The sequence below is a fragment of the Lissotriton helveticus genome, chromosome 12 (genome assembly GCF_964261635.1).
Source record: "Lissotriton helveticus chromosome 12, aLisHel1.1, whole genome shotgun sequence".
NCBI lineage: Eukaryota > Metazoa > Chordata > Amphibia > Caudata > Salamandridae > Lissotriton > Lissotriton helveticus.
The window spans coordinates 820,158,546-820,410,436 of NC_136073.1; the positions used below are offsets into that span (position 1 = coordinate 820,158,546).

General features: G+C 45.5%; 2 protein-coding genes across 2 annotated transcripts; both read right to left on the minus strand.

The window, feature by feature from the left end:
- Positions 1-28,540: 28,540 nt before the first annotated feature.
- Positions 28,541-101,602, minus strand: LOC144798371 (methanethiol oxidase-like). Its single transcript, XM_078669207.1, has 12 exons — positions 101,416-101,602; positions 92,321-92,377; positions 90,962-91,074; positions 89,772-89,957; positions 68,075-68,195; positions 63,363-63,545; positions 57,591-57,772; positions 54,150-54,228; positions 49,084-49,205; positions 45,146-45,238; positions 32,088-32,206; positions 28,541-28,803 (listed from the first exon to the last, which is right to left on the minus strand). Exons 1-12 carry the CDS (start codon positions 101,417-101,419, stop codon positions 28,641-28,643), a joined length of 1,422 nt encoding a protein of 473 aa, XP_078525333.1. The 5' UTR covers positions 101,420-101,602; the 3' UTR covers positions 28,541-28,640.
- Positions 101,603-112,718: 11,116 nt separating this feature from the next.
- LOC144798261 (methanethiol oxidase-like) lies at positions 112,719-231,406 on the minus strand. The gene is made up of 12 exons (XM_078669023.1): positions 231,260-231,406; positions 211,418-211,471; positions 189,734-189,846; positions 188,514-188,699; positions 184,522-184,642; positions 173,471-173,653; positions 168,789-168,970; positions 158,447-158,525; positions 156,003-156,124; positions 152,747-152,839; positions 123,947-124,065; positions 112,719-113,909 (listed from the first exon to the last, which is right to left on the minus strand). The coding sequence occupies exons 4-12, from the start codon at positions 188,679-188,681 to the stop codon at positions 113,747-113,749; spliced, it is 1,230 nt and encodes a 409-aa protein (XP_078525149.1). The 5' UTR covers positions 188,682-188,699; positions 189,734-189,846; positions 211,418-211,471; positions 231,260-231,406; the 3' UTR covers positions 112,719-113,746.
- Positions 231,407-251,891: the final 20,485 nt, after the last annotated feature.

Genomic DNA, 251,891 nt, shown 5'->3' on the forward strand with positions numbered 1-251,891 from the left:
ACCGGGTCCACTTGATCCAATGGTATCAAACACCCAGCCGGAGATCCCAGCACAGCAGCCAGAGAGGTTTCAACCATTACAATTCGGGAAGACGACACCGCGTCACAAAATGGCGGAGCAGCCATGGCGGCGGTTCGCGACGCCAAATCTCGGCATTTCAAGGACAGGTCAATCCACAGAGCAACCAGGGCAGACAAGACAGCACTCCGAGTAGGGGCCTCCCCCCGAATCAAATGAGGGCTGGAGAGAACAAATGCGGCAACTTCCCCGTCTCCAGGAGAAAGACTCTCCGAGGGGCCATCCGCCATCTTAAGCACAGCGCCCACCGCCATCATCGTGGGCGCCTCCAAGTCCACCAGGAGCACCGGCGGCCCCAGGGCACACAACCGATCCGCGGCGGATGGCGCTCGGCGGAGAAAGGAGAGTCACCAGAAGAACGGGCGTGCTCCCTACAACACTCGGGGGGAGCCCAGCACCGGACCCCGGGCGGGACAAGCAACAGGAGTGGGCTTCCCACTTGCGGGGTGCCGGACAGCGTGGCTTCTCTTCTTCGGGCCGGCAGGCAACCGGACATACGGGGTGGCCCACCCGCGGGGGTGGGTCCGCTCCAGGGCTTCCGGCCCGCGGCTCTCAGGCTCCCACCATCGGGTCTCTCCACCGGTTCCGGACCGCCGGCACTCCGAACATCTCCGGGCAAGCACAGCACTCGAGGCCCCGGCGTCAGGGTCGGGAAGGCCGGCAAGGCGACAAGGGCAGAACGCCGAAATGACTGCACGCCAGAGCCCCGGAGAAGGATGGTAAGTGAAGGCTCTTCCTTGGTGACCAAATTCGGAACACCCCGAGCAGGATGAAGTACAGGATAGGTGGCGGGGAGGAAGGGATCACGGAGCGAAGCGGTTATGCGACTGTTCCGATCGCCATCTTGGCTCCTCCCCCGACTACCAGAATCTTGTGGTTTTCCAGCACTAACGTCCATGTACAGCTTTACCACTGTATCTCACTCCAGACTGCCAGAATCTCTGGTATTCCAGCACTAATGTCCATGCACAGCTTTACCACTGTATCTCACTCCAGACTACCAGAATCTTGTGGTATTCTAGCACTAACGTCCATGTACAGCTTTACCACTGTATCTCACTCCAGACTACCAGAATCTCTGGTATTGCAGCACTGACGTACATATACAGCTTTACCACTGTATCTCACATCAGACTACCAGAATCTTGTTGTATTCTAGCACTAACGTCCATGTACCGCTTTACCACTGTATCTCACTCCAGACTACCAAAATCTCTGGTATTCCAGCGCTAACGTCCATGTACAGCTTTACCACTGTATCTCACTCCAGACTACCAAAATCTCTGGTATTCCAGCACTAACGTCCATGTACAGCTTTACCAATGTAGTCTCACTCCAGACTACCAGAATCTTGTGGTTTTCCAGCACTAGCGTTGATGTGCAGCTTTACCACTGCATCTTACTCCAGACTGCCAGAATCTCTGGTTTTCCAACACTAGCGCCCATGTACAGCTTTACTACTGTATCTCCGACCAGACTACTAGAATCTTGTGGTGTCTAACACTAACGTCCATGTACAGCTTTACCACTGTATCTCACTCCAGACTACCAGAAACTTGTGATATTCCAGAACTAGCGTCCCTGTACAGCTTTACCACTGTATCTCACTCCAGACTACCAGAATCTTGTGGTGTCTAACACTAACGTCCCTGTACAGCTTTACTACTGTATCTCACTCCAGACTACTAGAATCTTGTGGTTTACTAGCACTAATGTCCATGTACAGCTTTACCACTGTATCTCACTCCAGACTACCAGAATCTTGTGGTATTATAGCACTAACGTCCATGTACAGCTTACCACTGCATCTTACTCCAGACTGCCAGAATTTCTGGTATTCCAGCACTAACGTCCATGTACAGCTTTACCACTGTATCTCACTCCAGACTACCAGAATCTTGTGGTTTTCCAGCACTAACGTCCATGTACAGCTTTACCACTGTATCTCACTCCAGACTACCAGAATCTTGTGGTATTATAGCACTAACGTCCATGTACAGCTTTACCACTGCATCTTACTCCAGACTGCCAGAATTTCTGGTATTCCAGCACTAACGTCCATGTACAGCTTTACCACTGTATCTCACTCCAGACTACTAGAATCATGTGGTTTTCCAGCACTAACGTCCATGTACAGCTTTACCACTGTATCTCACTCCAGACTACCAGAATCTCTGGTATTCCAGCACTAACTTCCATGTACAGCTTTGCCACTGTATCTCACTCCAGACTACCAGAATCTCTGGTATTCCAGCACTGACGTACATATACAACTTTACCACTGTATCTCACTCCAGACTACCAGAATCTTGTAGTATTCTAGCACTAACGTCGATGTACAGCTTTACTACTGTATCTCCGACCAGACTACTAGAATCTTGTGGTATTCTAGCACTAACGTCCATGTACAGCTTTACAACTGCATCTTACTCCAGACTGCCAGAATCTCTGGTATTCCAGCACTAATGTCCATGTACAGCTTTACCACTGTGTCTCACTCCAGACTACCAGAATCTCTGGTATTCCAGCACTGACGTACATATACAACTTTACCACTGTATCTCACTCCAGACTACCAGAATCTTGTAGTATTCTAGCACTAACGTCGATGTACAGCTTTACCACTGTATCTCACTCCAGACTACCAGAAACGTGTGATATTCCAGCACTAGCGTCCATGTACAGCTTTACCACTGTATCTCACTCCAGACTACCAGAATCTCTGGTATTCCAGCACTAACGTCCATGTACAGCTTTACTACTGTATCTCATTCCAGACTACTAGAATCTTGTGTTATTCTAGCACTAACGTCCATGTACAGCTTTACCACTGCATCTCACTCCAGACTACCAGAATTTCTGGTATTCCAGCACTAACGTCCATGTACAGCTTTACCACTGTATCGCACTCCAGACTACCAGAATCTTGTGGTTTTCCAGCACTAACGTCCATGTACAGCTTTACCACTGTATATCACTCCAGACTACCAGAATCTTGTGGTATTATAGCACTCAGGTCCATGTACAGCTTTACCACTGTATCTCACTCCAGACTACCAGAAACGTGTGATATTCCAGCACTAACGTCCATGTACAGCGTTACCACTGCATCTTACTCCAGACTGCCAGAATTTCTGGTATTCCAGCACTAACGTCCATGTACAGCTTTCCCACTGTATCTCACTCCAGACTGCCAGAATATTGTGGTTTTCCAGCACTAATGTCCATGTACAGCTTTACCACTGTATCTCACTCCAGACTACCAGAATCTCTGGTATTCCAGCACTGACGTACATATACAGCTTTACCACTGTATCTCACATCAGACTACCAGAATCTTGTTGTATTCTAGCACTAACGTCCATGTACAGCTTTACCACTGTATCTCACTCCAGACTACCAAAATCTCTGGTATTCCAGCGCTAACGTCCATGTACAGCTTTACCACTGTATGTCACTCCAGACTACCAAAATCTCTGGTATTCCAGCACTAACGTCCATGTACAGCTTTACCACTGCATCTTACTTCAGACTGCCAGAATCTCTGGTATTCCAGCACTAATGTCCATGTACAGCTTTACCACTGTATCTCACTCCAGACTACCAGAATCTCTGGTATTCCAGCACTGACGTACAAATACAGCTTTACCACTGTATCTCACATCAGACTACCAGAAACTTGTTGTATTCTAGCACTAACGTCCATGTACAGCTTTACCACTGTATCTCACTCCAGACTACCAAAATCTCTGGTATTCCAGCGCTAACGTCCATGTACAGCTTTACCACTGTATCTCACTCCAGACTACCAAAATCTCTGGTATTCCAGCACTAACGTCCATGTACAGCTTTACCACTGTAACTCACTCCTGACTACCAGAATCTTGTGGTATTCCAGCGCTAACGTACATATACAGCTTTACCAATGCATCTCACTCCAGACTAAAAAACATATTGTTTTCTGTCTGTATTTATCTGTAAAAATCCGTAAAAACGGAAAACAGGGAGATTTCAGCAAAAACACATCTTGTTTTTAGCTCAAAAGGATCTAAAGTAATTTCAAACGCAGCAACGTGTTGTAGCACAACCGAAGGCCCTTCGCAAAGATTGACTGGCCACTTTTTTTCTGCATATTACTGTTTTTGGTTGTCAAAGTGGTACTAATGAGGTGATACCTTTGCCCAGATAGTGTTACAATTTGGAAAAATGCCAAGATCGGTAATACTTACACAAAATATGACACTGCATAATTTGCCTTTGTTTGCTGCTTAATTTAGCCGGCCCTTCTGCATAATTTGGTACTCCTGTGCTGCAGAAAATCCAATGACCCTGTCTACAATGCACTAATAATATGGCAGAGGGAACATCCTCTGCATTTGTGATGGAGTATCCCGTCCATCAAACTCTAAATAAGGCCCTCTCTACTTGAGCCTTAAGCTAAACCTGAGATCGAAACTCCCACAAAAGAGTTTTGAACTAGGTCATCATGATGACCGGATCATGCCACAGGGAACAAAGAGGGGGGAGAGGAGAAAAGGGTATTTAGGGAGAAGGAGCTAGGTTGGGAGGGCTTGAAGGGGATAAATAAAAGCAAGTATGGACAAAACCAAATGGTATGGCAGTGGCTGACAGTGTTTTGGCTTTGCCAATGCTTATTTTGTTTTGTCATGATTTCTGCAATTCTAGTTTGTTGGGGAAGCTGCTGGCCCTATTCAGTCAAAAAAAAACATTGGTGAAAATCAAAAATATTTGGTGGTCTCAAAAAGCATACATTGCCGTAGTAGTAGTCCCTGGCACATTAAGGAACTACTTTGTGTATCTATGAGCTGCTTGTTAAAAGGAAGAATGCCATCAATCATAGTGAAGTTAACCTACGTGGGACACTCTTGCCGGACCTGAAATCGACGCCGCTGTCACCTTCAAGAAGCAAGGCTTTTAAACCTACGCCTCGCGGTACCCGCTCCGCGGGTCCCGCTTCGTTTCCCTATCTGCCTGACTTTGCTGGAATCCCCTGCTTCAGCTGTGCTTGTGGGGTTTGTTGAGGCAGCAGGGCTGCGAGCGCAAACCGGGACTCGCCTTCCCAGGAGTCCCGGTGTTTGGCCGAGTCACCTGGCCCCGCTCTCCCTGACCGCCCCGCCCCACCTTTAACAACTGAAAAGGGGGAAGGCTCCTCTGCTACGTGGGACACTCTTGCCGGACCTGAAATCGACGCTGCTGTCACCTTCAAGAAGCAAGGCTTTTAAACCTACGCCTCGCGGTACCCGCTCCGCGGGTCCCGCTTCGTTTCCCTATCTGCCTGACTTTGCTGGAATCCCCTGCTTCAGCTGTGCTTGTGGGGTTTGTTGAGGCAGCAGGGCTGCGAGCGCAAACCGGGACTCGCCTTCCCAGGAGTCCCGGTGTTTGGCCGAGTCACCTGGCCCCGCTCTCCCTGACCGCCCCGCCCCACCTTTAACAACTGAAAAGGGGGAAGGCTCCTCTGCTACGTGGGACACTCTTGCCGGACCTGAAATCGACGCTGCTGTCACCTTCAAGAAGCAAGGCTTTTAAACCTACGCCTCGCGGTACCCGCTCCGCGGGTCCCGCTTCGTTTCCCTATCTGCCTGACTTTGCTGGAATCCCCTGCTTCAGCTGTGCTTGTGGGGTTTGTTGAGGCAGCAGGGCTGCGAGCGCAAACCGGGACTCGCCTTCCCAGGAGTCCCGGTGTTTGGCCGAGTCACCTGGCCCCGCTCTCCCTGACCGCCCCGCCCCACCTTTAACAACTGAAAAGGGGGAAGGCTCCTCTGCTACGTGGGACACTCTTGCCGGACCTGAAATCGACGCTGCTGTCACCTTCAAGAAGCAAGGCTTTTAAACCTACGCCTCGCGGTACCCGCTCCGCGGGTCCCGCTTCGTTTCCCTATCTGCCTGACTTTGCTGGAATCCCCTGCTTCAGCTGTGCTTGTGGGGTTTGTTGAGGCAGCAGGGCTGCGAGCGCAAACCGGGACTCGCCTTCCCAGGAGTCCCGGTGTTTGGCCGAGTCACCTGGCCCCGCTCTCCCTGACCGCCCCGCCCCACCTCTAACAATCCGGCCCAATAGTCACTGGCCTACAAATATAGGAGTCTAACGCTGCACGGGAGCGCCCGGGGCTAAGCCCGGGCAAAGGGCGGGCCCTCTGTGGCCCTCAGAGGCCTGAGGAGACTGGACTGGGCAAGATCCCTTGGTTGAGCGTCACGGGATCCACCCGGCTCAGTGATCCACGTATGTAAACCGTCTATTGCTAGAGTATAACATCTACCGCAAAATAGAAACTGTGTCCTTGGTCTTGTGCCCTGTGTTCTACCTGGACTAGCTGATATCTGTTGGTGTTAGACTGTTGGTTTTATTGCACTATCTGCCACCATGCCCAGGAAGAACGCCCCTGCGGCACCAGAATCATGTAATACTCTTGACAATTATTTAGTCCAAGTGATACACAAAATAAACACCAAAAGAAGGCAATCGCTAGGTCTGAGTCAATCCCCTGTGCTCGATAGAGGGAGCCCCGTCCCGAGTGTACATACCTGTGAGGATTCAGAGCTAGACCAAAGTATAAATCTTCTTGAGATTAACCCCCCTGAAATAGTATGCATCGATCAAGGCTCAGATTTTTTGGTTGATTTAGAGACAAACGTAGCTTCTGACCCAGAGCCTCATTTGGACCCTTTAGTTGATGATTTATTATCTCCTGTGGTTACCAATAGGGCGGTGAGAACATGCAGAAGAATTCAACCTAAAAGAGGGGGGGCACGGGCGGGAAGGAAAAGGGTCAATACACCCCCAAAATCAAAGGGAAACAGATCAGAGTCCAAGGACATGAATGCTAGACAAGCCATAGATGACGACCTTTTTCGTAGGATATCAGACATGATAGATCAGAAAATAAAAACAATTATTAAACCGATGATTGGGAAAATCGACAGGTTAACCGCCGAGGTGAAAAAGTGGGGTGGTTTGCAAGGTAAACTAGCTGATGAAATTGAGAACGTAGTATCCATTGTTTCTAAACCAACAGACCCAGTGAGTGAAAATAACATCAGCGGGGGAGGCTGCGTAGTAGCTGAAGACCTACCGGACTCCTCTCGGCTAGTGCAAGTACCAGTTGAGGGCACTGGTCGAGAGGTGGCGAGGGAGGACTCCACATTACCACCCCCTATACCAACCACATTAACACTGACATCACTAGAGGACGACTCCCAACAATTCATAGTCGAGGCTTCATCGGTGGTACTGGTCTTAGCAAATGCCCCCACCTTATCCCCTGGTCAAACGGAAACCACCACATCCCTGACAAGCAAGGCCCTACACTGGCTATCAAGCAATATGCAGATGGCACAGCATGGGAAAGAACAGTTGGCCGAGGAAATTGTATTAACAAGGAGGATGTCTTGGATTGGGAATAAGCAAAAAAAGTTTAAGGGGGACTGTATAGTGATAAATTTTGCAAATGCATCAGTACTCCCAAATGTCCTACAAAATATACTACCACCCCAACGCAGAAGTGGATCTATTATCCCCCTCACACTAAAATTTTTCTATAACGAGCGACAACACGCGTATCACCCAAACACCTTAAGATCGGGGTGGGCGACAAGTTGTAACAGAAGGGGGGATGGCTTAAGATCAACAAATGATGGGAATGGCCTTGGTCCGTTAGACAGATTTGGTTCAGGGCTTCAAAACTACCAACAGAATATGACATCTTTTAAAAACCCTAGACCGCTATGGAACATCCAGAACAGGCGGGGACTGGGGGGTTTGGGTGGCATGGGGACAGATTGGGGGAACTGTGGAAGTAGGTATGGAGCCTGGTTAGGGGAAGAGCAGTTCCCAATGCGTCCTAATACACCCTTACCCAGGTGGGACACAGCTGTGTTTGGGCGGGGAGCTGGGGCTACACCACAGGCCTGGGGGTTTGGAACCGAGAATAGGTATGGGGTACTGGCCAATCTAAATGACTGCGACTGACGCAGGGGGGGTATAGATATGCTATATGATAGCCCAAGACCCTCTCGCCCACAAATGAAGCCCAGGGACAGGGGTATCGGTACTGTGAAAGGACTAAACAGGCTTGAGCCATACAGCTTGGCTAACTGTGATACACCAATTTGCCTGGAAAGGGAAACTATTTGTGGCCAAGTACAGGCCGAGGTCAATGAGGACCCCCTTTCAGGAAACGTAGTTAGAAATGACAATGCCTATGCCGAGTCCATTATTGTAGAGCCAGAAAGTATCCCTTTGGCTATAGGAACGCCGCACGTGCAAGCAGGTGAAGGAGCCTTTTTAATCAATCCCGCAGTGAAGAACACTACGGATACTTGTAAAATACTAAGTTGGAACGTAGCTGGCCTTAACGCCAAACGGGATGATAAGGAGTGGGTTAGTTTTGTTTTGGGCCATAATATTATTGCCCTCCAGGAAACTTGGGACATAACTGCAGGTTACTGGTTGGACGGCTATAGTAGTTTCGCAATGGCGGCGATTCCTAGCCGTACTGGCAGACCTAAGGGTGGCCTGCTGATGCTGTTCTCCTTGGCCTTGAAAGGTACCCTACAAGTGATCAGTAGTGGATCTCAAAACATCCTCATAATAGAGAGAGTCATCAACTGTGCCACAAGGTCCTTATATATTAACTTTTACAACTCACAGAAAAGGGAGGATAGTAGTAGTAACATTGCTATTTTAGACGCTTTACTAAGGTCAGGCAGTCAGAACTTACAGTGCGATACAGAATATATATTATTAGGCGACTTTAATATTCATCCCTGTAAGCTAGCCTGTAGTCCAATCAACCAGGATTGGGGCGAGGGCCCCGAGCTCCCACATTTTGAACATACAACAGATGGTGAAGAGCTAGAAGACCTCTTGGCAGATTTTAACCTGTATGAACCAGAGGGTGGCTCAAGAACGGTTACCTTTACTGGCACCAACCCTGGAACCATAATAGACTACATTTTTATCTCACAGGGCATCCTAAATAGAGCGACGGCCTACCGCACTATACCATCCCACTTTAGTGACCACAATCCCGTTCTACTGGAGGTTGCATGGGGAGACCATATGGGCCCAGCTCCGGGGAAAGTGAGGCCTCACCATACCTTGCGTACCTCCGACCAGGGCAGGAGACTCAAGTGGGCTAAGGTGGCACCAGATAACTTCTATGCAGCAGTATTCCCTAAAATTATGGATCAGGTGGAGGTTTGTCAGAACCCCAGTGCCCCAGGAAATGAAGTTATAGGGGCTTTTGAGGCAATTTGTAGTCAGGTAGCGCAGGACCTCCTGGCTAAACCCAAAAAGGGGGCACAGAAAATGACACGCTGGTTTGATAATGCATGCTCAAAGGCACATAGATCTTTGATGGTCGCCCTGAAAAAAAAAACCAGGGTAAAGGATGAAATTGCTAGCTTAAGGAAAAACTACAAGTTGGCAATCAGAATTAGAAAAGACTCAATTAAAAGAGATGCCTGGGAAAACCTCCTCTCTGTGGCAGTCCGTAAGGACAGTCACAAATTTTGGGAAATAATTAAACACCCTCTTTTTTCCGACCAAAAGAACGAGGTTATGGATTGTGTTATCTCTGACGACAAGTGGCTTACCCACTTTAAAAATGTGTACGGGGATAATGATAGGGCAAGCAAAGACACGTTGCCGGCCTTTTTAGAAGCTACCCCACTACAGTTCACTAGCCTCGAAGTGGAGAAAGCTATCATAGCCACAACTAAGCATAAGGCCCCAGGGCCTGATGGGGTGCCAGCTGACTTCTTTATACATTCCCCTAAATTGTGGGCAAAGGTATTGGTCAATGTATTTACTGCTGTAAATAGCAATAATATACCATCTTCCTGGGACATCTCAACCATTGTGCCTATCTTTAAAAAGGGCCAGCGGGACGATCCAGGGTGCTACAGGCCCATATCCCTCTTGAACTCCTCCGTAAAAATTCTAGGTAGAGTGCTGTTGTCCAGGTTGAGGGATAGCGTAGAGAGCTGCGGAGGGCTGTCTGAAATCCAGTATGGGTTCAGAGAAAGGAAGGGCACCATTGAACAATGCTCCAACCTACATTTGCTTATTTCAAAATACACGGTGGCCAAGGGGGGGTCCCTGTACTTAGCTTTCATGGACCTCTCCTCGGCGTTCGACCTGGTTAACAGGTCCAAGCTATGGGAAATTTTGTTGGAGATGGGGATCGAGGAGTCCCTGGTAAAGTTTGTGGCCTCCCTACATCAGGAACTCTTCGCTGCTGTACGAGTCACAAATGAGGGCAGGTGTACGTCTCGTTTTAAATCCTTGAAAGGAGTAAGACAGGGCTGCATATTGGCTCCATTGCTCTTTACCATTTATATCAACGGCTTGGGTACCTATTTGGAAGAGAAGGAAGTTGACATCCCGCGTGCAGGTGCAGTTAAAATCCCAGCGCTCCTGTACGCGGATGATGCCGTGCTAATCGCCCGCACGGGTACTGGTCTCCAACGCCTTCTAAATGCTTTTGGCCAATTCATGGATCAGCTCGATCTGAAAATTAACGTCAGCAAGTCACATACAATGGTAGTGGGCAAAGAAAGCCGCAAAAAGAGAACAAAAAGCTTTAGCTGTAGAGGGGACATAGTATCTAGGGTCTCTACCTTTCCCTACCTCGGGGTCCTATTCGACCAAAGAGGAACTTGGGGCCCTCAGGTGAGGGCAAAGAAGTTGGCGGTTTCGCGATCGTCGTCTGCCCTTATGGCCTTTGCGGGTAGGTTAGGTGCTAGGCCTATGGAAGCACTATTAAAAATATACAGGAGCAAATCTGTATCTCTTGCATCATATGGTTCACCTTTATGGGGTTATGTAAACTTGGATCCTATCCAGCGAGCTGAGAACAGATTTATAAGGTCACTTCTCTCCTTGCCACAGTCCACTCCTACCTACTCAATACACAGGGAGGTTGGCCTAGACTACCTTACCGACGGGCTGAATATGGCCCCCCTAATCTTTTGGCTAAAGACATGGCTTAACGAAGATCTGCCACTTAACCACAGTATCTTGCTGGATGTTTTATCACTGGACCACTCCAAAAAGATCCCGTGGCTGGCCTATCTGCAGAAGGCGTTTTTAGATTTGGGACGACCAGAGCTCTTCAGCTCCCCCCAAGACATCAAGGCACAGGATGTTGATTTGGTCAAGACCAATTTTATGGAAAGGGCAAGAGCGCTTCGTGAAGAGAAGGAACTAATGAAACCATCAGTGAGGTGCCATTACTTACTCATTAACTCTCCCTCTCTGGCACCTTACCTTGGTTGCGTTACAATCCCGTTTCACAGGTTCCTTTTGACCAAACTGAGGTTTAACTTGTTACACTTTTATCTAGGCACTTTTAACAAATGGGAAAAACCAGAACTAGCAACCCCATGCAGCTGTGATGATCTTGCAGTGCAAGATACCATGCACTTTGTCATGTTTTGTCGGTTTTACGCAGAGCCAAGGAAAAAATACTTGATACCACTCTTGAAGGCGAGTGGCTTTACACAAGTAAGGCCGGCTCTGCTCTTTCTACAAACCTTATCCAACATACATTCTACTTTCTGCATGGCCAATTTCTTGGTAGCGGCTGCAAGGATAAAAAAGAATTTAAATTAGTCCCATTTTTATCTTATGTTTTTGTATGCCTAGACTCACTCCAGCGAAAAGGGCTTTCTAGTGTTAAATGTCAATATATATGAAATGTTTTAAATTTGTGCATGAAATGTTTTTAAATACTTTGTATGAATTGTAAATAAGTCGAATAAAGATATTTTGACTTGACTAGTGAAGTTAACCAGTGGCTGAACTGGACTGACCCACTGACTTGTGCTGTATGGTCTAGTGGGCAGAATTAAAATGTGAGTTACCCAATAACAGATGGATGAAGCCCCTGTAAACAAATATGTTATACTATACATTTAACTTTAGCTAAATTTAAAAGTGTTGGGCTTATGCCTAACAAAGAGAGCACCTCTGCACACTTGGGGTGGTGGGAGGTGTCTGAGTGGAGAAGAATGAGGCAGAAACAGAAAGAGGATATTAGTCAAGGGTAAACAGAGGAATTAAAATAGCGGGGGGGGGTGAAACATACCAAAAAAAGAAAAAGTATAAAAGTGTGTGGTTAATGAGAGGAAAACATAATGCTTTGTTAATACTTGGGTTCTTGATTTAATCTGGTGTTCGGTCTTCTGATCTGACCTCAGCTGAGCGTCTAATCTTTTCTGTGGGTTCAAATGCGGACTGTTTGCAGAGCTTAACCTCCAATCTTCCCCAGAAACAGGCACTGATCTTGTCCAGGGTTCAGACTTTAATCTTATGCAGATTTCAGTCTATAATGTTCTCTATGATACCTCTCTGGATTATCTCTATGTGCTCATGTGCTTAGCTGTGGTTTTATCCCTCAACCTTCATAGAAGCTCAAGCTCCAGTCTTCCAGATATCAGAATATGAGCTTCTCCAGATCTCAGATACTTGCTCTCTCATTCTGTTAAGGTCCTCACATCTCCACAGCTAAGTGCTCTTCATCCCCAGGGCTAAACCTCCAGTTTTCTATGGAAGCAGGCTCAGTTCTTTTCTAGAACTTATGCTCTTGCACTGCGTACCATCCAGGACCTAGTCGTGTTCAAGAGGAAACTGAAAACACATCTATTTTCCTGAAGCTCACTGCCCATACCCCACTAGGCACCGCGCTGGGACACTCATGAGTAGCCGTGCATGTTACAAACTCATATAACATCAGAACACATGCTCTGACCTTCTCTCGACCTAACCCACTTGGCTTGTCTACATGTACAAGTCCTGATGTTCTTCAGAGCTCAAACTCCAATTTCCCACATCAACCAGAATCTTGCCAGCTCCAGAACTCAGGCTCTTATCTTCTCTGAGGGTTCTTGTCATGGTCTTCACAAGGGCTTATGGTTTCATCATCTGTATGCGTATAAGAGGCTCAGAAGGCTGGTCTCTAAGGTCCTTTCTGGGCTGTATCAATATCTTCTCCTGCAGTCTATCCACCTTTTCGGAGAAGAGAAGGCGTCAGAGGGCAGAGAGTGATACAAGAGAGTGTAGCATGACGGCCCTGGGTTCGGCATGTCAGAAAGTCTGTGCCAACTTTAATATATTAACAAACAAAACTGTAATTAAAATTTTCAAACAAGGCAGCTATTACTTTGGGTTTGGCGTGGACTGCTAGTGTTGCATAATCTTCAAGCAAAAGTGGCTGGTGGGTATTTAGTTCACACTGCAGTGTGCCTCAGATGAGCTCTCAAAACGAAAGCAACAGTCTATCGCATTGCCAAAGCACTTTTCAAATAAAGCAAAGGTGTAAAAAATATAAGGATACGCTTTGGTCAATTCAGTACATCTTTTAAAAACATTTTTATTGCAAGCGTATGCCACAAAAATAAAATGAAATCTGCTACCACGTAAACGTGAAGACCAAATGCATGCTATAAACTTTTTTTAATTAAAACAAATAACCATCACATACAATTTTAAGAGAAGGGTTTAGAGTGCTTCCTAAGAGGAAAGACATGCTTAGAACAGGTAGGGAAAATATTATTTTAATGTCAAAAGAAAAAGTATTAATGGGTTTGAATTTTTGTAATCTTAAGATGTAGTTTATACATGGAAGAATGACTAAAAAAATCATCACAAGACAGCACTGGGCCAGAGGCAGCTGCTTCCACAACTTCTGCCACAGGCTCAGACAGGCACTGCCTAACACCATGCATGGACCAATTGGGCGTGAACTTGAGCATTGTGACTCAAGATGATCTTCATACAAACAACACCTTGAGGCCAAACTGTCTAAATTCTCTCTAGCCGAAGCCTGGAACAAACACCCCTCACAACAGGTCTTCAAGACCGGCCAAAAACCAGTCAAAATTAGAAGACATGACAACTCTGTGCAAGCTCGCTCACGCGTGGGCAGTCATAAACTCATATTCCCAACCCAAGCAACAGTGCTACATCACCTGTACCTACCCTATGTGGAACACACTGCGGCTTGTGGCATTAGGAATGGGTGAGTGGAACTTCTGTGTCCACTTCCCGCCCGGGCACCGCCTGGCTACCTATGACACCAGCTGCCGCCTATGCAGACAAGATAAAGAAACCCTAAGCAACATCTTAGGCACCCGTCCTCAACTCATGTTATGTTATGTTAATGGGTGACTTATATAGCGCACGGCTACTCCAAGGAGTGTCCCGGCGCTTTCTGACCCATTACTGAAAAAAGGAGAAGGACAACAAAAACATAACAGAATTACTGATTAAAAAGCCAGGTTTTCAGGGCCTTTCTAAAGGCAAACAGGTTGGGGATGCGGCGGAGATCAACGGGAAGGGAGTTCCATAGTTTGGGGGCGAGATGTTTAAAGGAACGTCCACCAATTCTGGCCTTCTTAATGGGAGGCACCATTGCCAGGCCAAGATTTTCCGACCGGAGAGATCTGGTGGGCTTGTAGAAAGAAAGCCGTTTCTGAATGTAGGAGGCCCCTACCAAATGGAGTGCCTTATGGGCCAGTGTAAGAGCTTTGAATGTGATTCGCTTCTTAATCGAAAGCCAGTGCAGGGAGGAAAGCAACTCAGATGATCTGGCTTGCCGGGGTAGGCCGAAGATGGCTCTGGCCGCAGAATTTTGTACAACCTGGAGTTTGTGCAAGAGATAATCCGGCAAACCCAGGGAGAGGATATTTGAATAGTCAAGCCTGGAACAAATCAGAGCTTGTACTGTCAGCTTCCTATGGGCTAGAGGGAGCAGAGGAAGGAATTTGCGCATCTTTTTTAGCAGACCAAAACAGGTACCCGTGAGACCTGTGATCTGTGTTTTCAAAGCAAGGGTGTTATCAATTTTGACCCCAAGGTTTTTGGCGACCAAAGAGGAGGAGGAGGGGGGGGACATGCAAACCGGCCACCATTCCTGCCAGGGCGGATCTGCCTGACAGCCGAAGAAGAGCACCTCAGATTTATCAGGGTTGCACTTGAGGCTGCTTCGCTGAAACCAGTTGAAGACAGCCCCAAGGCAACCACGGATGCTCTCCCCGTCGAACTCCATGCCCTTCTTGCAGGTGAAGAGGAGCTGGGTGTCGTCAGCGTATGATATGATCTGGGCACCCATTGACTCCGCCAGTACCGCCAATGGAGTCATGAAGATGTTAAAAAGGGTCGGGCTCAGCACCGACCCTTGTGGGACTCCGACATCCATAGGCGGCATCTCGGCGGAGTACGGGGGGGCCCAGACCACTTGTCGACGACCCGCTAGGTAAGATCTCAGCCAGCTCAACACCGTCCCTCTGAGACCGATCTCGTGAAGTCTTCTCAAGAGGGCATCATGCGGGACGGTGTCGAAGGCCGCCGACAGATCCAACAACACCAGCATTGCTCTTGCGCCTGTGTCGAGAACTTCCTTAATGGCTTCGTTAACTTCCAAAAGAGCGGTCTCAGTGCTCAAGTTGGAGCGGAAGCCAGATTGGGTAGAGTGGAGTAACCCATGGTCTTCAAGGAAGGAAGAAAGCACAGAGTGAACGTGCTTCTCGACGATCTTAGCCAAACTGGGCAGGAGAGATATGGGCCTATAGTTAGCATGTATCTCTGGATCAAGGCCTGGTTTTTTTAGAAGGGGAACGACCATTGCCTTCTTCCAGGCTGGCGGAACCATGCCGCAGGACAAAGAAAGGTTCAAAACAGAAGAGATTAAGGAATTCAGAGTCATGGCATTCCTGGCTAAAAAGCTCGCCGGACACGGGTCAAGCGGAGAGCCAGATTTAATCCTGAGTAGAAGATCCAGAGAATTAGATTCCAATAAAGGAGGAAACTCCGATAGAATGGGGCAGGAATCAGGAGATAAGGACGTCAGATTGGAGTCATGCAATGATGCAATAAGGGCAGCTGGTGGAAAAGATTCTTGAATCAATTTGATTTTAGTGTTAAAGAAAATGGCCAGCTCCTTTACCCAAGGTTCGGAGAACTTGTGCTGGACTATGCTAGATTTGGGAGAGATAAACTCTTTGACAATGGTAATAATTTCTTTACTGGAATTTGACGCAGACTCAATTCTATCTGAAAAATAGTTCTTTTTGGCCTCAAGAATGTCAAAGTGGTAAGATTTAATAGATAGTTTATAGGCAGACTTAGCTTCTTGATCATAATGCTTCCGCCAGAGTCTTTCGGCTACCTTACAGTTACGCCGTGCCAGAGCAAGTGATTTAGAAAACCAAGGGGCCGAGCAGCGCTTGACAGATGAAGAGGGGGTAGAAAGAGGAGCAAGATCATCAAGCCTTTCAGTTAACCATTCCTGGAAGGTTTCAAGGTCCCTCTCCAGATGGCCGGATAGGATACAGGGATATTCCTGAAGCGCTTGAGCCAGAATCTCAGGAGTAATTTTATGCAGAGGTCTCATGGACCAAAGGAGAACTCTTCTCCGAGTTGACTTTATCCAGCTAGGGGTGCGTACATGCCGGCAAGCAGTGATCACCAGCCTGAATCCAGCAAATATTCCACTAAACATTAAACCTGTCAAATTTCTGTGAACGGCAGCAAGTAAACTGGACTCAGCCAACTGTACTGAAGTATCTTCCTCTCAAACACCAAAAATTTCGCCCCTGCGCCGGCCGCCACTACCATATGTACAAAAGAGGCAGGCTGACCTTGCCACATTTCTGAAATGCTCACACCTTACCCCCTTTGACTGCACAAGGCATACCTTGAGCAAGAGAACCCGCCTGCTGTCCACCACAGTTCAGCCGATTATCGCACATTAAGGACTGTGTTATGCGACATTTGCACTTTGCTTTCAGCGTGTTTGTCAAACCGGTTCTCCGTGGTGCCTTGTCTGCTGCCCTAACTAAAGAAATTTGCCTATTGCTTTTAATTATTTAAAGAATTATGCTAACCCTCCTGAGTCACTTTTTACGCCCTGTCCTGTACCAGGCACGAGGCCTCCTATTCTGTTCATTGATGAACTTTTTATTGCTCCAGAAGCAGCACGACCTACAAGAACTAAGGCCTTAGGCTCTTGTGATATCTAATTTTGATTTTATCTGCATGTTGTTCACTTTTCTTTTATATTTTGTAAAGGTTTTTATTAACAATACAATACAATGACAAAAAAAATGAAAAAAAGTATAATGGAAAGAACAGTACTGGCAAAGTAAAGTGTTGGCCAACACGACCTGACAACGAGGTCACTTCTTTTTTATGAGCATGTGTTAATATGAAAAGGCCATCACTCTCAATGCAACAGAGCCAATAGCTAAAGTGGGCTGACCCACTCTCCCCTGCTGTGTGCTGTGATGGGCATAAGCCAAATGTGAATGACAGCTGAACAGACAAACGAACGAAAAGGGCTGACCCAAAGCCTCCCTATGTATGGATAGTTGTATATATTTTTTATTTTGGATTTCTTTTATTACATGAAGCTGGCAAAACGTATGAATATGCCATACCTAACAATCAACCCACCACCAGATTCAGAGTTACAAGAGTCAGTATTACACTGGTCCGAAATCTGAATAATAAAACATAACATATGATTTCCGCAGGCCTCAGCCTTCTAAGGAGTTCACCCCTTCTTTCTGGTACTTGCACAATGCACGTGGGCTGCATGGGAAGGCCATCACCAACCTTTTATGGCCTCCTCCTTGCTCTCAAAGGCCATTTTAGTATAATCTGCAGGGTATTTGGTCTGCGAAGACTGGTGACCTTTAATCCACAGGAGCAGTGGCATCCGAACTCCCATGCTGTTTTACCCCCAAATGATTGGAGTGACACGCACATCTCCAAAAGGTAATCATGACATTTTAGGAGGGTAAAGGGCAGTACTAACAGGTGTCTCTCACTCTTCACCCACAGTATTATGTGGGAGAGGTGGGAGTCAGTCAGTCAGTCAAAGAATCTCTCATCTGCTGATTGTCTAGCTAGAAATCCCTAAATTGTGGTATTTCATGATATATGATTCATTATTATACACTATTCATCTACAAGACTTATCTATTCAAAAGATTTACAATATAAACAGCTCAGGCATAATTACACAAATTACCGCACAGTTTAAAGGAGCCCCAATCACATTTCATCACAAATCACAAATCTATCAGTCCACCTAGGTTTTAACTAGTTGTTTTAAACAGCATGGTTGCATAAGATCTGTCTAATACACCCAGACGTCCAATGCCTCTCCATGTACTTTACTGGGCCTTCAGGTCTGAAGTTGGAATTCCATATTTCAGCATTGAACCAAAACAATGTAGGAAGAATACAGAAATAATAATTACCTGTTTTGCATTAGAGTCTCAGTAGGCTCCGGAGAGAGCAGTACTTGATATCTTGTCAGTTCAACAGTCAAGAGTTTATCTTGGAAAATGCTCCAAGTTTGGCTCAAGCTGAGGCAGATGCCAAACCCCTGATTGAAAGTTTAGTCCTGAGATTCACCACAACCAAGTGGGCCTCCTAGCATGGGTCTGAAAAGGGCAACAAATGAGTTCCAGTTCTCTTTGGGTAGTTGCTGCCAGTAGGCTGGAGGGTTGAGCCGCATTATATCGTGGTCCGTCGAACTGATCTACTATGATATTGCAACCAGTATGTTGCCAGTAGATCACCATGGTGAAGTAGATAATTATTTCTACCTCCATTTGATGTGCCTAACCTTATTAGCTACTCTCTTTATATTGAACTTAGCCATACTTAACATATGATGAGGTGTTCAAATAGATGATGTGGATGCAATGCATCCACTGAGGTGGGGGTTTACTGGCTAAAGAGTTCTGCAACAGCAAACACGTTTCAGCACAGAGGCAGAAGACGATATCAGGCACCGAAACTGATTAGAACATTGGAATGTTGAGTGCTCCATTGAAGATAATGGTGTGCTCCGGGCTTCTATTGGCTGGTAGAAGCCCCGAGCATCAACATTCCAATGTTTGTTCACAGCGTTAGCAGTGAACAAAAGCCTCACGGAGCCCGAGGGGATTTCAACCCCCTCGGGTTCCGTGAGGCCTTTGTTTTAGAAGTTAAAACATTCTGCTCTCTAGGGGTGAGGTTCTGTGAATTCTGAACCCGTGGGTTCCATTTTGTGTATGGCAGCCATTTTGTGGTTGCCCTCACATAGGCCGATGATTGTGGCTGAACTAGTCTTTTAAGGACATGTACACCTTAGCTCGAGTTCATGCTGACTCCTGTTTGACCTGAGTGAACTGACCCTGTTGCCTGAAGCTGACCTTGTTAAACCAGTTCCTGCCCTTTAGCTGATCAAGATTAAGGATCGGAGCACAGGACATCATAAAGTTTTACTGCACACAAACATGCCTTATCCTACTTCTATCTGTTTCTTTTTTTTCTTTTGTGGTCTATTTACGATATGGGTTGTGGTCCTTTTTATTATGGGTTTGTCCGGCTTGTCTAAAGAAGAATGTTGGGTTTGTTCAACTTGCATGTCCATGTTAGGCATTTTTGCATGCTTGCAAAAGCAAGGACTGCCCCTTACTTTTATGCTGAGTTTTGTAACCCTGAGCATATATAAAGCCTCTGTTCTCTGTACTCCTCAGACTACCTCATTCAGTTGCTACGGCTTCTGTGTGACGTGGTCTCACCTATTAAATTTAATAAAGATGTCTTTTCATATTTTCAGCTTCTGTGCCAAGTTCTTTTTTTATTAGTAAGTATTCCCTGAGAATGAAGACTATATTTCTTCAAATGGCGCGGCCAACGTGGGCTTCATCAGAGAAGTGACTATCTGTGGGAGTGATCTTGTCAGAGGACTGAAATCTTCTGAGGAGGACAGAACAGGATTCTACTAAGGAGGTACTCTGTGCACAGGGATTCTGGAGATTCTTTGTTTCTGCAGCCCAGTATATTTCTGATCTTCCTGATTTTGATCCTCCACATATGTCACTCCTGAGAACCTTTTTGGCGTGAGTATTCTAAAAAAGACCATTAGGTCATGTAGAACTTGACAGTTAGAATTTGGATAACCTTTTGATTAGTAAGAATAAGAAGTACAAGTGGGTCGCTCCCACGACTTTGTTTGGTTTCTTGGTTTTGATTTGGTTATTGCAATTACCAAAGCCGAGGGGTTGGTTTCTTGGTTTTGATTTGGTTATTGCAATTACCAAAGCTGAGGGTCTCGTATATTTGCGAGTATATCATTTTTGATAACCCCTTGAAGTTTGAAGCTAGATTAGTGAGCTATAAGATGCCTGGTCTTAGCAAATTTAGGACTGTAACTTTGGAACTTTGGAATTTGTGTTGGCCAACTTTGGATTTGTATAGGTTTGTATATGCGAATTTCAATTTGTGCAGAACAGGTAATGAGGAGAATTTTCTCTATTTGGTTTAGTTGAACGGTGCACGTACGAAAAGTACATTAAGCACTACATTGATTATAATATTGTATATTTTGCAATATTTTTGGCATGCCTGTTTAAAAGCTCACATAGAAGAATGTGTGGCTTTATTTGAAAGGTACCATAGTGTGATGTGAAATGAATTAGCCGGCTCTCCTAAAAGGAATACTTAAATAGGTTTAAGTATACAAACATATTTCTTCCTTGGTGATTTTGTATCTCCAGGGAATTAAAATATGACATAATACAAAACAAGGATCCTTTGTTCTGCGCAATTTTATAAATGAAGATATGCAGAGCGATTTTTTGGTGTTCTGCCAGCCAAAGCTAGTGAATTGAGTGTGTTTTGGCTTCTTGGATATGCAGCAGTCTGTTTTTGCAGTCTTTTGGAACACTATTGAGAAGCGTTTCTTGTAAATATGACTTACAACTAGTATTTGCAAATAGTTTGGTTTAAGTACAGTCTGTGGGCTGTCCTTTATTTTTGTTCTGAGTATTGATTTGTGGGTTAAATGTGTGTTTAAATGTCTATGTGGTTTTCCCATTAGTGCAACTTCTGTAAGTACATAGCGATGGCGCTATTTATGAAATACATGGCTAAAGCGCGCCGTATTGTGTGTCCTGAGTGTTTCACCCCTTTCTGTTTATGTCTGAAATGAGCTCAAATGTGTGTTTGTGGTTTTTTATGTTTTCAGTCTATTAAGCAAAATGTCTAAATGCTTAAAAAAATAAAATTAAAATTCGCATTCACTAGGAATAAATTGTCCTTTTTAGAAAGAAAAATGTGGCGCCAAATGTTGTCATGTTTTAAGTTAGGCTTCTGTGCTTAGGCTTATAAATGAATGCATCTAAAAATGATAGGCAAGGGATGCAGCTAGCTTTTATATGTGGTATTATCAAAAATGATTGGGTTTATTAAAAATAATTATTAAATTATGAAAAATAATTATTAAAAATAAGTGCTACAAAATTCGTTTTTTACTATTCATGAAGCTTAATGCTCATACTATGACCTCCTAGCATTATAATTTAATTTGAGTTGTGTTGCACTGCATAACGAGGACATTAGCATATGACATCTCAATTAGCGCAGGCGTAAGAAACTCATTTTTCTAAGGATTTGCATGAGATATGTCTAATGTCTAATATCTGTAATGTGTAAAGAACATTCTGAGGATGATTAATATGTATTGTACTTATAGGATATTTATTTTTAAGTGCCCCAAATATCAAAGTCGAATTAGGGTATTTTTGCCATTTATAATAGCTTTAAAGTGCTTTTAGGCTTCAGTGAATGCATACATTTAGGTATAATACAAATTTGCAGGCTGTCCTCATTTGGGGTTTGCTTTTAAATGGCCCAGTGAGATTCATTTAAGGTTGATGAAATAAGTACCATTGCAACAAGCATTTGTTCTAAAAACTGGTATGTATGTTATTAGGTTCTGTGAATTATTCACAGTAAATGTTGTTTAATAATCTGGAAACAGAGATAATTTTTTAGCGCCTAAAAAGGAGACATTATTTTTCAAAATAGAGTGAATTATTGCAGGTTAGGAGGAATTAGGAAGGCCTTTTTCCTTTGTCAGCCTCAGAATGAGCAGAGGGTGGGGGCTAGTAGAGCTGCAGAGGCTTGCTCAAGTCGCGCTGATGTGTTATCTTTAGTTTCCCTGTAAACAAAGGAAGGAGGCTGTCATGTTAACATTTGTGACCTTTTAAATTAGGGCCTTGTCTCTGTGAAATGCAGAATGACCTTGCTAAACAGGCCTCTAAAAAGGGAGGGTTTCTGGTTTCTCCATAAGAACATCAATAAAATGAAAGAACTTATTTCCAAAGGGAAAATATGAAGAAAGGGTTTCTTTGAAAGTCCCAACATCATGCTAAATGCTCTGTAGAACTGATACATTTGTGTCTCTGCTCTAAAAAAATATATAATGTCTGCTAGTTGCTTTCATTTGACAGAAAACGAAGTATTGCATTAAGTCTTAGACAGAAAAATAAGATGAAGCCCTTTACTAAAATTTTGAAGGATACATGCCTAAGTGAGAACGATTTGCCAATTAAGAATTATTTTTTTTCACAGTGGAAATTGTAGGTGCCAAATTAATATGGAGTGTCAGTGAAACAATTCTACTTTTAGAAAGTTAAAATTAAGGTGACTTAATGTTGCAAGCTTACTGACAAGATGGTAACAGTTAAGTAATGGAAATGTATTTTTGTGTGTGTTAATTTGTATCATGTTTGGTCTTCTGATTACAAGTTATACAGAATATTTGTTTGTTATGAGAAATGTTTTCTCTTTTGTGTGTTGTGTATTTTTTTTTTGCCTCTGCTCACAGATCATTCATGGATTGTTCTGGGTGATTTTAAGGCTGACAAGACACGTGAGTTTGGTTGGTTGAAATGAGATGTGTTTTTGTGTAACTCCTTTGGAAAGAAATGTCCATGCGTTTTTCATGTTTGTGTATTTGGTTCTATCATGAATTGTTCTTGCTGGTTCTGTGTGTCTGAAAGTTGTATTTGACAGCAGATATCCACTAATTGGTGATCCACTGTCTAAAAGGAGGGTAAGGATTTTAAACCAGACACGGTGTTATGCGTCACCACTCATTTATATATGCTATTGTTTTGTCTATGCTTTTTGTGCTTGATATACAGCAATTATATCTGATGGCTTGACATGTGTGTTTTGTGCGGTTTTTTGCATGTTTTTTGTTTTATGTTGCTGCTTATGATACTATTACAAGTTTACCTGTGTTGTGAAGGGATATACATGACGATGTGTATCCTGTACAACAGCTGGGTGAATTTGCGCAAAATTTCACAGATATGATATTTTTTCATCCTGTGAGCAAGACAGACAACACTTCACCAGTGCATGTCAAATTTGGCTATAATGGTATTTGAACAAAAATAAAAAAAGATATACAGGAAGCAAGGTTTCACCTACAGTCACGTTACTGCCCCATTTCCTGTAAGGAACAGGCAGCCCTAAATTTATGTATCCTGAATTGGATGTAAGGATAAATTATAGATCTGTGACTTTTGTGCATGGTGACCTCTTTTTTATATTACATTAGTCAGTTTTGTTCTGCTTCCTAAGTAGTGTATGGCTTTGTACCATAAAGGAAACAAGGTTTCATTTTTCTCCCTGAAGAAGGAACTGGAACATTAGCTGAGGTTACCGTATATGGTGTAGCGGCCAGCGGTAGAGTTAAATTTGTGAACTATTTCGACTTTTTGTGTATCATCCATACTCTTGGTATTGTGTCACATGCTTGACTATCACCCAAGTAATTTCTTGTTCTTCCTATAGATTTTTCTTTTGTCATTTCTCCCCTGATTGATATCACATTGTGCCTAGTTATTGGGGATTTTAGCTGTGTCCTAGTTCCATTTCCCTTTTCCATATTCCTTTCACCAGATAGCCCATTTTATTATTGTTGGTGCATTGTTCAGGTTCACACTTCCAGATTACAGTAATGTACCAGAAACCCCTATATTATGTATAATTCCCTTTTGTATGACCAGACTGGTTTTTAAGAATTTTCTTTAGGCCTACTTCATGTCCCTGATAATCTGTATTATGCGATTTTTCTTTTGAGATGTTCTAGATAAGGAATTTAGGAACACCTAGACTTAATCATTGAGAAAAAAAAATGTGTTTACCCCATTAGACGATGTCACCATGCGTAAGGACATCCATTCAGATAGAATCCCCATGTCGCTATCTACCCTTAGATGGTAGAGGATATGCTCTCATACGGAAACCCAATTGAAGAAATTAGAGGCACTGTTTTGCTTATTGCCTTTGTCTTTGTATTCTATGAGAATGAAAGTGTGTTCTAGACCAGAATTGTCTCATGGCGTATGGCCACTCCCTCGCAGATTGCAGACCACCTGCTTGCAATCCTCTTATTAAAGACAAACTGTTTTTTTTGTACTAAATTGAAGGTAACTAATAAATGTGTCCCATTTCCTACGTCACTAGGTTCTGCAGGATTAAGTCATAATAAACTGCGGACCTTTGATGAAAAGCTAATTCCCATCAGTGACAGTCCCAGCACCCAGAAAAGCAGCAAGGCCAGACAGTGATCGCCAGCGTGTCATCAGTGATATCTCCAACGTATTGTACTTGCTTCATCAAAAGGCGTTGAACATCAGAAAAGAAGGAGGAGCTGGTTTTGCCACAGAACCAGAGTTTCAGTGCAAAAGAGCGACCTGTCATGTGCTGGTAACCTCTGACAGTGTGCAGTCCCTTGAGCCCCTTGGCCTGAGTTTTGCCCCCCCCTTTTCTTTGCTCCAACGGAAAGGCAGTGCACCAGAGGATCCAGGATTGGAAAAAGGCACTACATTGTGGTACCTATGATTAAATGGAAAAGCAGCCCGAGCATCCTCTGACACTGAAAAGCGAGTGTTGGAGTCTGAAACTGTTGCTGAGTATGAAAGCCTGTTTCTCTTTCCTGATTAATAGTACTTGGGTCTGCATGAGATGATCTGTGCCCATGATCAATGGAGAGCACACTATCTGTAGTGCCTGCCGCAGAGGAGAGATATTGGTGCACTGCCTTGAGACATTGAGACTTTCAAATAAGCTGCGAGTGTTTGCCAGGAGGGCACTCCAACGGATACTGAAAAGGACCATTTTCATGAAAGGCCTGAATGAAGAGGCCCATGCGGAAGAAAACAACAGAAGAGGACTTGATGAACAATAGAAGCCTGCCGGAGAGGCTTGGACGGACTCTGGGTATTTCCCGTGCGATTGCATAAAATGGGTGTTAGGAGACTGATTTTTGCTGTTTTGCTGGCATTGTTTTAAAGTAGTATTCTGTTTAGTAAAAGCAGAATAAAGTCCATTCCCTGTGGAAGAGTATCCCTTTTCACCTCAGAGCATTGATGAGGATCACCACTGTTTCACCTGAACATATAATAAGTTACTGAAATGCATAGGAGCCATAAAAAAATGTTACTAGATAATTTTAGGATTTGCTTTCTGCTTAGAGTTGTGAAAAATGATAATTTTGTTTGTAATAGTAGTCATTACTTTCTCCTGTTGTCCATATGTTCTTAGTAACATGTTTTCTAGTATTTTTAAGCATGACGTTGTCTTTTGTGGGTTGGATTGTTTTTGCTACCCAATTGACATCTGTACCCACCTCCCAACCTATGTCTCTTCCTACTACTACTTCTTCGCATTCTTTCCATACTTTATCTGAACATGAACTGGTTAGGAGGTCAGAGTTTACTAATAATTCCTTTGTACAGCTTCTGCATCAACACCAGTTAGTAATGAACACCACTAATTGTTGGGCATGTGGTCTTAAGCCACATACTACAGATAGAGGTATTCCCTATTTGGTTCTGTCATTTAGTTACAATGGGTCTGTATGGGCATATCAGACAATGTTTATTTATGCCAACAAAGTAATAATGCCTTAGTGAAGGGAATAACGGATAATATTGACATCGATTCAGATACAGACTGAGTGATTGCCTATGTAAGGGCAAAAGGAGGGTCTGAGGTTCTGTGAATTCTGAACCCGTGGGTTCCATTTTGTGTATGGCAGCCATTTTGTGGTTGCCCTCACATAGGCCGATGATTGTGGCTGAACTAGTCTTTTAAGGACATGTACACCTTAGCTCGAGTTCATGCTGACTCCTGTTTGACCTGAGTGAACTGACCCTGTTGCCTGAAGCTGACCTTGTTAAACCAGTTCCTGCCCTTTAGCTGATCAAGATTAAGGATCAGAGCACAGGACATCATAAAGTTTTACTGCACACAAACATGCCTCATCCTACTTCTATCTGTTTCTGTTTTTTCTTTTATGGTCTATTTACGATATGGGTTGTGGTCCTTTTTATTATGGGTTTGTCCGGCTTGTCTAAAGAAGAATGTTGGGTTTGTTCAACTTGCATGTCCATGTTAGGCATTTTTGCATGCTTGCAAAAGCAAGACTGCCCCTTACTTTTATGCTGAGTTTTGTAACCCTGAGCATATATAAAGCCTCTGTTCTCTGTACTCCTCAGACTACCTCATTCAGTTGCTACGGCTTCTGTGTGACGTGGCCTCACTTATTAAATTTAATAAAGATGTATTTTCATATTTTCAGCTTCTGTGCCAAGTTCTTTTTTTATTAGTAGGTATTCCCTGAGAATGAAGACTACATTTCTTCAGGGGCGGAATGTTCTAATAACCTAAGAGCCCTATGTAGCGGGCTTACCAGCCATTAAAGGCTGGCTCCCTTGTTAAAGGTCCTCCCGGAGATATGTGTTGTGGCAGATAGCCCTGTGCATGCTAAGACAGTGTTGACTCTCAATAGCTGCTGTTCAGATAGATGGCAGCAGGTCAAAAGGAACCCAAGTTTGCGGGAATACACTCCGCAGTATACATATCCTCTTTGAAGATCCCCACCACATAAACACATAGCCCCTCTCTTTTAGTTCCTTTATTTTCATCCCCTACTCCCATGCACCTTACTAGACAACCAATCACTAAGGAGGACAGGAAGTGTTCCCTCGTAGAAGTTAGCAGCCTTCAGGGAGCTACTGATCCCTTTCTGGTGCCTCAGAGTGGGGCAACCAGATTATTTGATTTGAGAATCGGATCAGAGCTCAAAGTCTGGTCTCCATTCAATGAATATAATTCAGGCTCACTCATTCAATCTGTGAATACCTCGCTTAGGCCAGCCCTTATACCGGTAATACGTTTTTACAAGTCACCTTCTAAGTACGGCCCAGATAGACGTTAGCAGTCCCTTGGCAAGCACAGGTGTAAACTAACTTACCAGTATGGGCAGGAAAGTCAGACAGGCTGTAAACCATGTATCTCTCGTCACTCACCTGGAGGTAATGAATATTGAATAACGATCATTACGGCCAGACACTCCTGGCATAATATTAACAGCGAGTTCTGGACCCACATCCCAAAAGATGGTCACACACAAGAAATCCACATTATGTATTTTTTAAAAGGCTTTATTAAATATTAAACACATTATATGAACAACTATTATTGTAAAAATAAAAATAATGGAGAAAAGCTAAAATGTGCTGGTCACCTCTGTATCGTTCTCTAGGGAGAACAAATAAAAAAATTAAAAGCACACGTGAAAGCCAGTACCGCCTTCTTTACCCTCCGAAGGGAGATATCCTTTCCAGAGAGCAGTAGAAGAAAGTGGAAGTGGTGAGTCCCCACCAGACTGTCAGGTCTGACGGAGACAGGGAGCGAAACATGTAGGATAAAAAACCTTACGCAGGCGCATGTGGATGGTAAGCTCATGGAGTTTGAGGTGTACGTTGGTGCCATACAGCATTAAGAAGCATCAGCGCAAGGGAGTTACTTCAAGGGCAGCGTAAGGAGAGCATGAACAGTGCAGAGTTGCCAACCACCATTAGTTGTTGTGGACTCCGATATCTGCAGTAGTTCGCACTCGTCCAAATCCTGGACCTTTTCTGTGTCCCTCTTGAGGTGCCATATTCGATTAGAGTGCTTCGCAGACAAATGATGGATGGAATGCTGAATAATTCAACCCCAGTCAAGAGATCTGGGTTAAATCCATCGTTCTTTTGCTCACTATGCCACCCCAGTTTAGACCCAGCCATATGCAAATCAGTCTTGACCCTGTGCCCCATGGGAACAGTCCAGACCAAACTGCCAAGCCAGGTCCTGTCTGGACCGGAAACAAGCATCCTGGGACCGGATGCGGGCTTTCAGCTAAACTAAAGTTTATAACCAAGGTATACAATGCCTCTTAAACAAAAAAGACCAGGTTTTGGCTATATTTGGCACATTGAATATAGAGATGCGGAGCTGGCTCAATACAAATGAGGCAATATGGATGGCCGATTGAAAGCACCGGATGCACTTATCGAAACCTCAAAGAAAATCCCATGTGTTTTCTTATGTACATATGTTGGATATAGGGTAAACAGCCCAAAATATCTGCATAATACTTCAGTTGTGAAGTAAAAGCTGGCCTGGCACAGAGAGAGGGACTATTTAAACAACTGATAGTGATGCAGACTTTGTTTGTGCATGTAGAGTGATATCTTATGCACACGTCAATAAAGTAGAAGAGTGGAAGTGAAGAACATGACAGTGGGAGATATAAAAGGGCCTAATGCATTTTTATCAAAAAGGACTCATTAATTGTGTGTGATCAGCAACAATTAGCACCCATGACTCTCCTGCCCACCAAGCCTTCTGCCCACTAGATCCAGATGTCAGAAGAGCTGTCCCCTCCAGAGAGGCGCATTTCATGGGCGAGGGATGGCCCACATGGCTCCTTCCCGAAATCGATGAGAAAATCTTTGTTAATGGTCAGGCCACCCTTCACCATGTCCACGTCGATCTGAAGCATCGCTGCCCCCTCTCTGAAAAAGAGTGGAAAAGGGAAAATTAGTGAGTCTTGCTTCCAATAGGACTTTCCCTTTGCAGGCTTATATATTCCACCATTCATACATTAAAACAGGAGTTTGCCGAAACAAAGGACTTCTAGGTGTTCATCCAGGGCCTACAAAGTGAAATAAGACAACACAAACCTCCACTATGAAAACAAGCATTGGAAATGCAATAGGTCTCGCATTAGGAACGTTTGAACAATTGGTATTGTAAATGACACTTTTTTTATTTATGTGTTGGTTTTGAAAATAGCAAAAGTAATAGCTTTGTCAGTTACAATGTCAATAGTTTGAACTTTCGCAAATGTGACACCTATAGCATTTGTAATGCAATGTGTGTTGTCTTTACGTGACTTAGATGTATTGATATTGCAAATAACAATGGCTTTTAATTTTGTAAATAATTAATACTTAAATAACATTTATTGTAATTTATAATGGCAATAGCTTAAACGTTTGTAAATTAATTTTGTGAAGATTATGTTCAGTGTATTTTATTGTGACGAAAATCCAAGAACATTGCATTTGCACCTGGTGGTGGATGTGGTGGTGGTGGGTGTGGTGGATGTGGTGGTGGATGTGGTGGTGGATGCGGTGGTGGTGCATGTGGTGGATGTGGTGGTGGTGGATGTGGTGGTGGATGTGGCGGTGGATGTCATGGTGGATGTGGAGGTGATGGTGGATGTGGTGGATGTGGTGGTGGATGCGGTGGTGGTGGTGGATGCGGTGGATGTGGTGGTGGATGTGGTGGTGGTGCATGTGGTGGATGTGGTGGTGGATGTCATGGTGGATATGGAGGTGATGGTGGATGTGGTGGATGCGGTGGTGGATGCGGTGGATGTGGTGGCGGTGGATTTGGTGGTGGATGCAGTGGTGGTGGTGGATGTGGTGGTGGTGGATGGGGTGGTGGATGTGGCGGTGGATGTCATGGTGGATGTGGAGGTGATGGTGGATGTGGTGGTGGATGTGGTGGTGATGTTGGATGTGGTGTTGGATGTGGTGGTGGATGTGGTGGTGGATGCGGTGGTGGATGCGGTGGATGTGGTTGTGGTGGATGCGGTGGTGGTGGTGGATGCGGTGGATGTGGTGGTGGATGTGGTGGTGGATGTGGTGGTGATGGTGGATGTGGTGGTGTTCAGTGGGAATTTGCCGGACAATTTACATTAAGATGTTTTATACTTCATGGACATTTTCAGGGTTGTCTTTGCTTTGTTGTGAAAACTAAAGGGCAGACTCTAAAAGTATCCGATTGCAGGCGAGGAGCCCTTAACGCTGGGGGCCAGGAGCCCCTCCGGGTTCTCATAATAATCAGACACGGATCAAAGCAGCGCCTGGGCGGAAAACAAAGAGAACCCCGTGGAGACCTCCAAGCGCCTTTGATTTCAAGCAATGCCTGCTGCAGGGGTGGGCCCGTTGCGAACAGCATGGCGGAATTAATTCAATTCAATGGTGTGGCCAACAGTGATGGGGAGGGGCAGGGAGGGAAGGGGGCGAAGGGGGCAAGGGTAAATATGGACATGGAGGGGGTCGGATGAGGGAAAGAAGAGAGGATATTGAAGGCAGGGACGAATGACGTGTTTAGAAGAGAGAGGAAACGAGAAGGGAGGGCTGAAGTGAGGGGGAGGAGGAAGGGGATGAAAGGATGCTGAAAGGCGGAGTAGGAGTAGAGGTTACGAAAAGAATGAAGGAAAAGAGGTCAAGCAAAGGCATGAAGCAACTGAAGGACAGAGGGAAGGCAGAGAAGGGGGGGGGAGGAGAAATGCGACAAATGTTTTGGGTAAAAAAAAATAAGAGAGACGGAGGGAAGGCAGGGGAGGGGGGGAGAAGAAATGCGACAAATTTTTTTTTGTTGTACTTTATATTTGCCTGGCTATATACATATATTCAAGCATGTACTCCATTAGGTAGGCATGGCTGTGGAGAGGTCAGTAGCACGTCAGGCATCAGCAAACCTTTTGGTCAGATTGGGAAATTAAAACAAGTTAAAACGGTGAGCCACCGTTCTGAAAGTAAATGCGCACATGGTGTACTGCAAATGAAAACAAGCAGCTCATTAGGAGTGGTGGGGGCGGGCACAGAGAGACGTGACACGGCGGGGAGGGGGCGGAGCGGGTAAAAAAATTTGCCTGGCTATATACATATATTCAAGCATGTACTCCATTAGGTAGGCATGGCTGTGGAGAGGTCAGTAGCACGTCAGGCATCGGCAAACCTTTTGGTCAGATTGGGAAATTAAAACAAGTTAAAACGATGAGCCACCGTTATGAAAGTAAATGCGCACATGGTGTACTGCAAATGAAAACAAGCAGCTCATTAGGAGTGGTGGGGGCGGGCACAGAGAGACAAGGGGGGAGTGGATGCTGGAGGGGGAGGTGTGCTGGGAGAGAGAGTGGCGCTCTTCTGCCCCTACTTTCAAAGCTGCCTTGACGATGGGACACGGCGGGCAGGGGAGGGGGCGGAGCAGTAGCACGTCAGGCATCGGCAAACCTTTTGGTCAGATTGGGAAATTAAAACAAGTTAAAACGGTGAGCCACCATTATGAAAGTAAATGCGCACATGGTGTACTGCAAATGAAAACAAGCAGCTCATTAGGAGTGGTGGGGGCGGGCACAGAGAGACAAGGGGGGAGTGGATGCTGGAGGGGGAGGTGTGCTGGGAGAGAGAGTGGCGCTCTTCTGCCCCTACTTTCAAAGCTGCCATGACGATGCGACACGGCGGTCAGGGGAGGGGGCGGAGCGGGTAAAACAATAAATAAACACGACGGCTGGACGAGAGAGAAGGGGTGGGGGAGGAGAAATGCGACACGGCGGGCAGGAGAGGAGGGGGCGGAGCTGGGGGAGGCTGTGAGATGTGCACGCGCTTTTAAGCTCTAAGCGCATGCGCATTGAGCTTAAAAGTCACGGGCACTGCAAGGAATCGCCACGATTCCTTGCAAGTTAGTTAAAGAGTGGTTAAGCCCCCATAGTCTCGCAAGCTCGATGCGCATGCGCATCGACAGGCGAGACCTAACAAGTATCGACAAAGCCAATAGGTCTGGTCTTGTGTTGACAGTGGAAACCTATGGGCACAAAGGCCCTCATGTTAGGTTTCTCAATATTAATTTGAGTGTAAACAAAATTTTCGAGATATGCGATAGACTTCTTATTATGGTTTTTCTATGGATATAACTGATATTTCTTAAAATTTCTCTTTCTCTCTCTTGCAATTCCCTATTTCAAGTTATGATCCTAGAGTACAGCAGAGGCGGAATCTCTTACTTCACCATGTCTGGGTAGAACTGCTTGTCCCAGATGCTGATCAGGGATGTGGTGCAATACAGCCTCTTTCCATCAAAGCTGAGCTGGATCATCTGAGGTCCTCCCTGAATCTTCTTACCCTGAAACAAGAAAATAAATAGGTATTCATTAAATGGCGGGGCAAAAACTGGCCCATCTCCTCTGCTTGGGATGCAGTCTTAGAGGAAGCAAAATCAATCATTGCTGAGGCTAGGCCCCACTGATGGGCTCTCCCTCCCCAACCCCCCACCTACCACCCCAACTGCCAGTCCCCCTCACCCCGGTCCATCACCCTCACTCCGCATACTCTGCGGGCTAGATAGCCCACTTGCCCGGCCGGAGAGGAACCACTTCACTCTCCAGACTAGCTTCCACTACCTTCTACTTGTATCAGCTACTACCTCGCCCTCTCATACCCTTCCCACCACCTGTCTATGGTTACATCCACACCAACAGTCCAGAACCAGACTGCACCCCCCACCCCTAAGATCGGGGACATTCGACGGAGTAACCTATTGCTATGGGCCCTAACATCCTGGCAATGTAACCCTGGCTGTCTTGTTTGTTCTCACTGAGGTCATTGGAAAACTTTCAATAAAGCTTGTTTGAATACAAAAATGACAGGGTATAAACTGGGTCAATCTTATGTACAGCAAGAAGTGATGGACCAGTAAAGCTGCAGCGATTTCCGCAGAGCAGCATGGATATTTGAGTAGAACAGACATAATTTGGGTGGTCCACAGGCATAATTAAGTAGAAGGGAGGCATTAGAAAAATCGACTCGCATGGACAATTGAAAAGACCCATGGACAGTAATGAGCCTAAGTAGAATTGTGCATAAGAGGAGGAATAACTGTGGAACTCACTACCCAGGGACATGCGCATGATAACCCACGAACTAGCATTTAGAAAAAAACTCAAAACACTACTATTTCCTTAAAACCTCTCGATATCAGAAACTCTGATCTAGATTACCTCCGCTAAGTTTCTTCTAGCGCTGGGAAGCCTAAGGGCAGCTACGCGCTCCATAAATCCCTAAACCTAAACCGTGCAGAACCATTGTGATATTTGTGCGGAACATGGTGTGAGAAGAACATCAGGTGTAGTTGAAGAGCCCACCAGAAGTAGCTGGAAAGCACCACAAGCATGAGTGGGACGCACACCCAGTCTGACAGCATGCGTAACTGAGCAGTACCACTGGCATAATTGAGCCATATAATTGGTATAAGTGAACAGCACAACAGATACAACTCCGCAACACAGCCTAATCAAACATCACATCGGCAGGGTTGAGTAACTGGGCTACGCAATGGCCATATCTGCCCTTCAACCATCGTCATAACTGAGCAACACAATTAGCATAACTGAACTGCTCAGCTGGCATAATTAGGTGGTAACCTAATAGTGCTAAAAGCAGGCTGCAAGGTTTTAGCAGCCCCCGCCTACATATAGGGCCAACACCTTCTCACAAGATGCTCCACAGAAGCACATAAGGGTAAGAAATCTAGGGCCAGATGTAGGTAGCCAAATACCGGTTGGTAACGGCCGAAATCGGCCGTTACCGACCGGTATTTGGCTTTTGACATGTAGGTGGCTCGGAATTTACAGAATCGGTATATTTACCGATTCGGTAAATTTACCACTTCGGTATTTTTCCGAATCGGTAAATATACAGATTCTGTAAATCCATATGTAGGTGGCACAGTTTGCAGTGCCACAGGCCCCTAGGAATTCTTATTTTACCACCCAATCCTATTGGGTGGTAAAATACCGAAATCCAGTGTACATGCACATCTGTGCATGTACACCTATGCCATGTGACACACAGACATGCCCTTAGGGCATGTATGTGTGCCACATGGCACACAAGCCTGCAATTGGGGTGCTACAGGGTGTCAAACTGACACCCCGTTCCCCCTGCCAGGATTTGGTATTTACTGATTCGGTAAATACCGAATCGGTATTTCCTATTGATTCCTATGGGCTTCAAGGCCCATAGGAATCAATGGGAAATACCGATTCGGTATTTACAGAATCGGTAAATACGGAATCTTACCGAATCGGTAATTGAAAAATAAGAATTACCTACATATGCCTCCTTCCTATTTACCTACTCTTAAATACCGAATCGGTATGATTCGGTATTTAAGAGTCGGTAAATAGGAATTACCTACATCTGGCCCCATATATTTTATTTTCTGGCTTAAAAAATATTCTGATGGGATGTTCACTGGTACAGGGATATGATGGGCAATCATAGAACATAACAATTGAATTATCTTGTCTGATCTAAAACGTGTGACAAGCCTTTTTGCAGTGGTGCATTGCACCATATGGGCACTATTTTTCTATGACACAAATGCTAGTCCCCTGTGCACCCAGAGCTTAAACTAATTACCCACCTTTCCAATGGAGTATTATGAATATTTTTGTTGCTACAGAGGATACATGATGTCTAGGTACTATGATAAACACTGAAGTTCTAGGTTACTTCATGAACATTGTCCCATATTTACCTGTAAAAACCGATGGATTTGCCTGCATACTTTGAAAGATGTAATACTCTTAACCATATCACCAGAGGTTTATACCCTTGACCTAAGTTAAGAAAAGCCTATCATATAATATAGACTGCTTTTCCAGTTGGCACTGATGAATAGTTCTGGATGGGCAGAACATTCTGAATAACTGGTTAATTCCATAAAGGCAGATTAAAAGATTCAAACAACCCCGTCCTGAGCTGTGTTGTAAGTTTATAACAATATTTTAACATCTCAGCTTTCTTTGAGTGTCTTTAAAAATGAAAGAAAAGAGAAGCCTAAAGACAAAAAAATGAATTCTGCAGACACCCCTGTAGTCCATGGAGGTGTCTTTGACCTACCACCATTCTAAGCTTCCTATTTACTTAACCTGAAGTTCTCGATTGACGTTTCAGTACTTTAGCTTATGTGTTCAGCGGTGCACCCCTGTTAGCACGACTACCATTACTTCTACTGAACATTACTTTCCGTGACCGTTACTTTGTCTACCATCACTTCTACTCATTTTTTTTTTTTTTAACAATTTTTATTGCGAAACTGATACACGGCCATTTAGCCCACAACCCGGGGGTCGGGCGGCAACTTAGACACAACATATACATGTAGGCCCAACAGAGGCCCAATGCGGATAAGTATTGCCCTGTGGCCAGTCGCGCTTTTACTTTATTACAAATAAGAAAAACCTATATAACAACCCCTAATAGCAAAACAGCCTCCCTCCCCCCTCTCCCCTAATACAGCCTAACCCACCCAATAAGTCAAGGGCAAGACGACACAAATATAGGATCAAGTGTTCATGATATGAGCCGTGCGTGTCGTCTATGCTCCAGCCCCCCCCCCGCCATTAGTGCAGCAGCAGTTCAATTGTACATGTAGGAGGAAACTACGTGGAGTGTGAAGGAGTATGCGGTTAGTCTATCGCATTACAGGGACGCAGGAAGTTCTGCGGCTTCACTGTCCGTGTCACTGGGGGAATTGTGATCCCGCAGGGCTTGCACCAGTGTGTCCCATGCCTGCGCAGTGTCCAGCGCCTTTTCATTCTGTTGCCGCCTCGCCAGCTGGTAACGCAGGGTGCTCTCTCCCTCCGCCCATTTTAGGAACTCAGTGCGCCATTTAGTGCCCGTAGGACCAGCCCGTGCCTTCCAGCGGCGCGTTATTTCCCGTTTCGCCAGGATAAGACCCATATCTATAAACTTGCTGGTTACCCGCGTCTTAGGGGTATGTGGGAACCAATGCAGAAGCGCCACCGCAATGTCAAACTGGAGGGTACGTCCCGTCACCTCTTTAAGGGTGTCCCCAATCGTCGTCCAGTAAGAGGTCAAGGCAGAACAAGACCACAACATGTGGGCCAAGTCCGCCCCGATCGTCCGACATCTAGGGCAAGCCGCAGTGTCTGACGCAAAGTATTTCCGAATTTTCTCCGGGGTGAGATATGCTCGGTGCAGAACATAAATACGTGAACCAATTGGAACCTAGCGTTCCGCGAGCTCTTCCAGGCCCGACGTAGCAGCTGGGCCCATGTGGTCTCCGGGATGGGTTTCCCTAAGTCCGTCTCCCAGTTATTCTTGAGCGCCTCCAATGGAGGCAACTGCAACTGGGTCATCCTAGAATATAAGCACGTTACGGACCTCCATGGCTGCCTCTCCAAAATTCATCAGTGGATGAATGACTCTGCCCTGAAGCTCAATGGGTCAAAAACGGAGATCCTACTCTTGGGGCACAGAGAGATCTCCCTTCCCCCAAACACCTGGCCTGCCTGCCTTGGTGAACCACCTTCCCCCAAAACTGAGGTGAAGAGCCTAGGGGTATGGCTGGAGAAAGATCTCACCTTTAGGACACAGGCAAAGAAGACGGCCGGCGTTTGCTTCGGCCTTCTCAGGTCATGCAGGAAAGTCCTCCCCCTGCTACCTTTTAACTCCCGGAAACTGTTGATCCAGGGCCTGATTGTGGCCAGGCTGGACTACTGTAATGCCATTTACTTGGGAGCCCCGGAAGCAACCTTTTACACTCTGCAGAAAATTCAGAACGCTGCTGCCCGGATGCTCACGGGCACTCCAGCCAGAACATCCGCGAAACCCGCCTTGATGAAGCTGCACTGGCTGCCGGTCAGGGAGAGGGTGGTGTTTAAGGCTCTTTGCCTGGCCCACAAAACGCTTCACGAAGAAGGTCCTCCAATCCTCAAAAACTGCATCACCCCCTATAGACCGGCCAGAGCGCTCAGATCGGAACACGAAAACCTCTTAGTGGTACCGAGAGTGAAGAAAGCCCGGGCTGGAGGACGCCGATTCTCGGTGCACACAGCCAAGCAGTGGAATGTGCTGCCTCTGAAACTTAGAACGGAACCTAACCATCTTCGGTTCAGAAAGTCACTTAAAACCCTTCTTTTTCCCAAATCCTCCTAATCTCTTGCTCTGTGCCCCCGTCTGACTACTAGGTATAGCGCTGAGATACTCCCGGGTGATTACGCGCTCTATAAAAACCTTAAATAAAATTAAATAAATACGGCCTTGACCGTCCCGGCTGTCATCATCACATATTGGCATGTCAAGGACAACGGTGGCTCCTCCAACCCGGACTGCCAATACGTCTGCAGCGCCCTTGTGACCGCCGCATGCAGAAGGAAGTCCCCTCTGGAAATGTCGAATCGATCCATTAGCGTCTGGAAGGGTAGGAGCGTTCCATTGTCATACAGGTCCCCCATAGCCTGAATACCCGCTTCCTCCCAGGTGCGTAACTGGGACCAATCACCACCTTGGGGGAGCGCGGTAAGCATTCCCAGTGGGATCTCGGGGGCGTATGGGTGAATTATTCCCAACCTGCGCTGAACACGGTTCCAACACAGTCTGATGGTGCGTTCCTCCTGCGTGAGGTCCCCCACCGCCAGTTTCTGCCGCAACGCAATGTAGGAAAGGACGTGCCGGGGAACACCTAGGCCTCTCTTCTCCTCCGGTCCCCGGAACTCCCTCGCCACCTCCTGAGTGTAAACCTGTAGTTGGGCAGCTAAGTAATACGTCTCAAAATCTGGGACCGCCAGCCCCCCTCCGCCTTTGGTCTCATGAGGGTCTGAAGCGCCACCCTGCGGCGGCCCGACCCCCAAAGGAACGTGATCGCGAGTGACTTCAAATGTCTGAATTCAGCTGGCGGTATCCATATCGGTAATGTTCTGAAGTAGTAAAGGAGACGGGGGAGCGCCACCATCTTAAGCAGCGCAATTCGCCCCGCCACCGGCAGCGGTAGGGTAGCCCAGAAGGACATGCTGCCCTTCAATGCCCGGACGCAACGAGATATGTTGCCCTCCAGTACATCGGCGGATGAGTGATAAATATGGACCCCCAAGTACTTGAAGCAACTGGGCGCCCATCGAATCTCCCTCTCCGTGGTGGGCCGGGGTTCTCCGCTACGCACCGGAAACAAGCAAGTTTTCGACCAGTTCACCCGCAAGCCCGATAACGCTCCGAAAGAGGTGAGTACCGCATCGGCGGCGGCCAATGCCTCTTCAGCATCTTCCAAAAATAACAATAGGTCATCCGCATAGAGGGAAATGAACTGCTGCCCCATCACGGTCCGTAGCCCTCTGTAGTGGGCACCGGTGCGAAACGACATCGCCAGGGGCTCCACCGCCAGTGCGAACAGCAGAGGCGACAGCGAACAGCCCTGTCTCGTACCGCGCTCTACTGAGTATTGCCGGGAGATCAACGGGCCCGATTTCACTCTCGCCACCGCCGAGGCGTAAAGCACCGCGGTCCAGCGCAAGAAACCTTCCCTTAATCCGAACGCCCCTAACACCCTATGGAGGTAGTCCCATTCTAGGCTATCAAAAGCCTTCTCCAGGTCTATCGAGAGAATCATGGGTTGGGAGGTCTCAACGTGGCTATCCTCAAGCAGGCGAAGCAAGCGGCGGATGTTCATGGTGGTGTTGCGCTTGGGGATAAACCCCGCCTGGTCGTCTTGTACTAAGGAGCCCATGTGCCCCAACAATCTCGACGCCAGTATGCTGCTCAGTATCTTATAATCTACTGTGAGCATCGATAGCGGTCTGTAGGATGCCGGGTCATTAGTCTCCCTACCCGGTTTGGGCAGAGGTACCACTAGGGCTTCCCGCATCGATCCCGGGAGGTATCCCAGGTGCATTGCCTCTTTGTAGATCAGCAGCAAGCGCGGGGCGAGGAGGTCCATGTAGGCGGCGTAAAACTCAACCGGAAGTCCGTCTAGGCCCGGGGTTTTGTTGCGTGCCATCCTCTTGATGGCGCTGCGGATCTCCCCCAGCTCCACCTCCCTCCCCAGCGCCTTGGCACTTTCGGGCTCCAGAACAGGGATAGGTAATTCCTGCAGGAAAGTGTCAATGTGGTCAGCATCCACGTCTGCCCTACTTCGGTATAGTGTTTCGTAGTAGTCCGTGAAACAGTCCATGATCTCCGGTTGGGTGTAGACCTCCACTCCCGCCGCATCGCGCATGGCCACCGTGGGGGAGGAACGCCTCGTAGGATTAGCCAGCCAGGCTAGGAGCGCCCCCGATTTATCGCCCTCAGCTAACGATCTAGTGAGGAAGGCCTTGTAATCGAAGCTACGTAACCTTTCGACCTCAACTGCTACCGCCTCTCTCGCGGCCGCCATCTGCCCTCCGAGTTCAGGTCTGCCGGGGCGCCTGAGCTCCAGATCTCGGAGGGTCCGGTCTGCCTTTTCTAGGTCCTCTAATAGGACCCGGCGCACTCCCACCTTCGCAGCTATGCAGTAGCCCCTGACAACCACCTTGAAGGCATCCCATTCGGTGGCCCTAGCATCAGTCGAACCCTCGTTGTCACCGAAGTAAGTGGCAATCCTGTCCTCCAGTCCAGTTCGAAATACCTGATCCTCTAATAGTTCGGGCCTCAATCTCCACGTAGGGACGCATGGCGCGCCCGGGAGCCACCTAAGGTCGGCCAACAGAGGGTTGTGGTCGGAGATGGTCCTCGCTAGGTACTCGGATCTTACAGCCGCGGACATTACGTCCGCCGATCCCAACAGAGCGTCCAGTCGCACGTGCAACTCGTGCAGTCCAGAGTAATGAGAATAGTCCCGGGTATGTGGGTGTTGGACGCGCCATATGTCTGACAGTCCCCATTCAGCCTGCCAGTCCAGCCTACCCTTAGCCACTCGATGTGTGGGCGAGGTCTCCAGGGGGGGATGATATCTATCAAGATCCACGTCCACCACTGAATTGAAATCGCCCCCAATCAAGAGCGGTCCCGTCATGTAGTGGGCCAGTGATCCCGAGAGCGTCGCGAAGAAGGCCAGCTGGTCCGTATTGGGCGTATAGACACTGCAAATGTCCAGCTCTCTACCCCCAATTTACCCGCAATGGCGACAAATCTCACCTCTGGGTCTATCGTGTGCTTCGTCACTTGCAGTGGAACCCCCGCGCGCACCCAGATCAGCGCCCCCTAGCGTAAGCCGAATATGTGGTGTAATATAACTGCCCCCTCCATCTACGCTGCAGGGCTAAACCCTCCGCTTTCGTGAGGTGCGTTTCCTGTAGCAGCGCAATCTGAACACCCTGGCGCCTCAGGTAAGCGTGCACTTTGTGGCGTCTGGTCATAGTGTGTAGCCCGCGCACATTCCAAGTAATGCATTTCAGGTTGGAAAATTCAGCCATTATCCCACTGCTTTCCTGTTAGTCCCCCCCGTTTCCTCCAATCCAGAAAAAATACAATAATCGCACTGCACTAACGGCGTCCCATCCCTGAAACCAAAAACAGTGGAACCCCCAACCATGACAGCCTTCCCTCCCCCCCAGAATAGAACCCAGAGATTGCCCCTCAGTACCCATCCAAACCATGTTTCAAAACCAGAAAACTAACCTGTCGGTAGTCACCGCAGGTGTGCCTTATGGGCAAAGGAAGGGGCAGAGCACCGACGGGAGGGCCCTCACTTGCTCAGGCCACCTAGTGGCGATCAAGCCTAAATTACTGGCACAGGCCCCGGGCTGAACCCCAACCCACGTAACATTCAATTATTCAGCAGATTCAGTAGGGGTTGTGGCAGTCCATGCCACACAGTTCTCCCAGCGCCATCAGGAGCGACTCACCCAAGCTCACCCTTGGCCATCAAGTAGTTCTTCCGCTGTGCTTGGGGTGACCACAGGGAGGGTCACGCTATCAGCCTGGGAGTCCTCCGTGTCCGAGTGTTCTCCACCACCTCTCGTCTCCGGTTCTTCTGTCAGTGGTTCTCCCTGGGAACCTGAGATGCTGGACAGCATCTCAAGCACTTCACGCCGTTCCGCCGTTGACACCACATTAGAAGGGCGGCCAAAACCCCCCCGGCGGTTGCGGACCCTCTTAGATCTTCGTTGAAGTCCAACCTCCGCAGTGGTTTGGGAAGAAGAGGCAGGGCCGTCCTTGCCAGCCCTATAGAGCTCTAGCCAGCTGCACACCTCGTCAGGGGTGTCGAAGAATTTGGTCCTGCCATCCAGGATGATGCGGAGTCTCGCCGGAAAGAGCAAGGAATATTGGAGACCTTCGTTGCGCAGTTCACGTTTGATTGCCAGGAAGGAGGTCCGCTGGCGTTCAGTCTCATAGGTGTAATCCGGGAAAATGTTCACCTTGCTGTTGTCCACCTGGTATGGCCCATTTTTCCTGGCATTGTTGAGGAGCAGGTCTCTATCTCGAAAATGTAGCAATCTCGCCACCACTGGGCGCGGTGGCCGGCCCTGCTGAGGCGGTCTGGCCGGAACCCTGTGCGCCCGCTCCAGAGTGTAAAAGGAGGAAAGCCCCACGGGCGCTACCTCCGTCTTGAGCCAGTTTTCTAGATAGGACACCATGTCGCCATCCTCGACTTTTTCTGGCAGGCCCACCACCCTGATGTTATTACTTCTGTTGCGCCCTTCTGCCTCCTCCGCCCTCTTCTCCAGAGTATCAATTCTCGTCAGTGCATCTTTCATGACAACTGCCAACGTCTTCTGCGCCGGTTCCAGGGTTCCGATCGAATCTTCCACTTCTTTGACCCTGTCCGAGAGCTTGCCATGGTCAGCCCTGAGCAATCCCAAGTCCGTCACCACCTGGGCAATGTTCCGCTGGAGCGCCGACCTCGTGTCCGTTATGGCCGCCAAGATGTTGTCCAATTGCCGCTGTAGACTCGGGTCAGTCGGCACCTCTGGGTCCATCCGGTCACTCATGTCCGGCAGTTCGGTGTCGGAGGTGGCCTGCGCGTTCCCCTTGGCGCCCCTCGGTTTGCCCATGGTTGCCCCAAGCGTCAGCCACGAAAAGTCTTGGGCCCCAAGGAGTGGCCTCGCTCAACACCCGGGAGGCTCCTCGCTGGTCCACGATCTCGGTCCAGCCTCTGCTCTAGTTCCCAGTCAGCGCCAACTGCACGGCCAAAGGTGAAACAGCCAGGCCCCGGCCCAGGCCAAGCAATCAGCGGGCAGCTCGGTCGGATCCCGTCAATCAGGACAAGGGGCACTGCAGCAATCGGCCTCCCGTTCCGCCATGGTCGAGGCCACTTACATGATCACGTGATTCAGGCCGCTCCGTGCGCGTGAACGTCTACGCCCCAACCAGCCTTGCAAAAGTCGGGGCCTCGCCGGGAATAAAGACAGCCTTAGTGGGATGGTGGGCCCTTCACCGGTCTTCCTGCACCGTTACTGCTCACTTGCGCCTCTATCAACCACCGCCGCCATCTTGGGGCTCAGGCCCTCTCTTCCGCCCTGGTGGATCGCGTTCTCCCGGCGGTCAGCTCTAGACCCCTGTGTGTGCACTCCTCCGCTCCACAGGGCCGGTCCACGTTAGAGGCCCCCGATGGGCACAGAGTAGTAGGCGGCAGCTTCCCAGGTCCGGTGAGGGCGCAGGAGAGTTTCCCCGGCTCCGTCGTCCTGCAGTGCCCCGGGGGGACCCGTCGGGTGCGCACCACAGCCAACGAGGTCCGCCAAGCGTTGGAGGCCGCCGGTGATTCAGGCGACCGGCGCGCCCCGCGCCCCATCAGGAGTAGGGGGCCGGGGGGCAGGAGCCCTCCGGTCCCGCGACCCGCGAGGGCCGCCGAGTACCTTACGATCTCCGGGCCGGGGCGGGCGCCATGATGGACGCTGCGCCACTTGCTCCTCGGCCGCTCGGCCAGGCCCCCTCTCTGCTCCTCCGGCAACACCGAAGTTCTCCGGCCGCAGGTCACCACGCAGTGCCCTCGCACCGACCCCCGGATGAGGATCGGGGGAGCCCTGGAGCCGATATACCAGGATAAAAGCGGCTCGATCGCGGAGCCGAGCGCTCAGGCGACCTCCGCCATCGGCGCCCTAGCCACGCCCCTCCCATCACTTCTACTCATTGTTCATCCGCCCAGGGACATTATATTGACTTTGACATAGCTTCGCGCTGGAATTAAAAGGATTGGAGGTACTCTACTCAATCTACCCAGCCTGTGCTGGAGGACGTTGAACTAATGGCCATAGTCTCCGCAATGACCATCACCCAAGTAAGGGTCAGTCTAAGTCAAGGTAATTCAAGTACAGAGGTCATCGTTAAGAAGTTTTTACATGTCGACCACTTAGTCCGACCCAGATGATGTTAGACAGAGCGTTCTTCAAATTAAAACACGCTGTGGTTCCCCTTACCTCTAATAAAGATTTCTGTAGACGCAAGTATGCTGTAGGTCCCAACAGAGCACATGCACATTTTGGGTGTCATGGCACCGGCAATGTGTGTCAGCCGTGATTACTATAGCAAGGCTTTTGTGGCCTCTGTAAGGTGGGTGTTCTACAATGGACAATGTGCTTGATGTCAGATAGCTCTAGAGAGATGGACAAAGAGTAGAAAATGTTCATACAGTCAAGACATTTTGAGAGTAGAAGGGCAGATTTTCTAGCAGATCTGAAGGACAATGCCAAAGGATGTGAACTGCATGAGCAGCTCCACTGGTAGCCAGCATGAACCAGGAAGTGGTATTGAAATGTCAGCAAGTTTGCAAAAGCACACCACCGGCTAAAGTCACATTCTGAACCAACTGCATTTTTCCTACAAAACTGATGTGCTCCCAAGTACAGCCTGTTCCAAAAGTCAAGACATTAGGGACATCTGCCAGACGGGTACTCCATCACAAATGCAATGGATTACCCGGATCTTTCTGTCCGCCTTATTACAAGTGCATTATATCCTTGCGGGCCGAGCAAGTTAAGCTTATGGCTTGGAAAGTGTACAGGAATGCTGATGGGAGCTTAAATTACAATATTCACAAGTTTATGTAGATGTGTAAGTGTGTGTGTGTGTGTGTGTAAGTGTTGGTGTATATATATGTGGGTGTATAAGTGTGGGTGTGTTCATGAATGTGAGATTTACTATGTGAATGCGCAAGACTGACTTTGGAAGGTTCAGATGGGCCGTATCCCACAAAAAATACTCCTACATTTATTCTGAAGTCATCACAGGATCTATCTGTATGTGTTTACCCATAATAAAGGAGGGTGGTGGATCAGTACTAAGTTCCTGTGGCTTTCTGAAGTTTTTGGGAAGGAGATGCAACTCCTGGACTGGTCGTAATACAGGTGAAGGCAGGAAGGGTATAAGGTATGGGATATGGGACATCACATTCACTACTCATCACCCTCTCATCCTCTGTTTATGAATATAATGCTGCACCAGTGGTCATACTTCTTTTGTCCCCTCTTTGGGAGGGTAAACAACAGCCTACCTCCACAGGTCTCATTATGCTGGAGATAAGGGTTCTAAAAGAGACAAATTAACCTAAGAATGAGCAGAGCCCATGAAAGGTTGGGATGGGGCCCTTCAAACATGTTGTAGGTCTCTTTGAAGCAGATGAGACTCTTGACTCAAATAAATATTTCTCTAGACACAAATATGCCGTAGGCCTCAGCAGAGCACCTAGAGTGTATTGGTGCCATGGTTTTTGCAATGTAAAGCATCTGTGAGTAATGCGAAAGCGGCAAAGGCTTTTGTAGCCTTTCTAAGTTGGCCAGTCACATTGAACTATTATTTCTAAGAAAAACATTATTTAAGAAGAGAGTGGAAGAATCAATCCCTTTACCACAAGAATGATTCTTCTGACAATTGACTGCACTGGAGAGACTAGAGGTGTACATTCTGAGATGTTTCTTTCACGAGGTTGCTGCAGGAGCACGTTTGGCCTTCCCACTTAACCTAATCTGTTGGGCTACAAATACCACCCCAGCATCACTCTACACACAGATTTCATTTTTGGCATTTAGTCTGTGAACTGTTTGGCCCAAATTTGCAGTTGGTGAGGAGATCTTATAGTAGACAAAAACCACAGAACCTCTTGCCAGTATCAAGTGGGGAATAAGTACTTAAGCTGATGTTCAGGGACAGAGATTTTGCAAAGTGTCTCATGTTTAGACTTTAAATGAATGATAGGAGAAGATCAACTTCAGCTCGTCAGCCGTGTTTATGCATTTTCAGAGGTCGACAGATGCTCGAAGTCCACATTAGGGAACTGCTGTGAAGGATGGGGGGTAAAATGCCCTACAATGAGGAGAAACCACTAAGGTGAGTTGTTGATGCTTACCTTCAAGATGAGAAGCTCTGGCTGGCACTTAAGTTCCTCATCTTGAACCACGGTTACTGGTCCTCCTTTTGCTATGCCGGCGCCGATCCACACCTGCAACACACGATAAACTCTCAGTTAGATAACCTCTCCTCTCTACCTTCCAACTTGGCTTCTGTGCCAGTTCCTGTAGTCCACTATGCTGCATAAGCCATCACGAATAACTTTAGTAGCTTGAGCGGTCCTTAATATAGAATTTCCTACCTAGCAAGCTACAGATTTGAATACCTGAGAAGGTTATCTAACCGTCCCCCATTGTAAAAATGAGTCGCATTGGTCTGGTTCATTGGGGAAATAACCATTACAACGCAGTCATTACAACGCACTACCTTTACAATGCAGTCATTACAACGCAACATCCTTTACATCGCGTGCTATTACAACGCAGCTATTACAACGCATGTTACTACAACGCATGCCATTACAACGCATGCCACTACAACGCATGCCATTCCAATGGATGTATGACGGTACGACGCGGGCTATTACCACGCGAACCGTTACAACGCGTGTTTTACAACGCAAGTCGTTACCACGACTTGCGCTGTAGGGTGCGGACTTAGGAATAGTTTAATTTACTATTCCAACACCAGTCCCCGTGGATAGTAGGGAAGGTGTTGGAATAGTAAATTAACTATTCCTTGTCCTTGAGCGCCCTCCAGCGCAAGTCGTGGTTACGACTTGCGTTGTAAGAGACGCGTCGTAATGGTAGCGCGGGGTAACATCCGCGTCGTAAAGGATGTTCCCCCATTCCAAAGCATTATGAGGCAAGTAATGGGAAATAGTAATTTTTACCTCTACCCTATTCAACATTTAAACTACTGTTGCCATAAAAGTAGTATGCGTTGTAATGGTATGCATTGTAATGGAATGCGTTGTAAGTGTAGTTTCTAAAAAAGCATTGTGATGCATGCGTTGTAAAATCATGCGTTGTAATGGATGTTGCGATGTAAAAAAAACTGCATGCGTTGTAAAAGTTTGCGTTGTTACGTGTCCTATTCGGTTCATTGTGGGTAGTGACACGTTTCACCCTGGCTGCATAGGCAAGATTTGTATCAACTCCAATTTGTTGTTATAACACAGGCTTGACACAGATTAAAACTTTTGTTCAAAATGGGTAAGGTGCTTATTCACAGATTTTGGTAAGGCCACTACTTCTCACTCAACGCTACTGTAACTGTTGGTAACACCTTTTGAAGATCGTTGACTCGTGCAGCCGGAACCAAACATGTGTAGGCTGACAAATACAACAAACTCATAGCCAAACAATGGATATGTTTCAGCGTAAAACAGATATACAACAATAAACAAGGAACACATTTCGCACAGCAGTTAATTTAGGAACATGCTTATGATAGATATCTAAAGAATTCTACTCACCTATCCTTAGCTATAATTCCTAAGTTGAGTTTAATAATTTTGGCATAGGGTAGTGCATGGCTTTCTTTACCTTTTTTAGACTGAGTGTGCCCACTGTATGATTTTTGAAGAACAATTTATTTATAGAACTTTATAAGCCATGTTTGCCATTTAAACAATCTAAGTTACAGGTGTTACTATCATCCACTTTAATGGTGTTCAAATTACCAATTTCAGAAGGCTGAGTCATTCTTGCTGGGGATTAAATCAAACTCATGACTTGCAGGTGACTGCAGTTGTCAGCAGCATGTGTTCACCACACTGAGTCATCTTGCTGACAGCTAGCGTAAATATGGTGTTATTAGTCCAGATTAAGATCTTATTTAAGTGGAAAGTAGATCTCACGAGACATTAAAATAACTTATAAGAGGGTACCTAAATCCTGTTTAACTGAAACATAAGTTATCAAATTTTTAATGTATTAAGTTAACCTGAATCTTCTACTATTATTTGTCATTACTTGTCTAAAAATATATACATGTTTAATGTATGAATGATCTTTGTAAGCATAACAAAGACACAAACTGTGATTTGTACGCAAATCATTATTTAAGGAGCAAGAGATTTCATGTTGCTGAGCATGTCATCTAAATGGTTAAGAGCTCTAGTATCAGTATCACGCCAATACATATAGCATCAAATAATTTCACATTTATAAGAAACATGCTTTGCTTTAATAATATCTCTAAGATGTGCTAGGTGGCATGGACAACGTTTTTTACCCAACTGTTTGAAAAACTAGGTTACCTGATTGAACTGTCTTTCTGTGACAACACTTAAAGGGTGATTCAGGGGGCTATTTTTATGCAGATTCTAAAAATGTGAATTTGGAGTCATACGGGTAGCTGTTGTGACCTCCTGGGTAACACTAAAGGAGTGGCATTGTAGCTTTCCAGAGCAGTTTCAAAATCGAGATAGCTATTTTGAAAGTTGATGGCGATAATTACTTATTTTTTTTTTGTTTTGGTTCTGTTCTCTCTTCACTACCCCTAGGGAGGAACTACAGTATTGGTAGTAAAAGAATGTGTTGAGAATTTCCACTGTTTATTAGAAAGACACAAAATATGATATAATGTACTATTGGTGCAAAAAAAGCTACACAACAGTGTTTGTTTGGCGCTCTGAACAGAACATTTATAGGCCACAATGCAGGGTTCAAGAGAATATTGTGTTTTCATATCAGACACATATTTTGGAAAAGGAAATACAAGTAGTTTTATTATGTCTTTTCAATTGGGAAATATCACCACACCATGGCTGATGTATTGTAGATACATCTATGGGTGTGCAAAGATTTTGTTATGCAGTTTCAAGGAGAATATCTAGCCAACCACAACTTTGCATAGTTTGGTGCTTTTTCTATGTTTAGGTCAAGGTATAGTATTTCCAACAATCTGGCAATATTTATGTGTTTGGGCTAATTAAAGCAGAAAGGGGATTTGATGGTTTCCCGATTCATCTTAAGACCCTTTTCCGTCACAACTTTGAAAATTGATAATGTTGCTTCTTTATTTTCAGAGCAAAGGGGCATGAGAGCTCCAATTTTCATGTGAAATCCATTTGTGGAGAATTTGAGCACTGGAATGTGAAAACATATAATAGAGTAAAATGATGATAACAAAATGCAATGGAGGTTATTCTTCAAAACAGTGATCACCAGACATTGCAATCAAGTAAAATGTGGCGATTCAAGCATGCCTGAACAATGTTAATCATGTGACTTTATGAAAATGAATTTGTCGCAATATGTTTAACAATTAATCAAAAAGGGTGCATGATAATCATGGTCTCATTTTCCTGACTGACGTTTTCACAAGACTGAAAATGTGGTCAGTAAATGTATCAGGATAGGTTTTGTCTCAAATAGAGGGACTTTTACATATTAAGTGGAATGGTTACAAGAATTTAGCTCATTTTGACTTTCGATGTTTCAAGAATGGGATATGAGATTCTATGGTGAATGCTGTTCCTCAGCTGTATGCAGATTAACTGAAGAGACTATACATACCAAGGCTCTTGAAGAAGGGCAAATGTGGGCTTCAAACATATTCAGAGAAACAATTTTGGCATTATATGCAATGATTGGATTTACTAAGCCAAAACAATATAAACAAAAGGATGTAATATCAGAAAATGTATATAGTAATAAAAAGAATATACTCACAACAAAATTACAAGAGAACTGTTTTAAAAAAAATATGAATCTGATTTGAAGCTGAATTATTGAAGAACTGCGAAGTCCAGAAAGGTTGCAACAGGAGCTTCCCCGCATAGCTGGATAGCAATTAGTACATGGAATGATTTGGCCCCATGATAGCAATTGAAGAATTTGTGAATACACACGTAATGGGTATTTTGGAAAGCAAGGAACTTTAAAATAAAGTCTCAACCTCCCTTAACTGACTCTTTTCAGCCCAATAAAGCCTGAAACAATCAGCTGAAAGTTAATAACCAGCAATGACACACCAGGAAATGCTCACCTGTCCCACCAGCTTGGGTTTGCTGGTGTTGGTTATATCGTATTGACGCACATCCCCGTGCAGCCAGTTGCTGAAGAATAAGTATCGATCGTCCATAGAGATCACGATGCTGGTGATGAGGCCTAAGGAAGCAAAAACAGCACTGAGAACCTCAAATGATAAGGTGCATACCACCATGGAGTATATGCTTCATAGCACACTGTGGTATTTGTTCTATTTATTATACATCAGTATTGCCAAGTGCAGATACCACAAGTTGAACCATATTGTTCTTGCAAGGTGAATAACACTTTGGACATAGTGTCGTCAGATGAAGAATTGAAGATGCCAGGGACTAAACTAATCCATGACAATGTGATCACCGCATACTGGCTGTCCATGTGCGCCAGTCTCCTTACATTGTCGATGCGGCAGAGGCTTCTTACATTGTCTATGTCCCACCAGTTGCTCAGCATCCACGCACCACTCACTCCCCGGATTGCCAGTCTATCAGCCCCAAGTCCTCAGAGGTTGGGGAGTCACAATATTGCTGTCAAAATTAACATATTGACTCCTCAAAATTGACCACCTCGATAAAGTTAAGTAAATGTTGAGTCGGAATATTAAACCTATACTTCTGAATATATGCTTAGCCTGAGGATATAGTGATAGTCAGTACATATTTAGTTATTATTATTGACCTCGATATTGTGACTTACAACAGCTCACAGTCGATCGATGTGCACAGTCCTCACATTGTCTCTTTCCATTCTTTAAACTCCTCGCTGTTCATTTTTCCTTCACTATCAATGGGCTTCAGGAGAGGGTTATGAGAGAAAATTGTTTGAATGTCTTTTGATGGAGCAAACACAAGGAGATGATGGACAGAGCGCTGAAACTTTTCAGACACTCACCCCCAGTCACAGATCTAGGTTGAATCCATCATCGTTCGTTATCTCACTTCACCACCCCATTTCAGACACAGTTATATGTCTTTTGAAGGAAACATTTTGATTTCAACTTTTTTGATTAAGAATGTATCCTGTACTTCAATTAAAATGCAATAACATTGCCACTATAATTCTACAGAAGGACGTCCATATTAGAATACGTCACTTCTGTCATGACTTTAAACAACTGACCTCCATGACAATAGATGTGCTCAACACAGATGTCAGTACCAGACCGCAGTGTCTCAAATAGAAACTAGGAGCCTGTCCTTCATGCATCAGTTCCATACATACCTGACTGACAGAATAGTGACTATAGCGACTGACCGCCTTCATCCCTTAACTCACCATGACAGGACAATACCTATAAGAACAGTTAATTCTTTACAGACATACTTGGGATCCCCTTAGGGACTTGGGGATTGATGATAAATGAATGTATGCATGGAATGCATGTTGAAAGATTGTATTCACATCAAATATTTCCTACAAATATAGGCACTATCCTTGAACTCTGAAACCCCCTGGTACCAAAGTCTACCACAAGCAAGCCAGCATGACTAAGTGCGGGTAAACAGCCCTCACAATGAAGCCATCACGCATGCCATCAACCCGCATGCAATTACATTGCGGTTGTTATAATGACCGCGTTGTAACAACGCATATCATTACCCCGCAAGTCAAAACGACGACTTGAGGAGAGGGGAGAAGGTCATGGATTTAAAATCCAACACTTTCCCTACTGTCCGCACAGACTTGAGTTGGAATAGTAAATTATACTATTCCAACATTGCAGCGCCCCCCTTCGCAAGTCGTTGTACTGACTTGCGGGTAATGGTATGCATTGTTACAACGCAGTCGTTGTAATGAACGTGTTGTAATTACCTGCGGGGTGACGGCATGCGTGTAAAGGAGGCATATTCCTAAGTGGCACAGAGGCCCATACCTTATAAAGGACACCATTGAGGTAAAGTTCTTTTACAAAAGCCCTCTCACAAGACTACCCAAGCTACCCTATCCAACTGCCCCGAAAAGCAACATATTCCGTTCACACTTCTTCGTGCCACCCAGCAAAAACTTTTCTAAACCTTTCTTCTTTCCACTATAGATGACCAATGTTTTCAAGCCATTCTACTGTACCCATCTTGAAGAGATGAGTGCATGCCACACTATTCTCTACCACGTATGAGCAATTTATTCAAGAAACTCCACTCTCTCGCACCTAGGAGAGACTAAGGCAAGCTAATCTACTCCTCAATACAAATGATAAAGCATGGCGATCCACCCTTCATTACCCCACTCCAGGGATACTATTTCAGGTCATCCTCCTCTACTCATCCAGAAGAGACTTGTGCAGAGCATCTGTTAGACCCTTTCTTAGGGAGTTGGGGTTTTCAGTGATTACTAACAGTATCCTGCATGAGTCCTGCTATTTACCACTGGCCCAGTCTGGAAGTAGTGTGACAGTGCAGTAGAGATTCTATTCCTGGAACAGTATCTTCTCTCCTACATTGGTGCAAGCCCCTTTGATGTCAAATTGACAAAGAACAACCAACTAGATTAGTCTAGCACATCCTACTGTCATCCCACCTAAGCGAGACTAAGAAAAGCTAACATGTTTTTTTCCAAACAGCACAGACTAGAAGATGCTATCCTCCTGTCCCCCACGCAGGACAAGCTAGGACAAATATCTAACCTTTGTCCAGGAAAGATTAGTTTAAACCTTCCTGCTTTTCAACACCTTAGTTCAAAACTATCATACGCTCTCCCCCAGGCCGGACTAGTTAACGCTATCCTACTAACCCCACCAAGGGAAGTCTAGTTCAACTGTTTTCTTCCCCAACATGAATAATAATAGGAAAGACATCCTCTTCTCCTTCTCCTATAAGAGTATTATTCCAGCCACCATCCTCTCCCCCAACAAAGAAAGACTGGAAAGACTAGTGCAAGCAATATAACTCTCTAATACCCAGGAAGAATCAGTTGAACACATCCTACTACCCATTCCCATGAAGGGCTAGTTGAAAGCATCATACCCTCCTGCCTAAGAGAGAATAGCTGAAGTCACTTTACTGCCCCAGCAGAGGCTACTTCGAGGTGTCCTTCTCTTCCACACCCGGGAACCTTGGGTGAGCTATGTATTCTCAGACCCCACCCATACAGACTAGGACAAGTCTTCCTACTCTTTCCTACACAGGACAAACTAACCCACACCCTCACCCAGGAGATACCACTGCAGAACGGCCTACTCTCCATTCCTAGAAAAGTCTAGTTCAAGCCATCTTACCCCTCACCTAGGTGTGTCCAGTTCAAGCCATCCTGGTCTTACCACCTGTGTAGGTTAACTCATTATACTTAATGTTGGATAAGTGACACTAGTGGATGCCATTCTACTGTCCAGCACCCAAGAGAGATTAGTTCAAGCTGTCCTACTCACTCCCTGAATAGACTATTTCAAACCATTCTACTCCCCCACCCTCCCAGGAGAGTCTCCTTCATGCAGGAAAGAAACACAGCTTGAAGTTGAGACTTGGGAAAGCAATAATCCTCTCCGCCCACCTGGAACAGCGTAATTCCAGCCATGATACTCCCGCCAAGTAAGCAAGACTAATGTAAGCTAGATAGTTTTCCAACACCCAAGAGGAATCTTTTCAAGCCATCCCACTCTCCCTTACCGAGAAACTACAAATTCAAACCATATACTCTAGCTCATGCAAGTGAGATTAAAAGCCATCCTACTCTCCAACACCCAGGAGAGACTAAGTCACGCCATCCTACTCTTTCCCAAATGAGCATGCCTGATGTAACCCGATTATCTCCATAACACAGAAAGGATTAGTTGAAGCCATCCTACCCTCCCATGGCCAGAGGAAACGAATTCAAGTGAATATGTGATATTACAACGCATTGTTACATCGTCCGCTTTTCAACTACTTGCGCTAGATGGCACGCTGGACTTAGGAATAGTATAACTTACTATTCCTACTCAAATTAGCGCAACAGCAGGGAAGGTGTTGGATTTAAAATCCAACACATTCCCTGGTATTACATGCCACCTAGCGCAAGTCGTTGAAACGACTTGCGATGTAATGCCATGCATGGTAACAACGCGAACGATGTAACGTCCACGTTGTTATCAACCTGCGTGCTATTACCAGCGTTGTAAATGCTGTCTCCCAATTCAAGCCATTCTCCTCTCCCCCACACAGGAGAAACTAACTGAAGCCATAATACTCTCCTCAACTAAGGAAGATTCAGGCAACCATATTACCCTCCAACTAACAAGACAACTAGATGAAGCCACCCTCCTCCTCTTTGGTAATCAAGGAGAGACCTGTCCATGTAATTCTTCTCTCTCACACTCACACACAAAACTTGTGACACCAATCAATTAGGCTATTCCTGACAATAGATCCTAAAAGAGGTAATCAATCTTCAGGAATACATAGCTAATGACTCCAATGTGCTGTGAATTTATTCCCAATGCTTAGTAGACATTTTAATGATTTTTCCTGATTTACCTCACTGTTCTCGAGAAGACGAACACAAGTAAAATTGGTGTTGGGGGACATGCATCTGATACCATTTTCACCATTGTTGGGCTAGCTCCTGACAGGTGGAGCCAGCAGCAGTTCCTCTGTCTAGATCTCTGGATTCTTCTGCACTCTCAATAAGTTGGAGAATCGGAGAGATGGGCGTACAAGGCATCCTCCTTTTTTGGTTGATGTCCCAATAGTGCTGTCCTCTAAATTAGGATCTATAAAAGGTTGATCCATCCCTAGCTGTGTTCCCCACAGACAGCTAATAACCCACTCCAGCTAGTTAGAAGATTACCCTATGCCGGCTATCAGTTTGCTCAACCCGGATAGCAACCATACAAGGAACCAAACCCCCGCATTTGGCTGTGATGGGTTCCCAGTAAGCAAGGTCAGCTATTTTATCTGCATATGTGATCTGGAGTTTTACACCGAAAGTTCCACCTTCCAGAAAACAATTATGTTAATATGTGGCTGAAGGGCTTTTAGAAGGTACATTTAAAGGTCTAGTGAATCTCAATTGGTGACAACATCAAGCCCAAAATACATTTAGCTTCTTTCGCTCTTTGAAGCCAATTTAACGAGGAAGATCAATACCCACTTGGCATTTCCGGCATCGCCCATCCTTCCACCTTCTTGTTGGGAACTTTGATCACCCTCTCGGCGGCCCAGTCTCCCTTCTGTTTGGGGAGAATAAGAAGACACAACAAGTCATCATGGTTCCAGGGAGATGATGAACAGTAAACGATAGGACAAACATTTCAACAATGAGAAACCCAATAATGGATTAGTCAACACAGCAAGAGTTTAATGTCACCCATTAGGAGGTGGCTCCTAATCCATCATTTATGATATGCAGGATGATAACTGAATTCATCTGGTACAAGAGACTTTAGCACCTTCATCCCCTAATCCCGCCTACATCTGGCTCAACAATTATAGAAACAAGCTATTGTCAATGGAGACATCTAGACTAATTCAATATTACCCACATAAAGACATCCCTATATTTTGATTATGATACAGAAGCAGATCACCAACGTCCTCTAAGCAAAGAAAATTTGTTGGCAGGTTCCTATAATCCCAACAGTGTAAATTTGAACCAGTTATTGACAGGGATACCACATGACCATATAGTAAGGCCCACATTGCATCTAAATGTCAAATGTTTAAATAGGTGTATTCACATTGAATTGCATTCTGTCAAAAGCTCCACTTCTTATTAATCAGTAAACCAATTTTTTGGTAAATCCTATGTGTAGTTTAGCACCACCTGATAATACCAAAAAAAGTTCACTTGTTCATCTTATCCTTGCACAAGGTTATAATAAGGGACCAACTCCTCCCCAATGTGGCTGAACGTCTTCTGTCTGCCTACTTCATCGCATCTTTTGCCTTCTTTAAGATACAGAATAATCTGGACTTCCCACTGCCTATACTTTATATGGCCCTGTTTTGTGGGAGGGGGTGTCGGGGGGGGGGCAGAAAGTACCTATTTATATATGTATTTCTATTTTGTTAAACTCATATTTCGTACAAGGATTTAAACAGGAATTTAAGTCCAAATCAGCCATTTAGTTTCCTCAATCAATTGTGCAAGAGTGTGTAAGTCAAGTAATGCATTCCATCGTTACATGGAAGTCACCTTATAACATAAGACATCAAAGCCAGTTTAATACGCTGAGTGTAAGGGAGAATAAGTAACATTTACTTTGCAGTTCTGTGCTAAGCAAAACCCCTCCTAAGTTTAAAACAATGAGCCCATAGTTAATATGGAAAAAAAAAATTCCCGCAATGGCATATCTTTTTCTTTCCGTAACTAGTTGCAGGCTGTGCCTTTTCGATTCTAGGGATGTAAAACTAAATGTTTAAATTAGATTTTGGGGTTTTCGCTAACAATTCAGAAGATAGTTAAAAGGATGGCAGGAATTTCCATCAAATGTATAGTGTGTCTGTGACACCATTACATTGAATGTTCCAGTGTCTTGTCTGCGAATTCAGGTAAAAAGACCAGAGAGAAACCTTTGGTCAGCCCAGTAGCGCTAAGTCTATAAATAGTTCAAAACCCTGACAAATAATGTGCTCATACCTGTGTGTGTATGTGTGTAACAGGTTAATAGTTTAAACATTTTTTATCCTAAGTGCTGTTTACTTCCCTAATGGAAGCCCTGAAAGTAACTGAATGGGCAAGTAAGTACATGAATCAAGAAGGGTCAGTACAAGCACATTGCAGCTCTGCCAAACCATTGAGACAGACAGTAAGGAATGTTGGCAGTGCAGTGAAGTAAAATGCTGCTACTCAGTACAACATTTCTCAAGTTAAGAATGCTAAGGAGGCGCTTTAAAGGAAATCAGTTAAAATCTGAAAAGGCTACAGGGACTACTTGTATCGTCTTTGCTTTTGCCAACCAAAGAAGGAACAGCGTTTCCTTGGTGATGACCTTGATACCAGTGCCAGGGGAAACAAAAAGCTAATGCTGGGTGCGCCTGAACCTGAGAAAAGGATAGGAGAGGCTCAGGAGATAGTGAGGTGCCTTAAACTGGGTGAAGTATTTTTAGAAGAGGTGGCATTGAAAGATTGCTGGAGAAGGTGAGGTTCTTCAAAAAAGCTTAATTGCCTGCGGACTGTGTACAGTGCCCCAGGAGAGGGAGGGAGAATGGATCCTTGTGCATGTGGCTGTGCCAGTTAAATAAACCAGACTGAAGGCCTATGCAATTAATCCCTTGCCTACTTGCACTTCGAGGGTTGTCCACATTCAATGATGTGCTCTTTAATACACTGGACAATTCATGCATGTTTTCTGTGAGGAACAGATCAGTACTGTGTCATCAGTGGTATTTTACAATGTCTTCAGCAAACATACAGTTAATGGATTTCAATTTGTTTATTTTTATACATGGGCGGCTTCTCATATCTCTGAGAGGGTGCAGACAACACTGCTGATTTCAAACCTGTATTTTGGGACTGCATCAAATCACATGCTGTGATTGTTGTGTGCGAAGCAGTCATTCGTCTTGCGTTTGAAGAGAGTTCTCTGTAAAGAATCAATCATTCTATACTTTCACTACTTTTCACTCTGTGGGGTAATTATTCTATGTGTTTTGAAATGATTTCGCTGTGTGCTTCCAAGAATATCTGCTAGTCTGGCATTAAGAGTTTGCAGCTGCTGGAAGGGACAATAGAAATTTCAGGTAAAATTCTGACCACTCAGATGTTGTCCTCGCACAGATGACATGCCCTGCGACCATCTGCATATCCTCTGGGCCTATCCTTTATAGAGGTGATAGTCTATGAACTCATGTCCCCTCAACTATCCTCCAGCTCTAAAGGTAGCAGGTTCTGTTTCCTGTGGCCAATCCCCTGAGTGCACCAAACATTGGTGCCAACAGATTCTAGAAACCTGTGACAATATGATGACCAATCCGACTCTTGAGACTAGAGGTACAGGGTGATGAGTCGCCTATATATTGCTAGAGGTAATAGGCTCTGTATTATTGGGCCAAATCCACAGACTCTCCCATTACCAGAGGTGAATGGTTTTATGCATCTCTGTACTAATCTGCCAGTGTCCATCCTGCCAAAGAGGTAAAAGACTCTGTGTTAATTTACTCATCCCTTATCACTATTTAATCCTAAAGGTGATATGCTCTGATTCTTTCTACCTATATAGTAAGTCCTTCAAGGACCAGGCAGGGAAAGTTGCTATAGTCCTTTCCCTGAGTGTGGTCGTGCATTGTGCCACTCAGTTATATACAAAAACAAACTGTGGTCTGACAACGAGGGATTATGCATGATCAGGCAATGAGGGAGGGATGATGAAGCATGCCAATAATAGAGTGGGTGAAGGTCTAACAACAAAAACAGCAATTGCTGTTTCCATGCAGGGTAAACCAATCTGTGGCAATATCATTCGCAGGATTCCATTAAAATCACATGCCTGTCTTAAATCCAGAGATTAAAAGCTTAGTAATCCTGTGTCTGTCCTCTTAACTCTTACAGTACTACAGACAGAGAAAAAAGACTAATAACTGTACGGCATACCTGGGTCTTGTAGAAGCGGAAGACGGAGCTGCCCCTGGAGCACCCAACGAACCCCTCCGCTGCATCGGGATCATGAAGGAATTTGACTTCCATTGGGATGGATCCGTCTTCGCCCAGGTCGAGAGTCTGAATCCGAGTGTGCTTGTTCCAGTCCCAGACATGAATGCTGTGTCCATACCTACCTGCATAGGATATATTTGGTTAGCATCACTCCAGTATTTTTCCACTTAATTTCAATAACTACTGCAGTCCCATATAATCTAAACACCCTTGATGGTCAGTTCTTCTACTCTACAATTTCTGAGGGTCATTTGGCATAAGCAAAGTGCCTCTCTCTTCTCAAATGCAGAACTAATGCTACCATGGAGCAGATCTAAAATTGACACCCCAAGACTAAACCTAAGGTTTAGTAAAAAACAAAGACATTCACCCCAAAAACTTGACCTGGGTTCCAATAAAAACAAGGTGCCAATTCAAAATTCCACACTATTCCTAAGTAAAGATCGCCATAGAAAGGACAATAAATACATAAGCTAGTAGCCTGAATCTGTTTATGATTAAAAAAAAGTTCTGGTCCTGAAAGGGAGTGCTGGTGCTCACCATCTGTAAACACCGGTACAAATTAAACACGGTCTATGGACACGAGGGAGTTCAACAAATGGCAGACTTGCGGGGTCCAAGGATTCAAGTTGAGAGGCACCATGAACTGCCTTGATGAACTCTAGTTCTGCTCTTAGTACTAGAAAATGTATTTGACAAATGAGCGGTCCTGGTACTCACAACTGAAAAGATCAAGATTGGAATAGATTTAACTGGTTAGTACTTGCCCATGTAGAGCATTGATGTTTCCCTAGCCTTTGGAAAAGCACTGACTTAAATACCCACACCTTCTTATCTCTTATGATATTTACATCCAAAAAGGAGACACGAGTTTGCTGTATGGCTCCCACCCACTAAAAGGAGTTATCTGTTTTCCATACTCAGGGTCTGATTCACAAAGAAAAGTATAGAAATAAAGGCAAATATCTACAACCCCCAAAACGTTTTTTTCCAATCTTTTCTAATCCATTATCCATTCCCTTCATTCTAGAAAACATGGAGTAAATCTCTGACCATTTCCAATGTGGGAATGCGCCATATTTCAGTTTCTGAATGCCCACACACTTCGAAGCTAAGTTCCTCCTACTTTTCAAGCCTTGCGTGGGATCTCCTACAGCGGATTTCTTTGCGCGCATGGCAGAGATATCTTCAGTAGTAAAACCCTATTTGACTGTCTGGAAACTTTTTGTGAGTTCCTAACAAGCATAAATGGGGACATGTACCCTGAAAGAAGGAGTTTCTCACAGGGGTGCCTCCCAAGGGTGGACCTGCTCCCAGCAATGCACGGATTACGCGCCTCCCCGCTCAATAGAATTTGATTTAGAATACATCTCTCCCAGCAGGGAGTACAGTCCAGCTCTCCCACTTTATCGCCTTAATCTGTTTCACAGCAGGAGGTCTCTGATTGGTATATATATATATATATATATATATATATATATATATATATATATATACACACACATACCTTCACGGTCAGGCCCTCAACGGCCAGTACATTTAAAGCATTGGGTAAATGGGATGCAACCACCAGAGGGTTAGTGAGAACTATACAAACTACAGTTATTATTACACATTCTAGAAACGCTATATTTAAAAAAAAAACATTAAGTTTTAAAAACAAACAAACAACAAACAAAAAACATTTAAGGGTGAGTACACCATGCCAAGCCCACAACAGGAAATCAGTGACACTTTATAGAGAAGGGAAACAGAATTCAGGGGAGGGACAAGGGGAGACGAGTCTCCCACAACCATCATCCGTTGTATGACGGAACAGCGCAGGGAAATACTCTGCATGCCTTTACCACACATTTTTTACCCCGCATTTTTTTTAAATCGCATATGATTTTACAACATATACCTTTATCACACATTGTTAAGTATATGTTTATATATATATATATATATATATATATATATATATATATATATATATATATATAAACAATTTATTTGTGTTGAGAGACCCCCCACAACCCGAACTTGCCATCAATACGTGGGAAAGGCATACGTTGTACAAGCATATGCATTTTAAAAACATATGTGGTAAAAAAATGCGTGGTACTGGAACAACGTGATAGAACCTCAGCACCCCGCAGTTTCAGTTCGAAAATCCCCCCACAGGGCTCTCAACTCAGGAATGCTTCCTGACTAGACACTCCCATCCCAGCATCGTCACCAACCAGATCCAGGTTACAAAGAGTAAGATTTAGATTCATGCAACGAAATTGAATATAGCTATTCCTTGTAAAAAAGCTTTTTCAGTCCAAGCTAAGGACATGTAATCTTGTGCTAGAACAGTCTTTGTCCAGTGTCAAAGTTTCTAGTCCTGTAGTTTTGCAGCCAACACGTGTTTCGCCCCGTACTCTGCACGCTGGTGTGAGGCGTTTTCAAGGCTTAGCCGATTTGTCGGTTACACCAAGTTTGATGGTCACCTTATCTTTGATCGGATCCGTTAGAGAAGCTGAGTGCTATTTATGCGGTGGTTCCCATTGAATATTTATGGGAGGTCTAGTGAAACCTTAACAGCATGATGATCCTTTCATAGTGATACAGGAGATGCTAATTTTGCCGTAATTGTCTGTCGCTGCATGGTATTGAAATGCATCAGTGATAATTCTCTCTTTAGTGGCAGGGCATCACATCTGGTTCTAGGATGAACGGGGACAACGCTTGGACCAGTTGTCCCATCACAGGATCAGATGCTGCTTACTTTAGCCAACCAGACCACATCATGATTCCCCCTAATATTTGGACAACTGAAGTGGTCACTGCTCCACTTCTCTCAGCTCAGCACCCAACAAAGTGCATTGCCCACGTGAAGAGCATAACTGCAATCTCCTATCCCAAATCCCGGTTCCTCTGGCAGTTCTCGGTTACTACTGGAGCACTCTAGCAGTGTGATGGTCCTTCATCGGTGCCGAACAGTTTATAGCCATTCATCAGAGCACATTATTTGCTGTTCCTATGAATTTATTATGTGGTAGAAAGGTAGGAGTGTTGTGTCTTATTCTTACTTTTTCCATACATTTTCCCCGAAGGCTATGCTTTTGGTATGAGCGATACAAGAGTGAATCACAAGTACCAGACAAGGTCTTTATGTACTCCAGGTTGGCTTTAGTGGCACTTTACCAATCCAAAGCTGTTATAGTGTGCCTAGAATGGTGCAATGCTTGTCATTTTGTAGATCTGGATGGCTAGCACTTGCTAATCCGTTACAAAAAAAAATGTCAAAAGCTTTTGACACTTTTCTAGATTGGAGTGGTTGGCATTGGGATTATCCTATGTTTTAAAAGTTGGTTAAAACGTCCAACATTTAGGGCCAGCAGATATAGAGTGCCAGTTGGGTTTTTAGATGACTTCCACATAAAGAAGCAGCTTTCCTCCTATAGACTGGAAACTACCCATGATTCCCTACTGATGTCTTGCATAATGTGAGGGGAACTTCAAGTTTGCTAAGACATGTTTGGAGCTATACTATGTGTTCAAAGAGATGTGTCTGGTCAAAGGTATGCTATTCGGACGAGCTCTAACAAAAGCGAAACGTGTCAGGAACACCCCTCCCACCTCTTGCAGCAACTATGTAAAAGAAATCTTGATAAATGGCTCTCCAGGGCTCAGGTTTAGTTTGGCAGGTTCCATAAATGGATTGGCGGTGTCAATGAGATAGAAAATAGGTTGTTTAGGAAAGGTGCTCTCATATCCAGTACTAGGCAGATTAACTACCCAATTGTGAAAAATATGAAGGTGTTTTACCAAGAATGATGAAAAATGTATATATCAGTGTAAAAATAGTGCGGCTTTATTAGCCAACCTTAAAGTCAATTCATAACGTATTAGTTGTTCTTACATCTGTGCATTTTTGAGTTTACAGAAGGGATCTGGGATGTTTAACTAAGTGAAATATCCAGATATATGCATAAAACGCGACTATTGTAAGGTATGTCTCTATTCAAGATGGACCTCAAAACAAGAAGAGCCGCTGTGAAGTTCTGAAAACAGAGTAGATGGGTCAATGGAGTTGACAAATGACTAGGGTGAGACAACTGTGTTAGTTTATGTTGCAGCGAACAAGTGGCCAACACACTTCAGCACACTCACAAATGCGGATTGCTGGTACATTTTAGGAAAGTGACTGGCTTATGCACCTCGTCTTTCTTTCTGAAATGAGTATTTAGGTTAGGGGAACACATGGCAAAGTTGAAGATTGTTGTATGCAGCATTAATTTGCATAGAAGTGTTTGAATGACTCGTGCTTAGACCAATGTGCATGTTGCCATGATGCAATGCAAATGGCCACATCACTGCAGAGTCAAGAAATGTAAATACATGTTGTTGCTTTCCAACTACTGACACACTCATGGAGTACCCAATGAGATAGTGTACTGCTAATAACACTAAAGAACAATTTCTCTAAAACTATTGGTATGCGATATTCTCAACCTGCAAAGTCATATTTCTTGGTCTGCCACTTCATTTATTTTTTGTTTGTGAGACTGTGCTGAAATGTTCTCCATTTTATTAAAATATTTTCTAACTTTCTAACAAGGGAATTCCACCAAACAGCCCTAGCAGGACCAGGCTTTCTTCATTATATCATCTGAAAGTGACATTTTTGACGAGTGCCTATTCGTGATTGGAAATTGAAATGATAACCATCCAAATATCTGCGAGCAGGAAGCTAGATGTGAAAATGAGCACACTTATGTTCTCCTATTGGATGGATCATCGACAAGGAATTTACTGGGTGAGACCCTTGTTGGTAATTGGTAATCCTATAGGCCTTTCTCAACTGGGGGGCAATTCATTACCCAAAGCACCTCCAGCGAGAAGTGAGAATCTGATACACTGTCCTAACATAAAATACTCAAGGAGTCGATAAGTCATGAATATCTTCAATTTACAGCTATGAGCACCAATGAGGATGTGGGAGCAGGAAGATAGAGAGGGCGCGATGTGAGAGACAGCCAGAGCGAAAGAGAAGATAAGAGCATACTGGAGTGGGACAAAGAGGTGTCTGACTCTGCTCAAGCCCCGCCGGTCTTTAGGCGGGACCTGCCAGTCAGGACCTTACCCATTTCCCCCATAAGCCAATCCAGCTACCTCATAAACCCAATTTCCCCATAAACCAATCCAGTTTAAGTGCATATTTAGTTTGATGTGAAACCCTCTTGATTATTTGTAACAATGAACCAGAAAGGAACAAGTTACTTACCTGTAAAATTTGCATTGCAAAATGTCCCTATAACAGATTTGTATTATATGCATTATCCCTCCTTTAAGTGATGGGTCAAAATAGCATCTGGTTTTATGTAAACATTCAAGTGAGTGGGTTCAATGGTACATTTTACTCTAATACAGAAACATTTCTATTGCTATAGACACTTGGAAAAGAAAAGTTCTTTGAAATTTACATGCTCTACTTAGATCACAGGGTTGATAACCCTTTGGAGAGATCTGCGTGTACCCCTTAGTTCAGAGATAGTTACGCATCCCAGGTGGACCGACTCAACATTTTGTCCATCTGGTGATGAATTGAGCACCACTGGTGTGAGTAAAACCTATTATTATTATGGTAGTGATGACCAAATCAGGTTGTGGTGTATACGGTAAACATGGTCAACAGATAGCACAAACGTTCAATAGGCTCCAGGGAGCGATGTCTCTTACCCTCCTTTACATCTTCTTCCTTGTAGCCATCAAACATGTATTTGGTGATTCCCCATTCGCTGCTGACCATGACGTTGTGGCGGGGCTGGTACCAGAAATCGTAGCCGAAAGGCGCTGCGTGGCCTTCCTTCTCCCAAGCCCCCTTCACCTCGAAGGTCTCACCGTCTAGTAACACAAACCCACCTGTAGAGGACAAGTGAGTGAGCCAACGGTGGCCATGAATTCTGGTTGTAAATTCAGTGTACCTGGGTGGAGGCCCACTTTTGAGAAAAAACATCTCACCACATGATGATGCCACATTTCCAGACTTCAGAAATATTCCTCAAATTCGAATTCACTGATTTGACCGTTCGCGTGTTTTATTATTTTTAGTACAAACCACATTTGTCAGCTTTTTGACATCATTAACACACTTTCATTTCATTACTGTCTACCTAGCATTCCTCTTTCTTTAAATTCCTATTTAAATCTCTTTGGCAATTGCCAATAGATGTTAACTGTGGCCATCTGTAAAACAGCAGTTTAATGGTGAACAAGGAAAGGCAAGCGGACAAACTCATTATTTTATAAAAAAAACTGCAAGATTTAGGGCCATATGTATCATCAAACTATTTTGCATTTCCTAAATAGCGAATTTTAAGGAATCGCTATTTAGGAAATGCAAAACGGTATGTATGTACAAAATCGCTTTTCAATAGCGATTCCTTAGCATTCCTAATTTGCGATTAGCAAATTGCTAATCGCAAATTACCCATTCATTTCCATGGGCCAGGAGGCCCATAGGAATGAAAGTGCAATTTGCAATTAGCAATTAGCTAATCGCAAATTAGGAATTTTTTCAAGGGTGCAGGGGTGTCTCAAGAACACCCTGCTGCACCCCTGAAAAAGACATTTGGGGGCATATGGCGCACATACATGCCCTAAGGGAATGTATGGGCGTCATATGGCACCTGTGTTTTTTTGTAAAAAAGCTTTTTGAAAAGAATTCGCAACTTACCACCAACTAGAAGTTGGTGGTAATTTGCGAATCCTTAATGGCAATTTTTGAATATTTTTTGTTTGATACATTGCATTTAAGGAATCGCAAAATTTGCGATTCCTTAAGTACAATCGCAAAATAAGGAATAGCAAATTTTGCAATTCCTTATTTTGCATCAAACATGTTTGATACATACCATTTATCTAATTAGCATTCGCAAAGGCCGAAATTCGCAGAATTTCGGCCTTTGCGAATGCTAATTAACTTGATACATATGGCCCTTAGAACTTATTTAACACTTTGGATAAATTGACTTAGCCCCAATTATATGCTGAGATCGATATATCAAAGATGGTGTCCATCTTTCCCATTGATTGGCATGGCATCTCTTTCTGCTAGTGGGCCTGCCATGCTGCTAGGACATAGCAGAACCTAAGTAAAGGCTGATATATCAGTGCATTCATTAACATTTCCTTTATGCCCCCTCGCTTTATGCACTGACATTAAACTATAGACTCTGCCTTTAAATAAATTAAATACACAGAATTTGCCTCTAGAGTTGGATCCCTTACCCAGGCTACCTTGAGTTTTTGTATACAACTTAAAAAGTCACACTGAGAAGAGTTAGATCTTCCGAATTTACAATAAAAACTTTTCTCGCGAGAAGCACCGGTACTGCTTAAGAAAAGGTTTAGCATCCATGCTTAGCAGTGTCTGCCCAGTTCAATTAAGAGTGTAGAAAACAGTGAGACATTCTGCCCCTGTCCAAATTAAGGACCAGCTTGCATTCCTACGGTGTAGTGTAACTGTTGACAAATTAAAGGTGTAGAAGCCTAATAAAGAGTACTATTACTGCATTATTAAACACACAGGCTCTGGTATAATGGTGGTAATTCTTGGGATGTGTAGAGAACTCACTGGACACTTTTAATGCCAACCTTTGCAAATTAGGAAAAATTATTGGAATATTGTGCGCCCCTGTGGCATTGCATGCTTGGCATAATACCTCCTCCTGCATAGTGGTGGCAATTCTAGGCATAGTATGGGTAAAAATGGCATGATGGGGGTGCAAACACTTGACATATAACTTACATTGCTTTCATATATTGTTGATACATATGCAAGAGAAACTAAATGTTTCCTCATGTGAAACACCGGTATTTGGGGATAAAACGTCTGGAAAAAAATACTAAGCGAGTATTTTAGGACAAACTAGTCTTTCATAAAGATGACATGCTCTTCTGGGACAATTGGGGACACTGGATCTGGTAGCAAAGTGTGCTTATGTTTTTAAATTGATAAGTTGATGATTGAGGGGAAAATAGTTGCATTTCCTGTTATGTTTGAGATACTTAATGGCAGATTTTGTTCCTTCATGCTGTCCCTTCTTATTTCATGACTGGTGGGTGCTTTTCATCATCTATATTGATTAGCCTTCTTTTGATATTACTGCTTTTTGATGCCTGCAGCTCTAGGATTAATAATGCAAGTGCACCTATAAGACTCCTGAAGATGTGTCTCCCTCCTCTTTCTACAGCCTGTCAAATTAAGTCCTGTGTAATCTCATTTTTCCACACTGGACCGTTAAACTAGACGGTTAGTCCTATAGTAAGATTGACAATTTCCACGAAATGTGCCGAATGAAAAAAGGTGGAAACAGTGGAGTAGCAAGGTCAGGTGGTACCCGGTGCGGAACATTTCTTGTCACCCCCGGCTTGACAAAATGGCAAAAATATGTGTTTAAAACACATATTTTGTCGGCCCCCTCAGTGATGACACTTGTCACCCCCGGCTTGACAACATGGCAAAAATATGTGTTTAAAAAACATATTTTTGCCATTTTGTCACCCCCCCTCAGTGATGACGCCTGGGGCGGCCCGCACCCACCGCACCCCCCTCTTCCTACGCCACTGGGTAGAAAGTGGATTGCAGAAGTGAAAGAAGGTACTATGTATGTTTTGAAAATTAACAGACCACATTAATTTTTTATCTAGGATTTTTGAATTTCTAATATCTATCTCTTTTTACAGAATTTTTAGTGAAATAATGCTAAAAATGCACAATTTTGCCTCTGTTTCAAACCTTTTTTTCATTAAGAGTGAACCCCAAAGACCTTTGTTGAGGTCCAGGCTTGCTTGGAACACAGAGAACTTGGTCTATTCCATAAGTACCTGTTTAGAAGCTAAGCCTTGTTTTTAGCAAATGTAAATGCAAAGTATGGACTAAATTCACTAATTGACCATATTTTACAATTGAAAGAGGAGAGCATCCATGCCCCCAAACACATCTGGAGAAATTATGGATCACATCCTTCCCTCCCCCGTGTGCGATTTGTAGCGAATACTTGTTCCCCAGCTACTAATAGGCATTTCCTGCAGCTACTCTACACTGCTGTCCTCCATGTCACCCCCATTTTGAAAGTTCAGGACCTGGGACGCACCTTTGCGTAGCAATCACAATAAGATGATGGGCGGAGCGCTGAAACTTTTCAGACACTCACTGCCAGTCACATATCTGGGTTGAATCCATCATCGTTCGTTAGCTCACTTCGCCACCCCAGTTCAGACCCAGCCATATGCAAATCAGTCTTGACCCTGCACCTCATGGGAACAGTCCAGCCCGAACTGCCAAACCAGGTCTTCCCTGAACCGGAAACAAGCATTCTGGGAAGATTCAGGGTTTCACCCCTTATCAGCCTGGCTAGCTTGAATACAATGGTACTTTGGCATCCCCTTTGGAGCTTTGGCTCAGCATAGTACAAAAACTGCCTCTGCTTCTGTACAGGAGCCCTACTGGGAAGTGCTGGAATTCCCCATTAGCAATGTAACATGAGGAATGAAGAGTGCCTGCACTGTTATATGAAGTGTGTTTGTGCTCAGACCTGAAGTGCTGGTACTGCCCCCTCAGTGGGAAAGCGCTCCTGCTGGGAAGTGTGGGCCCATTTCTATTAGGAGTGCATCATACACAATGATAATTTCTGATTTTGTCCCATTTGAAGGATAAGAGCACTGCGGGGTGTGCAGACACTATCCCATTATGCACATAGAAGCTCCACTGAGGGGTGCCAGTACCATCCAATCAGAAAGATAGCAGCCTTACAGTGAAGCCAGGGTACTGTCCACTTGAAAATACTGCAGCTCGGTTAGACGCCGCTGCATTGCCCCTCCAAAACTATGGCATCCATGCTAGGAATTGGCTCAAACACAAAAAGTGATGGAAATAATGTTTGCAATGTATCTAACCACTAGCAATTGCTAGGGGTAGCATTCCAACCCATCCTTCATTTACCCACCATGCCACATCAGCTTGGACCCAGACATATGCAAATTAGTCTAGACCCTGCTCCAATAGGAACAGTCCAGACCGAACTTCCAGGCCAGGTCCTCTCAGCTTGAATTCCAGTTCATGGCTGGACTCTTCCTACTGCAAACATTCCTCACATTACCTTTTGTGTGTTTGACGCTAAGAATTGGCATCACTTTTTCTAAAGTGCAATAGAGGGAGACACTCAGAATCCTGCCCTATGTAGCCATCTAATTGGACTGTTAATACTTTGGACTGACACAGTCAATTTCTACTTCAGGTATCACCAAATGAACAGTGTCTCAGTCCTTTGATGTGGGTTGGTGATGCTAGGTCATGTTCTGATCTCTGTTTTTGAGGTAACACTGTTTACTGCCCAACAAAGGCTACAGGTTACAGTCTTAATACCCTAAGGGTAGGTGGTCTGTACCTTTGGGTTTGCCGGATGGATCTGCCACAGAGCTGATCATGACCTCGCCGCTGCCCAGACAGTGTAGAGAATGAAGATACGCCTGGTTGCTCTTGACGTAGACTTCAGTAGGTTCGATTGCCTATGGATAAAAATTGCAGAAACTCATTCGTGAAGGATTTTAGTGTCCAAGCCTAACCCTTTCTCCCAATGGCCACTGTCTGCTGAATTTATGCCTCTGTTCATCTTGCCCAAGCTTGTAATAAGACTATCAACATTTTAAGAAATCCAGAACTCTTTGAATTAGTTGGTGCATTAAGTTCAGTACAAATATATCTGGTGAGGTAAAACATTTTGAAATCAATATTCCATTACAGCTGATTTTCTATCTTTTTTAACATTGGCAGCCTGGAAAAGAGTAGCAGACCTAAGGGATGACAAATCACCAAGAGCAAGGAGTCTTAGAACCTTCTGGGGTAGCTTCAGAAATTTCATCCGCAGAGTGGGGGCAGATCGTTTCTTGTGAAGAAGAATCTTTTAATACGCCAATGAGGCGTATCTGATTCAAGCTATTGAGGAAAATTGAATTTTGCCCTGTCATGTGTCCCTACGTGTTCCCCATTATATGTTATATGTGCATGATCGATATGCATATGTTCCCCCTTGACTGAATAAAGACGCAATTATAGTTGTGTCCAACGTTAGTATGCCAGTTATCCAGTCTTCGTGAAAGCAACGAGTATTAGGCCTATGTTGCCAACGTCTTTACATTGTGCACGATAAATCATCGAGTTGTCCCCGTTTCTAGGCCTCACAGGGCCCGGACACCAGATTCAAGCTTCGAGTCTCCTAAAACCACTCTGAGGAGCGATGCAGCCCCTCCCGCATCCCTGACCCTTCACTTCCTTTCTGCCAAGCAGCGCGGTGCCCGGCCCGGCCTGGCCTGCCTGCCTGTCTGCCAAGAATATGTTATGCCTCTAGTTATCAGTTCAGCTCCCCGGCTTCACATTCCTAAGCTAACGAACCGCATAAACATCTTCATCTATAGTCTAGTCTTTCTGTCTCCATGCAAGAGAATTACTGAATTAGTATCCATAGAAGATTCATAGCACACGCAATACATAAAGAAATATATGCATGCACCAGCCTTAGTGTCAAGTAGCCTTTGCCCTGATGACTTTTAGATTCAAGCAACATGTACTCCAAACACGAGATACCAGATATGCTATAGGTACATGTCGTCCTGACATCCCAGACTTTAGTCTCCTCTTCTAGTGCCAGAAGTCAGAGCCCCAGCTCTCCCCAGTTACACGTCATGGCCCGTTTGCGCGCACCAGTAGGTTAAAGGTTCCAGCTGCCCAGGTAGCCCCCTCCATGTATCCACCCATTTATGACACTTCTGTGACGTTTACATCACATGTCTCTGTGCACGCCCTGAGCACGCCTTCTTTTTACGCCCATATGTTCTTATCTTCCGTTTGTCACTTGTTACGCCTACTGTATTCAATGTAATTGTACTGTTTTACTATATATACTGTATGATGTTAATATGACATTAGGCTTTTCTTCCCCCTTGTGTCTGTCCCTTCCTGAACCTTTGCAGGTGATGGAACCCGATGGTCCATTGGCTCGAGCCATCTGATTAAACCCCGTTTGACTCAGATACCACGGATTCTGCCTCTTATTTATTGAGCTATCCTTTTTAGTTAATGCATAGAAAAATAGTACCGGTAATTATTTATTTATTTACCACAAAATGGCGCCCGAACAGGGACGAGCCCCTTCCCCACGCGCCGGCGATGTAACGCAGGCCCCCTGACCCTTCTACAGCCGTGACGGAACCCTACGTGCACGTGCAGATATTTCTGCTTCAAGTCTCCCTCAGGCCCACGGAGGAGACGGAGACTGCGGTCCGGCATCCAGACGAGGCGGTGAGGAAGGCGGGTCGTCCCGACCAGAGCCCAAGCCGAGAGAGCAAGGTCCGAGGTATCCGGAGGCCCACCTGTAACCGAAGCCCGAAGCCCGAGGCGCATGCGTAGTGCGTAATAGTAACCAGACGTCGTAGCAGTCCAGTCCGAGGCCTTCAGTTTTGCTTCCCGGTGAGTACCGTTGCTGGGGGTATCTAGACGGGTGTTCATTAATTTGTGCCCGGTCCGACGGGTTTGGGTACACAGATCTGGTCCGACGTGTTCACCTAGGTGGATACGGTATGACGTGTCTCTTTAGGAGACCGGTATGTTCTGTACTGTTTTAGCAGTGCATCCAGTAATTCTAGTAAGTCTGTTCTCTGGTATAGCTCCTCGAGGAAGTTCCAGTATTATGTTTTCGAAGATACTACCTATCTGTTCGAACTGTTATTAATGTGTTTTTGATGTCATGGTATGAGTGATTGTTTTGCTGTTCATTACTGTGTTTATTGTGTATTGTGTTCAAGTTCAAGTACGGTTCAAATATGCCGCTGTTTTCGAAGTTACGTCAGATAAAAACCAGAAAAGGGTTACTCGAAGAATCAGTTCCTGTCCCTCCTAGGGACAGTCCTGGACATTTCATGTATCACAAGCATGGCTTAGATGCCATACTGTATCTAGATTTATGGGTGGACTACACCAAAGATCTCGAAGAGAAATATAGATGGCCTATTTCAGGAACATGGGATGCCGAGTGCATCATGAGAGTAGAAGAAGCATTATGGAAAAAGAAAGCCAGACAATCCCAGAAAGATGCCATAGAATTATGGCGTAAGGAATCACATAAAAGAACAGAAAAGGAATTCAGAAAAGCAGAACTAAGTAGGGAATCCTCCGAAAAAGCCCAAGAAAGGGAATTATTAGAAGAAGTTAAACGAGTTAGAGCAGAACAGTCAGACAGACAAAGAAATGCCCTTATTAAAGGTATGTATCCTCTTCTCGCCGAGGGTTTGCCGAAGACGACCCCGGAAACACTCTGTAATTTACCGCCACCATTGGTCCCGACTAAGCTACGTCATAAACCGACTGCAGCTGAAATCTTTCTTTCTTCCTATTTAGACGGCACTATCCCAGAATATGCAAATACGAATCCTACTCCGCCTGTTCAAGTTCAACCTCCTGTTAATAACGTAATTACTGTGCCTCCAGCCGTGGGTCCCGGGAATCCTGTCCATGTGCCAGTACCCCAGGACCAACCCACATTACGTACTCCTACTTTACCAGTCACGTTACCAGCAGCCGCACATTCAGTATTAATTGACGATTCTAGTTCAGGAGGAGCAGGGGGAGGTATTCCTATCACCCCGCCTCAAACAAAGCGCCTGACGCTGAGAGATGCAGCATTACAGCGTACGCCAAAAGTGGCTACGTACGAAGCCCTCAAAAAGTACCTTACTGATTGTAGATATGACCCAGTGCCAGGCGAAGATCACATGATATTATATTCCGTACGTTTACGACGAGTTGCAAACTTCTTGATCACCATATCAGATATGAAAGAACATTTAGACAGAATATATCATTTTATCCGAACAGGGGAGAAACCAGAAAGTATTCACGAAGCTATGGTACATAGGAAAGTCGAGACTCAAGGCATGATTTTGCAATTTTTAATAAATTGTTTAATAAGAGAACAGGATCGTCCTGATAAAAATCCAGAAGAAATGAAAGTCCTGATAAGATGGAGTGACAATATAGCAGACGGAAAACACAAGACACAGAATAGTATAGAAACCATGTACAGAAAGATTCGGAAAGAAATTATAGGCATACACGAGAGGGAGAAAGCAAGAATAGTAGCAGAGAAAGAGAATGACTCTTCAGACGAAGATGTAGACAACGAGAATCCCACCAGAATAGCGTATGTAGGTAGGACGAGACCTTCTGATAGACACACACGCCTAGACTACAAGAAAGCTTTTCCTCCTCCCGTACCAGAACAGTGTTCTCTTGAACAAGTATTCCAGGCTACAGATAAAGTTCTGAAATTACGAATAGGTTATAGTGAGCTTAGTACCATGCATGAACAGGAACTAGCCCGATCAGCAGTCCGATGGACTAGTGATTCTACCACGTTTTCAGACGAAGTAGTGGCTCAAATGTTTCTGAAGCTGCCCCCAGCCGAACAGCGACTGGTGGGTATGTACATGATCCAGTACCTCATTACACTGTATGAGAGTCAGCATTCTGATCCAGGTCCTTTATATAATGTATTGAACGAGTTACTCCTAAACCGATGGAAAGGTCTAGGTACCGATTTAATTAACGTCATTTTAGAACAGCGTCACAAATACAGAACGTTCCTGACTCCGCATTTTGTTCCTGTTTCACCCCCATTCTACATAGATAGACAGAATCCGTTGAGAGAAGTGCATCCTGTTAAGGGAACGGGGGGTGAGCTAGAACGAGTATTTGTTTACACCCCTATAACGAAAATAGAACTACTAGAAATGAAAAAGTTAGTGCCCTGTCACGATAAAGATCCAGCAGGGTTCCACCGTGAATTAAAGGACATGCTCCGTATGGGAGAATACACGTATCCTGATATCATCAAAATGTTAAAGGTCCTGTTGCCTGCGGGCATATATGAAAAACTTAAAGAAAAAGAATGGGAGGTGGGAGAGAAAAAGATTGATTGGACCGCGTTAGAGACCGAAGATAATACACGAGTCCCAGGTACTGGTCTTGGGGAAAAAGCCAAAGAGTTGCCCGAGTTGTTAATACAAGTCTTGCCAAGATTACTAGCCACGAAAAAGGAAGACTGGGATGCCATCTCAGCCTGTAAACAGAAACAAGATGAAGATACTAGTGATTTTTATTCCAGATTTGAGAAATGTTTCATTATTAATAGCGGCTTGAAAACAAGTAGTGAGTCGTATCCACATCTTTTTGTTACTAAACTAGTTGAGAATTCTTTACCACAAGTTAAAAATCGAGTATTAAAAGTCGAGAGTACATGGCAAGCTAATACTCCGTCACAAATGCTCCAGATGTTACAGTATCACCAGAATAGAATCAGGGAAGAGCAAGAACACGAAAGAAGACGTATGAAAGACACGAAAATGAAAGTTCTAGTTGCACAGTCTGTTCCAGCAGATAGTCAGAAGAGGGGTACGAATCAAACTAGTCATTCTACAGCTCCCGTCAAAGGGACATGCAATTACTGTAAACAGCCAGGTCATTATATAAACGAATGTGCAGTTCTGAAACACAACATAGCTACAGGTAAGACGAAAGAGAGACCGCGTCCTCCTAGACAGGAACATGTTCCGCAAAATTCGCAGCAACCGCCGCAGAACGCACAACAGACAGTTACAGTACCGCAGCCTATAGCTGCCACACAACACGTTACACAACAGATGTATCAGTACGCACAGTCAGATTATCCAGAATATCAGCAGTATTCATGAAACAGCCTAGAGAGGGAGGTTGGCTTGCCTCTCATCGAGATTCCTGTAGATCAAGAGGGTCCCTATGTACACAGTCAAGTATTAGGGAAAGACAGAAAGTTTCTGATTGATACAGGGGCAAGTAGGACTACCATCAGTCATGACGAGGTTCCAGGGGCTCCACTCTCAGGCTCAAGAAATGTTTCCCTGGGATTTTCAGGAAAGCCTATTGTTAATGAAATATCGAAACCAGTTTCCCTAGAAGTTGGTCCATTGTCCCGAACCACAGACTTGTTACTTACGAAATCATGTCCTGAAAATTTACTTGGTATTAAAACATTGAAAGAATTAGGAGCAGTCATATGCTGTTCTCCGGAAGGAGTGAGATTGTTTTTACGTGATTTTAAAGGTCATTATGTGTTACGAGATTTTGATCCAAGATTACTGAATGTACCACAGCATTTATGGGCGCAAGGTCCAACTGATGTAGGTTGTATGCACATTACACCATATCGTGTTACTCTGAAACAAGGTGTTGTATTACCACGAATCCGACAATACAAATTGCCACCTGAGGCTGTAGCAGCCTTATCAAAAATTATTGACGAGCTCATTGCTCAAGGAGTAGTTGTAGAAACTGACTCCAATGTATGTAATTCTCCTATCATTCCGATTCTTAAACGTACTGACCCAAATGCACCTCCAGTTTATCGATTAGTGATTGACCTCCGAGAACTTAATAAATGTATCATACCCCAGTTCCCTGTGGTTCCAGATATCTCTTCCCTATTGACTGCCATTGATTCTGAAGCTACGTTCTTTACTGTTATTGATCTCAAGAACGCATTCTTTAGTGTCCCCATTCATCCAGACAGCCAGTTTCTTTTCGGATTCTGTTTAAATGGAAGAAGCTATAAATTCACACGTGCACCTCAAGGTTTCACAGAAAGTCCTAGTATTTACAGTCAAGCACTTAAAAGACAACTAGACAGTATTCACATGCCAACTGACACTGCCCTGCTCCAGTATGTCGATGATCTATTAATCACAGCCCGTACAGAACGTGACTGCGAACGTGCGTCACTGACAATCTTGTATTTTCTGGCAGAAATGGGGCACAAGGTGTCCCCTTCGAAACTGCAATTCTGTGTCCAGCAAGTGGTATACCTTGGACACTTACTGTCCAAGAGGGGTAGACAGTTGACACCTGACCGTATCCAGTTAATAGCACATCTTCCACAGCCCAAGACACAGAAGGAGGTACGAGCTTTTATCGGCCTCACTTCTTACTGCAGACAATGGATTCCCCAGTACGCATATCTAGCCAAACCACTGATACAGTTAACGACACAGGAGGCAGCCACATCGACTGTCCTCCCTTGGACCCAGGAACATACACTTGTTTTCAATGAGTTAAAGAAAGCTTTATGTAATGCACCTGTATTAGCGACACCAAACTACAGTAAGCCTTTTACACTTTTTGTCACTGAACGTGATGGTACAGCATTATCTGTTCTTACGCAAGATCAAGCAGGACAACACAAGCCTTGTGCTTATTTTTCTAGCACATTAGATCCAGTAGCCCAGGCTTTGCCTGCGTGCCTCAAGTCAGTTGCAGCCACAGCTCTAGCTATCAGACAAAGTGATTCCATAGTGTTAGGACACTCCCTGACAGTACAAGTTCCACACTCCGTGGAAGTTCTTTTAAATCGAACACAGACTCAGCACTTGACAATTGCACGTTTGACAGGATATGAACTGACACTGTTTCAGCCACACATAGAAATCAGACGCTGCAACATTTTAAATCCTGCTACATTGTTACCCTCGATTACATCAAATCCTGCCACACATGATTGTGTGGAAGTCATTAATATTATGACAAAGCCAAGGGATTCCTCATCTAGCAAGCCTCACCCTTTTTGTATCCTGTGGACGGAGCTCGGCTCCCTGCCTGAAGCTGCCGCTGGGTTCCCCGCTGTCACCGCAACGACTGGCCGGACCCGCTCCGCGGGTCCCGCTGCGCGGTTGACAGCCTTGTCAACAGCTGTCCAGCAAGCGAAGGTTTGGGCGTTTCCTTGTCCGGCAGGGCTGCGAGCTTCCAGCGGGGGACTCCAAGGACCAGGAGCCCCCGCGCGCCCGTCACCACCTGGGCTGCTCTCCCTGCCGGCTCCGCCCCTACTGCTGTCTTAACGGGCGACTGAACTTTGGCCCAGTGGATTCCTCATCTAGCAAGCCTCACCCTTTTTGTATCCTGTGGACGGAGCTCGGCTCCCTGCCTGAAGCTGCCGCTGGGTTCCCCGCTGTCACCGCAACGACTGGCCGGACCCGCTCCGCGGGTCCCGCTGCGCGGTTGACAGCCTTGTCAACAGCTGTCCAGCAAGCGAAGGTTTGGGCGTTTCCTTGTCCGGCAGGGCTGCGAGCTTCCAGCGGGGGACTCCAAGGACCAGGAGCCCCCGCGCGCCCGTCACCACCTGGGCTGCTCTCCCTGCCGGCTCCGCCCCTACTGCTGTCTTAACGGGCGACTGAACTTTGGCCCAGTGGATTCCTCATCTAGCAAGCCTCACCCTTTTTGTATCCTGTGGACGGAGCTCGGCTCCCTGCCTGAAGCTGCCGCTGGGTTCCCCGCTGTCACCGCAACGACTGGCCGGACCCGCTCCGCGGGTCCCGCTGCGCGGTTGACAGCCTTGTCAACAGCTGTCCAGCAAGCGAAGGTTTGGGCGTTTCCTTGTCCGGCAGGGCTGCGAGCTTCCAGCGGGGGACTCCAAGGACCAGGAGCCCCCGCGCGCCCGTCACCACCTGGGCTGCTCTCCCTGCCGGCTCCGCCCCTACTGCTGTCTTAACGGGCGACTGAACTTTGGCCCAGTGGATTCCTCATCTAGCAAGCCTCACCCTTTTTGTATCCTGTGGACGGAGCTCGGCTCCCTGCCTGAAGCTGCCGCTGGGTTCCCCGCTGTCACCGCAACGACTGGCCGGACCCGCTCCGCGGGTCCCGCTGCGCGGTTGACAGCCTTGTCAACAGCTGTCCAGCAAGCGAAGGTTTGGGCGTTTCCTTGTCCGGCAGGGCTGCGAGCTTCCAGCGGGGGACTCCAAGGACCAGGAGCCCCCGCGCGCCCGTCACCACCTGGGCTGCTCTCCCTGCCGGCTCCGCCCCTACTGCTGTCTTAACGGGCGACTGAACTTTGGCCCAGTGGATTCCTCATCTAGCAAGCCTCACCCTTTTTGTATCCTGTGGACGGAGCTCGGCTCCCTGCCTGAAGCTGCCGCTGGGTTCCCCGCTGTCACCGCAACGACTGGCCGGACCCGCTCCGCGGGTCCCGCTGCGCGGTTGACAGCCTTGTCAACAGCTGTCCAGCAAGCGAAGGTTTGGGCGTTTCCTTGTCCGGCAGGGCTGCGAGCTTCCAGCGGGGGACTCCAAGGACCAGGAGCCCCCGCGCGCCCGTCACCACCTGGGCTGCTCTCCCTGCCGGCTCCGCCCCTACTGCTGTCTTAACGGGCGACTGAACTTTGGCCCAGTGGATTCCTCATCTAGCAAGCCTCACCCTTTTTGTATCCTGTGGACGGAGCTCGGCTCCCTGCCTGAAGCTGCCGCTGGGTTCCCCGCTGTCACCGCAACGACTGGCCGGACCCGCTCCGCGGGTCCCGCTGCGCGGTTGACAGCCTTGTCAACAGCTGTCCAGCAAGCGAAGGTTTGGGCGTTTCCTTGTCCGGCAGGGCTGCGAGCTTCCAGCGGGGGACTCCAAGGACCAGGAGCCCCCGCGCGCCCGTCACCACCTGGGCTGCTCTCCCTGCCGGCTCCGCCCCTACTGCTGTCTTAACGGGCGACTGAACTTTGGCCCAGTGGATTCCTCATCTAGCAAGCCTCACCCTTTTTGTATCCTGTGGACGGAGCTCGGCTCCCTGCCTGAAGCTGCCGCTGGGTTCCCCGCTGTCACCGCAACGACTGGCCGGACCCGCTCCGCGGGTCCCGCTGCGCGGTTGACAGCCTTGTCAACAGCTGTCCAGCAAGCGAAGGTTTGGGCGTTTCCTTGTCCGGCAGGGCTGCGAGCTTCCAGCGGGGGACTCCAAGGACCAGGAGCCCCCGCGCGCCCGTCACCACCTGGGCTGCTCTCCCTGCCGGCTCCGCCCCTACTCCTTACTCTCCCAACTACATAAACAACGTGACCCTCCCGCTGCGCGGGAGCGCGCGGGAGCGCGCGGGAGAAGCCCGGGACAAGGGCGGGACCGTCTGTGGCCGTCCGGGGCAGGAGGAGGCTGGGCCGGGCCAACCCCCTAACATCCCTTATCCTACGTTGCGGCATAGACAAGGTATTATTATTGACTCATAGACACTATTGTAAGAACCTTTGATATTCTGTGCCTTTGTACACTGTTGTTCAATCCCCAACTTATAGTATCCCTCTATTTTCCTCCTTGCCGCCAGACGGGGGTCAGTGGGTCCTTCGCAAGCACCCATTGAATCGCCCAGGCGCAAGGTTGAGTAAGGGGGGTAAACGAGGTTGGGTTGGGTCCAGTTCACTTGAATATCTGTCCTATATCCTCGCGAACGCGTATTCTGAGGCTCAAATACCTGCCCTTACAAAATGGCCCTTAGATCTGGAAAACAGCGTCTAGTGCACATTCAAACTTCGAATGGGGTAGTCTCAGGCCCTTTAGATGCCTTTATTACGAGAGCAACCGGTATACTGGAAAAAGAAATTGAACTGGTTGAACATAGATTGTCTCTGGACCTAGTTACTGGTAAACGCTCTTCAATAGGTGATTTGGCTCGTGTCAAAAGTCCCCTAACTAATGCAGCATTTAATTGCATTTCAACATCAGACACCGACATAATTATCCATGAAGAAGGGATTGAAGTCCCCACATCTAGGCTACACGAAAACATGGACGTGACCTCCAAAAGTAATGTGACCAGCATAGAAGAAAATAGCCAATCTTCTGCGCTTGAAACCTCCCAAATAAATGCCTCTACTTTACCTTGCACTCCTGCCCCACCTATAGAAATCATCAAACAGGTACCACGGAAAAGAAAATATGTATCCAGCCCCGAGGGAGGGAAGACACAGAAACAACCTAAAATAGATTCCGAGAATAGCCCCTCCCACTCCCAGTCCATCCAAATACCACAGATAGTGTACTGTCCATCATTGGCCCACTCAGGATCCTCTAACCCTTGTCCAACTTGCTTTAGCAGTGATGACATCCTGCTGGCAAAAATGGAAACTATAGTTAAAAATTTATTGCTTCCGGTGGTAGAAAATATAAGGATATTGTCCGCTAAAATAGATGTCCTAGAAGCGGCAACCAATATTAACATGGACCTCTTACAAAATATATCTGGCACTAAGCCAAGAGGCCAAGTCTCTAAAGGGGGTCCTATCCAAAGCAACGGGACAACCACAATAAATCCCGCAGTGATGTCATCCACTAATACTAATATTAATAAGAAATCTCTAACAGGGCCAAAAACAACTCCCATATCTAGAGCCACCAATAAAGACACGTCGAAGGTTAAACCTGCAGCGGTGGCCAACAACGCTTATGGGGCAAAATATAAAGCTAATACCGCTCCAAAGCAACCAATAAACAACACAGCAGGCGCCCCTGTGTCAAATAGGGATAATAAAACACCAAACCTAGATAAGAACAGGAGGTTAGATAATAAAAACTTACATAAATCCCAGAGAGTCAACCTACCCCCAGAAGCGGCTCAGTACACTATTGTATTAACAGGAGTGGCTCCACTCAAAGAGGGCACTAGAGAATCCCAGGTGGATCTGAGGAACAAGGTTACGTTCTGGTTGAATAAACATCGCCCACTCCCTCCGTCGTCCCCCACCGAGATCTTGTATGTAAGGAGAGTAGATTGGGTTGGAAAAGAAGAAAAAGATCTAGAAGGGGATTGCATCTTAATTTCTTTTAGAGATCCATGGGTAGTGGATAGAATCCAACGGAAAGCTAGATTTGCCCGTTTGGGAGATGTCCAGACTTTACATCTTGGCTACTTTTATCCCTATATAAATCAAAGAAGCCGAACGGGATATAACCCATGGAAAGTCAAAGGGGGAAGACCCATAGTGCCTGTAATATATCACCCCCCATATTACCCCCCCCTCTACAACCATTTTGAGGCACTGTCTGATCTAGAATGGGTTGACTGACTACGTGCATCTAACAAGTCACCCAAACTAGCACTGGTGAAAGACGAGGGAGTCCATACCTCATCTATCTCCACCCCAGAACTGGTAGATGAGTGCCACCCAACTCACGAAACTAGCGGGCCAGTAAAGGGTTTTCTTGGGGTTAAAGGCACTACCCCGATTGTAGAAGAAGTAGAACTAATAAACAACCACCTATCGAGCCCACAATCCCCGTCTACTGATGGTAACAGCCCTACAGAGATAGACCTGATAAGTTCACATTTGGTGTCTTGGAATATCGCTGGAGTCAAAGCACGGCTGGTATCTGACGACTGGTCGGAGTTTATAAGTAGCTATGAGGTAGTGATACTACAGGAAACATGGGCTACAGCCCCGTTTTACATGGCTGGCTATATTAATTTTTTTAAACCAGCAGTAAAAGGTGTAAAGGGGCGGGCGTCTGGGGGTTTAACCACATGGGTTAAACAGTCCTGGGGGTTTACAGCTTCTGAAATGTATGTGGACAACCCTGATATACTGGTTGTAAGGCTGAGCAAAACAGGGGGGCAGGACATGCTCATCATTAACATATATTCCAGGGGTCTCCCAGGTGGCAGATGCCCCAATTTGATCGGCGAACTGGATACGCTGTTAACGGGCTGGGATAAAGCCTCCTTCATTATGTTAGCTGGCGATATTAATTGCACAATTGAGCCTTTGTATCAGCCAGAGGATAATTGGGGGTACGAAGAAGATGTCACATGGAAAATTCCTGAACTTTCAAACAAGACCATAGTCAAAGCAACGGAGGCGGCCTTGAACTGGTCTTCCTTCTGCCTCACTTGGGGTTTAAGGGCTGTGAACGGTCGCACAAAATCAGATTTTGGAGCAAACCCTACCTTTGATAATGGCGTAAGAAAGAGTCGCATAGATTACATCTTTATAAAAATGGAACATTGGAATGTTATCAATGACATGGAAATCATAACACGACCTGAGAGTGACCATAACCCCCTGTCCTTGAAATTCTTAATGTGTGATCAGATAAAAGCAATGGAACCCGATCCTAGGGGGCAAGGGGTGATAACGGTATCAAATGATCGGAGGAGAGTGAAGTGGTCACTAATCTCAAACGATGTAATGATCCAGACCAACATTGAAAAGGTAGTGACTTGTGCTCTAATTAACATGAAGTCTATTGCTGTTGAAAAGGACCAGGAAGCTTTACAAAAACTGATGGGTATTCATGATAATTGTTTTTCTGAACTTAAATTTATCCTATCAAAACCATGTAACCATAACATCGGACACTTGAACCCCCCAAGAAGTAAGTGGTATAATAGAGCATGTAGAGATGCACACACCAACCTCATAGAAAAAGTTAAAAATAGAGATATCTGTGCTGTTAAAGAGGCAAGGAAAGCGTATAAAAAAGTTCAATGGGTGGCAAAAAAGGAATGGGAAGACGAGTTTTGGGCAGACCTTCTGGAAGCTAGTAAATCAAACGACCATGTCAAATTTTGGGACATCGTCAAAAGTGGTAAAGATGGCGAGTTTTGTACCCCATCAAACCATGTTTGCCCGGAAGACTGGATCAAACATTACTCTACCCAATTCTGTACAGTGGCCCATGATTCCCCGTCCAGAGTGTCAATGCTGCCGATTATAACATCAGGCAATCCGACCCTGTTATTCACCGAAGCTGAAACAGAATATGCATTGAGGCTAACAAAGAGGGGGAAGGCACCTGGGTTGGACCAAATCCCGGCCGACCTCTTCAAAGCGAATATGGGTCTGTGGGTACCCTACCTAACTTACATAGCTAACAGCATTGCACGAGGTGCCCATATCCCTAAAACCTGGAAAGGGGCGGAGATTCTCCCCATACACAAAAAGGGCGATAGGACAAACCCAGGGAACTATCGCCCGATCAGCCTTATTGATTGTTTTCAAAAGGTTTTTTCACGTATGATTTTGGTGAGGGTCCATGGTTGGATGGATATGGAAGGTATACTATCCCCTTTACAGGCAGGCTTCAGACCTGGCACGAGTACTTTAGACCAGGTCTTGAGGTTTTGTATGATTTTTTGGAAATTTGTTATACTTGGTGGCGGGACTATCTTTGCCGCATTTATAGATTTAAAATCAGCATTTGATTTGGTGCCGAGAGGAAAACTGTGGCAGGTTTTAAGAGATCTAGGAATGCCAGGGGAATTAGTGGACATCATCATCAGACTACATGAAAACAATTTCGCCAGGGTCAGATGGGGGGCACAAGGCCAATTTACGGACTCTTTTCCAGTCTCTCGAGGAGTCCGTCAGGGGTGCGTTCTCGCACCCACCCTATTCCTATTATTTATAGACCAGGTAGTGAAATTTTTTGGGTCCATTAACACTGATGCTCCGTCTCTGGCGGGGACAAAATTCCCACTGCTGATCTTTGCGGACGATACCCTCCTCTTATCTAAAACGAGGGGGGGTCTGCAGAAGGCATTGAATCACTTCGAGGAATACTGTAATCGCAATGACCTCCAGATTAATGTGGGGAAAACAAAATTTATGGTTTTTTCCAGAAAAAAATCTATACGTAGTAGTGTACAACTTAATGGGGTAAACCTAGAACAGGTTAACACGATGACGTATCTGGGGGTCACTCTGGATTGCCGATTGTCCTGGAAACCACAAATTGAGACTCAGCATCTAAAACTGTCCCAACTCACCGGTTGTCTTTTGCGGGAGCAAAAGAAATCGATCACTAAAAGGGTTGCCCCGGCTTTACAAATTTACGATGTCAAAATTAACGCTGCGACATTGTACGGGGCAGAGTTATGGGGTTTTATGGACCTTTCAAGTCTGTACAAAATACAGTGCAGATTCCTTCGCAGTTTGGTGGGACTCCCCCAATCAACACCACTGATCCCTCTTTGTCATGACATGGGTTGCCGTCCAATAACAGATATGGCACGTTACAGAGTAGTGTCTACCTGGAGGCGTCTGTGGACCACGGAGGAGTTGTCACTTTTTGCAAAGGAAGTATCCGAGGTAAAGGATATAGGTGGTTCAGAGAGAATCCCATGGCTACAGATGGTGAAAAAGACCCTGGTTGACATGGGCCTTAGCCACCTGTGGTTCTCGCCAGACATTAGTAATTTTCCCACTAAAAAGGAATTTAAGAGTCTATTCTGGGCTTCCATCCGCCATTCCCTGGTCCAGGCATCCGGTTCAGAAAATCTGACAGGGCGATTTTTAAAATTTAAACTGGATCCAGTTCGGGAGTCATATTGGGATCTTATTTCAAAGCCCCTGGGAAAAAAACTGTATCACCAATTCCGGGTGGGCACCTTACCCCTAAATTCCTTCACAGCAACATGGAATAACAAAACTAGTAATCTTTGTAGCCATTGCTCTGGGTGCAAGGAATCAGAGGGACACTTTTTGTTTGCTTGCCCGCGATATAGTGAACCCCGTTCAAAGTGGTTAAAACCCATTTTTAAACGTATAAACTGCAATAAATCTTTAGACGCAATATGGGTTTTAAAAACAAATACAACTGATTTTATTGTGATATGCTTGGCTAAATACCTGGGTTGGGCTTGGGTAATCAGATCAAGATGGAATCTTACCGCTATTTGACAGAGTGTAAGCTGTATAGTGCCCACCACTAAAACCTGTCAAACCTATTTTAGAGCTTTTTAACTGTTATGAAATGATATTATATCTGGATTATTTAATGTCTTGACTATTGTCGTTGATGGTTTAATAACTTTTTAAACTTTAGACCCAAGTTTGATGTACATTGTTGTTTTTATATATATGTATGCTTTGCAAAGCTGTCTTTTATGATTTTATCTATCGAAATAAAGACATTAAAACCTGACAAAGCCAAGACAAGACTTGACGGATATTGCATTACCTAATCCAGACCTGACACTTTACGTGGATGGTTCATGTATGAGAACAAGTACAGGAGAGTTAGTAGCCGCGTATGCAGTGACTACTGAAACTGAAGTTATAGAAACACATCGTATTGACACCTTGTCTGCTCAAGCAGCAGAGCTCATCGCTCTGACTCAAGCCTGCATACGAGCCAAGAACCTGAAAGTAAACATATATACAGATTCACGTTATGCATTCGGAGTCGTTCACGACTTTGGAGTACTCTGGCAAGAAAGAGGTTTCATGACCTCTCATGGAGCCAAGATTCAACATGGCCCCCTCATTCAAGCTCTGTTAGGAGCAATACATTTACCGAAAGCCATTGCCATTATGAAGTGCAAAGCACATACGAAAGCCACTGACACCATTTCCCAAGGTAACGATCTAGCAGATCGAACAGCCAAGCTTACAGCTCAGACTCCAGACATTCCAGTTAACATGACAAAGACAGACATTCCAGTCCAGACGACTTGTATGACAGTTAAGGACCCTACACAAGACGTACTAGACATCCAGACACATGCTACCCCAGACGAAATCAAGAAATGGTCTGAACAAGGAGGGGTCCAGACAGATCAAGGATGGTTGACGAAGGGAAAAGCCACATGGTTTCTCCCCGACTCTATGGTTCAAGTCATTATTAACACCGCACATAGTCCAGCACATTTAGGAGAAAAAGCCATGTTAGACAGCATCCAGAACCTCTGGTTTAACAAGCATTTACGAGCAGCAGCAAAGCAGAAAGTGCGTACCTGCATGATCTGTTGTCAGTTCAATCCAGGTAAAGGTGTTCCGGTGGAACAAGGTGGATTCCATCCTCCTGACCACCCTTTTGAAGTCCTCCAGATGGATTATATTCAGATGGATCGATGTCGAGGTTTCAAGTATGTCCTCGTAGTTGTATGCGCTTTGTCCAGATGGACAGAAGCATATCCAGTTCCAGATTACACTGCCGCGACCACTGCCAGGCAGTTGGTTCGTGAGTTTTTCCCCCGCTATGGTTTGCCCAGGGTCGTGTATTCAGACAACGGCCAGCCATTCTCATCCGAACTCATGAAACAAGTATCTCTCCTGTTAGGGTACCAGTGGAAGTTCCACTGTGTGCGACATCCCGAGGCAGCTGGCCTCGTCGAGAGACACAATCAGACTCTGAAAATCCGCATTGCAAAGGTTTGTGCCGAGAAAAGCGTAGATTGGATGGTAGCTCTGCCAGTCGCCCTTTTTTACATGAGAATGGTTGCTCACTCCCGTTCAGGTCTGTCACCTTTCGAGGTTGTATTCGGTCGTCCCCCAAACATGTGGGGTACACCTATACCACGTAAAATTACCGATGTTGACAGTAATATGCTGACAGATTACCTAGCTTCCTTGATGTCTGCACTACTCTCTTGTCGTTCACAGGTCGCGGCTGCCTTTCCAGACAACACCCATGTGAAACCGCACGAGGTCGTTCCAGGTGACCTTGTTCTGATTCGCAACTTTGATCATTCAAGCCCGTTGGAGCCCCGCTGGAAGGAGCCGAAACTTGTTCTGATGACCACAAGGACCGCTGTGAAGCTGGAGGGACGCAAGGGCTAGCTTCACTCCAGCCACATCAAGCGTTTTCATGGACTCCGTCCAAAGACTTTTTTCAAGGACTGCCCCGATACTGACTCTAAACTTCCCCTGTTAGAGAAAACTCCGCAGCAGGAGTATAAAATGAAATTACGGTCTAGCAAGTCAGACAGTTTAATTGTTTAAGTCCCTCTCGGGTGAAGCGGTTAGACAGGTTCCTGACATGTATGAGATAGACCCCCATAGTGAGAGAGTTAGACAAAACTCCAAGAAAATACGTTATTTTAAGAATCTGCGCAGCAGATGTGTGATTACTTTATTGTTTATGTTATTTCTGAGTCTTACGATCACATGCATAAGTTATGTTTTACATGTATTTTTTCCTCCTCTTGATTCGCATGTACATCTTTCCTCTAATGATACAGTAGAGCACACTTTTAGTGAACTACCTCCTCACGAGTTATCCTACCGACTTGCCATGCGCAACAATACTTTTATCCGTATGCTACACTATTCACACCAGACCAGCAATGCCACTAATTGTTGGGTGTGTGGTCGACTCCCCCCTTTCCAGACACCGAAGGGAGTTCTGCCACTCTTTCCCTATCCGTTTTCACACAATGGTTCGTGTGGAGCATGGTTTACGATAACATCATCCTCAGACGATAAGTCCCTTCTGAATAGAACATGTTTCCCAGACAAGGAAGGTCTTTCCCATAGGACAGGGTTAGATCTAGAAAATGAAGTATATGATCTAGGTAATTTCTCCTCCAATTTCATGATTCTGAATGTTCAGTCCGAGACTACTCCAGATTTGCCTGCTATTACAGTCCTACCAGTGAAAGGCGAATTATGTGTTAGAAAGAATGGTTCAGTACATCTAGGACACAGTGATTGTACTACTGTGGTCGAGTATAGTGACAGTGGGAAGTCTACTTTCAAAGCCTCACGTCATTCGTATTTTGTATGTGGTCAGACCGCATATGTACGTCTGCCCTTAGATTGGGATGGGACATGTTACATTTCCTTCCTACTGCCACCAGTTTTCCTAGCCCCATCCGATTATCACAGAAATACACATCTAGTACACGTCAGACATAGAAGGGAGATCGAGTCCCCAATTGTCGATCAAACTGAAACTGCCTTAGAACAGTATACAGATTTCAATAAAGGTTTCTTTTTCTTCATAGGACCTATCCAGAATAGTAAGTTAATACGTAGGTTAACCAGAACCCTTGAAGCAGTAGTGAATGAGACTACTTCCGCTCTAGGTAACTTAACAGAAGAGCAATCTGCTATGAGATTTGTCGTTCTTCAGAACCGCCTTGTTCTTGACGTCATACTGGCCGATAGGGGCGGAGCTTGTAGAGTCATCGGATCTAGTTGTTGCATTTTCATTCCTAATAACGCACCGTCTGTTTATTCAGCTATAACTAGACTTCATAAAATTGCCCATCAGTTACACCAGAATCCAGGCACCTGGACATGGTCCGGTTGGCTCTGGAATATAATATCTGCCTGGGGATGGAAAGTATTGTCATTCCTGGGAATAGTAGTAATGATCATATTCAGTTGTTGCCTATGTTTACAATGTGGCCCTGCGATTTGCGGCTTGTGCGCTACCTCTTGTATTCCAAGTCCTAAGTTCCATTCCAAGAAGATTCGAGACGAGCAAATGATGCTCTATGAACAGATAGATAGTCTCATGAATATTGATGTTTCCTGAAGGAAACGTAGGGAACAAGGAGGGAATGAGGAAAATTGAATTTTGCCCTGTCATGTGTCCCTACGTGTTCCCCATTATATGTTATATGTGCATGATCGATATGCATATGTTCCCCCTTGACCGAATAAAGACGCAATTATAGTTGTGTCCAACGTTAGTATGCCAGTTATCCAGTTTTCGTGAAAGCAACGAGTATTAGGCCTATGTTGCCAACGTCTTTACATTGTGCACGATAAATCATCGAGTTGTCCCCGTTTCTAGGCCTCACAGGGCCCGGACACCAGATTCAAGCTTCGAGTCTCCTAAAACCACTCTGAGGAGCGATGCAGCCCCTCCCGCATCCCTGACCCTTCACTTCCTTTCTGCCAAGCAGCGCGGTGCCCGGCCCGGCCTGGCCTGCCTGCCTGTCTGCCAAGAATATGTTATGCCTCTAGTTATCAGTTCAGCTCCCCGGCTTCACATTCCTAAGCTAACGAACCGCATAAACATCTTCATCTATAGTCTAGTCTTTCTGTCTCCATGCAAGAGAATTACTGAATTAGTATCCATAGAAGATTCATAGCACACGCAATACATAAAGAAATATATGCATGCACCAGCCTTAGTGTCAAGTAGCCTTTGCCCTGATGACTTTTAGATTCAAGCAACATGTACTCCAAACACGAGATACCAGATATGCTATAGGTACATGTCGTCCTGACATCCCAGACTTTAGTCTCCTCTTCTAGTGCCAGAAGTCAGAGCCCCAGCTCTCCCCAGTTACACGTCATGGCCCTTTTGCGCGCACCAGTAGGTTAAAGGTTCCAGCTGCCCAGGTAGCCCCCTCCATGTATCCACCCATTTATGACACTTCTGTGACGTTTACATCACATGTCTCTGTGCACGCCCTGAGCACGCCTTCTTTTTACGCCCATATGTTCTTATCTTCCGTTTGTCACTTGTTACGCCTACTGTATTCAATGTAATTGTACTGTTTTACTATATATACTGTATGATGTTAATATGACATTAGGCTTTTCTTCCCCCTTGTGTCTGTCCCTTCCTGAACCTTTGCAGGTGATGGAACCCGATGGTCCATTGGCTCGAGCCATCTGATTAAACCCCGTTTGACTCAGATACCACGGATTCTGCCTCTTATTTATTGAGCTATCCTTTTTAGTTAATGCATAGAAAAATAGTACCGGTAATTATTTATTTATTTACCACACTATTTTCTAGAAACCCTTTTAGATAAACCATCAGGAAGAAGAATGGTTCCAGATGAAAGTTCAGTAAAAAAAGGAACCAGTCATAGAGCCTTTGTAATTCTACAGATGTTGACCAACTTCCTTGGATCATTCATTCTACAGTTATTTACTTATATATTTTTCTCTAAATCCTCGAAGATCTACCTGCGCACTCCCAGACTACCACCACATTTTCTGTACGTCGCTGCCCAAACTGCATTACCCTTTTTTCTATCTTGCCCTGGCTAACGCATTACCTTGAAGGTGCTCAACAACAGAAGTTGTTTTTTTTCCACATGCCTTTTGTTCATATCCCCCACATCCCCTCCCAATGTTGCTAAAAAGGGAAATAGTTAATGTGTTGCCTTCATAATACTGCAGATGTATCCTGGTTTTAACAGCTAGAACTAGTTAACAGCTCTTGTAAAGTATATTCTTCTCAATGAGATTTTATAATTTGGATTTTTCTTTCATATGAACTTATTATGAATGCATCACCCATTTCTAATTTATTAATATGTACTTGTGCTCTGCTACTTGGAAAATATTAAAAATCATTGAAATTAAATGAGCAGCGAGAGAGTTCAGCATAGTTGTGGATTATGGACCTATTCTTGGTAATGGACATAGAGGAAGGTGTGTGCGGCCATATTGAAAAATGTAGACACAGACGCAGGACTATGCTCAGGGAGCTATGACTGACTAAACACAGCAAGTAGGTCTTCTTTATGTTATCATGCAGCTGAAATGTACAAGGACTGCAAGCAGTACTTTTTGATGCTGCTTTGGGCAGATTTTAGTATGTTTATTTTGATGTTAATGTCATTGAATGTGTCAAAAGAAGAAAAGAAAACATTCTAAAAACTGTCTCAGAGGCCTGTATTGTCGCATGCTCTTTTTGAGTAGTATTATTGTGTGCAGATGTGCATATGCTGCAGGGGTTTGGACTGTGGACTTCTTGTGCACCACTTAGGGAGCATCTGCACACTGGCATGCTATGCGTTTCAGTGAGCACGTTATTCACTCTTCAGTGGGAGACTAATGTGGAATTCAGCTGGGTCCTTAGCTCTGAGGGTGGTAGTGGGTTGTCTTGTTGCCTGGCTGGCTATGTATAGATATGTTTCTGTCTTACACAATGGAATGCAGGATCACATTATCACCTGTGGGGTGGTTAATGTAAGGTGGAGTGTGTAATGTTCCGTTGTTTTGCTAAGTCATGCATCTTTATCGAAGGTTCCACATCACCGGTCACTTTGGGTGGCTTTGTATGCCGTTCAAATTGTTCTGTTGCTTTATTAAAGTTGTGTTCCATTAAAAGATGGCTGCAGACTTCAGATCACTCTGATTGGATGGGTCTACTTCTCTGGTTGTTCTGTTGTTTTTATTAAGGCTTGTAGTTTTATAGATCATGCATGATGCATTACATTTTGAATAGGTATGTGCTATTACTATTTACATGCATATGCCATTCGATATTGTTTATGTGTTTCCCTTGATCTGGGTGTGTGCAATTGTAGCTAGTTATATGCCATATACCACTGTGAGTAGTTATATGTTTGCCTGTTCAATAAGGGAATATACAGTCTTTGGCTTGGTAAACCATCTCATTCTCTTGCATTCTACTATCTCTCTTTTAGCCTATCAGCATGCGTGGTCAATGACTGAAAGCAATATTCTTCCATTTGAGGGCCGGCTGTAAAGCCCCGGCAATATCAAAGAGTTATATGACCTGACCTACTGCAATAACAAAGGTTACATTTACCAGGTGGAGCATACGCACCTTGTGCAGTTTGGGAGCCCGTGGATCCATCCCCACATCGACAATGTAAATCCGTGACGAGATCAAGCTCAGCAAAACCAGGCGGTCCCGCTTCTTTTTGGGGTCGCCATAGCAACTGCTGCAGGCATTCCAACCAAAATGGTGGAGCTCATCATTCATGTTGGGCATGGGCAGGCGGTGGATGATCTGTGTGTGAAAGATGAATCACTGAACTTCAAGAGCTTGTTATGGTACCTTAGGCATGTGTTAAATAATCCCATCCCAAGGCTGTGGCAGAGACTGAGTAGAATAGAGGAAGTTTCAAGACATTTCTGATTGGTCCAGCTTTCTGAAAAGTCCCTAGCGGCCTTTAAGCAACACAGATTATTGGGAAGCCACAATTGCCCTATAAGATAACTTCTAGCCTGTAAGCAGTGTAGGTAGGCATGAGATTATTAGAGCGAGTACTTCGCTTTTAAAGACAAAACTGTCATGAAGGGTTAAAATTTAAGATGCCCAGAATTAAGTTTTTGCTAAATAAATTCTTTCCTATTAATTAAAAATATGCTGAGTGGATTCCATGTGATCTGACCTCTCTGTGCCTTACTCCACTGGGAAAACATTTCTAAGGCAGCTAAAAATTTGTATAAAAACCAAACCATAGAATGAACGGGATCTTGTCCTGAAAAATTAAATATTGTTAACAAAGAGTATCATAAAGCTAACAATTCTAACATCTTTTAAAAAGTATAGATTTTAGAAATTTTAGTAAATTCCCTCTTTTAAAATGGTTATAATATTCATTATGAAGTTTGACAATTGTTATAAATAATTTTTAAAATATATTTTAATAATTAAAAAAACTTGACAAGTTTAAACATTACTTGCAATTTCAATATCACTTTCTATTAAAATTAAAACACCACTTACTTATTAACTGCTGTTTCACTCAAGCTCGGTTTTTAAAGTCTAAACAGCTTCATCTGTTTTATATAGTCTGGCAAAACATGTCATTATTTTGGATGAGAAATGTAATGTTTATCAGAAAGATTTAGAATTCCTTTGCAAATAGCGAAAGGAATCTATGGTCATATCCGCATTAGACAGTCATAGATGTCCTTCAAGTCTAGCTGAACTTGGACTTTTAGAGTACTATCTGGTCCTAGGTCCTTAACAGTTGTGTGGAAGACCTGGATAATTTAGCACTATACCTGGCTGTAGGTTGGGGATTTGGGGTCCACATCCACTGTGGACAGATAGTCTGGCTTGTTGATGCCAGTGTTGTTATAGACGCAGGATACATAGATGATATCCTCCCTGGGAGCTAAAGGGAGAAAACAACAATCATCACAGACCTATCGTTATCATAAAATTCCCATTTGGAATCATAGCAATGCAAGATTGATCACCCACCATTAACAAAGGAAAAAGAAACTGACCAAATGAAAAATCCCACCAAAGGCCAGGGATCTATGCCTGAGGTCATAGCCTTGATTAGCATCACTGACAAAGATTGTAGAAGACCAACGTATTTGAGGAGATTTCGACTCACACTAAGGCTCCATTGGCAACACCCCCTCCAAGTAGGGACTCAGCCTCTTTGTCCACCCATGAGTACAATACAGTTCCCATTTTCAAGAATCACTTTTATTTCTGAATCAGTTATTTTGTTAACAAATAGTTTTTTTAGAATTACTTAAATGTTGGTTGTTGTTACAAATGAGACATTACAATAATTTATATTTTAGTAGAAATAATAATTTGTTAAAGAATTGATTACTTTAGTTGGATTTTTATTCATAAAGCAATCATATTTGGCAATCGAGTCTCCATTTTGACTAATCAATTTTTGCCACCAATAGAACATTTTTTGTGACGAATAGATTAGTAAAATATTCCCTTTTATATTCTTGCAGCAAATGTATTTTAAAAATGTAAATATGAATTATAGAAACAACCAGAAGAACCCGGGGGTCTACTCACTGACTACCAGTCTACATTGAGTGTGCCCACAATTATCATGAACCCATATTTACGCCGGAACAATTATAGAGTAGAAACAAGACCCTTGATCAATCTTATCATCTAGGTTTCCAGACTTCCATCCACTTACCCACTTGATCATAGAGGGTTGAGCTGTGGATTATATCATGAAGGGGGTCTTCAGAAGAGTACGGCGTAGATATGGGTTCATGATCACTGTGGGCATTCTCAATGTAGACTGGTAGTCAGTGAGTAGACCCCCCGGTTCTTCTGGTTGTTTACATGTTGAGGTTGAGGACTAAACGCGTGGTAGGTCTTTAATTCCCTAAAACCCCTTTGTATGTTAATATGAATTATAGGACAAAACTCATACAGTTCACTTAGTAGCAAATTTGGATTTTCCAATCTTAGTAATCATCCTCCAAGAAAACAACATTTTTCACAGAAAAGAGGGGAAATAAATAAAATCAAGTTACAGGTTTGAACATTTCCAAATGTGATTATAATTTATGATGTTGAAGGTAAGAAATGTTATTCTGTCCTGTAAAAGTTGTTCACAAAGTCTAGATAATAAATGGTCTCACTACCTTTCATTGCATCCAGTGGAGTCTTGTAGCCGGGACCACATGCTCCGCACTTGGCTTCTATGGAAAGAATGAGAGCAAACAAGACCAATATTTAACTTCAGCAACACATTTCAGTCCTCTGAAATAAACCTACATCACCTTAAGAGCCTGAACTAAGAGTCTACCCTGGATGGTGGGCTTTTTACAAATGCCGTCCCTCACTAAGAATTAAAAGAGGTCATCATGGAGAGTCCCTGATAACATCACAAGGAGATGTTGTCTAGTGGCTAAAGTGTTAACCACTTTGGTACTAATCCTGGTTTTTGCATCAGACCACATTAAGGGCAAGTTATTTCACATCCTTACGACCCGCTTCCTATCACTGCATGCATTTGGAAGCCTGACGTAGTTTACTACTGTTTTGTAAATTATCACTTTCGGCTTCCATGATTCTAAACAAATCAGTAGTCAGGCTCACATTAGACGCAATTACTTGACCGTGGAAGACAGACATTTCGCAAATATGTTTAATATTCATAGATGAAATTTGCCATGTGTCGCGAACTCATCCAGTTTTCTATGTTTATTGTTTAGTTTTGATTGGTGCTCACCTTGCTTGGTTGGTGGAAGAGGTATGTTCTCAGTCTTTTCTGGAGTTTATGGAATTCTGCTTCAAGGTAAAGGAACAGTAGGAGTGAATTCCTCTAGTGCTGTAGTTGGTAAATGTTTATCCTCAATGAGGTTAATGGAGAGTCAGGTAATGGCAGACAACTTCAGGTGTTGGGTTAGCAATTCCTTGAAGTCGCCCTCTGGTGAACACACATTGTGGGCATTCCATACAAGACACTAGGGCCACATTTACTAACACTTTGTGCTGGCGCAAGGCAAATAAAAAGTGATTAATTTGTGCTGGCGTTTGCCTGTGCTGGCACCTTTCATATTTTGTAACACCGGCTCATAGTTACGATAGTGCCCCACATTGTAGCGCTGTCAGACTACTTTTAATAAAGCATATGAGCAAAGTGTGTAAAAAAAAGCAATATAGAAGTATACAAATAATACTAGGGTGCTCAGGCCATTCTTACAATTTTGGGTCACCTAGTATAGTCCATATTCTCACATTTAGAGGACTGTAACAGTAAGTAGATGTCGTTGGTACTAGCGTTTCACAGCTCTGGAAGGGACCATAGGGGATGCAAGCTGTAGTGGCCTCCAAATAAATAGCTTGTGCCCAGTCACTTAGTATTTTACAAAATAATCACTGACATTGACTCAAAGTCTTCCAAGAGTATTTACTATTGCATCAAGGGGCGTTACAGGGGCATTGTAGGGGCGGATCAGTGCAAATGCCCTTGGATTTTGATGCAAAACACAATCTACTAAGATAGATAGACTGGGCTTTTTGGCAAAAACTAACACTGCCTTGGCGCAGGTACCTAAAAAACACAACACATTGCATGTTTGTTGCATCCTGTGTATGAGTTCCTTGTGTTGTGAGTTTGTCTAGGCTCATGAAGTTGTACGAGAATGTATGAATTCAAGTACAAGTCCTTTGCTTGAAAGTGTACACTGACCTCTGCACCATGGTACAAGGCTGTGCATTGCACAAGACATCCTGTTTGAGCGCCAGCAGAAGGCATGACAGGAGCAGCAAGGCAATCTTAGAAGGATTGCTCTGCACTGTAATAGCAAAGAACCAACAACGGACTCCAGTAGCCGCACCTCTTAGCTGTGTTCCCTTGTTAGTTTATAACAGTATAATAAGAGTTGGTGTGCAGAATCAGCTCCTGCACCTGCCGTTGAGAGATGCAAACTGCTGGGCAGATGTACAAGACAACGTTTACCCCGAAACTTTTATAATGCAGGGAATCACAACGCGGTCGTTACAACGACAGTGTTGTGAGTCCGCATACCATTACTCCGCAAGTCGGAACAATGACTTGCGCACTGGGGGGAGGGGGTGTTGGAGGTGATTTAAAATCCAACACCTTCCCTAGTGTCTGCACAGACTGGAGTTGGAATAGTAAATTATACTATTCCAACATCCAGCGGCTCCCTTCGGCAAGTCGTTGTTCGGACTTGCGGAGTAATCGTATGCGGAATCACAACGCGGTCGTTGTAACGACCGCGTTGTGATTCCCTGCGGGGGAAAGGGCTGCAGAATACCGTCACAGATTCGTACAAGACTTCGAAAAAAGTGGAGCGGTGCACTCACAGATTTTTCAGTTTCAATGATAACGAATGATCAGTTTCTCATTCCAGGTGGGTTAGTGCACCAACCCCGTGCTTTTATCTAAAACTTTCTAGACGGCCATCAAATTACGCTCCGTTTTTTTACTGTCATTGCTTAACCCATTGTGTGTATTCACCCATCATGACCTGAGCCAGTAAGATATTTATACATACCGACAAGTCTACGCTCTTGTCTGTTTTTGTGTGCGTTAATAAAGCAACTGTAGACTCAAGGTTGGCTCATTTTACTCCTTGCAGATTATTTATCGGGCCCTTATCAAGGAGGCTCACGCTGTACATGATTTCACCATCGCTAACACTGATCTTGGGCCTTACTTGGCTACTTGGTCTATCCCGCGACCATAATTCGCCCATCTTCCGCTATGGTCTGTATGGACTCCCACACTGTTGCACTTTCATGTTGGGAATGTTTTTATGATAGTGTCTGCCTAACCCACAACATATTTTGGTCCTTTATAATCGATTAGGCCTGCAACCCTTTCTCCGCACAGCTCTTAAGCCATAGGCCATTTCACCAACCATGCTGCTATTCCTGCTTGTTATGACGCTTAGCCCTCAATTATGATAAACTATGAGATTGATGAACACCACTTAGTATCCCTGCTGTTTTATTTGTTTCCCCCTTTCCTCTATGCCTTACACTTGCATGTTTAAATTAGGGCACCTCTATACAATGAATGCATACACATTTGGAAGGAGCCGATCACACTTATCTTAAATTTGACATCACGGCATATACAGAGCTAATCGAAATAAGGTGCCAGAGATCCTCTTACTCATAAGGTTGTTTTGTCCATTGTGGAATGTTGATATTTTTTATTGATTGTACGTCATGTGGTATTAAACAAAATAATGTGTATCAGATGTATGGTTTTCACCATGCATTCAACACTGTTCTTGGTTTCATGTTCTGTGTTGTGTTCATAAATAGTATTTTTTAACATTGTGAATCTCCTGTGCTATTTGTATATGTGTGTATTCATGTTATTTATGTTATACCTCTTTCAGCCCTGACGAAGTTCAATCATTTGACCGAAACGCGTTGGCTGAGGCTTTTTGCACCATTTGTTGGATTATGAAATAAAGAATCAATTTTTCACAAAGGAACTGATCATTCGTTATCATTGAAACTGAAAAATCAGGGAGTGCACCGCTCCACATTTTTCGAGGTCTGGCTCCGCAATGTTTTCACCCTTACCCAAGACGGCAAATTTTGTTGCTGTGCGGAGTTGGAGAATTTTTAAAAAAATGTAGCCCTTGGTCTTCAACTAAACTGGAAGAGTCGGCAGTGCAGTCAACTTCACAGCAGCGGCCAGGCACAGGTAAACAAGATAGGGCAGGGCAGGGCAGAGCACGGCAGAGGGGGGAAGCCGACAGACGACGGAATAGGTGTCATTTATTTATTCAATTGTACCTATTCCGTTGTCTGTCAACTTCCTCCCCGCTCCCACCAAGCCCCATCGTTCCACCACGTTTACCTGTACTGGCCGCCGCTGCAACTTCAAGGGGGAGATGGGCTGCAGTAATTTCATCAAAAGATGAGCCATGATCTTGGTGCCCAACTTAACTTGTTTTTTAAATATATTTTTTTGTTACCATTTCATCAGAGTTGTCAAACATCCATTAATTTGTATCTGCTTCCTGGAGTGACATTTATTCTGAGATTGTGGTTCATAGACAGCTTTGTGTCCAGTTACTCTCAAGATGGTGGGCTGTTGTATCAAACGCAAGCCCAATGAAAGAATGTGAGATCCGGAATCAGCAGAATCCGAGCTGCCCCTTCATGTCACTCGTGCAGGTTCCTGCTTTCTCCCTTTGTCACTTTTTGTCAGTCTTTCTCTTCCACCTTAACTCCCTTGCTCTGGATTGAAATCTGATGGGGAAAAATAAGTGCCGGTCCCCAAAAATTAGTGCCGGTTATCTCAACCTACAACCACCGGCTCAAATTAAGCACCAGGAACAACAAAGTCCATGCGTGCATTGATCTCAGATATCTCAAAAAAGCATCTGGGCAGAACAGGCAGCACCTTCTGCCTAACATTTTAGAAGAGTTAGCCAAGTGTTGTGACGTCAAAGTGTCTAGCGTCATGGACCTCTTCTCAACTTACCACAATGTCAAGCTGCACTGGAGCTCACTGCTCCTGGATTCCTTCACTGCTCCTTCTGTAGGCTTTAGATTCAGTTTCATGCCATTTTGACTTCTTGGGCAAATGTATTATTCCAGAGGGTAACGAAGAACATATTATAAGGTATCCAAAGTATTATATTTCTTCAGGGTGACACACTGGTTTACAGTAAAGTGTTTGATGATTGTGATATTGCCTTGCATGTGATGTTATGCAGGTGTGAAACAAAGGGATGAACTCTGAAGAAAGAATAGTGGCCATTTAAAATGAATTCACTGAACTACTTATGCTAATTGTTGTCTGGCGAGTGAATTGTTCCCAAGTGGATGTAGTGAAAGCACTTGGAAAGACTCCTAAGCCTAAACACAAAGATGATGTCTGCTAGTTTTTGGCAGGATATTAAAGGTTCTTGAGGAATTTGGCAAGAACTGTTTACCATCTGTGGAAAATGACGAGGAAAGAGTTGAGTCGTTTGTAGAATGAACAGTCTAAGAATAAATGCGAAGTGATCAAAGCTGGAATCAGCAAAGGAGCTCTGCTGAGCCATTTCGATTTCACAAAGACATGGTTGACTACTGATCCTAGCCTTAGGAAATTAGAAGCAGAGTACAGATGGTAGCAAAATGGCCATAGCTTTTGCTGCAAAAGCTTTGCTGGTGAATGCTGCAGAACAAAAGGACTCTGTCATTGAGATAAAGGCGGTGGCGTGCTGTTGGGCAACGCAGCAGTTCTGGTTCTTTTTATAGGGCACCCAGTCTAAATTATGATCTGATTATAAAGTCCTAGTTCAAGTCTTTTCCTGCAAGGATCCTGAAAGAGCAACGCCAAGGATTGTGAAATGGTTAGCTGACATAAGAGATTGCAGTTCCCGGGTAAAATATTTGCAGTGCTGCAAACAAGATGACGAACTGGTTGTCACGCCTTACAGCCTGGAAAGTGTGTGACACTGCAGCCTGTTCAGAGACAGCAGTCATGTGATTTTGTGTAGAGGTCATAAATCAATCCAGAGTAGTTTCACGTTTCCAGATGAAGACCGGCAAAAAAATGTAATGATACATGGTAGGAGGGTGTGCAGACGGAGTATGACATTAAAACGCATGCTTTTACCACGCATGCCTTTACAACACAGTTTTTACAACGCATGCCTTTACAACGCATAGCGCTTAGGGGTGCTGGATAGTGAATAGTTTAATTTACTATTCCAACTCCAGTCCCCGTGGATAGTAGGGAAGGTGTTGGATAGTAAATCAAATCTATTCCCTATCCTAGAGCGCCCCCCAGCGCTATGCGTTGTAATGACATGCGTTGTAATAGTTGCGTCGTAAAGGCACTGCGTGGTAAAAGTTGCGTTGTAAAGGATGTTTCCTGTGCAGACAAATCCAAAGTTGGGAAGGTGGGGGGTGGGGGAGGGGAGCATAATTTTACTATTGTGGGCCGCAGAATTCAGAGATGGATGAAGGTGGTTCCAATTAAGCATGTTAGAGAGAACATTTGTGTCATGCTCCTGAGGGTGACATGGGCAGCAGGTTGTCAGACAGAGACATTTACTGGTATGCAACCATGGGGCGACTGGCAGAAGATTCTTGTTAACTGGTTCTGGTGGCTTAATGGACTAATGCGTCCACTGCAGGGGCCTGTGCTCGACCTTATGGTCACAGGTTCAAATCTCAGCTGGTCCACTCAACCTTTCATCCTTCTGTGGTCGATAAAAATGAGTACAATTGAGTTGGGTAACAATAGACATCTGTTATTCTGCGCCAAGATACCCTCAGGTGAACATGAGCTTTACAAATACGCGTTATATTAAATGTTGCAACAATGTGTAGCTAGTTATAAGTATGATATTGTCTAGAAGGCACCTATTTACATGTGTACTAAGCAACACCTAGATATTTTGAGACTAGTCGAGTTTTTGCTAGTGGGAGACATGTATGTGCATCCTTAATTCTTTAGACTACACATTTGATTGGGTACCCTTCCTAAGTGTGCATGTTTTGAATACTAGAATGGTGAATGACTTCCTCGTGGATGAATTCTACTGAGATGGTGTACAAGAAACTAATCAACATAATGGTGCACAGTTTGAGGATATGTATGAATTTCTTAGGTGTAGGAACATAGTGCACCACACAACTATGTTATAATCACCCCAGGTAAATGGACTTGTAGAAAGAATGAACAGAATGTTAAAGAGTGATGTGCAGATGGCAGTCAGCGTGAGGGAGAATTTCAGCAAGATATTTCCGAAAACTATATGTGCTCATATGACACCTCCCAATTCGGTATGTGAGAGGGTACATTTTGAATGTCTGAGAGGAACGATGGATGCAACCAGGCTGTGACCAATCTATTGCATGAACGGGAAGAGGAACACAAACACCAGTGAGTGGTAGATTGCTAAATGAGTGTTCATATACCAGAGCATAGAACAATTATGGTTTGATAGAAGAATTGTGAGAACCAAACACTTGGAAGAAGGGTGACGGGTTGTGACAAGGAATCCTCAAATGAGCCTGATAGTGTGTGGCATATTATATTGCTGTCCCTGATCAAACACTCCAGTTATTACACCCAGTAATTACAAGGTGGGATCAACTTCACACCCTTTCTTAAAAGTTGTCAAGTCAAACCTGCTGGAATTTAACAGGGAGCAAAGGCCTGGATTTTATTGGGGCATGTGGATTTTGGTGCGGCAAGCGTCAAAATCACCACTATGGCCCATAAAAGTCAAACAAGCAATAATGATCAAACTCAATAAATTTCAAACACCTTAGTGTTGGATTTTATTTTGTGTGATAATTATTGCATCTGACATGGGCCGCTCGTAATCAGCCCCTAAGTGTGTACATAAGTTTGGAACCGGCCATGTACTTTTTTTGTGTTTCAAGGGTATGTCCAGACGTGGGTCCCATGCCCACTGTGCTACTGGAATCAAGCCACACCAGACTAAAGAGGCCCAATCAGGGCGAAACCAGTCTTGGGTTGCTTGTGTTCCGGTTCAGGGAGGACCTGACTAGGCAGTTCGAGGTGGACTGTTCCTATAGGTCAAGACTTATTTGCATATGGCTGGATCCAAATTGAGGTGGCATGGTGTGCAAAATAACAATGGGTTGGAATGCTACCCCGAGTATTTGACAATGTTTAGACTCACTGCAAGCATTTCTCCCTTCACCAGTGCTTAATTTGAGCCAGAAGTTTCCGGTGCTCTGAAACTGCACTTAATCAACACCAGCACTTGAGCACCAGTTAAGGACACATTAATTTCTCTTTAGGCACAGGGTGATTAAGTGATTCGCCCACAATCACAGGATGTTGAGCCAATGCCAAGGCTCACAACTGGTTCCCCAGCTCCGAGCTCGGCAGCTCTGGCCCTTGCGCCACAACCCCTTCCTACTTGTAGGGTTTGTTGGTTCTGTGTTAGGCTAGAGCTAACAGGAGAAATGGGCTGGTGGAAGCTAGTATCTGATGACCCAGATGCAAATGCTTCCACAGATCATAAAATGAGATTGGAGGAAAAACTATGCTATCAGCAATTCTATCTCATTACATAATTTATTGGCGTGGCTTTGCACGCCTAGTAGTTTGAAATTTTATAACCCAGCCGTAATTTATTCTTACTGCCAGGTTTCCAACATAGTTGCTTTCCACCAGAAGACTTTTTTGTCAGTTTAGGTAGCACCACCAAACTATTTCCAATGAAGATATTATGGCTGTAGATACCATTGCTCTTTCTTATGGCCATCCTTTTTCCTGGTCAGAAACATGCTTATCTGAGATATTGCATGGAGACTTTAAATACTGTTCCAGACGCAAGTTGCACAAGTGAGTAGTTAGGTTGTTTTTAGGCACAAAGGTTTTTGGACTCACACTCAAGATCTTACTATTTGCAGGAAAGTCTTCCTGGACACTAGGCCACTGGCTCACGTTTCCCAGTCTGGTCCACAGAAAAATGCCCACTTGTGTCTGGTTACTGGGCTTCCCTTGCACTAGCACCAGCCCCCCCAGGAGGGAGGATCTCTTTTCCACAGGGGGAAATTTGACATGGGATAGCCTAAGAAAATTGACTGGTTTCACTGTCTATTCATTCTTTTCAGGCCAAATTGACCCATCTACCATACCCACCTTCTTGCCCTATGCCCAGCCTATTCCACGTTTGCTCAATCCGGATTAACAGAATTACCGAAGTATTTCAAGAGAAGGTAGGCTTGAAGCTGATGGTGGGACAGAGCCAAGTAGACATTAGGGAAGCAAAACAGAGCCCCAAGCATCTCTCCTTGTCTATGAAACATAAACACTGCTGCACTCAGAAGGATGCAAATTCCTCTCTGGATACCCTTACCAGTGAAGGCTGCAACTCATTCATGCTGCACATTCTGGCAAAGGATTTAAGCCTACCTTATGATGGTCTTAGTTTTGTGATCACTGTGGGCTGCAAGGAACACCGCTTTCTGAGCAAATCCTATTAAGAACATTTTACACTGAAATATTTATTACTTGTCATGCTATGGAGGACCTTCATGTAGCTGATGCCCCTACTAACTCTGTGGCTGATTCCTGCGACAAGCCCTGGAAAGCAAACATTAGCACCACACTGCGCATTCTACAAAAATCCATATTTATAATGAAGTATAAAATCTGCCTGTTGGAATGCATTGTGTAGAATAGATTTTAAGAATATTAAATTGAGGTTCCCACACACCCCTAGAGAAGGAAGTTGGAGGCATGTCGTCCTCTTACCCATTTTGGTGCTGCGGGTGGATGCAGCTAGTCAGGACCAAGCTCTCTACAGTAGCTTCCTAGGAACAGGTTTCCCTTCTTTGGCGTGCCGTGCACTGAGGAACACCCAGTGATTCTGAATCTTCCTCCTGGAGGACAGAATACTTATCTCTCAAAAGAGGCGGGAAGTGGGTAGAGAAGGAGGGACACAGGTAAGAAGGCAGATCTGAGGGAGAGTGAAGGGTGAGGTTACTTGAAGGGTGGAGGACTACAGGAGAAATTACAATACTAGAGTCATCAGCAAACTCTAATGCTACACAATTCCTGAATCAAAAGTACCATAGCAGAAAAAAACGACTCTAGTGAAATACATCAAACATAGGCGATTGATGATTAAGTAAGTGTAGGTTCAGCAATCACAGACTGGAGATTCAAAGATTGGGTACAGTCAGGTTTAGAAAGCAGGGCAAGTGTGGGTATGTCGACATTGCAAAGGCAGCACGTTTGACAAAAGTGCACCGTACAACTACATGCGCTAACACAGTTTGTGCTAAAACACAGAAATTACAATCAGAATGTCCTACAGCAAAGCAGATGGCATTACCCCAGAAAGCTTCCTCTTCTTAAAAGCATGGAGGAAATTAATGCGATCTAATACATTTTTTTATGTGAAACCTACACAAATCCCACATGACCAGTCGTACCAAACTGAACAAAACAGCAACAATCTAAAGCAAACATTGGCAAAGTCAATAGGTCTCGCCTACACAAGACCTATTGATTTTGTCATTGTCTTTTAGCCATTTTGAACAGCAGCGTGGCTGCTGTTCAGCATGACTAAACGTTAGTGTGGTGGTGTAAAGTGGCATAGAGTTAAATAGCGCAGAAGAGAGTGGAGTGACGTGGAATGGCATAGAGTGGAAAGGCAGAGATTAGAGTGGGGTAGAGTGGCATAAAGTGGGATAGCGTAGAGTAGTGGCATAGAGTTGAGTAAGTGAAGTGGTGTAGACTGGAGTATTGTAGAGTTAAGTGGCGAAGAGTAGAGTGGCATGGCATAGAGCAGAGTGGTATAGAGTGGAGTTTGGAGTAGATTGGAGGTGTATATAATGGAGTGATGTAGGGTGCATTGGCTTAGAGTGTAGTGTAGTAGAGTGGCGTGGAGTGGCATAGAGTGGAGTGGCACAGAGTGGCATAAAGATTTTTCATGAACAGTACCCCTGCACGCCAGTAGTTGTCTTCGATCTGCTCCATGTTTGTTGTCAGCCGTGTTGGAAGTGATGTTGCGGAACTTGTGTGGGCACCACCAAGGCACACTGATGTCAGTTTCTTTTCATGACTGTGTTTAGACTGTGGTACACTTGGATCCTGCTAACCAGGACTCCAGTGTCAGTGCTCTCTCCCCTAAGTTGACTGGTAAGTATTTTGTACACCCCACAATTGGTATACTGGTGTACCCCTGTAAGTTCCTAGTATATGGTACCAAGGTACCAAGGGCATTGCTACACCAGGGGTCTCCCAAGGGCTGCCGCATGAATTGTGCCACCCATGGGAGCCCATGCAAACTGTGTCTGCAGGCCTGCCACTGCAGCCTATGTGAAATGGTGAATGCACATTTCACCCCAGATATAAGGTTTAGCGTATATCCCGGTTACTGCACTTAAAACCTATAAGTCACCCCTAAGGTAGGTCCTTCAACCCAAGGGCATGGTGCATGGTTCTAAGTGTGAGGGTGGCCCTGCATGAGCAGAGGCACACCTACAAACCCCGGACTCCATTCTCTGGGCTTTGTAAGTGCATGGAAGCCATTTTAAGGTATGAGGTGCGCACTGGCAAACTCGAGATGTCCAACTACATAATGGCTTCACCAAACCTGGCCATGTTTGGTATCAAACATGTTGGAATCATGCAACTTCACTGATTCCTCTGTTAGTTGCATGATAGCACGTACTGGGGGCTCCTTAGAGGACCCACCATGTCTAACTGCGTAGCCTTGCAGGGTCTGCGTGCAAGCCAGTGATGCTGCCAACCCCAGACACTGTTCTGCAGTCCTGCTGGTGAGCCTAACTCAGGAAGGGGAGGGCAGAACAAAGGATGTCCTGTGGAGTAGCGGTGTAATCACCTCTCCTTTAGAATTAGGTGTCTCTGAGCTAGGGTGGGGGTGCTTCCAACTGCCACCAGACTACTTTGAAGGGCACATTTGGTGCCCCCCTTGCATAAACCGGTTTACTCCTCCAGTGCAGGAGCCCTTAGCTCCCGCTCTGGCGCAAAACCACACATAGGACAGGGGAGTGACAACCCCCCTGTCAAGCTCCTCCCCCGGGTGGTGTCCAGAGCTCCACAGGTGGGCGATTGATTCTGTCATCTTGAATCGAAGGTAAGCCGAGGCCCCTTGGAGCACCTGACTAGTCAGTCCACCAGAGTAGTGTCCCTAACCACCCAATAGATGGGTCATTGCAGACGCTGTCCAGCCCCCTTCCTGGGTAACTAAAGGGCCCTCTTGAGGGTGGGTTCCTAGATTTCATCTGGACAAGGATTTCTCTGCAAGATTCATCTACAGAATTCTTCCACAAGACTCTTCTGCTGCTGGACTGGGCCGGAAGCCAAGGCAAGACTGCTTCTAGAAGGAGGGCTCCTACTGCAATTCCGTCCCCGTGCTCTGCAAAGATCTTGAAACCTCCGTGACTGTGCATCTTACTGAGTCACAAGGACTCTGTGTGCATCAAGGACAGCAAGAAGGAATCTCCCTTGGAGTAAAGGAGTCCCTCCCCATCAACTGCAGGCACCTCTATGATGACAAGCGGTTTATAGAGCCTGCTGTCCCGTGGACTCTCGTAGGCTCTACAACACAGGAGGTGGTTTTGTGGCTCTCCAGAGGTTGGACCTGTCTTCTGTATAACTTGGAAGATTGGTCTGTCGTCGGAGCTGTTGGAACCATGTCCCTGTGCACGTCTGTCTGGCGTTGCCAAGGCTTGTTGACTCTCCAATTAGAGGATCTCCGCGCTCCTAGAAGCCCCAGTCCCAAGCATCACACAGCTGCAAAAGCGAAGTCCTCTCTGCATCTCCTGTGACGTGAGACTCCTTCTTCAGTGACATGCTGGGGACTCTCTACGACTCCCTGTGCCTGCTGACACAGGGCCTCTCTCGGATGTTCATTGACTCCTACTGACTCTTCTGATTGCTGAGGGCTAGCTCTGACTTACCTGTGGTGTGTCATTTCGTAGGACCTTGCTGGTCCTCAACTCCGCATTTGAACCTGCAACACATCTGTTGCATTTTTTAAGGTTTGTTGGTGGTCCTGCTGTCCACTGGCCCACTTGCAATTCGTCAACCGGCATTGTACAACTCATGGACAGCTCCTGTGATCCTACAGCATTGCCTGGACTCCACAGCTGCATCTTCAAGGTCTCCATCCTACCGTGAAGTACCCCCGAGAAGGGTTGGCATTGTGCTCCTGCACCTCCTGGGCAACTCTGGGTGGCTTGGACTCTGTCTTCGCTCTTCACAGGTACTCCTCGTCCTGATCCATGGGTCACTGTAGCCAATGGACAGCCGATGTTCCCCATTGACTTCAACAGGCGGTTCCGACACAGCTTCATACCTATACACCCAGGCTCCCTGGTGTGGCAACTCTGCTTCTTTCGGTACCAACGGGTGAGGGTGCTGTCCAACCTCCCTTGTTCTAATGGGTTTCCTTGGGGTCCTCTGGGACGGGTCCAGATTCCTCTAAAACCTGACCATGACTTCCCCATGTTCTTCCATGGACACAGACCTGGGGTATCAACTCTGCACCCGGGCACCTAGGAAATCCTAGCAACGTACCTTTCGGGTGTCCGTGCTACCCCAGTCCTGTAGATCTTTGGGTGGTAGTCTTGATTGAGTACCCAATTCACATTCCATTTTCTTAGGGGCCCATGTGATTTTATGTGACTTCTTCGTCTATTTTTATAGTATGTGTGTTGGTTATGCATATCTCTGGGTAGGAGATATACCAAAGTAGTTTAGTGATTGGTATTGTTAAAAATATACCTTATTTTTCCAACACTGGTGTGGTTCTTTTCTGTGTGAGTATCACTGGCTGATTTTTGTGGTAAATGCACCCGCTTTACACCTTACTGGATAAGCCTTAGCTGCTCTCCACAGCTACCCCTTGAGAGCTTTGGTTATCAGGGGCCACTTTACTATCACTTAGGTTTGCCTGGACGCAGGGCAGAGTGCATGACCAATAGGTGTGCACCATATACTGAGCCAGCCTCCTACACAGAGGAAGATGGTTTGCTTCCTCACAGCCTGTCGTTTCTTAGCATCAACATACCCCACGAGAAGTTAGTCATCCACCCAGAACTCTCGCATGCGAACAAAGTAGAATGACAGTGCTCTTTTTGGGTCCAGATGGTGGTGTTGCTCCTCTGCTTTAGAGGATGTGGAGGAGCATAAAAGGTAGGCAAGGTGATAGGTTGGCCTACATGAAATGGGGTGACCGCTTTTGGTAGAAAGGAGGCCCTTGTGCGAAGCTCCAGTCTGTAAGGCTAAACTGAGAGGTAAGGCAGCTTAGATGATAAGGCCTGCAACTCACTCGCTCTACGGGCAGATGTAATTGCCACAAGGAAGGCTGTTTTCCGTGTGAGAAGCCTGACAGGACAATTGTGGAGAGGCTCAAAAGGAGCACACATAAAAAGTCAAAACTAAATGTAGGTCCCACTGAGACATAATGAATGGTGAAGGAGGGAAGAGATGAGTAAGATCATTGAGAGGCCTATGCACAATAGGGAACTTGAACAAAGAAGGTTGGTCAGGCAACTGCAAGAAGGCAGAAATTGCAGTTAGATAGCCCTTGTCTGTTGCCCACAGCAGAGCCCTGCTTGTCAACAAAAAGAATGTAGAGTTAGACTTCAGAAAGATGAGCAGAAACGGGATCAATAGCTTTTTCTGTACACCATGCCACACATTATTTTCAGCTGCAGGTGTATACTGTCTTGTTGGAGGGATGTCTGGCTGCAAAGTTTACATCGCAGACTTCACAGACGGGAGGAGGGTTGAAAGCTGTCAACTACCCCGCTCAATCTCCACACACGAAGGCGGAGAGCGGACAGGTTTGAGTGAAGAACTCTCCCCTGCTGCTGTGAAAGGATCTTCCTGAAGGGGCAGCCTGGTCGGAGGATCGATGACCATGCTCAGGAGCTCAGCATAACAGACTCTCCGTGACAGTCCGGAGCCACAAGGATGACTTGGGCCAGGTCATCCTTGATCTTCCTGAGAACGCTGGACAGGAGTGATATGGGCGTAAAGGAGGCCTGAATTCCACTTGACACAAAAAGCATCTCAGAGCGAGATCCACTTTGAAAACTCCAATGCACAAAACTGCTGAAATTGCGCGTTCTTGGCGGAGGCAAACAGATCGAACCAAGGCTCTCCCCACTGATGAAAGAGATCTTGCACCCTCTCCGGATGGAGATGCCATTCGTGATCTGCTAGGCGTCCTTGGCTAAGTTCATCTGCTCTGGCGTTCAGACAGCCCGCCAGATATTGAACCACCAGGGATATGCCCTGCTGTTCCAAACATGTGCAGAGGTGCAGGGCCTCTTGACAAAGGATCCACAACTCCACCACCCTGTTTGGTGCCGTACCACATGGCGATGGTGTTGTCTGTGAACATCTGCACTAGCCTTCCCTTGACGGAGGGTAGAAAGGCTTTCAATGACAGTCAGATCGCACAGAGGCTCAGCATGTTGATGTGGATTATGGATTCCGCCGGAGATCAGAGTCTTCTGATCTCCACCTCTCCCAGAGGACCTCCCCATCCTTGGAGTGACAAATATGTCACTACTGTTGTAGTGTAGTTCCTATTTCCCTTATAGGTTCTGCGCATTGGAATAACATACACGATAGGCTTGGCATAGGACTGAGGTCTGTATGCCCCTATTATGTATGTTAAACTTAATTACTGTGTACCAGCTAGCTCAGAGGCCACTAGAAACTTCTTGAAGACAAGAAGGGAATAGCTTCTGGCAACCATATAACATAAAACCCACATCCCTCAGGATCATGGAAACAATATACTACTTTTCATTCAGTCACTCATCTCAGAGAAGTACTTAGAAGAAACAGTCAGGTGTGTTTACAATAACATGTATTGCACAGTTGTTATTCTAGTACTGGTTATATGTGCTGCGACAACTGTTGGATAGTAGCAGAGAATTATGGCCAGCAGTGCAGTTAAATAAAAAGGCATTGTTCTACCATTTTGCAATAGTAATGAACAAATACATGAAATACAGAATGCATTAAGATAAAGCCTATACCCCTATGATGCCTAACTAGATGTACCTAAGTGTACCTAGCATGTGTGTAGGTTTTAGAGAGCCAAGAATCCCCCTAGGAGTTAGTCTAACACCATTACCTTAGTGGGACTTCATCCTGATCTTGAGCTGGACACCCACAGATGGGTGATGGACCTCTGCCAGCTGGAGCGGTGGCATGATGCAGGTTGCAGCGCTTCGAGCAGAGTGTCGCCCTGAAAGTCTCTGTCTCCTCTGGTTTGCTTGGGCAAAGGGAGGTATACTTATACTGGATAGGTGTCTTGGATTGACGTAACGTTGGTCAGAGGAAGATGTGTTCTTGGAGAAAGGGTCTGTTTCCAATAATTTGTTGTGACGTAGGTTAGTCACTGTTGGACATGGAGATTACGTATTTAGGATGGACCGTCTTCTGTGCACCGAGCACATAGTGATCAGATAAGGGGACAGCCTCTCTGTTGCTCGTTATTGTGAAGGGAGGGCTAATCTAGGTCAAAGGGCCTTAACTGGGTGAAAGGTCCTGCCTGTCTCTGTGACACGAAGGATTTGTGCCTCTGAGACAGAGTACCTATGTTAGGGCCTCAATTTCATTTATAACACTGTGAGATCTGGTTGGGGAAGTGAAAGGGGTCTGCCTCTGACCCAATCGCTGTTCGTTATCCACCACCACAGATCTTGCACAGTTTCCTACAAGATATAGACCATGTCGGAGAAATGTCCCTGATGCGGTGCCACTGGACCGTCAGGTCCCCCTGCAGAGTCCGCATATGCCATTTGGCATGCGTCACCAGCATGATGCAGGAGGCCATGAGGCCCAGCAGCCTCAGAGTCAGTCTCACTGAAACGCAGAATAGAGGCTGAAACATCGATATCATAGACTGAATATCCTGGACTCGCCGCAAGTAAGGATAAGCCCGAAACTGCACCATGTCCAGAACAGCTCAGATGAAATAGAGTGAGACGGAGTTAGGTGTGACTTTGGCACATTGATAGTGCACCTCAGCGAGTGCAGAAGGTTTGCTGTAGTCTGGAGGTGGGAGACGACAGCCTGGGGCAAGCCTGCTTTCAGCAGCCAGTTGTCGAGATAGGGGAATCTGATATCTGCAGATGAGCTGCAACCACCGCCATCACCTTGGTGAACACCAGAGGGGCGCTGGTAAGGCCAAAGGGGAGCATGGTAAACTGAAAATACTCATGGCTTACCGTAAACCACAGATAGCGCTGGTGGGCATGGAGGACAGGGATATGAAAATCGATGTCCTGCAAGTCCAACGCTACATCCAGTCTCTTGGGTACAGGGTAGACAAGACCTGTGCCAATGTGAGCATTCTGAATTTCTCCTTCTTGAGGAAGCGACGAGGGATCACAGATCTAGAATAGGACAAAGACCTTTGTCCTTTTTGGGAACCAGAAAGTAGAAGGAATCACAACAGTCTACTTCCGGCACCGGAACCGTCTCTATGGCTCCCTTAGCCAAGAGAGCTGTGATCTCCTCGCTGGAGATGGGACAGATGATCCTCCAGCAGCCGGGCATGAGATGGTGGCATGGGGGAGGGGCAGTCTCGAAGAGGAGGGAGTAGCCCCTTCAGACAATCTGCAAAACCCACCTGTCTATTGTTATGGACTGCCAGAGGGGCAGGTGATGGAGAATTCTGCCACTAACTGGGTGCCCATGGTGGTAAAGGGGCAGACTAGGAGGGCTTGGAGGATTTGCATTTGAGGGGCGGCAGAATGACCAGACCGCTGGCCCCCTGATCCATGATGTCTGTGGGTACTGTGCCCTTGTCCACACAGAGGTTAGGGAGCAAGCTCTGCATGGTGGCAGGGCGGCAATTGGCACAGCACAGGAGCCCCTTATATAGCCACGAAAGGAGTGAAAGGCGGATCGGGATGGACAGGGGCCGAGGCCAAAACACCTGGATGTTGCACAAGAATCCCTGAAGTGCTCGAGTGCCAAACCCGCCTTGTCTCTGAAGAGACGAGTGCTGTCAAAGGGCATGCCCATAAAGAAAGCTTGGACATCCCCCAAAAAGTCAGTTGTTCTTCAGCCACGCATGGCACCAAAGGGCCATCATCATGGGAAACCGCTGTGCCTATTGAGTTGGTTGTGTCAAGTCTGTATCGCATTGTGACATTTGCTGCATCTCTCCCGTTGATGACAGCTTAGGAGAGTATGGCACGGCCTCCACCAGAACCTATGGCAGCACCGTATCCCACAGAGTGTGGGAATAATGGCCCACAAGGAATGCGGTGTTCACAGACCGCAATGCTAGGCTGGCGGAAGAAAATATCTTCTTCCCAAATGAGTCCAGACTCTTGGATTCCTTACCCAGGGGAGCAGTAGGGAAAGATCCTTGAGAGGTTGAGGGCTGGACCATCAAGCTCATAGGAGTAAGATGTTACTTAAGGAAGTTTGGGTTCCCAGGTGTGGGGCGATGGTGCAGGCAATCGTCATATTCACAGGAGCTCCTGTGCTGCATTTGGACTAGGTACCCAAAAGAGCGTTATTGAGCGGGAGTAGGGGTTACGACGTGGAGACTTCTGGTTGCAGCACCTGTCAAGAGGTTACTCCTGACTGCCACCTTGGGTAGCTGAAGGTTGAGGACATCAGTCACCCTCTACACCACTGGTGCCTAGAATCTCCCTTCTCCGTAGCCATGACAGGGGGAGAGAGCAGACCAGCATCTGGAGATGTATCCAGGCCGCTGGCCTGACCAAGTTTCTCACAACAGTCCATATTTTGTTCTTCCTTGTGGTGCAGGTATTCTAAAGGGTCCTGCGACCCTACCCAGTCTTCCCCAAGTCATAGCCCAAGAGAATAGGGTTCAGGCTCCGATCTAGGAAGCAAGGCTCCTGTCAGAGTCGGAGAAATGTCAACGTCCAACTGGCTCCATGTTGGAGTGGGGGATGACAATGGGGATGAAGCCAGGAGCGTCGGCATCGGGACCGGCGCTGGTGAAGTTCAAGATGGTACAACCGATGTTGGTCCGGATCCAGGAATGGATCCCTGGGGCCCAATGGAGCCAGAGCCACAGACGCAGTACCGGATGGGGCCCTACTCTAACCATGCAGGACCCGAAGGTGCATTAGAGGGGTCGGGTCACTCAAATATGAGGCGCATGGCTTCAGAACTCAAAGGTTCAAGAGGAAGATTGAGATCACCGCAGATGATCAAGGCCCGTCTCAAGTAGGTAGTTCCATTAGGAGGTTTTATACATACTCAGATCATCTATATTGGGAGCATATGGATTACAAATGTTAATCTCGAAGGAGCCTTGATCAGTCTGCAGATAAGTACCTGCCTTTGAGGACAGGTTTACCCCTCTGAGATGACCAAAGAGATTCTTTCCACCCCCCATCCCCCGATCGGAGATTCAAATCGGGTGGTGGCAATAGTTTTATAACCCTGAAGCTGTAACCCCAAATCTCCCTTATTATAATGCATTTCTTACAAACATACAAATACTGGACCAATCCGGGATAACGCCTCCTGTACCAGATGGAGCTTTTGGGTGGCTCGCTGGCCATTAATATTCCAGGTAAGCAACGTAATGTCACTTGATATAAGAGCATTACATGAGCATTTATGCGCTCAATCCGTATTTACACATTATAAGGTGCCTTAAGTGGAATATACCTTTTTTTCTGCTACTCACCTCCATAAGCCCCTCCCCCTCTTGTAGTGCTAGAGGCACTCTTGTGGTCTGACACCCTGGGATGACCTATGACTACCATTATTTTAATTGACTTTGGTGTGTTATTTTATCCAAGCCTGAATGTACAACGTCCCGCATATGCCTTGCTTCTCTTAAAGGTTTCTTTCTTGTAATCTTGCAATCTTTCAGTGGGAGCTGTCACGGAGTAGAACAGCCTTGCCAAGAACAGAACGTGTGGGATGTGCATTTGAAAGCATGAGAGGGAGAGATAGGTGTGGGATGTACTTTTTGGTCTTGAAGTGCAGTGTTGTGAGCAGAGTGCACTAGTGTGCATTGTGTTGTACATTGGTAGAATTATGAAGTTCTTACTATTGGCTTTAACATGGCCTCATGTCATCCTGTTTTCTGACTCTGCCTTGCTTCAGCTTTTCTGCGTGCACAGCAGCGCCTGCAAGTTGTTTGGGTTAATCACGTTCAAGGATTGTTTTGTGAGAGATTGTTTAATGTACCCGTAAGACTTTGTGAGCTTTGTCAAGATAAAGGCTGGAACATGCGAGATTAAAGAAGGGAACGTGGGAACTCCTTCCAGCCAGGGAATGCTTGCTTGGAAGGTGGCCAGTTCTGGTAAGATTCCTCTGGCGCAGGGGAGGTTTCTCTCAAACCTTCTAGTGGCTTTTGAGATTATAAATCTTAGGGTTGTTGACTTAGTGTGTCCACTCGGGGGGGACCCTGGTTGCTGAGGCTCTTAACCACGGCTGTTTAATTCCCCCAGTCAGGAGTGGGCTAAGCTGCAGTGTTTGCACCAGGTGAAGTATTGAGTTTTGATTATTGCCATTGTGATATTTGGCCAGTGCCTTTGATCATTTGAGGTGTTTTCTTTGTGATGTGTGAGTGAGTTGAGGTGCACATCCAAAGTAATCATTTGATGTATATATATCTTTCTGATCTCTTGCAGGACGTGCAGCATATTATATTTTGATCAGTGTTATCTCATATTATTTGCTGCTTGTTTATTCATGGTATTGTGTTATTATTAAGCAACTGTTTGTAGAATCCCTTTGAAAAAGGGTTATTACTGTAATAAGGACCGTGATTAAGGCATGTCTAAGACCCGACTGTGCTAATTCAGGCAAATATTGGAAGATCTCTTGTGATATAGTGTCAATGGATGGAGCTATGATGGACTGAATAAAATACTCCCATCTTATATGGGGGCACTGACATCTCTGTGTATGCCATATTAATGAAGGCACTTGTTGTATTCAACTGCATTGTAAAACCTTTGTTCTTATGCTCACATTTGTGAGTCAAAAGGCAGGATACCACACATTTATATAAAGACAAACAGTTTGAAAGAAGCACAAATTCACAGACATCAGAACAAAAAACTTTATTCCATTATCAAAAATGTTTTTTCTTTTATCACTTTAAAGAAGAACATCATTACAAAATCACTGATGAATAAGTAGCTAATATGGCGAGGTTCTTACTATTAAACTAGTGTTTGGCAAGTAAGGTACGGAGATGGTAAGGCGAGACCTAATGTATTACAAATTGATAAAGATTTTTAGACAGATAATCATTTATGTAGGTTCATATCTTCTCCAGACGTGGTGGGTAAGAAAGACCAGTGTGTAGAGCTATTCTATTAAATCTGCACTTCACAGGCTCGAGCCAAAAGCATGCAAACTAAGACTTTCCTCATTCAGAGGTTGCTAAAATGAGTGTCACGATGTTTGGTTAATATTGGTTAATGCGTTTGCAGGAAGCGTTATATACAAGATCAATGTAACGTATATCATGGTTAAGGCTTTCTGAAAAGGTGGACAAAAACCTGGCACAGCAAGAGGGCAGATTATCATTAAAATGCAGAAGAGATGACTGTGTGACCTCTGCTGCCAAATTATAATCTGGTTACTACGTCCAGAGTGCTGCGTGATCACACAAAGTCTACTTATAGATCAAAAAGTGAACATTACGCCCAAGTTGCAAAAATGGCCCCCAGCTCTCTGAAAATTAAAAAACACTGCTTATGTTTTATTTTTTGCTAAATATGTCCCACAGTTCTTAGGGTCCTTCTTCAGGGATACTCTGTAATTTCAAATACTACACTTGAATAAGAAATAAATCAGCCGTCAACCCATCCAAGTCATATCTTTTCTTCCTTTTCATTAGAGCTAGGATCCTAGGCCCAAAACAAGCTTGCGATGGTGGAACGCCTCGTTCACAGCATGCTAAAGTGTGTTTTAATCATCACGGTGTGTCTGTTGACAGCCAAAAGGTGTTTTGACCTCAGACAACTAACATCTATCTGGGGGCGAGACCAAAAAAGGATACTATAACCAGGTATGACTAGCTATCCCCACCACCCTTGAACCTCCTGTCCTCCATGACTTTTGCCCACTATATCCAGATGTCGGAAGAGCAGTCCCCTCCAGAGAGGCGCATATCATGGGCAAGGCAGGGCCCGTCTGGCTCTTTCCCAAAATCGATGAGAAAATCTTTATTGATGGTCAGGCCACCCTTCACAGTGTCCACGTCGATCTGAACCATTGCTGCCCCTTCCCTGAAAATGAGAGCAGAAACAAGTTCAAATGAATCTTTACACACTAGAGACTTTGACCTATTTAAAGACTTTCCATATACATGCTAATACATTTCACCTTGCACACAGAAAAACATGAATTTGCAGAAACAAGTACATGCATTTGTTCATTGACTGCAATGTGAAATAGAACAACACAAACCCTAACTATGAAAAAACACTGTAAAGCCAATAGGTCCGGCCTTCTGTTGAATAGTGAAAACTTTTTTGTATATTGAACAGAAAGTGATGGGGGGAATTGTACCTGTGTAATATGATAAACGTGTGAGGAATTTTACAAAGAATATTATTCATAAAGAGGAGGCATTTTTCACAAAAATAGCCACTTGTGTCCCTTTAATGTTTGGGTCAAGAAATCAGCTCCTACTGAAATAATATCAATGACAGTCAAATTATTTATATTGCCAAAGCAAAGGCTGAGCTAATGTCATGTTAATGAAGGTACCTACAGTAGCATCCAAATAGCAAAGAAATGGGCTCATGAATGCAATATAGCAAGGTTAGTTTACATCATATGCCCAAATAGGCAGGATCCAATCCAAATGTTCAGGATATCCACAAACGATAAAGGAGCATAAAATAAAACACAGCTAATTTGAACTGAACTATTTAGTCACTGGCTATTCTGCAAGGATGTATGACGTTACAACGCATACTTTTACATCGCATGCCTTTACAACGCGGTTTTTACATCGCATACCATTACAACGCATAGTGCTTTTAGGCGCTGGATAGTGATTTATTTAATTTACTATTCCAACTCCAGTCCCCGTGGATAGTAGGGAAGGTGTTGGATAGTATATTAAATACATTCCCTATCCTAGAGCGCCCCCCAGCGCTATGCGTTGTAATGGTTTGCGTTGTAAAAGTTGCGTCGTAATGGTAGTGCGTTGTAAAAGTTTCGTTGTAAAGGATGTTTCCCATTCTGCAAACGTGGCCTGGATTAAAGTCTCTTTGATTTAACATGGACTCACCTGAATTATAAGAAGATCATGTAACAAATCTGAGTAAAAGTTAGGCTGGCTAATCTTTCAGAAGTGCAAGTTATACTCTCCCCCATGACTTTTTGTTAGCCCATTCCAGATCCTGAATCTGGTTTTGTGAGGGTGTACCCTACAGGAAGATTTTAGTTTAGCCTTATTTGAAAAGATGATCTCACGGTCCTGAATGAAGTGTGCTACTTATACTGGTCCTCAGATATTGTTGAAAATTAGCCCAATCAGTCTTACAGAGTTGATGGACGGATTTTAAAATAAATTTTCCACCAGTAGACAGAGAACTCTGAAAATGATGGTAGTTGTTCTATGGGTAGTGGGTAACCCTGTCGCCATCACCCTTGCTGTATGGCTTCGACTAATCTTCCAGATGGCGTTAAACTCTGCACGACAGCTTGATTTAATCTTTATCATTTCTGTAAATTATAGCTCTTTGTTTTTTCCAAAATACTATTGCAGGAAGGCTGTACCGTCAACAGACATCTCCTGGGCTGGAAGAGGCAAGAAGAGTTGCAACAAAATGGGTGCGAGACACAGCTTGAGTCCAAAGACTGCTTGAATTTGTGAGAATTGTAACTCTTTTATTCATTCTTTTTTGTAGGATGTTACCAGCAGTTGTCTCTCGGGTGAATATTGTCTTGACTTATTGGAAGCTCTTACAGTCTACCACCTCCGAAACTTCAATATTAACCCTGATTACCAGCAGGTAGCGGATGATCGCGCGCTGCCGCTAAAAATCACATTTTAGATTAACAAGCACTCAGCAGGCTGCACTCTCACTGACTCCACTTATTAGCAAGACGAGCTATAGCGATCCAATACCGTGGCAGAAGGCAGCCGCCCACCTTCTCAGAATCCTGGCATCGGCAATGACTCCCTCACTCGGTCCAATGTGACGGCGGTGTCATGATGACTGATTTTAAATTTACCGTACGGCAGTACAGTATGAGCAACGATGCCATGATTTGCCACAGCCTCCCATAAACTATGCAGCCTGCAGCAGGACGTGACATCCTGAATCACCTATGTCTAACTCTATGACTGACGCCTGCAACAGCCTGTAAAGGCCGGGGGGTGGTGCTGGCGGATTCCAGTGACGGCCGGAGAAGGAATGGGTTGGGGGGTGCCATTGGTGAGTCTTGCGCGTCTCGTTTCCCACATCGCAATGGCCGAAGGGACGAGCGGTGGGGGCTGGCCGTCGCCCCTCAACTTGTGACTCCCGGGGCAGTCAGTCCCCCTTGCTACGCCACTGTAACTTGGTAGTAGTAGCCATTGAGCAATGCCTCAACGTGACTTCATGTAATCATGCCACGGTGGGAATCGCCTTCTAGTGATACATTGTAGCAGCAGCTAGTCAGCCAGACAAACCCCCAAGCCTGCAGGGAGCAGCTCGCGCACACCACCGTCAGTGGCGTAACGAAACTTGAGGGGGCCCCCCTGCAAACTACATGGAGGGGGCCCCCCCCACATTCTCTAGCTCTCAGGCCAGCGCCCCGCCATACTGCAGGGGATGCGCGGCTATTGTTATGCCACTGTCACCAATACAGCCGTTATAAGTAACACTGGATGGTGGAGTTAAAGGTTGGGCTTAGTCTGCCAGCAGGCTATCATACGTGGTGGTCCATTAATTACAGGGTCCAAGCCATCGGTAGACCGGGGAAGTTTGCCCAATGTTAGGTGGGTTTCCTGATGCAGACTCCTATCATGATATACAACATCGGGCCCACTCATCGTTCAGTTTTGACAAAAGTGCATCCACTGCTCCTTCTCGTTTCCGTTTTAAAACATTAGACAATGCGACAATGCAGTATTTCAAAAGCAGATGTAACTACAAATAGCACATTTTGATAATACATTTTTATTAGTAGACAATAGCAATCTTAAGAAGCATTACATAGCTTCATACACACTTTGACCCCAATTCCATTACAGTCTCTCTCTCTCTGTCAGTCAGTCTCTCTCTCTCAGTCAGTCAGTCTATCTCTCTCTGCCATTCAGTCTCTCTCAGTCAGTCAGTCAGTCTCTCTCTCTCTCTCTCTGTCAGTCTGTCAGTTAGTCGGTCTCTCTCTCTCTCTGTCAGTCAGTCTCTCTATCTCAGTCAGTCAGTCTATCTCTTTCTGTCCTTCAGTCTCTCCTAGTCAGTCAGTCTCATTCAGTCAGTCAGTCAGTCAGTAGGTCTCTCTCTCTCAGTCAGTCCCTCTCTCTGTCAGTCTCTCTCCCTGTCAGTCCCTCTGTCTGTCAGTCTCTCTATCAGTCCCTCTCTCTGTCAGTCTCTCTCTCTCTTTCTGTCAGTCTCTCTCAGTCAGTCGCTCTCTCCCTTTCTGTCAGTCAGTCTCTCTCTGTCAGTTTCTCTCAGTCAGTCAGTCTCTCTCTTTCAGTCAGCCAGTCTCTCTCTATCAGTCAGTCTTTCTCTTTCTCTCTCTCTCGCTCTCTGTCAGTCTCTCTCTCTGTCAGAGTCTCAGTCTCTCTCTCAGTCAGTCAGTCTCTCTCTCTTAGTCAGTCTCTCTCTCTTAGTCAGTCTCACTCTGTCTCTCTCTCTCAGTCAGTCCCTCTCTCAGTCAGTCTCTCTGTCAGGCTCTCTCTCTCAGCCTCTCTCTCTCAGTCTCTGTCTCTCAGTCTCTCTCTCTTAGTCAGTCAGTCTTCCAGACAGTCTCTCTCTCCCTCTGTCAGTCGCTCTCAGTCAGTCATTCTCTCTCTCTCGCAGTCAGCCAGTCTCTCTCAGTCAGTCTCTCTCTCTCTCAATCAGTGACTCTCTCTGTCAGTCAGTCTCTCTCTCTCTGTCAGTCAGTCTCTCTGTCAGTCAGTCTCTCTCTGTGAGTCTCTCTCTGTCGGTCAGTCTCTCTTTCTCTGTCAGTCTGTCAGTCCCTCTCTCTCTCTCTCAGTCAGTCTCTCACTCTCTCTTAGTCTCTCTCTCTCCCAGTCAGTCTCTTTCTCTCCCAGTCAGTCAGTCTCTCTTAGTCAGTCATTCTCTCTCTACCTCAGTCAGTCAGTCTCTCTCTCTGTCAGTCAGTCAGCCTCTCTCAGTCAGTCAGTCTCTCTCTCTGTCAGGCTCTCTCTCAGTCAGTCTCTCTCTGAGTCAGTCTCTCTCAGTCAGTCAGTCTCTCTCGCAGTCAATCAGTCTATCTCGCTGTCAGTCAGTCTCTGTCAGTCAGTCAGTCTCTCTCTCTCTGTCAGTCAGTCTCACTCTCAATCAGTCTCTCTCTCTCTGTCAGTCACTCAGTCACTCTCTCAGTCAGCCAGTCTCTCTCTCTCAGTCAGTTTCTCAGTCAGTCAGTCTCTCGGTTAGTCAGTATTCAGTCTCTGAGTCAGTCAGTCAGTCTCTACTCTCTCTCCACTCTCTCCATTCTCTCTCTTCATTCTCTCTCTCACCTCTGTCCACTCTATCTCTACAGTCTCTCTCTCTCCACTGTCTCTCCACTTTCTCTCTCTCTACTCTCTCTCCACTCTCTCTCGCTCCACTATCTCTCCACTGTCTCCCTCCACTCTCTCTCCTCTCTCTCGCTCCACCCTCTCCCTTCTCTCTCTCTATATATACTCTTTCTCCTCTCTCTCTCTCTCTCTACTCTGTCTCTACTCTCTCCACTTTCTCTCTCTCCACTCTCTCTCCACTCTCTCTCTCTCTCTCCACTCTCTCTCTACTCTCTCTCCAATCTCTCCACTCTCTCTCTCCACTGTCTCTCCACTCTCTCTCGCTCACTCTCTCCACTGTCCCTCCACGCTCTCTCCACTGTCTATCTCCACTCTCTCCTCTCTCTCTCTCTCTCTCTCTCCACTGTCTCTCTCCACTCTCTCTCTCTCTCCAATCTCTCCCACACAAAGTAGTGTGCGTTCCATGGGCGTTCGCAGAAATGTTTCCAGGGGGGGGAGGGGGGCACATTTTTAACTTCATCACCATCCCCCTTGCACCCTTCTCCCCTCTGCCTTGCACCCTTCTCGCCCTCCCTCTCACCCTTCTCCCACTCCCCCTTGTACCCTACTCCACCTCCGCCTTGCACCCTTTTCTACCTTGCACAACTCTCCCCTCTGCCTTGCACCATTCTCCCCTCTGCCTTGCACCCTTCTCCCCTCTGCCCTGCACCCTTCTCCCCTCTGCCTTGCACCCTTCTCCTCTCTGCCTTGCACCCTACTCCACCTCCGCCTTGCACCCTTTTCTACCTTGCACCATTCTCCCCTCTGCCTTGCACCATTCTCCCCTCCCCCTTGCACCCTTCTCCCCTCCCCCTTGTACCCTACTCCACCTCTGCATTGCACCCTTTTCTGCCTTGCACCATTCTCCCCTCTGCCTCGCACCATTCTCCCCTCTGCCTTGCACCCTTCTCCCCTCTGCCTTGCACCCTTCTCCCCTCTGCCTTGCACCCTTCTCCTCTCTGCCTTGCACCCTACTCCACCTCCACCTTGCACCCTTTTCTACCTTGCACCATTCTCCCCTCTGCCTTACACCCTTCTCCCCTCTGCCTTGTACCCTTCTCCCCTCCACCTTACACCCTTCTCCCCTCGGCCTTGTACCCTTCTCCCCTCCGCCTTGCACCCTTCTCTACCTTGCACTCTTTTACCCTCCGCCTTGCACCCTTCTCCTCTCTGCCTTGCACCCTTCTCCCCTCTGCCTTGCACCCTTCTCCTCTCTGCCTTGTACCCTTCTCCCCTCTGTCTTGCACCCTTCTCACCCGCTGCCTTGCACCCTTTTCTACCTTGCACCATTCTCCCCTCTGCCTTGCACCCTTCTCCTCTCTGCCTTGCACCCTTCTACCCCTCCCCGCTGCACCCTTCTCCCCCTCCCCGTTGCACCCTTCTCCCCTCCGCCTTGCACCCTTCCCCCCTCCGCCTTGCACCCTTCTCCGCCTTGCACCCTTCTCTACCTTGCACCCTTCTCCTCTCTGCCTTGCACCCTTCTCTTCTCTGCCTTGCACCCTTCTCCCCCTCCACCTTGCACCCTTCTCCCCTCTGCCTTTGCACCCTTCTCCCCTCTGCCTTGCACCCTTCTCCTCTCTGCCTTGCACCCTTCTCTTCTCTGCCTTGCACCCTTCTCCCCTCTGCCTTGCACCCTTCTCTTCTCTGCCTTGCACCCTTCTCCCCTCTGCCTTGCACCCTTCTCCTCTCTGCCTTGCACCCTTCTCCTCTCTGCTTTGCACCCTTCTCTTCTCTGCCTTGCACCCTTCTCCCCTCTGCCTTGCACCCTTCTCCCCCTCCGCCTTGCACCCTTCTCTACCTTGCACCCTTCTCCTCTCTGCCTTACACCCTTCTCCCCCTCCGCCTTGCACCCTTCTCTACCTTGCACCCTTCTCCCCTCCGCCTTGCACCTTTCTCCCCTCCGCCTTGCACCCTTCTCTACCTTGCATCCTTCTCCTCTGCTTTGCACTCTTCTCGTCTCTGCCTTGCACCCTTCTCCTCTCTACCTTTCACCCTTCTCCCCTCTGCCTTGCACCCTTCTCCTCTCTGCCTTGCACCCTTCTCCTCTCTACCTTGCGAACTTCTCAACTCTGCCTTGCACCCTTCTCTACCTTGCACCCTTTTCCTCTCTGCCTTGCGCCCTTCTCCTCTCTACCTTGCGCCCTTCTCCCCTCTGCCTTGCACCCTTCTCCCCTCTGCCTTGCACCCTTCTCTTCTCTACCTTGCACCCATCTCCCCTCTGCCTTGCACCCTTCTCCCCCTCCGCCTTACACCCTTCTCTACCTTGCACCCTTCTCCTCTCTGCCTTTGCACCCTTCTCTTCTCTGCCTTGCACCCTTCTCCGCTCTGCCTTGCACCCTTCTCCCCTCTGCCTTGCACCCTTCTCGCCCCCCACTTTCCCCCTCCCTGCGGAGGCCCATGGTGTGTTCTAACAAGAGTGCTTACCTGAGGGCACCATTTTGCTGCCTCATCCCTTCTCACATGAGCTTTGCCCTGGAGAATACTCTCTCTGGGGGACCCCACTCCCACCCTTGTCAGGGTCCCGAGCAGTGCTCGGCGCTGTCTCCTGCTCTTGCTCTCTGGGGCCCCACCCCATCCTTGTCCCTGTCTCTCCTCTTCTCTTGTGGGGTGGGCTTTGCTTATGGAGAGGAGTCACTGGTGTAATGAAAAGTGAGGGGGCCTCCCTGCACTGTACTGAGAGGGGCCCTCTCCGGGCTCATTCAGGAGCTCTCTGGCCAGGAGTGCAGTGCCGAGGGGGCCCCTTGGAGCTAGGGGCCCCCACGCATCGCGGGGGCTGCGTGGGCCTGGTACTTGGCAGGACTGCTGCTCCTCCCACTTCTTTGTCTTTCCAGAGTATCAGCCTCTTGATGCTCTCAGACACCCTCCCTCTCTCATGCTCCTCCTACTCATTGCATTTGCCATGTGTGCTGGTTCCTTGTTATACCTGGCCACCCAAGAATTATCTTAACGAGCCTTGGATAACTACATCATTTATTTTGTTTTTCATCTGGCAGCAGCACAGATGGGAGGAGGACAGTCATTAACCTACATGGAATTTCAGGTCTGACTTGACAGTGCAACTACCACCTGACTGTTTAACCTACACCAAAGTTATTCCATAGTTCTTTCCTTCCAAACAAATAAATTTTAATTCCTGTGGTATTTACTTCTAATTCTTCATATTACTATACAACATTTTTTAAAGCCAGACCTGTTAGTATAGCCAATGTTTGTTGTTTCCTGCTGCAGACAAAACCCCCTCTTCAGTCCATAAAAATAAGGTGCTTAAACTACCAGAGGAAACTATGTTTTTTAAATAGCTGATTACAGCGTTTAACAACTGAAGGTGACTTTAATAAATTGTCTGGTGTTGCATTGTAAACCAAATGAACCACCTTTGGACACTTTTGATCTACAAGAGCTAACACATTCTTCTGTGAATATCTACAAATGCTTCTCCAAAGAATGGATTACGTGAAGTGTGTGGAAAAACCTATTGACTCAACTGCACAATCAATTTTTGCCAGTGGCCTTGGGTATAACTATGTCTTGCGTGACATTTACGTTCATTAAATGGGTTTGTTAGGCACAAACACATCCTGAGTGTTTCCGAGATTTCTATAAATATACTGCAATTCCTATATAAATCTTTAGCAATAGAAGGTTTTCAGGTTTTTGAGGTTCACTAATATAGGTGAAACACATAACTGTACTAGAAAAGTGCTTCAGTTCTCTGACATCTATATAAACAAGAAAGAAGGTGGCTATCCTGGCCACAGCTGAACCTTCAATGTATACCCTGCCAATCCAGTACCAATCCCATCCATATATGCATGGACAAACCCACTAGATCACTCTATTCAAACCAAATGCACAAAGTCGTAAATGCGGTCTACAACCAATCGTCACTGGCATTCAAACATGCCTCAAATCTTAAAAAACATCCTAGAGGAACACCAATACTGCATACAGACAATAGTGTCCTGGTTATCTGTGAAATATGACTGTGTATTTTAGGAACCTTTGCGTGAAGAGGAAAGGAAGGGATTTGTAGATCGGTTTGCACAATATAAGTACTATACACTCAATCAAAGGGTAGAGGCAACAACAGCCCAAGTCCCTGCAGAATGTCGACCTTGAATATTAATCCCAACTAGTAAACACAAAACCTTTGTGCATGGTGCAGTATGTCTAAATCATCACCTTCTCAATGCTAGCACTGTACTGCCTAATGGGTACAGGCAGCCAAAACGATCTATTGGACACTGTCTTTACACGTAAACGTGTTCTAAGATAGTGGGTATAAATGGAGACTGCAACTTCCATATAAACAATCCCTCAACGCAAACCATACAACCATTTACAAATCCTGGATGAACAAGGCTTCACCATCACTTGCAAGGCCCTCAAGGATGCCAGCTGACTAGACATCAAACTTGACATAACTATCATCTCAACTACAAGTATTTACTGCTAATAAAGGACCATTCATGTTTATCATTTTCTTATTTTATGTAGTCATAAAGCTCTCCTGCAGCTTTGCGATTGCTTCCAACCAGTGGGTTAAGGAACTTCTTGACATTGAGCCAATTCACAAAGATATTGTAGGTACTGCACAAATACCATCTAATGTGCTCAAAACGCCTTTATGAATTGGCCCTTTGTCCATCATTCTAAGACGGGTAGAGAATGAGTCCTAAAAGTAAAGTTTCAAAGATTTGGAATCTCCCACCAACTCGCTTGAGTTCTGTATTCTGGGAGGCTGCCTTAAACACCACTCAGTATATGTAATCTTGATGGCAAGCCGCTGAAAACCACAGCAGATACTTTAGATGTTGGAGCTATTAGAATCCTAGAGTGGGATAACCAGAGTTATTTACATTCGCCTGTTCTCAGATCAAGCTGACGCTCCAGGCATAGAAGTGACAGCCCAGCCTGTAGCAGTCACCATGAATAGCTTTGAAAAGTCCATAACAAGGGGCTAGTTGCATCTGGCAACAGAATGGGTATCCAAACTCCACCACAGGTGAAACTAAAACGTGAACACAAAATACTACCTAGACGTATGTCTCCTGCCAAAAACACACCTTTAGAAGTCACTCATATTGGTATGCAGCCTTTACAACGAAACTTTTACAACGACATACCTTTACAACGCAACTTTTACAACGCAAACTATTACAACGCATTGCTCTGGGGGGCGCTCTAGGATAGGGAATAGGTTAATTTACTATCCAATAACCTTCCCTACTATCCACGGGGACTGGAGTTGGAATAGTAAATTAAACTATTCACTATCCAGCGCCTAAAAGTATTATGCGTTTTAAAAGTATGCGTTGTAAAAACTGCGTTGTAAAGGCATGCGTTGTAAAAGCATGCGTTGTAACGTCATACATCCCTCATATTATACCAGAACTGGGACACTCGAGAAATGCAGTTTGAAGGTATGGCGCAGGGTTTTGCGTACCTACAAACCATTCTGCACTTCCCTTGGTTATGTGAGACTGGTAATTAGCTTAAAATATCAGACACTATCGCCTGTAATTTCCTATGTCGGAGAACATTTACGGAGAATAGTAAGCAGTATTAGAGTAGAATAGACGTGGCATGTCTTACTTGACCAAGTTTGGATAGAACTGCTTGTCCCAGGCACTGTAGAGGGAGGTGGTACAATACAGCCTCTTTCCATCAAAGCTGAGCTGGATCATCTGAGGTCCTCCCTGAATCTTCTTACCCTGTAACAAAAAATAGATATACATTATTTAAATGGCAGAGTATAACTTGGGTCAGTCATCCTTAACAGAAAGAAGCTGTCTGGTACTTATGAAAATAAACATGGCTTTAACAGAGCCATTCACCTAAATAGGCTGGACTGATCCCGCAGGACACCAGCTGGTTATTGGGTCTGTAGTCTTCTGGGCAATGAGACCGTTGTCCAAGGGGTACAAAAAATGAAGGACCCATCAGTTTCAATATATTAACAGAGGAGTTCTGGGCAATGGCTTCTATTTCATGAGAGTTATGTGGGATGGGCCATAACCCCATTCATAGAGTGGGATAGCCGGTGCTGCCTCCACCAGTCCACAATTCCAAGCAGGGAGGGAGCGGGGCTCTTTAGGAGCAGTGCAGCGATTTACCTTAAACCCCACCCATTGTGTCTACCCTAAACTGACGGACTCAATAACATCATCTTATTGGCTGCTATGGCGCAACAAATACATGCCAAGTGTGGAGTTAGAGTTTCTGACCCTTCCCACAAATCAGAGTTTGCAGTGGAACCTTTACTGGGACTAGGCACACAAACCATGATTAAGACCAGCCAGGGCATTCATAAACAGAAACAGAGCATAATTAGTCATACAAGGGACATCGCTGAGCAGAACTACTACAGGCATAATTGAGCAGAACCAGGGCATTATGGAGAGAAACACACCTCATGATTGAGCTGAAACATGGATAAGTGGCGTGGCAAGGTCAGGTGGTACCCGGTGCAGAAATTTCTTGCCATCCCCGACTTGACAAAATGGAAAAATATGTGTTTAAAACACATGTTTTTGCTATTTTGTCACCCCCTCACTGATGACACCCGGGGCGGCCGGCACCCACCTTCCTGTGCCACTGACATGGATATGACGGAGCAGACCCGCATATTTTAAACAAACAAGGGAACCCGAAGAGTAACTAAGGACCCCGGGAATCAATTTCTTTTTGGAACAATGGTCCTTAGAAAAACATGTATAAAAAATAAATCCAATATAGACCTTGATGGGTACTATAGTATTTCGATGCCCAGCCGGACAAAGAGTTTTAATTTCCAAATAGAGGTAGATTTGTTACGGTGAAAACAAGAACAATACAACGGGACGCAGTCCTGCAGTCCGGCAGCAGTACTGCGCATGAGGATTTTTGGGCTGTAACTAGCCCGAGCATGCGCGTTAGTAACCTGACAGTGAGTTCCCCTTAGAGAGGGACCAAAGGGGCCGGGGGTGCTGCTTTAGCCGGGCCGCAGCAGCCCCCGGGGTTTCAAAGGCGCCAGGGCGAGTAGTCAGTGTGCCCCCCTAGCAGCGCCAGGATTGGCTGGTCCACCGCGCAGAAGGGCAGGCAATCCATTATTGGATGCCGCGCGTGGGTGGTGGCACACTGCCTCAGCACTGCATATCATGGCCAATCACTGTGTGACTTCAGCATGTGAAGCCATGCAGTGCTTGGCCATTCGGGACGCGCCCGCCGTTTTCAGTAGTTAGTTTCTACTGTACTTTCTAGTGAAGGGGCTCGAGTCGCCACGTGCGCGCAGGCAGCAGCAGATGTCCGACACTTCACTCCGGTCCCCACCGCCTCGTCACCGTCACACGCTGTGCCTGTGCCTGGCTGCCCTTCTCGTGTCGATGAGATCGATCGGGCAATAATGATAACAGATGAGATACAGACTATTGAAGAATAGAATAGTAGGTGCTGCTCTTCTCTATAAAAAGTTGACTCTGAGTGTATGTGCAGAACAGATGGGAAAAAATTAATTTTAAAACATATGCTGCGCTTGCGCTGCCGCTGTTGTGTTGTAATGTACAGTACTGCTTAGTAGTGTTACAACCACGCACTACCCTGTTCTGTTCCAGTTTATTAAAACGATATTCGAATTTAGAGCGACATCATTAACTGGCTTCCGGTCACGAGATTCTCAGGGTGTTACTCATCTTTTTTAAATGCTTAAATAACCATCCTTTTTAAAATATATTTTTGGAGTTTAATATAGCACGAACAAGACCGAAGGCATCAGAGCGCTTTACATGAGCACTACTAGGGACGCCGGCTTTACATAAATTCGTTTCTATGGTTATGGCGGGTTATTATCAGCAAGTGCGAGCTGGACTGGGCCCAGTTCCATGGCGCCAACCTCCAGAGGAGCGCCGGACAACCCTGCAGCAGTCTCTGGGTCCAAAGCAAGGCATGAGTGTGGCACCAAATGTGGTTTCACCCAGGGAGCTCTGGTGACCCCTTTGTTTGATCCAATGGTTTGCTCGCCTTATGTCTGAGGCTGGCTGATCTAACCCCAGAGGCCTCATCGGCTCACAGATATTTCATGTGTCTTGGGGACTACTGCCAGCGATCCCAACCCACCTCACAATAAAACAATTCAAGCGGCTCCTCTGTTGTCAAAGGCCTCAACTGCCATCAGCCATGGGTAGGGGTCTCGTCTGCTCTCAGAAACGTCATTTACCCCTCTGGGCCTCATCTGCATCCAGAAACTCCAAACTCCCACCCCGGGCCGGCCTTTAGCATGGGCGAGCAGCTGGACCGGGCCCATGGGGCATATATTCTAATCCATGTGTGATCTGCGGCAGCAGAGAGAGCTGGACTCTGAGATATCCTCATTGATAATACGTCTTTCGCTGTGAAGTTTTTAATATTTCACCGTCTGGGTCTAACTTCGGTATTACATATATTCTTAATAAATGCGGATACGAACAGCCTTATATGGTTTTAATTATCAATGTTAAGCGCGGGGAGGGGCATGGAGCCCAGGTGCCCCCCCCCCCCCAGTGGTAATAAGTGGAATATTAGCCTCCGTGCGTCTGAATAGTTGGGTATTTCTACAAGCCGGTCAGTGGTGCTGGGCGGCGGGTGGTGAAGCTGCTTTTATTTTTATTACATCGCCATGAAATGCTCTTTGTGAACAGTTGCGTCAATAAAATAGCCGCCCCCCCCCCCAGCCCGCACACCCGGCCTCGGCTCCTGCGGGGTCTCTCTGTCTGTCTGCCCGGAAACAGAGGGGGTCGAACCCCAGAATTCAAGGTATTAAAGGTGGATTTGTTACACAGGCACCCGTTTACCTATGCGTGTAATTACCACCGGCGCTCAGTGAATGACCTACCTCTACCTGTCGTTGCACCGTTGTGACAGTGCGAGACTTCATCATAGGCAGCTGGGCCTGGCCTTGCTCGCGGCCCGCGGCGCGCGAGCACAAGGCCGCGTCATTAACATTAATGTCCCCTTTCCTTGGTTGGCTGATCCGGCCGCGGCCAGGCATCTCTCCACTCCTTGGCTGATCCAGATCCGGCCAGTGTTCCCCCACGCCATTTTCCATTTTATACATGTTTATGTATTTTTTCATTTACTGACGTCAGACAGCTGCAAAGTACTCCTGGGCACTAATTGGTTCCTTTTTCGTTCTCGAGCATACTTCGTTTTTTATTTTCAAACTTGATATTTTCCGTTCTAAAATGGCCATCCTCCATATTAAAGGGTTAAATTAATAATGGCTGCCATGTGGCATGATTCAATCACATTTTGATATTTATGGGTATTTGTTAAGCGCAAACATTCGCTCCGAAAGGAGCATCTTGGCGCTGAGCTTACGTGCAGTAGATAGGTGAAAAGTGATACGTGGTGAAAACTGAGTCTAGATGGCTGCCATTACAGAGGTGTCTGATTGTTGGTACACCCATGTCTTAAGGAGTTTCCTAAAAAGGCTCTCCTTTTCAATTAATCTAAGGTTGACAGGTAAGTTGTTCCATGCCCTAGCTGCCAGAACGGTGAAGGTTTTCCCACCCCTGGTTTTGAACTTGAATCTTGGAATCGTGATGAGATTTGTGCCAGAGGATCTCAAACATCGCGAGGGGTTGTAACGTGTGAAGCGATTAGCAAGGTAATGGGGCCCTGTGTTTTTCATGGATTTAAAAACAGTGAGAAGAAGTTTAAAAAGAATTCTTTTGTGTAATGGTAACCAGTGCAGGGAGTTCAGTGCTGCTGAAGCTGATGACCCTCTGGGGAGTTTTAAGACCAATCTAGCAGCTGCATGTTGTATGCTCTGCAACTTTCTAAGGGTGGACTTTTTCACTCCAGCCATTAATCCATTGCAGTAATCAAGTCGGGAGAGTATTAGAGCTACCGCGACTGATTTTCTCGCTGCAATGGGGAGAAAATCAAAGAATTTTTTTAAGGATTTAATAAGTCCAAAGCAGCGTCCAGCAGTGATCCTGACGTGGTCATCAAAAGAAAGGGATGAATCAAATTGCACGCCCAGGTTCCGTGCGGAAGATACTGCACTGGGTGGGGCCTCTGATCTTTTGGGCCACCAGTCTTTTGGGCAGAAAGATAGATCTTTACCCAGCGGTATGATTTCAGTCTTGGCGCTATTGCATCTCAAATGGTTTTTGTTCAACCACTGAAATACATCAGAGAGGCAATTTTGGAATCGTAAGTCTGCGTCCGTACACTTTTTATCAATAGTGACGACAAGTTGTGTGTCGTCAGCGTATGACGTGACAAGGATCCCATGAGATTCTATCACAGCGAGAAGGGGAGCCATATAGATGTTAAAAAAGAGAGGACTTAATATGGATCCCTGAGGCACTCCTGATGTAGTGGGTTTTTCGCTGGATAGATAGGGACCCAGAGACACAGTCTGGGACCTGTTAGACAGGAAAGATTTTACCCATGCCAAGACTGTGTCTGTCACGCCGATCTCTCGCATTCTATTAATCAGAATGACATGAGAGATGGTGTCAAACGCTGCTGTTAGATCAAGCAGGATGAGGACGGCTTGCCTTCCTTCATCCTGCATGAACTTGATGGAATCAGCTAGTTCAATCAAGGCTGTTTCGGTAGAATGACCGGGGCGAAATCCCGACTGTTGAGGATGCAGGATGTTGTGGGTCTCTACAAATGTTTTTAGCTCTCCATGTACTAGCTGTTCCGTGATCTTACTCAGAACAGGTAGTAATGAAATGGGGCGCATGTTGGTAAGATCAGTAGGAGATTTATTCTGCTTCTTCATCAGGGGCTTCACGATAGCCTTCTTCCAGTCGTTGGACACCATCCCATGCTCGAGAGATTCGTTAATGATGGTATTGATGCACGGATTTACGGCCTCGATTAACTGATGGAGGATGCCGGGGGGCAGGAGTCAGTGGGGGCTCCTGACTTACAGGCCAGGATGGCTTTGGCTGTTTGCTGGAGGGAAACAGGTTTAAAACTGCGAAAAAGGGGATAATTATCCGTTACCTCATGGAAAATAATCGGCGGAGAGGGGAAATCTTTCTGAATATTGACAATTTTGTCCACAAAGAAATCTGCAATTTGATTACATAGAAATTCAGAGGGTGGAATTTCGGGCATGAGAGCTTTTGGGTGGGTGAAAGACTTAACTATTGTGAAGACAGTTTTTTGTTTTTGATGAGCTTCATTTATGGCCTTAGTGAAGTATTCCTTTTTTGCCACTTTTATGCTGGAGAGATAAAATTTCCTCTGTTGGACATAAAGTGTTCTTGAGGCTTCATCATAGGTTTTTCTCCATCTCCTCTCTGATTTTCGACAAAGAAGATGGCTATCAATTAGAGTCTGGGTAAACCAGGGTGCATTTGGCTTTCTTTTATGACATTTCGCATGATGGCCTTTAGGGTCGGAATTATCCGAAACAATTTGGTCCATCCATGCATGGAAGTTGCGAGAGTCAACTACTACGTCTCCAGTTGGTTTAGGGGCCTTAGCCAGGGGTTGGGAATTAAGCTTAATAGTTTCCGTCACTTTCCTCCAGTTAACTGCAAAGGAAGGGTGGGAACGCTTCTGGCTGGCTAAGGCGGGGGCTTGTATCTCGATATCAAATGGGATAAAACAGTGATCCGTCCAGATTTGAGGGATCGGAGGGGACGTGGTCAATGTTGTGAGATTGGAGCAAATACCGTCGAGAGTATGGCCCGCGTTGTGGGTAGGGGCGGTAACAAGTTGAGATAACCCAAACATGTTTATCGAATGTAGAAAGGAAATGGTGTGGGGGTCGACACAAGATTCCAAATGAATATTCAAATCTCCTAAAAAAGTAAAGTTAGTATAATGGAGCGTAAGTGCTCCGAGAGCATCATCTAAGGAGTCCAGAAAGGACGTGGCATTGCCAGGAGGGCGATATATAAGTCCTCCTGAAAAGGAGGTAGAAGCGTTAATTTTAATGGTGAAGCCTATGCCCTCGCTGTCTTTAAGGTAGCCTAGGTCAAAAGTATGGCAGAGGAAGGTTTTCTTAATAGCAAGTGCTACCCCACCTCCTCGCCCAAGGGGTCTGTCCCTTCTGAAAATGGTAAAATCTAAAGGGAGGGCAGTAGCCAGATCGGGATTGGATGAATCATTAAGCCACGTTTCAGTAATAAAAAGGGCGTCTAAATCATGGCCTAATATTAGGTCGTGTATGTCTTGACAATGACAGGATAGGGACCTGGCATTTATAAGACCTCCCTTAAAGTAAGTGGGATTGTACTTTAATGGGGAAGGCGAGTCACGGGCTTCAAAGGTTATCGCAGGAGGCATTCAATTGCAATGTAGGCATAAGAAGGGGCTCGAGAGAGGATCAATGGGGGGGCAGCCCTTACAGTGATCGCCCGTTTAGAGCGTAATGCAAGTAACTCATTGTTAGCATACCTGATAATATGGGGTATTAGAACAGCCTGCCCTGCGCCCGGCGCAGTCCGAGTGCATGTGTCATACTGCACGCGACGAGTGCTTGTGAATACTTCATTAAGCACTCGGATGCATTATGATGGGCTTTCTTTCAACGAAAGCAACTATCGTGACACGTGCATTTGCATACAAATGGAAATTTTAAACAATTGACAAAGCTAATTGCTCGGCCTTTCTGTGCCAAGACCCATTAGCTTTGCCAATGCTTGGAACACAGGGGTTGCATGCTAGAACTGACGGTTCTTTTAAATGCCATAAACACATGAATAAGAGCTCCTGCTTCGCAGATCTACCCCATCAGACATGATCTAGTTCATGATTGTGTTCAGTTTCACATGTGCATTCAAAATCCATGCTTTCGCCCTAGCTAAAACAATGATGTTCACGTGTCCCATTTCTGGCCCCTCAGCAGCTGATGAAAAGCTGCTGAAACAGAAAGGGAGGAACAACAAGGAGTACAGGGTCCAAGATCTTTTGTGTGTGTGGAGTTTTATATAGCACAAACTCAACCCGATGGTTGCCCTGTCATCTGCCACTATCTATCTTGCCCCCAGCATGTGCTTTTGATAACTGTGCCATTGAATGTCTTTCCTGGTTTTATCTGATTTCTGGCAATCCAGCGAGCAGCTGATGAGATGCGAATGATCCCGGAAGAAGAAAGGGGGGGAATATATGTTTGAGTGAGACCGTCTGAAGGGAGAGTTCTGCAGGCCTTCCTATGCAACACTGTGTGCTTTATGTCCCAGGGATGTGTGTATTTGTGTGCGGATGTGTGTGTGTGAGCGTGTGTGTGTTTGGGGGGGTGTCTGTGTGAGTGTGTGTGTGTGGATTGATGTGTGGGTGTGAGTCTGTATGTGTGTGCGTGTCTCTGTGTGTGGGCGTGTGTTTGTGTAGCTCTGACAAACTTTCTCTATGTCTCTCCCAGGGCTGGTCTCTCCTTCTTTCCCCTATAGGACAATGACGTTCAACTGACCCTCATGTTTTTCTTATCCCCATGGCGAGCTTTGTGTAACTAAAGCTACCTCGTTTTCTCAGAAACTGCTCTTAGATGAATCACCGGTTTCAGGCATGCTAGCTAGCTCGAAATTAATTACCTGGAGAACGTGCAATTTTTCATTTATAACAAACACGTAGGTCTCATTCATGCAGCAGAATTTCTGGTACAATTTAATCACAGCTGTTTCTTATAAGGTGGAAAACATTGAAAAAGCAGGTCCTTCAGGGGTTTTGTCATAACTCCAAATATGCCAGCATTTTTCATACCTTCCTGTTCTGACCAACCGACAGAAATGTTGTTTTTGCACTGGTGGTCGGTCTGTGGAAATGGTGGTTTTCACGTTGCGGACAATGTTGGGGCACATTACCCCGGCATGGATTTTAATCTTTATTCTAAGGTTTATTTAGGCATTAATGGTAATGTAACGAAACTGGTGCTCATGTAAAGCGCTTCGATACCCGATGTCTCGGATCTAGTTCGCTAGATAAAACAAAAAATTGAAAAATCAGTTGTTGGCCTATATATGGAGGTGTGTTGGCAGTCTTGCAGAGCTAGCCTATGTGTGTGGTCCCAGTAGTGAAATAGCAGCAGGCGGCAGCGCAGAAGGTTAATGTGCCTGCTGCAAAGAACATGTACCTAATGCAGATCACAACATGCATATGATGTAAATAGGTCTGTGAGTCACTGCTTTTGTCAGAGAGATCCTTTTGTTACTTGCAGTTTGTAAGTTAAAATCCTAACATACAACAGCGAGCTAATAACGGTCATCTAAGAGCTGCATGCAAACTGCAAGGAAAAAATTGGAGGGTTATGTTTTTTTCCACACAGTCTTTGTTTGATTACCCTAGTGTTTCAAAAATAAATTGTTATATTTTCATTTTCAGCACCTGGTAAAGCCTGACAACCTGAAACATTACCACATTTTGGGGCAATTTTTCAGCAAACAACAAGAGGACCCCAACCTCCTTTGCTGCTCTTTCACCCTGGTTACGACCCAGCAAACACCAGTGTTAAAGGTAAGTAAACTGATGCTATATTTATTTACATGGGAGTTAGGGCTATGCATGTGGTTACTCTCAAGGCCCTCAAGCAGTGTCTGTTTCAGTGCCTCCAGCAACCACTATGGCACAGAGAGGCAGGAGACAGTAAGGCTGTATTTTTAGCAGTCATTTTGTGGAAAGGGGAGCTGTTGGAGATGTATTACAATACTGCACAAGATATATGTATTTATACTGACATTTGATATTATTGCACTGCACCGTATACGTTGTATTTTGATTATTGACAGGTTTCTTTAATATATATATTGGTAAGGCCAGCAACACCATCATGAATACAGTACAAGAGCTGATTGCAAGGTCATTCCAGGCAAGTCCACTTGAAGAAAAACTACATTTAAAGTAATTAGGACCTCATCAGCCTGAAATAAACCTACAGCAAACTTCCCAGTACAGAGGAAAAATGTCAAAACGTACATTCTCAAATGCCTGGTACACAAAAGCTGATTGCTTACAGGGTGCCCTTTAAGAAATTCTCTGTTCTGCTTCCCCTGCTTGCTTTTTGGTGGTGACTTTTCTTGGACACGTCAAGGAATCACAGACTTGAAGCATTTATCGGGAAAAATAAAGAAGCATGCATACACAAGAAATCATATGGAAAACCTGACGAGACTGGGAATGTTGGGGGAAGACGCACCAATTGAGCCAGCAGATAAATGATGCATATCGCAAAACCATACAAAAACCCAATGAAGCCGTTGATAAGAACAGACAAATTCTATCCAAGATCATTTATTGCATTCGTTTCTGTGGTGCTTCCGAACTGGCATTGCGAGGCCATGACGAATCAGAAAGTTCCTCAAAACCTGGGATCATCCGAGGCCTAGTGGATTTAATAGCAAGCATAGACAAGGATTTGGAAACACATTTAGCAAGTGCTACAGTCTTTAAGGGCACCTCTAAAACAATACAAATGAACTCCTTGAGGGTATGCTCGAAATTATAAGAAGCCATATTGTGCAAGAGTTGCGAAACACAGACTTTGTGGCTATTCAGGCTGATGACACCACTGATGTGGCCACTAAAACACAGTCCGTGTTATTGTTTCGGTACCTTGACAGTAACAGATACGTTGTGGAGAGGTTCTATGGTTTCACACATTTAAGAGACTCTAGTGCAGCAACCATTACTGAAGCTATACTGTGTCAACTGAACTTAATTTTTCCGGACCTGCCTCAAAAACAAAAACTTATCGCACAAAGCTATGATGGTGCGTCCGTAATGAGTGGAAGCCTTAGTGGAGTACAGAAACGAATTTGAGATGTGTACCCTAATTCTCATTTTGTGCACTGTTACGCCCACCAACTCAATCTTATTATGCAACAGGCAGTATCAAAGATCAGAGAGACACGGATTTTCTTTCAGGATATAGGAGGCATAGCAGCATTCTTCTCACGTTCCCCCAAAAGAACAGAAGCCCTTAATGAGTTTGTAGACAAAAGCGTTCCATGGGGATCCTCAACTCGTTGGAACTTTAACATTCGTACAGTCAACCTAATCTTTAAAAATAGGGAGGGCCTTGAGAAATGTTTTGCCACCATAGAAGCCAATGATGAGTTTGATCACACAAGTCAGAATGAAGCCCATGGCTTTATTAGAACACTACAAGACAGAGAGTTTCAGTTCTTACTGTTTTTATTTCATGAAATAATGCGTGCTCTCGAGGTGTTATACAATCAGTTACAAGGAAAAGACATAGATACTGTCTTTGTGAAACAATCTACCACTACATTTGTACAAAGCATAAGGAAAGTGAGAGATGGGGTTGACAATTTAGAGAGCAAACTGCCGGAGCATTCTACTTTTGCAAACCGCAGGCAAAATATCACCTCTCTGGAGGTATGCGACATTGTAATTGTGCAGGCACAAGAACGTTTTTCATTCACTAAACATTTGGTGAGTGCCACATTATTGCAAAGTCAAGAGTTTGCAAAATATGATGAATCCTTCCCGGAGCGTGCTCTGAATGAGGCTGTGGAAGCATATCCTATGCTCAAAAAAGAGCAGCTGAGAACTGAGTTGACTGTACTGTACGGAATGCCTGTGTACCGGAAGGCCACAAGTGCCTTGACTTTTCTGACTTTAATACACAAACTGAATATGGAAAAGTCACTTACAGAGACAGTGACTTTACTAAAAATTGTCATTACCACTCCAATGACAACAGCCGAAGCTGAACGATGTTTTTCAGCCTTAAAGCGCATTACGACATTCCTCAGGATCACCATGCTAGAGGAAAGACTCAATGCTTTGGTGATGCTCTCTGTAGAGAGCAAGCTAGTCCAAAAAATACCGGACTTCAACATGTAAGTTATTGACAAGTTTGCTACACTGAAAGAGAGACGTGCTGATTTCATTTACAAAAAGTGAATGCTGCTACTTGTTTGTTAAATAAAAAAATACTGAGTGAGGTACTCAGAAATGCATTGTTATCTCTGTTTTTAAAAGTTTTCTAGTGTTTGTTCTATTTGGGGACTAAACAGATTTTACTGATCAAATGGCATATTAAGTACATTTTGTTTCACCTAAACACTATAAACTGTGTGGTAAGACATGCGTGATAAAGTCACATGCGTTCTAATGGCAACGTGGTAAAGGTAATGCGTGGTTCCCAATGCTTTGTGAAGGCTGTTTCCCAACTGCTGTGCAACTTCTTCTACTCTTACAGCTGAGATTTTCATGAAAGTCTTTGTAATATCTTAATAAATGTGTTCACATGTCTTCCTCTACTCCACCAGTGGAACTCTGTAAATATGATGTCATTTAGAATGTTATGACCTGTTTCATCACAGTTGGTCTTGGGCTGAGCATCTAGCCAGACGCTCCTGGTGGGGTTTTTGTATATGTATAACTTGTCCTAATAAATCTACTTAAAAGCTACCTTCAGTCTGGACCCAAGTTACTACATTAATTTGGCGACGATTTCAAGAAAGAACCTACAATTTCCACCTCAAAAAGGAAAAGAAGATGTGTCTGGGAACCTCAAGTTATCTACACTGCTGTAACCAACTATCAAGAAATCAACCCCACCAGTGACCTCTACACCGGTCGCCCTCATCAGCATTCAAGTTGGTTCCCGTGCTGTGCTCCCAGTGAGAGCAAGCAAGACACTCCACAACCCATGTCTTCAGCGATGATTTCATGAGGGTATAAAGCCACTCCTCAACTATATTTGCGTGCTAAATCTACAAAACTGGGTGAGCAGACAATTACTCTTATTTGATCTACACTACTTCCAGACACGCTCTGCCCTGCTTTGGTCTTCTTTCAATATTGAGACCCTTGGCTGCTGTGCTTTGCATGTTGTAAGCTGAGTTTGACATTTTGTTTATAACTGGACTTCAACAAAGTCCTACATGCTGTTCCTACAGCGCATCAAGAACTCAGTCCCTTACATGCGTGTAAGAAACTGCACAGAGACACTCCAAGTACAATAAGCCAGTTCGTTTGTTTAACTCGCATTTCCCAAAGTAATTGACTTTTGACCATCTGGCTTCAAACAGACATGCTAAAGAATCTGCTTGATTTATGTCTATTTCCCTAATCTCATCTGTTGTGATACTAGGAAGAGCAAAACCAGGTCACGAGATGGATTTGGGGTCACGCAACTACGACAGAACGAACCTTACTGTCTTAAATTGGTCGTCTTAAACTGTCGTTAATTTTTATGCCAAGTTTTGAATACAATTGTGATGATTCTAATGTTTTCAATATTTAATAAGCTTGAAGAAATATCGTGCAACTTAATCCAACGTCATATCAACTGCTCAACTGCCTTTCCACGTTTAAAACAACGTTTAAAATGCAGCGCGCGCCTTTTGCTTTGCGCACTCACCTGCTTTCTGTTACGGAGCTCCTATGACGCGCTGCCTTCCCTGCCGGATTCTCCGATGCTTTGGTGTGGAGAAGCGCCGTGAGCCATCCGTCTTTGCGCCACTGTACGTGCCGCCATCTTTTATTGTGTTGCGCTAGTGCGTCCTGTCACCACTGGAGTTTGTTTCCCGTCGTTCTACATTTCACAAACCACTGCGATGGGACTTTTGGAAGTGAGCTTCTACTGTTTGTTCTTGAGGGACATCCTACAGGAAGGTACTGTGGATCTACTATTTCTTTTGGTGGCAGTTTGTCCTTCGTTTCAATGAAGATATATTGCTCGGGGGCAAAGATCGAGCTCCGGCGTGTAAAATTATTGTCAATGCGCATATGAAAACTTGAGCCCCAGTGCTGGACTGCTTCACAATTACAATCCATAAGTGAAATCTGCGTTCGTCACATTTATCTGTAGTTTTCCTATATTTCCACAGAATTCATTTCACTGTACCATACTGCCATCTTCTGGGTCGAGTTAGTATTTTGAATTTTATCCACTTTAGTATAGTCCCATTTCAGTCCCATTTCCTTGCATTTTCAATGGTGCAATTTGGGAATAGTGAACGTAATTCATTTTGTGTTCAAGTTGACAAATCTATTTCTGCGGAGCTCAAAAATTACCTCGTTTTTTTTTAGGCACACTATTGTCATGCTTTCAACTTTATTTTACGCATTATTAGCGTACAGTAATGCCGTTATTATTTCAAGCACAGTACAGTTTATAAAATTATAATAATACAGCAGTTATTTGTGTACAATTAAGTTTAGTCTTATACAGTGTATATTCGTTTTGTCTCACAGTGCACAAATTTTAAGCTTCAGTCGGTTCAAGGTTTGTAGTTGTATAGCTGTTTCTCTTTCTTAAGAGTTGGATAAAAAAATGATTCTCATTTTCTTTTGGATTCTTACCCTAATAATACGTACCTCATGTTATTTCAGTATACAATGTCTACAGGAAATTTGTTTTTTTTGCAGTGCACGACTTTCTGTACTTCTTTTTCACGATGCACAATCTGTACCACGAGTCGTGGTGTCTCACAGGGTTATGGTCCTGTCTGTTAATACAAATTGTTTTTTTACTCCGCAAAGGGTATCACGAAAGGATGTTGAGTCCTGTCATTACAGTGCACAACGTAGAGCTCTTCAAAAGGTGTTCTGTTTACTATGCATAATTTTTGACCTTTCTTAAGGTTTGTTTGTTGGGTCTTCCCATCATTATATGCACTTCAGTTTACTTGTTCAATGCCCTCACTATTGTGCACATCTTATCTTTCTTCTGATGTTTAGTGTGGGCTTAGTTTAATTTTGTATCTGTGCACATTATTTTCTCCATGCATAAGTACATTTTACCCTTAATGGGTGTATGGTCTTAGTAGCCGTAATGCATGGGTTAAGTTACTCTGGGCGTTTTTGTTCATCATACTTGTTCTGTGTTTTCCACTTTAGCCCAGATTGAATTTTTCTTATAATTAATTTTCTTCTTATATGATTGTGAGGGTTAAGAGATGTTATTCTTTTCCTTCACTGTCTATTCATTTTCTCCTGATCTGTGTTGTCCTTTTCTAACTTACCTGGCCAGTAGGTGTGAATTGAACTGCCATTGATGGTTTTCCTACCTTTTCTTTATCTTTTCTTCCTTTTCTGTGTTTAGAGAAGAGGATGAGTATTATATCTTTTATGGAATTCAATAACGAATCTCTATTTGTATTTAATTTACTTCCTCATCTCTCTTATATTGTCTTTAATTTTAATTGCTGGATCTTCAATTCTCTTTACTTCTCTTTTGAACGTCTTTTATTCTGATTCTGCTCACTCTTATGCTTTTCTGTGATGTATTATTTTCTTATCTAAGTTTCTTTCTTTGTGTTCTTTTGAGAAAGGAGGATATGTAATATCTTAATAAATGTGTTCACATGTCTTCCTCTACTCCACCAGTGGAACTCTGTAAATATGATGTCATTTAGAATGTTATGACCTGTTTCATCACAGTTGGTCTTGGGCTGAGCATCTAGCCAGACGCTCCTGGTGGGGTTTTTGTATATGTATAACTTGTCCTAATAAATCTACTTAAAAGCTACCTTCAGTCTGGACCCAAGTTACTACAGTCTTATAGTCTGAATTCAGCAGCGTAATAAGACGGAATGTATGAAGCTCTGTGGTTATACTGAATAAGCAGCTACCTATGTTATGGCATCTATTAATGTAATAACTGCACTTTCACAATTGCTTTATTAACCTTCCTGCTTTCTCAAATTTGCTTGAAAATGCATGATTTTTCTTCTCTTTTTTAAAAATTTTCTCGGGGGGAGTACCCCCCCGAAACCCCCTTATGGGGTGCAGGCTCGCTCGCTGCGCTCACTCGCTACGGTGCACTATGCAAATCAGTTTACGCCTCACCACTTTCAAATGTCACCAGCCGCCCCCTGCATGCACCTACGGTTAACCAGACTCTCACTAGCACACTTACCCCACATCCAAAAAATGGAGGCTGCACTTTCTCTTAAATCAACCCCAAAGCATGGAAAGACCTCCCAAATCATAACAGAGCCTCCTTATTGCTTCTCGAGTTCCACGAGAGGGTAATGACCTGGCTCTTTGAATAAACTCACCAGGGAGACAGACACCTTCCCACCAACAAAGTGCCAGGATCACCTTATGGGTGATTAGCGCGCCATGGAAATAAACATAACACAACATAACAGTTGGCCAGCACAATGAGCTGCTCAGATAACTAAGCAGCATTCTGATGTTACCAATAGAAACCTGGAACATTTTACAAAAACAAATCTACATACAGGCAGAATCCTGTCATGTTATGCCAGCACAAAGGGCCATGGACAATAGTCAATATTATACTACTTAATTTTCTGGTACAAACAATAAGATTGGATATTCAATGACACAGGCGATGTTCACTGGCCTGATGGCTATACAAGAATCCAGGTGAAAATATTTTGGGAGAGTGAGGAAGGTTTTCTAAAACAGAGGATCCCATTCAAGTCTGAGGGAAGCCTTTTGTTTGGATGGTGAAAAGGTGTTCAAGGAAGATGGCTCTCTCCAAGTTTCTCTACGGGACTCTTTTGGATTAAAGAGCGCCTTATAGGATTAGGGAGTGCTTTATAGGAGACAGAGGCTACAGAATCAATTGTATGCCAAAATAGTGACTGAAAATGTTAGCAGTAGTTGAGGTCAGGTTAGTATGCAGGGTATCTCATTACAAAATAGGTTAGTGATAGCAGTGATATTACAAATTTCAAAAAGCTGTGGGGACTTTTAGAAGGAAGGTCGTGCCAGGAGTTTGGTCCAGGGAAAGAATCACCTTAAAAGGTAGATCATTGTTCCTTCTAGTGCAGGTGTCTCTTTACACGCGTCTAAACAATTCAACACAAACCTTAAAGCTTTGTTTTGAACTTGGATGGGTTGCAAGATTCATACGAAGACAGGAAATAAAATTGAAGAAAAACTCCTGGTGACTTTGTGGCACTGAAGAACAAGTTACGTACCTTCGGTAAAGCTTTTTCTGGTAAATACAATATCTGCCTGTGGATTCCTCACCTTGTGAATATCCCCCTTGCGCCAGCAACATTCGGAAATTCTTTTCGTAGTTTCACGCCGACGTGGACTTGGACGTCATAGAGGCACGGCACCGCTCGCGACTCCGCTGACGTCACCGAGGCCTATAATAGGCCCACGCCGGCGTAATGACATCAGTTCCGCCCTTTTTTCCGTGCCTTCGAGGCACACGGACGGACCAATGACAGTAGACATATACACAGTATACGCAGTACAAATATCAAGGTAACACACACAGTGTGAAGCAAATGCAACAAAACATTTGAAATAAACAAATACATAATAGAAACTCTGGCATAGAAGAGTGGACAACGGGGAGGCGGGTGGGTAAGTGAGGAATCCACAGGCAGATATTGTATCTACCAGAAAAAGCGTTACCGAAGGTAAGTAACTTGTTCTTCTGATAGATACATCTGCCGTGTGGATTCCTCACCTTGTGAATAGAGTCCCACAGCAGTCCCCACTCCCGGAGGAGGGTGTACACTCTTCTAGACCAGGAAATCCTGAAGGACAGAGCGTGCAAAGTGACCGTCCCTCCTCACTTGGGAATCTAAGCAGTAATGCTTCACGAATGTGTGGAGGGAAGACCAAGTTGCCGCTCTACAAATATCCTCTACAGGCACACCTCTAGCCAATGCTGAGGTCGAAGACTTAGCTCTTGTAGAATGAGCCCTTATACCCTCTGGTGGATCCTTACCGGCCAAAGAGTAGCAGATCTTAATACAGAGGACGATCCATCTTGACAAAGTCCTCTTATGGACCGCTCTTCCTCTCTTGCAGCCAGCAAAGCCAATGAAGAGCTGGTCATCCAATCGACAGTCTTTAGTTCTGTCCAGGTAAAAAGACACCGCCCTCTTGGGGTCCAGACGGTGTAATCTCTCCTCTTCCTTGGAAGGGTGTGGGGGAGGATAAAAGGTAGGGAGGGTAACAGATTGACCAAGGTGGAAAGGAGTCACCACCTTAGGCAGAAAAGCAGCCCTGGTCCTAAGAAGCATTCGATCAGCATGAATGGTCAAGAAAGGGGGCTTGTGACTGAGAGCTTGAAGCTCACTTACCCTCCTTGCCGAGGTTATAGCAACGAGGAAGACTGTTTTGAGAGTTAGAAGCCTCATAGGACATTTGTGAAGAGGCTCAAAGGGAGCACCCATCAAAAAGGTCAATACAAGATTTAAGTCCCACTGAGGCACAATAAAATGAGTAGGAGGGAACTTATTTGTGAGGCCCTTCAAAAACCTTAAAACTACAGGAGATTTAAAAAGAGAGGGCTGGTCAGGCAAACAGATAAAAGCCGACAGCGCTGAAAGATAGCCCTTCACCGTGGCAACAGCAAGGCCCTGCTGTGCCAGAGAAAGGGCAAACTGGAGAACATCAGATAAATGGGCCCTCAAAGGGTCTATAGACTTCTCCCTGCACCAAGTAACACATTTTGACCACCTATAAGAATAGATGGACTTAGTGGAGTCACGCCTGGCTGACAAAATGACATCCACTACATCAGGCGGGAGAGAAAAAGAACTCAGGTTGCCCCGTTCAATCTCCAGGCATGAAGGTGTAAGGTCTGGAGGTGGGGGTGTAGAACCTGCCCCTCCATCTGGGAGAGGAGATCTGCCCTGTGAGGGAGACGGAGCGGAGGGTGAGAGGAGAGGTGGAGAAGGTCTGAGTACCACACCCTTCTTGGCCAATCCGGGGCGATCAATATAACTTGGGCCCTGTCTTGGCGAATCTTCCTCAGAACCCGAGGAATCAAAGGTATGGGAGGAAACGCGTTAAGGAGTTGCGAGTTCCAACTCAACTGAAACGCGTCCCTCAGTGCTCCTTACATCGGATACTGGAGACTGCAGAATGACAGGCAGTGAGCATTCTCGCGAGTGGTGAGCAGGTCCACCCGAGGAGTCCCCCACATCAGAAAGATGTCGCGAACCACCTCCGGGCGAAGCCTCCCCTCGTGATCGGCAGAGAACTGCCGACTGAGACTGTCTGCACGAACGTTCTGAACTCCAGCCAGATGATTTGCCATCAGACAAATCTGATGGTCTTGAACCCAGGACCAGAGGCGCAGAGCCTCTCTGCAGAGACACTGCGACCCCACTCCTCCCTGCTTGTTGATGTACCACATCGCTGTCGTGTTGTCCGTCAGGACCTGCACTGATACACCGCGAAGGGAAGGGAGGAAGGCCTTGAGCGCCAGACGTATCGCCCGTAACTCTAGAAGGTTGATGTGAAGCAACCTTTCCTCTGGAGACCAAAGACCCTTGACCTCCAGGTCTCCCAGATGAGCACCCCACCCGAGAGTGGATGCATCCGTTATCACTGTGGCCACCGATGGAGGAAGTTGAAAAGGCTTTACTTGTGACAGATTGCCTTCCACGCTCCACCAAGACAGATCCGCTGCAGCTTCTCTGGAGATCTTCACCGACTCCCTGAGATCTCCGTTGTGCTGATACCACTGCCTGCGGAGGCACCACTGGAGTGCCCTCATGTGCCAGCGTGCATGATTGACCAACAGGATGCAAGGAGCCATCAGACCGAGCAGGCGAAGAACCTTCAGGACTGGAACGACCGCTCCATTGTAGAACAAAGGAATCATTTCCTGTATGTCGCGAATCCTTTGAGGAGGAGGGAATGCACGACACACAGTAGTGTCCAGTACCGCACCTATGAACAGGTTGCGCTGTGAGGGCACCAGGTGAGACTTGGGTACATTTATCGAAAAACCCAACCTGTGCAACAACTGAGTTGTCTCTTGCAGATGATGGAGCACCTTCTCCGGCGACACCGCTTTGATCAGCCAGTCGTCCAGATACGGGAATACAGGTATCCCCGACCTCCTGAGATGAGCTGCCACCACTGCCATCACCTTGGTGAAGACTCGAGGCGCAGTAGTAAGGCCAAACGGAAGGACCGCAAACTGGTAATGTTGCGACCTAACCGTAAAACGGAGATACTTTCTGTGCGACTTCAAGATGGGAATATGAAAATACGCATCCTGCAAGTCGATTGACACCATCCAGTCTTCTTCCAGCAGCGCTTGAAGAACCTGTGCAAGAGTGAGCATCTTGAACTTTTCCTGTTTCAGGTAAAGGTTCAAGATCCTGAGATCCAGAATTGGCCGAAGTCTGTCATCCTTTTTGGGGATCAGGAAATACCGGGAGTAGCAACCCTGACCCCTTTCCTGCTCTGGAACCACCTCTATCGCACCTTTTCGAAACAGTGCCAGGACTTCTTCCTGCAAGAGAAGCAGATGGTCCTCCGAATAATAACCCTGACAAGGAGGGTAATTTGGGGGAAACTCCTGAAAAGGAAGAGCATACCCATTCTCCACAAGATTGAGAACCCAAAGATCCATGTTATTAATTCCCAATCTTGTAGAAAATGGGTAAGCCGGCCCCCCACTGGGACCACATGATCCGGAATGGCGGATCTAGGGCTGCTTTGCTGCGTTGGCAGGGGGCTGGGAAGGGGAAGAAGAGGAGGAGGAGGAGGAAGCTTGACGGCCCCTAGGACGGGCTCTTTGCCTGCCCCTATACGATTTGTACAGCGTATTTTGCTGTTGCTGTGGCTGCTGCTGAGAAGGTCTGTAGGCACGAAAGGAAGATCTGCCAAATCCTCTGAAGCGCCTTCCAGTAGTACCCCTGGACTGAAGGCCCAAAGATTTCGCAGTGGCCCTACTGTCTTTAAAACGTTCTAAGGCAGCATCAGCCTTCTTGCCAAACAATCCTGAACCATCAAAAGGCAAGTCCATCAAAACAGACTGAACATCTGTAGAGAATTCTGATGTTTTAAGCCATGCGGCCCTCCTAGTGGCCACGGAAGAGCCCATGACCCTCGCTACCGAATCAGCAGTGTCCAGCCCACTCTGAATCACCTGCCTCGCAGCAGCCTGAGTGTCCGATATCACCTCCTGAAAATCCTTTCTATCCTCCTCAGGGATTTTCGGAACCAACTGTTTAACAGAATCCATCAAGGCATGGATATACCGTCCCATCAGACAAGTTGCGTTGGTTGACTTAAGCGCCATACTGGCCGAGGAGAAGACCTTCTTGTCAGTTTGATCCTGCTTTCTGGATTCTTTATCACCAGGAACCTACGGAAAAGCACCAGCAGACCTCTTCGAGCAGGCAGCCTGCACAACTAAACTTTCAGGCAGGGGGTGTGTTGACAAAAATTCAGGGTCACCAGGTGCAACCCTGTACCTCCTCGCCACTGTCCTAGAAACTGCAGGAGCAGACAAAGGCTTCTTCCAAACCTCATAGATGGGTTCAGTTAACGCATCATTAAAGGGCAACATTGGCTCAATTATAGAGGAGGGTGAATGAAGAACTTCAGTCAGAAGATTTGGCTTATAATCAGCAGTGGGCTGAGTAATGTTCAACAAACTTGCCTCCTTTTTGATAACAGTGTGATAAGGTACCACATCCTTTGAAGGCACATTCGACACTGAAGACAAATCCCACTCAGGAGACAATTCAAGCCCACTGGCCTCACCCAGGTCCTCAAAAGGATCTTCAGAATCCTGTAACTCTCCTTCCTCCATATCTGCATACCGATATTGTTCTTCCTCCAGAAGTCTCTGGGCTTCTCTCCGTGACCTTTCCTTCACGATAGAAGTCGAAGGATCCGGAATCGACTCCGACGGGGTCGGGGCCGGCGTCGAACCCGAAGTCGGATGAGGTCGCTTCACACAAGGTCGAACAGAATCCTGCTTCGGAGTCGTAGTCACCGGCGTCGATGGAACCGGCGTCGACGGAGTCGGCGTCTTACGCTTCGGCGTCGACGACACAGGCGGTGTCGGAAAATGCCAATGCGGTGGTAGAGTCGGCATAAAAGGCATGAAGGGCGCAGGAGCATAAGCTTGGGGAACACCCAAGTTAAAAGACATAGGACCCGTGGGACCAACAGGTGCACCAAACGGGTACATCGCCCTGGAATAAACACCAAACATGGCGTTCAGGAAATGGGATGGATCCTGACCTGGAGCCGGGAAATCTGGATACCGTCCTCCGGGCTGTTCCCGAGGAGGCGGAGTCGATACGACGTCGACCTCTTCATCGAGTCCCGGAACCGGGGTCGACGAACCCGCAGGCACCGGAACCTCGGCCTCCCCAGCCCTCTGCACCTCACCTTCATCCTCCTGACCAGAAGGATTGGATGGATCTGGAGAAGGGGCCTGCTTCGGTGACTCGGGCGAATTCGGGTGTGAAGCTTCACCAACAGAGTCCTGATCCTCCGACGCCGAAATCTCCACTTCCTTATTAAGAAGTTTGACCTGCGACTTCGGTCTCGAACCAGAGTCCTTCCCTGAGTGATGACGTGACTCATGGCTCCTCTTCTTATGTTTTTTCCTCGAGGATCTTGAAACATGAGCTGAAGACGACTCCGAACGCGACTTCGATCGAGACCTCGACCTCGAACGTCGAGATCGAGACTTCGAAGACTTTTTAACTTTCTTACTCTTCAGTTTTGCCACGAGGAGTTTCATCTCCCTTTCCCGCAGGGCCTTTGGGGGTCATTTTCTTGCAACAAGGGCAATCCTCGACGTCATGGTCGGAACTCAGGCACCAGACGCAGCATTCATGTGGGTCAGTAATAGACATTGTCTTGCCACATTCTCCGCAAGCCTTAAAGCCAGTCTTCTTCGACGACATCTCGAAGAAAATAGAAACAGTAACTAAGTTACTAGAAAGCTACAATACGATCCCAGAAAACCGTTAGCGTCGACGACGCGGAAAAAAGGGAACTGATGTCATCACGCCGGCGTGGGCCTATTATAGGCGTCGGTGACGTCAGCGGAGTCGCGAGCGGTGCCGTGCCTCTATGACGTCCAAGTCCACGTCGGCGTGAAGCTACGAAAAGAATTTCCGAATGTTGCTGGCGCAAGGGGGATATTCACAAGGTGAGCAATCCACACGGCAGATGTATCTATCAGAAGTCCCTCTATACAACACCCAGCTAGCTCATGACATTAGCTAAAGCAAAATACAGTACCAACACCATCTTTCAAGCCACCAACAGAAGCAGAATGCTTTTCGAAAACAATTAAGCACCATATCGTCCCACTACCGATCCTCAGAAAAATGCAATCACCCTCTTTTTAAGTGGAAAAATACAAAAGATCCCACAGCACATCACTAACACCAAGCCTGCTTCATCTTGTACAGCCACCCCTCCCTGTAGAAACCAGCAATGGTCATCCTTCAAAGCCGGGCAAATACGACGATCTCCCGCCTAAATCCCACAGGAGACGTTCATCCCCTTTGCATACACCCCAAGATACCTCAATTAGGAACAGCAAAAGCTGTCCGTGGTCATTGTACCACCCAGCTTCACTTCGTGCCCCCAGCACTGCTTCATGCCCTCCGGCATGACATGAGTAATTACAGGCAATTGTTTTCAGGCATCATATCTATAATGTCCTGATGATGATCCTATATCTTTCTGTAAAGGATCGAAACGCCGCCAACATGTTGTCAACCTTATACACCGTTATTTCTATGGTATATTATGTGTAAAGGTGACTTTCTACAAATGTTGTTTGTTGCACTATAATCGTTTCATACAGACAAACACATGCTGCCTGAGCCTTCCCTGTTTCCCCCTGTTATGCGAGATCATGGATACAGGCTTGTGTACCAATATAATTAATTCACGTTTCGTTTATCTCTTTTATTTGCATATTAAATTGACCTTATCCGGCTGGATAACGGTCAAAATATAGTACCGTTTGGGTCTATATTTATCTTTCTTCCATATTCTGCTTGTTCTGGGACCATTGTCTCTTAAATAAGTTAAACTCCCAAGGTCCCTGACCGATCTTAAATTGGGTTCCCTTAATTTTTATCATAAACTATCTCCTACACAGCTTCCAATGTTGCATCAGATCACGCTGCAACACTCAAATGACTACCTCACACATCATAGAAATGTCTTGGACCTGAAGCAAAGGAATGGTATTGACAGCAGGTTAACAAATTAATTAACAGACAGGCCGTTCTATCTGAGTTTTTCATGAACGCGGAGTCCAGTATGATGCGGAGGTTTCTTGTGTGGTCTGTGGGTGTGGGGTGTTCCTAACGTGGGGGGTCACCAGGAGCTTCCCAGGCAGAGATGGTGGGCCTCAGGATGACGACTACTGTCTTGTCCAAGGTGAGCTTGAATCTGGGCTTCCAAAGATAAATGAAAATCCAAAACTGTCTGAAGAGGGGAAGAGAGACTCCTAGCATTCTAGGCCAAAAGGAGTTAACCATCTTTAGATGTTATTGCCCGGCACTAAGATCTGAGTTATGCTGGTGTTCAACTGCAGGAAGTTGTGGGCCTTCCAATTCTGACAGCAGAAAGACAAATCTTTACATTACCAGCAGTATCAGGTGTTAACTGCTCAAGACGATCAATCAAATGGGTGTGATCAGTGTAGGAGATGACAGAACAGCCAAAAGATCTAACAAGCTGTAACAGAGGCGAACATAGATATTAACCAACTTGGGGCATGAAGAGAAACCCTGTGGGGACCATAACCAACAACCTGAGCACCTGAAAGAATGAGAGGAAGAGCGTGGCTAGTTAGAAAAGAGGCAAACGAAGCTAGAACGAGTCCATTAAGTACTGCTTCCTAAAGACTTGCAATAAGAAGTCATGGTCCATGGCAGAGGTTTTCAACCTTTTCTGTAGTGAGAGCTACTTCTGATCAGTGAAAATCTTTGTGTGCTACTGAAGGCTAAGCAACTTGGGGATTGTTACCAGACACTCCCACGCCCAGCTTCATTGACTTTAAGGCTAATGTCCACAGAGGCAGATACTATGTATTGAAAATAATACTTTGACTATTAGGGGCACTATGGCTAGGAAGCCATGTGCGTCAGTGAGAGCGTGGTCTTTGGGGATGCATGAACATGTATGTGTATGAATGGGATATATGTGTATGAGCGACTGAGAGCCTGCATCGTATGCACATGTTGCGCGGATATACCTTTCACCATATGTGGCACCATTACATGTATAATACAAACATACACCTATTTTTTAAAATGGGAGAAATTTAAAGTGCAGAAAAATGTTCTGCAAAAAGTTTATATATGAAACATTTTTCTACACGTTTAAATTTCTCCCACTTAAAATATTGTCTGGATTTTTCAGTTATAAATATGGCACCGTGTCTACCAGCCACTGGGAGCAAGATGCTTGCTGAGTGTAAAGGCAACACTTTGTAATGGGAGAAAATGATACTGAAGAGTTAACTTAATCATTAAGGTAACTTTTCATTTTAGTTTTCTCCCATTTAAAAGCATTCAGATCCTCAAGTTATTCCCAGTTTCCAGTATTGAGTTGACAAGAACTTTTATTTAAGAGTTGAATACCCCAGTTTTCAGTTCTTCACCTCGGGGCCCCAGTCTGGGTCATCAATCAGACTGAGCACTGCTCATTATCAGGCCCTGCTGTCTGCAGCCTGATGATAATAATGTAAAATAAACACAGCCTTCACATAACTTTGAAGGGAAAATGTGACCTTGTGCTTAGTTAACCGCATGCGTGCGGGCGGAATTCCGCCCGTACGCTGGGTTTTGCGAAACCGCACTTTACGTGACGAGCTGGGCTCGTCATGAGCGTGCGAGGAGGCTACGCCATGACGAGCCCAGCTCGTCATGAGCGTCGAAGGGGTTAAAAATGAACCCATGACTGTGAGCTGCCCTGAAGGTGTGTTTAAGCTACTGGTAGCTTGCGATCGACTGGTGGGAGACACCTGTTTTAAAATTATTTTAACTTCATACTGTCCTCTCTGTCTCTGCCACAAGTAACCTTGATGGTAGAATTTTCAAATCGGGTCATGTGAACGGGGCTCGATGGTCTTAGTCACCTTTTTACAAATCATTTCAACAAGTGACTGACAGCCCCTTGTACTTGTCAAAATCGCAAATAGAGGAGGGCAGACAAGGAAATTAACAGGGTAAGCCGAGCTATGGGTCTGGCTTGGCTCTAAGAGTCCATGCACCAGCCAAGCCATGAAAGAGTTTGCCATGCATATTGTACAACAAACATTATGGAAAAATATGATAAAATCTCTTAAACATTCCAAAAAATGTATTTCTGTAACATGCGGAAGTGTTTCACCTTTGTACATGAGATTAGATCACTGTACAGACAAACATTTATTAAAAAATTCTTAAAGTATTTGGAAACATTAATGCCCTCCCCGACAATGTCATCATTGAACTAAGAGGCAAGTCAGTAGTCATGTAAACCCTAAATGTGCCCTAGATTCCTACTAAAGATGCAGCAACATGACGGTCTAATAAATAAAATAGAAAAGTTGCATGTACAGCTCGCATTCCGAGCTCATGAATTTAAAAGTGCGTTCATATGCGATAAAAAAAAAAAGAAAGAGGAGTCTCTGTGAAATAAAATATGTGTCTGGGATGACCAAATGTGGACAAGCAGGGAAACTGGTATTAATTCCAGGTTATCTGGTTTCAGATTTTGAAATTTGACCACCAGATGGGTATCTCTCCCTATCTCGTTAACATAAACCAGGCTCTCCAACCTTTTCCATAATTAGAGCTACTTATGTTGAATGAAAATCATCCAGAGCTACTAATATTGGTATTGTAATATTGACAACATCAGACAAGATTACAATAGTGGCCACCCCACCCACGATTACCAGCCCTGGTCACCTAAGTGCATCAGGCAGGGTTGCCAGCAGTAATACAAAAAAGATTTATCCATTTGAAATGCTGAAGTATGAGTAATATATTAGCCACTGCTTCAGTGCCCCTAGAACCAAGGTAATAATGTTAGTAATAAGTCTCCCCCAACATTTATCACTCAAATATCCGCTTTAAATAGATTTTGGAATTCCATTTTTCTCAGAACGTCAGTTTATGATTTCTGAAACTAAATACCTTTTCATCTGAAAAGGTCTACAGCCACTAGGAGCAAGTTGCTTGCTGTGTGTAAAGGCGACACTTTGAAATGTAAAGGCGACACTTAGAAATGGGAGAAAATTATACTAAAGAGTTAACTTAATCATTAAGGGAACTTTTCATTTTAAATGTACCCCATTTAAAAGCATTCAGAAACATCAAGTTGTTATCAGGCTCCAGAATTTAGTTGACAAGGAATTTTATTTAGGAGTTAAATACCTCAGTGTTCAGTTCCTTACCTCTGTGCCTCAGCCAGGGTCATAAATCTCACTGAGCACTGCTCAGGCCTTGCTATCTGCAGCCTGATGATAATATTCACTTTTAAATTTAACAAAAGGTTTATTGGTGGTCCCTCATTCTGCAGGAATGAAACCTGTCAAAAGTGAGAGATTATGTTCATGAGTGGCGGCAGTAGAGATGGAGAGCACACTTCCAGAAAGGAAACAAGGCATGAGTCATCAGGAAAACCCAATTTTAACTGCCTAAGTATAAATCCTAATTCCTCCTACCTGGCCTTGGCAAAGGTTGCAGTAAACAAAGAGGAGCTTAGAGGGAAAAGGGATTGATCATAGGTCACCCTCCACTCAATTATATGAATACAAAACAAGACCTAGATCAAAAATGCATAGAAATTTGAATATATTAATGGTTTACCATCAACAGCAAAACCTTTTTGCACAATACTCCTTTCTTTTGATTATTGAGGTAGGAGGTACAACCATAATATGCCAGTCAATAAAAACCTTGCCCAACCCTTGAAGGAACAAAAAACAGTTGTGAGACAACCAATAACACACACCAATGTGTCCAAATAGGAAAGTAAAGAAATTAGAAAAAGTGTGTGTGAGCGAGATGGCACCTCACGGGCGAACCACCAACGGGAACTTGGCAGGTACTCACCAGGATTGCCCTGATCTCATCATTGGCACCATCAAGCTCTGAAAAAAGTGTCCACAAAACAAACAAAACAGTGTTTGTGAAAATATGCAGTGTGTGAGACAAACAACCACAATAAGGAAGACCAAACACATATATAAAAGCCACACGGAACTTATCTTTATTCTATTTCTTTCGTGTTGGTTATGGAATGTAAAACAGTGGAGATGGCTAATTCCTATCTAGCCATGTTCCAGTGTGGAACATGGCTAGATAGGAATTAGCCATCTCCACTGTTTTACATTCCATAACCAACACGAAAGAAATAGAATAAAGATAAGTTCCGTGTTGCTTGTGGCTTTTATATATGTGTTTGGTCTTCCGTATTGTGGTTGTTTGTCTCACACACTGCATATTTTCACAAACACTGTTTTGTTTGTTTTGTGGACACTTTTTTCAGAGCTTGATGGTGCCAATGATGAGATCAGGGCAATCCTGGTGAGTACCTGCCAGGTTCCCGTTGGTGGTTCGCCCGTGAGGTGCCATCTCGCTCACACACACTTTTTCTAATTTCTTTACTTTCCTATTTGGACACATTGGTGTGTGTTATTGGTTGTCTCACAACTGTTTTTTGTTCCTTCAAGGGTTGGGCAAGTTTTTATTGACTGGCATATTATGGTTGTACCTCCTACCTCAATAATCAAAAGAGAGGAGTATTGTGCAAAAAGTTTTTGCTGTTGATGGTAAACCATTAATATATTCAAATTTCTATGCCTTTTTGATCTAGGTCTTGTTTTGTATTCACTTGGCAAAGGTTGATCAAACCACCAAATGACCATTATACTTCAATGGGGATACATTAACACTCACAGAGTAAAGCAAGTTCCTGAAACGAGAGCAAATCTTGATGATCCTGGTAGTAAACAAAAGTAGCTAATTTATCATAACATTCTTGTGAAGCCTGTGGACAATGGGAAGAGCAAGGTGAGGAAATAAATTACTTTAAAATAGAAAAGAAATGTTTAATAGAGTTTTCCTAACCTAGAATAGAGAAAGGTAAGATGACGTAACAAATAGAGTACTGACTTGTTTAACTTCAGATGGTCCCTATAAACTCTGGTGTCTTCCATACATTAGGAGGAACTTCTCTTCTTTTTAAACTTCCTGAGAGTGAGACGACTTTTCCTTAGTACTCCAGACTACGTAAACCATTTTTTAGAAAGTTTTGAGTCTTTAGCTTATGCTGATTAATAGGAATAAATTAATCTAAGATGGTTGATAAAGTCTCATTAAAATGACCTAAGGCTGTGGCTACCATGTAAAAGTCATGAAAAAAATGAACCGCCTTCTTGACACTCTCAGTAAAGGTTGTGAGAAACAGAAGTATTACAGACACTTTCCATGATGCTTGCAAGAGGTTCCTAGCTAAACTTTTGCAAGACTTTGAGCTTCCAACCCTTTGGATATCTTGTTATGTTCCGGGATGACTTAGTGGTGATACATCTAACATCCAACGCAACATAATTCCACCTATCAGTAGGCCAATTCCTTCAGTTCTGTCAATGTGTTTATTAGATGCAGGGGGTGTCGGTGGCCTCAATCACGAGAAAGCCATAGGGAAATGAGTAAGAGTAAAACTGTTTACAAGCAGACTAAATCAATAAAATAAATTGCTGTTACTCACTTTCAGTATGAGCATCTCTGGTTGGCACTTAAGGTCCTCGTCGTGCACCACGGTGACTGGTCCTCCTTTTGCAATACCAGCCCCCATCCAGACCTGTAATACACAATAAATTTCAAATTCATTAGCTATCATACGAGTCAAAAATTTGACTAGACAAATCACAGATCCTTCTCTCAAGTGTATTAACCAGCAAAGTTATCATGCTGTTGCAAAGTCCCCTGAAAAATGCTGTGCACACGAAGATCTCTGCAAGCTGCTCTGATCTCAGTTCAGCTTGTTTCTCCTTGACCTTGGGATCTGATCGGACAATATCAATCACAGTGATCTAAAGCCAACAGTGCGATGACCTTTGCAGTAACATTCTTTTTGATAAACAGTTAAGAAGACACTAGTCTTTAAATGTTATGCTGCAAACTAGCTTGGCACTCAGTATCTGATGCGCTCCACTGAATACTCACAAAGAGCGAAACGTATGTGGGGCTAAGACAATGAAAGATTGAAGTAATGAATAGTTTATTAAACCTAAGAAAATTACATGTTGAAAGAAATGAGTAGTTATTGGGCTCTGCTTCAGTTTACAAACTGCAGATTTGGCAAGGATGGACCACATTCACCAGAATGCACTGGGAGGGCTATTGAGCCGTGTTTTACTTGAAACTCACGCTAAAGGCTATTGGTGAGTTCTAGTTTTGGTTTGAGTGCTGCCATGTGGAGGTTTCTGCATAGCTTAATTTTACCTCCTTATGTAAAGATATATATTGTTGTATTATTTTGTTTACTATCTGCATGATCTGGTTAGATCTGATCAATATGATGAAACTGAGATGACACTAACTAGTAAACATTATTTAATCATCAGGAGACATTTATATCTGCTGAGCATGAAATATAAGTTAAGAAAATTTGCATCAAATTTACATAACACGTTTTATATTCGTGAGAAATGTACGAGATGAGATGTGGCAGCTGTATTATGACATTGCACAACTAATGAAACCGGTTATTGTTGAACAAGCCAATGGTTGAATCCACAGTGGTAATAGCTGTAGCGCACCCAGTTTTTGGCCTGGTTTACTACAAAATTAATAATCAGTTAATTACGGAGTGTGAGCTTTCAAACAAAGTACCTACGTTCCTTTTTGTACATAATGATTTCCAACAAATAGTGGGAAGCCTTCTTAGAGAGAGTCTTTCCTCGGCATTAATTATTGATGCAAGGTGACTTTCCAATGTAGTATGGAAAACGAGATGGATATTTATAAAATGAAAACGTATTCTAGGTCACTTGCTTTCTTTGGTGTGCTTGTGTTTATTGGTAGTATACGGAGAGGAAGGAGGTTATGATTTGTCACGTTTTGTATCTCCATAAAAGGAATAACGCTTCCACGGCTGCACGTGAGGTTGCTTCTCACCAGTGCAAACAAGTCGCACTGACTAGGGTTTCTGCAAACCTTTGCTTTGCTAGCTTGAAACATGTTCCTCTCGACAAAAGCTCAAAATGGAGTAGGTGGGTAGGGCAGGGGAGGAGAGAAAGAAAGAGAGAAAGAAGAAGAGAAGAGAGAAAGAAAGAAAGAGACTAACTGCAAGCCTAGCTCATGCTACATGACTGCACAGCAAGGACTGTAATAACATTTCCCCGCTTTAATCTGATTTTCAGATTTCTATACTTCATTCGACCCGCCTCATTCATTGTTAGATCATTACTGTTTGTACACTTCAGTTATTGTGCATCACATTTAGGTACTTGCCTCGAAGCAGAGTATTCACCGAGGGGCACAGTGGTGGGGGTGGTAGCCAGAACTTTAAGTGAATATTGAGTTTTATTTTTAGCAGCAGTGCACCTGTGTCTGCAGGGAGAGGATTCTAGTCGTTTTGTCGCATCATGGCTTCTCTTGGGGGAAAAAATCGCTGCTCACTATGGCCACTGTAGAAAAATGCAGGAGGTGCGCAAAATGTTCATTACACTAGTCAGTCTGGAGTAGGTCACAATTATTGTCATACCTACAGACTGCCAAGTTTCCTCCTTTTCCCCCACGTGTAGGCGCTATGCTGTTTTCCTCCTCACAGTACCAATACTGGAGCTTAAAATGGGTTGAAAACGTTTTGGTGCGACTTTGAAACTCGATGGATAATGTTTTTTTCCCTCCACAACAAAAGGGTGCAAAATTCAAGATTTTCGCGTGATAATCCAAATGTGGAGATTCGACAACTGCTGTAGAAATTCTAGCTTATTCACAAGGATTCCAGAAAGCTTGCGTTAGAAAAACGTGGCAAGTTCACACTTCTGGACAAATCCCAGGTCCATATAAACATTACCTTTGATGCGGTTGCATCAGCGCAGTACATTAAAATGTTTGATGGAGTGAACACTCATGCAGTGATCTCCTGGATTCGATGAGAGAAAGAGGAAACATATCATGCCCAGTGGTCTGAGCTGGAAGGAGGGCACGTTGACTACTGTCAGGAGGTGGGTCATTAAGGTGTGTCATCTTACTGTCTCAGAAAGAAAGAACACGAGGGGAGCACAGCTCATTAGCTAGCTTAAATTATTATGTAGGAGAGAATAGTTACCAACGCTCAGGGTCCAGGATATCACATCTGCTGAGCCGGGGAACATCCTTTACAATGCAACTTTTACCACGCAGTGCCTTTACGACGCAACTATTACAACGCATGTTATTACAACGCATAGCGCTGGGGAGCGCTCTAGGATAGGGAATAGATTTAATTTACTATCCAACACCTTCCCTACTATCCACGGGGACTGGAGTTGGAATAGTAAATTAAACTATTCACTATCCAGCACCCCTTAACGCTATGCGTTGTAACAGCATGCGTTGTAAAAACTGCGCTGTAAAGGCATGCGTGGTAAAACCATGCGTTGTAATGTCATACATCCGCTGAGCCTGTCAGAATAGGAAGAAGCTGATCTGTTGATTTCTAGTGTGACTTATGTTTCTTCTTAAATAGACATAGGGTCACGACTGAACCTGCCCCAGCCTTGCAAGACTTTCAGATCGAGAAATACCCAACATGCTCTTTGTCAGCAATAGCAGCCTTTCAGAGGCTTGCATGTGCCTTATGTAACCGGCTCTGCCCGCACCCCAAAGCTCCTTCGGCGCTGGCTAACTCTGCCACAACCTAAAGTCTTTCAAAATCTCAACTGAACCCTAGCTAACTCTTCCCCAGCCCAACCCAGTCTGAAACAACTGACCTGGAAGGTATTAAGCAGAAGAGGAACAAGAGGGGTGCTCACCTGTCCCACCAGCTTGGGCTTGCTGGTGTTGGTTATATCGTACTGACGCACATCCCCGTGCAGCCAGTTGCTGAGGAACAGGAAGCGGTCGTCCATGGAGATCACAATACTGGTGATGAGGCCTAATGAAGCAAAAACAACACTGAGAACCCCAAATGTTAAAGAACATCCCACGCCAATGTTTGGGCTTCTTAAAGTGCTACACTAATCATTCTATTTATTATATGTAAATTAACAACTGCTGGGACCCCCATGTTGTAAAGCGCCGGTACCACAAGCTACAGCACAGTTTCATAACGCACTTGCTGCGCACAGAATAACACTTTGGAAGTATTGTGTAAGAGGTGGAGGACTGAAGGTGTTAGAGGATAAACCTCACCTATGCAGTGTGATCACCTTACATTTAGCATGATATATAGTTTGGAAGGCAACAAGCCTCTATATGCATGGCAAGGGACCACCCGCCAAATTAAAAGGTCCCCACTGGCTTTCCCAAATGTGCTACCGCCAACCCAGAGGGAGACTTGTTGTTAAAAAATTAATAGTGGCTGCTGGCCAGTTTTTAACGAATTTCAGACATTATCCCTCAAGCTTGGGCGATGCTAGTGGAAGCTAAACTACCTTTGGCTAACCCATGAGGAACATTTTCAAGCAGTCCTACTATTCTCATCCCAGAAATACTAGTGGAAGCTCTCCCAGTCTCTGACCACTCTGGAGAGTATAATTCACCTAACCCTACTCTTTTCCATCGATGAGAGACCAGAGCACATGATCCTACTCCATCCACCCAAGAGAGCTATTCCAAGCCATCCTACTGACCCCACTGTCCCTCATGCTGGAAAGTCTGGTGAACGCCAGCCAAGTTATCATGCTTTATCCACGCAAGGGCGGCCAGTTCAAGCCATCCTATTCTCCCCACCCAGAAAAGACCCCACCCCAGAGAAATAAGCAGAGGAGACCTTACTCCCTTCTACCCAGGAGACCGAAGGGAAGGGCAACACACTGTTCTCTGTTCACGAAAAGTATTGGAAGATGTTGTAATAGGACTGTAGAAGCAATCCGAAGAATGGAAGAGCTGAGGCCACCCCGAACCATAGGAAAGTGTATCAAGGGTCCAGGGCAGTGGTAAAACACTATGCAGTTTCAATGAAACCACCACAAAGTCATCTACACTGGTACAATGTTATTACCACCCATTAACATGCCAGAAACAAAGTCTTGAGTTTCAACCATCCCCTTTTACTTGACAACCACCTTTTTTATGCACCATGCATGTTTTGTCAACATTCTGCTTGTAAAAACAATATTTCCCCTCACATGTCATCAATAGGAAATTAATAAAATCTCCTGGATGGGAGCTCCTAAACGCTCTTAAAGGTAAGCCCTATTTTTGGTAAGTAAGACTGCACTACGTGTGCCCTGAAAAGCCTTGCTGTGGAGTAGGCGATTTACAAATTCTGGAAATTTACAATAATTAAATCAACATACCAGTAACGATGATGATAAAGAAGACCTCCCAAGTTTGTTAGTGGTCAAAGAGCCCAGGTGGCAGCACCCACAGCTCATGTGATTTTTATTTATTTGAAAATAATATGTTTATTGGGTATGTTTCTCTATTAAACAATTAAAACTTGAATTACATATAAAAAACAATTTAAATGATGAAGTGAAATCCCAGATGATTTAACAGACCCATTCTAAAGGACAGTTATGTTTCCAGTCCTACTGCGACATCCAAAAAACGCATTCCAAACAACAAATCGGCTGCTCGATGAAGCACATTTAAGAATTATTGTTAGAAAGTCTAATTAAAATAAGCAGATACAAAAAACATTAAACCACCAAATACCTCAAAAATAAATACTTGAAGAGCATTTATTGGGAGGACCAACTAAAGTTTGGAGGTGCACATTTTCCGAGGACACGGAGGTGAGAACAATAACTTATGAATTTTTTAGAGTTATCCGCATTATCCAGAATGCTGGTCGTCCTTTGTCCAGATTTCTTAGGATTCTAGATAAGAGTTTGCTCCAACCCAAACCATGTCCACTGCGCCTGGCCAGGTTCCTGCTTCTGGCAGGCAGAAGCACCACTCATCTTGGCTAGCAGCCAACTCCACCTTTATGGGAGCACACACCCAGAACCAGTCAATTGCATTTGGCTCTGCTCTACATATCACACTGAGATGGGCTGCTAGCAGCCCCTTTAACAGTGCACTTGTTATAAACCTTCATGTAGGAATTTCACTACTCAAGATGACAACAGCGAGTATGTCTGGCCAAAGTGCTTTGGAGAGTGTAAATTAAAAAGCGGTATATAATTTCAAGGGAAAGAACCGATTACAATCCAAAATACATTTGCCTGCTGTGGACCTTTGAAATGATTAAATAAAAAAAATGTTTTAAGGTTCTGCTTGGCATATGCCTGCTTTAATGAGTGCCTACCTGGCATTTCCGGCAGAGCCCATCCTTCCACCTTCTTGTTGATAACTTTGATCACTCTTTCAGTGGCCCAGTCGCCTTTCTGTTTAGGGGGTAGGAATGAAACAAACAAGTCAGCATGTGCCTATGCCGGCAGGGGAAACAGGTGACGAAGAGCTCAAAAGTTAGGACAAATGTTCCTAGAATGAGATGCCGGCCATATCAGTTAGTATACCTGAAAAGATAACTGACCTTTTCCTGTCAGAAACCAAAGTAACCAGAAACAAGAATCCCACCCGTGTCTAGCCCAGTGATTATGAAAACAAGTTATTGTCAATGTAGTTAGCTACAATAGTTTATCATTACCCACAAGTCTGAAAATGATCTAAGATAGCTCATTACCCATTTAACTGATATAAGAAAACTAATTACCCAGTTCCTTGCACAGTGATTTCAGACATTAGCTATTAGCAGAGCTACCACTGACAACATAAAAAGAACCACAATGTAGCAAAAAGAGGATTCGGATAGCCATGTTGAACTTATGTTATATTTTACGGCAAGCCCCACCACTTGCCACTCAGGGAAGAATTACTATCTTGCATCATTTAGATATGGAATAAAAGAAAGTCAAATGTATATTTGTTGAATCTTTTCCTTGTCAAATGTTCAGTCTCGCTTATCCAGGAGAATTGCAAGATCTATGGAACATTGGACACCTTGCCGCTTTACGGTTACTAAAGGGTGATTAGTAGTACAGGAAGTATTTATTTTTGGTACAATTAAAATATGATATTTTTTCAAATGTCAAATGTAGTACATACTTTAAAGTCCAACTATGATATACAATTTCCCAATCTACATTAATGTATGTCATGCCACCCACAATGGATATGGATTCTATAAATTAGGTTACAGCTGCCCTACATTCCCCAAAGCCTTGTTCAACCCTAAAAAAGGAAGATTGAAAAACTGGGAGTTGGAACATAGTTGGTCTCGATTATCATTTGATTGGAGATACTTTTCCTTGTTTTAAAGATCGGCACATACTGTGCCCCCACAAAACCTGGGAAACCCAAGATCTTGAATTTGGGTATTATTATGTTTTCACTGAAAAGTAAAAGGCCATGTAAGAAGTCTTTTGATGATTCTGGTAAGAATAGGGGTGATTGATTGGACATTTTTTTAATTGATCTCTGAATTACACAAAGTTTACAACTAATGGCAACGGTAATCAATAGGAACCAAATGTTATTAGATCCTATTATTATTAATATGTTGATCTCACCTGAAACAGCTAATGATAACATAGTTTCATGACCTGTGATAACATTTTAAGTTCCATTGGTGTTTATTCTCAGAGTTACTATGGCTCTGGGGGACTTTCTCTGGATGAGATATGAAAAGCACAGGTGTCAGAGATGTTAAACACGCGCTCACACAAATGTGGATGATTTTAATGACATGGATATGCACGCTGTGTGTCACATTACAGAATATCTTTGTAACATAAGGTACTTTGAATAAAGAGCAAATATACAAGATCTAGGGAAACTGATCACCTCTGTTCTGCGTCCAAGACCTGTATTGTCCGTTCCTTGGGAACTTTGGGGATAATGTTCGAGCAGTAGTTGTTTTAGCTGCATTTTGAGTATTAATATAAGCGGTATCATGTTCCAAGTTGTCTGGGCACACCTGTGAATACTTGAAATGCTTCTTTGTTTCCAAAGCCAAGGTGGCTCCAGAAGCACAGATTTAGCACCACGTAAAGAGCAGGAATTCCCAGGAACCATTTGAGAGCTCTCGCATCTTGGGGGAGCAATCAGCACAGCCTGGCAGTGGGTCAGCCCACTTCATCCACTAACTTACTCCACTCGGAGCAGCATGGATGCATTGTCATTGGAGAATAAAGGGTTCTCAGAAGAAAGTGTGATGGTGAGATTACAGTTGAGATGGTAACTCGATGAAGGTGAGATGTTCGTTCTGTACTGCCCTAATACACTACAGGGTGGGGGAGAGTTTGCTTGTCGGTGGCTGCCGAAGCAGCTGCTGTTGTTTGAGTGTGAACTTTTTTATTGTGTTACTGACTCCTCTGTGAAGGTTCACGCTCATTGACCACACGCTTGGTTGCTGTTGCTGATTAATGCAAAGGAAAACCAGTGAGGGTTTAAAATTGAAAGAAATGGAGATCTTTAAAATGTGAGGGGGCCAGTGATCTTTTTTAAAACCTGTTCCTAAGATCCTTGCGACATACGATCTAGGCGATTCGTACTCAGTCATAAATACCACTACAGCACGATTACATGTTCGCCTCAACCCCTGCAAGGATAGATGGTAAAAACTAGCTCATTAAGTGAGGCGTGAAGCAGTTGCTTAGGAAGTGTAAAAGGATAGCTATCTTTCCAGCTCCCTTTCTTTTGAACTTACAGTTAATTGAAAGTTCAGTTATTTGTAGATAATGAAAGTAAACTGCAATACATTTCAAATGTCTTTCCAAGCTGCTATACAGACACAGCCTTTGTGGAGAAATGTCCCTCGCGGCAGGCCTGTCTTCCTGGAGCACCCACAACAGAGGCACAAAGAGGTGTAAGGGCTCTGCACTGAAGTGTGATAAAGGTAGAAAAAGGCTTGGCCTCCCCTAAAGGGTTCCCTTCAACCTGCAGCTCCACCCCTACTCACCCATAGCATCTATAACAAGCATTGGCATAGCCAATAGGTCTCGCCTTTGGGACCTTATAAGTGTTTAGCCAAGCAACAATTGATGTTGTTGTACCAAGGATATTGTGCTGCATAACTTAATACTTATAAGGTCCCAAAAGCGAGACCTATTGGCTATGCCAATGCTTGCTTACTTCATTGCTGTTCTGCCAGTGGATAAATAAGTCACACATTGCCCTAAATTAAGCTCGTCTTATCTAACAAGTTTTATTTGGGCCATCATAATATCTTCCTCAGAATTTCCCTAGATTTGTGCATCTTTGCTCCATATTGACATACAATGTAATGTATAGTGTACCTAAGCATCGTGGGAGAAGTTTTATGACGAGTATAGTCTTAATGGACCATTGAATGCAGTGCAGCACCTCATAACACTAGAGTTTCAAAAATAGTCAAATTGAAAAAAATAGTCGATACCATTTGGTTTTACATCAGGTATTTAAACAATATTCCAGGTAGGTCTTTCTCAATTGTCTCAGCAGAATTACCATATTGCTATTTAGACATTATGAACATTTTGTGCAGTTTGTAACACATATGGCACCCATAACATGAAGATGAAGGTGTATAGACAGTCTAAGTGGAGATTTTAATATAAAAAAGCATTACTGTAACCATTTGCATACCTGACTGTACAGACATAGTTGAAAAGACTGTTGAAGTATTACATAGTTTTCTTTAGCCGTCTGCTTCCTGGCTTTAAGAAGGGAGTATATCTGGTAAACGGTGCCATGTTAGTATACCTCTATCTGTTATATGCTGAGGTGTGGCAGTCTCTATTTTAATGTTTTGAAGAAGACCGCAGAAGTCAATGATAACTGGATCTCTTCAGTGGGAGTCTGTCATTTGGATGGATAACCTCTATATATATGACAAAGTAACATTACATACTGAGATATTTAGAGTTGGCCTTTTTCGAGATTTAAGCGTCTGCTCGAATTCCTCTTTCCCGTGTGAACTTCCAAACATATTGCTAGAATTGATAGCACTGGGTTTTGTTTCATTGTCATTCCTAGTTGAAGTTGGTTCCAGAGTTGCAGCATTAAGTTGTGAAAGCACGTACCTCCACTGTAAAATTCAGACAAGAAGGAAAGCTTACTGTAGACATCTTACCCAGGCCTCTATCTCCATCTACTGGTGAAATCATGGAAAACCTTCTCCGAAGGAAAGCAAGTTTTCATGCAACCTAAATGTATGTTTCTATCTTTTTTAACCATGAATATGTCAGGAAAATCGTTTGGCAAATCTATTCATAGTATGTAAGTCATTATTTCACCCTCTTAAAGTCATCAAAGCTAGAGTAGTTTCCAAAAGGTAACAATAGTTCACCAACTGGACAAAATCATACCGATTAGAAACACTGAACATGAGAGCGGCTTTGGAACAAGATTTTACCACTGTTGTACGGAAAAGTTAAATGTTGATACTACTTGCAGCAGAGGTATGCATGTGAATATATTCGTAATAGATTCCTCAGCATTTATTCACTTAAACACGATTTTTGTGTAGCTTAGATTTAACAAGCATTGGCCGCACGCACGCCTCGCGCTCAGCATAGAGAGGGGGGGAGTGGAGGCCAGCAGAGTGACGCGATCTGTGGTGGGGGAGGGGGAGGGAATTGAAGCGCGGAGAGAGGCACACAAGGCTTAATGAGCCTTGACAGAAACCCACATGGCGGCTGCGATCGTGCACTTGCACGCAAGCTTGAGGCCAGGAAAAGCCTCTGGTAGCACTTTTAAAAGCTCGTTTACTAAATTTCTCGCAGAGCAGCGCATGCGCTGGCTCAGCAAGACCTAAAAAAGGGAGTGCTTCAGGAACTAAAGTGTTAATTGAATGTGTAAAGGGATCCTTTTAAGACCCTTTCCACCCTCACATCATTGACTGCATGTCCTGCCCTCCAGCCACTGGAATGCAGATAATACACTTCCACTACCTGGTAAGCTGTCTTCACTGTCCATCTGGTGCCAATACAAACCACAGGCATTTAAATGCATTCAACTATGCTGTATAATACTGTGAGTCAAACAGGAGGACAAATACCAGAATCTCTTTTGCAATGTGTACATTATTTGCCATGTATATTCTTAACATGTGCATTACGCCATTTTCTTTCACTTTCATCCGTGGAGCTGATCAACTGTCCTGGCTGGATCAGTGATCTAGCAGTAAGCTAGCTGCAGAGAGATGTTTGCTAGACTCTAGTAAACACACAAAGGGCTCCACAACTAACACAAATATTGCCTTTAGTCTACACAGAGCTCTCTGGGAAAAATAAGCGCCCTCACCCACATCAAGATGTGGCATGCTTCATCATCGGGCTTCCCACACCCTGGACCAAAATTAGTCCAAGGTGGGCTCTATCACACAAAGGGGACTATTAGGATGGCGGGCGGACTTGCGTCTGCCCGCCCGCCACCCTAGCAGTGCTGGGACCGGCCGCCAGTGGTGTGGCCGTCCCGCACCGGCAATTAGGATGCCACCGCCAGGGTTGCAGTGGCATTCCCCATCCTCAACATTGTGGCGGGCGGTGCTCACAGCACCGCCAGCCACAATGCTGTGGATGCACCTTGTACATTTGCATGCACAACGTGGCAGGCACCGCGCGCTGCCTGCCAAGTTGTGCTTGCAAATGATGGTACCCCCCATGTTCCCCCCAACCCCCCCAAAACCCTGGGGGTCCTCAACGGGTCCCCACAATCAAAGACCACATGCCTTTCCATGGAGGCAACGCCTCCATGGAAAGGCACATTTCCGTCTGAATTGTAATATGGCTGGCGGTGTCTTGCAGACACCGCCACCATATTCAGCTCCTTTTCCGCCCGGTTGACTCGGCGACGGGTGGAAAACCGGCAGGCGGTCTTTCCATCCGCTGGGGTCCCTCCCGCCATCGTAATATGGCGGGGGAAATGGGAGGCGGTCGGTAGATAATGGCGGGCGGATCGCCACCGCCATACGGGCGGTGGCGATCTGCCCGCTCATATAATAGACCCCAAAGTGTGGGAGCAAGAGTTTTTTAAAAAGGTTTTTAGAAAATACTTTTAAAGTGGATTATATACTCCACGTCAACCAGAGAAGTGAAAAAAGAGGTTAAAACTACCTAGAGCTATTCTAACCTATTAATTTTATCAGTGGATTCCCTGATAGGATTAATACAGAAACAGGGGGATGAAACTGGGAAAATTAGTAATCCTTCCATCCCATCATAGTCAATATTTTGCGGCCATCCTACATATGCCTAATATGGTCAGCGGCCTTCTTCAGGACCTCAAGTTTCTGGTCAGTCAATTAACAAAAAAACCACTAGAAGGTAGGGAACCACCTGTTCTACTATTCTCTAAACTCCTAAAATGTTTTTGTTTTTGAGAGAACATTAAACCTCGAACAATCTAGAGGAGACTTAACGTAATCCATCTGTTCTGTGGGGATGCTTGTTAGCAGTGTTACTGTATGCTGATATTGTTCTCATGGATTGTACTCCTATTGGATTACGCTATCAAAGGACAGTTATGCATATATTCATGACTACTCTTGAAGTAAATATTAATCTGAAAATAAGATAATTATTTTTAGTAAAGGAAGGGAAGAAGTTGGAGGAGGAGAATGTTGCAAAACGATACGAGCTCCCGGACTCCCATCCCCCCGCCAAAAGCAGACACCCCCTACCGTAGTATTAAGCAAGTCTTAGCAAATCAAGAGACAGTCCTTAGGGGAGCCGCAAACAGAAAAAGGACCATCCCGCAAACAGAAAAAGGACCATCCCACCCGACCCCCGGCACCAAAGAGGCAGCAAATCCCGTCCTGAGCATATCAGACTAACAATAATCAGACAATCAGATTCACATCTGGCCATCGCTCCCACAGATATCACCCAGCAAAGACAAAAGAAACAGTGCCTCAAAGTCCAATCAAGTTCAGCCCAAACCCTCACGATCCATAACGATGACCCCGTCCAGTACAATTAGGTCGCTGCGTTTCTCCACGCAGGCTTTGTCCATCCGAGCTGCCATCACAACAAGAATAATAGATAACAGTAGAGTGTCGAAATCAATTCGATAGGAGGGAAAACAGGATAAACGTCCACAGAGTCCAAGAGTCAAAGCAAGTCCACTGCCCACCAGCGATAAATCAGCAAAGCGGCCTTGATCACTCACGAAAAGGGCCAAAGGTGTGATCCGACAGACGTTAGAGAAGTCACAATGGCTTACGAAGATAGTCACATCCATCTCGGGCGGGGTCGACATAGGGCTAAAGAAACGTCCAGTTCTTTCGGGCTCGATCGCCGCCATCTGAGGGTCGCAGTAGATTTCCGTGTCGGTATCCTGCACAGGTCCTCGGTAACAATCAAGGCGTTCTCCGCGGAAGAAATATCTCGGCTCTCCAGGAACAGAGGGCCGGAATCCGGTCCCAAGCCTATATGATCAACAGTTATGATCATCTCCTGGAAGGTGGCGGCGAATCGTGTGTGGAGCTCCAAAATGGCGGCCATTACAGTGCGTAGCGACGGTGTAGTTTCAACCCGCTCCATCGCCCCTCAATGAGCGACCGGGCGGGTGACCGAACCTCGGAGGTCGACGTCTCCGGGGCATAGGGCAGAAGCAATGTAGAAACCACCCTTAACACGTCCAAAGCACGATATCAGTACCGTCGCCGCCCACGGGGAACCGAGCCCAGAAAACCCCGGGAGCTCAACAGGGCCTCCGGGCAGCGGAGCCCCGAACAAATAGTAGGTACAATAGGCCACCGTAGTTGCTGGGTAGAGCTGTCACCAATTCACCATCCATAACAGGAGAGGAAAATCGCCACTTCGGGAGACCGGAACCGCCCATGGTCCGCGGCCGATGTTGTTCAACTCCAACCCGGCCGGGTTAGAACTCGAGGCCCCGGCTTCAAATCTGGGGTAGGCCAAGAATGACACACGACATATCTTTGTCGTCCGAGCAGCGAGAAATTCTGGGATTGCACCTTTCGAGTCAGGCGCAGTTCACCTGCACGGGAGTCCGGCGGGAAATCAGGATAGGAGTCAGGATTCATGAGCCTCTGGCGGAGGTCGGCGGAGCCAGGGGCTTATGCGGCCATCTTGGTTACGAGCGTGGCTCCACCCCCCAAATATTGAATTTTTAAGAAAATAAACCTATCTTGGAATAATAGATCGGAATCAATAAGCCTTGTTCTCACATATTAATCAATGGATAGCAAAAATCAAACTCAGTGAGTACTGGGCTTAAATGTTTTTCTAATGGAATGAGTAGAAACAATATCAATGCTTTACAGAAGGTATATTTAGTAGATATACCAGCTATAACTTTCAATGGTTTAGTGTGCTGCAGTATAGAACACCTGTTAGCAGCAGAAAAACTGCAAGGTCAGTGATGGCAAGCATATTTAATAATAAGGCAGAATCTACCAATAAAGACTTTAAACTTGAAATAGGGTGGTCGGGTCTTGTCAAATCCTACAATTTTCATATTCTTCCAGTTGCTCCTACCAAATTCTTTTTGAAACCTAACTACAAGGGGACCACAGTATGCAGCACTCCAAACAGCGGCAGAGTTGTCCAATTAAATCTAAACTGAGTCATACATTTGATGGTGATCCTATCTTAGGACAACCATTAAAATAATTAGTTATAAAAAGGATTATGATCATTGTTTTGAAAACAGTCACCTTTTTCTAATTTGTAGTTCTGCAGTAAAGGCAACATTCAATGTTATTTGGTTGCTAGTATGGGAACGGAAGTTAAGATATTTAATTTCAGCTTTAGGACAGGTGGAATTCAAATTGGAGTAAACCTTTGCAATACATCAATAGCAATACTTCCGTTAAGCTATGTGGTTTCCCACTGCAGGACATGAAGCATGTACTATCAATTTGTCCAGCACTGAAAATATTACAAGACCTTAATGTTAATCCAATCATTGTAAAATGTATAAAACCTGTGGAAGATTCTATACTTTTAATATATAAAGTTTACACTGTGAATAAATAAATGCTTTAGGTTGTATACATTATTTATTTCCTAAACTATTGTAATAGTTATTGCTTTTATATATAGATAGATACATGTTACATACTTTGAGCTTGGTGTCGTTTCATTTCTTACTTCTTGGGAAGGTTGGACTCATTAAACAGGAGTAAAAGAAAGAGGGTTTTAAAAAAAAATCGGTTAAAATGTGAAAAGGCAACAGAGAAGGCTTGCATCATCTTGTTTTGTCAATCAAACAAAGAACAGCTTAGCCCAGGGATGAACTGGAAAACAGTGCCAAGTTAAACAAAATGTTAATTTGACAAACTGACAACAGGGTGGGAGCGGCTCAGGTGATGCTGAAGCTCCCGAAACAGTGCTAAGTACTTTTGAATAATGAAGGAGTGACCCTGCAACCCCTTAGAAGGTTAAAGTCCCCAGAAAAGCTTGATAGGCTTGGTTGCACACCTCCCCTCGCTCTAGAGAAGGCTGGTAGATATGCCCATGGTTGTGAATGAGATTTTGCAAGTTAAGTGTGTCAAACTGCAGGTCCATGCCCTTAATCTCGTGCTTCACTACTACACCCACCCCCAAGCGCCTTGAGACCCTTACGTGTGAGTAGTCGCGCTCTACAAGAATCTGATTGATTGATTAGGAGTTATTTTCATTCGAAGATCTGCTGTTGAATATATAGGTTAAGGCCTGCATTTATAATGTGGGAAACAGATAATGTCATCCTATGTCACTAGTTGTTCTTTTCAATGTCATCTGCCTTTAAAATAGTGTGGAGATTCCAATTTATATTATTTCACCTTGGCCGGTGTCTCAGATCGAATTTATGTTTTGGAAAGCATTATATACATATTTTTATTGTCATGAGTGAAGTTCTCACTCTTTTTGGATGTGGATCGGAGACTTCGGGTAAAGAATAAGGACTCTGGTCACTTGGATAGGTTTCCTCTCATAGGATAACTCTGGATAGAACGAGTTTTGCTTTGCATTTCTACAAAATTCAATAAGGTTTCCATAGGAAAATACATCTGTTTGAGTACAGCTGGAAGTTCATGTTCATTTCTCAATGATCAGATGTTCTCTGTACAGTGGGTAATGCTCTGTATGCCAGGGAACATCCCACAGTCCATCCACATTGGAACCAAGGGACTCCGCATATGGTAGGTACAAAGTAGATGAACAATCCTAGAGGTGAACGGTACCATACCCTGAACCTATATATTAGGGAGATGAACCATATATTTTTGGGCCTATACCCCACTCTCATCCAGTGCAAGAGTTGAAAGGTTCTGTACCAATATCCATGTGACCATCCAGCCACAGAGTAAAGAGGCCGCATATGAATATATGATCCCTTATAAGCATCTGCCCAAAATGTAACAGGCTCTGCTTCCTTGCATCATCCAGTAAACCCATCCAGTACAGTGGATGAGAGATGCTATATCGCTGTGCGGACCCTTTAAACTCCACCCAGGCCTAGAAGTGGCTGTCTCTGTGTCGCGTGCCAATCCTTTAACTCCACCCAAGCCCTATAATCCTATAAATTGCCCAATGTTAAATACTGCATATTTCGTCAGTCCAGTATCCATATTAGCTTCATGGTTCCCGTTCCTATAAACTTTTCCAGTCCCTCTAATACAGGAGGAAATAAAGACTTGTAACTGTAGGGCCTACCTGGGTCTTGTAGAAGCGAAAGACCGAGCTGCCATAGGAGCAACCAACAAACCCCTCAGCTGCATCGGGGTTGTGAAGAAATCGAATTTCCATTGGAATGTATCCATCTTCGCCCAGGTCGAGTCTCTGGATGAGGGTGTGTTTGTTCCAGTCCCACACATTAACACTGTGTCCATAAAGACCTGTAATGGAGTTCACTGGTTAGTTGTGCAGCAGTATTTTACAGGATTCCTTCATCTGTTACCTTTTCCCAGATTTCCCCAGCAACCCGTTAATGACGCTCCCTATATTTTATGAGCAACAAAATTGAAGGTCCTCTTCTTACATTATTTTATTGAAAGATCTCACTCTTTAGTAATCCAGCACTGCCATTGGCAAGATCAGTCAACCACAGACTACGCTTTTGCCATGGTAAGAGACATCTGAGTTAGGTGTGGATCTGCACACCCGTAGTCAATTGTGAAGATATTTATGTGTGTCCTTAGGAAAATCTTTGCGTGCTTTCTAGAGTGAGGGGTTTGTGCCTAACTCCCTCCTAATTAAGAAACAAATGGGTAAGAGCCCAGGGGTGCCCTGGACTGCTAGAAGCACAGCTGTTAGGCGTTCAGCCTTTAAAAGCTCAATAAAGTTTTTACCTTTTTCTTAAACAGTATTCAACATACACATTTATTGGTCAGTAGATAACCTCATTATCAGGAACAGTTAACGTAAAAGAGTACATCAATAAACATTCGTATTCAATATTGCACAGAATCACATGAAAATATTATCACATCATATTTTCAATTCATTAAGTATGTTGTAACCACAACTAAATTATTGTTGTTCAAAATTAATATCAAACGTCCCAATGCATTTCGGGTTACATAATGAACCCTTCGTCAGGGGATTAATGATATGCAATCAGAAGAAAACAATTTCATAGGTTGTCGATCTCTTGAGGTGTAGGTTCAACAGGATCTAAAAAACAGCAACATACAAAACTATATTGTGTTCTCACATATATGCAACAGTATATCACAAAATACTCAGGAGTAACACCGAGAGAAAAATACCAAAAGGACAAACCACCGTGAAAAGGAACCCAGTGTCTCAAAAAACGATCAATACAGTACGCATTGTTTATTTATTATTATGGAGTTATTTCTTTTATCAGAGTGGTGACAGATTTCAAGTTATAACATCATGAGAATTTTTTACTTTGCATACTCGGCACTAGCATGCCTTTTTTTACGAAGACTTGTCTTGGGTTTATCTTTAATAATGTGAGCACTATACCTTTTTAGACATATAGTTGAAACGCCACTAAGATAAAGTTAATTTCACATTCACACTAATTGATCGTTTTTTGAGACACTGGGTTCCTTTTCACGGTGGTTTGTCCTTTTGGTATTTTTCTCTTGGTGTTACTCCTGAGTATTTTGTGATATACTGTTGCATATATGTGAGAACACAATATAGTTTTGTATGTTGCTGTTTTTTAGATCCTGTTGAACCTACACCTCAAGAGATCGACAACCTATGAAATGGTTTTCTTCTGATTGCATATCATTAATCCCCTGACGAAGGGTTCATTATGTAACCCGAAATGCATTGGGACGTTTGATATTAATTTTGAACAACAATAATTTAGTTGTGGTTACAACATACTTAATGAATTGAAAATATGATGTGATAATATTTTCATGTGATTCTGTGCAATATTGAATACGAATGTTTATTGATGTACTCTTTTACGTTAACTGTTCCTGATAATGAGGTTATCTACTGACCAATAAATGTGTATGTTGAATACTGTTTAAGAAAAAGGTAAAAACTTTATTGAGCTTTTAAAGGCTGAACGCCTAACAGCTGTGCTTCTAGCAGTCCAGGGCACCCCTGGGCTCTTACCCACATGGTAAGAGACATAACATCCACCAAGTGCTAAAGAGCTTGTGTGTGTGTGTGTAATAAGTAGCTTTCACTTCCCTACACCACTGAGATAGTTAGGTGGGTTTATGTGCATGCTGTTAATACTTTCCAAAGTTAATCATTGGCCTAATGTAATGTGTGATATTCAGTATGTCCTGACTTTTTAACTTACCTCTGTGAGATCTACAATGTAAAAGCACAACTCCAAGTCTCAGAATGCACCATGCTGATGGCAAAAAAAGCCAGGTCTGGAAGGAGGAAACATGCATCCCATAGGTAGTATCTGGTACATTTTGTATGAGTAAATCAGTTGGCACCCGAGAGGTGAGTGAAATCTGGAGGCTACATGTTCTGATCAAATATAGCTCAAGTCACTAATTTAAGGGTCTACTGAAAACCCTGCCTGATCCTGCACATCACAGGTTCCAAATCCTTTTGGCTAGCTAGGGAATTGAGTGCGTTCTACATAGATCTACTAGTAACCTGCAGATAATATGCTCAAGTCCCGGGACTATGCTCAGAATCTTTTCTTCAGCAGAGATCTTGGAGTGACCTACATAATAACAGTTTGAATCCTCTCAGAAAAACAACTCAGCCTGCACACTCTAAATCTTGACAAAATGAGTACATACAACTATGGTACTACTAACAGCTGCATGTCAAATTGGGAGTGAAGACACAGGTGTCTCAAACCCACCATGTACTTTCCGACTTCACACTCCAACAATTAAAAAGTAGCATACTGGTGTGATGAATTTTTAACTCGGCATATTATGTACAGAATTCCAAATACTAGTCTGTAGTTAAGTGTTTCGTCCTTTCTATCCACGGGATAGAAAGAAAGAAATATACTGGGATAGAGTGAGAATCCAAAAAGCTAACCACTAAAAACAAAAAAACAGAATGAAGCTTCACACAGAAAAGGAATGTAGAGAGCAATTTTAGCATCCAAATGTTACTCAGCTGGGGATAATATGAACCATAAGTGATAAGCTAGGAGATGAAAAATACTTTGCTTTCATATTTATATGTGAAAATATATAAAGTGCTATCTACATTCACTAGAAGTCTCTAGGTACTGACTTAGAAAAAAACTGATGTCGATCGATTTTTTTAAATTTATTTATTTATGTTCAATGAAATGCTGTTTTGGGAAGCATGATGCTGGCTGATTTATTTTATAATCAGAGTTTAAATGCAGTCTAATGCTAGTAAGCCAAAGTTTCACTAAAGTCACTGCATGGGTTGTTTTAGTAATCTGTTCTGAGAGTTTCAATTACTACAGAATTTACAGTGTGAGAGCAGCAGCATTGCAGGGAGTCATCAGGCTGCACAAACCTGTATTATTCCAGTGGTTTTCTATGTAACCACTCGTAATGCTGATTAATGCTGATCTTTCATGCTGATACCTTTCTTAGGGCCGCACCCTTACGCTCACACCCATGACAATGCTGGCAATGAAATGAGGGTTGATAATGCCCAAGTATAAATTATCCTCTCAGCCTAAGGGTGCCTAGCCTCACAGGAAACAATACATGAAGGACAAGGCGAAACCTGGTTATACCCTTGTTTGACTAAGGGAAACTTAGTATGTAGGGGGGTGCAAATTCCATTTTGTATGAAAGAGCATGCTATATGCTTAAGCACTTCTGTCTAGGTAAATGACTAATTGTTCCTGCCAACATGAAGACATATGGTTACGATGTCTCCCGCTTGTACTTTTGGATTTCTAATTAAAAAAAAATTTTTTTTAAATCTAATGTGGATGACAAGTTGGTGAAGGACCTCGCAGTCTGGAGTGACCTCTGTGATACACTCCTAGAACCACAGACCACCGTGGCCTCTTCTGATAGTGAAAGCACGGTGGATGAGTGAAATGATGGACTACATGCAGCGGGGAGGAGGACTTCAATAAGGGGGTAGGCTCGTTTTGGAGTGCCTACTTGTGGAGGGTGCCTGTCTTCAGGTTGGGCTCTCGGAACTCGGGCACAGGATGATTGGCTTTTAATGGACTTTCCCATGGGATGTATGACGTTACAACGCATACTTTTACATCGCATGCCTTTACAACGCGGTATTTACAACGAATACCTTTACAACGCATAGTGCTTTGGGGCGCTGGATAGTGAATAGTTTAATTTACTATTCCAACTCCAGTCCCCGTGGATAGTAGGGAAGGTGTTGGACAGTAAATTAAACTTATTCCCTATCCTAGAGCACCCCCCAGCGCAATGCGTTGTAATGGTTTGCGTTGTAAAAGTTGCGTCGTAAAGGCACTGCGTGGTAAAAGTTGCGTTATAAAGGATGTTTCCCTTCCCATGATATGCTTGCTTTATCGCCTATTTTATAGTCTAACTACTGCTGTATGTTTTTTTTTATACAAAACTGAAAAAAATGTTTAAAAAAAATGAAATGTGTTTGTCGACAGAGAAATGTTTCATAGAACACTGTTGTCCGGCAGAAAGCATTTGCCCTGAAGAAGACCCTTGTAACAAACATGTTCTCTATGAACCTCCCTCTACGATTTAGTGTAATGGTCCAGTCCGTTGAATAAGCTCTGCAGAGAACAGTGAGTAAGCTGCAGTTCGCAGATATGAGTTGCAACAGGACTCACTCAACAATACATCGTGGGAAAAAAAAGAACACTGACTTGGTAATAATACATCATCTTTCTAAAACACCCTGGGATAAGTGGATTGGTGGGATGCCCTATAAAAATGGTCATTTAGAACACATACTTCCTACATGCTTCAAGAATAGGTGTCTCTTACCCGCCGGCACATCGTCCCATTTAAAGATGTCGAACATGAGCCTGGGAGTCCCCCATTCGGTGCTGACCATTACATTGTGGCGGGGCTGGTACCAGAAGTCGTAACCGAAGGGAGCCGCGTGGCCTTCCTTCTCCCATGCACCCTTGACCTCAAAGGTCTCTGCATCCAGCAAGACAAACCCACCTGCAGAGGACAAACAGACAGACAGGGCCGCCAATGGCAATGAGTTCGGACTGGGAACTAGTTGTGTGCCTTGGTGCATGTTCAGATTTGATTTAAAACATTTATTTCACTGCTTGTTTAATCCCACATTCTCCGAACCTACAGAATTAAGAAGTGGCAAACTCTGCAACAAGGATGCACGAAATATGTGGCACACTCTTCCCAAAATATTTTCCAAATGAGGCTTCACTGATGTAAACTTTAGCATGTCTTGCTTTATTAGTTTAATTACACACCTTAGGTCAGATATTCATACATCAATTCAATTTTGTTTCTTTTTTTTTATGGATTGGTCTTTTTTCCAGCAATTCTGAATGGGTGCAAGCTGTGGGCTTTTGCAAAACACAAAACAGTTTGAAGGTAAATGAGCAAATCCTTTTTTAGGAGGTTGTAATGTTTTGAACGTTTGAATATGCCACTTTTTTTGCTAACATCAACGTATATGAAGTGGAAGATGGTTGCTGCACTGCCAGGGCATTGCAAGTATAGCACAATTAGAAATGTCGCGGTATTGCGCTGATGTCACTCTACTGCTCCACTACGAATATAGCAAACTTGTTGAGAAGCACCCGTTTTGCCTCATTAAAAATACAGCAGCAAAGCTAAGAAATCACCATTAAAATAGATATGCAGAATTACTGCACTCCACCAATCAAAATAAAGCAGCCTTTCGGGGAAGGCCATGTACAATCCCATTTAAAATATAGAAGTCTTTTTGAGAAGTAACTCTAGGGTCCATTAAAAAATAGCAGTCTTCTTGATAATTCTGTCCTTCCACATCAAAAATACAGCAGCCCTCCTGAGAAATCACTCTAATGTTGCATTAAAGAACAAGGTTCTTATCTTTGGTAATTACTTATCTGGTAGAGACTATCTATCAGCTGTCAGATCTGGTTGGGGAAGAAAGAGTGATCTGCCATTGAACCAATTGCGGTCCGTTACCCACCACTGCATTTTTTGCAGTTCCCTCCGAGAACTGGACCATGTCGGATGGATTTTCCTGATTCTGCACCCACTGGATCTCAAGGTCCCACTGCAGAGCCTGCATATCCGAGTGGGCATGTGTCACTAGCAGAATGCAGAAGGACATGAGGCCCAACAGTCTCATAGTGAGTCTCACCAAAATCCAGGATAGAGGCCTAAAACATCAGTATCATAGCCTGAATACCCTGGACTTGCCGTTCTGGAGGATAGGCCCAAAACTGCATCGTATCCGGAACACCTCCTAAGAAAGGGAGCGCCTTAGAGGGAGTCAGGTGTGACTTTCTTTACATTGATATTGAAACCCCAGCGAAATCAGGAGGTCTCCTTAGTCAGGAGGTGGGAGATGACAGCCTGGGGCGAGCCCGCCTTCTACAGCCAGTCGTCGGGATAGGGGAAGACAGGCAACCCTGATCTCTGCAGAGGAGCTGCAGCCACTGCCGTCCCCACTGGTAAGGCCAAAAGGGAGCCTAGTGAACTGAAAGAGGTCAAAGCCCACTGTGATCTGCAGTCAGCGCTTGTAGGCAGGTAGGACAAGAATGAGTAAGTGTGAGCCCTGTAAGTCCAATGCTAACAGCCAGTCTTCCTGGCCCAGGGCAGACAAAACCCGAGCGAATGTGAGCATTGTGAAGTTCTCTTTCTTGAGGAAGAAATTGAGAGGTTGCAGATAGAGGCTAGGACGAAGGCCTCCGTCCTCCTTTGGCACCAGAATGTAGCGGGAATAGCAACCACGGCCTACTTCTGGCGTCAGAACCCTCTCTGTCTCCCTTGGCCAAGAGAGCCATCACTTTATAGCGGAACAATTAAAGATGATCCTCAGTCAGCCTGTCGCAAGTAGGTGGCATGGGTGGAGAGGTAGTCCCGAAGAGGATGGAGTAGCGCCTCCGGACAAACTGCAGAACCCATTGATCTGATGTTATCCGAGGGGAAACTCCCCGCTGAATCAACTCAGTCAAGATGTTCATCTTGACTGCCACTGAGGGCAGGCTAGGGTCCAGGACCTCGACCGCCCTTCTCACCACCGTTGCAAATGGCTCCTCTATAGCCACAGTAGGGAGAGAAAACATGCCAGTATCTGGAGAGGTATCCAGTCCTCTGCCATCCACCAAAACCTCACACCAATCTATGTTTGGGTCAAAGGGAAAAAAAAAACGCTCCCCAAATCCTAGCCCACAAGAATAGGGCTGCGCTCTGGCCCAGAAGGCATGGCTCCAGTCAGTGGCAGGCGATGCCCCTCTGGCTCCAAGCCAGAGCGGGGTATCAGAATGAGGGCAGCTCCGCCGGTGGGTGCTCGCATCGGGACTGTCGAGGTGGTACAACCTGTGCTTGTCCATATCCATCCGTGGATCCAAGGGGCCCTACTGGTGCAGTTGAGGAGTTGAGGAGTGCGGGTCAGCGATTGAGTTCCGGTCAGCTGAGGAGTGCGTGGAGTAGCTGGAGGAGGAGCGTTTGTTCGGCGCTTGGAGCCGCGACTGGAGAAGGAATCGCCATCACACCAGCCACCGCAGGCAAACGCCGCCGGCTCACTTACCCCGGGGGAAAAAGAGCTTCCGACATAAGGAGAGGAACGGAGCCGAGCCGAGATCGGGTAGGAGCTAGAGCTTGAGCGGGACTTGCCATCGCCATTGGTGGCAAACGCCCGCTTGTTTGTCCACAACCACCCCTGCTTGCTAGTCCGCCGCCTCTTGCCCGCATCAGCTGCCTCAGCAGAAGGCGATAGTAGCGGGTAGACGAGCTGACTCACACGGCCCCAGCACTAACCGCACAGCCCCATCCTCACTGGCTCAAGAGGTGGAGGGGGTGAGGAGCAGTGAGCAGCGGCTGCTGCCGATAGTGGCGGGCAACATATCGCGTGTTCCCCTGGCGGTGGGAAGGAGCGCTCGTGGCCACCCTTCCATGCAGGCTGCTGATCGGCTGATTGAGTCCAGCAGCAGAGGCAACAACAGCGCCAGGCCAAGGCGGCAGGCAAAGGGACCTACGCAACAAGCTTCCTATTATTCTTCTACCAGCAAGCAAGTGCTGAGCATTTGGAGCATCGGGACAATAGCGCGAGACTATCGGCGTGATCAATAGTTCTACAGTGGAATAGCGGAGACTGATCCGAAGCCGAAAGCCGTGTCCAAGCCTCGAGTTGAGGTGTATTGCGCCTGAGGGTGTCAGAGAGTGCAGCTACGGGTGCCGCAAGGTAGTACTGCCCACAAGCATTTCTCCTCCCACTCCGTGGCGGCGGTGGGAGCTGCGAGGTGCACCTCTCCCCCCACACAGTGGATAGAGTGGAGGCAGGAGCTGTGAGGAGCACCTCTCCCCCTTACAGTGGGAAGTGCGGTGGTGGGAGTCGCGAGGAGCACCCCGGACTTATCAATAAGCTGATCATCTCCACAGAAGAATGACAACAAAAAAAAAAGAGAAAGAAAAACCACTCAGCAGCAAGAAAACGGCCACGCAAAGCCATTACTCCAGTCTAAATTATCACCTAGAATTTTAAGGAGTGCAAGGATCGCAGTCCACGACAAAAAGTCATTTTTAAAGTCGCCATCGGGAGGCCTCATAACCCAATTCTTATATAAACTTCCGCCCAATACAGAGAGCTCTTATGCTTGGTAGATGAACCAGGAGCCAAGATCAGCAACGGGATGGATCACAGATCAGGGAGCCAGTCCCACCACAAGCTCCCTGCTACACAAGTACAAAGTGCAAATATAGGAAGCACAAGCATCAAAAGACGATGTTCTCAATCCTGTTCGGGCCGGGTTGCCCATTTGGAAAGAAACACAGACAAGCAAGTGACCCAGTAGGTGACAGCACTGCATTAACTCGCAGAAACCCAGAGCAAGTAGTGACAGCCCAAATACACTGTCAGGAACAATCTAATCTTCTCTCCCGTGCAGTCACCGTTGCTTGTACTCACAGTGTCCGGTCCAACAAAAACAGTTGTGTCAGAGTGGCTGCAAAACTTGGGTTACCTATCACCTACATTCCTCCTAAACTTGGAATCTAAGATACAAAGCACACTGGAGCTGACCCCAAATCTCTTCAGAATCTCCAACGACATCCGGCGTACTCCTTCTCTGACACCAAGTTCTCATAGTCAGAATCTTTACGAGAGTAGTGCCATTTACGATCCAGGAGCATCTCTATCTGGGGAAACAGTTCAAAACATGGGCAGGTCACTGCTCTGGCAATCGAAGAAAATGGAGTTACAAATTGATCTAATATCCACCATTGCGCAACGACTAGTGGAGCTGAACAACAAGGTGGACTTCTTAGAGAACCAGCTTAGCGAGATCCAGAATAACCGCATTAGCACCTGTTCGTGCGCAGCTCTCATGGACATATGGACAACATTGCCAGAAATCCTTAAAGGTTTGGTAGATTCATTAAAAATTCATACTGGAGGCATGATGGGCCCAAGGAAAAAGAGCAGTTCCTTACCTGCATTAAACTCAGAAAGCCCTCTGGGCAACGCAGCTGGAGGCAACACGGGTAGCCCGACAACAAAACCCGGACACAAGAACCTTCAGTATCTACCAAACCTCTCAGTAGCCCATCCAGCTGTAATTCCAGCGTTCGAATCTCAATCCCAGGGAGGCAAATTGAGGGTAACAGCTCCAACCAGAAAAGGAAGGAGGAACCTCTTTCAAGGAGGGCTAAGAAAAAATTAAAGAAACAGGAAAAAAAAGCCAAGGCATCAAAAAAACGTGCTCTCCTATTACCAACTCACACTCAAAATTCACAAATCATTATAGATAAAAAACGTCTCTTCCTGATCTTCACCAAAAATCATGTTATTCAACACCCATAGCACCAGCCGCTCCGGGCACCACAAAAGAGGGATAGCCCCGCACAGCCGATCTCCCACATGGAGGTCTGTCATAGTCCAACAGGCCCGGCAACAATGGCGCAACCACCTTATTTACTAAACATCAAGAAGGCAGAGCAAAGAAAACCAGCAGGTTCATTTAAGGTTCAAGGACCCGATATCAGGGTCAACATACTTCAGGGTTATATAGCCCCGGGCTGGCAGAAAATCAGTGATCAAGCAGCTCAGCCATTCCAAAGTCCGATCCAGCAATTAGAACCATGCCAACAGAATCCTGGCTCTAGCCATAACACAATTATTCTGGAAGGAGACCAAAATATCCAGTATCCAGTATAAAGCAAATCAAGTTAGTAAAACAACGCATGAGATGATTCTCACCCCCAGATATTTCATCAAAGGTCAACACAACATTTTAAACAGGGGCAATTTACTCAGACTTTTTAAGCATATCCCGTCTCTCACGGAAATACAGTCAAACGACCTAGTCTGGGTGAAGTTCCTGAGCCTTTCTAGCAACTCCCATGGTGAATAAACTTCAATAGGGTTGAGTCGCCACGCCCAGGTGGGTCTCACAACAGAAGAAATAGCAAAAATGGTTGATAGGGGCATTGACATAACATTCCCCATACCCAAGAAATACCCACATGTATTAGCAGTAACTTATCCAACAAAGGAGGTTTATTCGGTGTTAAGGGGGACTGCATGCAATCAACCAGGGAAAAGCTCAGCCATGGAACCAAGACCTTATAACGCTTACAAGATAATAAGCTCACTTGAGCAAAGGGCAGTCTACTACAGTGGGACAAAGTACAGCGCAACGCAAAGCACGCAGAACGGTCCCGGTGCCTTGTTCCCTCAACGGCACTTCTAGTAGAAAAAATGCAGCTAGCTACCCGAAGATGAATAGAAGAGCGGGAAACAACACACATCTGTCCATCATATCGTGGAACGTTGCAGGGTTAAAAAGACTGCTTAGCTGCAACGCAGCATGCATGTATCTCCGAGCAAATGACATTCTGTGACTACAAGAGACGTGGGCCACCGAACCCCTAATTCTCCCAGGCTTTTATGAGACTCACACGGCAGCAATAAAAAGCAACATCTTTGGGAGAGCAGCAGGCGGGCTCTCAATCTTTATCAATCATGCCCGCAAAATAGAGGTAAAATCACTAACAACTAATACTCCCAACCTGCAAGCAGCACTGATCTGCGGATTTAAAAGCAACAACATCTCAATTCGTCTGTTGATAATTAATTGCTATGTAAACCCTGCCACACAGCAAAAAAAGCAAGCACTAAAAACATTAACTATAAAAATGGACCACCTTTATAAATAAATATGCCTCACATCACCCAATCATCGTAGGGGACATGAACACCAGGGACTTGGGACATGGTACAAGGGAACCTCCAAACATAACAGAATTGGCGCCTCTACAACAGCTTCTCCTCGAGCATAACATGGTTTCCACCCATTCCACCAAAAAAGCAGTGGACCCTCTTTGGCATCCTTTGCCCACCTTCAGGGACAAGTCAACAATCGATTACATCTTTCTTTCCGAAAACTTGCTAACATACTTTAATGACTTCGATGTGGGAAACAGGGACGAGAGTGATCACAGGCCATTGAGGGTTTCCCTTGATCTAAATGGGAAATCCGCAAAACATCTCGGAACATTGGGAACCTCAACTGGTGAAGAGCACCACGAAGTATTGAACAGAATAAAATGGACAAAACTAATTCCAAAACTCTTGGAGTGGGTCACACACGAAGAGCAGTGCAAAACAGTTAGAAGTTTGGCATTCCCCTTGGAGCTCTGGAAGGCACTACTTAAGGAACTAAAAACCGCGCTGGGACAGGTCACTGGCAGCCCCAAAGCTCAGGTCTTCGATCCGCAAAACCTCTCATTACAACCAAACTCAAGGGCCTTAGCGCAAACTAAGCGGAGTCTCTCAAAGGCTTTGAAGGCAAGAAGAAAAGGAGCCACAAATCACCACACATTGGAAATAAAGTGCTTCACAGGGAACACAGGAAGAAAAAATGGGAAATTCGAACAAAGAAAATCGAGGCAGAGTGGCTGAAAATATTTAACCTTCTCAAAGAAAAGGGTCACATTCGACTTAGACATATCAGACAATTGAGCCACACCGGTCAGAGCAAACGAAAACCGGGTGGCTGCCTCCGAGTGGGTCAAATATGTAAAGCTATTGTATACATCACAGCAGAATATGACGGATACCCAAGCACAACAAATCCTTCCAGCAACCCAGAAAGAGGACAAAACGCCAGTTATCATTATTGAGATAACCAACCTGATTAAGAAAATGAGGCCAGACGGCGCGCCGGGTCCCAATGGAGTGCCAGCGGCAGTGTTTAAAGTCTCACATGGATTCTGGGCGGATCAGCTAACCCCACTTTTACAGTATGCCTTTGAAACTTCCACCGTTCCATCATCGTGGAAAGGCTCAATACTTTTCCCGATTTATAAAAAAGGGGACCGCACAAACCCCAAAAATTATCAGCTTGTGGCTCTTCTAGATATAGAAGCAAAAGCATACGCCAGAGTGTTGCTGAAGGAACTAGAAACTTGGGCAAAAGATCACAATATTCTTCCATTCTTCCAAACTGGATTTAGACCTCAATGCTCCACTACAGATAACATCCTAGCACTGGGTCTTCTTTCCCTACGCGCGACTCAGCCCTCTCAACCACCTTTGTTTTGCTGCTTCGTAGATTACAGCGCAGCTTTTGACCGAGTGTATCGTGGCAAGTTATGGAGAAAACTTACCAACTGGGGCATGCCTCAAAAGCTGTTAAAGGCTATAACTGCTCTATACGAAGGGACTTGGGTGCGCATTAAAACCAGCCAAACGTCGATAACAACTAAGGTCCCAACTAACAATGGCCTTAAACAAGGGTGTGTCCTAGCCCCGATACTTTTCAACATTACACATTCGACTTGGGACAAGCCTTGGAGGGGGCAAATCTAGTCATTCCAAAGTTGGGGAATGTGCGGCTCCAAATCCTCCAATATGCAGAAGATCTTGTAATCTTGGACCACACTAGGACAGGTCTACAGAAAGCCTTAGAAGCGCTACACAGATTGAATCAAATGAATAATCTATTGGTAAATCAGGAGAAGACCAAGATGCTTATCTTTGGGAAATACCATCGAAAGAAGACAGCTCAATGGCGCCTAGGTGACCTGCAAATCAGAACTTGTAAAAGCTATAATTATTTGGGTCTCAGGCTAACGGAAGGGGCAAAACCATCAGCTCATTTGAAATATTTAAGAAGCAAGGGGGCCGGAATCACCTGCAGCCTGAGAAGTCTCAACCGAAGACTACACAGTCCATCCAATGAACCCATCCTGAAAGTCCAAAAAGCAAAAGTAGTGCCCTCCATCAACTACGGTCACTTAACCTTTCCTGGCGCCCTTACTAACTTTTTCATGAGCCACCAAATCTTGGTATACAAGAAAGTATTAGGCATCCCACGACAGGCCAGGAGAGCAAGAGTAAGGCTGGAGCTGGGTCTAACTTGCTCAGACATTACTTGTCTTGGGGACACTCTAAAATTCTATATTAGTACCCTGCGAGCTCCAGCAACAACCTTGAAAGCGACAGTGGCCATAAAATTGTTAGAAATTGAGGTGCAAAACTTGGACAATTCAAACATTCCAGTAGCTGCATGGAAAAAAAGCTGGGAACAGACAGGTCAAGAGAATATCACATGCAAGAGACCTGGAAAGCTTACATCACCAACTAAATCTCTCTTCACTGGACGCCTCCTACATAGTGGGAAGACCACAGCCTTATTTCGAGCAAGCACTATCTGCCCAAGCCCGAATAAATATCACTTACATGAGACTTCTCGCATTGCCCATTGCGGATTTTAATCAAAGTTGGGCCCAACTGGACAATTTAGCTGCATGTCGACTCTGTAATTACCATCAGGAATCCTGGTTCCATCTGCTGTGCTGTTGTCCCAGGTTAGCTAGTGAGAGGCACCGTTTGGTCATTCCAATCTGCAGAGCTCAGGGCCTTACACGATGCAGAGAAGTCTCTGACCTGTGTTTTTCTTCTAACACAGCTCAAACAGTTGCACGGCTGGGGAAATTCATAGAATTAATTTGAGCCGCACTGTCGCCAAAAATAGAGCCACAAAAAGAAAATGGTCAGCTAGGAAGTACATGAGCCTCAGACATACCTCCCGTTTAAGTCTAATGCACTTTGCACTCGCTTTGTATAACCAGAATGTGATACTCGTTTTTAAGGTTTTATGCCTTACTAGGTAGTAGTAACAAGCATGGAATTTTAACTTTTTTATATTTCTTTTATATTGCTAATATATTGTAATGATTTTAAGTAATTGAACAATAAAAGGCTTTGCACACTACTGGTGCAGGAGCTATCGGCTTCGATCCAGTGTGGGCCCCTCCCGAACCTGCAAGGCTTAAAGGTGCGCAAGTGGGAATGGGCTGCCCAAATGTGAGGCTCATGGGCTCTTAAACTCATGAAGTTGAGTGGGGGTAGCTAAGGTTTCCGGAAGCTCAGGGAAGCACAAACTCTACTCAGGCGCTGACTTAACCTTGGTGCCAGGCCTCGAATATCTACGCTCCCTCGTCCCGCTGGCCGAACGTGAAGTCGAAGACCTCTTCAACTTCTTGCTCCTTTATGTGGTGTGATTTCTCGAGTGAACCGCTGACTTCGAGCGTGTCAAACATTTCGAGCTCTGTAACGGATCCCGGGGCCTTTCTCGCAACCGTAATTGAGACTGTTGCAGCATCGTACACCAAGCCAGGAGCTTGAGGGACGTCTCCCTCAAAGCCTTCCAGTTCATGGCACGGCAGTCAATGCAGGTCTAAGCAACGTGGTCAGGCTTGAGGCACCAAAGGCAAACAAAATGCGGGTGCGTTGCAGATATCCGTCAGTGGCTGGTACCGCAGAGCATGAAGCCTGCCTTCATAGAGAACATTCCTGCCACACCAGGAGAAAACTCTTACCAAAAAATCGAAAAAAGATCAGTAAAAAATTGACTGAAAGAGCAGCTCTCTCTGGATCTGCACCAATTGGCGGCGAAAGAAAAGAACGGACGTCAGCGAGCTGAGGTGGTGCCTATATAGGCAACGCGCACTCACATCCAGCACAGACTACACAACACGGAGCTGATCTACGCCACCTACCGGCGCGCAGGGTTACTGCCCATGAGAAAAATTCTGGATCCAGTCTCACGGCTGGGGATAATTCTACGCATCAAATCTGCAGCTAGAAGTCTCTATCAGATACAGCCTTGTAGTGCCAAATTAAAACAGTCAGTGTATTGCATCATTAAAAGTACAGCTGCCTTGCTGAGTCACAGTACTGCTGCATTAAAAATAAAGCAAGACTTTCTGAGAAGCTACTGCACGTTCCGATGAAAAATATAGCAATCTTGCTGAAAAGTCACTGTGCTGCTCCATTAAAGATAAAGCAGTATTTCTGAGAAATCACTGTACTGCCAATTGAAAATATAGTTACCTTGCAGAGAAATCACCGTATTGCCAAATTTAAAAAATCCATTGGCCTTGCTGAGAAGTCACTATTACCCCATTACAAATGGAGCATCAGTGCTGAAAATTAGCTGCTGATCGATTATAAATTACAACTACTTCTTGAGACGTCACTGTAATGCCCCTTAAAAAATAGAGCAGTTGTGTTGAAAATTACAAGTATGGTTCCTAAGTAAGGAAGGAACTAAGGGCATGTCCCACTTGGTAATTAAACTGCAATGCCACAAGGAATTTGTACTTCAAAATACACCCCATTATAAAAATAATCAATTTTTGGGTAGTGGTTGGGGATAAAAAGTCAAGCTCTGAAAGCAGTATGGGGGTAGCAGGATGTTCTACCTAACAGTGGCCACCAAACCTTGAATAAAACAGAACAACAAGGCTGTGGTCTGTGTCTAGCGTGTGTTGGGTCTGAGGTTAGCATGTGTTGGGTGTGCATTGGCAGCATTGATGCCAGTAGAGTAGTTGATCGGTACCTTTGGCATTGCCAGATGGATCTCCCACAGAGCTGATCATGACCTCGCCGCTTCCCAGACAGTGTGTGGAATGTAGGTTTGCCAGGTTGCTCTTGAAGTAGACATCAATAGGTTCGACTGCCTATGGATAAGGATTGCAGAAAGTAATTTTTATGCAATATTTTCTGCAGTTAAACAAAGTTGAGACCATTGCAAAAGTATATGAAACATTTGCTGTTTCTAGAACGTTTTGAGCAATCCTGACAAAGAAAAGTCCGGTTTCATAAATAACTAGATTTAAATAAGCAATGGCAAAGCCAATACGTCTCAAAGGGAAAGCTATTGGCTTCACCAATGCTTGTTGCCAATCATGTGTGATAATGTGTCAAGACGTATTTGGGTACATGCCAACCTTGAAATGCGTTTTCTGTTTAGGAAAAAAAACACTACAAGACGACTGCCAAGACAAGCACATGGGTATTGACATGTATACATAAACTGACATGAAGTAGCATGCGCGTTCGTCGTGACGCATGCATGTACACTTAATTCAGAAAGGTAAATTAAAATGGAAAAAAAGAGGTGCCCATTAGGTATGATAAAAGAAAGCAAGCAACCCTGTAGCACTTTCTAGCTGCTTGTCCCTCGAACAATAAAAAAATATATATATTTACATATATAAGGAGTCAGAGGTAAACATTGGGGGTGCTGCGAAGTGAGAGCGACGGAGCGCAGGGGATTTTAGAGGAAAAGATGGGGGAAAAGGAGTTAGAGCAAGTAAACACATGCACTCCCGTAGGGTGTTCAAAAGTACATTTTAAAAAGTCCTCTTTAAGTGTGCAGTGGAACGATGTAACATATCCAATCAAAACTCTGTGAAACTGAAATGCTCTTAGGAGGCACAAAGACAAGAATAGCCACTAAATCAAGAGCAAACAACTCCGATAGACAACAAAACCATCCATTATGAGCACAGGGCTGATTTAAAGTCCACTTTAAGTCTGTACGGAAACAAAACATCTGTTTAACCGGTCTGTAGCAGAGACGTAAACATGAAGCAAGCCATATTTCCATTATTTAGGCTGCTTTCATAATTAGAACAAGCATTGGCATAGCCAATAGGTCTCGCCTTTGGGACCTTATAAGTGTTTAGCCATGCAACACTTGATGTTGTTGCACCAAGGATATTGTACTTGATAACTAAACACTTATAAGGTCCCAAAGGGGAGACCTATTGGCTATGCCAATGCTTTTTTTTTTTTAAAGGACAAGCAGTGCTATCAGGCTCCGGCTGCCACTTAGTCCACCGCATCCCATGTAGATGCTGCAGCCATTTTTGAATGGTTTTAAAGCCAATTCAAAAGCGGTCGCCAGTGTATGTGAATCCCTATCGCAACTGTGAGACTGTTATCCTGCTTCCCAATTCTGTTAAATACAAATTATGTAAAAATTGCACGGCTGACCCTACCCACGTTTCACATGCAGATTTGAAATACTGATGGGTTGGGTTTCCCGGAATTCAACTGGTTGAGAGGTAGAGAGGTGTAGAGCGGTAGAGAGGTGTAGAGAGGTAGAGAGGTGGAGGTGTAGAGAGAGGTAGAGGTAGAGTTAGAGAGGTAGAGGTAGAGAGGGAAAGGTGGAGGTGGAGAGGTAGAGAGGTAGAGGTGGAGAGGTAGAGAGAGAGGTAGAGAGAGAGAGAGAGGTAAAGAGAGCGAGAGAGAGAGAGAGAGGTAGAGAGAGATAGGTAGAGAGGTAGAGAGCTAGAGAGAGAAGTAGAGAGAGATAGAGAACTAGAGAGCGATAGGGAGGTAGAGAGGGAGAGGTAGCGGTAGAGAGGTAGAAGTAGAGGTAGAGAGTGAGGAAGAAAGGTAGAGAGGTAGAAAGGTAGAGGTAGAGAGAGGTAGAGAGAGAGAGAGGTAGGGCGAGAGAGAGGTAGAGAGGGAGGTAGAGAGAGAGTGGTGTAGAGAGAGAGAGTAGTAGAGAGAGAGAGGTAGAGAGGTAGCGAGAGGCAGAGAGAGAGAGGTAGAGAGAGAGAGAGAGAGATAGGTAGAGGTAGAGAGAGAGGTAGAGAGAGAGGTAGAAAGGTAGCGGTAGAGAGGTAGAAAGGTAGAGGTAGAGAGAGAGAAGTAGAGAGAGAGAGGTAGAGAGAGAGGTAGAGCGGTACAGAGAGATGTAGGGAGAGAGAGGTAAAGTTAGAGAGAGGTAGAGAGAGAGGTAGATAAGTAGAGAGTGAGAGAGGTAGAGAGGTAAAGAGTTAGAGAGAGAGGTAGAGAGGTAGAGAGAGAGGTAGAGAAGAAGAGAGGTAGAGAGAGGTAGAGAGAGAGAGGTAGCGAGAAAGAGATAGAGAGAGAGAGGTATAGAGGTAGAGGGAGAGAGAGGTAGAGAGAGGTAGAAACATGTTCATTGATTAGAATAGGCCTGGCAAAGAGTAAGCTGAAGATTGTATTTTGATGTTTATTTATTTTGCGTTTTTTGCAGTGCCACATGACTTAGGCCACTGCATATGGTGATGCTGCATTAAAAACCGACCTTCATATTTATAGACAGTCAGGGTTAGGGACTTCGAGGTTTTGCTACAGTTTCTGACTGTGATTTTCTATAATACCCCGGTTTGAACGTTGAGCTGTGTAAACTTGTTAGTGATATTCCATCTGAAACCGGTCTTCACACCACCCCTTGAGTAAACCTTGACTGCTCGGTCACCAGTGCCAAATAAGAGCCAAGGAAATCACGAGCACAATATCGAGAACCCGGAAGTTGTAGAGAGAACATGACATCAGACTTTGGTATTGCAAGGTCCTCCCTAGCACAACAGGATCTGGATGGACAACCCGACTGACAGAAGGGATGAAGAAGCGAAAGAGAGGAGACAGAGGAAGGAAGAAAGTGAGAGGAGGGAATAAGAATTAAATAAAAGAAGTCATGGAGACGGTAAGAAGAGGTAGGTAGAGTCAGGAAGAGAGGAAGGGGAAATGGAAGGAAGAAAGGGTGCAGAGATAAAGCATGAAGTGGTGAATGGCTGGAGAAGAGGAGGAAAATGTAGAAGGCGAGATCGTGGAGTGAGAGAAGACTGGTTGACGAAGGACAAAATAAGAGGGAGGGTGGGAATTGGTGGAGAATCGAGGACAAGGAGTGATGGAGAGAGTGGGGAAATGGAAAGGATGGGTGAAGAGGAGGGAAAGTGCGAGGGAAGGAAAGCGTGAGGGGAGCAAAGGAGTGCAGGACGAAAGAGGAAGAGATGGGGAGAGGCAGGGCAGTATAAAGGGCGATTGTGTGAAGAAAGGTGGTGACCAAATAAAGATGGGAAGAGGAAAGAGAGACATGGCTGTAGAAAGCAAAACATGTTATGATGCTTGAAAGTGTATAAAATGATGGCATCTCAAAGCGTCACATATAATGAATGAGGCACAACGAGACTCATGTCCACAGGCATCTATGTCACATCGAGTAGATAGCGGATCTAAATAAGGACCAGAAACATGTGTAAGAAAGAAACAGAACGAATTCAACAGAGTGGGGCGTGTGTGCGTGAGCAGCCTGCTCTTTTTAAAAGCACATACTTGTGCTTGTGGTGCGCCGCTGCGCACTCCCGCAAGGCGTATGCCGCCACAAGCACGAGTATATGCTTCTAAAAAGTGCTGCACGGCAACTAAAGGTCTCCTATGCAGTGCATGCGATCTGCGTAGGCGAGACCTAAAAAGAACAAAGCGTTTCCGCCTAAAACTTAGTTTCATAGTTAACATTTTAAAAGTGGAGAAACATTTTGGCCCTGCAAAAATAAAGCAAAATTCAGTCATATTTATAAACTGTGGTCCGGAGCACACCTAGTGGTCTTCAAAGTTCAATCTTAATCATGCAAGCAGCAAAGCAGTTCCTTTCAGCATAATCTGGCCCCCAGAATTTTGCATTCTGGGGTCAGTTCTCCTAACCTGTGAAGAAGAAATCTTGCAAGATGAGGTTCATATCCATGGATTACAAAACAAGAGTCGTTTAACCCAGCAAAACATATATACCTTGTGCAGTCTTGGAGACCGTGGATCTGTCCCCACATCCACGATGTAAATCCGTGACGAGATCAAGCTGAGCAAAACCAGGCGGTCCCGCTTCTTAGTGGGGTCACCATAGCAACTACTGCAGGCATTCCAACCAAGATGGTGGAGCTCATCAAGCATGTTGGGCATTGGCAAGCGGTGGATGATCTGTAGGACAAAAGGTGCGATACTGAGCTAAGCTGATCTAAGATATGCATGAAAGCATCCCACCACAACATAGTGCATGAAATCATATGATTTTTCCAACATGCCAACGTCTCAGAATGGCCACTACTAGGCTGCCCCAATAAATTTCACAATTTCCATATAGGTAAATCCCCTCTAGGGCAGTAGAGTGAAATACTCATCGCCTGCAGAGATGGGAGCAGCTAATCGGTTTTGGAGGAAACCTTAATTGAGAAAGTTTATAAATTGATATGTGCAGAATTCCTAGTTCAGAAGAGAATTATAACAAAAGAAACCTCCAATTTTGTGATGTTGCTCAGATTTGAACTTGGTTTCATCTTAATCCAGTAGCAAAACGTTTGTAATTCAACACAAAGTATGTGTAGCAGTCTGAACAAAAAATAGAAATAAATCATTTTTGGAGGAAAATTTATTTTTTGTAAAAAACAAGATTATTTTCTTTTTTCAATACAGACCATCTTCTAAAAAAGGCATTTGAAAAAAGTTGGAATGGTTACTAAAACATATTTAAAATATTAAGAACGTTATCAGTATTTTGAATTAAAACGTTTGAAACATCTTGTAAAAATCCAATATCACTTTCAAATGAAACAAAAGCATGACCTTGCCACAGAAGTAATATTTTTCAGACAATTCTAATTATGGATAATTTTGGGGAAAATATCTACAGTAAAACACACATTCACCATTATTATGACCATCGTTGATCAGCTACAGATAGTAAGAGGAAGCAAGTTTTATATGCATATCTTTCGTTATTAACCATTTATACACCCTAGGAAAAAATGTAATTGTCTATTTTGTAATCTTTTTCAAGCGGTCCTACTAAACATGTCCTCTCTTTCAAGGGAAGTGTAAAATTCTTCTAAGAGATTATATATCACTCTATCAACAACCAGTAGAGTTTTGTTTCAGTCTGCATTAGGAGGCCGGTAACCAAGCACCGAGCGTTACAAGGAAGCTGTGGAGAAAACCCTGATTACGTTGCACCATACCTGGCTGTAGGTTGGAGATTTGGGATCCACATCCACTGTGGACAGATAGTCTGGCTTGTTGATGCCAGTGTTGCGGTAGATGCAAGACACATATATCAAATCCTCCCGGGGAGCTAAAGAGAACAAACAACAAAGACACCATTAAAAAACCTTTTGGTACAAAAATAGACTTAGGTGGAAATACAGGGTTACTACCAAGGTATGCTAGTCAGTATGCAGTTATACAAAGAATCAGTTCAGAGCCACTTAAGTATGACAATGGTCACTGTTGCAAAAGAAAGGATTTGTGAGGAAAATATTCATGGATCATAGTTCTCAAGATTCAAATGGCCCCTAGGGGCTAACTTAGGGGCTCATTAGGATAGCGGACGGAAGGACGTCCGCCGTCCTGGAGTAGGCGGAAAAAGTCCTTTCCCGTCCGCCTGCAGCGGACAGTCCGACCGCCATATTAGGATGGGAAAAACGGTGAAAACTCCGTACGCGGCGGAAGAGAACGCACCGCCGCGGAACTACACCCGACCCCGCGGCGGACGTAACCAATCCTGAGACACCGCCGTACGGAATGACGTCTCCGACCGTGCCCCAAATCACGATGGCGGAAAACACACATAAAACCGCTGCGGAAAAACAACCTGCCTGAACACGGTGGATTCCCCACAGCGAAGATACAACACATTGCAGAGATACCCACCACAAGCAGCTCGCCCACATGGACCCATCGCTACACGCTTTTCCGATACTCTTTGCGATCCTGCACCAGCAAGTCATGGACCATCATCGACGGCGACGCAGGTACGCTACACACCATTTACTGTCGGAAGGGGAGTACCTGGCAGAGCTGTGACGTTGGGAGGGTGAGTGTCATGTCACAGGAAATACATTGACGAACGCACCAAAATATACACAATTGAAGTATATATCAGAACAGCAACAGGGCATTGTGGACAACAGAGCAGGTACATCAGAGGCAGCACGTGAGAGGGCAGAATGCAATATCAGAACAGCAACAGGGCAATGTGCCCAACAGAGCAGGTCCATCAGAGGCAGCACGTGAGAGGGCAGAATGCAGTATCAGAACAGAAACAGGGCATTGTGGACAACAGAGCAGGTACATCATTGGCAGCACGTGAGAGGGCAGAATGCAGTATCAGAACAGAAACAGGGCATTGTGGACAACAGAGCAGGTACATCATTGGCAGCACGTGAGAGGGCAGAATGCAGTATCAGAACAGCAACAGGGCAATGTGCCCAACAGAGCAGGTCCATCAGAGGCAGCACGTGAGAGGGGCTAAGTGCATCAACAGTCCATTGCACTGGACAGGTCCATCAGAGGCAGCACGTGAGAGGGCAGAATGCAGTATCAGAACAGCAACAGGGCATTGTGCCTAACAGAGCAGGTACATCATTGGCAGCACGTGAGAGGGCAGAATACAGTATCAGAACAGCAACAGGGCATTGTGCTCAACAGAGCAGGTACATCATTGGCAGCACGTGAGAGGGCAGAATGCAGTATCAGAACAGCAACAGGGCATTGTGCCCAACAGAGCAGGTACATCATTGGCAGCACGTGAGAGGGCAGAATGCAGTATCAGAACAGCAACAGGGCATTGTGGACAACAGAGCAGGTACATCAGAGGCAGCACGTGAGAGGGCAGAATGCAGTATCAGAACAGCAACAGGGCAATGTGCCCAACAGAGCAGGTCCATCAGAGGCAGCACGTGAGAGGGGCTAAGTGCATCAACAGTCCATTGCACTGGACAGGTCCATCAGAGGCAGCACGTGAGAGGGGCTAAGTGCATCAACAGTCCATTGCACAGAACATGTCCATCAGAGGCAGCACGTGAGAGGGGCTAAGTGCATCAACAGTCCATTGCACAGAACATGTCCATCAGAGGCAGCACGTGAGAGGGGCTAAGTGCATCAACAGTCCATTGCACTGGACAGGTCCATCAGAGGCAGCATGTGAGAGGGCAGAATGCAGTATCAGAACAGCAACAGGGCATTGTGGACAACAGAGCAGGTACATCATTGGCTAGCCAAGAACGTGTGTCAAGCGACCCGTCACAAGGAGATTAACAAAACATAGGTGGTTACATTCGTCAATCTACACACAGACTTAAATGACATTTGACTGATGGCAACTAGACCTCACACCACTGAATCTGGTGGACTGCTTGAACAACTCGCCTCGGACACACCGCCAGCACCAGCAACAGGAGTGTGAGACACAGCCACCTATCTACTCACTGACACATGAGCCATAGACCCAGACACACCGCCAGCACCAGCACCAGGAGTGTGAGACACAGCCACCGATCTACTCACTGACACATGTGCCATAGACCCAGACACACCGCCAGCACCAGGAGTGTGAGACACAGCCACAGCTGTGGTGACTGATACATGTGCCATAGACTCAGACACACCGCCAGCACCAGCAACAGGAGTGTGAGACACAGCCACCGATCTACTCACTGACACATGTGCCATAGACCCAGACTCACCGCCAGCACCAGCACCAGGAGTGTGAGACACAGCCACGATCTACTCACTGACACATGTGCCATAGACCCAGACACACCCCCAGCACTAGAAACAGGAGTGTGAGACACAGCCACAGCTGTGGTGACTGATACATGTGCCATAGACCAGACACACCGCCAGCACCAGCAACAGGAGTGTGAGACACAGCCACCGATCTACTCACTGACACATGTGCCATAGACCCAGACACACCGCCAGCACCAGGAGTGTGAGACACAGCCACCGATCTACTCACTGACACATGTGCCATAGACCCAGACACACCGCCAGCACCAGCACCAGGAGTGTGAGACACAGCCACCGATCTACTCACTGACACATGAGCCCTAGACCCAGACACACTTGCCGGACATGTCCCTGTACACTGACCAACAAATACCATGCCTGCACCTGACACATGTCAGTGAACAGCAGCTGAGCCACTAGGACCACTGAAATGGTGAGCCACAGGGCTGTATGGGCCAGGAGGCAGGGTGGCTCTGGGAGCTAGGGACAGCTGTACTGGAGCGACATTGGGGTGTTCAGGTCTCACTGGTGTGTGTCTCAGTTTCTTTGTGAAACGTAGGGGTACCCCGGACATGCCTGGACTGGTAAGTGGAGTGGCATCACCAGACATCAAAGGTGAATCATGTGCTTGTGGTGGTCTGCTCTCTGGGGACGTGCTGGACCCTGCCTGCCGTTTGCTGTGGGCCTGCCTTCTGCCCTCTGCATCATGTGTAATGGGTGATGCAACAACAGTGTACTCCTTCCTCTGCTTTAGGGGGCCGTGGATGGGAGTAGAGGTATGGGGGGACTCGACCGCTGATACATGTGTTGTACGTTCCTTAAACATCATCCTCAGTGCAGCCAGGGGAGAAATATGCCTGTCCTTGATGGTGCTCGTGTCCATGGGAGAAACCTTGGCCATGGGATGTGGCTTGGACGTCGGAGGTGTCCTGTCCCTGGAATGGCCCATATCCCTTTCCGGTGCCCTGTCCCTGGGCGCAGACATGTCCATTGTAGTGTCCCTCTCCTTTGAAGCTACCCTGCTCTTGGGAGGTGCCCTCACCTTGGTACTGTCCTTGTCCTTGGGAGTGTCCCTGCTCTTGGGAGGTTCCCTCACCTTGGTACTGTCCTTGACCCTGGGAGTCTCCCTGCTCTTGGGAGGTGGCCTTTCCTTGCTACTGTCCTTGTCCCTGGGAGTCTCCCTGCTCTTGGGAGGTGGCCTTTCCCTGCTACTGTCCTTGTCCCTGGGAGTCTCCCTGCTCTTGGGAGGTGGCCTTTCCTTGCTACTGTCCTTGTCCCTGGGAGTCTCCCTGCTCTTGGGAGGTGGCCTTTCCTTGCTACTGTCCTTGTCCCTGGTAGTCTCCCTGCTCTTGGGAGGTGGCCTTTCCTTGCTACTGTCCTTGTCCCTGGGAGTCTCCCTGCTCTTGGGAGGTGGCCTTTCCTTGCTACTGTCCTTGTCCCTGGGAGTCTCCCTGCTCTTGGGAGGTGGCCTTGGCTCCTCCATGATCATGTCTGTCAACTCCAGTGTTGGACACGTCGTCTTCGGATAAAGAGATCACAGGCTTATGGGATGGTGCCTGTGCCCTCCGTGCCCTGCCGTTCTGCCTGTGGCTGCTCCTAGTGTAATAACCAGAATAAGAGGCCTGGTCTGAAGACTCACTCTCCCCTGTAACATAAGTGGTGTGGATGGTTGTACAGAAGTAGCACCCTGTTTATGCGACTGTACAATGGCTGAGGACACAGTGTTTGCCAATGACTGAACTGTTCTGTGGAGACCAGCAACATCGCTATGCATCCCCTCCATGAATGCCACCACCTGCCCCAACTTCCTATCGTGGTCTTGGAATGCATTGATCATGTTGGTCTGCCCTACACACAGCTGTCGCAGCAGATCAACAGCCTCTGCACAAAGTGCACTTTGTGTCACTGGGGCAGGGGCGGCGGTTCCTGCACCAAAGGCAACTCTGCTCCCCCTCCTCTGCACCACATGTTGCAGTGGGTGGCAGTGTGGGCCCTGTGTGCTGTGTCCCGACTGAAGGTGTCGATTGCCCACTCCCTGTCTGTGACACCAGTGCGGACTCATCAACACTTTCTGAGGATGAGGGCGATGGTGTTTCCATATGCGAGTCTTCAGGGACGGTCCTGTCCCCCTCTCTGGGGCTGCCCTCTTCAGTGTCTGTCTGCGTGTGTGCGACCTCTGATTCGGAAGCATTGCCACCACTTATCTCCGTCGTCTGCGGGTCAGTGCCCTCTGCCAAAGCTGAAATAGAGAGAAACGCGGTGTGAGTAAGTGCCACACACACGTACTGAAGGACAACAGATCTAGGATTCAATTACATACATTGTACATGTAGCACACATCCTGCACACGTCCCACCCCTACTATCTACACACATGTCATGCCATGGGACCACAGACCTCAACGGCATGTCCTGGAACCCTTAAACTACCAAGCAAGTGGGCTGTCCACCTGGCGGACATGGATGCCAACGCCTACTCCGCTAATGGCACCAGCATGGTATTTCAGCTAAACATACGCACCACGGAAGCCACTACTGTGTCCGAGCAGCAATACATGCATTGCAGGCCCAAGTAACATACACATACAATCTGCTTACCGCTACTTTGCTGTGATTCCCCACTCAGCTGGGCGGACAGGTCAGGATGCGTCACAGCAATGATACGGTGCATAAGAGGGGTCATGGTGCAGCGGGCCAGACGTGTAGATCTTGGAATCATCCCCAGTGTCATCTCCGCCACATTCTTGCTAAGCCAGGAGATGTAGTCCCAGCGCTGTGGCAGTGTGTGTGTCGTCTATTGAACCCCTCCACTGCCCGTACATCACGTGCTATCGTCCTCCACACGGCCTTGCGAACGTGCAGCTTTACCTGCCATGATCGGAGACAAGAGGGTAACGTAAGTGGACAATATGACATGCACAAACATCGCAGGAACACGATTCAACATGCAGCCATGCTCAGCACTACACATGTAAAGGTCCCACAGCACACCGGCAGGCCTGCAGAAGACAGGAGCCACTGAACACCTCATGACCAACAACATGTACACCACTGTACTTACCACCTGTCCGGGTGCACCGTAGAGCCGTTGGTAGTGGCTGAGCACACCGTCCACAAGGACATCCAGCTCCGCTGCGGTGAAGGGAAGCGAACGGCTCTCTCGCACTCCCTCCATGGCAAGGTCCTGGACTGTGGCCCAACTGCAGCAGCCGTAGGTCAGCTCAGCAGCAGCAGGTCGAGGTGATGGTCACAGGCAGCAGCCGTAGGTCAGCTCAGCAGCAGCAGGTAGAGGTGATGGTCACAGGCAGCAGCCGTTGGTCAGCTCAGCAGCAGCAGGTCGAGGTGATGGTCACAGGCAGCAGCCGTTGGTCAGCTCAGCAGCAGCAGGTCGAGCTGATGGTCACAGGCAGCAGCCGTTGGTCAGCTCAGCAGCAGCAGGTCGAGGTGATGGTCACAGGCAGCGCTGGATCGAAGCAGTGAATGTGTGCTTCTGAAAGTCACACATATATAGGGACCAGAGCCCATGTCAGTGGCACACGTGGCCAGCTATTGGTTCCCCCTGGAAGCCTCATTCGAAAAGGCCCAATGACAGGCCCTGGTGTGGCGGTGCACTGTTTCCGCCATTGTCGATGGCGCATACGCGCCCCGCGTGACCCCTTCCCATTGGCTGCCTGTGCACGTGCTGTCACGGACACACATCGGCAACCGCAAGTGCGCACTTCCGCGACGGTTGCATCTTTTGCAACAATGTTCAATCAGTGGCGCCACCATGGCGGTGCACGCCTTCCGCGGGGGAGGTGCAGGCCAACACTTCCTTCTGATGATGTCAATGGAGATGGCAGTTCATGACCCCCCTTACAGTCACGTTGCATCATCCACCATACACCGTCCCTGCCAGGCATGTCACCCACCGCCGGGCCGGCCCGGTCAGCCATCGCCGTGCCGGCCCGGTGTTGTAAATAGCGTTATCCATTCCGTCTGTTTTCTCTGTTTCTTATGTGGAACTTTAGTGTGTTCCTAAAGTCATGATTCTACTTAGGAATTGTTATGCTGGCAGTTGGTGCCTGGCCAGAGGGTGATCAGCTTGTTTATTTCTGTGCTGCGAATGAACCTAACATGTACAAGTTCCACCTGCGTGATTCATCTATACAAGTTAACTACACCCGGTCACCCAACGCCGTGCCAGGCCCGGTGCACAACCGACGGGCCGGCCCGGTCACACACACCCACGGTGGGTGACCGGGCTGGCCCGGCGGTGGGTGACCGGCCTGGCACGGCGGTGGGTGACCGGGCCGGCACGGCGGTGGGTGACCGGCCTGGCCCGGCGGTGGGTGACCGGCCTGGCCCGGCGGTGGGTGACCGGGCCGTCCTGTTGGTGGGTGACCGGCCTGGCCCGGCGGTGGGTGACCGGCCTGGCCCGGCGGTGGGTGACCGGGCCGGCCCGGCAGTGGGTGACCGGCCTGGCCCGGCTGTGGGTGACCGGCTTGGCCCGGCGGTGGGTGACCGGCCTGGCCCGGCGGTGGGTGACCGGGCTGTCCCGGCGGTGGGTGACCGGGCCGTCCCGGCAGTGGGTGACCGGCCTGGCCCGGCGGTGGGTGACCGGGCCGTCCCGGCGATGGGTGACCGGCCTGGCACGGCGGTGGGTGACCGGGCCGGCACGGCGGTGGGTGACCGGCCTGGCCCGGCGGTGGGTGACCGGCCTGGCCCGGCGGTGGGTGACCGGGCCGGCCCGGCGGTGGGTGACCGGCCTGGCCCGGCTGTGGGTGACCGGCTTGGCCCGGCGGTGGGTGACCGGCCTGGCCCGGCGGTGGGTGACCGGGCCGTCCCGGCGGTGGGTGACCGACCTGGCCCGGCAGTGGGTGACCGGCCTGGCACGGCGGTGGGTGACCGGGCTGTCCCGGCGGTGGGTGACTGGGCCGTCCCGGCAGTGGGTGACCGGCCTGGCCCGGCGGTGGGTGACCGGGCCGTCCCGGCGATGGGTGACCGGCCTGGCCCGGCGGTGGGTGACCGGCCTGGCCCGGCAGTGGGTGACCGGCCTGGCCCGGCAGTGGGTGACTGGGCCGTTCCGGCGGTGGGTGACCATCCTGGCCCGGCGGTGGGTGACCGGCCTGGCCCGGCGGTGGGTGACCGGCCTGGCCCGGCGGTGGGTGACCGGGCCGTCCCGGCGGTGGGTGACCGGCCTGGCCCGGCAGTGGGTGACCGGACTGGCCCGGCGGTGGGTGACCGGGCCGGGCACGGACGGTGTACGGTGGATGATGCTACGTGACTGTAAGGGGGGGTCATGAACTGACATCTCCATTGACATCATCAGAAGGATGTGTTGGCCGGCACCTCCCCCGCGTAAGGCGTGCGCAGCCATGGTGGAGCCACTGATTGAACATTGTTGCAAGAGAAGCATCCGTCCCGGAAGCTTGCACATGCGGTTGACGATGTGTGACCGTGACGGTCCGTGCACAGGCAGCCAATGGGAAGAGGGAACGCGGGGCGCGTATGCCCATTTGGAAATCGCGGAAGCTGTGCACTGCCATGGCGGCGCCAATGTTGTTATTATTTGGACCGCTGCACCATGCTGTATAGTCCGCTCTTGCGTTATGAGCGTTGTGACCGTGCTGGCAAAACTGCATATGTCATGCACTATGTCATGTGTGTTCATACTATGCCCATTGATGTGCACACAATGTGCTACACATGTGCATGTCGACGTGTTGACGTCTTGTATTTCCCTACACACGTTTCAAATACTTCACATCTACACAGTACATCAGGCCTGTCTCGCCACATTCTGAATCTGTTGTCAGTGTGTAGTTAATGTGTGCTAATAACAATGGTGGGGGTCCACATGCATTCTGTGTATGCGTATGTGTGTTGCCTGTTTGACCATGCATGTAATGAGCGGATGCTCACCATTGTCTGTGTTGTCATTGGTGCATGATGACATGGAGTGTGTGTAGCATTATTGTGTTGTGTTTGCACGTGCATGTGTGTCTGTGATGTGGCTTCTACAAAATTGGGTCCTAACACATGTCTTCTTGGCAGTAATGTTGACATGAGACCAAGTTGCATTGTACAAGTTGACGCACTTCATGTTGCTAGTGGCAGCACATTGTTCATAGGGCACTCCGTATTGTCGTAACTTTCTGACATGTCAGACATATGACTATTGTCCACAACATTTATCTTCTTGCTAGTGTTGGCTTACATGTGATGGAGTTGCACAGCCATGCGTTGTTTGTAAGTTGACTTATATCACGTCTACTCCCACACAGGAGGGCTCTAAATGTCCATCGGCCATACACTGTGCTGGAGGATATGGTTGACGAGGAGGCGATCAGGAAATTCCGGCTAGATCGACGTAGATTGATGGAGCTTGTAGCCCAATTGTCTCCTCATCTGCAGCCACGAAGGACGTATCCTGGTTCCATTACACCCACAGCTAAGGTGATGGCGGCACTACACTTTTTTGCTACTGGCACCTTTCAGTACACAGTTGGACATGCCGGCGGGATGTCACAGTCCATGTTCACATGGTACTTCGGGATGTTCTAAAAGCCATGATGCTGTACAAGGATGACTACATCCATTTCCCACAGCCGGCAGAGTTGGCAGCAGTCAAAGCAGACTTCTATGCACTGGGCCAGATACCACACGTAGTGGGTTCCATTGATGGCACACATATCGCTCTGATTCCACCTCGGGCACGTGAGCCGGTATATAGGAATAGGAAGCACTTTCATTCGCTCAACATGCAGGTGGTGTGCCTGGTCGACAACATCATCTCCCATGTGTGTGCAAGATTCCCAGGCTCCGCACATGACTCCCACATCATGCGGAGCAGCATTGTCCCCCAACTGATGGCAAATCTGCGTCCAGGACACGCGTGGCTTGTTGGCGAGTATGCTGTGGGGACATTTGTGATTTCTGTGTGGCATGGGGTACCCACCAATTCTGGTTGTGATATTTGTGTCTGTCATCCCCCTACGTAGGCGACTTGGCGTACCCAAACCGGCCCTGGCTCCTGAGTCCCATACGTAATCCTACTACAGCGGGTGAAATGCGCTACAATGATGCCCATGGAAGGACACGTAGAGTGGTGGAACGTACTTTTGGACTCCTAAAGTCCAGGTTTCGGTGCCTGGATAAGACCGGAGGGGCCCTGCCTTACTCACCAGGCAAAGTATGCAGGATCGTGATTGCCTGCTGCATGCTCCACAACCTGGCAGTGCGCAATAACATTGAACTGATCTTGGACCCTGAAGACCAAGAAGTTCCTCGGCCTCCCATCCCACCCATGTCGACTGATGAGGATAGTGCTGAGGAGGAAGGTGTGGACCAGAGGCGTCAGCTCATTGATCGCTATTTCCCTTGAATGTGAGTGACTACCTCATGTGCCGGTTGACAATGCGTTTTGTATGTTTGCTGGTGGTGTGTGGATGTGGTGTTCATCAGCTGCCTGTTATGGTATGTTATGTTTGCATGTGTGTGTGTTTATTTCTCTGGACATGCAAGTCTCCATGATGTGTGTCCTCTCATCCACTGATTTTGTGATGGGTGTGATTTGTGGAATTTTACACTGCTGTGTGTTGTGATGGTTGTGATTCACTTACCTGACGTGTGTTTGCTGTCTCTGATTTTCCCTAGGTCACTCCCATAGCTGCAGGATTCTGTACGACATGGTTCCCTGCACCTGGTCAGGTCTGTTTCTGAGACAATCATGTGAATAAACATGGAGTCAACACATCATTGAGTGTGTAAGTGAAATTTATTTACAGGTTGTGCATTGGTGCTGGTGGATATATACAAGTAAGTGTTGGGTGGGGGAGTGTGAGTTGAAGGTCATGGTAGATGAAATGTCCGTGCTGACACCACATTGCGTGATGTCCGGCTAGTCCAGCAGACCTGTGCCAATACTTGGCGTGGTGGGACAGGATAGTTTGCGGGTGGATGGCAGCCTCAGGCAGTGTTAGAGTCATTGTCGGCCCCTCTTCGAGCGTGTAGATGGAGCATCCCCACTGCTCTCCCCTCCATCCAGCCTCGGACGGCCCCTCCGTCTTGGAGGCGGTGCGGTGTGAGCTTGTGGGGCAGGTTGCTCAGGGGCCACATCCGTCTCCAGGGGCACAGGTGGCGGTGGCGTTGCTGACGGTGGCGGCTGGACACTTGGTTGAGGGGGGGGTGTTGCGTTCTAACCATACCCTCCACAGTGATGTGTGCTGGGCCACGAGGTCCACTAATTGGCCAATGCGGCTGTCAATGGCCCGCAACACATTGGTGTTATCAACCATGTCCTGGTGTGCACGATCAGCATGTCCCTGCCCACGCTCATAGGAAGCATGGACTCTGCCTAGGGCTTCCAGTGTCTCAGCGGCAGGATGAGGTGGGTGTCCTTCCCCAGCTCGCCGGTGTGAGGTACTCCTGCTTGGGGGATGTTGCCTCGGCTCTCTGCTTTCCCGTCCACTCTCCCTGCTTGCCTGGGATGTTGATGGCCCTGCGTCTAGCGGTGGGTCAGGCAGGGTGGCACAGGCAGGAGTGGTGGTAATGGTGGTGGTGGAGGTGGTGGTGGTGGTTCTACAGCTCACTGTGGCAGGTGTTGCAGGAGTGACACAGGCCACGGTTGTGGAGGCAGGGATTTTGTGCCAGATGGCCCTGGCAGTGTGCTTTGGCCCGCTTCCTCCTCCGCACCGGAGCTGGCTGTGGCATCGTCCCCAGAGAGTCCTGGATGTGGGTGAGGAGAATGTGGCGGCGGGTTGCTGGTTCCACCAGTCAAATTGCGATCACCTGTGGGGAAAAAGTTTTGATGATCAATACTTTGGACATGACATGTTTAGATTGGCATACATTACTTTTCAGTGACATCTTTCACACACCCCACACCCCACCACCCTCCCTGTGGACATGGGGGCCTGTTGGGAGTTGTAGTGCTGGTCTCTCACACACCCCACACTCCACCACCCTCCCTGTGGACATGGGGGCCTGTTGGGAGTTGTAGTGCTGGTCTCTCACACACCCCACACCCCACCACCCTCCCTGTGGACATGGGGGCCTGTTGGGAGTTGTAGTGCTGGTCTCTCACACACCCCACACCCCACCACCCTCCCTGTGGACATGGGGGCCTGTTGGGAGTTGTAGTGCTGGTCTCTCACACACCCCACACCACACCACCCTCCCTGTGGACATGGGGGCCTGTTGGGAGTTGTAGTGCTGGTCTCTCACACACCCCACCCACCTCTCACACACACCCTGTGGACATGGGGGCCTGTTGGGAGTTGTAGTGCTGGTCTCTCACACACCCCACCCACCTCTCACACACACCCTGTGGACATGGGGGCCTGTTGGGAGTTGTAGTGCTGGTTTCTCACACACCCCACACCCCACCACCCTCCCTGTGGACATGGGGGCCTGTTGGGAGTGGTAGTGCTGGTCTCTCACACACCCCACCCACCTCTCTCACACACCCCACACCCCACCACTCTCCCTGTGGACATGGGGGCCTGTTGGGAGTTGTAGTGCTGGTCTCTCACACACCCCACCCACCTCTCTCACACACCCCACACCCCACACCCCACCACCCTCCCGGTGGACATGGGGGCCTGTTGGGAGTTGTAGTGCTGGTCTCTCACACACCCCACACCCCACCACCCTCCCGGTGGACATGGGGGCCTGTTGGGAGTTGTAGTGCTGGTCTCTCACACACCCCACCCACCTCTCTCACACACCCCACACCCCACCACCCTCCATGTGGACATGGGGGTCTGTTGGGAGTTGTAGTGCTGGTCTCTCACACACCCCACCCACCTCTCTCACACACCCCACACCCCACCACCCTCCCGGTGGACATGGGGGCCTGTTTGGAGTTGTAGTGCTGGTCTCTCACACACCCCACACCCCACCACCCTCCCTGTGGACATGGGGGCCTGTTGGGAGTTGTAGTGCTGGTCTCTCACACACCCCACCCACCTCTCACACACACCCTGTGGACATGGGGGCCTGTTGGGAGTTGTAGTGCTGGTCTCTCACACACCCCACACACCTCTCACACACACCCTGTGGACATGGGGGCCTGTTGGGAGTTGTAGTGCTGGTCTCTCACACACCCCACACCCCACCACCCTCCCTGTGGACATGGGGGCCTGTTGGGAGTTGTAGTGCTGGTCTCTCACACACCCCACCCACCTCTCTCACACACTCCACACCCCACCACCCTCCCTGTGGACATGGGGGCCTGTTGGGAGTCGTTTACATTTTGGTGAGTATGTAGCCCACATGCATAGGTTAGGGCCTGGGAGCTTTTTCTTCTCAGTTGTGTGTGGCAGGCCATTTCTATGTGCTCATGGTGCTTGGTTTTTACTTACCAGCCTCTTCTCCTTCTTCAATTCCTTCCAGGCTCTCTGGGTGCAGTATGCCCAGCACCTTTTCCTCCCAATCAGTGTAGGGTATGGGCTCCGGGGGTGTGCCGCCGCCAGTGTGATTTGCTCGTAGATGGTTTTTGGCACGGATGCCTTTGACCCTGGTTTTTAGGTCATGCCACCGCCTCTGGATTTCGTGCTTTGTCCTTGGCACGGTCCCTGACGCATTCACCCGAGTTACAATCCTGTCCCACATGTGATTTTTCTGGGCCACGGTGGTCTGCTGGACTAGTGTCCCGAATAAGTGGGGTTCAACACGGATGATTTCATCCACCATGACCTTCAACTCTGTCTCCGTGAATTTTTTAGTTTTTTTTGGGTGCCATGGTGTGTGGTGCTCAAGGTGTGGGTTGGTTGTTTTGGGAGGTGCAGGTGTGTGGTGTGAAGGAATGGTGTGGTGAGTGTTTGTATGGTGGGTGTGTTTGGGTGGTGGTTGTATGTGTGCAATTTGTCTCTGCTGTTCGTCGTCTCGGGCCTCTTGCTAGCAGCTATGCTGTGATGCAAAGGACTGTGGTAGTGGGTGGGAGTAACTTTATAGTCTGTGTCGCCGTTGTGTCCCAATGGTTGATGGCAGTCAGGTGCTAGGTGGGTGTGTTGACTTGAGTGGATTAGTAGGTGCTTGGGGGGGTTGTCATTGTGGCTTGTGATTGGTGTGGGTGTTTCAGGTGGGTGGGTGTCCTGTGTAGTGTGTTTTGTATTTACTTCCGTCAGCCATTTGTAAATTGGTTTGACGGTAGGGATGGTGTCCGTGTAGTCCTTCCGCTGGGATGCTGGATTTCTCGTAGCATTGTTTCCGCAGCGGTCGTGGATGGAGGTGAGTTCCGTGGGACTGGCGGCGTTATCCTAATCGCGGGAACGAAGCATCCGCAGGTATTGCGGTGGCTGTGCCTGTTCCCGCGGTCATGTTCGTCCGCGGCGGACGGAGTTTCTTGGGTTCCGTCCGCTTGCGGCGGTCTCAGGTGTACTCCGTCCGCCGCGGACGGGGTTTGCTGTACTCCGTCTGCCGCGGACGGAGTTAAATGGCATTTTTATCCTAATCGCAACGGCGGGTTCTCCGCGGCGCGGTCGGGAGTATCTTGGCCGCGTCCGTGGCGGACGGATCCCGTTTCCGTCCGCCATCATAATCGACCCCTAAGAGTTTTGCACCAACCCACTGTATAGAACAAAAAATAAATATAAACTTTTCGAATTCGTTTTTTAATACATATATATTTATATTTAGTGAAATTACAACCCCAACAAACAGTATTTTCATTTTATTTATTTATAGAGTTTTATATAGCGCGGACTTGACCCTTGGGTATCAGAGTGCTTAACAGTTACATATGGAACAATATATAATGTGAATAACTATATATATTTCCTGTACATGATTTTCTTATCAGTTTCAATAAAAGCAGTAGCATTACTATATAAAAATTCCTGTACATGACATGATTTACTTAGCTGTTTCAACAAAAACAGAAGCATTACTAGATATAATATTCCTGTACATGCCATTCTTATTCGTTTTAGTACAGTAACATTATTTCTTTACACATGGTTCTGATATGCTTTCTGAGGGATCAACAACAGGAACGGTTGTGGTTGACGTTTGGGTATTAGTCTTAATGTTAAAGAATTGTCTGCCTTATGGAAGGAACTTGCTCATTAGGAAGCTCTTCGCTTCCTTCTTGAATGTTGCTATGTTTGGAATTTTTCTAATGTTTGGAGGGAGTGAGTTCCAGAATCTTGTGGCCACTCCGGAGAAAGCTTTGTCATATATTTTCTTCTTCCGAAAGATGGGTGGTTTCAGCAGCATATCTCTGGCGCTCCTGGCTAGTCTGCTTCCCCCTGAAAGCTCTATTTTTTGAGCTAGGTACCTTGGAGTTTTGTAGTGGAGCGCTTTGTGTGCAGTACATGCCAGTTTAAATTGAATTCTGGCTCTGTATGGTAACCAGTTTAAGGCTTTCAGGTGATGGGAGATATGGTCGTATTTTCTGGATCTAGTAATGAGTCTTGCTGCCGCATTTAGACATGTTTTTAGTGGGGCTGTTGAGATCTTTGGGAGACCTGCTAGAGTTGTACATCCATATTCAATCCTAGAGATAACTAAGGACTGGACTGCTAGTTTGAGGTCCGCTGTAGAGATGAGAGGTTTCATTTTTCTAATATATAATTCAGGTGAAACCGGGCACTTTTTGTCATTGATATGATGTGTGTTTTCATGTCTAGGTTCTTATCAAGCGTGATTCCCAATGATTTTGTGGATTCAACTATCGTTGGGGTGCAGTTTAGTGCTGCGATCAGTTTGGTCCATTCTTTCACTTCTGTGGGTTTCTTCGGTGGTGATATTAATAGGAATTCCGTTTTTTGTGCGTTTAGTTTCAGATGATTACTAGTTAGCTAGTGTAATGACATTTTTAAGGCCTCATTCATTTTCTTTATGTCTTCCAATGACGTTATCTTGATGTATATCTGAGTGTCATCAGCGTACATGTGAAAAGATATGCATGCGTCACGGAGAATTTCTGTGAGTGGTTCGACATATAAGTTGAATAGTGATGGGGATAGTGTTGATCCTTGAGGGACTCCAATTGAATTTGGGCATGACGGGGAGAGCGTCTGGTTGACTAGGAATCTTTGAGATCTGTTCTGGAGGAAGGATTCAAACCATTTCAGAACAATTCCAGATAGTCCCATCCTGTCTTGAAGCCTGGCTAGCAATTTTTCATGGTTTACCGTGTCAAAGGCAGACAACAGGTCAAGAAGTACTAGTAGGCAAGTTTGATTGTGGTCTAGGGACTGCAGCGCATCACCTACTATATGTAAGATTGCTGATTCCGTACTATGGCCTGGTCTGAATCCGGATTGGCAGCTTGAAATTGGCGATGTGGTCGCTCAGTTGATTTTGTACACATTTCTCGATTAGTTTGGCCAGTATAGGAATATTAGTTACTGGGCGAAAGTTATTTGGCTCTGCCGTGTCCATTGTAGGTTTTTTGATGATGGGGAGGACTTGACCTGTTTTTAGGCAATATGGTAGGGTTCCTTGAGAAAGTGAGGCATTTATTATTTTTGTCCACATTGGAACGACAATGTGATTGATTCTTTTTAAGCATTTAGAGGGGAGGGGGTAATTGTAGTGGCTGTTAGGTTTGATATCCGAAAGAGTTTTGTCAATGGTATTCTGGTCATATAGCTTGAAGGTTGCCAATTGTGCATTGTTTTTCAATCTATTCTGATCGTTTTTAAAGGATTCCTCGTTTGTTTAGGTAGTTGACTATGAAGGTTGTCAGCTGCTAACCTGAGCTCTCTTTCTAGCATGTTGGCCTTGTCCATGAAGAATGTAGAGAATTCTTCGCAGCTCAGTTGAGTTTTAGTAGTTTCTTGTGCGGATTTGGCCTGCTTATTTAACTGTTGCTTTAACAACTAGAATAGTTTCCGCTGTCTGTTTGTGGCGCTGTCTAGTTCTTATTTAAAGATTTCTTTCTTGGAGTTGAGTACTTTTTTGTTGTACTAGTTTTTGATCTTCCTGAGTGTTTTAGGCTGGGGGATGATGGTTGCTGTCTCTATTTTCTTAATGCTAGTCTCAGTTTTACGCCTATCTTCATTCAATGACTCATTGAATCATGGATTTTTGTCCTTCTCAGATATTCTTTTTAGTTTTAGAGGCATGGTGGAGTTGACTATATTCGTCATTGACTTAGTGTAGTGCTCAGTGAGTTTGTTAGCGTTCAGCAAGTTGTTAGGCGGATTTAGTTCCTTCTCGCATCTTGCTACTAGTATTTCAATATTAGGGTCTTTGATGTCTCTGGACCATTTTTCCAGTTTTACAGACTGCGCCGTTTTGCTCTTTTTTATTGTGGGTATCAGGAAGGTTATGGCATGGTGATCTGACCAATCACAAGGAACAATTGATTGGATTGTAACATCTTTACTCCTTGAAATTACCCAATCTAAGGTAGCCCCTTTCGAGTGGGTTGGTTGTGTACAGGTTTGAATGAGGTTTAGATCTGTTAGAACGTCTTTAAGTGCATTGATCTGTTTGTCATTCTTGTCATCCCAGTGTAAATTGAAGTCGCCTAGGAATATGTTATTCGTGTGACTGTTAGAATTAGCTGTGATGATCTCTATTAACTGTTCTATGAAAGTAGCATTATTGCCTGGTGGGTGGTAAAGCGCATGCAGGATGCATCTTTGATTTCCTGCTGTTTTTACATTGAGGCCTAGGAATTCTCAAGATTCAAGAGGGTCTGACTGAATTTGGTTGATCTCTATATCTGATCTGTGTAGCCATGCTATACCGCCTCCTGTCTTTTTTTTGTCTATCTAATCTCACAATGTTATAATGAGGGGGCACCAGAAGATCCATGACCGGGGACGAAGATTCCGTGAGCCATGTTTCTGTTAGGATTGTTACGTCTATTTCCTGATTAACGATGATGGCCGCGATGTCCGAGGCATGTTTTGCTGCGGACCGACAGTTGAGCAGTAGGCATAGTAGTGGTTTCCCTGCGCTACTAGCGTTCATTTCACTTGTATTGGCGGGTAGCTGGACTTGTTGTAGGTTGTTATGGTTGGGTTTCCTATTCTTGGGCCAGGGTTTTCTATTGGCATCGATCGGGACTGACTTAATTACCTCCCCTTTGTTGCTAGTTTCCGACTCATATGATCGTAATATGGTTAAGGTTTCATCGTCTGATAGGTATTTAAGATTTCTGTTCGGTCTGTTAAGACTATTTGAAAATGGTATGAATGTCTCTCTGCTCTTTTCTTAAGAGCTATGCACTAAGTTTTGGACGTGTTTGACTATGGCGTGGGTGCTTACCGTGATTTCCATTATTGTCTCTAAAGCTTGTAATGTGTATGAAATGTCCTGTAACATCTTATCCACTTTTGTGTGGAAAGCTTTGAGTTCTTTCTGAGGTTGTGAAGATATTTTGGGAGTTTCGAGTTTTGCTTGTGTCCTGAGGTTTTAGATTTTTGGTTTCTTCATTTTTCCTATTTTGGTCATTGGCTCGGGAGATAGTGTCTCCTATATTTGTTGGGTGTGATGCGCTTCCTGAGATCTGGTCTTTCGGTCTTAAGTTCTGAGGAAATGAATTTTGTAAGGTCTTCGTTGAACTTTGTGATCCTGTTGAATGGCGTATGAGAGGGGTGTTAGTTTTCAAAACCTTTGTTTCTGGAAGGGGGTTTCAATTGACTGTCCTACAAGTAGGAGGTGTCATCCTTGATAGAGGCGTTGATTCTACTCGCTGCGGTGGCATCGGGGAGGTATTGGGATACGGTGTAGCGTTTTCACCTGTCTCTGCCTCATTTCCGTCTAAAGAGCTTCATGTTAACATTATGTCTCCTAGTATCATTGTAGTTTGAGGATTTAGATGGTCTCAGATTGTTGTTGTGACATCTGTGCCGGTATTTTTGGAGGTGTGTGGAGTGGCTTCTTGTATGGTCGGTTGTAGATTAGAGAGTTTTAATTTATCTACCCACTCTTTTAGCGTTGAAAATAGGTTGTCTAACTTTTCTAGCTCATTGTTAGCTGCTTGTACAAGTACAATGCCGTTCTTGTAGATAGTTATGCATAAATCCGCTCTTAGTCTTGGTGACGGGATGATCATAAATGTTGTGCCATGTGGAATGTTGTTTGTGTTTTTACGTTGAGCATGTTCGTAATGAGTGCGCCATTTAGCAGTTTTTCTGGTGAAAAAATCCGGTCATTAATAATAACACTTCACTCTTGAACTTCAACGTCAGAATATAACACAGAAGAACCCAGCAACCCGTGCAGCCGGCACAGGTTTGAGGAATACTATTTATTTGTGCTTCTATAAAAAAAATTATAAGCATCCTAGCTCGGAACATTTGAACATGCATAACAAACATTACACACTATTAAAGAAATTGTGTCAATATAATTAAAACAAAAATCGATTACTAATTATTACCATACTGCCGAGCAGGACAATTTCTCATGGCAAGACTCGTCTTGTTTTGTGACCCATGTTTGACAATACTGCAATGATACTCTGAGTTTTCGGAATTTTCAAAATACCTACTTTTAAAATGTATTTTATTTACTAATGATTGATGCGATTTGTCCCATTCCACACACTGGCAACATCCTGTCAACTGTATAACTTTATTTGTAATGTGCTTAAAAGGGATACAATTTGACTCAAATACTCAAATTGCTTTGAATTTAAGAATTAAAAATAAAATATTACAAATGAGTAAACACTCTTAAAGGACTGGATGCGAGTAACTCCCCTGCTATCTTATCGAGAACACTGTAGCTACATATCTAACATTAATCAATTCTCATTTTTCTAGGTCTGGTTTCAGGGTTATTTGCCCAAAACAAACATGGGCAGATGAATTATGAAAAATTAGTTACTGAACTTTCAACTGTGTGAGAATGGTTTAGGGAAATGGATGTTTGAGAACAAGAGGAAATTGTGGAATCATCCATGAAAAGACCAACAAGATCTTCCATGTAGGTGATCACTGTAGCTGGGAGAACATTTTTCAATGCATTTATAATCACGTTGAACATATAAAAGGGACTAATGCACCCTCTGGCAAATTAGTGGAGGTTTTCCACTAGATAGGATTTTGAGAATCTCAAATGAGTTCTTTTCTTTTAGCAAATGCATACATTTCCATGGGGTCATTATCTTTTTTTTAAAAATAATTAGATTTTTAGGCAATTGATGTGTGTGTTTAACAAAGAGATTTGTCTTCGTAACAATAAAGAATCTTTCTCCAACAATCTGATTGTTGTGCTTTCAAGAATGGATTGATTTGTTTCTAAGAAAATGCTTGTTTATGGAACAATCAATTTTCCTGTGCAACTAATAGATTTGCTTTGTAGAAAATTGGTTATATTTTTGTAAAACGTACTTTTTATATTGGATCAATTTTTCACAGAAAATGTTTTGGGCAAACGGGATGCAAAAGCTAAAACTGTTGCCCTGAGCACATAATTAAGAAAATATTGGGCTTTACTTAACCTGAAAATTGATTTAACCAGGTTTCAATTTATTTAGGTGTTTTGTAAAGTGTGGGTTATAATACTGCAGTAATGTTGAACTCCTATTACACAGTTCAAAGTATAGTAAACGATATGGAGTCAACACAGGGTCATTAGGTCTAGAAGGATATGGTGCAGACTGTCTACATATATTCAATGCATATAGAGGCGGATTCATCACGTGCCTTATTAAAGAGATACGTTTTAAGAAGTTTCTTGATTCAGACAAAGTTAAATTCTACTCCAAATTGAGGATAAGTGCATTACACAATTTGGGGTCCATAGGCAATTTTGAATGTTCATTTGTGTATACAGTAATATCAAGAAAGGACTAGCTTAGTTGTGTTGGCGAGACTCAGAGGGTACGTCTGTGGGCAAACCATTTGGTTTGGTCATGAAGCCCTCACCCACCAACCTAGTTGGTGGCATGCTTCATCATCGGGCCCACCACAGTGACACCGAATGTGTCCCGGGTGTGCTGCGACTCCAGATTACTGAGGAGCTGGTATACTTACTGAGTGTGCTGTGATAAGTGGGTGTGAACGTGATGTTTAAAAGCTATGCAGGTAGTCCCAGTTCCCGAGGGTATAAGGATAATTTTAATGTCTGGGCCCCTGCTAGCAGATAAAAAGGCAAGTAGACGTTGTGGAGTGAATTATGAGCTCCTACGTCCTATGTGGTCTACATGTTTCAGCCAGGCCTTTTGTTTACATCTGGCTTTCCTCAGGACCAATGAGTATGTGTGGGTGATAAAGTAAATAAACTATATTAAGTGGTTTGTGTGTGTTAAGAAAGTGTCGCACTCGCTAAGGTGCTATACGTGTTAGAGAGGGATTCCCTCTGCTTTAACTTGCTATTTGCTGTTAAAGCCTCCTGGGTCACCTGGCAGCGAGAGAAGACCGAGTGAGACTCACTCGGGACACCGGAGCAGGACGATAGGTCGCAGGAGCACGCAGATCGGCAATTCCGGTCTTCTCTCCCTGCCAGGTGACCCAGGAGGCTTTAACAGCAAATAGCAAGTTAAAGCAGAGGGAATCCCCCTCTAACATGTATAGCACCTTAGCGAGTGCGACACTTTCTTAACACACACAAACCACTTAATATAGTTTATTTACTTTATCACCCACACATACTCATTGGTCCTGAGGAAAGCCAGATGTAAACAAAAGGCCTGGCTGAAACATGTAGACCACATAGGACGTAGGAGCTCATAATTCACTCCACAACGTCTACTTGCCTTTTTATCTGCTAGCAGGGGCCCAGACATTAAAATTATCCTTATACCCTCGGGAACTGGGACTACCTGCATAGCTTTTAAACATCACGTTCACACCCACTTATCACAGCACACTCAGTAAGTATACCAGCTCCTCAGTAATCTGGAGTCGCAGCACACCCGGGACACATTCGGTGTCACTGTGGTGGGCCCGATGATGAAGCATGCCACCAACTAGGTTGGTGGGTGAGGGCTTCATGACCAAACCAAATGGTTTGCCCACAGACGTACCCTCTGAGTCTCGCCAACACAACTAAGCTAGTCCTTTCTTGATATTACTACATATAAACCAGGGGATCCGGACTAGCCTATCTAGTCCTCTCTCTCCATTTTGATTTGCTGTCATTTGTGTATACACTCCTTTGTTCACCGTATTGAATATGCAAAACTTCATTCTGTACTGAAAAGACATCATTCAAAGTACAAATAATAAATAATCTCACTACCTTTCAGGGCATCCAGGGGAGTCTTGTAACCAGGACCACATGCTGCACACTTGGCTTATGAAGGAAGAAAACAAAAGCAAAGTTTAGCTTTGCAACACATTTTAAGCAGCAGAACTTGTGACGTCAATATAAAATCTAGCACAACCTATAATGTTGGTTACTGCTGCATCAGTTTTAGTGTTTTTAATTATATTGTAATGGATGACCAATGTTTTGCTTACGTTCCTGTAGACAAACAAAGTGGATGCCACAAAGAGAACTGTGACTATTTAACAAAAAAGATCTGAGTGCTCCAATTTGATCAACAACCTGGTTCCCATTTACAAAATAGGGCAAGAGCTATTTGAATTCTATTGCTATATTCCATGTAGCTCATCTCCAATCAGGTTCATGTTTCAGCTGATAAAAATGCTGCAATCAAAGATCTGCCAGCACTTAGCATTCTAATTTTCATGTTTCCTAACTCTGCATCATGAGTGTTGCGTACATAAGCACCAAAGAGCTGAGCAACAATACAATTTGTAATGTACCAAGATACAGGTCAGTTCCTAATGTATGCTAAATTAACTACAAACATTGTTGAATATATTATGAATTGTTCATTTTTAATAACCATGTGCATAGGGCATAGTACTACGCTGGAGCATGCGTAGTTTGCAGTAGTACACACTATGCAAAATGCTATAACACGTAGCGTAGCAGCAATATCAACAAAACTCACAAATGCTTTGATAAGCAATTTTACATGCTATAAAGCATATAACCAATTCACTAAAATGAACTGTGAATGAAATTATTAGGCAATGAGAGAGCTGATGATTTTGGAGTCCCCCCTAATCTAGGGGGAGGACCAAGCAGATGCCTTGAACGCAAAGAGCATATCATGCTGGTGAACGATTCAGTGGTGGTCCCTTCCTCCTAGGACCACCCCAAGCACAGTTATGGGCCAAAATACAATCCCAACCAAAGGCCCTTCAAAGCATTATGGGACGAGATTAGCAGTGGGCAGTGAATATTATAGTATCCAATATCAAAATAATTCTACAAAGAGCTGCAGTTCAACTAGTTGTTACTAGATGTCCCTCACGAGTCAAATGCAAATTCATTGAAATTATTCTTACATCAAGCTGCAGTTCCACTAGTCGTTACTAGATGTCCCTCACAACTTAAATACAAAAGCATTGAAACCCTTTCATGAAGCTTATTGTAGTGAAGGAATCCACCAGTAGATGTATATTTATAAGTAATTTATTAAGATAATATAAATGAGTAACAGGCGAGAGCCAGAGGAATAGGTACAGTCAGTTAACCATCCAGCTTAGTCTAAAGCTCTCCACACAGAACCCTGCTCGCCAACAATCTACATTCTAGACCGGAGAAGTAAAGACACATTCCTAACCTATTTAAAGAAGAAGTACATGTATAATAACACTACACCCCCCCCGTTATAATAGAAAAATTCTTACAACTATAAAAAATAATAAATAACAAAAACAGAAGCATCCTAAAAATAAAAAACCAAAATGACAGTATACAATTGAGTTACATTACAAACCCCTTCAACCAGCCTGGCAACACTCTTGTTCTTTTGTCAGGTAACATGTCAGTAACATTTTTGTCAGGAGAGTCACCTTCCCCCATGCAGTAGTATAGGAATTATGTGAATACTATGTTCTTCCAAGACGCTTGTAATAGTAGCACAAAAATACTCCTTTATATTTATTCTTCATTCCGTTTTTTTTGTTTAATAATAAACTGCCTAAAAAAAAAACTAATCCGATCCTCCGACTGCCTCACCTTTTGCTCTTTACCATTGTCACTTAAAAGCTCAAATATAAAGCGTTACAACGCTGTCCGCTAGTCATCAGTTTTGTTCTGTTCTCCGATATTTACTTCGTGAATCCAATATGGCCGCCACGTACGGTCAAAGACGTGACCTTTCGCACCGTTGCGTACGTGAAACTTCAACTCTATTGCGCATGCCAGATGACGCGCATACACCGAGCTCGCTTCACGCCCGCGACTTCTCCCGATGTTTGAATGATGCCTACAAACACCGGTAGGAGTAACAGCCGTTTTACCAACTTCTTACTTGTATCCTTTGCTTGAAAAGTGTGCTCCCACGATGCCGCTACCTTCTGAACTTCCGATACGCCTCCAATTTTCAGCGCTGTATTCCTTTTTTTTTTTTTTTATTGGATATCCACTCCAAATCGAATGAAACTTCCAAAATTTTCCTGAAATCCAATCCATTGTAGTTTCCTCGTCGCCAATATGTAGTGAAGGAATCCACCAGTAGATGTATATTTATAAGTAATTTGTTAAGATAATATAAATGAGTAACAGGCAAGAGCCAGAGGAATAGGTACAGGCAGTTAACCATCCAGCTTAGTCTAAAGCTCTCCACACAGAACCCTGCTTGCCAACAATCTACATTCTAGACCGGAGAAGTAAAGACACATTCCTAACCTATTTAAAGAAGAAGTACATGTATAATAACACTACACTTATGCATTTAACTTGTGAGGGACATTTAGTAACGACTAGTGGAACTGCAGCTTGATGTAAGAATAATTTCAATGCATTTGCATTTGACTCGTGAGGGACTACTTGAACTGGAGCTCTTTGTAGAATTATTTTGATATTGGATACTATAATATTCGCTGGCCACTGCTAATCTCGTCCCATAATGCTTTACAGGGCCTTTGGTTGGGATTGTTTTTTGCCAAGAACTGTGCTTGGGGTGGTCCTACGAGGATGGGACCACCACCGAATCGTTCAATAAGATGTGCTTTTTGTTTTCAAGGCATCTGCTTGGTTTTCTCCCTAGGTTAGGGAGGATCCCAAAATCATCACCTCTCTCACTGCTGGTTAACTTTTCGTTCACTTTTGTGAAAGTGCTATATGGTCTTTAGGATATAAATATAAAGATACTTATTTCATCATAACTGGTGCTGTGCAAGATGCCATTTGCAATTATTGCTCAGTGCAGAAAAGTACAGTGCCATCAGCTACGCACTACGCAAAGTTCAGTACTACGCAAAGTTCAAAGTGGGTGGCTCAGGTCAACATCAATCGTCATGCCCAGCAGGACCAGTTTGGGGTCTAGCGGCAGGGTGACCTCCAGGACCTCCCCCGACTCCCTCAAGACCTCCTTCCAGTAGTTCTGTATGACAGGGCACAGCCATGTAATACGGTAAAAATCCCCCCTCTCCTGACCACATCTGAGGCACTGCGAGTCACTAGACCTCCCCATACGGTGTAGACGTACCCTGTCGTAATAGCCCCTGTGCAGAATTTTATACTGAATAAGTTGTAGGCGGGACTTGATGGCAACTTCCCTCGGGTGCATCAGGGCTGTGTCCCAGTGTACCGTATCCATCTCCCCTACATCCTGCTCCCAGGTGTCTCTAAGATTTACTAACCCATCCGGTGTGTTATTGATCAGTGTTTTATACGTCAGGGAGACTGCTTTGCACGGGATATGTTCCTGCAGCAGGCGTCCCTCCAGTGGTGCATACTCCGGCAGGGGCCCCGCCAGTGCCTCCTCCGCCCGCCATGCATGTCGCAGTTGCGCATATCTATAGTACTGCGTATGGTGCAGCCCATACTCCGCCCGTAAAACCTGGAAGGACTTTAGTTCCCCTCTCTTCACCAGGTCCCCCAGTACGGAGATACCTATGTCATCCCATCTCTGGAACCCACGTAGTTTGCGTAGCTCCATCAACAAGGAGCAGTGCCATACTGGCGTCTGTTTCGTCAGTGTGTGCGTCCACCCTATTGCCCTGGTCGCCCTCTCCCATATCCCCAGGGTGACTCTGGTGGCTGAATGCAGACGTTCCTTCCCCTTGCCTCCAAATAGATAGTATAGGCAGGTGCGCCGCGCCATGGTTCTCCGCTCCGGGCGATAAGTGGGATGCATTGCCGGGGCATGCAACCATTCATTGATAGGTACAAGATGTTCCGCCCAGTAATAAGCTTCAGTGTTTGGCAGGGAAATTCCACCATTATACTGATTACGCTGCAGGGTTCCCAGTGCCACCCTGAACTGTTTCCCCAGCCACAACAAAGATCGCAGCTCTGCGTTTATGTCATGAAACACCTGGCGAGGAAGTGGAAAGTACTCATTCTGTAAGGCGTACAGAAACCTCGGCAGCGCAATCATTTTCAACATGGCCGCGCGGCCCAAGATCGTGAGGGGGAGCACCTTCCACCTAGCAGCATCCTCAGCAAAGTTATGCAACACCCGCTTGACGTTCTTCTCGTATGAGAGGTTGCTATCTAATGTCAGATACACCCCCAGATACATAAACCCCTCATCCTTTGTTCTTAACTGCCCTGGCAAGTAGGAACAGTCCTCTCCCCCCCCCCCGGGGGTCGTAGAGAATTGACTTATGCCAATTAATCTGATAGCCCGCGTGAGCTCCATATCGGTCCAGCACCGAAAACGACGCCGGGACAGTGGTGGCGGGGTGGGTAATGTACAGGAGGACGTCGTCCGCGTACAGCGATATTTTTTCTTCGCGTGGGTCAGACTGTTCAATTTTAAAGCCCCTAATATCCCCATTTTCCTGGACCGCGCATGCCAGAACTTCTATGGTTACAGCGAAAAGCAAGGGGGACAGGGGGCACCCCTGTCGGGTCCCCCTTCTTATGGGAAATCCTCAGACACTACCCCTTTGACCTTAACGATCTGTATACAGCAACCGCACCCACGGCCTGAACTTAGGTCCGAAGCCGAATCTGGACATCACTCCTTCAAGAAAAGGCCACTGCACGGCGTCAAACGCCTTTTCGGCATCCAGGCAAAGAAACAAGTGGGGATCCCGCCTAGCACGCACATCCATCAACCAATTGTGGGTCCTTCTAAGGTTCAGTCTGGTAGCCCTATCCGGTAGAAAGCCCGTCTGGTCCAGATGGACAAGATCCGGGATCACCCGCCATATTCGCAGAGCTAAAATTGTCGCTAGGAGTTTAACCCCCACGTTCAGAAGCGATATGGGGCGGTACAACGCGCAGTCCTCCGGGGGTTTACCAGCTTATATATCGGAATGATTGTGGCCATGCGCAGATCAGGTGGCAGCATACCCTCCTGTGCTGCTCCCTCGAACAGAGCCAGGAGGTGGCGTGCAAGGAGGTCCGCTGTTTTTTTAAAGAATTCAGCGGGAAACCCGTTTGGGCCAGGGGGTTTCCCCGGACGCAGTTTAGACAAGGCTACCTTAATTTCATCTATGGTTATCCCGCCTCCAAGTCTCGCTGATCTTCCTCTGAGAGCACAGGGATGTCAATTTGGGCCATGTACCTCAGCGCGTCTTCCTGCGTACCCAGGTACCTAGCCTCATAAAAGGCCCCGTAGTAGTCGCCAAAGGTCTTAGCTATCTGCGCGTCAGTCCGCCGCAGTTGCCCCTGATCGTCCCTTACCTGCTCCACCCACCGCGCATCCCTCTCTTTCCTGCTCAGCCATGCCAAGAGCCTCCCGGACTTATCCCCTACATCGTACAGCCAATGTATCGTCGCAAGCGCCTGCGCTTTTGCCTCTCCCGTCACCAAATCCCTGTATTGTCGCTGCGCATCCAGAAGTCGTCTAAGTATCTGTAGGTCTTTGTTGACCACATGATCGCGTTCCAGGTCCAGAATCTGGGCTTCCAATGTTCGGATCTCCTCCTCTTTTCCCATGCCAGTCTGTTCTGGGCCCTGTCCCGCAGGATCGCCTTAAGGGCTTCCCAGAGGACCATCCCCAGCGAGACCGAACCCTCGTTTTTGGCCAGGCAGACCTTCACTTCTGCTCTTAGGCCCTTCAGTAGATCTCTATTCTGTAAGTCCCAGGCCGTCAGTTGCCACTTCTTAGTCCCCCCCACCCGTCACCCCCCCACCCGTGCCAGGAGAGGCGAGTGGTCCGATATACCTCTCGGCTGATACTCCGCCGTATCTTCCACACTTAGTGCCTGCCTGGACATAAAGATGTAGTCTAGTCTGGAGTACACCCTATGGGCCCCGGAAAAGTACGAGTAGGTGCTTGCGTCTGGGTGCAGCCATCTCCATACATCCACTAATCCCAGGGTGGAGACATTTCTGGCCAGAAGAGTTGGGGTCGAGTCCCTATGCCTACCTCCAGTCCTGTCCTGCGAGACATGACATCATTAAAGTGCCCCCCACCACCTGTAGAGTCTCCGATGTGTGCAGTAAAATGTCTGTGACTCCTGACAGTGTCCCGGCCTGCAGTTTTGGCGGTGCATATACGGAAATGATTGTATATTCCTGTCGTCCCCAAATTCCCCGCACCCCCTCGTAGGTCCCCAGAGGGTCTATCCATGTCTGTGCGACCACAAAGGGAGGAGTCTTCTTAATCAGTATGGCTACCCCCCTAGAGCCCATAGTATACCCCGCATGCGCTAGTACTCTGTAAGGCCCCCTCGCCAGGAATCCACACTTGGTGCCCTGAAGGTGTGTCTCCTGCATTAGGACAATATCTGGCCCCACCCGTTTCACATAGGCTTGTACCAGACCTCGTTTAACCTTGTTGCCCAGTCCGTTCACGTTCCAAGTCAAATTTTTTATCCCCCACCCTATCCGGGGCTATCGTATCATGGCTATCTATCTGTGTACAGGGCATCGTAGCATAGGTCTCTCAATTGCAGAGGATGTAGGGCTCCTGGATCCCAGGTGTGAATGACTGTCCCCACCATGACATGCTGAAACAACCCCCCCCACAAACAACCCCAACCAGAACGTTGACTCATGTAGTTTCGCCTCCCCTCTTAACCCCGAGAAAGGAGTAACTCCCCCCCCCACCCCACCTCCCTCTCCCAGCCAGTCCCATCGCCATTCAGGACAGAGATTAGGACTTCCCGGTGAAGAAGGTCTGTTGCCCTCCCAATCTTACCCCCAACAAACTCGCTCCAAAACCTTTAACTAGGAAACATATAGATGTATACTCTCAATCAGGTACGAACAATAAAGCACATTAAACCAGAGAACAGAGCAAATTGTAGGGGGTTGTCCAACTTGCGTGCTCCCCGGCCACTGAGTCCATGTTTGGTCTGTCCAGCGCGTCCCCTCTTCACGAATTGGAGTCCGGGGGGTCCCCTTGCGATGCTCCCGCCTCCTGAACCGATTCTTCTTCCAAGTCGTTGATCGCCACTACCAAGGGGTGCAGTGATTGCTCTTCCGCGTCGTCACCCTTCGAAGAGGTACCACCAGGCTCTTCCTTCCCCCTCCGACCGTGCGTTCCCTGCTAGGCAGCGAAATCTGGAGCCCTGCAGCCGGCCAGGGTCCAAGGAGGCCGAGCTCCGCCGCCGCCAGATTGATCCTTGTACAAGTTCAAGTTCATATAGCTTTATTCGATTTTTACAATCATAAAAGCATATAAAGCCACAAGAGTACATAAGGGTCCTGATTTAAAACAGATATCATACATAAATTCATTTAAAACACCATGAATAAAAACGAGCTTTCAAACCAGTAAAAACCTCAGGTTAAAAGAATGAAACAATGGACATATACACACTACAAAAACAGTATAAAAAGTTATTAAATCTAATCAAGGACAATGTGCAATTTGACGCGCCCTCAAGATCCAGGCCCAGCCTAGGAATTTCGCAATAGCTAGTACAATGGGTAATGATGTATCTGTTCGCAAAATTCGATCAGCCTCCGCCGCTACCCTGGTACCAAGTAGCTTGCATATTGGTAACAGCCAGGCCCGACGTGGGGCAGCATAGATATCACAAACCCAAAGAATATGCGCCGATTGATCCTTGTACAGGGTAAGGGGTTGTCGCCACATTTCTGCTGCCACGCGTTTGTCTCAGTCTCTGCGGCTTTGGCGACCCTCTCGGGGTCTCCGTGTGGTTTCCAGCCTCCGCTGCCTTCCGCGCCCCGGCCGCAAGTCTTGTCAGGGAGGGGGCGCTCCTCCAGCCACTGCCACGCGTCTTCCGGATGTGAAAAGAAATACGCTCTCGCCTTGTAGATGACTTTTAGCTTTGCAAGGAAGAGAAGCATGTACTGAATGCAAAGTTCCCTCAGTTTAGCCTTCCCCGCTTTCGAAGGAGCGCCTCTGCTTTTGCACTTCCTGGCTATAGTCCGGAAATATCATGATCTGCGCGTTCTCCAGACGAATTTCCCCTATCTTCCTAGCTTCCCTTAAGATCATGTCTCTGTCCACGAAATTCAGGAAGCGGGCAATGTCTGGCCGTGGCCTAGCCCCCACCGGCGGTTCTGCCAGCAGTGCTCGATGCGCCCTTTCTATCACAAAGCAGGTCGAGAACTTATCTTTCGGAAATGTTTGCATCAGCCAGGAGTGCAGGAACTCCGCCATATTGGCTCCTTCAATTCTTTTCCTAAAGCCCACAAAACGTAGGTTGTTGCGCCGGGCTGTTTTCTGCGTCGTCCACTCTCCACTGGAGCTGTTTATGTGAGGATTGGAGCTCCGACATGCCCTTCTTCAGGTCCTGAATGGTGTCCTCGGCCTCCCCTAGTCTAGTCTCCGCGACTGTCACACGCTCCGTTAAGTTTCGAAAGTCCTGCCGCAGAAGCGTAACCTCGGAGCCCACTTCCCCTATCTTAGTTTCCAGGCCGCACGGGACGCCTGTATGTCCTCCCGGGACGCTTGTATGGCCCCCATCAATAGGGCTGTGTCTGAACCCACTCCCGGCGAGTCGGTCTCCGGGGGGAGGGGTGCCATAGTGTACCGGTCTAGAGTCCCGTGCCGGGGGGTGGCCTAGGTTCTTTATCTTTCTTGCCTATGTTGCGCTGTCCGCTCTCAGGGGTTCGGCCGGGGTCTTACTATCCGCACTCCTCCACTTTTTTCGCGCCGCCCCTACACCTACTCCAGTAGTCTTCTCAGCCAGATAAAACGGCGGGACCAAGCAAAGCAGGCCCAGTATGGATGACCCTGTTGCGTCCCGCTAAGACATGGCGTCTCGGCCGTCTCTCCACTCCAGCATCTGTACAGGGGATATGCGCCAGCTGGGTGCTCAGGAATAAGGCACCTTCCTTTCTCTCAGGCCGACCGGCTCTCTAGGCCTCTCCTCATCCCATCTAGTCCTCCAGGGCCTTCCCTCTATTCAGGCTGCGACCGACCCACGCTATCACATTGGGCCCAGGGGGGGGGGGCCTCTCAGGCTGTTTATTTCATGTAGGGCTTCAATGGTACTCCTTTGCCCCCTCTGTGGCTCCCTCCCAATGCCACACATTCCGCTGTCTGCCTCCACTAGTCAGCGATCTCGGCGGCCTCTTGGTCACTCACCGCCGGGCCCGTGTCCCACAGCCGACATCCGCCTCCGCAGGCACCGCGTCTCTCAGCCCGCACTTAGCAGCGGAGCCGCAGCACGGCCGCGGACCCACAGCGGGCGGGGGGAACTCCGCAGCGCCGCACTCTGCCGCCGTCCCGCATTGCCCCAGACGCCCAGGCGCTTTCCTCGGCCGCCCGGGCCGCAGTCAGCAATCCGGCTGGAGGGTCCCAGCCGCCGCAGCTCCCCCCGCAAATGTCGGGTCTGCTGTCCGGAGCCCACTTCAAGCTCCGCGACTGCTCCTCACTTCACCGCAGCCCCGCTGGCAGATCAGGAGACACTCCGCCAGGCACTTTCAGCCCCTCACTGCCGCTGGTGTCCTCGGCTACGCCGCTTCTCCTCCCAACGTTACCGTGGCGCCATCTTAAACGCTTCCCCGCGGCCTGTGCTCCAGCCTCAGTCGCCACCAGTTTCAGATACTCCGCGTCGCTTTCTCACTGCCGCCTGTCCCCAGGTCGTGTGGGGACCCCCAGAAGTACGTTTAAATTAGATAAAGGGACCGCTGGCCACCAGTTAGTGCGTCGGATCTTTTCAACATGCCGGAGCAGCAGAGGCACACGTCCTACTCGGCCATGTTGCTGGCCGCCCAGGGTTAATTTTTATGCTGGTGGAATACCTCCCCTCATGTGGACAATCAATGGAATATGGAAACTGTAGGAGAACAGGATCTGCTTACTATGGTTACCCACACTTTTTGCTGGTGTTTCACTGGTTTTTTTACTTTAGTCTGGCTGGGGCCCTGCTAACCAGGACCCTAGCCTAGCTGCTTCCTCTCTAAATTGATTGCATGTACATTAGGTACACTCCAAATTGGTTACTGGGTTACCCTTGTGAGTCCCTAGTATATGGTGCCTTAGGTACTAAGGGCATGGGTACCCCAGAGGCCTACCAGGGGCTGAAGCATGTATTATGCCACCCCTGGGAATCCTTCCAAAATGGCACCACAAGTCTGCTCCTGCAGCCTGAGTAAGGTGGTGCATGCACCCCTTACTGAGATATAGGTTACTTATATCTACCTTATACCACTGACACATATAAACCTATAACTCACTCCTGTGGCAGGCCTTGACAATCCTGAAGGCAGAGTGCTTGGTTTTGTGTGAGAGGGTGCCCATGCATGTGCAGGACCCCTCTGCAGCTTTCAGAATCACTTCTCTGTAGCTGTTCTGTGATGCAGCCAGACCATATACTCTTAAGGGCATTATAACCTCGCGGTTAATGCTAACTTTGGAATGGCTGCATGGAAACATGTCGTGTTTGGTGGCAAACACTTTGAAATCCTACTCCTCCCCCCCTCCCCGCCAGTTCTGGTAATAGTTTTAAAGAACCCTGGCATCACAAAATGGATGCCACAGACACAAGTCTGACCTCCTACTGCTGGACAAAACTCCGGCAGGGGAGGCTTGGACAATAGGTTTCCTGGTCACAAGGAGGTGTAACCACCTCCCAGACAGGCTTGGGGCTGGGTGGGTGCATTCAGAGAATGCTTTCTTTCTTTCTTTAATCTTTATTTCGTTGTTTAACAACATAAAAGATAATCAATAAAATACAAATGACACATCAAAAATCAATAATCAGTACTACATTTCATCATAATAGGTCACCTTATTAGCAATTCTACATTTCATCATGTTTAGGACACACTGTTATGGATATGAGTTATCACAGAAATTTGAATAAATATTTAAAACATTTTAGATTCAAGTTAAAAAAACATTAAATTGAATTTATAACAGCCAAGGCAAAAAGGAACTTAAAATCACACAACTTGACTAGACATAATTCATAGTTTAAACAAGTCCGTGTGATAGACGATATTTTAAAAAGAAAGAGATGCTTTCTGTCTAATAAAGTTTACAGCCAATAAAAAATTGCTAATTCCGAACACAATTACTTGACTAGTGTCCGTACTTAGGATTCTGCCAGCTTCCTTGTGGGAGGTGCAGCCAATGTTGTAACACAAGGGAGCTATCCATTTTTTCCTTGCGTTACCATAACTGGGACAAAAGAACAATATATGGGAAACATCCTCTCTTTGGTTGTTGGTACACAAGGTGCAATAGTCATTGTTTATATTCCCCCAGCTTTTCTCAATAGTCTTTGTCCTCAGAGTCCCATATCTAAATTTTAAATACAATGTTTTGGCCAAAGGTGGCTGGATCTCATCGAGAAATGGTTCAAAAAGAGCCTCACTTTTTGCCATTAAAATTTTTTTCAGTAAGAGGACCATGTGTTCTTATATACACCGAATCATGGCTCACATAGGACCAGAAAGACAATTTGACTATTTTCTTAGAGGCAGAAGTTAAGGTTTCCGGCTCATTCCAAAAATGGATTAATCCAAGCTTAGTTAACCAAGCTTTAACATGTTTAAACCAGAAGATTTTGCTGCCACTATCTAGGTCCAAGACTTCTTTCAAGCCATGTTTATAATCAATCAGTTCAGGGGTTGTCCATAATCTGACCCATAGCAATAATGGTCTCAGCATTGCATGATGGTCAGTATGTTTGATATGTAAGTAAAGAAACAAAGGTATCAGTGGAGTATTATTAGGAATTTTTAATAGTCCCCTGATAAACTTATTCTCCTGTACTTCAAAGGTCTTTCTGCATACTGGACCCCATATGTCTGCCCCATACAGGGCAGCTGATTGAACCTTGTATCTAAAAATCTCTAGTGCTGGGGTAACTGCCTTGTTCACACTTTTATTGTATCTTTGTAGTATTGGAAAACAATTTTGTTTAAACACCAGTTTTGATTTTTCCAACTGTGGGCTCCATCCCATTGACGAATCTAGCAGGACCCCCAGATAAGTAAAACTATGTTCGTAATCTAATTTATGGCCGTTTGACATTATATTTTTTTTAAAACTTTTGTGCGGGTTTAGTGCCATGTATTTAGTTTTTTTTATGTTAATTTCTAATCCCTTTGAGGTGCAATATTGCTGGAACCTATCTAGTAAGGTCTGGAGACCCCGAGGTGTTTGTGAAATGAGAATCGTATCGTCCGCGAAGAGGAGGGACGCTACTCGTTCCCCCCCCAATCGGGGCGAATCATTATCACAATTCTCCATATAGGCTGCAATATCGTTAACATAAAGGGAGAAAAGTGTGGGAGCCAGTACGCATCCCTGGCGTACTCCCCTTTTTATGGGGATCGGGTCTGTTAGTTCCCCATTTGGACCCCACCTAACTTTGGCATAGTTCTCCTGATGCAGCCCCATCACAAGTTTTAACAATTCACCTGGGAGCCCCTGCCTTTCCAGGGTTTTCCAGAGTAGATCTTGCGGGATAAGATCAAATGCTGCTCGCAGGTCTACAAAGGTCACATACAAGTGACCTTTGCGAATGATGACATATTTCCAATACAAGCAGCATAACCTTAATACCTGGTCAATGGTTCCAGTTTTTTCTCTAAACCCCGCCTGATATTTAGATAAAATTGATTCGTCCTCCATCCACGTATTTATTCGATTTAAAATATGCCTGGCATATATTTTTTGTGATATATCTAAAAGGCTAATGGGGCGATAGTTGGCTGGATCGCCACGATCCCCCTTTTTAAAAATGGTAATAATTTCTGCGCCATTCCATGTGTCCGGAATTTGGTCACCGGCCGCAATAATGTTAAATAAGTAATTAAGGTACGGTGCCCAAACATCAACATTATACAGAAAAAGATCACCTGGGATTTTATCAAGGCTGGGCGCCTTCCCTTGCTTTACCGTAGCAATTGCTGTCTCTGTTTCCTTTAAGTCAAAAACTACCAACGGGTGGGTCTTCTCTAACAATGCAACCATAGATTCTTCTACCAAAACTTCAGTAGAAGTTTTGGCTGCATACAACGTTGTGAAGTGTTTGACCCACGTATCCTCATCCAGGAAAACCTCTCTGGAACCCTTTTCACGATTATTCCCCTTGGCCACTAGTTCCCAGAAGTGTCTTTGGTCCTTGTTTTTAGCTGCTACTAACATACTAAGCCATAATGCCTCATCCCAAGAAGATTTTGCTGTTATTATTGTTTTATTATATGTCTTCCTTTTATCTCTAATTTCTATTGGACCTTTCCGTTTAACGGCATCAATCAGTGCAGTTTTGACAAGACGACATTCCTTGTTATACCAGGGCTTTCCTACCGGTTTTGCATTTACCATACCCGTCCCTTTTTTGGGTTTTTTTGTAAAAAGTTCTAGTAATTTACTAAAAAGGGATTTATGTAGTTTGATAAATTCTTTGGAGTCACATCTGTATGAGCAATATGTTTCAAATGTATTTACAAAGGTACAGTAGATGTTAGCCAGTAGATCCTCTCTTTTCAGTATGTATGCCCATTTAACAGCCCTACGATTGTTGCTGAGGACGATATTATCTGTAGTAGGTAGCGGTGCTAAACTATGACTTCCCTCAATATCTCCCGGCCCCTTTATCAGACTTTGAAGAAAACCAGTTTCTAATGGATAATGATCACTGTCAAATCTCTCCTTAACCTTTAGGTCAGTTGTAAATGGCCAAAGATCGAGAGAGACAATGACATAATCTAATTTGCTTTCGTACTCTCGCCTCTTAAAAGTAGGTGCTCTTGGACTGTCAGATGGCATACGCCCATTGCATGCCCTCAAACCATGGGCTGTAAACAACCTTGTGATCTGGAGAGCTAATGTAGTACCAGCAACCGTTCTATCTTCAATCAGGGCAGGTATCCCGTTAGCAACATCCTCATCTTTAAACAGTTGTGCTATACCTACAATTGGTTCAAAATTGCAATTCATGTCACCACATAGGATTACACTTGCGTCTGGTTTTAATGTATCCATGAAGGTCTCCAACTTCCCGATACATGGTGACTCCTTATAAGATGGATAAGGACTATTATACACATTGAAAAGATAGATCACCCTATTATCTACTGTGGTTATTTCCAGACCGAGGATATCTGGTGAATCAATATTAAGGATCTTTACACCCATATTAATGGATACACTGATCCATATTAAAAGACCTCCAGAAGCACGGCCTCTAGGTGAAGGCACAGCCTCTACTTGGTAAGATTTATAACCAGCCCTATGCATCTGAACCGTAGCCCAAGTTTCTTGCAAAACACAGATATCAAAAGTATTCATATAATTATTCCAGTCTGGGTCACATAGTTTGGCACGCACCCCTGCTATATTCCATGAAACGAGTGAAAATGGGGGAGGTCCCTCAATTGTCCCGAAGGGCACTGCGGGTATAGATAAGGACAGGCTGCTATTAGCCTTGTTTCCAGTTACAGTAGTATGGTAGTCTGCTTTTGCAAGTCTGGACCCTTCTTCCTCCTTAGGCCCTTCAGTACACATAGTGTTTACATCCCCCTTAACATCCTCCCTGATCTTTAATCTTCAATCGCACTCCTCCAAACCACTAAATACATCAAATCTGTTTGATAACTCTAAAGGTGTAAATGGCATCAAATGAGCCATTTTGCTGTATTCCCCTGTGTTGTTGCTAGAGGGTATGGTGTTCCACCCCGCTATCACAGGAGTTGGAGCTAATTGGTGCATATAGGCGGGATTCCTGGCAATTTCCATATTAGAAAAATAGTTAACAGAAAAGGCTTTGTTGGTTGCATATTGGGGAGGGAATACTGTAGATCTTGGGTAAAAGTATGTCAAAGGGCGTGGTACAATACAGTTATTTTCGTTGCCATAAGGCCAGTTCAAAATGTATTGTACATCTTTTTTATCCCTAAAGTTTACAACTACAATATCTCCCCCTATGTCCTTAGATCTTCCACCCAACCATGGCAGGCGTCGGACATGGACTATTTCGCCATTTATATGGCTTGCTTTAGGTCTATATATTGACAACCAATGCATTATTTTATTTTTTTGTTGGAAAAAACCTTCCCGTTTACTACTTGACAGTTCAGGAACACCAGTAAGTACCACCACATATGGTACGGCTTCTGGCGGGAGTTCGATGGGTGGTCTCCTTCCCTGGCCCACTCTCACATGGCTATTTTCATTCTCCTCCGATCTTATGGGTCTACTTGGAGGGAGGCTTGTTTCCCTTGCTTGAGTATTAGCTGTAATGTCTGAAGTGCTGTTTGGTATTATGGTTGGTCTAGCCATTGTTATTTTTGGTTGTTTTGGATTAGGATTAGAAGGGTTTTTACTTGCAGATAATACTCTTATAGGCGAGTGGTTGATGCAAACCGAAGTAGCTGGTTTCAGGGTGTTATATGTAGCAGGGGTTGAGGGGGTTACTGCCACTACATCTGTTGAAGAGATATAGGCTATAGTAGAAGCTTTGGGAGGCTTTGATGCTATTGTTGGCCCTATTGAATTGATACAGTTCCCATATATTGCCAAATCCTCCTCTATTTTCCCCAACCTTTATTCTACTCCCTTTAACCTTTCGGCTATAGCCAACATATAGCTCCTCACGATGAGTTCAATACTATCCAAAAGAGTTTTAGGGGGTTCTGGTTGAGACCCTTCAACCGTTATAGCGTAGTCGGTATCAGGATCCGCAGCATGGTGGGGAGATGATAGTACAGATGTTAGAGGAACTGGTGCTGTTCTTAATGATTTTTTAACAGCTAATTCTCCCGTTGCCTCGTTAGTAGTAGTATTGGGCTTCTTCCCGAACTCAGTATGACTCAATTTTGGTTTAGTAGGGTCCCTCCTCTTCCGTCTCTTCTTTGTTGGTGGTGGACCATGGATTTTATGTTGCAAAACCATCAAACTTTTGCCTCTTACTACCTTCCCCGGCCTAGCTGTGGGTGAGATCATGACTTTTGACAAGTTGAGTATGCTAGGAGAGTCATCAGTGCCAGTGAGGGTTTCTGATTGTGTTGATATAGGACCAATAGCGGGTGCTAAACATTCCCTCAGTAATGCGGGCACGCTGGAAGCTGGCGATGTAACCTCCAAGATGGTACTATTGTGCTCGCTATCTGGGATGACAGCAGGGATGGGCTCAGAAATAGTCCTATTCTTGATGCGTTCAATAGAACGACGGCGGTCTGCCCGTCGCTCATCTAGAAATTGATCCTTGGATCCCTCAGACACAGCTTTAATAAAATAATTGTCCAGGGTTCAGTTTGACACCCCCCCAGTTTTATCAGGACCAGAAGTAGTAGGACTGGAAGCGATTGCAGCCATATTAATGTATAGTCAAAACAACGCCAATAATATAAGAGGATGCACTACTCACTCATTGGATAGACAACTGTCAAGGGGTCTGGCCCAGCCCAGACTCCTCGGGCCTCTGAGGGCCTAAGAGGGCCCGCCCTTTGACCGGGCTTCGCCCCGGGCGTCCCGCGAGGGAGTGGGAACGTTGTTTATATGCGCCTCCTGGCGCTTGCAGATGACACGGAACCCCAGTAGGGCTGCAGGGAGACGTAGTCCAGCCCCTCGCCGGTCTCCACTCGGCGGCTCCCGCTTTGGTTGACAAATAAGCGGCTGAGCAGCGGGAGACTGGCGGGCGGGTTCAAAAGAGCTCCAAAGGTCTGTATGGGTCTTCCGGGAACACAAACGGCAACACAGGCAGCAGTTTCAGAAATGGGCAATCAAAAAGGAGCAACCCACTTACAGCAGTGGGAACGTTGTTTATATGCGCCTCCTGACAGTGCTGGGGGCACACTTGGTGTCCCTGTGCATACCCCTGTTCAAACCGGTTGCAGGGGCACTCAGCCCCTGCTCTGGCGCGAAACTGGACAAAGGGAAAGGGGTGTAACTACCCCCACCCTGGGTCCTCCCATAGGTGGGACCCTAGAGTAAGTCCAACCCCTAAACTTAGTATAAGTATAGTAACCCAGTCCTTAGGACTTTAGATTACCCTGGACGAAACTCTGCAACATATATCCTGGACCTTCGACATTCTATTCCGACTAGAAGACGGAAAAATCTCCCTTGGGGTCAAAGAGTGACTCCCCTGTTCAAACAGGCACCAAAGAAGCATCTTGCCGGTCTGCATTTCCGAGGCTCCCGCCGGAACCCGAAGGTTTTGCAACACAGGACACGAACTTCCAGACATCTCCGAGGCCGACACGAGGTCACAGCAAAGCTGAGACCTGTAGCCATCACAAGAGACGTGGGACCGGAACTCCTGGACACGTGCACATTTGCAAGTGCATCAACTTCCCGAGCTTTCCCGAAGTTGTGCATTGGGCTACTTGTAGTCCAAGTCCCGAGCACCATTTGCACCGAAGATTGTGGGCCTACACTCCACGAGTGTTCTGTGGGCCCGCTTCTAGAATTTCCGCTATAGGCTCCTTCGTGATCCCTGGTCCGTTGACTGGTGGGTCCCCACGAAGGTAACCCTTTTGTTTCTTGGGCTTTCCTGGTTGCTCCTGACGTGCCCTGACTCCCCTCCAAAGGGTGAGTCCCTCAGACCTTGCTGGTCTGCACCAAAGCCAATCTTTGCTTTCTGCATGGGTTGCTGTTGCCAAGGCTTGCTGGGTCCAATCCGGAAACCGACACCACAGCACTCGACATCCTTCGTGGGACAGCTTGAATCCGACTCCTGGTCGTCATCGACGCCTCCTGGCTGAAGAGTCAAGCTTCACCTTCTTCACCTGAAATCAACTGACATTGGTTGGCATCTTCTCATCGCCTTCCTGGTCACTGGCTAGTGACCCAGACTCTGTCCCCTCTGCTTTCAGGTTCTTCAGATCTCCGATCCACCCATGGATCTGTCCGGACACTTGCCACTCGATCGCCTGCAGCACTTCTTCGCAGCTCGCCATAGAAAACAACGACGAAACCTGACACGAAAAGACACCTATGCACCCGGCTTCCCTGGGTGAGGTAACACGAGTACTCCGGTGGTCCCGTGGATCTTGACTCTCGAAATGTCTAGTTCTGAAGGGGTTTGTTCCTAGTCCACTCCTAAGTGTCCTTAATCTGTAATTTTCAAACCGATACTTTCCCCATAGAAGTTAATGGTGATTCGCGGCTGTGTTTAGACACTGCACTCGTCCCCCGTGGGTCCCCTGTGTCACTACCTTGGGTGGTTCCTGGTGGCCCCAGCGGTTCTAAATGCTCTAGGCCTTGTATCTATAACAGTTGTGGTTCTTATACCACTTTCTTAGTTTATGGTTTGTAACGCCCCTAAGGCTAATCATATATTTTGCTAGTTTACTGTGTGCTAAATATGTTTATGTTATGTACTTTTGCCTCTAGCCTCATAAAGAGACTAGAGGGATGTGTTTAGAATAAATACATATATTTTATATATCTATATACCTGGTGTGGTTCTCCTTTCATTTGGTCATTACATGAGATCATAGACTGGTAAAACAAGCTGCTTTACATTCCTTTAAGGCTTAGCCTGAAGGCTGCTCTCCACAGCTACCACTAGGATAGCTTTCTATAAGGTTGTCTTTAACCTACCATCAATAAGGGGTCGTATGGACTGGTGCAAGGTGCCTACTAGAATAGTGGACAGCATATGCCAGGCCAACTTCTCACAGAAACACTACAATTTGAGAGCTCCAACCATTCACTAAAAGTATCATAGTAGGTGTAAGACCATCTGTTGCTACAACAGAGTAATAATACCTAGTAGTAAATCCCATGCAAGGAGTTGAGAGTCAGCTTTTGAAGGTGTTGTACACTTAAGTATTTGTGAATGATCACAAAGGAGAAAGGTTATGTAAAGAATCCTACATGTAGCAGGAACTGATCAGATCCCAAAAATCCATTAGTGTGATATCAACCCAAGAAATAGATGAATTAATATTTTTTATGGCCCATTTAGCTTTAAATCCCAACTATGTGATACCCTGAGTATGGGGCAGAACTAGATCACTCATGGAGAAGTATCAAAATGGACACTGAAGGGGCCGTCCACTGACTAATGTCACAATAGGTCTCAAAAGTCAAACAGGCATTATCAAACAAAGGAACATTCTGGAATGCCTATTGTTGGTGGTTGCTAGCGATGAATTGGGGCTCGGAAAAGAAAACTTTTTATCTCTAATCTGTGTGGCCGCTTTAATAACCTTTTGGAATGGTCAAACATCTTCCCTCTCTACTCCTCCTACTTCATTTCGTCTCCAAGTACCCCCTCCTCTCCCTGTGCTCTTACGCGTGTGCATACGCAAAAATAATACATACTAGTTCTTCCTGTTTAAATGTAAATATAGTCAGTACAGTGAAAATAAATGTGTCTCAATAGTACGTTATTTGGAGCAACTGTGCTAATAAATATGCATTCACACCTTTAGCATTACAGTGCAAAGTTCAAATTTAAATAACATGAGAAAAGTGTCTGAATGCAAATAAAATCTGGAATATGACATTGAAATTGCATGACGTGCCAAATAGGTCCACAGCTATCAATCTGCTACTTTAAAACAAGCGTGAAGTCAGACTTTAAAAAAGAGGCGATCCTTGTAAGTTGAATGCATAAGGAACAGTTTATGGAGGGTGCTATAAATTCGAAAGGAGTGCGACGCTATTGAAGGCTACTAACCCACTGTCTTTTATGTACCAAAAAATACTGGTTAAAACGACATTTTTTAAAGCGCCATCTTTAAAAAGCATAAACATACTCCATAATTTACCTGGTCGTTTACTAAATGCACTGTGCAGCTAAGGTTGTTTTTTTGTGTCGTTCAGAGGACCTCTCCTTTCACACCACCGAGTTACAGGTGGATACAGCCGCCCTGCGCCCATCAAAACGTCACATTTTACTTCCCTGAAGGAGCTCTTTCCCAGGAGCCCCTGCGAGAGTGACGTAACACGAGGCCACGCGGGCGGAACTTCGGTTGGTGACAGTTGAACTTTTGGCGCGCACGTGGAAAGGCCGTCTCGTGGGGGCGAGACTGGCGTTTGATGACGGAAGCAAAAAATACACTTTGAGCAGACCCAAAAGTGTGTTAACTGATGGTTGTTCACAGCAGTGGCCAAGGACAAGAGCTAAATGTAACGAGAGAAGGCCTTCAAGTAGGATTCAAGTTTTCACCCACAAGGACGTGTGTTCCTACTTGACGGAGATTTGGCGAGAACTACATTTTACGGTGGGTGCATAAAAAAGTGTTAATCTTGACATGCACGATATGAGTTCTACTGTTGACTTACATTTTTTTGGGCTGAATGTATCATGCATTGTTGCGGGTTATTTAATTCCCAGCTATGATTTAACCATCATGTCAGAACCTGTACTGTCGCCCTAGGCCAGTGGTTCCCAAACTTTTTTTACCCATGGCTCCCTTGACCTAATTGGCAGTTGGCCGTGGCTCCCCACCATTTTTTTACCGGCGCACCGGGGTGCCGCAGCGCACACTTTGGGAACCACCGCAGTAGACCTTTGTACTCTCTACCATTCCTATGTGACTCTTAGAGTTTATCCATTTGTATCTCTTCCTTGTGTGACTTCACTACTTGTACATTTGCAATTTATTTCTGTTTATATCTCTTCCCTGTGTGACTTTATAACTTGTACATTTGCAAATTTTTTCTGCTTGTATCTTTTATGTAACGCCTGTAATCCTACGTCCTTATGTATTGCAACTGGTTCTTATGTAAAGCGCTGTGACACATTCGGGTAATGTTCGCGCTATATAAAATCGCATTAAATAAAAATAAAACCAAAGGGTGTACGTTCTGATATGTATCTTATTGTAGTGATTTTTCTTCTTGGTTTTAATTGCAATTACGTTTCACTGTCTCTCATGAAGCACACTTAAACTCTAGGAACCATGTGATATATGCAAAGCGATACTCTTTTGCGTCTTGTCCCGCTTTGTAAAATTGCACATACAAAAACACAATGTGTTTTTCAAGCACTTCCGAAGTACTTTGCATTCTGACCGTCACAAGGAGAGGAAATGTGTTGCAATGTTTACGGTGGTATTTACACTTTAAAACTAGGCACTTCCATGCTGTACGGTGAGGCTATTTGGGGACCCTGCCCGCTTAGCGTTGTTTATTGTTTTCCACTTCTTTTGTACATTAAGGCAGGACCAAAGCTACAATGTACTTTCCTCATGAATACCCATTACTTTCGTCAGAAACCTCAACAAGCTCTTAATTGAGCCATTTAAATGCAGAGTGCGGCAAGGGCAGGGCTCACTTCAGCACAAAGGTGGGGGAGGAATTGCGTCTGCAATTTCCACGACCCCACATCCTGACGGCGGCGCGGCGCCCCTGGCTTCTTATCACGGCGCACCGGGGTGCAGCGGCGCACACTTTGGGAACCATCCGCCCTAGGCTGTAAGTAGATTTGGGGAAGCCAACAAATTAGCAGGGAGAGCTGAGCCAAGGGCCTGGGTAGGCTCTTAGAGCCCTGAACGTTTTCTATGTAACTCATATTTTTTTTTATTTTTTATTTAATGCGATTTTATATAGCGCAAACTTTACCCGAAGGTGTCAGAGCGCTTTACATAAGAACTGTTGAAACCGGGATCTCCGGCCCACTTAGGTTCTCTTCAGGTTACAGGCAATGAGTTCTTCTGGTGGCGTCGGACCGCTGTTACGCTGGCTCCAGTGTCTCGGAGGGCTTCGGCCCGGCGGCCGTTGATGGTGACCCATTGGCGATATTTCTGGGTGTTGCCTGGAATCGGGTCTCGGGGGACCATGTCTCGATCACCCAGGCATGCCAAGATCATGGCGGCGGGCTCCCACTCGGCCTGTTTGTGGTCGTTGTCGTCTTCCTCGCCTCTTTCTTCCCCCAGGGCGGCGGCCGCGATCTGGCGGTTGGGAGGACCGGTGGTGCCGGGTCGCTGGTTCATCGGGCAGAGGGGGTCATTCACGTAGTGACCCTGTCGCTGGCATCTGTGGCACATCACATTCGGGCGGGGCCCGGGTCGGGCTAGGGGAACCCCCCTTCGGCCCAGGGCTGGTGTAGTGGAGGTAGGGGAGGACCCCGTGGGGGTGTCTCGTCCCCTGCTCTGGCCTCCTCCGCCGCCCCGGGGTCGGTGGATCCCCGGGGATCCCCGGCCGTAGTCTCCCATCGGACTCCGGGGGACTCGGGTGCTCACCCATCTATCCGCCTCGATAGCGAGTTTTCGGGGCTCAGTCAGTTTGCTGTCGAGGGGGTGCTGCCGGAGTTCGATGAAGCAGTTGTTGGACAAATGTTCCCATATAATGAGGTCGACCAACTGCTGGTAGGTGGTGACCTTGCTGCCTTTGATCCACCCCTCGAAGGTTCTGCTGTAAAAGTTCACTGATTCCACCCAAGTGGTACCGGGGATTTTTTTACAGTCTCGGAATCGCTGCCGGTACATCTCGGGGGTGAGTCCATAGCGAGTGAGGAGAGCGGTTTTCATGTGCTCGTACGAGGTCATCTCGGCATCGGGGAGCTCTAGCAGGGCGTCTCTCCCCTCATTGACGAACTTCCCCCACAGGCCGACGCCCCAGTCCTTGAGGGGTACTCGATGGGCGGTCATGGCGACCTCGTAGGCTTTGAACCACTGTTGGATGTCGTCGTTCTTGTAATATTCCTTGACGACATCCTTGGGTATGTGCACCTTTGTGTCCAAGGGCGGGGGCGAGGTCTTGCCCCCGGAGTCGTTGGCATCATTCGTTTTGGCCTTGAGTTCTAGTTCTTTTAGGCCGCGCTCATGCTCGAGCATGAGTCTCTTTTCATCGAGGACCCTTTGTCTTCTCTTCTCTTCCAGGTCTCCTTCTAGCCGTCGTTGCTCGAGTGCGATTTTCCTTTCCTCCAGCTGTAGTTCTCCATCCAGCCGGAGTCGGGCGAGCTCCAACTCGTGGAGCCGGTTCCTCTCTCGCTCTCGGGCGTCTTCGTGGGGGCTCGTGCCTGGATTGGCGGGTCTCTCCCCCGCTGGGGTCGTGTCGGTCTCCGGGCGTCCGCTCGGGCCCGGGTTGTCTTCATTCCGGGGTGGTGTATCATCGGTGTCCACCCATGCTTGTAGGGCTGATTTAAAGTCTTCCTTGGTGCTTAGCCCAGTGGTAGCGATGCCCAGATCTTTGCAGAATTGTTTTAATTCTTTGTGACTGTAATCTTCCATTTTTTCTTTCTGGAATTCCGTAGTCGGTCTTGTCTCTTGCGTAGTCATGGTCGTAGTGTGTTTTTCTCGGTAGCGAGTGAATCACCCTCTGTACGATCTGCGTCGGCTCGGATCCCACCGCTGCCACCAATGTTAGAAAGGCAATCCCGGGGGAGGCAGAAGATGTCTGACTGACCACCCCTAGGTCCACCCCTCCGTCGAGAAGTAGCCGAGCGTTATCGAGAGGCCTCCTGGGTGAGGGTCCTCTCCTAGGATCGTACAGCAGGGTAACCACCACACTACAAACGGACACCACACAAGAGGTTAAGTTCTTAGGCTTTATCAAGAATAAAGGTTGCTGGGTCTCAGCGGTATATACAGGCAGATCGAGGGATCTGTAGAGTCTCGTAAAAGGGACAGGGTAGCGGGACAGTCTCGGTATGGATACAGGAAGGGACACCCTGCGCACAGCTCTCAATCCTCGAGCCGGGGGTTCCGAGAGGTCGAGCCGCGGCAGCGCCAGCAGGACTCGACAGGTGGTCTTAACGGAGAGGAGGCCGCAGCAGCGCCAGCAGGCTCTCAAGATGGTTCAGCCGCGGCAGCGCCAGCAGGCTCTCAAGATAGTTCAGCCGCGGCAGGGCCAGCAGGCTCTCAGGTGGTGCAGCCGCGGCAGCGCCAGCAGGCTCTCAAGATGGTTCAGCCGCGGCAGCGCCAGCAGGCTCTCAGGTGGTTCAGCCGCAGCAGCGCCAGCAGGCTCTCAAGATGGTTCAGCCGCGGCAGCGCCAGCAGGCTCTCAGGTGGTTCAGCCGCGGCAGCGCCAGCAGGCTCTCAGGTGGTCCAGCCGCGGCAGCACCAGCAGGCTCTCAGGTGGTTCAGCCGCGGCAGCGCCAGCAGGCTCTCAGGTGGTTCAGCCGCGGCAGCGCCAGCAGGCTCTCAAGATGGTGCAGCAAAGGTGGGCCGCGGCAGCGCCAGCAGGCTCTCAGGGTCTCTTCAGGACAGGCAATGAGTTCTTCTGGTGTTGGCCGTGACAGCGTCAGCAGGGCTTCCAGTCCAGGATACAACTGGCGTCCTAATCCAGGCCTGGCCCAGATATAGGGCTGGAATCCTTTGATGTCCGGACCCTCGCACCTGGGGGTCAGAGGGGCCGGGATGATGGTGTCCAGACACCCAGCAGGGGGGTGGGGCCAGCGCCCAGGGAGGCCGGAGGGCGATCGAAACCAGGCGTCCGGGGACGGCTGGAGGGCCATCGAAACTCCCTTTTCTCCGGGATCTGTCGAGTGGCCACTCGACCACCTGGGTGGATCTTGGTGCCTCGAGGTCTGGGCTTCGCTGGGGCCTGGGCCGGGGCCGAGGCCACGTGGTCGTGACGTGGTGGGCCCAAGATGGAGTCGGGCGCGGCCTCGTGCTTAGGTCGTGAGGGGCCCATGATGGAGCCAGGCCGGTAGTGGGGGTCCGGGATGGTGACCGGACCAACAATGTTGGGACGTGCAGTGTCGGGCAAAAGGGCTGCCCGATGCTGGGTGGAGGGCCGATGTCGTCCTGGGCCCGCCATGCGGGAGGGGTAGGACCACGCCATGAGGCCGGGTCCAACAGATACGAATGGATATACTCTAAGAGTCACATAGGAATGGTAGAGAGTACAAAGGTCTACTGCATATACTAGTGATTAGAGTTATCTCTATATACATAGGGAAGGGATACGAATGGATATACTCTAAGAGTCACATAGGAATGGTAGCGAGTACAAAGGTCTACTGCACATACTAGTGATTAGAGTTCAAAGGTCTACTGCACATACTAGTGATTAGAGTTCAAAGGTTTACTGCATATACTAGTGATTAGAGTTAACTCTATATACATAGGGAAGGGATACGAATGGATATACTCTAAGAGTCACATAGGAATGGTAGAGAGTACAAAGGTCTACTGCACATACTAGTGATTAGAGTTATCTATATACATAGGGAAGGGATACGAATGGATATACTCTAAGAGTCACATAGGAATGGTAGAGAGTACCAAGGTCTATTGAACATACTAGTGATTAGAGTTATTTATATATACATAGGGAAGGGATACGAATGGATATACTCTAAGAGTCACATAGGAATGGTAGAGAGTACAAAGGTCTACTGCATATACTAGTGATTAGAGTTATCTCCATATACATAGGGAAGGGATACAAATGGATATACTCTAATTCACATAGGAATGGTAGAGAGTACAAAGGTCTACTGCATATACTAGTGATTAGAGTTGATCTGTATATACAGAAAAGCAGAGTTCCATTAAGTGGGGTCGGAGTTCGGGGGTCGGAATGTCTTCAAAATTCAACGTATATTAACACTTAAACACTTTCACATGAATATGTCACATTATAGCCCTGCAAAATTCTTATTAAAAGTAATAGTATTTAAACATGAATTTAGGACCATTCCCGGCCCCATCCCAACACTGGTGACAGTTCTATTAGTGAAACAATAGGCAAGTCAGTTGTCATGTGAACTCAATATGAGGTCCAGGTTATTGCAACATTATAGTCAATGACCACAGTAGAGTTTTGTACAGCTGGTATTCTGAACTCACATATTTGAAAGTGCGTTCATACCAAATATTAAGAAAAAAAGGAGTTTTGGTGAAATAAAATATGTGCATTCGAACACATAATTTAAGTGGGGTAGTCATGATTTATCCAGGTTTTATGGTCTCGTTTTGTACAAATCAGACACTATTTGTCTCCTTTTTATGTTAATGTTTTGCTTGAACATCTACGTGCATTTTTCTGCTGCTTTTATATAGCCTGAACTGGACCCAAGCTTTTGAAGCGCTTTACACAAACACCAGTTAAATCATAGAAGTTCACTTTCAATTCTTTTAGGCACAGGGAGATTAAATAATTTGCCCAGAATCACAAGATAATGAGCCAACGAGATTCAAACCTGGTTGTCCAGTTTCAAAGTCGGCAGCTATGGCTATAACGCTGCATCCTGGGTAGAGCCAATAAGGCAGGCAAAAAACACATGGAAGCTTGGCTCATATTGGGCTCGAGGTTCCAATAAAACCTCGAGCCGAGCCAGACTTCTGGCTTGAGCTTTCAAGGCTTACCCACCTCTAGCTTTAAGTGGGATGAAACAAGTGTGGGGTCTCTAAAAGGGGAGTGGTCTATGCAATAAAGGGTGTAGCTTAAACATGTATAATACGTTTCCGCGTTTTCCATAGTGGTCCACCCGACCGTATTTTGGTGCATCATTGAGCTTTCTGTTACTACATCCAGATACATAACACAACAACTGACATACACATAAAACCAGTTAGGACGATTGGCTTTGTTTATGGTTATTAGCCGTTTAAGATAACTGAGCAACAACAGTTAATTTGTTGTCAATAATATTGAAAATGTTTACATTCTGAAATTATGAGACGCTGAATTAAACATTACTGAGGCCTGTGGAAGGGGGAGTGGTACTCAGAAGGTCTCAATCACTCCAGTTATGTTTACTCTGCGTTAGACATGCAAGCTATTTTTCTCTCCACGTCTTTATCTGCATATCATGCTCCTCATCTCTGTACTCTTCAGCACCTTACTTTTAATTGTCTCCTAAATACACGTCGTCTTATCTCCTTCACCTTACCATCCAGTCGTACATCACACCCACTCACCTGTGAGCACTGCATTTTCTTTTACATTTGCTTTGTCAGTATTTTATCAAAGGTGTACCATAAACGACAATTGCTCTGGGCGCTTGGCAGAGAGGGTTGCATGACCATGTATTCTGAACACCTTTTTGACGCACTGACATGCACTGTGAGAAGCTTGCACTGCCTTCAGCCTCAAGTACAGAGTGCTCAAACGTAGCCTTGTATTTTAACCTGGAGGAGACTCAGTTCAAAGTATGCACTATATAACAGTATTACGCTACACAAAACAAAAAATATACAGAAGCACAACATTCTGGAAATAGCTAACTAACACTCTAAGGGCCATATGTATCAACACATTTCCCCAAAGACACAGATGGGGCAAAGCCCTTTGATACATCTGGCCCTTCTAGGATGCAAGATTTAGTGAAGGATGTGAAAATATGAACAGAAACTACATAACTGACATGGATTACTGTAACATTTTTTACATTCATTATTCAGAAATCTATTGCTGTTTTTACCAGTAACATGAACATAGAGCCTCATAGGTACCCGTTTCAGTGTCTGTTTTTAATTACTTCCAGGTCTGAGACCCGAAGGGATTTGGCCCAATGAAAGCCCTGGTTGCCACCATCTAAGGGGTGAAGCTACCATCTGTACAACAGCTACAGTGGCATGGGCGCCCATTGAACCTGATAGTTGCTGTATTTTATTACACCTACCAGCAGTCAAAGCTGTCATTTTCCTTGCTTGTACGAAGGCACGTGCCAACCTAGTTAATACGCTCCTGCACCTTTTTAGTATTTTACTCACATGACTGATCTTTGTACATCAAGGCCAAGGCACGTTAAAAAAAAAGTGGGGCATTCAGCAAAAGCTAGTGTTTTTCTGGTTAGAGTATACACTAAAATCAGCAATGACAGGTCGAAATGATTCAGAAATGTTTCTGAGCGGTATAAACTATTCCTAAATAGTTATTAAAAGCAGTATTTAATTTGAGCCAGTGGTTGCCGGTGGGGACCACTGGCACTTACTTTTGGGGACCGACATTTATTTACTGATTGCAAGAGAGGGAAAACACACAAATCAGAAAATCTGAGAAAGAGAACGATGGCAAAATCCTAACAAAGGGAGAAAGCAGAAACTGTCAAGAGTGAGATAAAGGAACAGGGGTGTCTGGAAGTGGTTTAAAGAGGCATGAAGTGGATTTAAAAGACTACCAGACTTTGTATTCAGTTTGCCGACGTTTAATTCCATTGTCTGCAGGCTTTTGAGCATAGATTTGGGCACCAGCACTCATTCTATAACACATTAAAACATTGGAATGTTGGGAGCTCAGTTGAAAACAATGGAGTGCTCTGGGTTTCTAATGGCCGGTAGAAGCCGGGAGCATCAACATTCCAATGTTTGCTCACAGCAAAAGCTGTGAACAAAGGCCTCATGAAGCCTGAGGGGATTTGAACCCCCTGGGGCTCCGTGAGGTCTTTCTTTTACGAATTAGAACATTCTGCCCTCTACGGTCAGATTGTTCTAATAGCCTTAGACCATTCTGTAGTGGGCTCTACTGGGCATTAAATGCCCGCTTCCTTGTTGAAAGCCCTCACCTTCGGCTCGGGCATTTAACACTGGAGTTGGCTGTTAATGGCCTGTAGAGCCCTCTACAGCTGGCTCTAAGGCTGTATTAAACACTAATTAATGGAAACACGTCATAATCATGTACCAGTTCATAGCTCCTCCAGAATCGTAAAATAGGATAAATGTCAGTATTTGTTTCCCCTGAAAAGGGTGGCAACGCTGGTAGGAGTGGATGGAAAGTTTAATATTTCTTTTATCAACCAGGGCACTCACACTACCTATGTTCGAAGAAGTGCACTTATAATATTATTTTATCGTTAGCCCAGAGCAGTATGTTTTAGTAATAGGTTTAATTTGTATACTTCATAAGTGACGAGCTTACCCGTCGCGCGTTGCTGCGATCTCCGAAGAGAGGAAATTCAAGGGAACTCGTTATGATAACATTCAATTTACATTGTGTCATTTTTATTGAAACATATTCATTTTAATATGGAAAACATTTCAAAGTGTTGTTTTAATTCTATTTATTTATTCGAGTGCTTGTGGATGCATGATGTTTTGTTTTTCCGTCTGGTGCGTACATCAGTATTCGAAAGATTATGAGGGCCCCGGGGGGCCGATATTTAAAAAAAAATTATGCCAGAAACCTTCGCGGGAGTGTACTCAACAACTTCCCAAAGTTTCCTGGCGACCGGATGAATGGTGTAGTAATGCATAAAGGACAAACAGACAGACAGACATACATTCTTTTTTATATATATAGAAAGATATAGAAAGATAGACTAGCTACAACCCATTGGTTCTGACGACCCAACATAGTTTTGCTAAAGTAAAGCTCTTCTTTTTTTTTAAACTGCAGCATTAACGCAAATACGAACAGGAGGGTTGCATTTGATGCGCTGGAAGAGTCAAAAAGCTGTCTCGCAAAAAAAAAAAACCTTCTTGCCTCCATTTCAGGAATACAACTGGTAACTTTCAATATTTCAGTGATTTCGTGCAACATCTGGAAAATTGTAATCCTGAAGCAACATCGTTTTCAATATGAACTGTTCTGTTAAAGAGAGAAATATCTAAAATTTGTTTTGCAACCACTGATACATTAAAGCTCATTTGTGATTTATGCATTTAATATTTTACTGGGTATTCCTGCTGCTTGCAGCCTTTTTTTTGAACACCTAGACGGAGATAATGGGGCAGAGCTAAGGGATTACAGTGATTGTAGAAGAGGCCCTGTGGTGGTCATTTTTTGGGCGTATAAGCTGAGCATTCTGTAGAAAACATGCTTTTTTGGAATTAGAGTCTTCATTTCCACTTAAAGCCAGATGAGAAGCCAGTTACTTCATGGGAGGGAGATATGGCGCGATTGTTCAGGCATAAGATATGTTTGGGCATAATTTGTAACCTTTCGCATTTTGGCTATGAAGGGTGCTTTGAAATGCCATTGCATTACCTGAGGAGGAAAAAACCCAATCCTTGGACCAGAGCCATTCAATACAGCATGAACAGCTGATGCAGAATGATAGGGAGATGAAAAAAGATAGTCTTCGTAATCTGTTGAAAAGCACCAAAAGCCTCTCACACAGTGCTTAATTTGACCTGGTGTTGCACACTTACGAAACTCTGCCACATGGTGGCGCTGCTCATCGAATTTACAAATGAGCAGACCAATTGTTGTTTATGAATACAATATACGTTAAAAAAAACTACTGATACCTGCCTCCCCCACCCAGCCATTCCTTTAACTTTGGGGACCTTGAATAATCTGAACTGTCGCACTTGCAGGGGAGAGAGGGATGGTTAGTGGTTGTTTTGGCAGCGATGACTGGGGCGATGGGTGGGTGGTGCAAGCTGCAGTGGCCTCCTAGTCAAGACCCTAGCACTTCTTATTTAACAAACTGAGCACCGCTCTCACATGATGCACGCAGTCAACCTGAGAAAATGGAAGCAAGCCTGAGCCAGTGAGGGAGAGCCAGTTTTTAGGCATCCCAATTTAAATGTGTGTGAGGCAACCACACAGTAACCTCCCCTTTAACAAACATTTATGCGGCGAGGAGTATCGCACATTAAACATTATCTATAACAATGCTGTTCTCTCTGTAGTTTAGCTTACACACTTGGAGAGAAATAAATCAGAAGCAAGGTAAAATGCCATACCAAAATATGATGAGTCTACTTACCAATAAGGTGTACCTTATTTGTTTGCTATTACAACTGATGCTCTGAATTCTAGGTCCTATTAACAACACATTTTGTGCACCTAAGGTCTATCCAAGGGACGTGGGATAAATGGTGTTTTCTTTACTTTGTACATGGAAATTCACAATCCTTAGACACGGAATCTGCTTTGGATTTTTCCATTTGCCAGGGCCATTTACAGATGCATACATTTAGATGCAGAGGCATCTTTGCAGGTGTTCAAGGGTGGATGATAAATGTTGGTGAACACCCACAGATTTGTATCTCTTCGGGCGTTTACTTTTAAAGGTAGTTCCTTCCTGTAGGAATGCACACAGACTGGCTCCTGTTAAATGCTGTGATAGCTGCGCTTTTAGCCTGGATTCAGGAGGATCTTGGGAGTGTAGGATACACGGTCTTGCAGGAAAAAAATATTTCCTTCCCCTCACTGAGAAATGTAAAAACAAGTTAAAGGTGCAAATTCTCATTAACTTTCAGGTTGAACATAGAGATGTGTGGCCAAAAGTCAACATGGAGAGGACGTGTGTTTCTTCGGCTTCCCAGTTTTCCGTGTGGCTGTATGTCCCACCCCTATTCCACACATGAAAAAAGTGACATAATTAGCCATCAATTTGATAGCTGATAGCCCATTGGAAGTGAGGTGTCCTGATCAGATTCTGCGAAGAAATGGATGGCGAGTGAGCTCCCTACGGTCCTGCACACTAGCTGAGAAAATGGCACCTGGAATGCAGCAGGGGACAGAGCTGAAGGAATGTTGAAAAGCTGAGCAGGGGCCTGAGGAGAGAGAGGGTAAGTACATTTTTTATTGTGTATGGTTAGTTAAAACTTTTACTAATAGAGTAAATTTCAAAAGAGCTTATTCCATTTAAATAAATCATCAAAAATACATTTGCGGATTGATGTCCTTTTTTTGGAGAAATAAAGTCTAACTTTCATTGTCTATCTTCAAAGTCATTTATTTCAATGAGACTTTAGGTTTTGTCCCATAGGTCACCTCTTTTTTCGTTTTTCAGCAGAAGGAGGCTCGCTTTTTGAAAAAATCTGGTGGCCCTGCAGGCTATCTGCAGCTGTTGGCTGTTCAGTACTAACATAGCTGCCGACCGACATGTTCTAATTTGAAAAAGGCGGAATATTTGAAGGAGATAATACCGTCTCAATTTACTCAGAGAGGGACAGATGCACAGGACGTGAATCAAAGTTTCTTCGGAGAGACCACAAAGCCTGCACAGTGCTGTTGGCCATGTTTGCCGCCATGCCGGGATCTGATCTTTTGAGGTGTAGGTTCCCAGCCGTAATCGTAGTAGCATTTGTTGCGTGGATGGTGTTATGAGAGGGTAGTTCCTGGTCTCGAGGAACACTGTTATGAAGCTAGGCGAGCTAGTGCAGAGGCTGCCAGAGACAGACCATGCCTGGACACTAGAAAAAAGGCTGTTGATGAGTCAGACGGCATGAGTGTTTTCTACAGTGGTAGAGCAAGCAAGAAGGCCACAAGACACAATAGGAAGTCTCTCAAAACTGGGCCTGACGATTGGGAAGTTCTTGAGGCAGTTTGACATTAACTTGTTCCTGGTAGTAAAGTGCAAATAGCAGCCAGTGTCACAACTCAGGCCACCCAGAGAGGTGATCCCCAGAGACCAAAAATGTAGGCCTGCAGAACAAATGGACACGGGCCGAGCCTTCAGATTTATTGAGTAGCTACAATGAATAGCATGGTAAACCACTGATGAAAAGAGGTGGCTCTGGCTCCACAGTTGAAGGGGATGAGGAGTAATGGGAAGGAGACAATACATTTAGACACAGTTGTAGGAAAGGAAAACTTTGGCATAAACCATGGCTAGCTCCGGTTTAAGCTATTGCAGAATAAGATCCACTCTTATACCCATGGGAACCTGGGCTATCAATAATCTTGCATGTACGTTGGATCAGATATTCTTACAATGATAAGACAAAATGGCTGCCTGCAATCAAATCTAAACAGTTCAATGACGTCACTAGCAATACTATCTATTGTAGAAACAGACCTTATGTACAGTAGCATTGTTTCATATTGGTATAATATCTCAGACACAAATCAGTACAGTGTGTCCAAGTGAATATAGAATCCACACCCAAAAGTATCAAGAAACGGTGACCATGAGGTGGAGCGACTCTGTGTTTTTAATGAAGAACGATTTTTAAGACAATGGAGCAATTTTAAAAGACTGTTTGTTATCCATGTCGACAACATTTCAACCCTCAGAGGGATATAGGGGGGTTGCATCAGGACTAGGAATATTGGGACATCTATATTACTCAGAGAGTAATGACCACTGAGTAGAGGTACAATAGATAGTCTGGCCAGTGATTTAACTGATGTGTTGATTACTGTTAGGTAATCAAATTAATTCTGGTAAGTTTGCATTTATCTTGTGACGTGAAATAACAGAAAATTACGTGATTATGCCCCCTTGAACAATACATAGTAATTTGCCCGAAAATGCCTACCATAAGAGCACAAAAACAGCATTAGCGGCTGCTGCTGTTAGTGGTGTATTGCATTTAGCTCTATAATGTAAGTTCCCCAGTATTGGGGTGTCTTTTATTGATTCACATGCCTGAATCATTCCCCGTCGTCGGAGTGGTCCCACTCCGACGACGGGGAATGATTCAGGCATGTGAATCTATGAAAGACACCAATACTGGAGAACCACAGATTACAGGCAAGTAACTATTGTTCTTCTCCAGTATTGGGGTGTCTTTCATAGATTCACATGCCTGAATCATTCCCCGTCGTCGGAGTGGGACTACTCCGACGACGGGGAATGATTCAGGCATGTGAATCTATGAAAGACACCCCAATACTGGAGAACCACAGATTACAGGTAAGTAACTATTGTTCTTCAAAATGCATACTTGTAGAGTGGAGTAGTGTGGCTCACTGGTTAGAGGCAGCAGACCCGAGAGCAGAAGTCGGCCTGGGACCAGGGTTCAATTCCCGACGCGGCAGGGTCGTGGACCTGGGTCAGCGGACTCGATAATTCTCGCTTCGGTGCTTACTCTAATCAGGGGTTCCACTTGACAACTCTGGGCATTAGCTTGCCTAATCTCCACAACGGCCCTATCAATTCCGGGTATGCCTGGCTCCACCTTGGGGACCAGCAGGGACCATCCCACAGGGAGAGCCAGGACGGGTTCCCCAGAGTTATACAGCGCCAGGAAACCTATGGAGGGGTAGCAGTGCGCTTTACAAGCTCAAATACATTTACAATACATTTACATTTACATACTTAGATCCATTTTGGATACAAGACTGCATTTTATACTACAAAAAAAGCAATAAATGCTGAGTTACACTCCTCGCCTAATTCTGCGCTATTACACTACAGCGAATTCTGCAACTTACATCTAGCTCTAATGAAAATAAACTTGATGGGCTGCAAGAGTATGCTCTTTTTGCAATCCATTGAAGTGTAAAGAAGGTTAGGGGACGTAATATACTGTGATCTAATGTAGGATAATTGAGTCAGAATAATCTCTAATCGAATGCAGTTTGAAGCAATCAAGTAATCCACCCTTGCAGTTTGGTAACTCAAGATGCAATCAGAGTAATCTGCCTTTCAACTATTACAGGGTACCTTAGATTGAGTGATTTCGTTCTGTCATCTAATGCTGTATAAATACAATCTTTAATTCAAGAAAGAATAAATTAGTTCATTTTCTTCTGCAATCCAGCATAGGGTGATGTAATGAGAATAATGTAATTTTGTATTCAAATGCATGCTAAAGGAGGCCATGTAACCAGTTTATATTCTTCAACCAGGCACATATATGACCTGAGGACTTGCATAAAAACATTAGTGCAATTGAGGTCACTTTAATGCCCACTTTAGAAATGTTAGTTGTGATTAGTTGTGAGACCTGTTTGGCTAGTATTTAATGGGTGGGATAATAAAAGTGGTTCTGCACAGCGTGAAATCTAGAAGCGGAGCATCTAAGCTCAACAGCAAATATATATATTTACATTTTGATTGTCACAGGGTTGTGACACAGTTCTTTACTATTTCGTAATTCATTTGCAATTCAATCTCTACCTCATTTTTCAGTGGATCCTAATGCTAATAAAAATGTGAATAGATTTCTGCTGCTTAAGCTGCTCTGTCGAAACATGTTCACATGAGTCATCAGATAAAGCATCAAGATAAATTATGTACTGGGTTCAAGTTTCCCAAGTGGGAAGTACAGTGGCTTTTCTACACAAAGGGTTTAAGGATCACACTCTTGTTCCCACCATCTGAAATGCAGGCATTGGCACACCCGTTGATTTGTTTTTACGTTCAAAACACATCAAAGTGGATAATAAATTGATTTTCTCTTATAATGGACCCTGTAAACTGAATTGCTTCTTGATAGTCCCAGTTGCTCTGGAAATACAAGAATCGAGGCCCCACTGCTCTCAGTGTCTGTGTTGTACTCCAAGCTTCTAAGCACAGATGCAGATTGGTCTCATGGGGAATGTTTTTTGCCAGTAGGTGTGTGCGTCTGATAGGCAAGGGGTGCTTCAGCAAGATTATGTTTGCCACATATTCTCCATTAGTCCTCCTGGTCTTGCAAAGGGTGTTGCCTATCGAGAAATCCCCACTTGTTGGTCTTTTCCTCTTTAAAGGCTGCATGCTTTGGGCTTTATTTGTGCAAATCGTCCTAATCCGACACTGTAATCTAAATTAATTCATTTACGTGATCCAAGATGTTGACTTCAAAACACATTAGTTAGCAAAAGGAACACCTGTGTTGGAACATGCTTTTCCAGTAAGGAGGGTGTATCATATAATTAGTCTGTTCCAGGAAATGTTATGTCTAATCAACAGAAAGAAAGGATGTTCTACATTAGTTTCCGCTGTACCTGTGGCCATGCTTTTTCCAAGACAAGAGGTTTTTAGGTCTTATGAAGGCACCAGATTCTAGTTAACCAGCAGCTCAAAGACACTTGGGAAAGTGCAGAATACTAACATGAAGCTTTATATGTATAGATCGTTTCCATTTCTACCCTTTTTGTACATCAGTCTTTTTATTTTGGATATACTGAGAAAGAATTCTCCCTCTGTTGCTATTCTGGAACATGTTGCTCTTACAGTATGTTATTTAGCAGGATAACCCAGTGACCCACAACAAATGGCTCTGCCCACAAGAGTGGCTTTGCAGGTTTTGTTACTTCCCCGGCATATCCCTCTATAGCTCCACAGTGGGTGTTTCAAGAAAGTTTTTGTATGAACACGTTGACTTGAGTCAACCCATTGTGTAAACAAGAGTTTTTGCATTAGGACTGTTGCTTGTATAAAATTAAGATGAATCTGTTTGACTTTTTAAATTTGAATCTCATTTGCGGCTTAATTTAAGATCTACAATGAATTTGTTTTTATGTATTGGAATAAAAAAATCAAAATGCCCCCCCCCCCACCACCACCTGTCTGCGCTTTCATGATGACGTGACAAGGAAGCTGGAAATGTTATTTTGTACTGGGCAGAAAAAAGTAAAACTGACTGCATTTAGTCTATATGTCCTAGGATGTAGATACTCAACCCCCGCGCTCTGCTGTGTTCTCTCTAGCACCAGTGTCATGGGCATTGTGGGCTCTATCCGCACTGGCTGGTCCGAGGTTTGTTACACTTCTCTTTGTCAAGGGGCACGAAGACTCTTGTGATGTTACTTAACATCTCCCTGATCGCAAGACACTGAGAACGGCGAGATTTTGTGTGCGTTTTTAAATTTTGCACAGTCCCCCTCAAGTTACCATTATTTTGTGAGACAGAGCCTTCTATTCGCTCAGTTTAACATTGCCCACTTTTTTAATATGACAAACATCCAGCCCGATTCATTTGAGTGCACCGTAAAGCTAAGTTACTATTGCAGCGTCAGAAAATGGCCTACATTACATATTTGACAAGTATTGAGAAAATTGGTTAATTCATGCAGACGCCTATGCCTCCCTTGCTCAGATGTAGTTTTGGGATGACTGCATTAGCAGACCTTTTTTAATTTCTCCCAGATGGCAGATTAGCTTAATGGCTACCTGCATAATTTGGTTGCGCCGCGAATATGATGGATTTAACTAAAAATGTGTCTGACTCTGCCTTCCACCTTTCTAGGTGGCTGAAATGAGTACCGTTTGGGTTGGGTACTCCTCATGCTTTTTATAGCACTGTAAAATTGTGGCGAAGTATTTGAAAAAAATGTTTTTATTTTATAATAGCCTTCTCTTTTAGTGATCAATGTTTCCTACACAGTAGTGGCAGCTACTAAGCACGGGTGGTGGAGTGGAGAGGTGAATAATAAAAACAGGTTCACTTACCTGAATGCCGCTGGGTGCTGCCACCTCGTCTCAGTCTTCGTCCTCCGCTCCAGCAGGAAGCGCCCAGCCTCCCAGACGCCCCTGTCGGTTGTACGGCTTTACAACGCGTGCTTTTACGCCGCGTGCCGTTACAACGCGTTTTTTTAACGCAAGTCGTTACCACGACTTGCGTTGGAGGGGTGCGGACTTAGGAATTTTTTAATTTACTATTCTAACACCAGCCTACGTACAGTAGGGAAGGTGTTGGATAGTAAATAAAAAAATTCCTTGTCCTGCAGCGCCCTCCAGCGCAAGTCATGGTAACGACTTGCGTTGAAAAAAACGCGTTGTAACGGCACGCGGTGTAACAGCCGCGTCGTAAAGGCTGTTCCCCGCCCCTGTCCAATGGCAGCGTTGTGATTGGTCTTAGAGCCATGGTTCGGCATTCAGACAGGGGCTTGGAGGCTTTGCTTGTTCTCCGTCAGCCTGGTGGGGCAGATGCGAAGTGCGCATAAAGGTTTGACCAGCCCAAGAGGCCGGTCAAACCACCCTACGCACTTAAGAGTGTGCTTTACACTCATCCCCCTGCACTGTTCAGCCCCGCCCCGCACCCGAGCAGGAAGAAAAAGGAAAATGATAATAACATGTTATTATAGTTTTCGTTTTCCTTTTTACACTGCTGGTTGTGCAGTGGGGAGACACTCCTCCGCCTTAGTGGAGGAGCCGCCACTGTTCCTACATACACAACGGAGAACTGGAAAACCTGTTTTGAGGTGTTTATTGATGTGCATTTTAATAATGTCATATATTTGATGCGTCGCAGCAGGAAAGTGAAAATAATGTACTAGTGGGGAAAACCAACATGCTACTTGGGCTACGCCGACACGAGCCACTAAAATCAGTACAAGTTCGATGTAAACATTTTTAGCCTTATTCTAATGTTTTAACAGAATAAAGTGTGTCCTCTTACCCAACAGGGTTTTTTCCAATGACATTCCCCCTGCTCACTCTTTCCTCCATTCTCCTCTAATCTCTTCCTCGCAACCGAGCTTCCCACTCCCTCTCATACTCCTTCTCCCCATTCTTCTCTAACCATCCCCTTCTCCCTATCACTCACGCACAATTGACACCTCTCTCTAAACCCTCTTTTGCTCTCTGTCTCTCACGCGCATATCCTGTTCTGGTGCATGCATTATCCTAGACCCTTTACAGTAACTCCGTCATGATTTTTTAAATTCCTTTTTCATTTTGTGTCACTTATTTTCCACCACCTTTCCCTCGTAACACATTTCCCATTTTCTGGTTCTCCAGCGCTGCAAAGCCATACGAATGGAAACAGCGCTATGCAAATATGATCACTCCACTACAAACAAAAAAACAAAAGAAAACAACTGTCATTTACAACGCCAATGGGTCCAACTTTCACAAATGCCAGGCCTGATTGCATTGCACATGCTTGTTGACAGTTTAAGTCAGGCGTTTCCTACCTCCGTCAGTGAGAACTACGGGAGCCCTGTTATTCGCTTACCCATGCTGGTGCTGGGAGGATTCCCTGCTGTGGCGGCAGCGATAAGCAGCTCTGAGGAGTTCTGAGTTTAGAGCTCACAGGGTGAATGCTTTAATCTCCTTGTAGAAGCAGGAAAAGGTGGAGGTAGGTGGGAGTAAAGTGTCTCACGGAGGGAGGGTGTGGTGAAGCGAAGGGTTAGTGGTTAGAGGGAAAAGTCGAGAATGGCAGCAATTCAGCTACACAAAGGAATGCAGATAATCATGCCACTTGGCCGGTTTTTTTTACCCGCATGCCCGGTATTTTAATATGCAAGCAGGTAAGAAAACTAGGAAACTCGGTATTTTTTTCTCCTCATCAGTACACCGTTTAAACAGTAGATATAAGAAAAAAAGGTCTTTAAAATGTGTTTGTAGAGCTGTCTTAGTTATCTGTGACTGATAATTGTAACTAAAACAGAAAAGCAGTGGTAAAAAAAATATTGCAGAACATTTTATATCACACTATATTTAGTATCATGCTTGGGCTTTTGCAGAATCTTAAAATATAAACAAATGACCAGTATTTTTCTCGGGTGAAAGTTTCATCCCCAAGACCACTTGAAAACACACAGCCACAAGCAAAATGGAATACCATCAAATGCTAGAATTGAACTATGTCCTGGCAGGATTCCTGACTCGGAGAAAAGAACCCCATAATGTGCCTGGACGCCCATTCTTCAAATGGCCAAGGGGCAGCAGAAGAGACATCACGCGTCTTTCGAGTAAGGTTGCCAGTGAAGTTATTGTCGCAAAAGAGAGGCTGTACTCAAGTTTTTGATTTTCTTTTCGCGGCACAAAGGATTATGGGAGTTGGAGTCCTGGTTCATCGGCTGAAAATTATTTTCAAAATTTGTCTAAATTTTACTTTTTTAAATGCTAATATTGCAATGGTTTTTGTTAACTATGCAAAAATAAAGAAACTTGAGAAACTTGAAACATCAAACTTGAAAACAACAGTTTGGTAAACCAAATCTAGGCCTGGAGCATAGCGCCGTTATTGAATAGTTTGTGGAGCCCAGCAGGCGCTCTTATGACCTCTTAGAGCAAGAGTTGCTTGGGTTGTGCCCCTGCAACTTGAGTTTAATAGGGGGCACCACCTGCCCACTGAAAACCCACACCCAGGAACATTATCAGGGGGATCCCAAATCAGCCAGGCCCACCTACCGAAAACAGATACTGTTCTACCACCCTCTTCCAGATTTAGCCATAAACAAAGCCAGAGATCAGAACTGGCTCAGCCATCGCAGTAACCCCCACCCCGCCCCCAGCAACAGAGAAAGATTAAGTGGCGTACAGGAATGGCCAGTGAGACCAGTGTACACCTACAAAAGTGAGAATCTCATACCTCCACCCAGGGCTTTAAGTTGGGAAAACAACTGGCGGTGCTCTGAAAGGGCGTGGCACATTTCTTAAAGGGGTGTGGCCTATCTGAGTAGGGGCGTGATCTAAACCAAGATAACTAGCATTGTGTCCTTAAGAAAATCACGAAGTCGCATCCAGCAAAGGATAATAAAATAGGAAAAAAGGTATATTTATTACGTTTAAGCCATAAGATACCAAACACTTTACCAGAGTGGTGGGAGGAGTAGCACCTGGGTCTCAATAGGGCTGTGCCTGCCTGCCACAATGCTGGCTCCACCTCCTGAGGTGCGTCTGATGGCCATGGCCCACACTCACAAAGGAAGAAGAGGTGCACTGGAAGAGTGCACCCATCTGCATGTAGAGTACATGCAGATGGGTCTATTCAGCCTTGTGCTGACTCAGCCAGCCTCCCGGAGCCGCCCCCAGCCCCTGTCACTCACAAACCAGACAGTCAATACAAAACCAGGCAGAGGCACACAGAAAGGTTGAACAGGAAAATAGCCACTTTCTAAAAGTGCTATTTCCAAACTTAGAATTTAAAAACCATCTTCACTAAAGGATGTGTTATTAAATTCTGAGTTCAGGGGTACCAGATTCCATATGTCTATCTTGCTGTTATG

Excerpts from the sequence above, each read along its gene's own strand:
- LOC144798371 (XM_078669207.1), bottom strand. Across the intron at positions 68,196-89,771 it reads GGGCTCCCAAACTGCACAAG|GCAATCGAACCTACTGAAGT; the intron begins GTGCGTATGCTC and ends TTTTATCCATAG. Across the intron at positions 57,773-63,362 it reads GGAAGAAGATGTAAAGGAGG|GTAGGTATGGACACAGCATT; the intron begins GTAAGAGACATC and ends TATCCTATGCAG.
- LOC144798261 (XM_078669023.1), bottom strand. The coding sequence starts at position 188,681 with ATGCCCAACATGCTTGATGAGCTCCACCATCTTGGTTGGAATGCCTGC. Across the intron at positions 184,643-188,513 it reads GGTCTCCAAGACTGCACAAG|GCAGTCGAACCTATTGATGT; the intron begins GTATATATGTTT and ends CCTTATCCATAG. Across the intron at positions 113,910-123,946 it reads TTCTATCCAAACTTGGTCAA|GGAAGGGGCAGCAATGGTTC; the intron begins GTAAGACATGCC and ends TCTCATTTTCAG.